At 38.7% G+C, this 206295-nt stretch overlaps 7 protein-coding genes and 1 pseudogene across 9 annotated transcripts; 4 read left to right on the top strand and 4 right to left on the bottom strand.

Moving 5' to 3' along the window:
- The first annotated feature begins 1640 nt into the window (after positions 1-1640).
- Positions 1641-19167, top strand: LOC102220595 (cdc42 effector protein 4-like). The gene is made up of 2 exons (XM_023349713.1): positions 1641-1882; positions 16334-19167. The coding sequence occupies exon 2, from the start codon at positions 16425-16427 to the stop codon at positions 17463-17465; it is 1041 nt and encodes a 346-aa protein (XP_023205481.1). The 5' UTR covers positions 1641-1882; positions 16334-16424; the 3' UTR covers positions 17466-19167.
- Positions 19168-39616: 20449 nt separating this feature from the next.
- LOC102227005 (peripheral myelin protein 22-like) lies at positions 39617-42086 on the top strand. Its single transcript, XM_005801468.2, has 5 exons — positions 39617-39745; positions 40489-40579; positions 40718-40811; positions 40900-41040; positions 41164-42086. Exons 2-5 carry the CDS (start codon positions 40502-40504, stop codon positions 41313-41315), a joined length of 465 nt encoding a protein of 154 aa, XP_005801525.1. The 5' UTR covers positions 39617-39745; positions 40489-40501; the 3' UTR covers positions 41316-42086.
- A 23933-nt stretch (positions 42087-66019) lies between these two features.
- LOC102220861 (heparan sulfate glucosamine 3-O-sulfotransferase 3B1-like) lies at positions 66020-77479 on the bottom strand. Its single transcript, XM_005801531.2, has 2 exons — positions 76684-77479; positions 66020-67767 (listed from the first exon to the last, which is right to left on the bottom strand). Exons 1-2 carry the CDS (start codon positions 77175-77177, stop codon positions 67149-67151), a joined length of 1113 nt encoding a protein of 370 aa, XP_005801588.1. The 5' UTR covers positions 77178-77479; the 3' UTR covers positions 66020-67148.
- An 11295-nt stretch (positions 77480-88774) lies between these two features.
- Positions 88775-119090, top strand: LOC102227258 (rho GTPase-activating protein 44). Of its 3 annotated transcripts, XM_005801471.2 has the most exons (23): positions 88775-89094; positions 99834-99873; positions 101342-101461; positions 101551-101627; positions 101728-101839; positions 101921-101997; positions 102129-102243; positions 102382-102450; positions 103251-103332; positions 103639-103766; positions 103873-103984; positions 104902-104983; positions 105147-105227; positions 105607-105720; positions 105805-105896; positions 107032-107218; positions 107980-107997; positions 108104-108292; positions 109340-109852; positions 112513-112658; positions 112760-113146; positions 113787-113838; positions 115662-115744. In XM_005801471.2, the coding sequence occupies exons 1-22, from the start codon at positions 89042-89044 to the stop codon at positions 113792-113794; spliced, it is 2802 nt and encodes a 933-aa protein (XP_005801528.1). In that variant the 5' UTR covers positions 88775-89041; the 3' UTR covers positions 113795-113838; positions 115662-115744. The 3 variants fall into 3 exon arrangements, with proteins under 3 accessions (XP_005801528.1, XP_005801526.1, XP_005801529.1); XM_005801469.2 differs by lacking the exon at positions 113787-113838 and having other exon boundaries at positions 115662-119090; XM_005801472.2 differs by lacking the exons at positions 109340-109852; positions 113787-113838 and having other exon boundaries at positions 88776-89094; positions 115662-119090.
- Positions 117431-122125, bottom strand: rnf222 (ring finger protein 222). The gene has a single exon (XM_023348906.1). The coding sequence runs from the start codon at positions 121924-121926 to the stop codon at positions 121300-121302; it is 627 nt and encodes a 208-aa protein (XP_023204674.1). The 5' UTR covers positions 121927-122125; the 3' UTR covers positions 117431-121299.
- Positions 122126-123665: 1540 nt separating this feature from the next.
- LOC102221380 (nuclear distribution protein nudE-like 1-B) lies at positions 123666-132955 on the top strand. Its single transcript, XM_023349543.1, has 9 exons — positions 123666-123831; positions 125890-125986; positions 127322-127475; positions 128788-128936; positions 129024-129160; positions 129252-129419; positions 129499-129590; positions 131335-131480; positions 131563-132955. Exons 2-9 carry the CDS (start codon positions 125901-125903, stop codon positions 131642-131644), a joined length of 1014 nt encoding a protein of 337 aa, XP_023205311.1. The 5' UTR covers positions 123666-123831; positions 125890-125900; the 3' UTR covers positions 131645-132955.
- A 98-nt stretch (positions 132956-133053) lies between these two features.
- Positions 133054-174600, bottom strand: LOC102229721 (annotated as a pseudogene).
- On the bottom strand, positions 174246-181270 carry metrnl (meteorin like, glial cell differentiation regulator). Its single transcript, XM_005816393.3, has 4 exons — positions 180904-181270; positions 179075-179463; positions 175725-175784; positions 174246-175083 (listed from the first exon to the last, which is right to left on the bottom strand). Exons 1-4 carry the CDS (start codon positions 180999-181001, stop codon positions 174770-174772), a joined length of 861 nt encoding a protein of 286 aa, XP_005816450.1. The 5' UTR covers positions 181002-181270; the 3' UTR covers positions 174246-174769.
- Positions 181271-206295: the final 25025 nt, after the last annotated feature.

Raw genomic sequence — 206295 nt, 5'->3', positions numbered from 1 at the left:
TAACATGAAGATCACATATTCTCCCACCAGTTGGCGGGACAGACTGTTCTGGGAAAAAGCCGAAGGCGAAACCGACTGCAGTTTGAAGAACTCCATGAGCTGATAGCTACATGACTGGGAAATATCTGTGGCAGACTAAAGTGTAGATTCTGTCTAGGTAGAGTGACATTTGCCCTCGGTGAGCCATTCACACATTCCTTTCTCCTGATTTTAGGGTGCGTATGCAGAGCCTGGAATGTATTTCCTGCTAATTTGCATTGTAAACAACACCACTGGGTGGCCACTGACTGGGGACTGCTTATCAAGCTGAAATACACAAGATCAAATGAATGTTTCACTCAGCCAAGAATGCAAGCCCTTCCTGAAAAATTTGCACCATTTCTTTCACATGAAAAAATATAAATAAATAACGGCTTAGAAAAAGAATGTGTATGTACAATTTCCATGTTTTGATGAAAATAAGTTTATTAAAAGCATTTTTTTTTATGGTACAGTAAGCCAGTTGGTGGAAAGAGCCAACCATATATGGGAAATGGTGCCAGAGAGCCAACACATGACTAGCACAAGGTGAGATGTCTTGTCCACACCTCAGGAGTTCAGGAAGGATGTCTGAACTCCTTCCTGAGTATCTGCCAGAAAATGTAGGTATCATTGCGATTGATGAATTAAATCACTGGAACTGTGACGATCTGAACGATAATCTCCAAAACTTTCTTTGAGTTCAAAGATGACTATAGATATATATACTTATTAGAATTATTAACAAACCACATTAACCAAGCTTTACACATAAATATTTTAAGATCTTGTTTAATTGTTTTGCTTTTATATAACTGGTGTTGTAAGCTTGTTGTAATTTATGTATTTCATCTATTTCAGCTGTCCAGAGTTGTGACCTTCATCCAGCTGTCTTTGGCAACCTTTTACTGTTATCATTGTGTTTTGTTTTCAAAACAAAATCCTCTGTTCTGGGCTTTAGCATTTAATTAAACAGACTAAAAATGTTTTAGAAATGACCTCAAATTTGACCCCCCCAAAGCAAAGAAAAAACACACATAAAGTCAAATACACAAGATTTTGAATCCCATTGCAGCTTATTTAAAGTCTGTTATGAGACATTTTGTGGAAAGAATTTGAATATTTAAAAAATCCTATTAAAAGATGACCATGTTTTTTTTTCCACCTAGAAAATGATAAACTATCACTATCAACGAGGCTGATGTGACAGAGGTCTTTAAAACATCATCAAAAAAGTCTACAGTATAAAACATATAAATCTAACAAAATTATATGTATTTGCCTCTCTGTAATTTAATGTTGGCAAGTAAGTAAGTATACATTGGTAAGAGGGGGGAAAACAAGTTAAACTTAATACGTGCAAATGTTTATGGATAGTTAAAGCAAAATACCAGTCTTTAAGCATTAAGCAGCTATTTTATCAGCATTTTTTTTTTTTTTTTTTTTTACTACAGGAGTTATTTTCCCCCTCTTGTTCGATTAGTTAAGTGTAATTTCATATGAATCAGCGTGCGTCCCTAGCTGATTACAGCCAGTCAGAGCGGCCGCCAGCCGCCGGCATCCTGCGTCTTTAAGGAGACGCGGAAAAGAGAGGGCGTGTTCACGCACTCACGCTACAGCAGGAGGCATTGTAGTGAGTTCCTGAGCCTCAGAGCAGAAGCATCGTTTGTGAGGATGCGGGGACAGCTGCTGTAGAATCGACCTAATATCATAACTCTGCTTTCTAAAAGCGCTGCTTGGAGTACAAAGGGCACGTCTGAGCGCCTCACATCTCATTCAGTTGGATGAACGCATCGCCACATTATTCTAGATCTGCTGGGGGCCTAGGAGCGGAGCACCAGCTGTTTTATGAATGGGATGCTCGGTAAGTCTACATGCATTTGTTTTCTTTTTTCTTAACAAAAACACGGGCACCTAAGCACTCAAAAGGTGAAGTACACCTTTGCAATATGTGCAGATAAACGTTTCCTTTTCAGTGCTCCAGCTGAGAGCGGCTGCTGACGGTCAGCTGTTATTGTTCTGCCTCTGACCCACCCAGAATCAGCAGCGCTTTATTGTAATATGATCGAGCCTTTCACAGTAGCTAGCCCAAGTGTGCTCCAAGACGTACAGAGGTCACTTATTTATTGTTTTTTTTTCCTCCATAAATTCTTGTGGAGGAAGCATAATCGAATATTTTTATTCGACAATGAATATTTAACCATCTCAAGCAGTTATTTATTTATTTATTTATTACTTTTTTTTATATTTATTGTTTATTGCATATGTCTAGAAACGTGTTAAGAAAAGGAGGAATAAAACCAAAACCTGTTTCATAACAATCGCACTTTCTGTAAAACGTGAGCTCTGAAACACTTGTGCAAACTTTAGGAAGTGGAGAAACTAACTAACTGACTGATGGTGGCAAATAAGCCATATTTTGCATCTTCTTGCTGTGTTCCTTTCATCCCTGAGCCTGATGAGTTGTCATTATTGGGATTCTCACTGTATGATAATCTTGAGTAAGAATACTTAAGCAGTATAGTATTCACACAATAGATGAAAATTGATAAAAGTTTGCTAAATTTAGTATTTTTTAACTTCTCTGGGCTTTTTGTGCAGAAAATAGCTTGATTTTCTGCATTTTACAGAGTAGCACAAAAACAATAGTCTATTAGCTGGTTAAATAGTCAAGCTATCTGCTCAGAACAGCCCACAATCAGCGGCTTACATGACAAACTGCTCTTACAGACTCAGAGGTGCCTTTGCCTTTGCACGTCCATTTTGTCCCTTCTTTCTTCCATTTCATAACTGTTAGCAAACCATTTTTGTCAGGTTATAGTTTAATGTTCTCATGGGCCAGTTGATTCTTTATAAAGAATTCCAGATCACAACTCCTGATCAAGTGCAAATTAGCACAGGTGACCTTCTGCTGGTAGTTACTAGCTGTTGGAGTCACATGATAGATATTTGTCACCATTTTGAACCAACTCTGTCCCAAATCCTGACAAAAAAAACCTAACAAACAGAACAAAAATGTTTACAATGGAGCAGCAACAAGCTGTAAAAGTGCAAGATGTTGATGTGATAAAATGATGACTGGTGCCTCATGCCACTCTTTCGTTTTTGTAAGCAAAGAAAGAGTCAGGTGGTGTATTTTCAGCCAGCAGGCCAGCAGTGCGCAGCACTTTGTGAGGAATGGAGAAAGCAATATGTTACACTTTGGTCCATAACTTGAATCACTTTTTTTTGTGCTGTTTTATTGCAAAAACTAAAAGCTACTGAGATAGGATGACCTAAAATTTTGAATATATATATATACTTGGCATTCCTGAAGAGTAACTTTGGCAAAAGTGCTAAATGATGAGCTCATTGAATGGGGGTGTAAAAAGACCTGGCTCAGGTTTGTATGCCGTTGCTCCTTTATTACCATCCCAACAAGACCTCACTTGTTTGAGGAGATGAGGTTAACGGTTGTCTTTTGTTTGTGTGACAAATTAGGTAGTTCATCTTTGTTTTTGCAGCTCTAAATGTGGCATTCGATCAGCTTAAACCAGAACAGGCTGGGGGCTTTCTGAGATGTCACATTGTGTCAGTCTGTGTGATGGACCTAGGCAAACAAGCAGGCACTATCTCTGAGACTAATGTGTCATATTTGGCCTATTTGCTCTTCTCAGAAGTTCCTTTAGAACTGGTTTTGGCCAGCTTACTCAGATTCTGCTCTCTATTACTCTGTTTTATAATTTAGAAAACCTTTGTTTGCAAACAGGATACATGATGGCACAGAGTAAAGGTAGTTTGCTTCTTGTAATGTTGGTAACGGTGTTAATAACCACTCAGGTTTTTTGGCTGCAGCACAGCTCAGACGATCTTCTGCTGTCTCATTTCTCAGGAAAAACAGCCCTACTGTAATTTACAAACATGAGCAAAGTTGTGCCATTTACTGGTTTAACCTGCACCTTGTCTGCATTACAAAAATGCTGCTGTGGTAGCAGTCGAGTTAACCTGAGTTACTTTGTGGTCACTTTCAGAATGGCACCAATGTTTGAACATGTTTGCAGTTTGTGTGCTCATTTTAGGCTGTGTGTCCTGTTCGGCCCTTTCACATTCCAGGAAATACCAATGTAAACTGTGTTTTTTCCCTTTTTTTCAAATCTTGGACTGGTGGATGGGGGTTCAGATTTTTGGGGGATTATTATGCAGACTAGCTTAGCTTTGTTTGTGGCAAATCTTGAAATACTTCACATGCTGTTTTTGTATTTAACAGTCCTCTTCAAATTATGCACAGAACATTAAAGCATTGTAGAAATACAATTTTAATTCTCTCAGCTAGATTGTTTTGTGATCTAAGACATCCTGTTCCTATTCACAATAATGTCATCATCTAAACATTACGTTTGTTTTGAAGTACCCTATTTGTGCTCTGCCTGATATTTTTTTTTGTTTTGTTTTGTTCGTTCCTGTATCTTTTGTTTGGCTGCATTGTTTTTCTGGGCTGATCCAGCCTGACCCTTTATGCTCAAGTTTGGTAGCTGCAGGAAATGTTTCTTCTCTGAAGAAGAAGCATTCATCATTGCCTTGTTACTTGACGTGGCTTCGGCTTGGACTTCATGTTACTCAATGAATTAATTCCAAAAAAGTCTTGGTAGTGTGTAATATGCCAATTAAGATATAACACGCACAAGGTTTTCCCCCAGAAAACTTGCTAAGCCAGGGGGTTGTGGAGCACTGGCAGTCATTCATCAAATGGCTCGCCATGATTTTGAGTTAAAAAATGTTTAAAGTTGACAGAAAATTTTAAAATATCCCTTGATGATAATGTTTTATTGGCAGATTGGAAGTTTAATACCTGAACACCAACTAAAAAGACTTAAAAAATGCAACAATTTAAGAACAAATTAAACAAATAAGCAATACTTGGCCTGGAGGGGACACAAGTAAAACCTGGTGGCCTGCCATGTTTATAATAAACTGAAGGAAACCCTGCATGCAGCTCTTATATTATTTATTTATTTATTTTTTATTTTTTAAGTTTTCTGGTTAATTTTACAGAGGACATATTTTAACTTGTGTTTAGTGGGCAACATGACAGATGGTGACTCTTCAAATTTCTTCAGTACTGAACACTTTTGTTTTTTGATGTGGTAACAAAAATTGTTGGTAGTAACCAGCTTCTTCACTTATCTTGGAGCCGATGCCCGAGGCAGGATCTGTAGAGCAAGCAGGAAGCTTTAAGGCCAGTTTTATATGAACAAACTATAAATGGAAGAACAAGAATGGCTTGAAACACTCCTGGGTGAGAATGGTAATTCTACTTTGAGTTATCGGTTTTAGTTGTATTTTATTCAATAGAAATATTAGGGTTAGAGATTGGGTTCCAGTTTATCTACTGGATGAACTTGTTAAAAAAGGGCAGGAGATTAGAAGTCTTTGTTTGGTGTTTATAAATCTTTTCAAAATTAGAGAATAAATTAAATATGGTTGATTCTCACATTCGGTTAAAGGGGTTGATTAGTGTGTTTGAATCGGGGTTCCCTCTAACCAGAGATTTGTTTAATTGTCGGTTTGTTTCACGCAGGACAGATAATGGTGGCCGCCGCCTCCGACTACAATTTCATATGCAAATAATCTTTAGATTCTGTGTAAATAACTTCCCAATAGAAACAAATCAATGGTTTTCAAAGGTTTGTCAAATGTAATTCAGATTAATATACTCTTTGACTTTTTTGAAATTGGATAAACTCCTGTATGTGAGATTTTAAATGACTATATATATTAATTTTATTAAAACCTCACCTGAAAAAAGCATGTTATATTCAGTTATTACATTTAAAACAATTTCTCCCACAAAAGTAACTGGCAAATTCTTAACATGGGTTCACTCACTAATTAGTTATTTGAGGATCTAGACCAATTCAGTGTTCCGTACTGACGTTTTGTTAAAAAAAAACAACCAAAAAACATATTTTTCAGCTACTGGAAATGGCATAATACCAAAAAATACCGAGACACTAAATTGTACCTCAGCATGGGGAAAACTAAAAGAGATTTTTCTGCTGTGAACACTAAATACAGCAGCTAGATGAATTGGAAGCGCATGGTGAAAGCAGGCAATTAGTTTTTTTCTAGCTGCAAGATGACTTCTATTTGAGCAGTCGTCAATGGATATGTGAAGCATTGGCGCTATGTTTTGGTAAAGTTAAGATCTGTCGGCATCATTTTGAAGAATGAGAATAATCTGTTCCAAAGTTCAAATAGAAAATCACAAATATTTTGATTGCTGCTTTTTTTTCCCCCTTCAGTGCTACAAAAGTGGGAGAAAAATGTCTGCTTGGGAATACGGTGCTTCACCGAGACAGTTTTATCCACTCATTACCAGAACATTGACTAAAATGTTCTTTTTGATGAATAGATTTGGATTTGAACCAAACTGTGGTTGAAAAGGCATGATATTGTAACTGTTTATAAGTTTTTGTTTTTACTTTCATAATGATCATAAAATAAGTGCAGTCAAATCAGTTGTGTTGGTCATTTGACCCTGTCTATGATTTATGTAAATGTCAGTGCAACTTGCTGTTTGGTCCCAAACATCCTTACATGGGAGCAGATTTGTACCTTTTGTACTTGGTCGCATAAATCATTGAGTGATCGTAATCTTACATATTTTAGTTTATATGTAGCTGTTCTGCATGGCTAATCGTTTCACAACAGTTTGTGCGTTATCTATTATATAGCTTTCTTTTGTGTGTTTTTTTTTCCTTTGGAGCTGCTTTCTTGACTTCTATCAGTCTTTGCTTTTCTGACTTTTTAATAATGCAATTTATTCATGTTAAAATTTTCTGAGTCCCATGATTTATCTGCACATTTTTCACCAACAAGCTTAGCTTTCTTCCTGGGTATTGTAGAACAGAACCTCATTTTTCTTCAGAAGCGCTTTACAAACGCCTACAAGCCAAAATTGAAATCTGTCATCAGGTGGAGTGACGCAGCTTTCTGCGATAGAGAGAACCTGGCTGATGAAATCAAACCAAGGAGCTCCATTCGTTGCATTGAGAGCTGTTTGAGGCACATTGTTTGAGCATCAGTCTCTCATCCCTGCAGCTTATTAAAATTGAGTGTTGATGGAGATATGGGCTGTGTTTGTTTGGTCAGTCCGTCTGTAATGCACAATAATGGAGCAAATCCTTGTTTACACTGGGAACGGTCAGGAAGGGCAGGCTGATTTCCGGAGAGACGGGAGGGTTTGCAGCTTCATTTTCTCCCTGCCCTTCCTGTCCACATTACCCACCAACATTTTCTACGCATAAAATGTGGGCGTTTGTGTTTATGTAATTCTTACAGGAGGCTGACATCTGTGCCCCTGTGTTAATTGGTAATATTCTAATCATTCCCTGCACATTTTAGTCACCTGTTTGAGTACCTGAGTGTGTTTATGTATAAAAGTAGATAGATGACCTCATTGCGGTTCTTGACCTCACAGATCTTGGGAGGTTTATGATGTTTCCCAGTATTTAAAACGGTCTAAATAACTTCAATTTTTTGTCTAGGGTGCTTTTTTTTATTGATTCTTCCATCGTAAAGTTCTCAGTCCCTCTTATTACCGGTATATTGAGACACTAAATGCAACAGAGTAGTGCCAATAATTTCCACTCTCAAAAACTGCTATTCATTTTCAGCCATGCCAATTTCACAGATGATCCAAAGGTTTAGCAATGATGGCTGTAATTTCAGTAACCCGGCCCTGACACTGAATACTGATCAGAGATAATGGCAGTGCTGGAATGTAAAGCATTGTTTGTGAGTACAAAGCCATTGTAAGGCCGTAAAGGTGATGCCCATCAGTCTGGTTTAACATGCAGAGTGCATTTCGTTTTTGAATGTGACAAACTGAAATACAGAATACTTGTCTGCTGTCAGTTAGTATCTGTAGTGGAAAAAGTTGTCAGTTTCTTCACAGATGCGAGAGAGAAAGTAGGAGGCAGAGAGAGATTCTGAGTGTCATGTCTTGAGGCTTTGTTGGCTACAAATGGAACAGAGACAAGTCATCTCCTTTCGGGTCTTAGAGGTCAGTTGATACACATTTAACTGACTTACTTCAGGCCTGTTTGCTAGCAGAAAACAGTTTATTGACTGTTGGAGCCTTTTTGATAGTGCTGTTGCTGTCCATTTCTCTTCCTGTCTGATCTGGTTGTGTGGTGCAACAATCAGCTGATGGGAACTATAAAACTTATAAAAAAAAATGTTTATTTGATGTAGTGAGTGTCCTGCACTGCTGACCATCAATGTAATGTTTAAATGTCTGAGTGGTAGTTGTTTTTGTCTAGTCAGAGCTGACTGCTAGGATTATAATGATATACTCAGGTTCCAGGACAAGTCTAGGCTACTGATGAAAATCATATCACTAAAACATAATTCTTCTATTACCAAGTCTGACCATGGTGATATAAATTCTACATTTACATATTTACACTTTTGGTTGATAATTTAACAGTTTTGTTGTGACATGTTTACAGCTTGGACTATTGGAATCCCATATATCCTCTTCCAAGCCAAAGTATGTTTGGGACAGAATGAAATTGTCACTATGTAAATCTTGTTCACATTACTAACTGTTTCAAATAACCTATAATCAATACAGGATAATCCTTCCTAAGTTTGGCTAAAATGTCTATTATAATTTCATTATCACTCTCAAGTGTCAATAAAAGCACTGACAATTTTTTTCTTTTTTTTTCACAATTAAAAAGATCAATTCGTGAATCTCAAACTGTGTTTTGTGAATTCTGATCCTGTCCAGAACTTAGTAATACAGATGAGCAAATGCAGTCTAGACTTTAAAGGTTTGAATTAGATGCTCAGATGCAGATTCTAGCTTTCGTGACTGGTTAGCCAGTTGTATTCTCACAGTTCTTACAAATTGTCCTTTGTTCTCTGTCAAAGTACCTTTAAGGAGCCACACAAAGGATGAAAAAGTTAATGGATGTACCTTCAGTGATTTCTTTTTTTTTTTTCTATCCCACAGTTGTTGGCAAGTCTTGGCTGCCAACAGGGCACTTCCTTTCTTACTTCAAAACAAGACTCAAACATGTAAGGTAACTGCAGAACTAAAAGCCCTTGCTTTCATAGCAGTGGCTCATAATAGCTTAAACATGCTGACTGCGTCTGAACAGTGCCCAGTGAGATGCTACTTTGAGAAATATTGTGAAATTCTAATATCACAAGATCTTCTTACCTACTGCTGACATCAAATATTCTATTCGCTAACCTCAGGACAGACAGATTTGGAAATTCCAAACATGAATGTAAGTTCAATTACCCACAGGCACTTTAGGTAGCAGAAAGCTCTAAAACTCTTCTGTTCTTTCATCCTTACAGAGCAGAACGCACTGCTGAGTGTGGCAACTACATTAGCATAAAACGCTGCCTCGCTTCAGCTTCCTAGGTGTGAGCAGAGAACGAAAATACACATATTTGATTTCATAAGGTTTTATTTTTCCAAGAGGTAGAAAGTATTTCCTCCCATCACTGTACCTATAGGAGAATGTTTCTCGAGGAAGTGTGTTTGTAAAGTGCAGACATCTTCTGTGTGTGTGGCTTGCACGTTTTGCCCACGTTTGCTCTTGTGGGTTTTCTGTTTGTAGCTTGGTTTGTTCACAGTCTGGCGACCATCCTTGGTGTTGAGGTCTGAGATGGAAAGTCGACAAAAGAGGCGACTGTGAGTTTGCAAGTCTGTCTGATTCTCTGCAGTATTGATGAACTTGCAGTCTGCTTATGGTAGTCTGCCCCTGGGCCAATGTCAGCCAGTGCAGGGCTGCAGATGGCTCGACACTGTTGTTCTGCTTTTGTTTATTTATTCTGTCAAACAAGCTACCTGCAACTGCAGCATTTCCTGATTTCATCTTTCTGCTTGTCATTCATTTCATTATTGATTTAGTCGATGATGAAATTTTCTGAGTGATGTATTGTGTTCTTGTATCAAGAACCTTAAAATTTAAACAGAACTGGACTTCCAAGTACAAAACTAGTAACAGTTTTTACGTTCAGCATTCCTTGCTTACGGATTTGCATCATTCCTGAGACTACACGCTTTAACGGTCATAATGAACATTGTATAATTACAAAAACACTTGTGCCCATGTACACCAGATTTTTAAGTTTATGAGCTAAAGGTTTTTTCTGTTAAATCAACTAAATATAAAATAAAAATAGCTCCTGAGGCAGGCATCTACTCATATAGAGACTTGTTTGGTCGTCTCCATGGGCAAACAATGGCAGAACTGACAGTAGAAAAAACTATTCAGAAAGAGGTGAGAGTTTTTGCCAATGCCATACTTCTTTCAAATCCTCATGTGGTCCATTTAGGTAATTCCTAAGTATTTGCCAGACTTTCATGTAAAAATGAAGGCTTTATTTGTCAATTCTCAACAGTCCACCTTGTTTTGTGTTGGTTTTTTTATTTCTAAGGGCATCTGCTTGATGTCTGTTGTTCCCATTTTGCGTGATTGAGAGATAATGTGATTTCCACTGTTTGCCCTGTGATTGCTCCTTCCTAAATGAGACAATCAGGTCTCCTAACTGAGTTGCAGGAAGATGGAATCTACCAGAAGCAATTTGTCTGCTTAATTACTGGTTCTTATCTTCTCTGGCCTTTCAGTTGCATTGGTGAAGCTCTTACAAGGATTACATTTTAGTGTTCACTGAAAAATAAGATGTATGTCAGTATGCAGCCTCAATGACAATCACCAGTTTTCACGCAGGGCAACCCCCTCCCTCCATGTCTTTGAGCCTCAGGTTATGCTGTTCTATATTCAGGTCAGTGATTTTAAATGATGCATGAATGCAGCAGTCCTCTTCTCCCAAACAGGAATAAAAAATATGCACAGTATGAAAAAGAGTGGACAGAGAAGGCATCAATACCTCATTCTGGAAATAGACCATAAGTCACGTTAAAGTGTTCATCGAGGAGGGATCTCTTGTGCATCCGTATTGAACGGTATGGCTTAGAGTATTGACAAGAAGTGAAAAGTTGTGAACGTCTGAAACACAAATTATCCTGGCAGTCAATACTTTCCTGTTCTCTTGATCTGCAGTTTTCTTTTTACCATGCCTTTAAACTCCTGGTCCTTTGATGCACTTTTTTAATGCTTGCAAAGCTATAAAAACATAATGGATGCATATTATTATTATTGGGGTAATTTTGGACTAATGGCTTAAGTCACTGTTGACTTCATTTGATAAATAGACATTCTATACTGTTTAATTGTCTCAGATTTATGTGGGTTTACATTTCAGGGTAAAAGTGCTAGTGAGGTCATTCATCTGAAGTAAAGGAATGCATATTAATTAACTCAATATTCACTTGCTTTTTAATTTCAATTTATATTGGGTCTGTATCAGAGTAAGCATGAGCTGGAAGAAGACTCGTATAATATAAACTCAACATCCCTATGCAGTTTTGAAGTATGGAATTTTGTTTTATCATTTCCAACGTGCCTAAAAACAATTACAAATGTCTTGAGGGACAGTCATTTTGTGATGATGTGGTGAAAATTGGAAAGAGTAGAAACTATTTAAAGAGGCAGAGGCCAAATTCAAGGCGTAGACCAAGAAATCAAATTTTTCTTAAGGTATTGATATATACAGCAAATTCATAACAACTGAATATAACAGTTACTTGATTGTGCTATAAAAAATCTCTATGTGCAGGGAAGGGTTAATACACATTAACCCTTCCTTTAACAACAATCTGCAAGATAATGGAGTAATACCAGAGCTTTACTCTGTTCTCTCTATATCTAAAGTTTCTCTAATTATTAGGATTTTTGTGATTTTTAAAACTAACTTTTTTTAAACTTTGGTTCGCCCAAAGTTTCCAAAACAACTGAAGGTAATTTAGATGCATTATGCATAACTAGAGCTAATGTTACATTCCAGTGGCATAGATACATCTTTGGGAAGCAGACTAAAAATATAGCATTTTTGCAAATAGATGTGAAAAGAGTGCTGGAGCGACACTGGCGGCACTTTTGGAGTCATTCCCAGTGCGCTCGTGTTTATCACGGTTTCCATGCATGCTTGCACTGCTGCCTTTTCACTCAGCAGCTGAAATACACCACATCCACATCAAGGCAGTTCAGTCAACCTCATAATCTGTACTTATCATTCAGAGAGACTCGAGATTCTGCTTTTTTGGGTAAGACCGTGTTTGGTTCTGAGAATCGTCACTGTCAAAAATGAAAAAATGCAGATGTGCCTCAGTCGGTCTTCCATTTGTTTTCCTACCCCCCCCCCCCCCTCCCCACCGCGTTCTGTGTCTCCAGTGTGTTATTCTGGAGTTGGACCATAAGTCTGTTTATAAAGTCAAACCCCCTCTTTGACTCCCAAGGCTATTACCCAGAGGTTCCCACGCTTATGGCTGCCTTCTCAGGCCTAAGTGGGTTTTTTTTTGTTTTTTTTATTCTTTCCCTTTGCATTCACACACTAAGTTGTGGATGCCCATTCTTCTTCAAAACCAGCCAGTGCTGTCAAATTCATCTTATAGCTACAGGGAGCAGCTCTGACAGTGTGGGGCTGCAGAGCTTCTGGAAAGGGTTTAGAGTGAGCCGACGATAAACAGCCTGTGTGGTGGTATGTTACCCTTTTTTTTTCACCAGGATGTTCGTGAAACAGGCTCCATTGAGCTTTTCAGCTTGATCTTGGCCTGCGGCTGAGATGGAAGAGTGGGAGGCAAGCTTTTCCCTTGTACCCGCTCATTTGATCAGCTTTTTGTTTTTCCCCTTTTATGCCACCCAAGAGAAACTCGCCCAAAAAGGAGCAGCTTTTGTTGCTGGGTGTGAAAAATATCCCTTTCGTTATTTCCCCATAACAAGAGCAGGGCAGGCTGATTCAATAATAAACACATCTCTGGAAAATAAATGATTGTTTGTGTTTTGCTGGTGTTGCTTTTATGGTTTGGGGAAAAGTTTTTATAGCATCATCCGAGCTCAGTCAAAAATCTTTGATTCTGTCATTTTAATTAATTCCACACGGGCCAAACAACAGCAACAACAACATGTATGCAGGGTAATGAATAATAACACAAAGACAACGCATGTTCTGTGTGCTTTCTTGAGGATGAGGCCTGAAGCTGTCTGCAACCTCCGACAGGAAATGGTGCTGCTTGCTTACTTGCAGCAGATTGTTTCTATGGGAACCAAAGCAGGTGTCTGCCTTAACAGGAAGAGAAGAAGAGGCTCAGCTAGTCGCAACGAAGTGGGCGGGGGCAAAAGAAAGAGGTCATTGAACTAAAAAGCCTGCCACCACATTACCGTTTTTTTTGGTACCACTAACAGAAGCTAATCTTGCCTTTGATCTTTTTTTGAAAGCTTATTAAAAACCAGAATCTATGCCGATGCCTTTTTTTTTGGTTTTAGTGTGACAACATAAAGACCAAAACAATGTGCTGTCAGTACAACAAGGTGAACATTTCCTCTAGATTTCCCACCCAGATTATAGACATTCCTGTGTTATTTATAGGTGTCTGCGAGATCAAACGCAAGTATTTTCCATAGACCACCTTGACATTACGCTGTTTGTGTTATTTTATATTGAGTTGGATAGTTAATGAAAAACCCTGCCTCTGTCCTCTGTTGCACCACCTGGAGAGGTGGAGAAGGAGGAGGAGGAAGTAAGCGTGTCTGGCTGGCTGCCTGTGGTGAGGTTTCCTCCGTCGGAGCTTTTAATAATGCAGAAACACTTTCCATAAGCTGGCACTCAAGCCTCCAAGGGTTTACACACGTTTGTTTAAGAAGAGGATCGGTATGAAATATTGTAGGTCATGTCTTTTGATCTTAAGTCGCCATATTCCCCATAATAATAAAGTGCTGGAGAAAGTCAAATTTCTCCTATATACAAAGCCTTGCAAAAGTATTAATGTCCCTTGAACTCTTTCTACTTTGTTTTTCAGGCTTCAGTCACAAATGCCAGGGTATTTTATTGAGATTGTACGTGATTACCAATGCAAAGTAGTGCTTGTTTGTGAAGTTAAAGAAAAATATTGTTTTGTATCTACTGTGTGTTGGACCCTTATAAAGTACATTGATGTTTGCTGATGTAGTGTTACAGGCTGTATCAATACTTCTGCAAGGCATTCTAAAGTGAGCATTCATGTTGAATGTTTTGCTGAAATTCAAATTCACTATACTAACTATTTTGGTTGTATTTTTTTTGTAAATGTTAATCATTAATGTAAACATCTGATACACAATTATGAAGAATATTTTTTTGCACCTTTGCCATACACAGGGATTTGTAAATTTTAGTAATGTTTTGATGAAATGAGGCTGTAGTGAAAACTGATTTTTTTAAATTTATTATAAAATCTACTTATTGGTGACTACGAATTTATTTTGTGGAAGCAAATCCCAGACTGTGACGCAAACACAGTCCATTTTAATTTCTGTCGTGTTGCTCGGGTGAAATGTTGTCTTTTCTTTAACAGACATGCGTCTGTGAAACTACAACTTTACCTAATGATCAAAAACCATTGTCTCAGCTTGAGATCAGCACCTAATATGGCAGATCATATTCAACAATGATCAATTCTCCCCAACACAAAGCTTCACAAGGTATATTAATTAACTTGCTTTTTACTTTTTTTATTTAAGAAGATTGAAGGCTGAGATGCGACTTTCTGCACTTTATATGGTACATGACAGCTTTACTTTTATATTCTCTGTGATCTTATTTACCTTTTTTGGCCTATGTGTATAATTCTTAGCATATTAATATTACTACAGCCACTATAAATAAACACTCAAGCGGTGACTTGTTCAGCTTGATGTTTAATTGCTGAGTTAGAGGAAGAAAGTCATACATTAAAGCTCAGTTTTACGATGACATTAATGACCACAATGAGTGAATGTCAACTTCAGGCCACAGCCGTAATTGGCTCTTATTTACTAATTATAAGGTTATTTAATGTGTGTGTGCGTGTGTGTGTGTGTGTGTGTGTGTGTCGGGATGTGCTTTTGTGTGTGAAGGCAGTCAAGGCTCAGCTTGCTAACGGGTTATTCCCAGCAGCCCTCAACTATCCTTTTCTGATTCCACAAGGTCTGTGGTTGGTGCTTTGCTCTCACTTGTAATACTGTTCTCACATAGAATCCTGTGGTGCTCTCACCATCTCTTTATTGCATTTTAGTGGCCATTTCTCAGGGATGAGCGGGAAGCCCTGCTTTTTATTACTGAGTTGTTTGTTAGCTCCAATTCTTGCAATTACTGGAATCTTTTATTGTCGGAGAAAATGGCTCAATCTGAACGTTTATTTCTCTGTAGTTCACAGACACAGATATTTGCTTATGACTTTAATTTCTAATCCAGAGAACTTTTATTTGAACACTTAGTGTTTTTTGTCCTTCTGTTGTAAGCAAATGAAGAAAAAAAATCAGGCATCATCAGCATGTAATTCTAATGATTTCAGTTGTATAAATCTTTCAAAAATGTAAGATTATGGGACAAGTCCCATAACATTATCCTTTCATATCAACATGACATGGGGAGACAAAGAACTTTAGAAGATAAGTCAATAAAAAAAAATCTGCTATCATCAACACAACATTTTTTAGCATATATTTGTTGGTGAAATTGTTTGAAAAGTCACTATTTCCAGATAGAATATCCATCTGCTATCTTTATGCTGTGAATGGTCACTAAGTTTGTGGTATTTGATATTCTGAAAGAAGGCCCACAAAAAGTATTAGCTTCTTATTGAAGACAATACATCTGATGAATTTCAAAGCTGCTTTTAGGCATTTCCACATTGGGCATTATTAGCATTGATCAGCAGTCTCTCTAATTACTACCTTGTAAATATTCATACCTCATAGGCTCCTGAAATTTCCAAAGACTTTAAGATCTATGGCAGATAGCAGTTTGGATAAAGCAATTTTCTGTATTGCATTTAGTTTTCGTATTCTTTCATAAACCTCTTGTGGCTTCCTTATGTCACACTGGAGTTACTATTATTGCTAGAGTTTTGAGATAACTTCCACAACCAATATTTACACAAAATGCATAATGAAAATCTCAGATAAAGGTTAAGCTGAGCAGCATAGAGCTCACCCTGCATTTGCAGACTCTGGTTATGGAGGACAAAACAGCTCTGCCTGTATATTTAAACTTGAAAAGTCTGTGTATTTTAAGCAGTTGTTTGTATGCAGTATTTGATATTACAATGAACCTTTAATTGAAGAGTTGTAGCTTATATTGGATTAGTCCCTTCTCTACTAGCTGTTCACCATCTTTTTGTTCCCTTCTTGTAATTTCTTTTTCTAATTTTTTTGTTTCTATTTATTTCTAGGTTTCCCAGCTGACTGGAGTTAAGAAGCACCATTATTCCTTCCCAGGCTAATAAAGATTGAAATCTTGACTACCTCTCACTACACACCACCATGCCGATCTTAAAGCAGCTAGTCGCCACGTCTTCCCAGACAAAGCGTCGCTCACGTATGGACTTGACCAGGGAGATGATAAGTGCTCCCCTTGGTGATTTCCGTCACACTATGCATGTAGGTCGCAGTGGTGATGCCTTTGGAGACACGTCCTTCCTAAGCTCACACTCCGGGGAACCCTCCCCAGAGACGGCATCCTTTCCCCGCTCTCCTAGACCCGGCCTTTTGGCACGCACCTTTAGGAGCAGCAAGCGCTCGCAGTCAGTGACGCGAGTGGACCAGAGGAACGATCACACCCTGATGGTTCCTGGAGGCTCACCAACCTTTGTTAAAAACGCTATGTCACTGCCTTTTCTCAACGATGAAAACAGAGGGGACAACCTTGTATCTAAGAGCTTGTCTTCGAGTCCATTTAAGCAGCATGGGGAGCCTGACGGTGGAATTGCAGCTGCAGCGGCGAACTTGCTCGAGCTGCAAGAAAGAAGCTTTGGTGAACTGACGGAGCTGCCAGAGAGTATCGTTCATTACGGCGGAGGTGGAATGAAGCACGCAGAGTCGGTCATGTCCTTCCATGTCGACTTGGGACCCTCCATGCTGAACGACATCTTGGATGTGATGCAAAAGGAGGAAGATGATCTTGGCTACGAGGAAGGCAAAAGCAGCGAGGGCCGTGCCTCGCCGGCACTGAGCAACCACTGTGAGGAAGAGGATGATGAGAAGAAGGATGTGGAGGATCAAGGCAGAGTCCAGCAGGTGGAGACAGAAAGAGATGCAGCAGAGCATCCAGCCCACTCTAATGATCTGAGGCAGGAAGACGAAGGTCCCTACACTCCGGAGTACACTCCTGAGATACGTCCCAAACACCTGCTGCACCTGGACAGCTGCTCCATGTCGAGCTCTGGCTCCGCTGCCTTGTATGAAAAGCCAAACTACCAGAATTACACAGGAGACACAGACAGCGCCACATTCAGTGCACCACCTGAGGAGGAGAGTAACTTCTCCTCTTTCTTGGAGGATGAAGATGATGAGATCCACGTATAAGAGTTCAGACTCAAAATGACCAAGCTCCGGAAGACCTTTGGCAGTGTGGGTTTTCACTCTGAGCAGCAAGACGACACTGTAGTCGGCTCCTGTGGGACCAGGAACTTTCAGCTATTTTATGGCTATAAAGAAAGTTTGATTACTCCTTTTGGATGTGTCCAACTCTACTCACCAGAGCGCCTTACCCTTTTGAACACTGACATGGATTGGGGAGTTCACTGTCCGAATACCATTCCAGAAATAAACAGGGAGTTCTGGCTGAAAAGAAACTAGTTGAGGAGAGTAAAGAAAATGAACTCAACTCAGCCTTTCAATTTCTTTTTGCTTCTGTTTGTCATTGTGCTTTTTCTCCCTGGCTGTGGGACACCATGCAGCCTAAGCCGAACAGAAGGCCTCTGTCACAAGCGGACCACTGGTGGGTGTCCTGTCCCAATAAAGAGAGCTGTGTTTGTGACTGGAGTGCGAGCCCCAGCATCAAACCCCTTTCATCAGAAAATATTATGGCAGAGCTACATATCTTTCAGACTTTTTTGCCCTTATTCTCACTCATGTAACTCAGGGTCCCTGTGACGCTGCCCGAGGGCAACCATCTCCCACTTTATTGCAGAACCACAAAGCCTAAACCGAAATTCTGCTCTGTTAGTCTAGTGGATGCCACGCGGAGCAAAGCTCAGTCAGGGGGATGCTTTAAAGTGATGCATTGGGCTCACTACAAAGAAGCTTGTTATCACAGGAAGCCGGGGAGGTGAAGAGTAGCGCGTGCCACATTCTTGGTTGTCCTTTCCTCTCTCTTTCCATTGAACGCATTGTTTTCTTTTTAAACTGATTCCCATCAGCACAAACTAGCTGCATTCCTTCTACTTTTTTGGGGGCTTTTTGACTTGACTCAAGAGCGGTTGAAAACCACTTCCTTCCGGTTTGTCTCACTTTTACATCCGAGCATCTGCAGTGCTGCAACTGAGCAGTTAAAAACTGATCCTCATTACTCAACAGACCCCATCACTACGCATGAGGAGAGCTTGATGGTTAAAACTCAAATCTGCTGGCATGTAAAAGTAAGAAGACGCTACTAGTATCTGTAGTTGTTTTAGTAGAAAAAAAGCTCCCTCTCTTTTTCTGTGTTCGTTTGAAGGGCGGATGAAACAGAAGCCTCAGCCAGAGATAGATGCAAGAGCATTAAGGAGAAGATTGCTGGTTTTATGTAAGTTGCACAGTCATTGCAGCTCGTCTCTACCTCTTGCATCATCAGATCCATGAGACTTGAGCTGACTTGCGCAGATTGATTTCTGTGCCTTAACTGAAACTGACAGATGTGCCAAATTATAATATTTGAGGCCAAAATAAAAAAAAATCATTTTGTGAAACTCAGTTTTGGGAGAGCCTGTTGAACATGTTAGTCCTTGTCTTTTCTGTATGATCTTAATTTAGACTTTCACAATGAAAAGATTTGAAAACGGATGGCCATTTAAGGGCAATAATTTTGCAGGACAAAGGAGGTACAGGATGAGTTTGCATAACTGGATATTTTTATCAGTTACACACTACACAATGTAATTATGTCTTTCTTGTTTTGTTTGAATGAGTCGCTATGTTTTCTTTATTCTTAATAAGCCTTACTGTTGTCTGTGCTTTGTATCTTTGATCTTTTTCCTATATTACCCAAATTAACCTATATTTTTCAATAAAAGAGAACCACACGCAACTTTGCTGTTGTATATTTTGTTATTGTTAGGGTAATATGCCTTGCTAATGTATTTGAACTCCATGGACTTTTTCACATGGTGTTGACTTACAGCTTCAGTCTACAATGTATTTTGTGGAAATTTCATGTGAAAAAGTCCTACGTAATTGGGATGTGGATTAAAAATCTGAAAACTACGTTATGCTTGTCTCGTAGGCTCCTCAAAGTCTATACTTTCTTCAATCCCCTTTAGATGCAGTTACTACTCTGGGTTGTGTGGGGTATGTCTACACCACCTTTGCACTTTTGGGGACCTAAATTATTGGTCATTCCTTTTTTGCGTAATACCTGACGTTCAGTCAGATTGAAGGATGAGCTGTGAATATTTGTTGCTCAATTAGGTTTGGACTTTGATTAGGCCATTTCTGACCAGAGCTATGGTAATTTAGCCAAGTCTAATAAAAATGAGATGAATGGAAATTGGGGCACACCAATGTCATCCAGACCTCAACGATTCTTAAACTGAGGGGGGTGCTGCACAAAATCTGAGTAGAGGCCAGAAATGGCCCCTCAACCTACACTTTGGACACCTCTGAAACTAGATAAAGCAGTTCAAGGGGAATAAATACTTTTCCAGGACACTGTAGGACATCATAGAATATGCTGTGCTACTAAGTTGGAGCTTAACACATAAATTCTTTGAGTGCCTCCTCCGTTTCCTGTCTCTATTCTTTGGCTCTCCCAGAAGAGGAAGGAAGGAAGCAATAGAGGCCTTAGTGGGCTATATTTTTTAAGTGTACAATCTTAAAATGATGTGATGATTCAAGATAAAGTATGTGTGTGTAAAAATAGGTTGCGTTTAAAATGTGAGCAGGGTGAAAGATCAATTATTTACCGGCAAAAAAAAAGCTTAATTGACGGACATGCATAACGGGATAATGCCTCTCACACAACTGATTGGAAGATGGATCACCATAACGTTCAGTTCTCGCCAGCATCCAGCTCATCATCATGGACTCCAAACAGTTTTGTCACTTTTGATTTTCTTGACCATCCTTCGCTTTTTTCACGGACAAGCGAGCCTCTGGCAGCTCAGTTGAAGTTCAGTGCCATTCAGTTAACTGTTTTGTTAACAGCTCAAGTGCTGCTCCCTGAAACACCGCTTTATTATTTTGTGAATTGGTGATTCATTCTCTCATCCTCACCTCTGTGGTATTTTAGTCTCTTTTAACTCTGTTTGTCATAGTCCCAATATTTCACAGTCTAACCTGCCAGAGGGCTGGAAAAAAGTCATTATTCTTACACTTGTGGTGAAACAAGCAATTTAAATTGATTGGTTATGGTCAATACAAACCGGTGGAGGTATTGATCTGACTGTACGTGATTTTTCTATAGAAGACTGATTAAAGAAAAATTGTGATAAAACTAAATCTTAAAAAGGCTTTTTTTTTAATTCGATATCGAAAATCTTATTTTTAATAATCCGTTCAACTGCTTTATATATTCTCCTCTGCTGCTGATCTAATTGAAGCTCAGTCATTTACTGCCATCTAGTGGTTATTAAAATTTTTCATTTGCTAATGGGCGTGTCCGTTTAACCCTGACTTGCATTTAGATGTCTAAATGAAACCATTAACAACTTCTTTGTTATCTTACTTCTTTGAAATACATTTTTGTTTTATTCTATCAAGTTTAGAACCATTATATTTTATTTACAATTGTGAGGCTTCATTCAGGGTTTCCAAAGAGGTTTATTTGCAGGATTAGAGAAGCTGTGAAAAACAACTACTCTAGTTGTCCCACACATTTTTACAAGACAGCGGAGACGCCCGATTTGTTCAGGTGGCTCAACTCGTCTCCCTCCCCCATTCAGACCCCTATTGTAACTCGAGTCTTGCCTTGCAGCTGTTTTTCCCGCTCAAATACAGTCTCGTCCTGTTTCTGAGGTTGTCAGATGTCATTTCCCCTTGGTTCTTAGCTTACCTAAGAAAAAAAAAGTTTTCTTTTTGTTTTGTTTTTTTCCTTAAAGGAGCCACCAACGGGAGGCGCTCGGCTTCTTTTGGTTTTACAGTGTCAGGAGCCCCAGTCTGGACCCGCAACCTTTTCTCTGCCAAATTCCATCAGCAGACTTGCAACTCTTCCAGGAGGCTGAAGGCATGCTGAAATCTGGAAAGTATTAAACAACCTGCTGGTGGAGGGGGGCTGAGGAAGAGAAGGTGGGGGACGGTTAAAACAGACTAGGGGAGAGGGGAAGTAAAAAAAATAGGGAAAAAAATGGGGGATGGGGTGGAAAGGAACGGAATACAAAATTGTTCATAAACCGCCCTTTGGCTTTGCTCCTTTTCTCCCTCCCACTCAACCCCTCCCTCCCCCCCTCCCCCCCCCCCCCCCCCGCACATTAGCGCGAGAGTCCCTCAAAAAATATATACAGGCCCCTCCCCGAGCAGCTACAGTAATTTATTTTATTTTTGCAGCCGCATTTCGCAACTGGGTTTTATGGGTCATGAACAAACAGCCATTTCTCTAATGCAGTTGTGCACAAGAGGGGGGTGGGGAGTGGGTGGGGAGTGGGTGTGGCAAGTTCACAGTATGGGGAGCTGCTTGCTGCCATGCAACTGGAGTGTGTAGTTGCGATGGTTGGTGGGAATGATAAAACTGGATCCTGTCCAGACATCCTTTCTCATAATCATTAAAAACGAGACCAGATATATGCTTATTAACCAACAGGGGATGCTGTGTTTATATGACGAGGCTCTCTTCTAAAGTATGTTTAGAATCTAAACCGCACCAAGATGAGGTGCATGACAGAACAGTATTTTTTAAGTGCTGAACACATTTCATTTTATAGTTTATGACAAGTACATTGATGTTTCAATAGTACAAAAATAAAGGCCTTTTATGATTGCATACCAGTATTGTCTAGGTCTTACTTGTTCTTTGAGGAGAGAAAGACAGCACTATGGATACTGCTGTGAACAGGAGCAGCAAAAACATAAACATTCCAGTACCCAGGATTGACCTATTGACCCTTAAACCAGAAAATGCAGGACCGGCAGGAGGAGACCACACACACTCATTTGCAATGGGCGGGAGTAGGATCAGGGAGGATAGAAAACTTCTCTGTCATCCTGGCCCTAAAGTGTTTTGGGTCCACACTGGTCTAATTTTGTTAAAATTGTTAAAAACTGGTCGAGTTTTGTTAAAAATTAGACCAGCCTGCACGCATTTGAGGGTCTTCCCACACAGAGACTTTTTTTTTCCTCACAGAAATGTCAGAATATGGGTTATGGCTTTGTCATATGGAAAAGTAATTCCAAAGGAAGCAGCTTGTGTCTCACTTCTTTTCCCTCTCAGTCACTGTGCAACCAAAAGTTTCCTTCATAAAAGTGGAGGCTGCATCATAACCTCCTTGGACTGGTCTCAGTTCTGCTGTATAAAATGTGTTTTTCCGTCTAATGCCGGAACATTGTCTAAAACTGCTTTAAACTCGCCTGAATGCAACTGGGCGTTCCGTGAATATCTATTTTCTTTCTTATGAATAAAAATTTGCTCTAGTAATACATAAAAAGTACACTCCATATAGACTGGCACCCCTCCTGAAGATGTGCTTTAGAATCTTTAAAAGAAATCCCAAAACATTAAATAAATTCACCAGTGTCTCATTTTTGCACAATTCCACTTCAATTTATAATCAATAGCTTTGTGTTTGACTGGGGGGTGGGTATGATGTGACACTGAAAACTATTTCTCTTAGCTCCTTTTCAAGATAGGACACAAGAAAACATTACTCACTTAGACCTGCCTGTATCAAGTTAGAGCAACAGTTTGTTTTTCTTAAAGCCAGCTGATACTGACACACCAGGCTGGATGAGGAACCACATGGGATGACGAGTAGGGAGGTGAAAAAGAGCTAAACCCTTTTCACATATACAGCTGTCTAAATCCAGCTGGAACTTTACAACCAAGAATGTGAGTTTTTCTAGCAACAAATATAAATTTGTGGAAAGCACCTCAGGTCTGCTGCTGTAGAAGTTGAAGGATCTGTGATGCTGAGTCTGCTTCTCTTCTGAAAACCCAAATAATATTGTTAGACTGCACAGTATCTAAACCAGGAGACTTCACATCAAAATCTGCTGGCCTCTGCCAAACTGAAAATTGGTGATTAGTGAGCCTTGCAGTAGAATAATGATCCATAACATATGAGAAAATAAACTCTGAAATGGTTCATCAAATCCAAGTTAACTGTCATCATCAGTACCCAGACCTAAATCCTACAGAACACCTGAAGGGTGAACTGAAAAACATGTTTTTATATTGGGAAAAGGGATGCCAAAAGCATTAACTTCTGGGCTGTCTGCTAGTTTGAGACTTATGTTTCTGTTAGAAATAACATTTGTTAGTATATTTTCCTCATTTCTAAATTCAGTTAGATTAGTAGCTAGATTTTACCAAAATATTTGGGGTAAGATTAAAATACAAACAAAAAAACCAGAATTTACTTTAAGACTACCAGATTTACCAATGTACATGAAGGACAAACTTTATGTGTTTCCTTTGTCCAGGTCAACGGTTCTAGCAGTAGTGGTGTCATTTTCTACCTGTCAGAGAGTCAAATGTGACCCTGTAAAGTCAACTTTACTCAGGCAAATTACAATTTGCTTGTTTTACATTCTGTTGTACAGGCTGACACTAACTCAGGCTCGCTCTGCTAACGGCCCTGCAGCTGTTTGGGACACTAGGAGGTACAGCCTGGCCTGCACTCAGGCCTGACCACAGTGGTTGGGAAAGGGGCCTCTGTTGCTCTCATCCCACTTGTCTCCGCCAGATGCTGTTTCCTTTCCAAGGCTAGACCATGACTGCCTGACAAAAAGCTATCTTCATGCTAACATTTCTAGAGTTTAGACCCGTGTTCATGAACTTGAGGAAAATGGTGACACGATGTCCATTTTCCAACACTGACTGCCTAACTTGTGAATTCCCTCACCTGTAAAAACATGTTAACCATTCAACTGTGAACATAGTTTACTGTTTTGAATGCTCCATTTATCAAGCCCTTGATTGATAAAATGGGCTTCAGATGTTGATCTCACAGCAACATGGACATGGAGCCATCAGCACAACGGCTGCACAGCCTTACAATGAAGACTTTGTTTGAGCAGACACTGCATGTCCACTGTGGGGCAAATATGGCAGTAAAAGATCAGAAGAGGTCACTTCCCAAAGGCCAGATTTGAACTTTGACCTTATAGTTCCCTCTTTAATTTTATCTTTCTTCACGTCTGGCTGACATAATGAGTAATACCAATGCAGCAAACTTAGGAAAGAGATGAGGGACAGACTTTGAGACTGATAATGTGGCTGCTTTTGTGCAGCACATTACAATTCTTCTCTTCTACGGTTGAAATAAGTGTCTCGCATACTTGCATGCTTTCAATACTTTCTGAATATCTTTGTCTCATCCAGCGAAATTCAGCTTTTACACCTCCTTTATGCTTAAAAATTAAAGTCCAGTGAACAGACTTTTAAACAGTTTCTTTTTTTATGCATGACAGCTTTGGAGTTCACCTCTATGTTTAAAGAAATTTAAATTCCCAAATTCAAGTCATTTTTCAGGCCATAATGGCTTTCACATTTATGAAACACCCCGCATCCCCCATTTGAATTCATTAAACCCTGTGATTTCATAGCTGCTAATATCAGCCCGGTCACAGCTGCTCAGACTGACTTTCCATTACAGACTGTCACCTTCCCGTTTTCATCGGAGCCGATGCACAAGCTCTGTCACCAGTGGAAAGAACTGCAACAGCTTGAAGGTTTATTTCACTCTCCCCCAAATCTCAAGTGTGCCATAAATCAGGGTGTGTACAGAGACAGAAAACAACACAACAGGGTGAAGAATCCCAGAGATCTGTGTGGAGAGATGACTTTAAAACATGGGTGTTGCTCCTCAATTAAACAACTCCGTCATCCAGTCTATGCTTTACTCCCTCTGGTCACTGTTCCCTCTGGGCTGAGCTGGAAAGAAAAGGGGGAAAAGTCCGTCCGGTGCTGGCTCTAATCGTTGTCCCGCTGCCCAGCCTTTGGCTCTCCTCCTTCGAGTCTACACAGCCAATCAGAATGAAACAGATGTGTTGCATATTTCGTGTGTGTCTACTGGGCTGAGTTGACTTGTACTGTGTTTATTTAAATTTCTGTATTTATTTGATTGACTCAAACCAGATTTACACATTTTTATACATGAGTAATACATTATGGATTTATACATTTTGTAGAGAAAAGCAACGTGTGAAGTGCTGGTCATTGTACTGCTTGAACTTTCCGATGATTTTCTCTGACCCAATAAGCGTCAAAGTCAAGGTGGAGGTTTTCCAACTTTAGAGAAACACCATAACAACTATCAAGCAGATGGTTGGTTAAATAATACGCTGATGTATTGCAAAAATAGAATGAAGTAGTATATATAGGAATATGCTTCTAATTCAGTTTCAATTTAACGTTACATCAGCTACACAGCTAGACAGTTGAAACATGAATATATAGACCCATTCAATAACTTAGAATATTACTGAGAATATCCCAATTTTCTCTGTAATATTGTTGAAAATATTACTGAGAAAATTAGCTTAAGTTCCTGAAGCTAATTTACTTCACAAACCTAATCACTAAGTGAAACAAATTATATTGATTAATTACACAGAGATGGATAACTGAAAGCCTTTATTTCTGTTAGATATGGTAATTTCCACTTACAGGTAATGAAAACATAACATTCAAAATTAGAAAATTACATCCGATGTTTAAAAAAATGTATTCAATGGAAAAATGTGGACTTAATGAAAAGAATGTCTAATGCCCAGTCAGAGGTTCTTATTTTAAAAAGGTACTTTAAATCTGACTAATGGGCCTCATTTGAACGCATGTTGTAATTTATTGAATATGAACATCTTTGGATGTTATGACTAAGAAATGATCCCACACACATCAAAACTGGTGCTGGACTATTAAAAACAAGCAAACAAAATGTAAGATTTCAGAATACCCATTCCCAAGCCACTTACTAATCTCTATTGATGATGCATGGACTTTGGTTAAAAGTTGTGTCCATTCTAACAAACCAACTATTCAAAATAGCTTTACTTTCTGCCTAACCAACCAAATATTCAGCTAGAATTCAGGCTAAAGCCAGATGATTTGCTCTTGCAACTTGCCAAGGGACATTAATGAATGTGTATATTTATATACTGTAATGCATTGTTTGGTGTTTAATCATTCCACTGAAAATAATTGTATAAAAACTGGGTTTTTTATAATTGGGGTATAAAAACTTAAAATACCCCAATTCATGTCTTTAATGAGTGCACTCAAATTTCTAACTGTATCTACTCACTAAAACATATTTTGCATTTAAAATCCCTGGCTCATGCCCCATCTTATTCATGTAATCACATAAATGCAGTGGTAAATACAGACACCTTTTTGCAGGCACACATGCTAAGAATATAATTGTTTGCTCAAATTTTGGACTAAAACAAGCTTTTGATCTTGGAGGCAGTTTAGAGAAATACACATCTGCCAGCTGTTTTGTTTCTGGGTGGATTTCAGCATGAGAATTAAACCCACACTGTTTGAGAGGCGGGGGGGGGGGGAAGTACACAAAATGCTTTGCATGTGATGTAAAGGCGTGTCGGCTCAAAAAATGCAGCTGAGCATGAGCACATCTCCTGGATCTCCTGTAGCACAGAACTCCCTTTCCCGTAGAATACCTCATGTAGAAAAGTCTTGCAAGCCTCCTCCCTCCCACCATCTCCACCCTCTCCATCTGTAGCTGTTTCCAGTGACTGACAGTCAGCTCTCTGAGATGTTCAAAGAGAGTTGTTTAAGCTGCTTCATTCATACTTTAAAAAGTCATGTTGACATAAAAAAAAGAAACCTAAGACTTCATGGGAGTTGAACTCATGTTCTACTGAGGAATGTTTACATGGTGCTTGACTGACTTGCTGAGCAAAAGAGAAGTTGGACAACACATAAATCAGAGCGGAATGGAAAAAAATAGGGAGTGAATGGCTAAGTAATCATCCAAATGCCTCTTTTTACTGTTCTCCTGCTCCAGGCTCCAGCTGTTTTGGAGTTTTTGGGGCCAGGAAGTGTTGGAGGAGGAGTATACGGGGTGGAAGCAGAAGGAGGTCACAGCGCTGCTGGCCCCTGGGTTTGGGAGGATATAGCTGTGGGGAGAGAGAAGACACTTGGCTCACTGTTATAGAGCTCCATCAGTCTAAGCGTTTACTGAGCCCGTCTTTAGCAACATGTGGCATATTCAAAGCGCTGGTTCTCACCACTCTATCAAACACCGGCCCTTTCTTATACACATGCACAGACATTAGTAGCGAGTCACCAACAGAGACTTGGTGATATTTGGAGGCCACTGTGACTACTTGGCCTTGCATGCCTGGGATGCCTTGGGTGTGACCAGGGGCTGTGTGTGCTCCAGCTGCCTGCAGTCTGCAGCTTGCCCTATTTGTTCTCTATGAAGGAGAGGGAGTAAATAAACACCAAGGTCTTCAAACATGAAAATATGGGCAAATTTTCCTGATCTTGACCTCCTTTATTTTTATTTATTTATTTGTTTTGCTTTGTTAGTCATTGTTTCTTAGATAACAAAAGCTAAAGTCTCAACAATGAAACTGAAAGAGGGTTAATATTCACAGGAATAATTGGCCACAGCGGTGAGACAGCACTGCCGTCATCCCAGAGTTTCCATTCTTCCATGAACTTTCCAGTCATCCATTGTGCAACAACTCACCACAGTTTCTCGGGTAATTGTCAGTACTATACAAAAAAACACGGCCTCCGCCTTCCTTCTCGTTTCTCCTCCTTCCTTCTCCTTTCTCCTGCAAACCATGTGTGTCGTTTTCGCTGCCTGGAGATCTACGAACCCACCCGTGACCTCGGAGAATTCAATATTCTCCTCGGAAAACCCCAACATCCCCAAAGTGGCATTTCGTCCCGTCAGATGCATCACAGTTTTGTCTGTGAGAAACTGAGAAAGCGAGGGAGACGGTGTTGTTTGTTTGCCACTTTTCCACAAATCTGCAGCTCTTAGCCATTACATTTGAAGAGGGAAAGTGTGTTAGTACTACAGCTATTTACTAAATCCATTAGTTATCAAAAAGATGCACATGGTGCACATTTCAGCAGCTAAACATTTACAAAGACTTTGAAGCTGAACTCGAAAGTCTCTGTATAATGAGAAAGCAGGTAATTGTTTTGAAGGGGTAACTTTATAATGGAAAAAAATATAAAAACAGCCCATGTTTTCAATTAAGTCTTTCCGTCCCATCCCCCCTAAAACTATGAAAAAGCGGCGAGTTCAGACCAAGCTGCTATGCTAGTCTGTTCCATATGGCCAAGTATGTGTTATAAAAAGTAAAACAATGACAAGGTCACAACAATTTCAGGTTATTTTTCAAATTTCAATTGAACTAATGGGGAAAAAAATGACATACACGATAATCTTGCTTTTGCTTGGTGTTCCTGACAACGCCCTTCTTCTTTGGATCATGAAATAGTGAAATCCATCACATAAAGAGACTTAGCAGAACACATGTTTTGAAACTCTCATATGGGTGTGTGTGTGTGTGTGTGTGTGTGGGAGGGGGCAGGCTAATGTCTCATCTGGAATGTGTAAAGCATAACAATATATCCCTTCGACTCTCATCACTTTGGATTGAAAGCGATGTTGAGCTGGGAGGGGAGTGGGTGGGTTCCTGACAGAAGTGTAGAAGAAAAAGCTGGGGGCAATATACATCAAGCCGTTCTTGCCTTCCCATACGCAAAACTACGCAGCTACATGAGGGCATTTTTTTTAGTTTCCCTCTGGGAAGGTCAAAGTGTTAATCTGAGAGATCTGTGCTTCATGGAGCATTTGGACACATTTTATGATAAGCTGGGACTGCTGGGTTGTTTATGCTCTATATTTTACAGAGATTGCCCTACAATCAAATGACATGGACCGCGGTGTGATTCTTACCCCAGCTTACCCTTTGATGAAGTTTTAGCATTTGTGGGAAACTGTTTTTGTTGCTGGTGTTTTATGCACTGCTTGCACTGACAACACAGGGTACATTATTTCCAATCTAGCCAGGCTTTTTAATGTCTTTGCAGCCAAGATTTTGAACCTAGGAACACTCTCCTTAAAGACTCAGCTATGTAAAACTGATTTACAGTTCTTTGCCTATAAAGAGAGGAACTTGAACTTTTTGAAAAATGTATGCCTTGTCATATCTGATGTAAAACCAACCCAGCATTTCAGAAAGAGAACCTCACACCAACAGTGAGACACGGTGGTGGTAGGTTTTTTGGTTTGGGGCTGCTTTGCTGCTTTGGGACCTTGAAGACTTGCTGCTGCCCATGGTCAAGTCAAGTTCTGGGTATACATTTGATTGAGATGGTGTAGCACAATCTAAAACTGTCCATTCATCCTCAAAAATTGTCCATTGCTGCTGAATTGTAGCAGTTACTCAAGGAAGAGAGGGGGAAATTTCCATCTACAGCCCCTTTTCCTCTGACAGCTTCTTCATCCACAAGGATGTGAAATACCAACTGCAGTTATCACAAATGTTTAAGGGCAATTGTTGCTGTCAGGTGTGGTAAATTATCTGCTACATTTAGGGTTATGTTTTTTTCCAATTAGGTTCAGGTTGTTTCTCATCGCGTTTGTCCTTTTATAAATGAAATCCTCATATCACATCAGCCTTTTTTGTTTATCCAGGTAATGACTATTTAAAATTTTAAAACTGTGTAATGACATTTTTTTAATTCAAGTAAAAAAAAGAAAAGCAAGCGAAAAACAGTAGAAATCTGATTGCAAATACTTTTCATAGCCTTGTAGCCATCACAGTCAGATTGTAAAACCACTAAATGCAGAGCCACAAAAAATAAACCATGTGACTATTTTTAGTGCTAGTGTTAGAAGCAGTAATTGCAGCTGCTCTCTTCGTAAGCATGAGGCAAGTGTACTTGGTATGTACCAGTTGGTTTACATTTTATGTATTCCTGTGAGTGTAGATAGTCACAAGTTTAGGCCTGTAGCAACTTTCTTATATTAAATTTCTCACTCACACATTTCCTTTAATGCCATGTTCTCTTGTATTTCTAAATTTAAAGCGGGATACAACAGATGGGCCTCTGTATTAGGTCGAATTTACAACACAAAGCAAGAAAAACATTACAGACTACAGTTAAGACATTTTTACACAGTGATAAATTTTAAAAAGATAAAGCTTAAATAGCAAAAATTCTTCAGGCTTATGTATTTCATAGGAATGTTAAAGGTTAGCGCTGGTGGTGGCCTCTTGTAAAAAAAAAATTCTTGGAACTTCTGTTTTTTGTTTTCTCTCACCAAAACATGCACTAAAATTGAAGTGTGTTTCTGCAATAAATAAATAACTTATGTATTTATTATTGCATAATAATTCTTCTTTATCACGAGTGCCAGTTATTGTCCGGTGTGCTAAACTTGTGAGCCTTCTAGTAGTTCTCCTTAGAGATCTGTAAGGTTGAGTAATTTAATCAGTGTCTGGAACCTTATTTAACCAAGCTCTACAGAAAATTATAATTACCAGCAGCATTAAGAGCTGTTAACTGTTACGTCTTGTGATTTTCAGTGAAAAATGACACCTATGTTGAGCCCTAAAATAGAAAATTATTGTAAAACAACAAGGATACATAAGTACTTGTAGCATAGCTGTTAACTTGGCTAAAATTCTATATGAATCTGTCAGGATCTGTGTTTTTCTGTGTGTTTATTTTGAGTTTCCTGTGTATCTGTGTATCCGTGTTGTCCTGTCTCCCTTTGATTAGTCCCCAGGTGTTTCTCATTCCCTGATTACCTCTTGTGTATTTAGTGTCACCTGTGTGTCTGTATCTTTGTCGGGTCCTCGTCTAATGTGCGCTCAGTCCTTCGTGTGTCCAGTTGTAAAACCAGTTGCTACCGGAGTTGAGCCCTGGCTTCCGCTCAGTCGTGCTGCCTGTGTTTTTGGACTGTTTTGGATTTATTTTGTTCATTAAACCACCATATCTCATCTCATCCTGAGCCTGCTGCGTTTTCCTCACCACCATACACCACCATCTCATGACAGAATCTGCTTCATGTAAAAAAAAAAAAATTCACAAATCATGAAAATAATTTTAAGAGGTTTCAGAGATGAGATTCATAGTAATATGTAAAATATTTGCTGAGGTTATGTACTTTGAACCACTCATATGAACCACAGGATTACAGAGATTGTCGGTTAAAGCAATACTCCTTTATGGATTTTTTGAATGTTTACGCACAGTTTCAGGTGATGTTTCAGTCCAATGAACACCAGGCCCTACATGTCCAACTTGTGATCCCCGTACACACTCAGCCTGCATGCCTAACAAAATGAATGCAAACATAATTAGTTCATCTTTCTTGATGAGTTCAACGTTCAGCAACAGGGTTAAGGCTGTGGTGAGGGGAGGGAAGTCGGTGCAGTAACAGTATTATTTGGCTCGGAATCAGTCAGTGCTTTCAAGCCAAATTACTTCCAGAGCTTTTCTATGTCCATGTAAAGAGTTTATCGGTCCATCCTCAGTTCCTACTTCTCTCCAACACAGAGAGGAACTGTCAGTGGGTTTGGCACAGATTTGATGTTGCTGACTGCTCTCGGCTGTGGTCCAAACTGACGCCGACAGACGAAAACACACATCTCTGCGTCAGGCTGGACTTCGTAGAAGGCCACAGTTTCCTTTGGCCAGGCCGCTGTACACTCACTAGGCCAGTCATTACATGTGCATTTGTATCACCACATTTCCTAGCATGTGATCTGATATATTCTTCTTGAGGAAATTTGAAAAGCACCCAAAATCCTGGAGGCATTGTGGATTCCAGCGCACATCAAATCCCAGATGATTCATGACTTCAACATTGTCTGATCTCGGCAGTGATAAAAGTGAAAGTTTGCTTGGCAGCATACTGAGAGAAGATTGTACTCCTAACCCTTCGCTCTTAACCTGAATTTTTATTATCAGCTCAGCTTTTACACGCGACTCAACTAAGTCAGCAAAGTGTGACCATCTGTGAAAATCTTCAGAATTGCTCTGAGTTATCAGTGATTTTCTTCAACACTAAAGCTTTTGAACACACCCTAAACCTGAAAGTGAATGAGCTCATGTGTTTATACTTCCTTATTGTGACATTTGAGCTGAGAAGCTTTCTAAAGAAAACAAAAGGTCACTAAGCTAGTGCACTAAATACTCGTTAAAATAACCTTGTTTTCTTCTTAAAGGTGTTGGAAAATTTAGGTAAGAAAGTATTTGCTGGCAGACACCATTCTGGCACTTAGAGAAGGGGAATGTCCCAAAAGTCTCTGCAAGCAGGAGCACAAATGCACTCCTTGGAAAAGTCTGATAAGATGCTTATAACAATATGTATGTTGTTTAGGAGCGGTAATGAATTTTAGCTGCTGTTTTCCAAGTAACTTAATGACAAGTTGAACTAAAACATATTATATTTTTACTAAAAGCAGCTTGCCGGGAAGATGTCTGATATGGCTTGTTTTTTTGGGGGGTTTTTTGACAAAAGTGATTTTCATCTAATTCCTTTCATAAGTTATACATTTTTATTACAACCCCTTGAGAACAGTATCTCTCAGATTCTAAGCAACAGTTTGTATAATGATCCTGCCTGTTGGGATGTTTGTGCCAGTGACATCGATTTCAACAGGAAGCCAGAGACTAATGATTAGCACATGTTTGGGATCAGTGAAGTGCCACAATCTAGAGATTTTTTTTTTCACAACGTATGTCTCTGATTTATTTTCCTTTTTTTGTCATAGGGAAGGACAGGCACATTTCAGAAGGGAGACTAGCACAGTCTTAGCCTGCTTTATCTAATTATTTCATATCCAATAGAGCTCTTCTGTTTAGTCATGGTTCATTCTGGACTTTTAATGTTTTTAAATGAGAGAAGTGTGGGTGGCAAGATTGAGCTAATGTGATCCTGTCTTGTTCTGGTGAGAAGACCTACATCTTTTTTTGTAAAGTACAAGAAATGCTGTATTTAAAATAAAAATAAAATAACATTCCTGCTGTGGGATGTGTCCTTATGACTCCAGAAACATAATTTTCTTGTGAATGTTTATGCCTTGTGTCAGAATGTAATTCACTCCAGCAGTCAATTGCAATGTTTGCAATCTGTCAGATTAGCTCCAGGTTTTAAGGGATTCCTCCTTAGCTCCTCCTATGTGATCTGTGCAGCATTATCTGATAGTCGCTAAGTGACGAAACACAAATACCAGCTCAGGCCCGAGAACAGGGCTTTGCAATGCTACCAACTCTTATGCCCAAGAAGGAAGAGTAAGTATCTGGCAGAAGAATTCTGTTTGAACTGTAAACCAACTGAGTCATGCATCTGACGCAGACCCGGCTGCACACAAGCAGGATTTTGACATTCCAGTTACGGGCAGATTTTCATTGAGTACTTTTCAACCTGCAACGAAATGAAGATGTAGAATGAGCTGACTGACGTCAAAATGCCACTGTTCTGGTTCTGACTCTTTAGTTTAAAGGGAATTTTTTCTCCTTCACACACGTATATAAATCCAGATATTTACATACATTGAAAAAAAGGAGACATAACCTTTCATTGTCACTGTCCGACTTTAAATCAGACTAAATGTTTTAACAAGTTACCAAGGTTATTTTTATTTGTCAATGGCCAAAAGAAGAGCAGGTTATTTTGCCCAATATTTTCAGAAGTCAACATACACTCATATTGCTATGCCTTTAAACAGTTTGGGACAGTTAACATCATGGAGTTGTAATTTTCTGATTAAATTCATTGTGAAGGTTTCAGCCAACCACAGACACACCTTTAAACACAATGCTCCTTTCAGTGACAACGTGGAAATATCAAAACAAATCAGTCAAGATACCAGGAAGAGATCTGTGCACTGACAAGCTTCGTTTAACCCAGGGAGCAATTTACAGATTCTGAAGTTGCAGTGTTCATCTGTTCAATTATATGAAAGTATAAACAGCATTGTGTTGTCCAGCCATAAAACTCTTCAGGAATGGGGATGAAAATGTTTTTTGTTATGCCTTCACAAAGGCCCACTTATAAGAAAGTCAGAGGAAAGGAGCAACTATTCCAAAAGCAATATAATGTAACCCCCAAAAATCCAAATTATAGTTAGCAAAAGCACTGTTGGTGGTGTGATGTTGTCGGGGTGAAGAGAACATCATCTTTCTGTGAAAATCTTTACGCAGTATCTAAAGACATCAGAATTTAAACACAAATGATTTTAAACACAGTTCCAAATTAATTAAGAAGTAGACTCAAGATAACAGCTTTCATGTCTTAGATAGGCCATCACAAAGCACTTTTCTAAATCCCTTAAAAATTGTGGGCAGAGCTGAAGATTTGCAATCCAGGAGGCCTACTAACCTGAGTCAACTATGTCAGAAGGATTTGAAAAAAGACCTTGAAAATTAACCAGTGGAAGGACACCCATAACATTTTGATCCAGGTCACATTTTAAAAGGCAACTCTACCAAATACTAATATAATCTATACTTCTGAATTGGAGGTGAATAAAAAATGAAAAGATTTCTGTTGTTTTATGCTGGTATTTTGCAAATATATATAAAAAATTGGTTACAGACTTAAAGCGAGAGAAATGTATTCTGATTCAATTTTGGACTGTAAAAAAGTCATAAATTACATTATACAGTGCATGTAAATATCTAATTTCAAACTTAAAATTGCCTGCCAGGCTGTCCTGCTAAATGCACTGCATACAGCCAAGTCCTGGCTGCATCCAAAACCTAGATTTTCTCACTCCCCTGTCCCTCCTACGTTTGGTGTGGCTGTAGATGAGCTCGTCCTAAAAGAGTAATCTGGCCACTCCTGTAGGCGGACCTAAAATAAGGCTGACTCATTCCATGGTAATTCACTTTAACACGACCTAACCTCAACTGTGCAGCACAAACATCACATAATTTGCATCAAAGCCGAAATAGATGCATGAACTTGATCAGAATCAGGTATGTAACATGATACAGTATAACTGAAAGCAGATTAGAAGAATCTCTTAAACTGCACGTATTGTTCAACTGTAAAACATGTTTAAGCAGAGCCCTAGCAATTCTCATTCAATAACAGTAGAAACATTATCATGCCTCTATGTGCTTGGCTATTGGTCAGCTGTTTTGCTCGAAGTGATGCTTAAATAAGACTGTAGCTTCTTTGAGAAAAAAATTAAAAAATTAAACAGACAAGCAAAAGCGTATGTGTCCTAATTTGATCTCTTGCTGTTTTGGAGAACTAGATACAACCCTCCCCTCCCCCCGTTCAATCCTTTGGTAGAAGAGGAAGTCCAGGTTTAAATTACACCTGCAAAGCCAAGCTCCATTCACTTTGTTTATACCTTTTTGTTTTGTAACCTCAGATTTGGAAAGAAGAGCTGTGTTTTTTATTTAGAGTGGGAGGTTTGGGGGGGTTATTGTGCAACCAGCTACGTAACAAAGGACATGGCAAAGCCGAGGTCATGACTCATACCGTCTTTTTGAAGCAGGTGTTTGAAATATTCATGGGAAAATATCTGCTAGTTGTATAAAAAAACGTTGTTATAAGCTCCAAATTATTGCATTTTGATATGTTTATGAATAGCTCTAACCCTAACCCTGAAATGAAGTTTCCATAATTAAGAGTGCAAAACTAATATTCCCTACAGATATTCTTTGATTATATGTGGAAACAAGGTTTATTTTTTGTCATTCTCCTTTATAGTTTTAAACTTTGTGAGCCGAAGTTAACGATTGTTTCATGTCTACAACTATGTTCAATTTAGTATTGGTCTTTCACCATAATTCATTTCACTCAAGAAAATATTACAATGAAGGTTTATATTTTAAGGATCATGACAACCTTTTGAAGATTCTGTGTACAGTTTGTGCCCACCTGCTTCCACTAGATCAGACATATTCATCTTATCACCTTGCTGCTGTTGGCTCTGCCTCTCCAAAGCTCCCAAACCACTGCTTCAATTAGATCTTTACAAACAGCAGTAGTTACAGCTGAGTGCTCACGGTGTCAATGGACTCGGCTTTTTTGCCCAACTCCTTCTCTGCCAGGACACACAGAACTGCTTCACCTGGCAGCCCACGGCCCGGGCAGCAGCCAACACTCTCATTCCTTTCTGTGTTTACTAACAGACCACAGGAATCCACCTGACCGAGCCACAAACTTCAAGGGCCGGTGGGTGAGAGGCTCGAGTTTGTTTCTCCGACTGCAGTTACATTTAGACTGGGGTGGTTTCAAGAGCACCCCAGTCCAAACTGGGTGATTATTCTTTTTTCACTGGTGTCATTATGATCCTGCTTTGGTTTACTGCCTTGCCAGGCTGCTGAGATGAGGGATTCAGAGACCTGGCCTGCTGTGGCCTGCAGTGTTGGTCACTCATCCTTAAATCTTGTTTGTGTGGAGAGTTCCATCGATTTAGTGTGATCCAAATATTGCACTATGGTAACTCCCTTTGGCACTGGACAAGCTCTCCCGTCTCTATACTCACACAGAAGTGAACAAGGGGCTTGCCTCACAGACACACACACGCTCGTGCACATGCCTTCTATGCATACCATGAGTCCTCTAGAGGGCTCATTCACAGGCAACAACACTGAAACAAGCAATATCTGAGCAGAACAAGGAATGACATGCATCTCTGACCAGTCAGAATAGGGGCAGCTCAGCTTTTTAAAGTAAAATATGAAGATCTTAAAGGGTAAATTACAGTTATGGCTGCACTATATAATTTTGCCTATCAGATGATAGGTCAAATGTACGTATCAAATGTATTTCAATTTGTAGTTTGCAAATCTAATGTTCAGTTCAGTTAAACTACATTTGCAACATTTTCTCTTTTTTTTGACAAATTCTGCTTACACAATTTGATTATAATTGAACTGACGACACTGGTTCAGTCAAATATTATACTCCAGCAAAGAATTCTCGGGGTTTGTTGTGTGAGTAAATATCTGTGGTGAACAATCAGGGTGTTTAATATAGAGAAGGCCACAAACAGTGAATGCATTATCAAATGAATAAAAATGAACAAATATCAATTTAATCTTACTAATTGTCTAAGCTGAGACAAAAATGAACAAAAATATGAAACAAGTCTGACAAGCAACTAAGAAAAATAAATAAATACACAAGAGACAGAGCATAGGAATAAAGCATGAAACTAAACATGAAAGAATGAACCAAGAGACAATAACAGAGTCAATACACAAATTCTGGACAGACTAATTATCACAAATAACCACCAAGAAAAATGAACATATCAAACTTTGTACCTAACCCCAGATACCCATGTCTGTCACAAGCTGAGCATCCAAAATGTTATTGTTGCTGTAAACATTTTGCTGAGACATGTAGTCTGTCTCTTTGAATGTTCCTTTTCCCAAGGCTTGTCCACAATTCATGGCTTCTGACTTGATAGTGAGTTTGTGTGATATTCGTCAAAATTAGACAAGCTCTAGGCTTTTGGTTTGATGCAACTTTGTTATGCTTATCAGTACAGAAACATCAGTGGACTGGCTGTGTGGTTGAGCTGTCAGTTTTCCTCAGTCTAACTGTTAAATAGGTGGTTTACTCAGGAAACCGCCCTCTTGTGCAGAGAAGGCCTAACTGGGCCAGGAACTGTTTGCCACTGATGAATACTACACTTTGGTTAAAGCTAAGAACTGCCAAAAGACTAAGAAACATTCTGTGCTGGACCACACATTTAAGTTTACATCAGACTTTAGTCTGTTTAGCTAAAGCTAAGCTAGCTAAAAAGTTTATGTTAAAAACATTCTCCATACCAAGCTAAGCTCATTGTCTGAGGTAGACAGCAAAAAGCAAATCTAAGCTGTGGTCATAAAGCAGTAGGTTCTCATGTCACCTTAGGATAGATTTATAAAATGTAAGATAATTCCCTAATGCCATAATCACAGATCAGTTCATTTTATGTGTTTGAATAATGTAAATAACTAGAGCTGCATTTTATTTCAAACAACTGTTCAAGTCTAATAAAGAAACATAAATGTAACAAGAGAACCCCCAATGCAGAATATAACAACAAAATAAATAAATTAAGTGAGCTTAAAAAAAACCTATTTTCTACATAAAAGCAGGTCACCTGATTTCATGGGTTCTCTTAAGAACTGACTTTAGAGATGGCAATTATATGAAACTACTAGGATTGACAAAAATAAGTGAGTTTCAATGTAATTTGTTTTGAATTTTTAAACATTTCCATTCAGTCTGAAGAAGTCTTCCCTCAAAGAAAGCTATGGAAATGAACACAGATAATATCAGACAGAGGGATATTTCCACCTAGAAGGAGTTCAACCTTACATAATTGGGGAAAAATACAGAGCTCCACAAGCTGATGGCTGCTAGAATATATAGTTAGTGTTTTACCGTCAAACCTGGCCATTTCAGACTGTGCTGGTCCTTTTCACTTGTTTGCTTTTTATGGTTGCTAAATTTTCTGGAAACAAATGCAAGTCACAGAATTCTTGTGAACTTTGCTGCATTTGGACAGACTACAAGTAAGTGCCGCTGACGAAAAAATATTAGTGCAAAAGCTGTTCAAAACAAAAATAGTTGCTAAAGCACACAATCTAGTCTGAGCAACTCCCTGCTCTGTAACTGATGCTCTCTGTGAGGTTTCCAAACTTCAAGGAATTCAGAAGCTAGTTATTTCTGTGAGGCAAATTTCATCCAGTTAAATTATGATTTATCTGGATTGTAAAATAATCTGAAAAAGATTGTGACATTTTGTTTAATAAATGCCAAGCTATATTAAGCGTGACTATGACCGATTTTAAAGCTGTTGTGTTAGAATTTGGGTGGGATTGTCCTATTTTTGGTTGTACTCTAATGTTTCTTAGCTTTGAAACAAAAAGTTACCTTTCTGATAGGAAGACTGTAGACTTTTGAAAGCCATGTTTATTTATACAAACATAGCGTTATGCCAGTTTTATTGTTTCAAGTTAAACTGTTTTTATGAGTGCAATAAAAGGGAATGCACAATGAGACGCACAGTTTGTCAACAGCTAAAACAATGAGAGACAGGATTTGAGTTTTTCTAATGAGCTATAAAAGGATAAGAAAAACGAAGACTCAACATGCAACTTTATGAGGTGTGTCAGCCATGCAGAATGCAGAGTGCGCCTCTTTAAAATACTGAACCGACCAACGCCTCTTGCATTTCCAAGACTTTAGCAAGAAAACAAAATACTACAGGACACCCTGTACAGCCCTCCGAACTTCAGCTCAGCCCATATCATTCCGCGGGAATAAGAAAAAAAAGGGGGGGGGTTGGGGGTGTGGAGAGGAGCAGACCTCCGGTGACGTGCAGGGCCTGCAGGGCGGTGTTCTCAGACTGATTGGGCTGCATGAGACACATCTGGAATAGTAACTGCAGAGAGAGAGAGGCGAGAGGAGCAGACGCGCTGCGATTCTTTCCCAACTCTTCACTTCTCTTCTACACGCCCTTTTTCACTGAAAACGTCTGCTCTACCTTTTGTAAGTTGGATTTAAGTTTTGAAACTTTTTTTTACAGTCACTAAATGTATGTTATGTTTTTTTTTTTATTTCTCTTTGGTGTATGTGTATGCGTATTTATATGTTCATAAAGAAACATTTATATCACTTCATCAGGCTTCCTTGGACTTCAAAACCGCTTTGGATTTACTGTAATGATACAGAAATGATGTCGTCTGCTCAAATCTCCGTGGTTTACGTGTCTCGCCTGTCGTAGTTTTGACTTTTCATTCTTGAGAAAACAAAACAGAGAGGAACGAAGTTTACACATGGCGGCGGCGCTTACTGGAATATTTTCCCTCGCATGTGGGCTGAGTTTGACTGCTCGTAAAACAGACTGTCGATAAAAACCTTTTAAGCAGAGCTTTCTCATAAAGTTATTTTTGCTAGAAGGAACTATGAAAACATTGTTTATAAGACTGAGTAATTAAGTAATTTTCACATTTAAATAATTATGTGACTCAGCGTCTTGAATTGACATAAAGTGTTTTTAGATTCGTTTTATCTTGGTATTCTTTATTCATTAAGGAAAAAAAACTTTTAAAAAGTGTCTTTTTTCTCTTTTTCCTTTCAATGTAATGGGACACTTTCACATTGAGGTAAACATTGCGGTTGATCCAGAAGTGAGGAAATGCCTCCCCCTGGTGTAGAAATGAGTAAATCCTTGTGCTGAGCTGCTGAATGAATCGATGTTTATCTTACCCCTGTTTCTTATGCTTCTCCAGATCTGTATCCAATATGCTGTGCATTCTTTTGGGAGTGCTTGCTTTGCACCTCCTCGTTTTCATTCTCCTCATTGTGTCTACAGCATCCAGTGTAAGCAAAGTATTCTATTTAAGGCCGCAGCTGATTTATAGTCTGACAATTTGGTGTTGTAGTTTTTTGAAACAAGAATGACATGTTTGTGCTTATGACTGCTTGTCTTTTTTTGTTTGTTTTTTTGTTCTTTTTTAGCAATGGACTGTAGAAGCACGAGGACACACCGATCTTTGGTATAACTGCCACTCAGATACTCAAGGCTACCACTGTTCACAGGCCAGCAATGAAGGTTTGTGCACATTCCAGAATAACAAACCTGTTTTTGTTGTTGTTATAGATTATGAAGATTGAAAATTATTCTTGCTCCTTTTTCTTAGATTGGATCCAGGCTGTTCAAGCCCTCATGATCCTGGCTGTAGTCTTCTGCTTCGTCTCCCTGTTAGCTTTCGCTTATCAGCTGTTCAGACTGTTTAAGGGCGGACGCTTCTTCTTCACCTCCATCTTCCAGATCTTGGCGAGTGAGTATGACTTTATTACTGAGAGGGGTTACACCCTGAAAGGAAGTAGTCTGAGCTATGACATCATCTGCAACCCTCCTGATCTTTCTCTCTCTCATTTTGAAAAAATAAAATCTTCCACAGGTGTGTTTGTGATGTGCGCAGCGATTATCTACACCGTGATGAGACCGGATAGTGACAAAGACTATGGCTACTCTTACGTGCTGGCCTGGGTGGCGTTCCCTCTGAGTCTCATCAGTGGCCTCATTTATCTCATACTGAGGAAGAAGGATTGAGAGCAGAGAAGGCTGGGGGAGAAAAGAGAGTTTGGAAACTCGTCATCACAACATCGCACTGTGCCTACTGCACTCACAGACAATGAACTGACATCCAAGCAATACAGTTTTCCTATCAAATGTCGAAAGTATCACAGCAATCTGTTTTGTGGATTCCAACAACTGTTTTGGTGACAATCAATTTCTCAACATCCCAAAATAATCCACCGAGTGTGAAACGTTGAATAATCCTACCTTCCTTCAGTGTGAAGATGTAAATAGTGTCTGTGGTTTTTAGACATATTTATAACATTTTTTACATATTTTTTGTACATAGTGTTGTCGAGTTAACATTGTCATTTTCATTGATAGTGTGTCTCTTCCAAATCATGCAGCTGTACCAAAGAGATGTCGCTTCAGCTTCCAGTGTATCAAGCTCTGTCTTTTTTATTGTCTTACCTCCACTTAATGCCAAATGCTTTTAACATTGTGCCTTACTACCCTACTACAATATGTGTGTATGTATGAAAGGGGAAAAAAATGAAAAAAGTGTTAATAAAATCTTGCAAGTTTTTTTTTTTTTTAATTTGACATTTTACTTGATATTCCAAATAAAAATGTTTTAAATTTTGTTACATTAAAAATGGTGCTTTCTTTACTTACTATTTTTGACCCATGTATTCTTATTTGTGCTGCACTGTGTTTTTGCTTGTAATTTCTTTTGCCTAGCTAAACTGTAATTTCTCATTTTTTTGTATTTTTAATAACGTTTGAAATAAATGTTGCTCCTCAGTAAAGACTTAAGTTATTTCAGGTATGCTCAGAAGTTTACATCAATTCACTGTGGGCATGAATGTCATATGATAGGGAGTCGTCACCTGCATGTGTTCACTTGGCACCCCTGCTTCCTCCTGAGAACACTGAGCCTATTGAAGTGGGGTACAAATTACCCTCTAACCTTCTTCTTTTAGCTAAAGCTAAACTAATAGCTACCATTAGTTATGCCAAATTCATCTGAGAAATTTGAACAAGTTTTTAGAAACTTTATTTAATATAGTTTCTGTTCATTTCATTCACAGAGCAACTTATACATACTGTGCAAATAATAAATATCATCTCAAAAGGAAATGGACTACTTCTGCAGTGTCACCAGTTGTGCATCACTATGATCTGTGAAATTTTTTTTTTAAAGGAGTAAAGATAAGGCCTTTTAGGTTATATAACATGACAAGCATAGTGATTAGGTCATCATAATGTGGGACACCATCGCTGTTAGAGATATTAGTGTGTTGCATAAAGGAAACAAATCTGATGAAGGAGGACAATTAACAACGTTGGTTGACTTCACGTCAAATCTCTAACTAGATCTTTCAAATTTGAACATCAGTGTTTCTGCTGGTGAACCATAAAACAATTAGGAATGTCTGAAACAGATTGGCATCAAGTGGGATTAGTCTTCCCCAAGCTCTGACTTTGAAATAATTTCAAATTCAATTACTTACTATTAAAAACACATGGCTAGAGAAAGGACAGTTGTAGATGTGATTATGTGTCCACATCTGAGCTTTTTTTTTAAAAATCTGCTTAGCTGAGGGAAAATCCACAGACTTCAAATATTTGAACTAACTAAAGTTTTTTTAATTATTTTTTTTTAAATTGAAGTTATGCAACTAATCAAATCTGGAAAAATAATGACATACATAATGCAATTTGACAATAACTTGTCAAATTATATCAATTTGTGGAGGTTTTGGATCAAAATGAATCAGTTACATGTGAAATTTATCAATGATTGGTATTTTGGTGATGACATAATGAAAAAATTGCCATGAAGCGGCACTTCAATTAAAAGCTACATTTTAACATGTGATGCACACTATGACATACAATAATTACAGGCCAATATCTGTTAGCACAACTAGAACAGAAAACAACTTTACAATATTACTTTTTTTTCATTGTTCAAAAACTGTTTACATCCAAACGATGTAAACAATGATGTAACAGACAAGACAAGACTCAAACTTTGAATTTGCCAACAGCGCCCCCTGGCGACAGACATACAGTCAACATGCTCATCAAATGCAGATCCAACTTGAAATTAAATGTGAAAACATCATTTCAGCAAAATAACATCAATCAATGAAGAAATATAAATATGATTCACATAACTGCAAACAAAGTATTTTGATGTATTTGGACCTCTGGCTGGTTCACAGATGTCCAAACCTTATCTTTAAAAGCTCAGATTTTTATGACATAGTTTTAAATTTACATATTCAACATTTGAAAACTTTTAATAGCATACCTTGGATTTACTGCGACCTGTCTCTACTGTTAGTGTAAAATCACTTAATGCTGACTTTCCCCAAATCTCAGTGGTGACTAGTAGATTCATTCACAAACAGAAGAATTTGCTGTATAATGCACACTTGCACACATATCATGCACAGTCTCCTATAAATCAAATTTGCCAATTTAAAAATACATAGTAAAGGAGCCATAAACCAGTTTATTAATGTGGACGTAATTCAGTTTTCTGAAGAAAGCCTGTATTTCCACTAGATGGTGCCTACAACACATATTTGCAGACATTACAGCTTCTTTAATTAAAAAAAAAAAAAGACAACCATTTGGTATAAGTATTTGACATGTTATACAACATGGAGCACAGGAACTAAACCAACAATTATGTAATGTGGTTGTTGCATCTGACCATACAATGAAAAAAAAAATTCAAAATAAAAAAAAACCCACCTCAAATCTAAGAAAATCCTTAAAATCACCACAAAGAAAGTAAACAAAGTAAAGAAATCATTATGGACTTATACTGTAACTCGCAATTCTGGGTAGATTCAAAGCTGATCCTCTCATCCTCTCAGGTGGCGCCACAAAATGCTGAGATATTTGGCTTGTAAATAAGTCTATGGGAGGTTCATTAAGTATGATTAGAGTTTTATGGATGTCAGTTTTCAATGTTCAAATGTTCTACTGGCTAAAATGAGAATAAAATGACAACAAAAAAAAAATCTAACAATAGTAAGAGTTTGTTTCTTTCTAATTAGCTACGATACGACGCTGGCTCCGCCCCCAGGCGGAAGTAGAGTAAACAGTGTTAGCGGCAAACAATGGCGAAATCAGCGATAAAGACCACGTCCGAGGAAGAATGGGGCACAAAGTCTGTTGGATGTGAGTGTGAACGCTGTGTTGGACGTATTTTGCACCTACGAAACGGGTGAGTAAAGACTTCAATAATATTGGCTTGTGAAAATCTGCCTTCTGGAAATGCTTAAAAATAAACAGTAGCATAAAAAGCTTAAATGCAACTTCACTGCAGCACATGGTTTCATGCTACCATAGAGCTACCATTGGAATTTACGCACAAATAAAGCAAAACTGCCTTCACTTATGGATGTATAACAGGTGGCACCACAATTTGTCGACCTTCCTTATGGCCTGAGCTTCCATAGAAGGGAAGCTAGCAGGTTTACAGCCAATTTCCTGTTTGTGTGACCAGGTGTGTGTTGGGCCCATGCTTTCCATTGTTTGGCAACCATGGTAGGTTTGGAGGAAAACTGTTTTAAATTCATTGTTTTTATAATTTAGCATGTGCTGATATTATTATTTTTTTGATAAATATACAGAGCAACGCTATTAGTGATGTTCCGGATAGTACTAGCATTGCCTGGCTGTGTGGCTGTTCGACGCTGCAGGTAGGCTTTATAGATTAGTGTTTTAATCGGATTGCATTGTATGTTTTTGTTTTTTTACTGTCAGGTAGGGCTACACCAGATCCTTTGGATTTGATTTTCAGTGTTTGCTTATGCGACCCAGGTATGCAGTGTTTTTCATAGATTGATTATATTAAAGTGTTTAATATAAGCATTTAGTAAGTTTTGTATTTTGTTTTTAGTTTTATTACTTCCTTCTGTCCTTTTAGAGTTTGCTTTTTATTTTTGTTACGCTGCCCAGCTTCTGGATTGTTTGTTTTCTCCTTGGTATATGTGAGGGTGGACTAACCATTAATTTTTTGTATTTGTATATAGGCGTAACTTCCTGAAGGACTGGTGTGGACATGTCCCCACCAACTCTGGCATGACGGGGACAGTCCCCACCAATATTTCCTGCACTTTTTTCTTTATCTGCCTCTATTTATGTAGCTCGGAATGTTCTGTTTGTTGTGTGTACGTACTTTTTTGTGTGGGAAATGTTTTTGTGGGGTTTTTTTTTAGTGTTGATTCCTGATGCACTTGAATGTAATCTCTGCGCTCCCGGGGTTGCTGTTTAGTGGTTGCCATGGCAACGAGTGGTACAACATTGAGCTGACAGACTGAGAAAAAAAATAATACAATCACCCGTTTTTCTAAATTTTTCCAGGACAAATTGCATCATTTGTTTGTAGAACGTGGCAATATTCAGAGCAATCATCAAATAGGATGAAATATTTCATAAAGTATAAAGAAGCCAAAGTTTGTTAAATTTTAAATCATGGCTCCTATTAAGTAAATTTAAATTATGGGCCATTATAAAGAGAAATTTGCTTTATTCTCTCTTGTTTCTAGGACTGACAGAAACCAAACTATAGATTTATTAGCAGAGAGAATATATATTTTGCATATCCAAACATCAGCATCTCGGCTATAAGCCATATTTTACAGAATCCACTAATATCAATGGTCAATTTATTCATCACCTCTCCAACCAGACCCAAAAAAGGTTTTGTGTCTTCATTATTTTCTAGATTAAATCATATCTCATCTGCTATGTGTAAGTCAGCAGGACAAAAGGTTTTGTCAACTAACTGAGGGATGGCAGTGGAATCAGAATCACATAATTGAAAAAATACAAAGTTTTTACTGACAAGGATTCATTTGGTTTACACAAAAGTTACTTATTCTGCTTTTGAAATGTTTAACATTTTTATTGTTACAGAATCTCATGTTGTTGATGTTTATAGCACTTGATGAAATCAGACAATAAAAGGCAACTATGTGATAATTCTTCGCAAAAAATATTATGAGTTGTGAGACGTTTCAACTGTAAGCAAGCATTCAGCAAATACAGACTGATTCCATAAATTATAATATGACTGCAAAGTCCCTTTGTCAGCAGCTCCATCACCAAGTGAAAGACATTATATAGATTAATTAGAATACGTATGTTTTAACATATTTATATTTTGTAGTATGTTTAATACCTCCTAAAAGATTATTTTCGAAGTACTATTAATCTGACAAGCCTGATCAGGACGTATATCCGAATGTACTGAATAAGACCGTCTGGCATTCACATGTAAGTTTCTTTATTCTTAGCACTAGAAAATAAAAGACCTTTCAATAACTGTGGGTGCATCAGCACCCTAAATCCATCCCCCTCTACTCTTCTTCGTCCCCACCAACTTGCAACACAAAGTTATACCCTTTTATTTATATGTCCTTGTCTCGTTTTTGGGTCACTTTCCAGAATATCAGCCCGTCGTGTGATTAATATTAAATCTTAATAATATAAGCCCTATGCATTTATAAGTAGAGGGAAATCAAGCTGTTTTCAATAAAATAATATTTAATGGAAGAACAAAACGGGGAGAATGTGGCCCCTTATTAGATAATTTTGCATTACATGAGTTGCATCAAAGCGTTCAGTGTATAGCCTATAATATATAAATTTGAGAACCTTCGGCAGGACTTGAGGTTCAGAGATGTTCATTTGGATGAGCTGAAGATATGTTACTTTTTGTAAAATTTTCACTGTTTAAATGTACAAACATATTCCAAATAATCAACATAGGTCTGCAAATTAAGTTCTCGAGGGCCGCCGTCTTGCAGTTTTTGGTTGCATCCATGCTCCATCACATCTGAATTGAAAAATTGAATAACCTCCATGGCATGTCATTAACTTTTTATTTGATTCAGGAGTATTGGAGCAGCATTCATCCAAAGGTTGCAGGACAATACAGGATCACATTTTTCAGATCATTAGTTGTCGAAAGTGTTACTATATGAATTCTCTGTGTTGAAATGTAGCATTAGCTATATATTTTCTGTATAGTATTGAGGTTAGGGGTTGAATGTGGAAAGTGGAGGGAGTGTGAATACTTTTTCAAGGCACTGGATGTTACATTGCACAGCTACAAGCTGAGGCAGCTGAACGTGGACCACCAGATTAACATTGCTTCCACTGCTTGATGGTTAAAGAGGTTCTCTCTTGAATTTATCAGAGCCGACAAAAAGAGCGAAGCCAGCTAATCTTGGTTTGGTAAAAGTCCCTGGGCTCACAGATAACATATTGAGGATGTCAAGAAAGCTCTGGAGGCCGATAATGGCCTCCCTGCTCCATTTGAAATGTAGTTAACCTTAAGGGTTATTTATCACTGTGTGGGTCGCAGAGGGGCACTTAGTATTTACTGCAGGACATGGAGGATAGAGGAAAGGAAATTGGGAGAAAGACACCCTTATCACCATCCTCTGGGTGTTGTGATGGCTATATACACATACATCAGCGCTGTTTTACTACTTGATAAAGGCCAGCATTTTTCAGCCACATGGCTGACTCTCCTTAGAGTAAGATTGTTAAACAGCAGCTACTGACATTTATCTATTGGCTGCCAAGTGTTTTCTTGGTATCCCAGGAATCATTTGTGTCTACACATGGGAATTTTTTTTCAGGAAGGCAAGGATGGCTGAGAAGTAGGACTCACAATGAGGTGAGAGAGTAGATGAGTCTCTGAATGGGACATGAGGAACTTCAAAAGGAGCTCCAGCTCACCCTTTTCCTTTTTCTCTTTAGATTTGCTGTCTTTTTTTGGGGGGGATGTTTGCCTCCTTGAACAAATCCAAGTGCCTTCAGATGTAGCTAAACGATTGAGCAAATGGGCAGGCCCAGCTTATTCAAAGCTGATTTCATCACGCCTATAAATCTCAGAGAAATCAAAGCCCATGTTATGCCCTCCTCTCTTCTCACCTTTTGTCTTGCTAATACACATTAGAGTGCGGCTGACTGCCCACTTTGACTGCAGTCGGCACAGTCTGGGTGAAGCTGCAGATGTGTACCTTTGACCTAAGAACCCTGCCATTACATCCTGTCACTGGACCCTCATCATTCACAGAAGGCTTTATTCAGAATTCACTGCCATATGGAGACATGAGCATATATAAAAGCTGACAATTAAAGTTTTTTTTTTCTTTTTAAATTATCAAACCTAAACTGCCAAAACTAATTGCATTGACATACACTCAAATGTGCAGAGCTTACCTCATGTCACTTATCATTCATAATCAGATGTCAAATCAAACACAGCCAGAGGAAATAAAGCTTGCTTTACATGGGCTGTGACATTTGAGAGTAAAGGTAAGAAATCTGTGCTACATTGTGCAGTCGGTCATCTCAACTGGAGTAAAAGTTGATTCAATGCATTGTTTCTGAAACTTGAGACTTAATTAAAATAGGATGATGTTAATTTGGTACCTGAGGCAACATCCCACCTGTCATAATGGCTGAGTGGAAAAATAGTAAATGGAAATCAATTGTGAAATTACATTCTCGCACAATTAAATGAAATATTATAATTTGTACTATTTCAAATAGGTCTGCCATGTTGATGGTTATTTGGACATATTATATGAATGCTCTGTGTAGGACCGCCACTCAGAGGTAGATCGTTGGGTCTTTTAAATTTTTTTTATTGGTCTTTTCAACTTATATTTTTAGTTAGTAAATATTTGAATTTAAAAGAGTAATACTGACATTGTACTTTTCTGTTGATTGATGCTTGACATTTGTAGCTTCCAATATGTAAATTGCAAAAGCATTCTTACATAGGTTTAGTCATTATGTTGTAATACCGTAGCAGCAAATTTAAAATACCTGGTTGTTATAAATCAGAACAATCACTTAAAAATTGGACAAGTACAAAAAAAGTCTTGCCAGCTATTGGCTCTGAATTAGAATAACCTTATTTATGTACTCATTTATTTATTTATTTCAGATTGGATATACAGCATAGAAAAATATTTATTTGTCATCTCCTGTCTGAAATAAATTAGTACAAATATAAATAATTTCATCCTAATTCAGAGCTGGAGCCTAGCAGCACTTTCCAAATTTCAGAAAACAAGTTAGAGACAAATGTTACTTGTGTAATTATAAACCCATAAGTCTGACATGTTGGTTTCAGATCAGAGTCGACCTCCTCTAAATTAAAGAGCAATGTGACAGTGAAAAGATGCTCCAATTTAGGAATATGGAGCAGTGGTTGGACTGCTGCACATCCGTTTATGTGCTTCAGATGCTCTTCCCACACTCAAGTTGGAAATGAAAATATGGGGATAATTTAAGATGAGCCTGTGAGTGTGCACATGTAAGGATAATTAGACAGATAAAGTGGTAAGAAAATTATTTGAAACCATGGTTCAGCTGAGGACATGCATGTTCAGATGAGAATGAGGATCTCAAAGTAAAGATGTTGAGTGGATTTATTGGCTTTGGCCATTAAAATGTTTTTTTCTGTGACATAAATCCTTCAGTCAGTACCAAGCGACTGGATTGCAGATTCATAAGAAACGAAAGGACGCAATTAAGCTTTACATGAAATTATCAATTCTCTAGATTTTATCCGTCAGTCACTGCAGTCAACCAAAGTAAACCATGTCACATTTAATTCTGGCTATGCTCTAAACCTGAAGTATTTTTTGTTTGTTTTTTTTGCAGCCTCTCTGTGTGGCTTCTTGGGGTGATTCCATGAGATGGGTTATAAGATAAACAATGAACACATTCTAAATCCATCTATCACTGAACAGACATAGGCTTGTTATCTGGTGGGAGATCAAATGAGAAACGGCAGTCATGGTTTAATTGGGTGGGTCAAACTGAAGTAGCTGTGTTATTTCAACCTCAGTGACCCCAGCCGATGGCCCTGAACTTCCACAGTGGAGAGACTACGGGTAACCCATGCGAGCTGAGCTGAAGGTGTTTGGAGTGGGTGTCTTTGTTTGCGTTCACAAGACGAGCGCTCCTTTGTTGATGGTGACTGATGACCAGAGACCTGGTGGTTGTGAAGTATGGTGCAAGGAAAGCTAGAATTACACCTTTAGCAAACACTCCATAGCTCAAAGTTCACAAAAAAGGTGGATGGATTGAGGTCTACTTCAGCAACAAGCTTTTCAAACTGATGCTGACGCAGATAAAGACTATGCTAGAGAGCATTTCTCATTTCCCCAAGCTCTTGACTGCATTTCCAGGTCTTGGTCTTGTGAGTAAAATCCTGCCTGTGACCCTTGTCTCAGCTTAGATTTTTCAAGGTATTCCTTATTGTCTCTATCCGCCTCAGTATGCATGTAAACTATTTTTTTTTGTCTTATTAAAAAATAAGCCTGCTGTTGATATGGCATAGCTATATCAACAATGGACTTGTCCACTACTGTCAGGGAAGACCGTCTTTTGAACAAAAGCATTTATAGTGTACTTCAGTCAGCTTTGTTTAATTTAGATTTTCGACAATGATGGTACAACCGGTTTCTATTTTCTAAAAGAGTGCTAAATAATTTTAAAAATCAAATATTCAAATACATATGAGGAAAAAAAGTGCATTAAGAGTAGTAAAGAGTGTTGATGTTACAGAGAATGGACAATGTAAGCAGCATGAAATCCAGGAAATCCTTTTAAAACTGCTGGCAAACTTTGTAAACACTCAGCAGTCCTGGTCATAAGAAGTCAGTCTAAATATTGTTGTTCTGTAGTTAACCCTGTCAGCAAAGATGTTTAGGAACCAACACACAAAGACAGAAAGAAATGGCTCAACAAGTGTGGACACCCTCGGTTCACATTTAGTGGATTAATAGGGTCCCCTTCATGTCTGTGTAGTGCAAATGTTGACAGTGAACCGTCTAATGACCTGGTGCATGTCGTGTCTCTCCTCTGTCATTTTGCTTGCAGTCTAAAGAGTTCAAACAGCTGCTCCATGTTAGCTTAGTTGGAGAGTGAGGAAATTCAGACATGAATCTACTGAGACCATGTTGTAGGCAAAGCTTTTGAAATTTGTTTTCCAGAATCCTATCTGCCTTAATGTGTATATGAACACTTCTCGGTGGATTAGAATATCATTAAAAGTTCATGGATTTCAGAAATTCAAGAAAGGAAACTCATGTATTACATAAATTCATTACACACAGAATTATTACATACATCTGCTGTATTTGCTGATTATAGATTGAATTCGTAGTCATAACAATTCATCTGAAAATTAGATTTTTGCAGACTGCTTAAACATGAATGTGCAAATGCAAAATGTACTGGAAGACATTGTGGACCACTGGTCAACACTTCCGTATTTTTTCTTTTTAGCTTTCAGAAGATGATTCTGACATTGTCCCTGAAATGGTCTAACGCAAGCAATGTGAAAGTTGTAACCTATGTCCTAGATAACTTTGTCTGGGCCTCTTGAAGCACAGACCCTGTAGTCCAAAACTGCTTCTCTGTTAAATTAAGGGTACAGTTCTCTTTTGCTTTTGAATCTTTTCTACGATAGCTTTTCCTTCCACTCAACTTTTTATTCATATTCTGCAAACATCTAGCTTATTTAACAATGACCTTTTGTGGTTTACCCTATTCGTGGAGAGTGTCAGTGAATGCATATCTACTAGCACATTTTAATTTAATGTCAACACCTTATTTCTCCAACAGAACAGTATAATATTTTGAATAAAATTTGCAAACGTATCTTTAAAAAAAATAAAAAATTCCATAGATGTGAAATTGTTACAAGTTTGTGCAAGCTGAAGCACATATTTCATAAAGTCTATAAAAACTTCTCACTCTTTCTCTCAGAATGTTGATTGTAATCTGGCTTTTAAAGAAATGCAAATCCAAACATCATGCTCTTTCAAATGTAATGTATTTTTTTTAATTGAACCCAAAATTGTTATTTCTTTGGTTGATCTGATTTCATAATTTGAAATATTATCTACCTAATTGACCTTTATTTACAAGGTAAACGTTAGACTTTCATTATTGTTAACTGGACTGTGTCTGAGAGATTCAGTTTTCATTCACACCTTTTATTTCTCCCTTAATTTTAAGACTCTATTTGGATTCAGATATATTTTTTTACTTTATAGATTTTGCTTATGGAAATTGAATATTTGTCATGTTGGACCCAACAAAGGCTAGGTAATCCTAGTATGCAGCTTTCACCTAAAGGAGGAAGACATGGAGAAACCATAAACTTCTTAAATGATTGACGGAGCCAACTGTTTTTCGACACACAACAGAATGGCGTTATAATGTGAATACAGCAATGTTTATAGAGTACAAGCTCCAAAACACCCCTGGCTATATAAAGCATAAGGAGTACACACTGTGTAAACATGAATAAGCTTTAATCTATTCCATTATAGCTCAAGCCATATCTTAAAAGTTATTGTCCAACTGGACGGTGAACCTCAGCCCCACTCTCAGTCTTCCTCCCTGGGTCTTTCCTTTATTGTCCCTGATGAAACAAAATCCTCCTCACAGCTTGATCCTGCCAGCACTATGTTTCACTGAAGAGGTGCATTTACAAAGTTAAGCTTTCATCACACATGCCATTTTGATCTGTCGGTCTCGTCTGGCCAGGGCGTCTCCCTCTACATACTGCGGTGTCCCCAACATGACTTGTGGCAAACTGCAAATGGGATTTTTTATGGCTTTATTTCAAAGAAAGCTTTGTCCTTGGCCCTCTTCCATATAGATGTGATCAGCGAATGCCAGACTAATAGCGGTGTTGACAGATTCTCCCACCAGAGGAGTGGGCATGTTTGCCAATTAGATTACTAACCTAGATTTTATTTTGGAGCATCATAGTGAAGGGGGATGAATGCAAAGACAAATGCACTCCACACTTTTCCAATTTTCATTTTGTGAAATATTTTTGGAAACCTTTCTTTATTTTCAGTCCCCCTCAGAGTATTTTGGCACTTTGTGTCAATCTCTTTCTATCTTTCAAACTACAATTTAGGCTAATTTAATGTACAAAGGAGCATTTGGATCACCCTTTTAAGTATATATTTCCATTTTGCAACAGCATTTAAACAAACCAGGCTTTTTAAATATCTATGTACCTAAGTGCCTCCTGTTTAATTTCTCACTTATGGTGTCTGGCAGACAGAAGTGCCTCAGGCTCACACAAGGCTGTGAACCCTTGAAATGAGTTTTGGAAAAAGTCTGAACTGGTGAATGCATTGTGGGCTGTGCCAGAAAAAACACTTAAAGATGCCTCTTACAATAAACAAGCACATGGCCTCTGCAGCTGGAATAAGCTTTAAAGCTGTCATATAAAACACTGACGACCAAAATGGAACCATTGACAACAACTACTTCTCAACGTCTAACAATACTGTATTGCAATAGTCTCTTTATTTAAACACAGATATGGAAGTGGAGCATATAACAAAGATAACATGATCATAATAGCTATACTGATAAATGAACATTAATACTTCATAATATGATTTATCAGCTAATAATATAAATCAATATGTCTTTAGATATCTTACATAGCCTGAAGTGGTTAAACACAAACATTGGCAATCATTAGCTTAATCATAAAGACCTCTGACTAATGAGGGTGTTAACCTGTTAACCTCTCAACTTTTCAACCTGGACAGAGGAAGTTAAGCATGAAATTTAAAGGTCACTTCAACTCAGTAGATTTATGCGTCCTCCTTTCCCCACTTTTGACTGCTTTTGTCTAAATTTGGAGATCGTGAAGTTCATTCACTCATTTCAACTTGCTTTTACCGAGCTTCATAATGCATATAGCAACTCATACAGTGCCCTCAAATGTATTGTAGTGCTTGTCATGTTGAAATGTTTCAATATCAAACACATTCCAAAATCAGACAAACTTATAAAAAAAAGGTTTTCAAATGATTATTTGATTTATGATGGGGAAATTGTTTTTTTAGAGCAATGCAGTTGTTTCCCTCTTAGAGGGTCCTCAATATGGTGACATAATGAATTCATATTTTCAACATGTGCTTTTCCTTTTCTCTTTTCCTCTTGGCACAAGTGTAATTGCAAAAAAAATAAGGCTTCTTGTAGTTAAGCTCAAACATCAAGCTTTTGAAATCACTCTTGTCAATTATTACCAAGCTCATTTTGAACTTTTTCTACAAGCTTGTCTATTGAAAAAGGTTGCAATTGTGTTCTCTTCAGCTAGTTAAATAGACTAAAAGAAGTCAGAGCCTTGACCCCTTCATATTATCTTCACACATCCATAACTCATCCTACAGCAGCACTTTATGTCTATAATTAAAGACTCTTTGTGAAGTTCAGGTGCAGTATGTGACTCACGTTTTTCAGTATCTTCCATTGACAAACTAAAAACAGCCAGGACTTTTCTGCATTATAAAAAAATGTAAAACAACAAGTAAATAAATCTGTTTTAATGGCTTTCAGGAGTATCTTTAGTAAATGAGGCTGACAAAGTAACTGAGGCTTTAACAGCTTCATTGACACTCTTAGTGAGCGTAAGACCCCTGAGGTTACTTTTTCTTTTTTTTTCCTATCTGTGGCTGTCAAGGTGTTGAGAGGCCTGACAGCTTTAAAGTTCGCATCAAACTCATTTTGTCAAGCACAATCACATCTCCACCAATCCTCCACCCTTATGTTGGCAGCGCAAATGTCAACACTGAAACCCACAACCAAAAAAAAACAGAGAGAAGCTCAGTTTTTAGTCAGGAGAGAGTTTAAGATGTGGTCCAGTTCTGTTCAGATAGGTCCTTCAAATCCTATGTTTTAAGCAACAATAACTATTTATCATGACATTGCACTATGTTGAATATCGGTCACAAATATGTCAAAAATATGCATATAAAATACTCATTCTTTCATTTTTCATTCAGTTTATGCCACATGAGTAGAAAGTAGTGGTTCAGTTCACAAGTCTAACCACAACCGCAGATAACATCCCTCTGGCGGCTGTTGCTCACAACACTCTGCTCAGTCTGATTTAAGCCTGCTTCAAACACTTAAAAGCATGTTGCAGGATAAAACAAAGTGGACTACATGATGATGCCAAATGACATGGTGACAGAGCAAATTAGAGCTGCTTGTAGCTTGGTAATTTCCTGAGAATTTTCATTGTTGCTTGTTAAAATCAAATGAGATTACGCTGGGGATTTTACAAGGGTTTATCTATAGATGTGATACTTACAGGGGCATGTGGAAGTTTTAGTTATACTACCTTAAGTGTTTAACATAGAAGAGTATAATTTGAACACATTAACTGGAGAAATGAAATTTATTTGTCTTAATTTAAGACCTAAATTTATTAGTCATTTGCACCAACTTCATAAGAGTCACTGGTTTGAAATCGAATGCATATCCACGTTGCAACCTGTGTGATGTGAAAAGCAGAAACCTCTACTGTGCAGATGCATAACTCTGATTTATGATAACATTTATATTCACTCATGTTCATCCATTTCATACGGTGGGTATTTTCAAACTTTTTCACCTCACTTTAAATGCCAGTTCCATAAATGTTATGCTCTAATTATTGCATTTGATACATTGATCCAAACCAGACAAACTAATAGAAAGATAGACTAGGTTTGAAATTTCATGGAATGAATCATCTCTGATAGATACTTGTCTAAAATTAACAGTATGTGAAATGCTTCATAAAAAGGATAACAGGTAAAAGACACAATAATCCTGTTATTTTGTTCTACATTCACACAGAGTCTGTGGTAACCTTTTAATCACGCCTGGCTGATCCATTACTTTATAATAATCACTGACTTACTGCAGTTAGTAATAAACAACCTCCCTAGTGTCTAAAGGGAGTTAAGCTCCTTTTTCCTGTAGATGGATTTGGCATGTTCAGTTTCTTTACACAAAATCTGTTTTAAATCTGTTTCTGTACTTTGATTGTCCAGTCGAACTGCACGCATGGAGCCACTCAACCCCTCCTACGCATTGGCGTACCATTAAGAAATTGCTTTGCTGCATCCTCGATGGTTGTTCAAGAGGCTCCACTTCTTCTGCTCCTGGGTCTGGCTCAGAATCAGTGACTCGATTGTGCAATAGCACATGTGTTTGAAACCCATTTTCATGTGTATAAAGTGTAAACACTGAGTTGGAGGGTCACAGTTAGCAGCAGCTTATTTGCGTTATAGTGAGGTGTTTTGACATCAGGATGAGATGTTGTCAAAACACCTCATTCTAGAGGCAGAACTGACCTGGTGAAATCTCACCATACCACATGATCTTTTTCTTTTTCTTTCTTTGTTTTTTGCAAAAAATGTAATGAACATAATTATTTATGCGTAGCCCACAGCCCTATCCTAACTTGTTCAAAGAAGCATAGGTCTCCCTTAAGTACTAGTGCATACTAGCTTCCTGTTTTAAGAGGTTTCTTGAAAAATTAATTGGCTCCTACCACACTGATGTAATATCGAAAATATATAAGCTGATATTTTTATTCAAATTTTGCTAAAAGTAACATAGGAGGTAGGGGAGGGAAACTCAGAAGAGGAAAAGAGGAAGCTTCTTAAAGGGAAGAGTGCCTCTGAAACGTCAGAGCTGCAGTTATCTTCTGCATGGGTGGAAACTAGATTCCCTGTGGACAGAAAATGATTTTTCAAAGATTGCAGGGCACAGAGCCATTTTTAAAGCTGACAGTTCTTTGATCCAATGGTTCGACTTGATTTGTCTATGATTAATGTGGATTTTGGTTCTTCATGCGGATACATCACACACACACACCACACACACACACACAGCTCCGGCACTCATTTTGTACTCCAGCTCAGCTTCCACACTGGGGGACTAAATAAGAGAAAGACACCCGCACAAATCTTCTGAAAGCAGCATCTCCTTGCTATAGGAAGCAAAGTGTGTTTTTCTTCAACTTTCCTGTAGATGACGGAAAGTGAATATCACCCTAAAGGCAAATGCAAGAAAGAAAAACTATTTTGGCGGTATTTTTTATATGGAAATTCTCTTTTTATTTCAATTACCTTTCTCATCCAAACTTTTTTTTCATCAACTGTATTTCTGTACAGAGTTGCAGGTCCTTTATGATGCATTCAAGTGCAATTAATATATTTTTGGGTTTTTCTTATTATGTATGTCTCATCCAGCAATTGATAAATAGCGTCCCCAACTATTTTAAATAACCTGACTGCTGTTCAGCAATTTTGGCAAAAGATGAAATCCAAGCTAAGCTCCTGTCTCTTCTACAATGGGCACTTTTAAAATGATGCAATGCAGAAAATGTCCAGACAATCTCAATCTAAACCTGTGTGAAAGCAAAATACAAAATCAGGGAGGGGCTCTTTGCATCATAGTTTCTTTTTATTTTTCTGTGTTCCTCTGCAGGTAATCCTTCTGAAGGTTTTAGTGTCCGGCTCTTCTGGATTCTTACTGACTATAGGCCAAAACAATGTAAGAATAATTACATAAGACATTTATGGGATGTACTGATTCCTTCACAGTAGGTTTCCTTAGTAAATGGGGCATCAGAGTTGAAATAGTCAGAAAGACTACTTATGTCTGGATCTATAGACTTACTTCATATGGTAAACATCAGCAGTCTTCCATTTGAATTTTAACCTGCCCTTTGGGATACTGCTGTCTGAGTTACTGGACTGTGAGTTTGACCTTGAGTAAAAAATTAAACATTCAATGATGCTGCTAGAGAAAAAAATCACAATAAAACCATGTGTGTTTTATTAATTATTGCTAAAGGCTGTTCTAAAGTCTTATGATAACTTGGTTTTGTATATTAGAGCATTTAAAAAAGTGAGATGTATTTGTACATCTGACTCTGCTGGAGTCAGAGCCTCACAAGACATGAATCTCACTTCACATCACTGATCACTCAACTGATCAAAGCTCCAAGGACTTCTAAGACTTTCTGAGAGTTTTCCTGAAAGCTTTTATGGCAGTGATCTCCAAGGCCTCTTGAGGTAGGAAAATATTGGTATAAAGTCCTTTAAGTTGGTCTGTTGGGATCACATCAGAGGGCCGACCACAGTTTAACTCTGATGGGAGATGCTCACGTCTTCAGGTGTCCCTTGCTTTTCAGCCACAATATTGTCGAACAAACTAGTGTTCAACTAATGCTGGATATGTGTCCTAGACATAGCTTAGAATTGTAAGTCCACCTCATCTAAACTCATCAAATAGGAGACATTGTTTTTCAAACAGAATCGCAGTGGGGAAAAAAATCACTGCAGCCTTTGACCAATCAAAATAAATGGTCTTTTAAACTTCATCAAAGCAATACATTATTTCATTAGGATTTAAATAATTTAGGTCAAATCAAATCATTAAATAGGGCATGACAAGAATTTGACCGAGTAATTCAACCTTCAAATTCATAAAGGTAAGATTCCACTATTTTTTTCAACGAAGATGGAATATCTGCTTAGCCATCATTTTGCGTCTATTCTGAGTGATCGTTATTCTCCTGGTACTCCAGTACACCGGAGGTGACATGGTGTCACATCCTGAAAATCTCTAATACTATAGCTCTATCTTCTTTTCACACTTCACTGTCAGTGCCATTGCCAGTGAAACATCAAATCCCCTTTGCATTAATTAGTTGAGGCTTTATTGATTTAATTGTCTCTGTTGCTGTTGTGGAAGTGTTGGACTAAAACACATTTTGATGGGTCCAAAGGTTCACTTTCTCAAGCTTGACCATCAAATGCAACACTCAGCAACTGAAAAGATAAACAAAAGGAGACACTTGAGCAAAACAAGAAAACAAAGACTTTTTTTTCGCCTTATAGATGTGATGTGATGGGATGGATGGCCTAGATAAAACTATCTCCTGTGGCAAATGCTGAAATTAATTCCATACCGCTCCGGCCTCTCTGTCCCAGTCGACAAGCTCGTACAAGAGAAGAAAGAATGGGGGCATCTTGACAGAGCTCCAAAGAGCCGTAAGCCAATTAACAGTAAACCAGCACTTTATTGATACTGGAAGGAATAGTTAGGGGTTGACAATTATGCAGAGTTTCTGAGTATTTATGTGTTGTGAGCAGTTCAAGAAAGCAAAGGGGATCAGAAGAGGTTCTGTAACTCCAACCAGCTGCCGCATGCTCACCAAACTTTACCCCAAAGCTTTGGGGTAAAGTTTGTTGTCTCACATTGTGACTTAATCAAATTTTTCAAAACCAAGTAGACAGTAAAGTATTGAATGAATTACAAGATAATTGCTGAGGCGTTTAGATGTGGTAAGGTGCAATGCACTGACTTGCATATGGAAAACAGGAAGACGAGTAGGAGTATCGGAGTATAGCAATTTGTTGGTAATTTGGTGAAACTAACAGCAGCAGTCAAATTGCTTATGGAAAAGACAAGTCGTTCTAGCTGCAATTCAATTAACCATAAAATTGCGCAAATGGGAACTACAACAGTAAGTTGGCTGCAAGCATGCCAGATCTCAAAAGAATTTTGCTAAAAGTTGATGCCCTATATGAGGTGGTTTTTCAGCCATATCAAAATGTGTGTTTTTGTAAAACAGTCAATGGTGTCCTTGGACATTGCACAGCTTGCTCCACCAGAGGTTTCACATCAAAGTCAAGTTTGTCATTTGAAAGTGTTGATTCCATAATAGCTCTTCTGTAAAATTGTTGTAGACAAATTCCCTAAAAGGCTTTATACATAACTGCTTCCACGTATAAAGGGCTTGTTTCCATAGTCACTCTAAACCTTGAGTTTATCTTCAGTATTACTGATTACTGCAGCAGGGTCTTTGTGCGTCTGTCAATCAAAAAGCTGCAGCTAATCCAAAATGTAATTGCTTGCATTCTCATTAAAACTAGAAAATTTGAGCACATTCCCCAGGTTTAAAGTTCTTACACTGGTTCCCCATATTTCAGAGAATAGACTTTAAGATATGTTTTTCTTTTATAAATTACTCAATGGCTTAGCACCAAAATACATAAGATTAGTTGTTTTTGTATTATTCAGAACCCTTAGGCCTTTTGGTTCAAGTCTCTGCTGCATCTCCAGAGTCAGATCTAAACATGGTAAAGTTTTTAAACTCCAGTAATCTAGAACAAACTTCCAGAAAACTGACTGAATGATGAACCTCTGAGTACTTTAAGTCAGGGCTAAAACCCCACCTACTTAGAATTTTTGGAAAATAACTGAAAGATTGGTTATGTGACTCTTTAAAATGACTCTTGACAATATGATAATGAGGAGGAGGATGGCATTTGAGAAAATGTAACTTTTGTGCTTGGTTGCTGTTTTATGTCCTCAACATAATTGTTTACTGTGCTATGCTTTTTATAAAGTATTTCAAGGTGAAAAAGATGCTTCTGTCAGAATAATTTTTGTAACAATGAGTGACAGTACTGCCTTGACACCATGGCAACACAGAGTCAATGCTTCACAGAGTCAATGGTAAATCAGCATCTGGAAGTTCAAAACATAACACATTTTGGTCGTTCAAGAACAGATAAGAAGCTAATTTATTGACATATCAGTGTGGAAAGGGTTACAGAGTTCTTTCTATGACTTTGGGACTCCAGAAAACCACAAATGGAGAAAACATGAAACAGTGATAAACCTCCTCTAGAGTAGAGAATCAACCAAGATTACTTCAAAGGCCCATTAATGACTTAGACTGATGATTCAGGTGAACTGAAATGGAAAAAAAAAGAAAAACTAAACTAAATCAAGTAAAAAAAACAGAACACGACCTGAAGCAACACTGGCTCTAGTGAATCATTGTGGTAATTATTCAATAATACTAAAGAGACAGAGCAAGAGTGATCAGCAAAAATCCATGGGAGCCAAAAACAACTCATAAGGATGAACTCAAATTTTCCAAAACATCTGGTGATCTTCCAGACTTTAGGAAATATTTTATGTGGTCTGACGAGGCAAGCACCAACTACAGGTAGTGTCAAACAAACAGAGATTCTTGAATAAAACATCCTACTTACAGTCAAGCATGGCAGTGGTAGTATGATGGTACTTGTCTGTGCCACAGGTCTCTATTCTTGGCTTTCCTCTGTAGCATGGTATCCCATTTAATTTATATGTAGATGACTGTCAAATCTACTTCTCTTTAAAACATAATGGCACCACTCAGCCGGTCCTGGACTTTCTTGATGACAACAGGAAATGGATGGCACTTAATTTCCTCTCATTTTATGAAAAAGACGAAAATGATGATCTTTAAATCTTGCACTCCTAGCAGTATGAAAAATCCTTAGGGAAAATCTGTCTTCTTGAATTTTGGGGGAAAAAATGAACCCCAGCCTAAAATTTGACTGCCATGTCCACACTGTGGTTCAGTCCTCTTTCTTTCAGATGAGGTCCCCGACAAACATTTAGCCCCTACTTTCAGGGCGCTACGTAAAAGTTCCTCACAGGGATGTACAAGACTTGTTTTATACCAACAGCAATTTTTCAACTGATTTTGATTTTATTTTCACATGTTGAACTTGTATTATGATCTAAAGCGTTTATGTTCAACCAAAAAAAGCAAAAACATATAAATTTTAAAGAAAAATTTAAACCAATTTGTGAATTATTTGAAGTAAAGCATCAGCAGCACAAAATTTTATCAAAGTGATCGTATGAGCAGAAGATAAATTGACAACTGTGAAGGGACTGACTTGGGAATTACATGTCTGACTTTGCTTCAATTATTGCTTTAATACCAGGAGCACTTCTTTAAAAATCCAGATAATTTCTTAAATCACTGAAATGATTTCTGTGTGAAACATTTTGTAATGCTCAAAGAACACTATTGTATTCCTGAATATTTTTTCCCCTCTCTATTTAAAATCTATTCTTGAGGAAAAATTAACTTCTACTGCCTATCACTTTTCTTATTATGATGGTTCATAAACAATTCCTTGCTAAAATATTTACACCCTTGCATTTTTTTTTACAATTACTTGCAGCACCACCATGCAAAAGGTGGTGCTGTGAGCAAAGTTTGTTTAAATAGTTTGTCAATCTATACACAGTAATGTTTTTGCTTCTTATCAACAGCTCAGGCTTTACAAATAGTTTTACACCATCAGCAGAAGGATTCCCCATATCATCAGCTGGTTTCAGACAGACAATAGGACAAGCAACAGACAGTAAATCTGGAAATCCTGCTAAGGGTCCTGCATATCTGCCCCCTCCCATCCTGTCATGGTCTGGATCTGGGATTATGGCTGTGACATTGGTGCAGAAAGGGTGGAGGGTTACACGCACCTCATTACAGAGAAAGCAGGATAAGACAGGAAAATCACTGGCATGTCTGAGCTGTTTGAGGTCACATGTCGTAGTGTGTGAAACCCCAATGCGGATTTTTTTTCCATGTCTCAATCGATTGTTATTCAGGAGAAGGAAAGGGAATGTTTACAATGGTTTGAAGCCATTAAAAGAGAAGTTGGAAACTCTGTTCATAAACACAGTCATGCCATTGGGATTTGAAGAGGTCTGGTCAAATGATGAGTCCAAAGTGGTACCAGGCAGGCTGGCGACAGCAATAAGTAGTACTGAGAGACCACAATAAGAGCATTAATGACAAAACTGCTCGTATTGGTTCAATGGCACTCCTTCTTTCACAGCTCTCCTCAAGGAATTCTCTGGTTACAACAAGCAGATTTCAATGGCAGTGATGCAATTTCCAGTCTCTACCACATCAGTTTGTCCTCTCCAAAACATTGCTTCTTACATCACCATAGAAGCATGAAATCAAAGTTATCGGTGAGAACAATATATATACTGTATATATATATATATATATATATATATATATATATATATATATATATATATATATATATATATATATATGTCCCATCTGTTTGTCCCATATGTATTCAATTTAATATATATATGTCCCATCTGTTTGTCCCATATATATTCAATTTAATATATATATATATATATATATATATATATATATATATATATATATATATATATTTGCCCCATATATGTCCCACAAACAGATGGGACATATATATATATATATATATATATTTGTCCCATCTGTTTGAAGTAATTTTTAAAATGTAAAAAGATTAAAAACCAAACGTTTTAAGAGTACATGCAATATAATTAGCATAAGGGTCAAATGAAAGAACAAACGGTTTTACTCCTTGCACCAGAACAACCAAATATTCCTCCAGAGACCACAAAAGAACATCGTTAGCTGAATTTAAAGCCAACATATGGACACTTTGACAAACAAAACAGGAAAATATGCCTGTATTTAAAGAGCTTATTAGAATCAAAGCAGTTAGAAAGTGAAACATGACTACATAAATCTGAAGAGCTTTTCGAGAATGTGTGTTTCATCGTAGTTTAAACAATTGCTCAATTTCAAGTTTTGTATGATGTTAGCTGCATGCTAAAATGTTTAGCCCTCCTTCTATTCCAGCAAAGTAAAATGAAAAATATGCCGTATTATTTTAAGGTGATTGTGCTCACAAACATTTAGTCACGCAATGTGTTTTGAAAAAGTGTATTCAGATTCAGCAGAGCATCCACAAGGTAGATCCTGCCCTACCCTAGCCAAGGTACAATAACAACATATCAGAATCTGACAGCAGTTAATACGGTAATTAGATTTGACCTTGCTAGCCTTGGGCGTCCAGATTCGTTCAAAGCTTGTGTGCTTTGAATGAATCTGCGTTTAGAGAAACATCTGTCTTGACAGTAGGTATTTGATCTCTTTTGTATTTGAAGTTACATAAGTTGATCCCACACAAAACCACAGGTTCTTTCAGAAGAAGGATTAGATTTGAAAGCTATGTCAGCACATACTGTCAACTCCACGTCTGCTGTCTCGGATTAATGCTTGTCCTTCTCACTGGATTAGGATTAAGGTTTTCACAATGGTTAATAAAAGATTAATGGACAGGGTAGGAGGCAAATGAATTTAACACATTTGAAACAAACCAAAGCGACAAACAGGTTGTTTTTGTCTTTTTGATTAGATTAGTCCAATGATTTAAGATTTTAGAGTGATGGCTGTGTGTTGTTCTTGCATTTGTGAAATTGTACAGTATTAAACTTTTAGAGCTGAATTAAACTTTGACCGTTGAATTTTAACTCGACAAAGAAAACGACATTTATAAAACAGTGTTGTACCTTCTGCAACACTAACTTTAATTTTAACCAGGTAAAAATTATGCTAGGTAGTGAGTGTTTTTTGGGGTTTTTTGCTAATTGCAGTGGAGTTAACTGTTCAATTGAATAAACAGAACTATAAATGGATGGCTGACTGGCCAACACCATGAAGCCCTAGAAACAGGACAGACACCTTAGGGATAAAGCTTTGGAAAAGTTATAGGCTAAGACATAAACAATATTCCAAACTTTGAATATCTCAACTACGCATTGGTCCACCATCAACCAATGACTGATCAGTTACAAGCCTGCAAAGACATAAAGCCACACCTAAGCTGACAGTAATCAGACTGAGGAAACTTGTGAGATTCAGTTGGGACGACTTGTTAACATCTGTGCACACTCCAAAAAGAACTATCAGAAGTCCTCAGTTTGCAGTGACCTATTTAGAATACATAACAAACATGGACAAGATGCTCTGGTCAGAAGGGACCAAATGTTTTGGAGCGGCTGGATACACATACCACCCTTCATTTGCAGAAAATGTTGAAAACCACGTATCACTTCACTTCCACGCCATAATTATATAATTACTGTATATATAAGGCACTGCACATAATAACACAAAAAGAAAAATTGTACTAAAATCCTAAAGAATAGTTTATTCTGTTGCCCCAAAATTCTGCACCGCTGTTCTTTGAACCAAGCACTCTGTTGAATGAGAGACATTTTATATCCCTTCACTTTTATTCAGAATCTCAGATTTCATCTCCGACCGTATAGATGTTTAAAGGGACTTAACTCTCCAGGCTGCCAGATGTGTATTTTTCTTGTCTTCCCAGCCTTCAAACATAAGGAACCTCCCTTACAACAGCCTGAAGCGATGTATGCTAACATTGATTTCCCAAATGGGAGCCTAGCAATTACAGCACACCTCCTCCATCCATTTAATTGCAATGGGAGATGCTTCCTGGGTGATCAGACAGCCTGCCTGACACCAGGGAGACTGGTTTCATCACCTTTGGCAATCTCAGGTAAATGAAGGTGTTTTGAATGGGAGTTAAATAAAGATTAACAGAGAAAGCTGATTCATATCTTCTTATAGCATCAGCTCTTCGCGATGGAAAGCACTTGCTCAAAGCAAGCCTCAGAAAACACAAGACTCCTAAAAATAAAAAATGTCGGAGTGTATTACAAGACAAAATAGTTGTGAGATCAAAGCAAATACTATGCTTGTCAACATCTCCTTAGAGGTTATTAGTGTTAAAGGACATAGCTGACTGACACAATATTATTGTGCAAAGTTAAGTGTCACCAAGAGGCATAAAGTGTTTTGTAATATCTCCTTGCTCTCCAGAAGGGAAACTTGACACTTTTATTGTTTGTTGGGGTCATGGCAACAACATCCTTCCAGTGGCAGCAGTGGGAGGCTGTAACAGCTAAAAAGTAGTTAAAAGCACTCTCCTAATTAGCAAAATAATGTGCAAGATGGTAAATTAGACACAGCAGTCTGCTTTTCCCTGCAGGGATCCAGCAATGTAAACAGGTATTAAGAGGATAGCCCATTAGCAACACAGCAAATTTAACAAAGGCCCCATTTTGAAACATCACACATAAAAACATGACAAAGTATACTGGCAAAAAAGATTTATTTTCTACTTCATAAAACCCACATGACTGTAGATTTGCATCAAGATCTCATTTGAAACTGTTTGATTTCAGTGTTTGTGTTGTAAATCAGTCCATACAGCAAAAATAGTGCCTTTCCCACATGGCTGCAGATTGTGAATAGTGAATACTGGCTGATGCCAAAAAAAAGCTCACAAAGGCATGTCAATTGAGGCTGAATAAAACTCAGCCATAAAACCAAAGTTAACAGAGAAACCTCAGAAGTAGCAGGGTATATATTAAATCCTGTCAGGTGTCACTGAAGGTTGAGAAAGAGATGCTTGTTTTTTTTTTATGGGAACAGTGCATAATTAACACACTGCAGTAAAAAAAGCTGCGCAGAGCAATCAATCCCAGCAGTTTCAGTACGGATCAATACATGTAACTGAGCTGTATGGCTTTTCTCATAAAATAATCTTGTGTTTAGGCATTATAAAAACTGAGGAGCAATTTCATGAAAAACTGATGATAATATCCCCCATGGTGTTGTGCCTGGACTCCCTTTTGGATAAATATAATAAGATAATAAAGTTACAAAAAACTGTCATATAATTTTATATCAACTTGACTTTGGCTTACGGCTCAACCAAAAGCATTGTGCTACTGATAGACAGATGTTATAATGAGACACACAAGATCAAGGAGATGCCATCACTCAGGCCTAATTGACGTGATGAGGACCTATTACTGTATTGATCCACCTGGCAAGTTGCACAGGATCAGCTGAGGTCTATATCAACCCACCTAAGTGGGTGCACAGTCCTCTGAGGGTCAGGCTAATGTTAAGGGGATATTACCAGTTTGTTGGGGAGCTGAATCTTAATCTGATTAGGGTGAAACAAAAGGCAAAAAACGTTTAGGTTGAAAATACCTTAAAATACCTGTGCTTCTGGAAAAAAAACACCTCATGGGACTTGAAAACACGAATAAATTGATCAGGCAGCTTTGTGACTTAATATCTTAACAATAAATTATTATAAAATAGACTTCTGAACTTTTTACACACAGCTAAATACTGTACATACACTGTATCACAATATGTCCTGAATGATTATTAATAAAACACAGACAAAGAACCAGCATTAGTCTGTCATATCTTGCTTAATCCCAGCCAAAGTTGTGACCAGTCATCTTGTAAAACTTCCTATTGAAGGGTTTATAGAAATCCCTTAAAGTCCTCACAACCTGCGGGTCAATATTCGGATGGGTCCTGCCTTTGGTTTTTCCCAGGCAGTGTGGCTTGGTGTTCAACTCTGGTCTTTTAAGGCAAGGGAATCCTTTTGTTGGGTTAAAGTGGAAATACTTCTCCGTGACCACCCTCCGAAGTCTAAGGAAGTCCTGAACACGAGCCATCTCACCCGCAGGGTCAGTAATGAGACGCTCTCCACTAACAAACAGCAACTGCTCCATGGGGAAGAATTGGAGCCACCGTTCAAGGTGTCTGGCGTACATGCCGATCTGAACAGCGCTCCATGTGGTGTCAATCAGACCTGCTGATATATTCTTAAAAGTGAGGCTCTCAAAGGAGGGGATGTCCGGCTTCTTGGAGCGGGTTTGGGTATAGTCCGAGATGGCTCGGGTGACAGGATTTCGTACAACAACGATCAGTTTGGTGTCTTTAGACATGGAGTAGATCCGAGACGGGACTTCCCTTGTGACAAAGTAGCTGGGAGTCTTCTCCATGGTCAACTGGTCCTCTGACGACTTGGGCATCAGTTCCCTGAAAAACGAAACAAAGAATGTCAAAGACCTACTCTTTTCAACAAAACTCTCCGTGGGTTTTGTTCAACACCATCAACTAATTCAAACAAAGTGCAAAACCAGACGAAGACAAGATTAGCGTTGACACAGTCGCTTTGCGTCAGGCTTTAAAAATGCTGCCTCACCAGAGCTATCATCATCAAGATGACAATTGCTGACGTCATTAGTAGCATTAACCGAGTCTTTGAATGTACATAAAGAGACAGAAAGTGCCAAGAAGAGAAGCAGTCTTGTCAGTCATAAGTGATTCCCTACAAACACAATTTGAAGTTGAAGATGTGTTCGACCTCCACTTATCTCTTTTTATTTTTTCTATTTTAAGAGCTAAATTCTGTCTTAAAAGTTGATTATGAAAGACTCCCTACATTTATTAAAACTGACATTAGCCCAACTAAGAAAAGGCAGCATGCTTTGTACATCTTTTATGACAAACTTTTGCATTCTTTTGAAGAAAATGCAGAAAATAATTAAGTCTATACTTAAAATTGCTAATCTTTGGTCAAAGACAGCTCATGTTAGTCATAGCTAAAGCCTGTTAACTGCAGCCCTGACAGGATAATGGCTAAAGTGACCCAAAGGGGATTAGGACTAAATCTCACAAGCAAGAGTATTAAAGAGTATTGGAGCGCTTTCCTGGCAAACTGGGTGGCTGGTTGGTCTCTAGAGAGAAGGAGAAAAGGATGGGTGGCCACTGTGATGAGAGTCAATGGTTTGTGAGTAATTCACAAGGGCAAGCAGAAAGAAATTAGCTGCACAGGTTGTACAAAGAATAAAACATGCTAGGTACAGGTGCATTGTGCTGGAACGATAAGAGATGATCATTTAGTTTCTTCATTCCCCCAACCACAAACCTTACTTCCCGCAGGCCTTCATTACAGAATGGTGGCTCACGCTGATTCGACGGATGTCTTATGCTAAGTGGTGTGTGCAGAATATTTAATGGAAAGTTTTGACTTCACAAGTATTGGCTCCCAACATACCTCATAGGCTTCACAGCAGGCAAAAATATAAATTCTCATATATACAGTATTCCAAGATTGTGATTGTTAGTGCTTGATTTAAATGAAGCAACAGGAAAACGGAGGAGCCATGTCATTAACTTGATTACCATAATTTCCAAACATCTGTTGGTATGCACGCCCTGAGTTTCAATACTCCTCTCCAAACCCAGTAGCTTTCATCTAAAAAATGTATGAGTATGTGGTGGAAAAACACAAAAAATTGTCTATGTGATTTTGTGGGTAAGAGAGAAAAACTGATTGATTATCTTGGTATTGCATTTTTTTATTATTTCCCCCTAAACTCAAAGGGATGATGACATGAAATCCACCTATTGCTTCATATGCACACGGTAAGCTTGAGAGAATATAAAATTCCATTATAAGTTGAATGCAAATATTAAAATTGATAAATAATGGTGTGAAGGGATTTTGTGATGATGTGCACATGCAGTCATGAATGTCATATCAACCTAAAGGTTTGAAAGATGCATTACAATTGTCTTATTTTGAGTTTGTTAAGCAAACAATTAATCAACTTCAAATATTTTAACACAAATTTTGAGTGTGCAATTTTATATTCATTGTGAATTGTCTCATTTATGCACAAAGTCAAAGTTACATAATACAGGCGGTGGCTCAAATATATACATGCACCTTCTACATGTCCATTAGTAGGTTGAGAAGAAACAATATGCTTTTTGTCATGGTCAGGTCTATGTTAGTCCACTTTAAGCTGTTACAAAACTGTTTTCATGTGTTATTTGGGTCAATATCTTGTCGTAACATTTAACAAAAGTTTCACTAGTGGGAGCGAGAGACTACCACCACAATGCTGAACAGTTGGTACAGTGTCCCTTAGATTTCTTAGCTTCACCAATTACTTTATAAATATGGTCAGGCATTTTATTCTGATGATGTACATAAGACTGAAATTGTGTGTGGACAGATTACCATTATATGTAGACAATAGCTATGTTCCCTTCTCCGCAGAGCCTTGGTAACCACTGTTTGTGTTGAAAACCCCACAAGCCTAATCAAGGTAACAGGTACAAGTGACACACACAACTCTATCAGAACCATCTGCAATTATCTTCTGCCTCTCTTGGAAACACATGTCGCTACAGGCCTTTTCTGAAGCCAAAGGGACGCTAAAACCTTATAGTCAATGGCACGAACAAAGAATGTGAAAAGTACAACGAGTACTAATTTTGCTGCAAAACACGACAACATCTCTGACTGGGCAAGCTGGGATAACGATGTTTTGAGATCGGCAATGAGGAAATCGGACAAAAGTTGATCATTATTGTTATATAATAAAAGAGATCAGTTTTCCCAAATAAATTCACAATTTTTGAACTTTCAAAACAGGGGAAGAGGAATTACTGTAAGCTTTGAATGTTTTTTACCAATGAAAAATCTTCTAGACTTGTCACAAATTAAGATGAAGGCAACAAGAGGGTAGTGAGGGCTCTTGAAAAACGTAGACAAAAGGACTGACAAAAACAGGAGAGAAATGAGAAACAGCATAAGTAAAGAAAAGATGTTTAGAAACAGGTTTCCCACTAACACTGAAGCTAAGCTGTCATTCCGGACAATGCCTTTACTTTTTCCTTCCTTCCTTTAGACATAACCTTCAAGTGTAGTGCACCGTTGTCTTTATTTTGGCTCCCAGACATTCAGGTGTGTCCATTTATAAAAAGCTGCTGGAGAGATAAATGAGTGTTGTTTACATTCCTGTTTATCAGGAAGCAGGTTCAAAGGTAGGAATTTACGACGTCAGTGCATGCAGCTTTATGCTTTTGTCAGCTCGATGAAGCACTAATTACCTGACTAAGATCAAAACTGAAGTAAGATCAAAACTAGCAGCGTTCTCCTTTATGTGCTGGATTCATCTTAACTTGCTCTAAGTGACATCTGTGTTCCATCTTTTTAGAGACAAAGGGCAACACCATAAAACGCTCCCCTATCATCTCCTGCTTTTGCACATTCTTATCCTACGCTGCTGCTCTGTGAAGGATCAGGCTACTGTTGGAATCGTCTCTCTTCTCAAAGGCAAGGCAAGAAGTGGTGGTATGCAGCCACTTGGAATAATCATACTATTTTACTGTGAGAAAATGCCCAGACAGAAAGGGATTACGTCTTGAGGAGTACCATCCTCTGGACACTGCAGCCAGTCTTATCAGGTACTGAAAGGCATCTTCATCACACCTTACTGAAATGGCCTTCTTACTGGCATTGAAGTGTTCCAGAACAGCAAAGATAGAGAAGTGTATTTTTTTTTCCAGCCTCTGCTATTACTGTCAGTAGCTAAAGGCCACATGGAAACAAAGACATAAAAAGCGGAAGAAGGAGAACAATGAGTACATAGGTCATCCTGGAAAAACAAATTAGAATCCTGGAATTTATTTACTTTTAAATGTTGCTGTTGTTGTTCTCAAAGAAAATTTAGATAATTACATGTTAAGTCATCATAAAGCTTAAAGCTTCAAATGTGCGCAAAACTATTGCAAGTTTTGTAATGTAAACCAACACCTCCACCTCTGCTACTTTGGTACTGCATAAAGAGAAACATGGTAGAGCATAAAGAGAAACATGGAAAATGTTCCCATCCTGCTTTTACTTTATTTCTGCCTTTTGATTAATTGTGCAGCATTCAGACTGAGGAAGAACAGGCATGTTAATGCAGTACTTTTGAAGTCGAATATATGAAGTCACATTCTCACTGAAAAGCAATGACTCTGCTGAGTTTAATGGATTAAATTCAAAGTGCCACATCGCTAAATTAGTTTTTTGTATTCTTTCATTCCAATGAAGAATGTGTTTAATTTCTATGGCCAGTCAGAGGAGATAACAATAAACACAAAAATCTTGAAATATGAAGCATTTATTGCTTGATATGAACATTAATATTGAGATCCACGATAATAAAGAAATTGCTGTATCGCAATACATATCATATACAGTATGTCTATTTATTGATTCCATCATCACCAATTATCTATTTGAATAAAAAAAAACACTTTGATCTTTTATCAAATATTGCTGTTTGATAAAGAATATGATTTATCACAAATGATTTATTATAAAGCCTCTATTTTCCAAAGCATATAATTAATTAAATACATTTAAAGTAAATGTAGCAATAATTAGGAGTAATTAATCCAGCTATAAAAATGATTGTGAAATAATTACCATTTATACATCAAGATTTGCCTCCCACATCTCAAGAAAAAAAAAATGTGTCTAAGTATATGCTCTTAATGTGTTTACAGAAAAAGGGAGGCAGGTGAAGGGTGCCATTTTGACTCTTTAAATGATTCCTCTTCACCATTTTACCAGCCAATCGCTGGTCATCCCTGACTGATTGATTGTTGCATGACTATCAGTGAGTAAACTATTTTATGCACACGGACTTTCAGAAAACATTTCTATCATATATCCACAAAAATGTATACTACATGTAGATTTTTTTGGTCTAGTGCTTGTATGGCCTTTTTTCTGATGCAGTAGGCAACTGTCCTAAATCCATATCAAAAACCACCACTGGACAACACATTTCCTATGGTCTGGCAAAAATGTCAAGCTGATGTATTAAGAAAAACAACAGTCTGCAAGTCTTTGTTACTGAGCTTGGGATGACTCAAAAGACGAAAACACTAAAATGCTGCTTGAAGTATCACATTGAATCATTTCAGATAGCATTGCTTGGTTCTGTAAATGCATTACGATTGACTGAAAGACTAGAACAAAAAACCTTTAGCTAAAATTGTAAAGATCTGTATTGTACGTCATAGTTTTTTTCCAAAATGCCTCTTGTTGGAACTGTTACAGAGATGAATTGCAGTTTTTGCATGTGCATTTTCGACTTACGGAGTGGTTTGGAACCATTAAGTAATTCCCCGAGGATACATACAGGTCTGTGAAAGGATCAGCTCAGGGCAAAGCAAGGCTTCAAACAAGCACAACAGGGATGCTTAAGTGAGCTGCCGCTTTCTCAAGATGCTCTGACGTTCTGTGCAGCGAGGGAGACAGACAGAAACTAGAGACCCATTTTCTCTGAAGACTCCACAAAGGCCTGACATGGAGAAGTGAAGAACTCAAGGGGACATAATGGAGAAAGCTTGCTTTGTTTCAGTTTTTTTTCCAGAGTGCAGCAATAAGTGCAGCAGTTTGACAAATCGCTTCAAGACAGAGCCCAGAGGGGTTGAAGCCACAAATTTCCAGTGAAGTCTTTGAAATCAGAGGGAGAAGTGTTACTTTACCAGAAATAACAATTGAAGATGCACCAATAAGGCTCTTACAGATTTCCTGTTTTCTTAAAGGTCCAATTTTGACCTATTTTCATTCTTATTATCAGACGAAAAAGAGAAATTATTCTGAATGATTTTGTTTTTAGTTGCTATGCATTTCGTGAATTGGGGAAAAATATTTTTTTAGTCAATCAAGGGAAAACCTGACAGTTTCAATGAGTAACATCTAACTGGTGCATCTCTACTGATGACGTAGATCACATATTTTAAGAATGCTCCTAAAATATATCTAAATTTTGTTTGAACAGTAAAAACTAGTGGATCTGAAACCTGATTGTGTGAATTGCTACTTTAAAGCATCTCATTATAATGCTGTTCCCATTATTTTCATGTCAGTGTGATGCTGATGCATTACTTTGAATCAGTTCATATTAATCGTTTTAGATGAAATAGTCAAGTAAGCAAAAAAAAAAAACCTCCTGGACTACAACTAACCTGCTTTTGGGAAGTCCAGCTCTTCAAACACTGTTTTCTGAAAGTCAACTTTGAGACTAAAAAGCTTTTGAGAATTTTTTTTTTTTTTGGAGGGACAGGTTCCAGTGACTGCTTCTTTCTGATGAACTCCTACTGGGCTTCGTCAAAGGACACTTTCACCCTTCTGAACACATTTGCATACAAAGTGAAGGCAGAGAAAACATGTTTCACACTAATTGTCTGCTCCTTTATTGTCAGGGTTAATGCAGTCCTCAGGGGTCCTCCAGCATCCCCTTTTCCTTGATCACCATAGCACAGCAGTAAGAAAAGGCTCTGTTTAAATTTACTGCCCTCTATCTGCCACTGGCCTGCACTAAGCTCCCCTGGGGCTCAGAGGAGGATTAGGCCATCTTCTTTTGACACCCTTAGTGAATTTGCAAGAAAGCTTCTCTTTGTTCTTTTTTTGGAGTCTCAAGAGGAAAAACATGATTACAGCAATTAAGTCACATCTACTGTATAAAGCCCAGAGGAGCCTGATCTAAGTCTTGGTTCACTAAATGAGTAGTTAATCTGTCCAAAAAAAGATACATAGGAGGAAGTTATCCCATTGATGAGAAAAGGAGGGGGCGCCAGAGGGAGCCGTTCCCACGGCTTTTGGGAGTTGAGTCCTCCGCTCCTGTGTTAGTAAGCGTGCACAATCGCCTATCTGCTTCTGTTTTTCTTCCAAAGGGTGAAAACAGTTTAGAGTGTGCATGGCGTCCTGCTGTGTGAGGGCCCATCCTCTGTGTGGGGCTCCAAGGAGGATGGACATAGAGGGCTGCCAACAGCAGACACAACTCAATACCACCGTCGGAGCCGACAAGCCCACCCAACAGACAGCTCCTCTCCCCAAGAGATTCCTTATCAATAGTCTGGGGGGCAACAAAGTGAAACATGTCGGGGAACAAATCACTAGACATCGTTGTGGGGTTTCCATATTACTGACCAAAGGGGACATAGAACTTCAAGATGAGGGACTCAACCTTAAAGACAGCAGTGAGTCTTTTCTATATAGTTTCTTATAAGATGGTTAATTTGTGAGAAAAAGGAGACTTCATTTAGAATGCGTTGGTATGATTTTAGTGATTTCATAACCTTAGGTAAAAATACCACAATGTGTCATTGTTAGTCAGTACAGCATGATTTTATTAAATGTTGTTTTAGATTAATAATATTTTCTGCGGTATACAAAATAAAGTTATTTCGATTATGAAATTAATGAACTCTACACAATAAGATAGAGCAAAGCCCCAAATTTGTCTTTCTATTAAGCCAGCCTCCTGGCGATAAGAACTACAACAGATGAGGCAGAGGATCCGCTGCAGCATAGACAAAACTATAAAATCGCTTGTCCTATTTGGCATCTACAAGTACACTCATACTGTTTGACTGGCGGACAACAATAGTGTAGCTATAGTTATTATTTGCAGATAAAAAGCAGATGCTAAAAGTGATTGATTCCAAAAAGGTGACAAAATGTTTGAATTTTACACATGGCATCTACAAATGCCATGAATATGAAAACAACTGTTAGAAGATAGGTGTTTATACTATGGATGTTTCCAATCTATTCTGGATGCCCAGCCAGCAGCATAGGTGAAGAAAAGGAGTCACTTTTCACACGCTGCAGATGTCCAAAACCGGAAATTCTTAAAGGAGCTTAAGCGCGAAGTTCCTTGAACAATGTTTCACTTCCCCCATTGTAGCTGTATGGAGCCAGCTTTGAAACAGTGTCTAGATCCTTTGACACTGCCTTTTGATCCCTCAGCTCAATCACCTGAGACAACTGCGTCTTTGATTATTTCTTAATAACAATGTGGCTGCTCTGGTGTAAGGCCAGACCATTTCTGGGAACATTTTGTATACATGTTTCATCAACAATTTTCAGAAATATAATTATTTTCACTGAGCTCTTTGCAGTTAGCCAAGAGTCTGCACACTGAAATGCAGCACAAGGACACCCGTTGCCATGACAGGGAATAAATATGTTGCATTACACAGTGCGGAACATGCAAGCAACTGCAGATTCCAGAAAAATGTTCCTTGGATTAGAGATCTAGAGAAATTACTGAAGCTTCATTAATACCCTTTGACTTCTTGAATTAGATACACTCAAGAATGACATTGTACAACTTCTCTGATTCTTCTCTCAGAGTTACAGGCTAAAATTTAAGATGGATGGTAAGAAAAAGGGACAAAAATAGAAACCTACTATTGTATCATTTGGTAATTACGAATCTGACTGAACAAATACCACATGTGGGGTTCTTCAAGACTCCATTGGTCAACTTTAATTCGCTATCTAAAACTAAGATTACTAAAATATTGTACTGCATCATTTTTTTAACCATTTTATGCGTTTTCATGCATTTTATGGCTCAGCTTTATACTTCTATGTCATCACATGATCACAGACCATTACAGTCACTATAAGTCAATTTCTCTTTGCTTTTAATGAGTTCCTTCCTGAATGCAGAAAAACAGATGCTATTCCTTTTTTTTATGCATGCATAACTGGATGGTTTATTAGTCAGTGCTAAATTAGACTCAAAGAGGCTAAAGATTTGAGAAAATGCAAATACCTTGGTAATCAAACAAGCAGCTGCAGGACATCCAAAATGCAGCTGTCAGGTTCCTGACCAATACAAGGTAGCATTTCGCACTAGTCCTTAAATCACCGCTGACTCCTTGTTTGTCTCAGGATAACGGAGAACTAGAAGCAAGGAGAGATAGACTTTTATTTCTATGTTCCTCACCACTTTAATCAACTGTCTCCAACATGGAAGTCCAAAAACATAATCGTTTTCTAGAGCTTATTCATCAAATTCCAAGATTGTCTTTTCAGTTTATTTCACGTCTTGGTTTAATTAACCTATCTTTCTGATCACGTGATGGTTTGATTTTGCTTTCTTTTTGTGGCCTATTTATTTTAATTTTCTTTACTTCTGCTTCTGTCTCCTTGTAAAACGCTATACAAACATCTCTTTCCCTTAAAAGGTGTTCGAATATACCCGTCCACTCACTGAAAACTTGTGTCTGGACTTTATTTAAATCTTGTGGCATAATAAGTCTAATGCTAATAATAATAATAATATTACTACTAATATGTACCTGTACCACTCTAGTCCCTTGTCGTAGTTGCGGTCGAAGAAGTGCGGCTCTGCTCCCACCGCCCTGATGTCTGGATGCAGCCGCAGGAACTCCAGCAGCGCCCGGGTCCCTCCTTTCTTCACCCCGATGATAATAGCTTGGGGCAACTTTTTGCTCTCCGTCTCATTAAGAAAACCTGACATGGCGTTATCATCCACCGCCTTAGCCTCGCTTCTCACTTCGTTCCACTCGTCTCCCCTGCTGTCCAACTCATTCTCGTTGTTCAGTAGGTCCCTGGACGCTCCCAGAGATGAGTCTCGATTGTCAGCCGCAGCGTCATTCTCGTGTCTCCTCGCCGGGCTGTACGTCAGGTTTGGGACTGTAGAGCAGTAGCCAACGCAGCAATATATCATGTAGACCCAGAGGGACAACATGATGCAGAAAACAAATAGTTTATTCCTCACGTGGGATGATGGCACAACATGTAAGATGTGTAAAAATGGACTATATTCCATAGGAACTCCGTGGAAAAGTTAAACTCCAGCTTTAAGGCATCTTGGTGTCGCAGCCCCACTCCTTTTGACGCGGTTGAAATCCTGCACGATATTTTGTCCAATCACAATTTATGCTCAAAATGGAAAGAAAGAAAAATGGGGAAAACGTGTGGTAGATGCGCCTTTTTCTTTAAACATGCCCCGAGAAGATGCACGTTGGGTCTTTTTTTCCTTACTTTTTTCCCTTCTAAATATGCGAAAACAAACATTCAGGATATCACCAGTTGAGCGGCACCCTGAGCGCAAAGTAGTTTATCTCTCATCACTTGTTCTCAATGTATGAGCGCTCAACCGGAGAGGCACTAATTATCAGCTGCATCAAATGTAAGAGAATGAGACGTAAAATCGTTTCCTGTGCGACCTATCAAAGTAAAAGCACCCCAACATGCGATTTAACAATTAATTAAAAATCATTCTTGGAAAAACATTGCCGTCCAACAGTTATCTGTTTCAGGGACTCGTTCAACTGTGACTTTAATGTTATAATTAAAGTAATTAATTAAATAATAACACAAAAAACTCTAATACAAATATTTAAAAGAAATTGACACCTTAATAATACTATAATAATAATGCTAGCACCTTATGCTAAATACATTTACTCAGCTTTTAGAGTTAGAATTTATGGCAATAGGTTCAATGATTAGACTTATTTTATTTTGAAAGATGAATGTTAATTTTTACTTCTGCCTTACTGTCTGCCTGATTATATCTGCTTGATGCAAAGACAAATAGCAGCAGATGAATAGTGAGTACTGGGCTTTAACATAATGTCACGATGTATACAGGATTACAAAGTTAATCTAAGTAAAGTACTTGGATTTCCATTTATTGTTTTTATCTTAAACAGGACAGACTGTTGCTTCTGCTAAATCCTCTTCAACTTTTTAATGTTTGATGGGGTATACAAAGTACAGCTGAAAATATTGCTTATAGCGCGATATTGATTATATAGTATTCTTTAAAGCTAATTATAAAAATTCTTTTAAACTATTGTAAAATGTCACGATTTATCTGTCTTCATGGAGAGAGTTAAGGTTCATTTTCACCTTGTATACAGTTGCTACCTATAGGAAATCATACTGTTTGTCTTATTTCATTTTTTAAATTTGTGTTTAATATTAAATTACCAATATTTTGTTTCACTTCACCTTTATGATGCATTTGAAAACCATTACCACTGGCTGCTTATGAAAAATATGTAGTAAACAAGTAAATTATAAGCTATTTAAAACACTTCCAACAATGAGTACTATCTCAGTGCCTATCACTGGTTATTGCTATTTAGATTATGTTTCTACAATGACCTGAGGTTAATTGGAATTTAATGATCTGATATCTGCTGAGAGCAACATGACACAGTAAAAAGGTGCCACGCATCAGCTGTTTGGTAACGTCACGCAGCAGAGTACGATGGCTGTTTGACTGGGTCAGAGGGAGCTGGGCGCGACATTATCGGAGATTGCCCTAGTAATTTTCCCAAATGTGGACACGCAGTTCAACAAAAACAAACGTTATCAGCTGATTACCAGGTATCTACAAAGGTTTATCATTTACCCATAGAGGCTGTGGACATGCAATTTACAGCAAAGTTGAGGATGTTCGCTTTGAATTTTCTTCAGATGACACCAGAAATGTTTGGCGGGTGCATCTATGTTAACACCTCCTTTTGGAGCAGGGTCAAAGGCCTCCGGTCCCTCTGCACCCCTGAGCTGGCAGAGGATTAGCAGGATTACCCCAGAGCTGCCATGTCACTCATAGTTCCACCAGAAACCACCCTGCCCCCTCCTTCTAAGTCTCTTATCGCATCTATGTCAGACGTTACTATATATGACATACTACTGTGTGTAGGTGTGTGTGTGTCTTTTGCAAGCCTAATAGTTGCTTTTAGGCAGTGCATGAACACAGATAACCTGCAAAGAGAAAAGCCTGCATCTACGGATTTGTAAGACCCAGAGAACTTTTTAAAGGAACCTTTCTACCCTGCACACAAGTTGTATTATATGATCATGTCCAAAGAATTGCTTTACCCACTGAGATTTTTTCAGTCAGCACAATCTTGGTTCTTAACTCTTTATTTCAAATTAACCTCAAAATAAAAGAAAAAGACTAGAAAACACAGCAAAAAGACTAATTTAAATTTGTTTTAGTGAATGGAGATGTCATTTTGTCACAATATACAAAACAGTTAGTGTTTAATGCAAACTCAGACTAAAACACTTAGCCCAGAGAGCTGACAAGATTTGCCACAATCTACTATGTTTAATAGTTCTAATAGCGACGTCATTAACAGATAATGAAAAATATTTTATTGAAATGTGACTAAAACCCACTGGTTCAAACAATAATTATTTTGAACCAATAATTATTTTTCCCATTTTGTTAATACTGCTTTATACACAAGAAAAGTATTTTGCAATCTAATTGAATAAATACAGCATACATATTTTTTATTTATTATTTGATTTTTTTATTTTAGTTCTCCTGTACATAAAAATGAGCCACTGAGTTGTTTTCAAAATCTGCATAGGATATGGACTCATCTTTCTGAAGGTTTCTTTCTTATTAAGATGAGACCCATTGAGCAATTTTACAAAGATATGTGATCAAAAAGAAAGCAGTGTTTAAATTTTGTTATACACACAAACCCAAAAATGGTAATGTCATGACACTTACCAGAATTTTATTTGTAAAAAACGATTGAAAATTATTGTGTATAGCACATTTCTTCTTTTTTTGACCCATCACAGAAATTTCTCTGCATCATCACACAAGGGCTGAGGAGAAGCCAACACTAGAGGAAGTGCTTGACTTTGACTGAGATTACACACACACTAAAATTACACACACTGAACCCTTTCAACACGCAGCACCTGAGGAGCATAAACAGATGACATAAACAGCACTTAGCTCATACATAAAAAGCTAGACAGTCAAATAAAGGCCCTGGAGCTGGACACACTGATCCTGTCGTCGTAGGCGCTGGTGTGTGTTGTCTGCTGCACTATGTAACATAAACAAATAACCTCACCCTTTTGTGTTAGCCAATGCAAAACTTGAATATTTTGATGCATGTTGCATCAAAATATTCAGGAATGTTGGTGTGAACTACTTGCACAAGGATGTTTGCTCATACATGCTCTTTCTTCTCATCTTTTCTCGTCATTATGCATTCCACATTAAATTCTCAGCACTCCAGCAGTTGTGTGACTAAAAAGGAAGGCAGGTGGAAATGAAAGCCATCTGTGTTCCTGTGAGCTGCTGCGTGAGCAGTTAAGATATGCTGTAACTTCTGACTAGAACATATAGTCAAATATGCAAACAAGCATAAACAGTCCTCACGCTGCACTGCAGCAGAGGCCTCCAGATGTAGGAGATCAGAACCAGTTAAAGGGGTAAAGAGGATGGATGATCTCATCCTGTGCTCTGTCACAGAAAGACTAAACAAATGCAAACAACAGCAGGGACTGAGCCTTACACACACAAAGCCTTGAACCTAATGACAGGGTTATTAGGTGAGCTGAGAGACAGATCAACGCTGTTCTGTCTACATTAGCCCTCCATCAAGGTTTTGAGCTCCAGCTAAAGCCATTTAAGATGCCTATAAATGCTCCAGAGTCCTGCTGCAGACCATCTTATCTTCTCTCAAGGAATGAATGCAGCCTGAGCGGATTTCCTTTCTTGATCCTTTGGAAAAAGTCTTATCCCTCTGGATATCAACAAAGCCATTTGGCAGGTTAGAAAGCTCAAAGTGGCTTATTTTCTGGCTTTGCTAAGTCTTACACAATGTTTATGCTCTCAACTCTTTTACAGGTTACTGGAAGAAGCATCCATTTGGGAATGATGATTTACATCCTGATCTGGCACAGTGTTGTTTGGCTTTAATGTACTCGTCTATCCAAATGAAAACATGCGTTGCATAAAACTCAGATTTTGCTTGCTGGCAAACATTTACTAAACGACATATTTTTCTGGGGGTTTTTTTCCCCTGGTTTCTCACCAAAGTAGCTTCATGAGTAGCTTGTGGACTCTTGATGTGTTTGCTTGAATCTTATTTTTGCAGCATCCAGATGGTTCACAGGTTCACTCTCAAGGTTGGAGTGTCTGTTATGGCGCAACTTTATCACCCCATTTTCATGTCTATTTTAGGTTAAATTGGACGCTTCTGCCTATAAAAAGTGAAAAAAACAACAATGGCCTCTCTCAACATTTTTATGAGTCTAACTGAAATGCTTTGAAGGGAGTTATTTACTCGCTGTCTATATTTTTTTTTCCTGTTCTGTCTCAACAGTGCCTTGCAAAAGTATTCATAACTCAGGAAATTTTCCATTTTTTTCTGATGTCGCCCATGAGAGTTTTATTGCTTTGCAGTAGAACCAACAAAATTAGTGAGTAATGGTGAAGTAGAAAAACGAGGATATATGGCTTTAACACATAATTGTTCTACACATAAAATGTGGTGTAAATTCTTGTTGGATCACCTTTTACTCTGACTACAGCAACAAGTCTTAATATTATGTCTGTAGAACATTTGTGAATTTTGGAACAGCATCACGACAGCATGATGTCAAGACTGTTTAATATAAAGGATGTGTTCAAGTTGCAGCAGGTAACTTTTATAAAGAAAAAAAAATATGTCTTTTACATATTTGCTGAAACTGTCACTATGTCTTGAGCAGATCGAGCTCCTCTGTCGTCTCCCTGTGGTCCTACTATCGTCTACAGAAATAAACCACTTAGTTAGAAACAACCAATCAGAACCAGGAAGAGGGTTTAACCTGCTGACAGCCACAAAAAAAAACATGCAATAATTTTATTGTTATCTTTCATTACTGGGTTTCAAAAATACAACAAAGATTAATATGCAGTAGTGTAATAATAATAATCATTTGATCTTTATCCTAAGCCAGTATTTATTTCACAGCAGAAAAACGCAGCAGATCAGCTGTATTCTGAGCTCAGGACTGAAAACAGGACTGTGGCCAAGAAAAATTTCCCACTGCAGCATGTCTGTGTGGAGGACCTTAAAAAGATGCATCTTTCGGCACATTCCCACCGTTTCTCCTTCCTGGTGCTTTTGTTTCAACATTCTTCTCGTGCTTCATCCCTCATTCCTCTTTTCCCATCTGTCCAGATTAGACAACCTTGAGAAAACTTGGTCAAACGCCGCTGTATCTAAAGTTTCTTCATGCGTAGCACCCAGTTCAAAATCTCAAGGTGCTGAGCAGCAGCCACTGTCCAACTCCATGCTGCTGATAGCCGTAAATGGGAGCCTTGGCAGCTGTCAGACTGGAACAGGGTCCCTCTCATCTGGGCTACAGTGAGGAGACTGCGTGTTCCCAGAGCCTCAGGGGTTCTGAGTCACCAAAGGAAGATTCTGACAGGGTCAATCAGGGGAAGTCCGAGGGAATGTGATCATTAAATCCAGTTGTGACTTTATAACTGGGATGTGTCAAAAAAAAAAAGGCATGAAGCCAAAAATACGAAATATGCACAACTACAGGAGAATACAGTTAAAAACCCATATTTACACACACTCTATAAAAAGACATATTTTTCACTGTCTGACATTGAATCAGATTAAATATTTCCAATTTTAGGTGAGTAAGCTGAAGCCAGAATATTAATAAAAGTCAGAAACATGAAACGTTCAATTTGATTTAATTTCCAAAAGTTAGAGAAAAACGTGTTGTGTTTATATAAGTGTCAAATGTATCTGAATAACTGCACCAGCGTAGCCTTAGTCAACAGTCTTTGCAATCTCAGAGTTGCAAAAGCAATTATCTCAAAACTCAGTATGCATGCAATCACAGACTTCAAGACATTTCTAAGTTGTCCACTTAAATAAATCAGAAATTACTCCCGGAACATGAAACAGATCCTTGAATAGCACTGATAACAAAAATACAAAGAAGAATTTACATTTAATTCCGTTTCAGTCACACAGTTGTCCTGTCTGTTGATTGTGCTTTCTGCAGAGGGCCCGCGCAGCTGGAATGAAGCAAAGCTGGTTTGTGGGCAAGTCGTCAACCCCCTGAGGAGGAAACAAGACAAACATGATAAGAGGCTGTCTGTAAAATTACAGACTTCAGGCAGCTCTTAATGGAGTTCAGCTCAGGGTTGAGAAAAATAAGGTCAGTCCATCACTTAAGCTCTTCCACAGAGGGTGATGCCTCCCGCATTCCTGCACAGGAAAAGAGGCTGATTATTGGGCTCAGTGTTTGCAAAAACAAATCCATGAAAGACCAGTTCATCTTTGCTGGAATTTATGTCCAGAAAAACATTAGTTTTCATAGTGATCCTCTGCGGCAGATTCAGCAAAGCATGGGGGAACTCTTTGACGCCAATGGAAACAACATTGGATTCACTGGATTTTTGAATAAATCACTACTTTATGAATTTTACATCAAGTTTTATCATTTAAAGTCAGCATCTAAGCTGTATAACACAACCATTACTGGTATATGGCAACACAAAAAGAGGAACTGACCCAAAGATGTCATTAGTTAAGTTCTGAAAATAATCAGTTTGTGGACTTTTTAACTGTCCTTTTGGCAGAACCGTCTCTTGTTGCTCAAGGATCAGACTGTAACAAATGAAACAAGATACAGCCTTAAAGGTCTGTGCAAGAAAACACTATCTTTCCTTTTTCCTTTTCTTGATAGTTTACAAGCTATCAAAAGCATGCAGGCAACATCTTGAGTGTAAATCTTTCCATTGCAAGTGGCTGCCACCGCATCACGGAGCTGGCTGGTCCCTCAGGTTGCTCAGCTTGCATCATAAATCCTTGAGCATCTGAGGTCAATCTGCCTTTCACATCAATGAAATGCCAAAGCTGCCTCAAGGCCGTAGTTTCCAAATGTTGGTCTCATATCAAATGTCCGGTGTGCGTGGGTGTGCATGTGTGAGCAATCTGCAGGAAGACATTTCGGTACAAGGCTTTTTTTTGGACTTACACCTGCAACAATATAAGAATGTAGAGCTAATGGATTCCGTCTTTCTTAAAGTAATGTTTATAGATCTCTAAAAAGCTACAAAAGAGAAGCGTGTGTTTGTGTGTGTGTGTGTGTGTGTGTGTACCTCCAATTAACTCAAAGAGGTCCATTTGACATATCAAAAGTTTCTAAAGTCATTAAATTAATGAAGCAGTTTGTGTATGTTGGCAGAGATTTACTGCTGACAGAGGAAGCACAAAGACTAAAACATCAAAAGAAATGCATGTCCTTACCTGAAACCACTGATAGTCCGACTGCTGACTTTACTAGAGCTATTTGTCATCACTGTGGTATGAACTGAGTGGTAAATTATTTTTTTTAAGTCCTCGGTTTGTTAAAGCCAAGATTTGTTGTTTTTTTACTTTTATGCAGAAATAACTGTTTCATAATAATGGTTCAAACAGAAACTGCTTTTGGTGCAATGATGAGAAATCCAAACCTCTTCACTTATTTACTATCATAAAGCCCATCTGCTTCTCCTGTTCAACATAAAACAGTAAAACAAATACTAAATCAACCAATGCCCTGCATCTCAGTCTAAATTGCAAAAATATTGTTTATCGAACTGTGCGTCTCAAGGTTTTAAATCAGCACAAATAAAGGAAACATCCTGGAAATGTTTGAGGGAACTCAACATCAAAGATCATAGATATAAAAGTTCAAAACTTCTACAAATCTCCATGCATGGATACTCAGACATAGATGGCATTTGCTCTGAATTCAGTCTTCTCCAAGCCAAACCCTGCATTTATTCAATGTGCATGCAAGTTTATACATGCATCAACTTCCATCTTAACAGATTCAGCCTGCCACACCCCAACAAACAGTCTCCAAATTGTCTTTCAAAAGAGGGAGCAGTAGCATGCCAGAAACTTTGTATTATAATAAGTCTTGTGGCATCAAAGAGACAGCCAGAGGCAAAAACATGTCACTGCAGTGAAATATGAGGCCTTTTAATGACAGTAAGATGGTAAAACATAATCAAGTTTCTTTGCATGATATTGAAAAGTTATAACTGTCACTTCAGTCATCAGAATGAGAGGTTTAGTTGTCAGTTTGAGCATACAACAAAACCAAATCATTACAGTGTTTTCAATTTTTAATCATGCATACACTCCAATAATCTTTACAGTTTTAACACTTTTAGTTGCTATTGGTTTGTGGGTTATATGTTTGTAGTCTGAGTTCTCATACATTATCATAAATGCCCTGCAGCCTGATTTAATTGGAAAACGTTGATAAGAAACTTTGTGAAAGATTTGGGAACATTGTTGACAATCTTTGTGGTTTTTTCCTCATATGGCTTTAAAGGTAACTCCTGCCTAGACACAGTCATTATCTATCACAGCATAGTTATATCTTGGAACATCTGAGTTCTGTCCTGTGAAAGATAACACCTCAATAGCTGATGTCAGCACCATTCTGTCAAATCGCATCATCACTTTACTGTAAAAATAGAATCCATGAATCTTAACACGAAAACCAACAAAGTCTCCTCCTTGGTCTAAAGCGGGGCTTTTCTCTGTCCTTTGGTTAATTGTCTTGTTTGTTTATTTCTACACCATCCCAGTGTTTAATACCCAGTTTCAGCCTTTAAATTTGAGCTCCGTTTGCAAGCAGACATGCATTTAGTGTGTCTGAAAGGTGTTTGTGATAACCATCATTTTGTGCCACTTGATGCACGTTAAAACAGTCCCTAGTGTACCTCTGTCCCTCAGATGTCACAATTGTTTAAATTAGGACTGAAGTTGGGCTTGCTGGGACGTATGTTGGCTCCAGATAACCCTTTAAAAAGACTCAGACTCTGCATGTCTGGTTTCAGCTCTCAGACACAACTGAAAGGTTCTTGTTGTTAATGCCTCTGGTGAACTTTGTTTTACAAAGTGAGTTTGTGAGAAACAAGAATATTTTAAGAAATTACTTAAAATGTGCATAGTATCCATACCTCTTGAACTTTTGCACAATTTGTCACATTACAACATCAAACTTCAGTGTATTTTACTGGGCGGTTCTACATCTTGAGGGAGAGTAGCTATTTGGATGAATATAGACATGTGTCATATTTATTTTTACATAGCCAAACATGTATTATTTTTCTTCCACTTCATGGTTGTGCACAACTTCATGTCTGAAGTGTGTGCTGGTTTCATAACAAAATGTAATAAGGTTGCATTAATGATTTATTGAATGAAGGGTTTTCAAGTTCTCCAGCTCAGGCCTCCTTGATTAATATGTCACACTTCTCTTAGATGACAGACCAAAGGCTTGTCTTAACTCCCACCTTGCCCTTAAACTGATTGATCAGGGTAATATGATGCTATGTGTTTGAAGATAAAACACAAGCATGAGGTGACCACCCCACCAATCTTCCTTTTGTTGGAAATTGCAACTTTTAACCTGAGCTCACAATGTCCCATTAGGTCTTTCCCAGCTCCGCACCTTTGTTTGTTTTGAGCAGGACTATCGTGCACCATCATGACCAAACAAACTACAGAGCTACATGTTGTTGTAAAGAAAAGCCAAGAAAAACATACGGGTTACGGGCTGAGGACAGTGACCGACAGCCGTATCCCATATGTCATATCAGTAGCAGCCAAGGGTCACTGGAAGAGGCTATGACCTGGTCTTCATTAGGCAAATTGGAATCCAATTAGCCCCCAGCTCCCCAGCGAAGAAACATTAGAGAACAAGGAACACAGTCATTCAAGCTAGTGTCAAAAGCAAACAGATAAAGACCCGTGATGCAATATTTTCTAGTAGTGTGGAGCAAACAGCTCATGAACATCAGAGCTTTGCTCCAACTGCTGTGTTAAAATGTAAATCAACATTGTCTTTTAGCATAACTTAAGGTTAGTGTTTGCTGTCTTCGTACCAAAAGGCAAACAATTGATGCTGCAGAGCATGGACAAGGATCACCCCTTTAATGATTTAGAAGTGTCCCTTGCGACAGTCTGGACTGGAGCTTTAAGTTTCAGAAGTTGGGATTGGTTGAATAAGAGATATTTGCAGAAATCCTCCCTACTTAAGGGGGCAGGGTGGGTATCTTGACTGGGACTGACCAGTTCATCTGAGTGGGGACTAATGAAAACAAATGATCTGACAGGGTCCAGAGGTTGAGATCAAGGCTGAAGGTTTCCCCTGCCCCTCTCAATTTCCAGCTTTAGGAGATTAATGAGGGCAGAAACAGTCATTGCTCTGTATCATTTACCCCCCGGAGGCCCTTGAAACCTTATGGCTTCAGTGTGCAGCCCACCTGTTGGTCCATGATGACCTCATGACACTGACCTAGAGGGTATTGCCTCTGAATTGGGTTTGTAAGCCCTCTGTCCTGATCACAGTTCAGACAGCAGCACATTGTGTTAAATAGGCATGACCAAAACATTTCTTGTTTCATCCCGATTCCAGCTCTTCTAATAATACAGATAGGGTAATAGTCATTAGTTTTCACTTTGAAAAGGATATATAAATAACTTGAAACAGTGATTAACATTATAGAAAGAAGAATTTAATGCAATGTAAGTAAATTATATACACAAACTGATACGTGATGAAATCAGCTGCAGTTTTGTTATGACATTTTGAAGTGACTGATTTTTTGATCGACATTTTTATAGATAGATGTTTGCATTAATAACACAGACAGAGACATACAGATCTGTTTTTCCTTGCTTGCCTTTCTAGTCGTAAGGTAAGATTATCCCAGAAGGTCAGTGTGACTTGTTATATGAATAAAATTATAGATATTAAAGATGTATTAAATAGTCAGAAAGTTCCCACCTAAAAAACTATTCTTTGTCACTGACGTTGAAGATTTTCATTGTAGTGCTGAGTTTTGTGGTTTAAAAAAAAAGACGACTGCCCTCTTCTGGACAGTTTGCAGAAAAGCAGCGCACAAAAATGCTCTAAAAAATTAAATTAAATTAAATTAAATTAAATTAAATTAAATTAAATTAAATTAAATTAAGAATTTTTAAAAGCTGTAGAATTAACATTGGGTCAACATTTTATTTATTTTTTTCCTTAACATTTATTTTTCTTAATAAATTTCGTTGACACACAACGTCTCATTGTTAGAACGACATATCAGTCGCTCTAAAAATATTTTAAAACATACTATCTTCAGTACAATTCACCACCGATGAGCTGAAAAGAGTTTTATTCTGAGAATCTGCATTAGCAAGTAAATGCCACTAGATGGAGCTGCTATCCAGGTTCGGTCAAAATAAAAAAGAGGTTTTTGTTTTGTTTTGCTTTTTGGTAATACAACCCTGATTTTATAAAGATGTGAGATAATAAAACTACTTCCCACATTGGTTGAAATGGTAAAACCGCAGCAAATCTATCAAACTCATTATATGTCTATGCGGTGGTTTAGCATTTGTGAACTTGTATAGATTTCAAAGGTACCTAATATAATCATGCAAATGTTTTAAAAACTTAACTTTTCTATAAACCGAGCGACTAGTAGAGCAGCTCATTTGGAGGGACTTTCTACTACATTTCCCATAAGGCATTGCTGCGCAGCCGCTTCTTGTCACTGCTGTCGCCCTCAGCCTATGTGTGTGTGTGTGTGTGCCCACCGTGAATTGCTCCAGCATCCCTGCGCAGGCAGCAGGGCAAATATTGATGTGGGGGGGGGGGAATATATAAATATATCATCAAAAAAGATGTAACTGTGGCGTCCGATTTCGCGCTCGGCTGTTTGCAATGACGGACGGGAGATATGGAAGAGAGGATTTTGTACTGCGCCTCTTTGGAGGACGGACCGACGCGCTGAGAGAAATAATGCGGAATATTTCCTCACATAGGTGTTAACGCAGAAAATACAAGATGAAGAAGCAGTTCAATCGAATGCGACAGCTCGCCAACCAAACGGTGGGAAGGTAAGCAAAGCCTCTCAGTGCGCTTTTGTCGCCGGGCCAAGTGAAATTGAAAAGAGACCCTCCTCTTTATGGCCCCGTTAGGATTTTAATCAAATCCAGGCAAATAGGATGTAATTATTTTATGCGTGCACTTATGCAGCCTGCTTGTGGATAATTGATAACTAATTGTGAGGTGCAAAAGTAAACCCCGTGTTCAAAACAACGCCAGTGTTGCTATGCGTAATGTCCAATGGTATATGCTACTGCATAGGCAGCGTGTAGGCGCATTGCCCCAGTAGCTCCAACCTGCCCACTGAAAGACATTAAAAATAGACAGTCGCAGGAGCGCAGTCAGCCTCACCGATACAACCCCGTTCTTAAAGCAAGGTATCAACTCTGAATCGTTGCGAAAATCATATTGAGAGGATTATGCTGTGCTTAAAGATTCTGCCTGTCACCGAACCTGTCAATAGGTGAACGTGATTCCGATGGATGGGATGAGGGCTGCGACGTGAAGGAAGGGGGGTGGGGGGAGAGAAAAGGCGCAATGTTGTCTTTACGCAGCAAAATCAGCTGTGAGGAGGGAAACACCTAAGCGTGGATCATCTGCTCTGGTAGACGCGGGCAACACCTTTTCTAATGCTCCTTTAGAATATCCATGTTCCATTTTATTAATTTAGCACATTAAGATCTAAAGACTGTCCATGAAAACATGTAGGTGTCTCTGAAACTCCCTCCTGTCTACAGGAATGGATGTGTTGTGACCTTTTGCACAGGTCCACTGAGCTTATCGCCTCCCTCCCCTTTCCCCTGCGCGCAGGGAGAGCAGCTTGTCAAGCAACACTAGGCCAGAAGGTGTTTTCTGCTCAGCACAAGGGGATTAGGACCAGAAGGTTGGGTCATTATTACTACAAGGTTGTTTTAGTGAAAGGTTCTCGGAGGGGCACACCTTGCAAGGCTGTTTGTGCTATCTTTATTAATCAGCCTTTGGTTTGATATTGCTTGCTGCAGTCTAATGGTTTATGCACCACTCAGTGTGTGTTTGGTCCTAGATATAGGTGGGCAGGCTGGTTTTAGGATCTTCACATAACCAAAAAGGAAATTTTTTTCTTAAAGAAAAACACAAATTCATTCTCTATATTTGTTTGAATATAGAGAATTCTATATTCTCTATATTCTCTATATAGTAAAGTTATATTCAACTCAAAAGTATTAACACTCCTTCAAAATGTTTTTGCATTTTGCCATGTTACATTTTATCGGGACTTTTTACTTTATTTTTATGCCAGTTTTTGGAATGCAATATTGATATTTGTCCTTTGAAAAGATTCTCACACTTAAACTTTGGATCACTGCAGTTCCTCCAGAGCTACTATCAACCTGTTGGCTGCTTCTCTGATTGATTCCCCTCACCCAGCCTGTCACGTTAGGTACACAACCTTGTCCTGGCAGGTCTGTAGCTGTTCCAAAGGCTCAAATGTTCAAACCTTCAGATATTGTCTTCCCATCTAGCCCTGTTTAAAACTTCTCCACAACTTTACACCTACACTGTCCAGTGTGTTTTTTAGTTTCTAGGAGACTATTTTCTCTCTAATGCTCTTTGTAAAGTTTTGGGGCCTTGAAATAGCAGCTGTATTTGTACCAAGATGAAAATAAATTAATTATCCTATTTACATAAAATATGGAGGCAATGGATTTATTTGCATTGGATATTGTTCATATTTTAATATGTCAAATGAAATCTAGAAAATATGTATCCTTTTTCTCCCACTTCACATTTGTTTACCTTAACTTTGGTCTAAACCCACAAAAACTATATTTGTGACAGAATGGGGAAAAGTTCAGGGGTATAAAAGCTTTTACAAGGCACCATTTACTGAGCAGTGGTATTGCGTTACTTTCTCCATTGTTGCAAGGCAATTTAAACCAGCAAAGTGTGATGTATCAATTTTCCCCGAATGTTAACATGTCGGCGTGAAGTAAGCATTTGATATAATTTTTTTTTTCCTTTGGCTCAAAGATAAAAGTATCAAGGTTAATCCAAGATTTGACATGAAACACTACATCAATTTAAAGTCTGAGACATGTCTAATTGAATCATGAGTGTACTTGAGAAAGCCCCCCAGGATGTAATAATAAATCTGTAAATGAACATGAAATTGACATTTTAATGTGACAGTAAAGCACAAGAACCTACTGTTCTCTTTAATATTGACGAGAACGGTAATTTATGATGAAAGCTTTGACATCTAATGTATTGAAAATTAAGTGCATCTAGAGGATAGTGTATTGAAGTCAATTTATTATTTCTGTGTATGTTTTCAGTATGTAAGTTTAACCATTATGTGTATTTTTTTTTACCATGAAGGCTAAAAGGCCAACAGTATGTTATCCAAAATGTTTGTGTGCATGGATGGAGTTCCCTGTTGAACCAGCTTTAATGTTGCATATGCATGCACGGGTAATGTGCCTCTGCACCCACGTGTGGTAGGCTGTAAGTGTGGATTCAGTGGGTGGGCAAAAAGGAGCATTTGCAGATTAATCAGGCGTTTTAATGTAAGCTTTCACACCTCAAACAGCCACATGATGCTAGAGCTCTGCTGTCCTTCTGCTTATTTTCTAGAATTTTTCTTTTTTTATTCTGTTTGCTCTCCAGAAATGACTGGATGCTTTATATTTTAGCGTTTCCGTCATGATTCGAAGTCCAAGAGCAAAACACGATGAACATGAATTAGCAAATCATAAGATCATAAGAGCAATTTAATGATTTTTATCTTCCCCTCCTCTGCTGACTCAGACTTCAGCCTTCTCCAAACTGTGTCACGATTGCTCTGCTGGTTTGAGCTTCTGACCCTCCTGAACTCCAGCAGTCTCTGTGGATGCACAGTTCTCACTGTCTTTTCATCCAACTCAGGGGGCAATTGTATTCTTTCTAGACAAGAATATTAATCTCAAAATAGCTTTAAAACATTAATATTCATGGATTTGTTAAGTATGTGTCTATATCGACTATTTGCTTCTACCTATTAGATCATAGCATGAACAGTCACCACTGTCGTGGCACATCTTTTTGCCTTTACTGCCTGCTATCTCAGATATCGCAGACAGAAAAGGTCTCCATCTAGTGGAGTGGGTTGGTGTTCAGGTGTGCTGTATCAGCAGCACTCTGACTCTAAACCTGCTGCTGCTGCTGCTGCTTCTGCTGCAGTGGGTAAGATCCATGTTATCATCAGTTGGACCAATTACCCCTGCAAAACACAACTTTACAGTGAAGAATGATCTGTTAGGCACACCACACAATTTAAATGAACATTATATTTTACTGTGAAAGAGACCAGACAGGACCAGATAGTGTCAAAGTGAAAGGAAATAACTGTTTTCTTTTTTTTTTTCTGCAGTTGCTTATAAAACTGTCTATGGAAGACATTGAATTTATTATGTCCTCATGCATACCGTCTGACAAGCATTGTATTACCCTAGTTCAGGCAGCTCTTACCCTCCATTTGTCTTGACCTATTTTGCTGCTCCCCTTTCACAGTCCTATTTAGGTCCACAACAGCATGATATGTTTCAACTTAGTCAAAACTAAATATTGACACAAAATATATAAAGAGACAGTTTTTTTCTGGCATTAAAATAGACTTATATTTTCATGTTTTCAGTCAAGTGGGAATATACTGAGAAGAAGTATATTTTTCTGTAAAATTTCCACCGACTGTTCTTTCCAATTCTCAATTTTAAACATGTGAAGGAAGATAGTTATTGGATTGTGCCCCTGTGTTCATGGAAACAATAAAGATATACTGTATGTCTGCTCTATTTAAAAATACATGGATTATGACAAGCTATTGGAAAATGTGGTTGTTACTTAAGGTCAGACGCCTCATCAGGCAGCAAACAGGCAGTTTTTGGTAACTTTGTCGACTTTGTAGTCCGCCTAAGACTCTTCGGTTTAGACAAGTGTAGCAACACCTATCTTTATTGGAGTATTGCTCACTAATAATGACATCTAGGCAACAAATCTGCTTTTTAGATTTAGATTGATATCGGTATTGGTCCCATGGACAAAGTTAACAACCAATATTTCTATCTGGTTGCTGTTTGTATACGTGTTTCGGGAGAGAGAGTGGAGGGGGTTGGCCATTTGGTGTTATGTTTGGGAATGTGGTAGTGATAGTGAAGCAGCACAGGATTGTGGGATGTTTAAGTGAAGCAGAGAAGCAATGTCAGCTGTGTGGTCAAGTGGTACAAATGTGTGGTTCATATGGTGTCTGAGAGCTGGGGATCATATTACATGTGCTACAGTATCAGGCAGGTTGAAAAGCCTTAAAAGTTACATATGATGTAGGAGAAGTATTCACATATTTACAACATTAAATGTTTTTTTTGTTAACACAATTTTTCTGGTTTAGATCTAATATAAGACAGATTTAAGTATGAATCAAAAACACTCCAGCATTCTCACCCTGCTTATCCTTACCCTGCACCTGTATGACATTCACCATAACACTGTGGTAATGCATTCTTTCTACTTGTGCCTTTAGGGGTAGGTCTGTATAGCTCAGCACTCCACAATCCAATTATCAGAAAATGGCAGCTCTTTGTGGGCTGTAGATGTTCTTTCTCTGCTGCGTTGTCTCGCTCTAGGTTTCCTTTTCTGGTCTGACACTTTATGGGAATGCATTACAGAACAGCTTGTACGCTGGCTCTGAAAGATGGAAGAGTGGCATGCAGAAAATCCGAAATAGAGGGTCACAGGAAGAGAAAGAATAGCTTGAACAAATGTTACCTAAAATATGTCTCCGATTTTTTTTTTTTCATCTGTGAACAACAGCTTGTTGGCATCTTTCTCTCCAAATTGAAATAGATTCATACTGGATACCAAAACAAATATGTTAATTTACAGGTGAGATGCAGAAGGTTTCTTGTTGAGTTCCCACGGAGCAATTGTTTTTACTTTGTGTCCAGAGTTGACTTCTCTGAATTTTCCAGCTGAAATCATGACTAAATGTTGGGCGTCTTGTTGTTTTATAAGCCTGCAACATTAACAAAAAATAATTACATGATATTCTGTCTTACTGGCAAAGTTGTTGCTGCTAATGCATTGAGTAATTAGGTGAGAACATATACAGTAAGATCCATGTTGCTAACTCTCTGTGCCTTTCAGGGACAGCATAATGGTGATGATAAAGAGCCTTTGTGAAGGGGCCAGGCATTTTGGCCAACAAAAGCAAGATGATGTAATATCAGACAGAAGCCCGGTTTCTCCATTTGAATGCTGCTGTTTCTCTCTCAAAAAAAAAACCTGGTCTCTGAAGCAACCCTGTAACAGTGGTCAAGCTCTATCCTTTTTGGTGGGTTTTAAAAACCAATGGAAGCAAAACAGCATAACATTAAAAGAATGTCCGTGTACTGTGAAGAATATGCACTAAATACTTGACCAGGTTTCTTTTTGCAGAAATTACTGTGTCAAGAAGGCATGGTGTGATCTGCCACTGAAAATGTATTAAGAAAATCCAGGTTGTTTAATTGCAGCCTTGACTCTGTCTGCATTGTTAATACAAGTAATGCTCATTTTTCACTTAAAAGTATTCCACAGATTCTCTATGGTGGGTTTTTATTTGGCAAGAGCAGCTGAAAGTTACCATGGTCATTAAGATGTTGGTACCACACTTTTTCCTTCCACTCAATTTTGTATTTCTTATAGCTGAATACAAGAGTCTGTGAACAGCCAGCTCTTTAGCAATGACCTTTTTTGACTCATTGTCCTTGCTGAAGTTGTCAACGACTATAAAGACTACAGTATTCCCTATGGCTGCATGGGTCATAACATACCATTTCAGTGTTAAAAGTCTTTTTAAAATGGTCTTATATAATGTTTAAATTTTCTGTAAGCTATGTTTATCAAAATTAAGAGATATAAACAACTGAAATACATCACTTTGTGTACTGAAGCTGTATGATACTGAAGTTTCAGGGTTGGAACAGTTCAAAAACTGTCTTACAACGTTCAATTAAAAAAGAAAGAAACTAAAAATAATATATGTGGACTAAAGCGACATTCTCGTTAGAAAGAAACTCCTAACCAGACGAGTGACTCCCTGTCAAGCATGCCCACTTCCTTCCATTCAGCATTGCCAGTCTCCTGAAAACAGGAAGCATTAATCCACCAATAAAGTTCCTGTTTTGTTTACCTTTTTACTTCCATGCCGGGTGTTATTGTTTGTCATTTTTTATTTTATTTATTATAAGAAACAAATTGGATCTAAAAGATTCCCTCTCCTTTGTCAATACAGCGATTGAAACTTTTTTTTTGGTCTGGTTGCCTAGAAACACTCATTTGGAGTTATGTGTTTCATCACATTTGCCTGCCAGCTCACATGTTTAAATTTCAAAGCTGTGAAGAGATTTGCAGAAATGCAACAAGAAAATCAACAGAAACTTTTCTTTATGGTGTGTATTTTGATTTTATTCACATTTTTGCTTTGCTTTGCTCGTTTCCTTCAGCCTCTCTAATGAATATTTGACATCATTTGCATGGGAGGTGTGTGATTTTGGAAGACACATAAATACAATGAGGTCTCAGTACAGAGAACATTTTGAAATTATTTACCATGAGTAAAGATATTAGGGATAAGTCACTGATTGTGTTTCCAGTGAAACGTGACAAAAGGCTGCAGGCTCTCTTGCTCTTTCACTTTCTCTCCGGACATATGTGCATTTGCTGTATGCACTGCTTGCCTATACGCGTGTGTGTGCGTGGGGGCGTGTGTGTGTGTGTTGCCTTCTCCCACATTTATTCTTGCATACTTGACAGAACTGTGACCTAGTTTGCTGGACAACTACAGTAAGTGGGTTTCTCTGTTTTAGTAACCTCATATCACATTGGGCCCCCCTCTGTTTTCTTCATATGGGAGAAACCCAGGCGAGCCTCTAGATGCACGACAGTGCACTGCTGAAAACAAATAGCATTGAATGGAGAAATATTTCGAGAGCATTTCGAAGCACAGAACATGCTGTGAGTTTGCCTGTGTGAGTGCACGACTGCATGTGGATCTCATGCCAGCGCTCCAGGCTTTGTGGTGCCCTGCTGAGGCCCAGGGCCACCATTCTGCTGCTCTACCCTCCCCAAGCAGCACGAGGCCGCGCATCTATAGCTCCCCCATCACACTGAGCGGTTTTTTAGCTGTAGTAGCAAGCTAATGCACACCCGCTTCGCCTTTTGTTCAGAGGACACTCGGATCTCCAACAGCAGACAGTTGGCTTTCTTTTGATGCAATATGTTTGTTAGCACAGAAGTTATTTTGTTCACATTTTGTCCATGTTCCACATGGATTATGCAGACTTTCGTAACCGTGGACTGTGCTGAGGGGCAGCGGATGCAGCTGTCCAACATTAGCATGTCTCAAGATAGAAATATTTATTATATAAGTTATGTTTTAGGGGGATTTGTACAACTGAAATGGTCAGCTGTGTACTTGACGGACTCTTTGGCTTCAACCTACTGGAATGTCCCAGATGCAGAGTGAACTGCATTTCTCCCCAAACAACACTACTTTAGCCCAAATGTCCCTAAACCATAAAAATATTTCTTCTTCGTAACTTTATTAATTTTTTCACCCAAGGTGCCATCTGTGATATTCAAAGAGATGCAGCTAGTTATTTTTTAATGCCCATTTAATGATTCTTACTTTAATTGTAACGCAGGAAGTATATGGAGGTAAGTTAGAGCTTAGGAGAATGGCTTAAGTCTGTGAACTGAATGTGAATTTTTTTCCTCTAAAGTGCATGTCTTTATATTCAAAGTTGTCCGTGCACATCTTTGTGTTCCTGCTCATTCTGAATCATCAGAAGCTTTAGGTAAAGGAATGCCTGCGCTGTGGCAGATGGTTGGCATAAACCTGGCAGTGTCTTCCTCTCTCTCCATGAGTACACCACCCACATGGCTGCCAACTCTCCCACGTGTTTACTTTTCCTCCCAGGGCTCAATCTGCACACTGTTTGCTGAGAGGAAAATCAGTCCTCACCTCAGCCTTCTCCCCCAGGCTTTAGCTTGATATCAGGATCTTTAGTACCAAGCAGGCATGTCCAGTTGTCCAGTGAGGGCTGGTCCTGCTTTTTATCTGTGTCTTCAAGGGCTGATAAAAAAAAAAAAACGGTTTTGTCTTCTGAAGAGGAAATGCCATTGCATGAAACAAACACAAAATGAGACAATTTTCTCTTTGAAGATAGGCTCCTATCTTTTTTATTTCCACCTTGATGTCAGAGATATTTACTTTTTAAATGTCACTTACTTGGTTTTCAGTGTAAAATCTTCCTGACAGTTTCCTTACTCCTTCAATTTGCACAGTATTTGTGTTTTCCAAGAAAAGATTTTCGCAGACCTTAACAAATTAAGCCCCATTTACACCAGATAAAACATGGATTCTAAGACTGAACATGATTTGATCACAACAAAAAAGACTTGTCAGTGTGTAGGCAAGCAGTTCCCTACCAACCACCAAAGTTTTTCCCTTTTTGGCAATTGTATGAGGATAATACTTAAGTGGGGATTACATCTGAACCTTTATGTTCTTCACAGTCATAATAATTTAGCTATAAATAATGATACATTTCTTTGACTTCTTCATTATCAGTTTCAGTCTTACGGTGGAGGGGGAAATATTGTGAGAACTGTATTTATTTCATCTTATTAGCAGCCCAAGAGGATGCAGGTGAGGGGTTTCTATACAGATGCAAAATGCTGTTGTGTGCTTTTATCTTGGCAAATGGAGTTTGAAGGATTGATTTTGAAGAAAATACAAAATGCTTCTTTACCTCTGAGCTGATCTCACTGAGCCTCTGTTTCCCACACTCATTTTGGTTATTATTATTCTTTTTGGTAATGAATAGCTTTTCTATTATATCTATCATAAACCACATGAATCACTGCTGATTCATGTGTAATGTATTTCCTCCTTTCTTACCTCTTTGCTAAATGGGATACCATTACTTCTCTTTGACAGCATGACAAACACAATTTGTATTTCTACTAGCAACTTCTCTTAGTGTCTATAAAATTCAAATAACTTCTCTCAACATTCCAACATCCAGTCTCTATGCAATTAGAAGGCGTGTGTGCTTCTACTCAGCTAAAAACTTTACTTGATATATAGCACAGCATACCGATTGATATGAACAAGGGGTCTATGTATTTGAAGACTGGGTTTTTAATTTTGGTTTCTTGGTGAGACTTATTCTGTTGCAGTCAGAGGAGTGGTAGAAGAGCCAAATGCACATAGCGGTGCTAAAAGTTGCACAGAAAATACGCAGAATAGAATCCCACTAGCCCAGTGTGGGCATGATGATACTTCACGATGTGTCTGATGCAACCATTAGAGGACTGCTTAGTCCTCCAATTTTCTAACTGATCTTTAACATCATGTTGCTGTCTTAGTCCATGTGAAAGGTGCCTAAGCAGTTCCTAGTAACTTGCACAGGTTGTCTTAGTCTAACAATGTGGCATGGAAGCAGAACTGTCTTCTTTTGTCATGACTGCAGTGATATCCAATCAATCTACATATTTCCTAGGCATCCATGAAAGCATTTCCTGTATTTTTTACTTGTAGTTCAGAGAGTAGAGTAGTCAGCTGAGAGAAGAAGGACTGGCACTTAGTGTGACCCAGTTCTCATGGCTCCATGTTCACATCTTGGTCCAGAGAGTATATTAATAACTGTCATCACTGAGGCGCAGTTCTGACTTGTCAGCAAGATTGTTTAAATATAAAAATATAAGTCAACAATAAACAGTAGCTTCTCGAGTGCCATGGTGTGCATTTAGCAAACTTAGATTGAACATGAAAAGAGTATTTCAGCTCCAAGTTGCTGATTTTGTGTTGATGAATATTAGACGAACAAACTAAGGTCTTGACCATTCTTTTGCTAAAGATAAATTCTCATTCATTATTTGCTACTGAGATTTGCATGGTTTAGGCACAATTGCAGGAAGGGGCTTTGTAGACAGGAAGTTGAAGGGCAGAAAGAGTATTCCTACTGTATTCTGGGGGTACACAGGTGTGGTTCATTCAGACGTTCTACAAGCTATAAAAATGTATTCTGGAACAGATTTCAACTTATTTTCCTCATTTCTCTAAATTAAGTAAAAGGTTTCGATTGAAAACACCTTAACTGCTGAATACTTAACAAAGGGCTGAAGTCATCAAACACAAGCTGCCTGAACAGAGCTGAGAGCATTTATTTCTGACTTCCACTGGTTTGCTTATTATTAAGCTAATGACCTCGCTCACTTCTCTGACTGAGTGGCTTTATCAGCCTCATCAACATTGCAGCTCTGCCCTCATTTACAGGCTTGAGTCGAGCCCCCACCTGCCGGAGTCACAGTGGGACGCAATACACCTCAGTAGGAAGTGGCATATTGAATCAGTGGCTTTAATAAGCTGTTGTTAAGCGGTGTTTGAGACCATGAGTCGGAGAGGCAGCCACATAAACACACGCTTTCGTGCAAGTGTGGGAAAGTGGGTGACCCATTTTGCAGCACTCCCACATGGATGATGTTCAGAAGGTTAATGAGTTGATCCATGGTGGGACATGTGAAGTCATAATAACAAAATAGAACCAAAAATGCTGCTCTAAAAATAAATATAATGGAATGTTAAAGTCTTCGTCATGTCTGTATGCATGTAACAGTTAAGCTCAAATGTACTAAAATTAGCCTGAATCAACTAATATTCAAACTTTGTTTCAAACTTTTATCCATGCAGGGCAGAAAAAACAGAGGTGCTGAGTGAAGATCTTCTACAGGTGAGCTGCAGTAAAGATGTGTTTGTGTTAGAAAAGCGTAGCTAAAATCATGAACTGGACAGAAATCAGAAACCTCATATTAAGGACTCACTGTTCAAGCTGTTTTCCTTTAATGTGTATGAGGCATAGAACGGATGCCAGTATCAAGATGGAACAAGCCTGTAAAAATGATGGTTTCCTAATTGGTAAAATATTCCCTCATACATTTTGAATGTTTTAATGCCTTTTTAAGAAACTGCAGGGAAAGCGTGGATTAACTGGAGTTTGTGATATTTTCACAGAGCACCAAATAATACAGCACTTTCCCACATTTTGTGCACTGCCAGTTAGCTGGCTGAAAAAAGGGAGGCACTACACTTTAACCTTAATAACATGAAAGGTTACTGCAGCTGTAAGGAGATATATGTTGAAAATAAAGGAGCCCCACCCTTAGCACTGTTTTAGTTGAAAAGTTATGAACAGCAAGTCTACAAAAATTGCTGAATGCAGCTCCTATATTCAAGCAGATAAATTGACTGAATATCAAAGTAAAATCATCTAATTATGTAATAATCATTTGAAAACTACTAACTTTATTTTATTCTATATTTTTGCCTGTGGTGTGGAGAAGAGTGGTTTGCTTTTATGTGTTTGCACCTTTCTTATTTGTTGTGAGATTTATCTCAACAGAGTGAGGAAGTGAGAAATATAAGAAAAGCTCCACTCTCACTCCAGTAGAGTGAGAGTTGACAACTCCACAGTTTTGTTCTTTATAAAGCAACAGTGGGAGTAAAGCAAACCAATGTTAGCTAGTTTATTAGTCTATCTGCTGAGAGTGGAGACAGTTTTCCAATTCCGCTTAAGCCTGTCATAATAAGCAATTAATCAATTAATTGCACAATCATTTCAAATGAGCTTGATAATTTACATTGTGGTGATTTATATTTTTTGAAGGGTAATTTTGTTTACAGATACTTCATAATTAGTTTTATTAATGGGTGTGTGTGTGTTTTTATTTCTGTTTTATTCTTTGTGTGATGTCTTGTTTAATTCTGGATAATTTAAATATCTCCCAGGACTTTGTCAATAATTCTCCCTTGCTGCCCTCTAGAGTCAATGATTTTTGGAATTAGAAATATTCCTAATTACTTGTAACTAAGTAAAAAAAAAAAGATTTATTTTTCAGTCAGCTGTACAGCATTATTTATAATGAAAGCGCTGCACTACTACATGTAGCAAGTGAAATTTCTGGCACACCTCATTTAAATTTTAAACTGTAGAAGTGGCATGACATAAAATTTTAGTGATTACATCTTAGAAAGTTTTAATACCCTGAGGCAGTTATCATGATGCTGATTTGAAATGTAAACTCATGATGAATTGTTAAGCTTGCAGAGCGGTGACAGATGTGTAGCTGTGAGAACAACGTTGCGTCTTCGTGCAGACATTAGCACTCAGCTGCTTCCTGCGTGTGGGCGCCTGTGTGCAGGTGGAGAAGCGTCTGGATCTGGTCAAGCAGGTGACACATGGCACTCACAAGAAACTGACCGCCTGCCTGCAGGGTCAGCAGGGCACTGACACTGAGAAGAGATCTGTCAAGTCACCTTCTGTGAGTGCCCGCTTCTGTGACTGTGATGGAAAGCTGCACGGCGACTGACGATGATGTCTTCGTAATGTTATCTCTCTCTTTACTGTCAGAAAAAGCTTCCGCTCACAATCTTGGCACAGTGCATGGAGGAGGGATCAGCGGTGTTGGGTGATGACTCTCTCCTGGGGTAATGCACACAGTCATCTACCAATTAAATTTTTTTCCTTTCTTTCTTGATGAACATTTTCTATGTTATTGATCGTATTCTCTTGGTTGCCATGTAACAGAAAGATGCTGAAGTTGTGTGGGGACACAGAAGACAAGCTGGCTCAGGAGCTGCTGCAGTTTGAGCTCCAAATAGAAAGAGATGTGGTGGAGCCGCTTTATGTGCTAGCAGAGGTGAAAGTAATACAAATGTTCAGCCTTATGCACTTTATTTCTCAACCCTTACCTCACAACTACTGATATTTTCATCTGTAGGTGGATATTCCCAACATCCAGAAACAGAGAAAGCACTTAGCTAAACTTGTTTTGGACATGGATTCAGCACGAACAAGGTGAAAGAAATTTATGTTTAAATCCCAGGCTGCAATCCGCTCCTGTTAATTTAACACTCACGGTAAAAAATGTGCCGGAGACACGACATATCCAGAGCAGCAGTTTCGTGTTTTTTTTCCCCCCGCCGCAGATATCAGCAGTCATCTAAGTCATCCAGCCATCCAAGCACAATGCAGCCCGGCGCCAAGTCCGAGTCCCTCAGAGAGGAGATGGAGGAAACAGCCAATAGGATGGAGATTTGTAGAGTGAGTCACCAGACAGAGCAAATCATTAATCATGTCCTCCTTGGTGTCTTTCCCTCTCTGATTTATAAATGTTGTGAACACATTAGACATAAATGGACCACGCTGCCGGGATCTTTAATTCTCTACTTTAATTTTTAGGATCAGCTGTCGGCAGATATGTACAATTTTGTGGCCAAAGAAATAGACTATGCAAGCTACTTCCAGACAGTAAGTAAATCACATTTTTAAGCTCCTGATTTTTGTTTTCCTTTTACTCAAAATCACACACAGAAGCAAGTATGTCTTTTAATGAGACTATTAGAGAATATTTATCCACCATGATCTATTACACAATTTATCTCATTATAGCCATAATGTAGTCTCCTGGGATTTCAGAGGGACTAAAACAAAATAGTGCATAATTATGAAGAAAAAATAAGTTACTCATTAATATGTATTAACCCCGGCAAGCTAATAATATATGTTTTTGCAGCAATTACAGCAGCAGGTCTAGTGAATTAGATCTCTATTATCTTCACACATCTATATAGACAGACATGTTTGCCCGTTCTTTTTTTGAAAAATAGCTCAAGCGGATTGGATGGAGATCATCTCAGAATAAAAAATATTCAAGTCTTGGTATAGAGTCATGCAAAATCAGCATGCATTTAGCTTCATCCATCTCAAATTAATTCTGATCAGATTAAGAAATGTTTTCCCACAGCAAGATGCTGCCACCACCCTTTCATTATAGGGATGTCCACTGTGTTCAGTGTGTTGTGAGGTACTAACTTCTACTGTAGATACACAAGGTGTTTTGCATGCAGAACAAAAAAGCTTAATTAAAATCTGATCTGCTTTCTTTTGGTATATCACATAAAATCCCAGAAAAATATATAAGAAGTTGTTTTACATGAGAAAATGTAAAAAAATTTTTTTTTAAAGTTCAAGCTTATGAATACCTTTTTCGGCATTGTATATGCATTTCTGCGTGTTGTGATTGCCTTTTCTCTTTCACCCCTCTCTAGCTAATAGAAACACAGGCAGAGTATCACAGGAAGTCATTAGAAATTCTTCACAGTGTCCTGCCCCAGATTAAAGCTCAACAAGGTGAGTCATCCACAGAGTGTGGAGGTGTCTGAGTAGAGCTCTGTTCTGTTTCTGCACCTAAAGCTACATAACGGCAGCATATAAAAGAGAGCTTAATTTCTCCGAGATGTCAAATGACTCCATAATTTAGCAATAATTATATACTGTAGTAATTAAAGCATACTGGCTTAAACACAACTCAAGACTGAATTAATTTGCATACATTGTTCACATTTTTAGAGTTTATCTTCTCGAAATTTTTCTTTGTGAACATGGGATATTTGCAACTTGCGTTGTCTCACATCTGTGTTTTGCTTTGTGCTGCAGAGGCGTGGGTGGAGAAGCCATCATTTGGCAAGTCTCTGGAGGAGCACCTGAATATTAGTGGGAGAGAGATTGCATTTCCCATTGAGGCCTGTGTCACCATGCTGTTAGAATGTGGCATGCAAGAGGAGGTACAGCACAAACACACCCACACTCTCATACAAAACGTACACCTTGTGGGTGTGAGTTTAGTTGTATATGTTATGTTAATGTAATTTCCCGGTGCGTCGTGTGCAGGGCCTCTTCAGAGTGGCTCCATCTGCCTCCAAGCTGAAGAAGCTGAAAGCTTCACTGGACTGTGGAGTTCTTGACGTCCAGGAGTATTCCTCTGACCCTCACGCCATCGCAGGTGAACATCACTCACACACATATTCAAAGTCCTTCGGGAATTTGTTGTGGATGGTTAGGAATAAAATACACATGAAAATAAGATCTTCATGTGGAAAAAGATTTGTTCTTCAGTTTATTTCCTCGTGGATTTTGGACATAAGAAGCTGAGAAAGGTAATTGTTTGTAGCCAAATTTTGTTACATAACAACCACAAATCTAAAGGTACTTTTTTGAAGCTTCCTAAATTTGACAAAGAAGTGCATGTTCAACCCCCTTTACTCTGATTCCCACTAAATAAATAAAGTCAATTGCCTTTAGGAATCTTTCCATGTTCTGTGAAGGCCTCAGAAATTTATTTGGGGAACATTAGCAAGCACACCACAGTAAATACCAACAAACACACGAGGCAGATCAGGGAAGAGTTGTAGAGAACTTAAACACATCAGCCAGAACTTTGACCATCTTATAGAGCACTACTAAACCTAACAACAGCATGACGCAACTGCAGACCTACCTACTCATGGTCATTCACAGAGTTCAGTCACTTCTTCACTGCTATGCACTACTCTGTGCTGAAATAATCATTAAACCTCAATAAAATATACTGAAATGGTTGTGAAGTGAGAAAAAAGGAAATATAAAAGCAGTGTTAGAACTTTTTAATAGCACTATAACAGGGTTGAAAGAAGCTGTTTAAAGACTCGCCATAATCCTGACCAGATAACGTTGTCTTTTAAACATATGAACATGAAAGCTGTGTTGAGAGAACTGCATCTGGCAGCTGTACTAACTACAAGGGCCCGCTGGAGGAGAGGGAATATGGAGCATGGCCTCACAAGCTCTTGAAAGAAAGAAAAAAGAAAGAAAACATCCCTCCACCCTCTGAGAGAGCTGACCAATTTTTTCCCTCCTTTTTCCATTTTTTTACGTCCGCAGGGGCCCTGAAATCATACCTCCGTGAACTCCCTGAGCCACTAATGACCACTGAACTTTATGATGAATGGATTCAGGCCTCCAAGTGAGTTGATTTTCTCTCGTTAAAAAACATTTCTTGGATTACGCCATTGGCTATGATGACTAGAAAGTAGTCCAAAGTCTTCATAAAGAATGATGACATTTAATAAAACGTGGAACAAAAAAAAAATGTTAGAATTAAATTTTTGTCATTAATATTTCCACAGCATTCAAGATATGGACAAGAGACTGCAAGCCTTAATGGCAGTATGTGAGAAACTCCCCACAGACAACCTAAACAATTTTAGGTGAACTGTTTGTCATTTTTTTAGCATATTGAATGGTTTTGTAAGCCAATCACAATGTCACACATAGATTATCTTGTTCATAATACGATTATGTATAAATCTTCCCTAAAATTCTTTCTGACTTTCTAAATTTATTCCCTCCTTAAAAGTTAAAGCAGGTTTAAAAGCAGGCAGTATAATCAGTCTGTTTCAGTATTGACCACCTGAAGGCAAGGACTGTTGTATTTTTCCCTGCGTGTAATAATAAAGATTGTAATTTATCTTATCAATAACATGACTGCAAACTGCTATGACTTTTTTTACAAATGAGAAAAAAAATGCTTAAGAATTGGAAAGAATATGTCACTTTGACTTTGGACTTTTTTGTCCAATCTTGCAGATATCTTATAAAATTTTTAGCCAAACTGAGTGAATACCAGGACTCGAACAAAATGACTCCTGGCAACATGGCCATTGTCCTCGGACCTAACTTGCTGTGGACTCAAACAGAACCGTATGTATTCCTGCTGCATTATTGATTTATTTAAATGCTGGGCCTGATTTGCACGTGAACAAGACGCTATCTTTCTCTTTCTAGGAACATGACGGAGATGATGACCACTGTTTCTCTGCAGATTGTTGGCATCATTGAGCCGATTATTCAGCATGCTGATTGGTTCTTCCCTGGAGGTCAGAATTACATTAATACGTACAGGAGGCACCATTATAATGAGTCTAGGAAACATAGTTTGTAGCTATGCAACTATACTGGGTTATCAAATCACCTTGGTGAAGATTCTTCCTTATTTTATTGCCCTCTTTGCTTCTGTGTATTAGATGAGAAAACTATCAGTATTTCTAGATCAGAAACAACACATCTGAAGAAACTCTTATTTAGACAATTCACAGTGCAAACCCATTTTTTCTTTATGTTTGCAACATATTACATTAATGTCAATACTGTATTTATAATACAAAAAGTCATCTATATCTTCTGCAGCTTGGATAAATAAAAGTCTGTGTATGGGTGTACTGGACTCATCTAGCACGTAGATATGAAAGAGAAATGATATATGACGTGAATCAAAAAGTTGTGTAAACGTATCCTACCTTTACTGATAGCTGTAATCGCCTCCTTGCAATTTAATCTGAGTATAAATACATCTGTTATGTAAAACGTTTCTTGCAGAACACTGCTGACCAATGTTGAACATCTTGAAGACCAAGGAACAAATGGTCTTAACATGGCTACTTACCTAAACTAACAAGCCTGGCGAGGAGAAAATGATTGAGAAACAGCCAAGAGACTGATGTGGCAGAATGTGTTATCTATTAGGACATCTATTAGTCACACAGTCTATAAATGAGGCCTGTTTGGAAGAGTGGCTTGAAAAAATCCATTGTTGACTGAAATACTGACTGAAACAACCTCCAAAAGAACAACACGCCTAAACATACTGGTACAGATGTGTTATAGTGGCCCAGTCAAAGGCCACATCAAAATCCAAAATCATGTTTTGCAGGAATAAGGTGTGTTCACATGTACAAACCTGATAGAGACATAACTCAAAAGACTTGCAGCTGTAACTGCAAAAAGTGGATTTTGAGTATCAACTCAGTTGCGCCTGAATACATCCAGCTTTTTGGATCTCTTTTGGTTAAAACAATTTGAACATCACAGATTCCTTTTCCTTCTGTTTTACAATCACGTACTAGTTAGTGTTACCCTACAATGTGAAATCTCAAGAAAATGTGTTTGGATTGAAATCCTTTTAGATGGCCCTGTGTTACAGTTTGCTGATTTGTGTGCCTGTGTGTGCCGCAGAGATCGAGTTCAATCTGACAGGCTGCTACGGGAGCCCGATTCACACCAACCACAACTCCAACTACAGCTCCATGCCCTCACCAGACATGGACCAGTCGGAACGCAAGCAGCAGCAGCACGACCAGAGCCGACGCCCACTGAGTGTCGCCACTGACAACATGATGCTGGAGTTTTACAAGAAAGACGGGTATGACGGCAAGTGCTGCTTTTCTCCTGCCCACCTTGCTCGCTCGCTCTCTCTCTTTCTCCCTTTCTTCTTATCCTCGTCTCATGCATCTGAGATTGAATAGATGTGCTTAAGTGGAGAAACATTCAGAAAACATTAAGAAAATCTACATTTTGTGCCTCATGTGTCTGAAACCTTCACATGTGACAGAGAGATGAGCATCCTAGTATCTGCCCACTTATCATTCTCCTACATAGAAATACACCTTCATGTTCTCAGGATTCATCAACACCGGGGGTCTGAATTGCCTTAGTATCATTGTCTCTATAGCAACAAGCTGCTGATGGAGGGCTGCTAGTTCTTTTTTTTTTTTCAGGGAAATATTTTTCTTGACTTATCTTCATGTCCTCCCACACCAAGCTCCTCCCTCACAGTCTGGCTAGTGCGTCACCTGGCCTGACTCATTCACTCCGCCAGTGCAAAGACAAAAATGATGATAAATAAGAAACCAAGTTCGTAAAGCAGTAATAGATACAGAATACTGAAAGACAGCTAGGATTAGTTTTAGCTCATTTCAAGTCATGAATATGTATGAAAATGAACTGGATTCTCCATAGTAGTCAGTTGTTGTCGTAAACCTCCTCTCACCTCCCGAACATCCCTTCTCCCTGACCACCGCCAGAGTGTCTCATCTTCTGTCTTCTACTCTTGTGTTGTGAACCATATCTTCATCACTTATGACCTCATATCCCTTTTGCCTCTTATCTCCCCTGCTAACGCAGCATTAGGAAGATACAAAGGTACTGTATCATTCCGTTGTTCCTACTTCTTTCCCTCCCTCCCTGTCCCAGCTAAATTCATTTTAATGTTGCCACCGACGTATGTGACTCTCGTGTTTCTCACCAGTATGGGCGTCAGAGTGATGGATACCTCCTGGGTGTCTCGCAAGGGTTCTTCCACGCTGACGCGCAAGACTTCTTCCACCCCTCCTGGCATGCAAGGACCCGGCTCCCCCGCTGACACGCTCATCCCCGAGCAACCCGGCGAGCTCGCCACCTCACCCTCCGCCACGCCGCCGCTTGGAGAAAGGGTTTGGTAAGTTGCCATAGGGAGGCTGTCCCCTTGTTGCTCACGTATTCACAGCAGGTCATTCTTACTTTCACCACCATCATCACCACCATAAGCATTCTCAGATGAGAGGATGTGTCACCCATTTTTTCATTGATTTGCAACGTCTCCACGATGTTTCAGTCTAATTCTGTTCTGTTTCTCTCTCTGCATTAAGTGCTCTCTTCACTTCTTTGTCATGTATTCGTGACTGTGTAATTTTCTTTTTGTCCAAATTCTGTGGTGAATTTGGATCTCTGTAAATGGCGCTAAGCTTACATTTTTTTGGTCCTTGCAAGCATGCTAAAATATCCTGTCTGTCAGTAATGCTTTGGCTTTTTAGCTTGCAGTTCATTTATTTTTTTTCTGTTTTGACACACTCATTTCTACATTTCTGGGCTTTCATTATCACCTTCAAGCACATGAATAATCAACCCTCAGTCTTTTTTTTTCGGCCCATGTGGCAGACGAGATAATTTGGCTTCTGGTTTGGCTTGCTTTATCCTCATTTCCCGCAGCTCTTTCAGCCATTGAAAGGGTTTTGTGTCTGTTTCACACTGCCCTGGGCTGACTGCAGGACCTGGGATGCAAACAAGTCATATATTGCGAATTCCGGTTTCCATTTCCAGCAGTGAGGAGATCCGCTTGATAATATTGTGAGATGCGGATGAACACTTTGGCTCACAGAGAAAGATCCTCAGAGCTCTCTGCAGTGTTCAGACACAAGATGATCACAGAGGAAGTGTTACACGCTGTATTCTTTTCCTTTGCCAATAAAACATTCTTTTTTCTGCTTTTTCTTTGCGCTTGTCTTTGTATTTGCACTTTGAACTGGGCTGGCTGTGTCCGATGGCTGGTGCCATAACCTTTGCCTAAAATGCTTTTTTTTTTTTTTTTTACACCGTGTTTGAGCAACAGACCAACTAACACCGAATCATGGCAGCAGCTTTATTATTCTTTATTTCTCCACTGCGATTCCCTGTTCAACCACTAGAGCTGTTTTATTTGTGCTGTCTATTCTCTTAATGTCTACAGCTCAGAGAACGTGTCGCTCAATCGGCCAGACACCTCTTTTGCCCACCCAACCCCTGGGGAGGACCGGCCACCCCCTCCTTACCCTTCCTCCTCGTGCCACTCCATCCCCCACCACTTTTATCCCAAACCCCCACCTTGCGCTCGTCCTGTGGCACCAGGTCCCGAGTCCCAGCCCCCTGGCTCACCACCACCCCCAGTGCGCTGGTCTGGCTTCACTCCTCCCGCCCCGCCCCCTTCTTCCTCCTCTTCTTCCTCCTCCTCGTCACTCGACATCAATTCAAACCCCAAACCTAGCTGTCTGCACTTCCCCAAGCACAGCCCGCCAGGTGACTTGTCACAAGCCCCTCCGCTCGACACTAACGCTTCTCCACTCTATGTCAAAACCCCCTTGCTACTAACCCGCCATGACCAGAGTCACAGCAACCCCCCTAGCCTCCCTTCGTCCGCTCCCCCACCCCCGCCGTGGGCTGCCTGTCCATGTGCCAGAGAGAGAGGACCCCCCAGGCTGACTAGGTAAATACAACACTCCTGTGGCCACTGTGGGTGCATCACAGAGCTCCAGCTGTTTTTCTCTTCTAGCTCGCCGGCTCAGATTTTGCTTTTTGCTTTTTCACCCCTCCCCTTTCAGTTGACTTCTGGTTCTTTGACTCTCAATTTGTCTGGAAAAGTGTTTGAAGTGGGGTGTCTCTCCAACCAGAGCAGTTCAAATGATATTTGACTGTTTCAATTTTGAAGTCTACAGTGTCTTTTAACCACCTCATTCAAAGCATTTTTAAGTATTTAGATGCCTGAGCAAAAGCATATTTCCGCAAAGCTCATAATTTGAAGCTTAATGTTGACTTTCGCCCTTTTTCTAACTTGTTTTGTCGGTTTTACTTGCACAAAGAAAAGAGAATATGAATCAACCTGACACAACTCTGTCATCCCAATCACACCCCTGGTTGTGACACACAACGTCTCGGTAAAATTCGAATAACAAAAATCTCACCAATGTCCGAGCTCGATGGAGATTTGCTGTGGTTAGAAATTTAGCTGAAACACAAACTCAACACACAGAAAAAAGCCAAATGTAATTTATATCAGGGGGGTTCATGGATTAGTTCTCTCACTTGGATCAAATGCTGGCTCGTTATCAGGGCTCTGCTGAACAATGACAACATGTTGAGTAAGTAGCAACTGCCACCAGGGAGAGAACTGAAACATAAAGGATGCCACCCCTTGCGGTCTGACCTTGGACAACCTTGATTTATGACATACAAAAATATAAAAGCATAAAATGGAATTTCGTCATTGTTCTAGCATAATTTTTCCTGGGAAATTGAAAATGTCAATAATTTTTTATTTATTTATTAGTTTATTTTTACCGGTGACACTGATCTAATTTGTTTAAGAACTGCAGTTTGCCTCTACAGAGGCGACATTAAAATCAATGCTTTGCAGGCCAACTACCTAAAAACTGAAGCTTTAAAGCTTTTTCAAATACATTTTTAAAGTCATTTTTTAGGCATTAAATTACTTAAACTAGTTTTGTTATTTATTCTAATATGCCAATCTGAAAACTGATGTTTTAAATGCTACAATACTTCTCGAGAGCAACTGATATTCCAATGGTTTTACTAGGACTTTTTCATGAATATGTGACTCCACATATTTTCATCTTCTGTAAGAGCATGTCTTGTTCCTCCTAAAATTATTCACGTTGAAGTTTGCCATAGTGATAACATAACATATTTATTCTTTATGTTGATATGACTTGTTGATATTTTTTACCTCATAACATAATGTTCTTCAAGTTAATTGTCTGCTTAAAAAACATTGAGAAACATCATTTTTCAGCTTTGTAAATGTAGTGGTTTGCTTTAAACATAAAATTTGATGACTATCATTTTAGCTTTTCTCTGCACAGCTCATTGTTTTTGTTTGGACATCTGTCTGAAGAGTACAGCACACAGAACAGGTGAAATCATGAGGGTGGCATAAAATAAACCTACTACAGGTATAGACTGGACCATTCTTTCATTTGTTTTGACACTAGATGCAGATGTTACGAACTCAACATATTTCACAACTTCCCTGGTCAACTTTATTCTGTTTGTTAGTATGTATCCTAATCTGTGTGTTCAATCTGCAACACACTGCAGAAAAAACTGAAACATTAATGAGACAAAACATTGAGATGCCATTGATTTCTAGCTTGAAATAAAACTACAATCAAGCCAAATGTAAATAAAGAAATTATTTGAATTTGATGCTGTATTGACCCTTCCCACTGCAATTTTAACAAACAATCTCAAATGAAGGCTGCAAATCTGTATTTAACCTCCAGTCACTGAGGGAGTTAACAATGAGACATTTTGTCTAACCACTAATTTTTCTCATAATTTGTGCTTTATGTAGGCCATTCTTGGCCCTCTGAATGTCTCTGTGTTGTAGGTTCAACACAAAAGTATATGTCTCCTATTGTCCGCTTTTGTTTTTTGCTTTTATTTATAAGTTCTTAGTCAATAGGACCGCAAATTTCCACTTACTTACAATTAGCACACTTTTGAAAAAAAAATGGAATCTAAATGTAACATTTTTTTAAGAAAGAGTAGTAACAATACATCTAACCAAGAAAATAAATAAAATCATTCAATATCAAAAAGTCAAGAAAATTGTATTTATGTCATTTTTAATAAGTCACATATCAACCTGTTTGGATCTACAATGATTTACAGGTCTACAAAAATTTGACTACTCAGTTTATTTCAATAAAGTATTGCATGCCAATGTATTTAGTAGGTAAAAATGAAAAGAAAAATCAGTTTCCCCTGCTTTTTCATGTCATACATAGTGTACATATTTGGAAAATGTTGCAGCTTTGCACAATTATAACAACTATTTTTGAGGCTTTTTTGAATTTCTAAAATTATTTACTTTAAACATCTCCGTAGTCTTATGACTGTCAAGTTTTAACTGTTAGTTGTGTTTTTGTTCTTCATATATTGTAATTTTCAGAACCCATTTTTAATTCTGGTATGAGTCTAATTTATCTGTTCCAAGTGATGGTGATGATGGTGGTTATGGGTGTTTTGGTGTTGACATAAAGCAGACAGTCCAGTTTCTTTCTATTCTTTTTTACTGATTTGCTGTTTTCATTCTGGTTCAGATAATAATATCTGCCTACTTTTCAGTTCGCTAAAGAGTAAAGAGCTTTCCCCTGTGATTGGACACAAAGGCATCCAGGTGGCAAGTCCAACAGTGCCCCCCAGCTGCAGCCCTCAGAGCAGCAGCCAGTCCCCCCACTCAACTGAGCACAGCCCTCACGCCCTGCGCAAAGGTTGGTACTTCTCTTGCTGTGAGCTCTCACTGGCTCTCAAAACCTACAAATGTTTTGTATTGATATATTCAAAGTAATGAAAATGCTCTCTGTGATTTTAGGTTCCAAGAAGTTGGCCCCTGTGCCTCCAAAGGTCCCTTACGCCCAGTCTGGAGGGATGTCTGACCAGTCCACAGGTCAGCCATCACCTGTAAGCCTGTCCCCTACACCTCCCAGCACCCCTTCCCCGTACGGACTGACCTGTCCTCCAGGGCAAGTACCGCCGTCCTCCCCTGGACAGACTCCACTCGGGCCAACCCACTCGCTATCATCTCCGCCCTCCCTCTCTGGGACACTCACCAAGTCCCGGCCTGCCCCTAAACCTAGGCAGAGACCGAGCCTGCCCCCTCCTCAGCCACCCCCAGGACCCCCACCCCTGGCTCCAGTCCCTCAGCCTCTGGAGCAGGACCTCCTGGATGGACTGTCTCCTGGAGAGAGCATGTCTACAGGTAAATACCAGCCTCTGGAAACAACCTCCCCACCGCCACCACAGGTGGGGCTGCAGCGGCCCGCTCTCAGACTCGCTGTGGCTCTGTCCAATGGAGATGGTGGACGAGTGTAGGACCCTTTAGGACTGTAGACACAGAAGACCCCTTGTCCCTTTAAATGACTCCTCCCAATCAAAAATCGGAATGAAATAACAAAGTGGCCTCTTAAACGCAGACACTTGAGAATTATGCAATGTGAATATTAGTATTTTTGCGCTGTAGTGAGCGGATCTCCTAACCTATGTATTCATTGCTTGTGTTATGTGATGATGTTTCTGGGTAACCAGTGGAAACATCAAAACAGCATAGCTCGTCCTGCTTGTATGGAAGTTTGCCATTAGATTCATCATGTGCTCTCTGTTTATCTGTGTTGCCCAGACCCCCCCCATGCGGCAGAGGTAGGTCAGAGGCTTACACAGTTCGCTCAAGACAAGTGTCTCTCCCTGTGAGCAGACATGGAAACATAGCCAGAGAATCCCACATTATATTTACAGTATTATGTTCTGATTATGAGGTGCTTTGTTAATATATACCAATCTTTTTTTTTTGTTATATTTATCATTCTCTTGTCCCCCCCTTGCTACTACTGTGTACTTTGCAGCTGTGTGAGGCCAGGGATTCAGTGTGGGCTAAGTGTGAGGGGGACTTTTAGGGTAAGCCAGACCGCCCCTCGCCCCATGCACTCCATCTCACTGCCTGGCCTCGTAGTGTGGATGCCTCTGGGGTTTCCTGCAGCCTGCCTCAAACACTTACCCTCAGCTCTAAATCAGATCTTCTATTACCCTCTTAACAGCAATATTGTATCTTTGCACTTTGTTGGTCAACCAGTGGTGCATGGCTCAAGGATTTCCCAGAGTGCACCACACTGAGCTCACATTGCAGTAACCATTGCTTACAAAGGTCCATCCTAAAGCAGCCCCCTGCTCCCTTCTTGTGCCTTTTTATTTCCAAGTACCATGGCGGCAGGAATCCCCCTGCCACTTTTTTCGGGGGTCTTCAGGTAACCCCCGACCCCCTCCTGCTCTTCTACTCGGCAGGTTCATTGCTTTTTATAACCTCTGCTTCCTCTTACCACGCTCCACCTCATTCCTACACAGGAATAGTCATCAGTCTGTTTGGACGTGTGGCTTCCAGTAAACGGTGCAACACACTAGATTAGCGACAGTTTCTGCAAATACTATGAGCAGAATTAATGAGATTTCCATTGTTACTTTAAGCCACTTGGTGTCTCGGTGCCATCTTTCTCCACAGAGTTCCACACACACATCTTGTTGCCTCTGTGTTTTGGCTGTTGTTGTAGACGTGTGGTGTGTCACTGTGTTGTTGGATTTTTTTTGCTGACAAAAAATGTGTTGCTGTTCTTTGAAGTTTCAAAAAGCTGTGACATACTTTACCTTACAATATTATCATCCCATGAACCTTTGTCACATTTTGTCATTTTCTAGCCAAAAGCCTCTCAGATTTATTTTATTGAGATTATGTGATTGAAATTACACAAAGCAGTACATCGGTCTTGTTTAATAATTCTTTTGCAAATAAAATTCCAAAAAGTTAGAAAATAACTCAGTCTCAATCTTAGACAACAGTAGTTTTTCAACAGATTCTCAATTGAAAAGGCTATTTTTAAATAACTACAGCATACCATTGTTCTTATGTTGTAAATTTGTGCATACTGCACAGTATGTTATTCTTATTTCAATTTTTTTTAACTTTTGTGTGAACATGGTGGTCCCACCTTAATTAGCTGATGTGATAACTGAATTTTCCCACTGTGGGACGATAAAGGATAGTTCTATTCTACTGTCATTTAGGTCTGGGCTTAGACTGACTAAAACGTCTCCCCGCTTTAAACTAATTGAAAACCATGCCTTACCTGTTGAATGTATTCCTATGTCTTTATGATAGAATTTGCTTATTAATATTCCCTTAAAAAACTCTGAGGCCTTGATGGAACAATTGGGTTTATACTGAGTTACAATTTATTAATTAGATGTCGTCTTAAGAAAGTTTTATTAATGGTTTTCAGATGAAGGTGGCAGAATAAACACATATGCCACACTTTTCAGATTTTATGCCTTTGGTAGACATGTATCCTTTCCACTTCAAAATGATGTGCTACTTTGTGGACGTTGCAATACAATAAAGTTTGTGGTTACAATGTGACAAAATGTGAGAAAGTTTGTGGAGTGTGAATACTTTTGGCACTTTCCCTACACTAACTGTTTGCTACAGTTAACATCAAACTGGAAACATCCCTGTGTAGAATGTGAAGCACATATAATCTACTGAGTTCTTTAAGCCACTCACTATGAGTTCAGATAAGAAGCATTAATATTACTTCTGCTTTCTTCCATTTTTTTTACTTCATTATCATCATCATATGCCTTCCCCTTTCCTCTTTTTGTCACTCACGATTACCATTTTCACTATTTCACTCTTCACACTTACCTTTCCCCCCCATCATGCTCACCATTAGATATCTTCAATTATGAAATCCCCTCCATCAATGTCAATCTGGACAGCCTCATCGATGAGTTCAGCGGTGCCCCCTGCAGGAGGTCCCTGGCAGTGACAGACTCTCCAGAGGGGGACGCTGTGCCTGAGGAGGAGCCCCAGAGCACCATTCTATGACCTATAACCCTGACGCATCATTTACCAGCGTCCCAGTGGCTGTATATGCTTTGAACTGTCAACACCAAGGCCTGGTGGAAACACTGACTGGCCTCACCAAATGCCCACCTGAAACCAGAACATGAACCTTTCCTCACATCTGCTACAGGCTGCAAAGAAACTCATCTTTCCCAGCTGCTTATTTTACGTTTATGTGACTACAAACAAAACAAACAAAAAAAAACACCAAAATGCCATAGTGGATGAACTGTTGCCTTTAAAGAGAAAAGACTGGGAAATACCGTAAATAAGTATTACATCAAAAAATATTTTTATCACTGATTTATCTTTTGCTTATTTGCTTTACTTTGTAATTTTGTTTCGCGGTGCAATGCTCTACGTTTCTCGATCGTTTTGTAGTTATTTTGTTTTGCCTTATAAGAACATGCAATCAAATTGCAATATGATGTTCACAGGTTGTGCAAATAAGTTGCTTTTGGGAGACTGGCATGGTTTGGAGCAAATCCTCAGGTTGAAACATAGAGTGGGAGCAGGGCTCACAGGGTATTCAACTTTGCACACATCAGAAACACACTGGGCCCTTTAAGGCAGGCTTTGCATGCAGGATGGAACATTTAAGTCAGTTTTAATAAAGTCCCTTCATTTTTACTCCACCTGAAAAAATAGGTGTTTACACATGTACAGGTAAAGCTCACCTAAACTCACTCTACATTGTACCAGCACATAATCAGAAGAATGTTATTGTAATTTAAGCTTTTTCTACTTGCACCCGTTGTTCCGTTTGGAAGAAGCAACATGTTGTTTTTGCATGACGAACCGATGTGATTGATCTGCTTCAGATTCAGGGCCTCTGAGTGATTTAGTTTTATTTCCTAAGTGTTAATCTTAAAATTTTGTTTCCCTCTGAGAGTAAATCCTGACCCTCACGCCTGTTAGGATGCTGCAGCTTGATGATGATGGATGAAGGACTACACTGCCTTTATGTTTGTGTGATTCTCTCTCTTAACTTTGTTTCAAGTGCTTCAGGTTCAGTGACCTTTGACCCCTGAGTGTAAATACAAAGACTGTACATAGGTTTATGTATATAAAATTGAGAGGAAGATTATATGTAAAATGCATATCTGGAACATATAATGATATTAATATATGTGCTGATATTTATCGTGTAGAAAATGACATGATTAAAATTTTGATGTTATATTTTGTTCCTGCACACAATGAACAGGTGTACTGTAGATTCATGTTTTTTTTTTCTTCTTCACTTTTACACCGTTTTACTATGGTGCTGCAGCAGACATGCAGAATGTTCACTCTGCAGCAACTCATCTGAGATCTTCCGTCCTGTTCTAGCTCTTAACGATCGACTTATGATTCCTCCATCTAAAAAAAATCTATCTGCATTGAAAGACATTACTCTCGAAATACCCAAATTATTTTTTAATTTTAACCCAAGACAATTATGAAGTGCCTTCCAGAAGTATTACTACATCTTGAACTTTTTCGCTGCAGCAAACTTCACTATGTTCTATTGAACAAAACATAGCAATGCATAACAATGAAGGGAAAGATGCAGAGACATAATTTTGGGGGTTTATATGCCTCTGTTTTTTTGTGTTTTTTTTTTTTTAGAATAGCTCAATCTTAGGCAGATTGGATAGAGAGTCTGTTAACCTCAGTTTCCAAGTCTTACCAGTATTTCTTCAGTCTAGATCTTACTAATACATGAATATGTTTTTATGTAAGCCATTCCGCTCTTTGTTTAGGGTTGGTATACCACTGAAAGGGGAGCGTTCACTCCAGTCATCAATCTTTTGTAGCCTCTCACAGGTTTTCTCAGTTTTTAGCACCATCCTTGTGCTCATCAACTCTGACCAGATTCTCTGCCCTGTTGATAGAAAAGCAACCCCCACAGCATGATGCTGTTTAAACCATATTTTCTAGTTGGGTCTTAATTTTCTGTCAGACATAGCATTTTACATGGGGGGATTTAATGAACTCTGACCTGAGATTCTTCTTTCATATACCCTGTGTTTCTTCGTGTCTTGTGGCACACTTCAGAAAAGAACAGTTTGACAATCGTGCCACTCTCCTATGCCAGATGTGAGGAATGCATCATTAAAAGGCTGTCCTGTGAATAAATACTTCCACTTGAGCTGTGGCTCTCTGTTGCTCCTCCAGAGCTCCCCTGGGCCTCTAACCTGCTTCTCAATGCTCTCCTTGCCTGCCTTGTCATTTTTAGCGGAGGGCTATATATTGGTAGATTTGCATTTGTTCCATGTTATATTCTAATGTCGTTCATTTAGAAAAGCTGAACAATTTTATCCCTGGCATTTCTTTCTGTTCCTTGATCTTCAGGCTGCTGTTTTGTCATTAATATTCTATAACAAACCTTTGAGGCCTTCACAGAACAGATAGATTTATACTGAGATTACATCACTCACAGAAGGACTCTGTTTTTGCTAATAAAGTGACTTTGGAAGGCTGTTTGGTGCACTGGCTTTCACTGAGGTTAGAACTAGAGAAATATGAAAAAGGTTCCAAAGGTATTAATGCTACTGCAAGGCACTGGAGAATTTTGAAATTTAGCAGATGGGAGATGCAGCAGAATCACTTTTCTATGTAATACTAATCTTCATAGAGCAGTGATGGTGTTAATTAAAGCACATTTACAGAGTTTACTGGTCCACCTTAGTCCAAAATATTTGCTCAAAATTGCCTTTTTCCAAATTTACTTTAAAGAAGCCATTGCATTCATAGTAAAGCATTTTTAAGTTGAATCCAAAAACTAGGTTTAGTTCACTTACTCCCAATATGGGATCTATGGTATGCCTCAGTGTGTGTGTTCTCAATGGACTGACTATCTCTATGAAGACTTTGGTGATGTTGATTATCTTGATAGTTGTGGTAACTTTATGACAATAATTGCAAGTGCCCTCACTCTTTGTTACTTTTGAACAACAGGAATAATCAATGTGTGTTAGAAGTTTTTATTTTGTGTGCTGGCTCCATATGTTCATACACAGAGGCAAAACTATCTCTGAATGTGACTGGTGCAGGTGTTTTAGTAGTAGACTGCTCTACAGCTTAAGTGAGTGTTAGGATGGGATAAAGTTAGTTCAGGACTGTTGGCATGTGTTGTTAACAGAACATGGCAGTATTACTCTAATGCTTTTAGGCATCATAACTGGAACTCACAGCCACACTGGAAGCATGCACTCAATTCATTATAGGTGTGATAATTAAGCTACAAACAAAACAACAACAAAAAAAAAACTTCTGTACTTTCCCAAAAAATGTGAGTCTTTATTTTTGGTTGCTGCTGTAAATTAACTACAGCTATGTTTTTAAGTGCATATTAGTTAGAGCAACTTTTTCCACCTAATGATACACAGTTCTATTGTTTTATTGAGCTTTTAATGGCTGTAGGTCTATTTCCACTTTATCAAGGTGTCACAGGTATGTTGACATACCTGTGACACCTTCTGCAGGTATGTCGCGCCAAATCAAAGCCAAGTTTATTTGCATATTGTGTGGATTTAAATCAGGAAGGGACAAAAAGAGTCATGCATGCACTTGGAAAATATTTTTAACAGACCACGTCCTTTTGTTAATCACTGTCGTGTCAAGGGATTGTGAGAGAATGTGAAATGCAATGGGCGCTCTTTTGTGGGATTTTGAGCAATACAGAGGAGGAGTGTAGGTTGCCTGTGGATGTACAGCCTCCTTCTGCTTTCACAACTAATGTATAAACTAAATCTGCCGCTTGTCGAGCCCACCATGCCCAACCCTTCATTCTCTGCTTAGCATAATGAGTGGAACACAGTGTGTACTGTGAAGCCTACCTGCAATCCTTATCAGAATGTCAGAAATAAATATATATTAAACTCTACATTTTTAATAACCCCACTTGGTCATTGCTGCTTTATTTCCTTCCATCAACAAACATCACCCACTGCAGTTTGTAGGTTTGTTGTGAAGGCATGTCTTTTATATCCTGCTACTAACTTAGGAGCTAGAACATTTTGTTCACTGAGCCTTCTCATTCTGTCTTTGACCTTATTTTGATACCATCTTTACACTCTCTCTCTCTCTTTCTTCTCTCATGTAGCATGTGATGCATTTTTTTGGGTCAGTGTGGAAAGGAAAGCCAAATAGGAAAAAATCTTAAACGGCAGATTATTACTAACATTACTAACATGTGAGGAACAAATCTGTGATTAAGTAGCAGAAGTCTGTTGAGGTGTGTAACTAGCGGAACTGGCCAAGCAGGGTGGGTGAAGAATTGCAACAAGAAGGTAATGGGAGTGTACACTGTTTTGAAAATTATGGTGATTCATACAGAGGAAGAGTCTAACCTCTCCTAAATCTCAACCACAAAATGCACAATGAACTGCCAATGTTTGAATTGCAAGTTTGTTGAAAATGATCTTTTTAACAAATGGTTGCAATAGTGACTGATTGTAATCTAACTTTCAATATTTTGGTCTTGATCTGATGCAGTTTATCCTGAAGGGCTCTGGTAATCTAATCAGTCAAGCAGTGTCTCTCCTTACAGTAGACAGGTACAGCTCATCTCCTTCAGGCTGCCATGGGTGCATGAATTATTTCTAACAGATCCTTCAAAGATGTCTCTCTTTACACTGTCTTTATGAGTAACTGGTTAAAGGATTCTTACCAGTTCCAAACTTCAGTAACACTCAAAGGTTATTGTTGGATTCATCATTCCCTGCTTCATGATCATAGTTTGCTACAACAACAAGCTCCAGTTGATATTATTGTGACTAATCCACAGGTCAACATAAACTAGTGCCTAATTTTATGTTTTTTTAAATGATCACATGTGAACTTAATGTTCCTTTGAGTTCCCAAGAATCAGCTGCTTTGTGCCTGTCACGTGATGTCCCAGGAAAACACTCTGAAATCTGTGTTTGTAAAGTGACATAATGTGAAAGAGTACTAGGTGTGTGAAGGCGTGAGCAATGCGATGTTTCTACCTGGAAAAGTGGGAGGCTGTGGCTTTACAGGTTTGGCCACAAACACGTGTACTGCTGTTTGGAAACACAGCAGTACACGGGCCTCTTTAACAACATCCTCGATGTCTAAGGATTGTTTGTTGACTTGGGGTTAAAAGGCTGCAAAACGGAGACTGTTATTCATGATGAGCAACAATTTAATGACTAATTCATCTTGTTGTTAAGGCAAAAATTTAAGTTAGACTGTTGCTTAGCAATATACATTATGTGCCAATGAAAGTCTTTGTTTTAGTTATCATTTTAATCGAGATAAATTAATTAATTTGTCAATACAGACCTACAGTCCAATATGACTACAACTGAATACTTGAACACACAGTTGATATCGTGATACATTGCTGATTAGTGAAACTCACATGCACAACAACGTTGAATTCCAAGGAAACATTGTCCCTAAAGGTTCTTGAATCGTTTCCACTTGGATCTGTATGCTGTGCATCTTCAGCAGCACTATGCCAATAAAATCCAAGGTAAAGTCGCGGCCACCAGTGCCAGAACAGTAAAGGCTGACAGCAAACAGAGCAAGCATCGCGACGTGGTGCAAACCCTGCGTCTCTCCCTGCGCTGAGGGTGAACCACTGTCATCACAACGTCGAGCGCATCCTCCTCTGCCATCGGTCGCCCCTGGGCACTTATGATGAAGATCTGACACGCATTGTGGTTGTGTCCGATTAACCTCTCCTGACGGACTCGTCGAAAGATACTCCCGCAGCAGTGGGCTATCCGGTTAACTCCGCTCAGTAAGCTGCCCCCGGAGGCGCGCCGTGCGCTCCGGAGCTGCGACGCCGTTGTCGGAAGAGGCACCTCCAGGGTCTGTTCTTCATCTGGATACTTGGTCGCTGAGAGTGCCACCAGCGATTCTTTTTGCCTCTTGATGAACGTCAGATGTCGGCAGATGGGGCAGACAATTGTGTCCCTGATGACTCCATCGCTGTTAATGCTGACCAGAGTTTTGACCAAGCAGTCGTGACAGAATACATGTCCGCAGCTTAAAGTCCGCACACTGCCCGACAGGATCTCATAGCATACTGGACACTCCGGTGTGTCGTCTTGGCTGTCCTCTTTGTAAAGTGCCATGTAGAGGTAGTAAATACTGAAAACAAGTTGTCTAACAATAAGAACCCTTAGTGAAGGAACACTGAGGTGCTCCTAGTTCATTGTTCCTCATTGACTGCGCTGTGGCTTTGGGTGGAGGCCAGTGAGTCTTGTAAAACAGGGTCTGTCACCTGTGACAACAGAAACCTATCTAATTGGATCCAGTTCAAGTTCTTAAATGGTACATATTTTATGATCCTCAACGCACGCCTCTCACTGTCAGTGGTGCTTGTTTGGCTATGTGAACCATGTTTGTCCAATAATTTGATTAATTAGATTTTTCAAGTGTGTAACAAAAAACACTGAAACTTTCAGAAGTCAGTGTATCCTACTTCTGACAGGTGAGACACAGATCATTCGTTTTATTCATTTTCGTATGGAGCATTTTGTTTTCTGGCTGTTATGCACCACCTTGTGGTCACTAAAAATAACTACACCTAACTATGTTCAAGAAAAAAAAAATACTTTACATAACTGTATACAGTACCTGCAAAATAAAATGGTCTCCATAATGACCAGATCTCACTGCAGCAGAGAAGCTTTGGGATGTGGTTGGAGATTCGAATCATGGATTTGCAGTTCAGACAAATGTGCAGACAAATGTTCAGCAACCACTTATGGTTGCTGAACATTTTCCATGAACAATATGGATCTTTTAAAATCTCTGAGGGATGTTCAGACACCTTGTTTGGTCTATTCCATTAAGAATTGAGTCAAGAGAAAAATGGGGTGTAATTTGTTATTATAATATAATAGAATCTTAATTCTATTCAATTCAATAAAAGAACTTTATTTATCTCCAGGGGGGCAATTACATGAGGCACGTGGATCATACATAACAATACAAGATAAAATACAAGATAAAATAAGTAAATAGAAGGAAAGAGCAATAAGCAATGAGAGCAATAAGTCTTATGTAATGAAATAAATGGTGAGTATATTGTGACCAGAAGTTTACATACACTGCATAAAAATACCTATTAATTTCACCTATTAATAAGCTTTTTTTGATTCTGGTCAGTCTGCATTACCAGTTTCTTTTCTGTGAATATGACCAGATGGCTAAAGAATGAGAAAACACCTTTTATGAGTGGAAAACAATTATGCTAACTTCAACTGATTCAAGAAATCAGTCGAAACTTTGGAACATACAGTGTGGAACTTTGAATACAAATTTGTTTCATTTAACACACAATCTGCATCTTGAAAGTTCTCATCTGCACACATTTTTTTTACTCTTACAAAAATAGGAAAAATTCCACAAATTTGTCCACACCTCTGCCTGTCGATGTCCCAGCTGTCTTCCACAGTACATAAAGCATGCATGTTAGGGTTAGTCCCTCAGGGTAGGAATGTAACATGTAAACTACACTAAACTGGTTTAAATGTGAATGCACTGTTGTTCAGTGCAGTTTCCTGTCCATGTTTTTGTTTGGTGACCTAGTGACTCCGATGGATGGATGGATGGATGGATGGATGGATGGATGGATGGATGGATGGATGGCTATGATTGAGACGTATATCAAAAACATGTATTTTTGTTTTCCATCTGTCACTAGGTGTCAGGTTAGTCCTCTTGTGGACGCCACCTTGTGGTTATTGACATAACTCCAACATTCAGATGGAAAAGGGAAAAAAAAAAGAAAAAGGAGGGCCTCTTTTAGTTTCAGACGTTACGTAACGTGAAACTACGTCACGGCGTACGTCTTGCATGAGGATTTACGTTAGTTCCGGGAGACGCGTTGGCAATTTCCTAAACACATTCCAGTTCCCTCAGTCAGTGTCAGAGGCCCATACCGGGAGAAGGAGTGCGTCTCGTTGTGTGTTTTACCGGCTGAACGGAGTATTGTTGAAACAGAGGACCAGACAACCGGTTGATATGAGCAGGTAAGGATTTAAGTATGATTTATTATTGTCAATTATTGGCCTGTTCGCTCAACGTTTTCCGGCGCTGTTCTTTTGTGAACGTTACGAAGATAAAAGCTCACATTTCGACTGTACTACTTAGCTTTTACATTTAATTTAATTTAATTTAATTTAATTTAATTTAATTTAATTTAATTTCAGTCCGCTGTTTGTGGAACCTTCTGGCGTCTTCAAACACAGGACTGCTTCAGTCTAAATGTAGGGTGTCAGATAGCGACATGTTTAAATTAGCGACCTCTTCTCTGCTTGACTAAATAACTGAGATAAATAATATCCAGTCTGTAAGATTTGTTTTAGATGAATACTAGTCGTTGGTTTTACGTTTCAGAAACTGTTAATGTTTGGAGTTGGGGTTTTTTTTCTCTCCTTTCTAATGCTCAGTTCACAAAAGATGCTAATTTAAGGCAGCAATCTAGCAGAAGATATTAAGCCTTAACATAAGGTTCGGTGTGTAATTTCACCACCACACCCTTTAAACCTTCAAGGAGTGATGCTATCCGTGCAAATTGAGCCAATAAGACTGAATAAACATTAACGAAAAAGAGTTGATGTAATACTGATCTCATCAGCTTCCGAAGGTCTGTTAAATATAGAGTCATCATTCTTAAAGCATAAGCACACAGTATGGTTGGTGGAGGACTTTCTCCCCACTTCTCTTTTAGTGTTTGTTTTGTCATGGCAAAAAAGGACGGTGAAATTATCATCCCTCCTAATGCAGGTTCCCTCCTGTCCTTATTCTTAACCTGTTACATGATCGAGCTTGACCTCTTCTGCTGGTGTGTTATGTTACCTGTACACTGTGTTGACAACAAGACATTGCAGATCTAAAAAGGCTGCATCTATAGTTCTGAATGTGCCATTGAATATCCAGTTTTCTACAAGGCTTTGGCCTGTTACCATGGCAGCTCTTGATTATCACATGTATTTGGGAGACACAGAGTCCCCTAGACATTGTTGGTACTTTCCTGGACAGCCGATAAGTCTCCCCCTATCACATGATGCACCCAACCTGGACAGCCAATAAGTCTCCCCCTATCACATGATGCACCCAACCTGGACAACCAATAAGTCTCCCCCTATCACATGATGCACCCAACCTGGACAACCAATAAGTCTCCCCCTATCACATGATGCACCCAACTTGTTTTGTCAGTGATATTTTGGGAAAACCATCCAGCTTTCCACTGTTTTGATTTGTGAAGCTGCATACTAACACATGTTGTCAGTCAGTCAGTTGCTGATGAGGGCACCTCATAGGAATGTTTCAACGGAAGAGCAGTCGCCCACCCGAAAGAGTGGAGAAAATCACACATCCTTTTTAGTCTAATCTAAGACAGAGACTAAATCTATAGTCCCACAAACCCAACAGCAGTAGCAAATATTCTTATATTTTCCTGAAAACAATCTATTATTCTGTTTTTTTTTATCTGCATGAATTAAGGTAGCTGTGTGTTATAGTGCTGCTCTTGCAAACACAACAGTGGATTAAACGCATAAAACATCTGTTTAACATTAACTACTCTTTATTTGGATATTTTCTGGAAACTGGTCGTTTAAAGTTGAAGAGCAAACTTTATAGAGGTGTAAATACAAAGTCCTCTCTAATTTAGCAAATGGCACATTATTTAGCCCATTTATACACCTAACCACACATTTTTTTTAAAACAATGAAGCAGTCCTTCATGAAGAACTAGCTGGCCTACTGCAAATTCAAATCAAAAAATACTGAACATACTGGTCATATTGTGACATGGTCAGACTTATTATTTCTCATTGTAGACCTCAAAAATGTGTTGTTTCCATTCGGGTGGCAAATTTAAAAACTGGATTTCATTGGTTGCTCTGATTTGAGATAAGAAGGGAATGCATCCTACTTGTTTCGACATGCCAAAGAACACAAAAGATTAAATATTTAGTGCTAGACGAGGGTAACCTGCTTGTGTAAAAGTGGGGTTTTTTTGTTGTGCTTTTTGCTTGTTTCACCAGTCAGTATTAAGAATATGTCTCTGTTCTTCTTAGGTTGCCCTGACATGGACACAGAGATGATTCCTAAATTTTCATCAAAGGATGAGGAGGTTGATTATTGGAAAACTCAAGCCCTGAAATATAAGAAAAGGTAGGTTGTGCCCCTGTGACTTCATACTTTGTGTCATTTACTTTATATGTGTCGGTTGTAAACTGTAAGTTGATATTTTTAGCGTTCTGTTTTTATGTGTGACCTTGAGCTGCATGTTTTGTTTTGTTCTCAGCGTTTTGTGTGTGTAATTATAGAATAATGTTTTTGCTCAATAAGCTCATCTTGCAGCAACATAACTGAGCTTATTTTGTAGCTGGCAGCAGTTCCCCTGTATTAGCACAAAAATAAAAGCCAACCTCAGTTGAGAAATGTTTGTGGTTTTCAGTGCAGGGCTACCGGGTTGAGCCTTATGACATAACAAACCGCAAACCTGCTGACCAATTCAAGAGGAAATGACAAAAGCTTTAGCAAAAGCCACAAGCCTTTCTGGGGTCTGCAGCTGTGCTGAGTAAATCTTTTTAAACCCTGCTTGGTCCCTATGTGAAACTGAGAGCCACTCAGGCAAAGTGAAGGGTTGCATATAAAGGGTTAAAGACATGGTGATTTTCCGAGAAATTCCTGCAGTGGGTATATGTGGGAAAAACATCAAGCCACGGAAAAACTAACTTCAAGTAGGTGGCTTGTTGCACGTGTTTCAAGCATGTGTTTTCTCAGGCGGACTTTAACACAAACTTGTCAACAACTGCAGCTTGCATTGTTAATGAATTACCTTTTTGAAATGTTTAACTTGCCATATTTTGCTTTGCTACATTTGACGTTTGTATGAAATGGTAACTTCTTGTAGAAGAAGTTACCATTTCTACATTGAGAGTGTAGTTTTAAATTGACTGCCTGGCGCTGGGACGTTGGAGAACTCATCTGCTGATGTCACAAGGCTTTCTGACATTGGCATGCGTGGAATGACCACGCACAGAAACTGATTCATGGATTGCAGCTCTCTCTGAGAGTATTATCTCAGTGCAAGGCAGCTGAACTCAGAGTGGCATTGGGTACAGTGTCATCTGATCAGGGGAAAGGTTATGTAAGAATGAGATTTTCCGTTCCAGCTTTGGTTGTTAATACAAATGCACCTTTTTTTATATTATACAAGTAGCACGCTTATGTTAATTCAGCAATGCTGAGATGGGATTGGTGTTGTATAGTTAAATCAAGAGTGAAAGTTAACCCTTTTCCAGGTCTATTTCTGTCAAAGCTCCAGGAACATGCCTGAGCTAAACTCTTCCTGCAGAACAATAGCTTGGCCGTTTTCTAGAACTAATGCTGCTGAGCTGCTCTGCAAAGCTGAATGGTTCCAGTGTTGATCTGTGATGCAGATGTGAAACAATGACAGTTGTTTTTTTTTCTCTCCCTCTTCTCTGTGTTTGTATCATTCAGTTGCCAAGATGCTCAAGAGGAGCTGCAGGAGTTCCAGGAGGGGAGCCGGGAACTGGAGGCCGAACTGGAGGCTCAGCTCAGTCAGGCTGAACACCGCCTTCGAGATCTACAAGCTGAAAACGAGAGACTGAAGAACGAGGCGTCTAACCTAAAGGTAAACCGCTAGAATAGAAAATTATGAAATTATTTTAGAAATCTCACAGCTGAAGTAAAAATCTGACCATTTCTACAGGAAAAACACAAAGAAATCCCCTTTCAAATCAAAGTTCTGTAACACAGACAACCACAAGTTCTTCATTATGGAAAAACTTGTCCTTTCACATCATACAAGTTGCCGTGTTTGCTTAAAATATTTATCTGGTCAGCTGGACACAGAAGATCATCTGACGCCTCTGACCCTACAAAATAAAGATTGTTTGTTCACACTAATGTCTACGTAATGGTTATGCGTTGTTACAATAAATTAATGAATGACTTGGCAGTCAAACAATCCGACACTGGAATGCAAATCAGGGTTTTTCACCCTCAATAAACCAAGTTGAAAACAGTTGTTATTCATTTTAAATGGATCTTATGGGAAAAAATGGCAAACATTTGCTACACACTGTCTTATAATTTAGTTAAATACATATACAGGATCCAGAGAGAAACATCATTCTGCTTTTGAGAAACTCTTGTATTTTAAAACAAACATTTTATAGTCAGGACAAGATTTTTAGAGATTTATCCAGAAAAAAATAATAAATTGCATAAAAGTTTAAAGAAAAACAATCTGAATTTGTTCAAATAGGACCTGGCAGGTCAGGCCTTCACAAAATCTGTCACAGGCGCATCTCCAGTTGGGACACCAAGCAGAGTTACTTGAGTCATCTGATCTGCTTCCTAGGACAGAGTTTACAAAGCATGTTAAGTAATCCTGTGGCAACGCTTAATTGGATGTCGGGATAAAGCAGAAGGAAATAGGAAGGACGAGTCTCGTTCTAAATCAGAGCGGGCCTGAGCGCTGAGTTCTGATTGTTGCCGGCTGTATTTATGTACACACAATAAGAAATTCACCATGAGCACATTGTGGTTAAACATGTGAGCCCATGTGCCACACCTAACTCTAAAAAGGAACACTGCAAATGAACCGGAGAAGGTAGGAATGATGCCTTCCTGTCTTTGTGTATCAGGGGCCACAGTAAAGGCACACAGCAATGCCTCTAATTACACGTAACCTAGTGCAGGAAGCGGGGCCAGGGGCCTCCCCTGTGAACAAAAGGGCCTTTTGACAGTGAAATAACACCAACGAACATCTCGACTGTCTTGTGACTCTCCTCATTTCCTCTGCTGTTGTTTGTGACCATCAAGCAAATGCATAAAATAGTATTTTCAAACGTCATGCTACTGTGCGCTTTTGTGCTCCTGGTTCTCTACATCGGCTCACTCCCGGGGCGTTTTCTTCTCTTTATTCTATCTGTTATCAGGAAAAGCTAGAGCAGCAGTATGCTCAGAGTTACAAACAGACTTCCATGCTGGAGGACGACCTGAGCCAGACCCGCAGCATCAAGGAGCAGCTACACAAATACGTACGAGAACTGGAACAAGCCAATGACGACTTGGAGAGAGCCAAAAGGTCAGAATCAGAATAATGCATTAAGATGCATTTAGACTGTTAGATTTTCTGCGATGTTCACGAAACAAGCCGTGTTTCTGATTTTAGGGCAACAATAGTGTCTCTGGAGGACTTTGAGAGCCGTTTGAACCAGGCCATTGAGAGAAATGCTTTCCTTGAGAGCGAGCTGGACGAGAAGGAGTCACTCCTCGTGTCAGTGCAGCGGCTGAAAGACGAAGCCAGAGGTAAGGAAGAAACCTTTTTTTAAGATTGGGTTTGTACTATTTGTGGCATTTTGGATGAGAATTTGATTAGTCACACTTCAATCTCCTGCAGATCTGCGACAGGAGCTGGCAGTACGAGAGCGGAGCACTGACAGGATGTCGGCACCGAGCTCGCCTACATCAGATATAGACAAGACTGATTCTGCAGTCCAGGCCTCTTTATCACTCCCTGCAACACCTGTAGGGAAGAGTATAGAGCATGCGTTCATCAGCCAAAAGGGTAAGGGTTGTTCCCACTCTTATTTCTGCATATATTTAAAAATATATATATTTTAATTAATTTAATCTTTTTACTGTAGGACTGACCAATGGCTGCAGCGGCTCGGCCCTCACACCTTCTGCCAGGATCTCAGCTCTTAATATAGTTGGAGACCTTCTGAGAAAAGTTGGAGTAGGTTTTATTTATTTACATTATCAATTTATAGCCAATTTATTCCTTTTGCATCTCTCTGCGAGAGTTTAGAGACGGATTCAAAAGCGCAAACTTGAAATTGCTTACGGTGGCCGACAGGTGCAAATGCGCAGCAAAAGAGAAAACATGCAAACAAAAAAGAAGACACCCCCGAATGAAATGCAGCAAACAAAAAGTGTTGAAAACGGAAGTGCTCCAGACCACTAGGGGGAGTCAAAGAAAATAGTATTCATTTCTATGGGACCAGATGCAAGATTCTTCTTCTTCTTCTTCTTGGTATTTATTGGCGGTTGGCAACAAACTTACAGTAGCATTACCGCCACTTACCAGTATGGAGTGTGGTTCGAGATGGTCTATAAACTTTCACTTTCTACCTTTTCCCTCCATTAACTCCTGATTAAACATACCCCCACACATACACACCTGCTTATATTATCCAACTTGCTTATAACTTTATATACCCCTCTTTGATATTCTTTACACATTCACACCCAACTTGCTCTACTCATATCCTATGAAATAGCTTTGTTTTTTAAGATACCGAATAATTATTTGAATATGTCTACTCCCGAAATCTCTCCTCAAAAATTCTATTAAATTAAACCTTTCTTTAATACCTACACACTCTCTCAGCATGCATCTTCTCTCTTCTTCATACTTACAACACTCTAAAATAACATGCTCTATTGTTTCAGACTTCTCACAATAATCACACTTTCCAGATGCAAGATTCAGAGAGATACCTTTACTTTCTTTCAAATTTCTTTCTCTGAATCTTGCATCTGGTCCCATAGAAATGAATACTATTTTCTTTGACTCCCCCTAGTGGTCTGGAGCACTTCCGTTTTCAACACTTTTTGTTTGCTGCATTTCATTCGGGGGTGTTTGCGTCTCTCTTTTTGTTTGCTGCATTTCATTCGGGGGTGTCTTCTTTTTTGTTTGCATGTTTTCTCTTTTGCTGCGCATTTGCACCTGTCGGCCACCGTAATTGCTTGGCTTTCTAATTTTGAAAGAAGCCGAAAATAGTAGCATCAACACATCACTGTCTGGCCACAGAGCAATGACGCATTATGCACGCACTTAGAAGAAAGTGAGGACAAATAAATTAACATTATAAAAAACTTGAGCTTTATGTGAGCGCAGCTTTCATTCTTCCAGTGAGATGTTGGATATTTTTACAGATGATTTATCTGTTCAAAATAGTCATATAAATTGAGTTCAATAAGCGTAACTCCGATAAATTTACTCTGCAACAAAGATTTGCTTGTATTATGCAACATGGGTGATGTTACAAGTTTCATCTTAAACCAGTGGATTTTATCTCCAAATGAATAATTCTCCTTTCTTTCAAAACCTGCAGCATCACTTATTGATTTAGAAACATTTTGATGAAATTTGTCTTGTCGGATGAACTGAAGTTTTGCTATTTAAAATAGTAATAAATTAAAACATCTTACTGTATTTCTTTGATTATTTCTGCAACTGTACCGATGCAATAGGGGCTCCAGCATGCTGGACAGGGTGGCTGTGTTGCTGTCACAATATTTCTGCACCAAATATTTCTGTATTTGGTGCAGAAATAATGTGGGAAAGGAGGAGCAAAACGATTCCTGCAAAAAATCAAGACATAAAATTCCACGTCTCATTGTTTTAATTTGTGGTTAAGTCACAAGCTTTACCTTTAAGGCTAAATTCAGCTTTTTTTTTCCTGTTTTGTCATTAGGCTTTGGAGACCAAACTTGCAGCTTGTAGGAACATTGCCAAAGATCAGGCAGCGCGAAAAAAATACTCCACAGACGTTGGCACAATCCTCAACAGCAACCCTACAAAGTTCCCACACCCTCTGCACACGTCCTACTTTGAAACAAGGTAAACCTCTCTTGTAGTTTTGGTTCTGCTATGTCTTAATTCTACCTGCTAACAAAAGTTCATGTCCTGTTTTCATCTGCAGCACTGTTAATGGACTGGACCCGAGCTCCATGGCAACCAACAGAGCCATCCCTCCTCCAGGCATGCTGCCTTTAAGTGTGTGAGGACCCAACATGCCATTCAAACCTCTGCTCAAAGCCCATCCAACACAACATGGCTACAAATAGGACTCATGAGCTGCTGTGTGTGTGGGTGTGTGTGTGTGACTGACTGAAAGAGGGTTGACTGGGTGAGGGTATGCATGACTGAATTTGATAGATGCATGACAGAAGTTAAATAAACTTGCCTCCAGGTTGCAGCTCAGAGTGCAGCTGGGTAGGTGCATAGCCATGTTCCTACCTGATCCCTGCATGTGCCTAAAGCAGAGCTCTTCAGTGCTTGTTTGCTGCCTTGATGTCACCGTTCATGCTGCAGCACTAACTCAACGGCTCTAACGAACTTCTTCTTGACAAAAAGGCCCTCAACTGACCACAGCTTCCTTTTGATTATTTTTCTTCATGTATTTTCTCCTGAATTGCACAGTTGAACTTATTTATATTTTGAATGTTTAATATTTAAAAAAAGGGAAATACTTATTCCAGCTGGTTTATCTTGTATGCTTTGAAATGCATATTTCTTGTTTGCTGCTTTTTTTTTGCATGTCTATTTATGGTTGCAGAAGTGTGGGTCGGCCCCGCGCTGAAGACCGAAGTGAATGTTGATTGTCTAAAGCCATGTAGCGCAGTCGTTGCCATGTCTTCTGTTGGGTGAAGCATTCTTCTGCCCCACTGAATTGTTTTCTTTCTTCTACTTATAATTTTAAGAAAACAGTTTTGTCTTTATTATGTTATGACATGAATTTGGCCCCAAAATTCTCCCTACCTGTAAAGGATTCTCAAAGCCAAACAAAATATTGAAAAATCTTTCTGACAGTTTTCAGTTTTACTGAAGCGTATCTAAACTCAATGGATCTTTTCAGGGTTTTGTGCAGTGCAGCACAGATTTTCACTAATATTAATTTGGTATTAACTTTTTTTTTTTTTTTGGTCTTGGCAGCTTTGTTATTGACTTTGTATCTATTTTTCTTCTTGCAGCTCACATTTTTAAACCCGTTATAGCCTGAAGTATAATTTAAAGGTTAGTTGTTTGTATTTATGAGATCTCAGTTTACAGTAGAGCCTGTTACTGAAGCGACTTTAGCGAGTTTGTACAGTAGTGTATATAGAAGGCGAAAATTTGCTTACATGTACATAGAGACATTTGGCATTAAAGTCCTATTTATTTCAGATTATTGCCACTGTATGGCATGTGTTGAGATAACGAGTTTTACTTTTGTACAGTGGTTACAGCCATTGTAATATGCTATTAAATTGTCAATTGTTAAAGTAAATAAAGATTGAGATAATAAATATGCCTATGGTTTTGGTGAAATGAAAGCATGTTGTTTTTTTTTTGTTTTCATACTTAAATGAAACCTATTATGGTCTAAAACTTATTACACCTTTTGATTATCTAAAAACATGTCTAAAAAGTTGCTTGTTTAAAATAATTTATTGAAAGTTATACAGTTGATGCTCATTCTAAGATGTATGGTGGGACAATTAAAAACTGGATCATTCATTTGCTATGTTGTAAAGCTTTAATACTGAATAAATCAACAGGCTGCTTTAATATTCCAGCACAATTTAAAACAAGGCATAAATTATTCAGATACATAAATTAGTTTCGGTCTTTACTCATTTTAAAAGCTAAAAAAACAATCATAGACCTAATTTCTTCTCCACTTCCTTCTTTAATATGTTCTTCTTGATCTAGAGAAACAAAAAAAAGTTTAGCTTTACAACTCAAGCATGAATTATGTATTATATTACTTAAATTTGTAAATACTGGCATTAAAACTGCTCTCCTACCTTTCCAGAGACAGTTAGTGGGTAACTGTCTACAAACACCACATAGTATGGAATCTTAAAGTGAGAAATCTAAAAGGAAAAAAAACAACATACATGACTGTGTGCTATTTTTTGAATAATTAAAAATCATTTTAGTCTGTGTGCATGTACAGTGTATCCATCTTTTCCTACCTTTCCTGTGCAGAAGTCTCTTATCTCCTCTACAGTGGAGGTCTGGCCCCCCCTCAGCCTGACGCAGGCACACACCTGCTCACCCAGCCTCTCATCTTTCACTCCAACCACCTGGGAAGCCGAGCAGCACTGTAGTTGTCTTGTAAAAATAAAATATTTAGTGCAAACTGCTCACCCTCAGGGTTTTTAAATCTCACCTGCACCTCCAGAACTTTTGGATGCTTGTGGAGAAATTGTTCCACCTCAGCGGGGTAAATGTTCTCCCCTCCGCGAATGATCATGTCCTTCATACGTCCCTCGATGCAGCAGTACCCCAGACTGTTCAGGCTGGCTGTGTCACTGGATGGGAGAAGTAACTCACTCATAACTTTAAAATTATTACAAAAAATTCTCTGATTTTAAAAACTCATCTTACCCAGTCCTATACCAGCGATCCTCAGAGATGACCTCTCTGGTTTTCTGAGGATCATCCCAGTACCCGAGCATCACACAGTAACCTCTGGTCATCAGCTCCCCCGACGCCCCCAAAGGGACAATCTGGCCCGAGTTGGGGTCCACTATCTTGGCCTGGAAATACACATTTTGGCACCTTGTTAGAGTGTGAAAAAGCTCAAGGTTTGAGCTGCTGCACTGTTTCTTTGCACCAAAAAAGCATACCTCAGTGTGAGGCATGATACACCCGGCAGTGTTGATCTTCAGATCATCGTTGTCTTGCGGGAACCCCAAGAACGTAAGAGGACTGTTTTCAGTAGTTCCATATATAATCTGTAAAAAAATTAACCTAATTTACTGTCAGGAGCTCTTTGACTGTCACGCATTAAAAATTAAATGCTCACCGTTATTTCTTTCATGTTCATGTTTGATATGAGTCGCCTCAGGATCTCGGGGGGGCATGGAGAGCCTCCCATGAGCCCTAAAGCAAAGACAATACTTCACTCCAAATTGAATAAAACCAACTAAGCTTGACTTTTTAAGTCTCTTACCAGCTTCAACTGATGACAGGTCATACTAGTGTAAATCCCGACTCAGCAAGTCAGTGTACATTGTGGGAGTGCCGTAGACAAAATTGCACCTAAAGAGGAGGAAGATATGATCAGCAATCATTGAGAGTTCTTGTTACTGGACGCACTATGGACTCTGAGGATCCTACTTTTCATTCTGGATGGCCTCTAAATTGGCAGAGCTGTTGTAAGCAGAAGAAGGGAACACGAGCGTGATGCCGTGAACTGCCATGCTCATGAAACAGTGATACAGAGGCACAGGCACACACACTCGCACCTGAGGCTGATTGTGAATAATAAATACATTGATTATTCAAATCAAAATGTGTGTTTTGATATATATATATATACCAGACAAGTGTGGACTCACTCTGTGATTGTAGCCCATACGGAGGCCCACATAATATGCATTATTTACAATATTGTTGTGGGAAAGAGTGGCTCCCTTTGGTTTTCCAGTGGTACCCTAGTGCCAGTGAAGCAAGAGAAACATGCATCTAGGTCAATATGTCTCGATATGATATCACTACGCTGCATGTGAAAGGTCTCGTAATGAAGGTTACTGAAGTGAACTGGATGTTGATGGCATCATCAAAGGACAGCTGGCTCTGCAGGTCCGACAGCTGCTTGTAGTGCTGACCCTCCGCTGCCTGCATCACATCGTCCACATGGAGCATCCCTGGCTGCCTGTTGTCGGTCACAATGATCATACGCAGCTCTGGCACCCTGGAAGATCCCGAAACAGATTCTCTGAACTGCTGACAGAACTAACATGATTACACATTTTAAATAACTAGGGCAAGATGTCCAACATGTGACTCTGGGGCCGTTTAAATAATTTAGTGTGGCCTACAACAGCAATTCAGAAATGATAAGAATTTTTCTCACTAGAAAAGTGAATCGCACTCGATACAATATGCTGGGTTTTCTTTCAGTAACTAATTGAACATACTGTTATGCTTCACACCTAGAATCTGTTGGAATGCATATATGATTGAACTGAAATAATTCTTTTTGTATTGTGCCTTAAGACAACTTTTGTTGTGAATTAGTGTTATATAAATAAACTGAATTGATTTGAATTTAATTAAAATGAATTGATGAATTACCCATATCTTTATGTTGTTGCTAGAAATAGTTGAAAACAACCTGAAAAAAAAAAAAACATAAATGCCTTTTTAATATTAAGGCAACTTTGCAAGACTCTTTTGTTTATGTTTCAAATCAATAAGAATTTTCCAACTTCTATTCAAACATTTTGCTGCTTAATTTAATTAAAATATTGCTTCTTAAGCTAGCTGTTAGGCTAAAAAAACCCATCATTTTTAATTTGGGGGAAAAAAATGCAAACCAATTTGTGACCCAAAATACTTTTAACTTCACAAGTTTGTAAAATGTTTGGACATTGCAGATCCTGTTCATCTCTAAATATTAACAGTGGAAGGACCATAACGTAAGATTACATTTGATTTTGTCAAACCTGGAGCTTTTGATCATATTCGCTGGCATTGACTTAATTCCTGGACAAATCTCCCGCAGCATCTCGCAAAAGTTCTGGCTTTTAAAGCTGGTTGGACACAATACTGCTTTACACTGGACCTACATAGAAGCAAATCTAGGTTGTAATATTATGTAGAAATTATTTGTTTAAAAACAATTCACTCTGCATGTCTATCTTTTCTTTACCTTTTGCAGTGTAAACGCCAATTCATCTACTTGATAGGCTGGGTTCAGTGACACCTGTCGGCACAGCAACAAGGTTTGTCCGGGTGGAAAACTTATACAGCAAACAACTTCAATACATTAGAAACGAAGAATGAGGGCACAAGTATGAATCTGTTGCGCTTTCCTTTTTATTCTGCATGGTCTGAATTATACAATCCAGTAATGCCTTTTGTAGATATCAGACAGCTTCTGGCATATTTTGGTCTGGATATTTAACCACGTAGAGTTCATTTAGGTTTTATTCCACTGTCTGTCTTTATCCTGCAAATATCACTTTAGTCAGAGATCAAAGTCATTTGATTGAGTATTTTAAAAATGGTTGACTTAGGTGATCAATTCTTGTTCTGTGAGTGTTTATCATCCACTCATCATCTTCCTCTCTCTCATACACAGACAGCACTCAAAAGATTGCTACAACTACATTAGATACCCCGCAGTAAAAACAGAATCTGCTGGTTTTTATAAAACCCTGAGTTTACTTTTTCAGTGAGAGGTCGTGCTATAGATAGATGATAAGAACTGGCTGGGAGCAGATATCAAGGACGTTTTTTAAACCAGGGGAAAAGTACAAGATAGCATTCCGTTCCGAACGTTTGCAGAAGGAAACATTAGCTATTGTGAAATGTTTGTAAGAAAAAGTTTTATAGCTTCTTTATAGACATCACTTTAGGTATGTGTTAAATAGAATTATTCAATATTAATGCAACTTGGTCCAAATAATTAAAAACAAATAAAAAAATAAATAAACAATGCAACTAGAATTGTGTTTATGGTTGGCAAACCTTGTGGTTAGGTACAGATTGTTATGTGAGTTTTATTTATTTTTTAATTTGACCAAATGTCAGTGTAGATGTACGTCCATGTTTGAGTTTTCATGTAGAATTTTGATCCTTCGTTGTTTGGAGAAAATCCACAATAAATTCAAAGTTGTGCGTAACATTTTTTTAAATTAATTGAATGTGTTCAGAGTTGTCACTTCATCCAGATGAACTAAGACTTATAATGTCTCAATCAAATTAATTAACCACTGTCAGGACTTCTAAATATCTGAATAAAATTGCATTTGATGGGAAAATGATAACGTGGTAAACTTCCAGCAGCACAACTCTCCCCCTAAGTCACTGAAAGGTTCAAACATCCATCTGACTTGTAAATACAGACAGGTTCTACACTGACCAGGATAATTCCAGCCTTAGCTGAGGCAAACTGGAAAAGGATCCATTCGTATATGTTGGGAGCCCAAATCCCCAGTCGATCACCTTTCTTCAAGCCCAGAGCAAGCAAGCCAGCTGCAGCCGTGTCCACCTTGTCAGGAAGAAATGGCAGAACGTGGGTTGATGCATGCAAGATTCTGAAAACCTAATCAAAATGGATTAAATCTGAAACCCACATCTGTCTGAAACTCAGCAAAGGTTTTTCTGATGCCGTCCTGTAGAAACACCACGGCTTCGCGGTCAGGATAGCGTCGGACGGTAGCTTCCAGGCTCTGACTTACAGTCAGGGGAAGAAAGGAATAGGAAGAGGTGCCGTGGACGTAGCTGGTGGTCAGGGATGGTTTGTGAGGTGGACTGTCTACGTGGAGAGACCTGGCAAAGACCAAATTCACAAATGTGTGCCTTGTCATTTCAGGGTTTTGACTTAATGCAGCTTTAAAGATTTTTAAGCAAATGAAACCTGGGGAAATTTGCAGGAAACTGATTTCTTAATTTGCATGACAACAAAAATGTGCTTTTAATTATCTAAGCTGAAGGGCATAAATCATAAGTCTTCTGTTTGGAAATGCACAATTTCTGACACATTCTGGCATGACAGAACTTAAACACCAGTCAATGATCTGATATGCTGTCAAACCTAAAACACTATTTACTTTTTTTTCTTTAAGAGTAAATTACCGAAGCAAAACTGCCCCTCCTGGTTTCCACGTCCTGCAGTCTTTGAGTCCATTCAAACATCGGAAACTGTAGCAGACCCTGAGCAGCGGGGCAGACATGGCAGACATGGCAGACATGGCAGACATGGCAGACATGGCGCTCAAGCACCGCAGCCAGCTGGAGGTGAATGCAGAGTCCAGGGTCCGTCTGAGCAGCAGAGTGTTCTCTGCAACTCCGCTGGTTCATTCTGGTTTGATTTAATTACAGCATGTGTAATAATTAACTTATATTCACAGTCGCTAGTTAAGTACACACTTGAAAAGATAACAAACTCCTTTAAAAAAAAAAAAAAAACCCCATTGATTTCACATGCCAGCATTTTTCAACCACATATTCGTTCATCAAAATCATTTTCCAACAACAAATAAATATTATTGTACGCAGTGCTATCAGTTTAACCCTTTTGGAGAAAATTAAAAAGTTACCAAACGCTGAAAGAAAATAGTCCTGTTTGTAGAGAAAATATTGAAATATCCACATCATTTTTTAAATATGATGGTTCTTAGAACTTTTGGAGTTTGAGAAAGGAATGGGCCTAAAAAATGTGGCGAACTGATATGTTGGTCCGAACATTTTCTTTTAATAAACAGCAAATATTTACTATGAGCTAATAAGGAGCTAATACAACAGGAGTAACAGTCTCTAGTGTCTTTCTAATTTTGTCAGGTTTAGGAATGTGTTTATGTTTGTTTGTAAGTTGGTGCCTAGACCTCGACCAGTAGACGGCGACTTTTCAAACACGGGGTGTTCAGTTTACAGTACATTTCTTGTTGGCTGTTTGTTAGATAAATTGTGTAATTTGTTTAATTAGGTTCTGAAGCATGAATCTGAAACAAGCCATGTTTCACAGCGAGCTGTCAACTCACTGGCCTTTGCTCAGAGGATCATGTTTAACAACTTCGAGATAAGAAGTGACGGTTTTTCTGCAATGTTTATTCCTAGAAATTAACAAGTCGACATTTTAAGTGCATGCTCCTACTACTATGTGCATCTATCTGCTGGACCAACTATGTCCATCACATGACCAATGAGTCCAACATGCAAGTTATTCTACTGAGGGAGGAAGCCACACGTACGTGGGGGAGATCATACAAATTGTGCACACGCGGCCCCCCGCTGGAATTTGAACCAGAGACTTTGTTGTTGCAAAACAATAGTGCTGAAAGCTGCTATATCATGCAGCACATGAAGGGGCAAATTGTTAATGTTCTACTGTATATTAAAAAAAAAAGATCAATGTAATAATGTAACAATGTAGACATTAAAAAAACAGTTACGTTTTTGAAAGAATAAAAATGGATTACCTTTAAACAGGTAAAACATTTTTGCATTACCTGTATTTGTATTACCTGCTTTAAGGTAAGCAGGTACCTTAAAGCATTTCTAATGGTCAAGCCTGATAAAACTACACTGAAATGATGTTACCTTGTAATCTTTTGGTTTAGCTTTAACTTCCAGAGGCAGCAGGCAGAGCTCACCCATTAATGCAAAAATCTCCACCGACTGGAGCTTTTCTGAAAGATCTGATGTGAAATTTACAGCCGATGAATTTGACAACTTTTATTTTTGCAGCACTTTATGTGGCACTGAACATTTCAAAAACTGTTTCAATAATTCTTTTTAGTGGCATAGTGCTGGTTCTGAAATAAAGTATGTGCTATACATTACTTAATGTTTCTTTTTATTTTAGTGCAGCCCCTTAAAGACTCGGCCTAAATGCATGAGCATGATATTTGTGATAGAATGTTAAACAATAACTGAATTGATTTAGCAAGTGTAGCAGCAAAGACTTGGAATGTGAAACTGGTTTACATTTACAGCTGTTAATGTAAACCAGTCAGTACTTTGATACTTGGCACACATTTCTAGTCAGCAAACCCTCTTTGCACGCTTTCTTTTAATCCTTCAAATCAAACCCTTCCTGAATCTGACATGTGCTGAAATATAATGAGGCACTTTGGAGGAGACTTTCAGCTTTCTGTACCAGGAGCACAGATGCAAACTTCTCCTCTTTATTTCGTTTCCTGTGTAACTATGGTTACCCTCCCTCGTACTTAAATTAATGTTTTACTCTAACCCAAAGTTTACACAGAAACATTAGACAACACCAAGTCATTCATCAGTCGTTGGGCCGCTTGTCTGCAGAACAAATTATCTACTACCCCGTCATTATGCTGTGTCAGTCTTATTCAGACTTTGTTATGACTACAGCATAAATCTACATTTCACCACGAATGGAAATGTGAGCAGTCTCTCTGGGACTGGTGCAAAGGCTTTATATATAACGACCGTTTCCTGCACACGCACTGCATTGTCATTATGGCTTAGGCTGTGGGTTAATACTGTACATAACTCCATTCATCAGTGGAGAGTTGACCTCAAGCTGTAAGGAAACGTATCTGGAACTCACTCAGCATTGTTATTCATTCTCTGTAAGGTCACGGCAGAGATTTAAGTAAAAACCTGAGCCGGTGCTTAATGCATCCTGCAGAGGGCGGCAGAGCAACGGGAAAGAGACAAGCTCATTGCGGTTTAGCTGCTCTTGTTGGGGCCTGCCATGCAAAGCAATGGCAGGAACCTATTGCTATTCTCCCAAGAAAAGTTTCTTTATTATTATTATTATAATTCTTTATTTTTCATCCGTAACCGTTAATGCGGCTCATACCGCTGCGTGCACACCTACAAAAGAGGTATCAAAACCTGCAGAAAATTCACGCCATTCCAGCTATTACTTTTGGTGGGATTCGGGATGAACATGGCGACATAATTCGCAAAAAACTACGAAAAAAACCCCATTATAATTCAATGGGGAAAATCCATTGAAAACCCTAATACCCTACTGGCTAAAACAGAGAATTGTCTCCCCCAGCTGGCTCAAATGAAGTATTGTAAGTCTGAAAAGCGAAAAGAGCAAGTATGAAAAAAAAAAGATTGTGCCTTGGATATACTGGATTAAACAAAACTTTAAATTTGATTGGTAAACATCCAACAGGTAGATGTGAGTGTGGTATGGATATGGAAACAGTAGAACATGTAATAATTAATTGTGGAAAATATAAAGCAAGTACAATAAATTAGGAAATATGATATAGAGACATTTAAACTTAATAAGATATTAATTAAACACAAAATAAATAAAGCGGTTATTACATGTTTGAAGGTAACAGGATTATATGTAAGACTTTAGATTGGGGAGCGGTTAACTGAAACGTGGGGCGTGCTAACCCCCTGCGCCACCACAGCACGCCCCATGAATATTTATGTTATTTCATAAAATTTCTTAAGAAAACTAAACTGATAGAAAGGATTTAGTGTTTTTTTTTTTTAAGTTGCGCCCTGATCCACACTCCATACCAGTAGGTGGCGGTAATGCACACCATTAAGTTGCTTGCCAACCGCCATTAAAAACAAAAAGAAGAAGAAGAGCTTTCTGCTTCCGACTGTTTGGTTAAGGTAAGAAGTGTTTGTGTTATGTCCATAAAATATACTATTTAATTTCATTACTATATTATTAGAACTGCTTACAGTTGTTAAATGTAATGTGTTCTTTAAGAAATGTGATCGATTTTAAAAGTTTGACTGCTGTGGGATATTTTGTTGTGGCTCTGATAGCGTAGCTGCTAGCTTGATGGAACCACAATTTGTTCACATGTTAGCACTTTGCTAACTGGCTTTCGTGAAACCAGTTAGGCTACAAAATCTCTGTTAACATCAATCTGATCAGCTGAAATAAGGCAATTTTGTTTTACCTCAACCTAGAGCTATTGTGACTTGCAGAAATTGCCACAAATAACCGGAACTAGCATATTAAGCTACTTCACTGAATCAGTTGCTTCGGATACAGATACTCTCAGCTGCCGTCTTGTGCCGACAGTGAAAAACAGCAGAACTACATAATATTAGCTTGGTATGATGTAAATTATAATTTTTGTTTGAATTACATAAAATAACTTCATGATCTGAGTTTTTTTTCATTATGCTTGGCCTATCAATAATTTCAAATAATAAAACATAAAATATCTGGGTTTATTTTGTTCATCCGAACCAGAACCTCCAGGTTCTCCGTTGTAGAGTTTTACTGAAAATCAGCGGAGAAATATCTGTAGCGCAGCAGCTGCGGTACAGTCTGCCCACTAGAGTAGAACTGAACCGAACCAAACATGAACGTATTTCATCGCCTAACGAAAGACAAGGAAGCAAAGAGATTTCGGCTAAAGAAATCTGAACTTGATTACATTGCAGCATCCTTTAGCGTCGATGCCAATTTGTAGCGTGACGACGCCGGGCACAAACCAGACGGGCGCGCCTTGGCAGGCCCCGGCTAAATTTCTTCAGAAATTTTGTTTTTCTAGTTGGGGCCTGCCATGCAAAGCAATGGCAGGAACCTATTACTATTGTCGGAGAGAAGCGTCTCTTTAAGTATTGGGGCCTGCCATGCAAAGCAATGGCAGGAACCTATTACTATTGTCGGAGAGAAGCGTCTCTTTAATATTATTATTATTATTATTATAGAACTTTATTTTTCTTCCGTAACCGTTAATGCGGCTCATACCGCTGGGTGCACACCTACAAATGAGGTATCAAAACGTGCAGAAAATTCACGCCATTGGAGCTATTACTTCTGGTGGGATTTGGGCTTAACGTGGCGACATAATTCGCAAAAAACTACGAAAAAAACCCCATTATAACTCAATGGGAAAAATCCTAGAAATACCCTATTTTTGAGGATTTGCTGTGTCGTCACAAATTCACCTAGAAATGCCATTCAAATTTCATTTTGTAGATACGTCTGTGATCTCTTCGAAAGTGAAGACGGCTCATCGATACCAGTTACGGTTTGTCCACAATTTGCCTCTAAGCGACCCAAACTTTCTCATTTTTGCTGAAATTACAGTGACAGCCCATCTCGGTTCATATCTGGGCACAACATTTCTTTCTCTCATCGCTGTAAATGCTCTGAGTGAGGTACAGATATGAATCTCGGGACTATCGCAGAAGACACATTGAACTGTCATACGCTCGAAACGCTTTTCGAATATGTATTACGGTTCCCGAACAAGAAGGATTTGTTTCCAATGCTTTTTTTCAGTAAAGTGTGTTTGCTCAAACACACTTGTGTGTTTGAGAGCTCACAGCTCAGAGCTCACACCTGCTGAGACCATTATTTGCCATAGCAACGGAACTCAAGAGGCTATTGGCTGCTGGTTAGGACTACGAATACGCATCACTGTAGTTCTATCTATCCTCAGTTGAAACAGATCAGGACTGAGAACTGGCCTTTAGAACTACTGCTGCTATGGGCTGTATATAACTGATTTAACTCAGTAACTGTTACACATGGGATTAGTTTGGAACTTTAAAATGGAGCATAATAATAATTTCAAAATAAAAGCCTTGAATAATTTTACATCAGGTAATTGCTGTTTTTGGCTTTATTTGACGTTTTCATCCAAAGCAATGTTACACATGGGATTACTTTGGAACTTTAAAATGGAGAATAATAATTTCAAAATAAAAGCCTTGAATATTTTCACATCAGGTAATTGCTTTTTTTGGCCGTATATGACTTTTTCATCCAAAGCAATGTTACACATGGGATTAGTTTGGAACTTTAAAATGGAGAATAATAATTTCAAAATAAAAGCCTTGAATATTTTTACATCAGGTAATTGCTGTTTTTGGCTTTATTTGACGTTTTCATCCAAATCACTGTTACACATGGGATTACTTTGGAACTTTAAAATGGAGAATAATAATAATTTCAAAATAAAAGCCTTGAATATTTTTACATCAGGTCATTGCTTTTTTGGCCGTATATGACTTTTTCATCCAAAGCAATGTTACACATGGGATTAGTTTGGAACTTTAAAATGGAGAATAATAATAATTTCAAAATAAAAGCCTTGAATATTTTTACATCAGGTAATTGCTGTTTTTGGCTTTATATGACTTTTTCATCCAAAGCACTGTTACACATGGGATTAGTTTGGAACTTTAAAATGGAGCATAATAATAATTTCAAAATAAAAGCCTTGAATATTTTTACATCAGGTAATTGCTCTTTTTGGCTTTATTTGACTTTTTCATCCAAAGCACTGTTACACGTGGTATTAGTTTGGCCCTCTGAAATGAAGCATACTGAAAATTTCAAAATAAAAGCCTTGAATAATTTTACATGACGTAATTGCTCTTTTTGGCTTTATTTGACTTTTTCATCCAAAGCACTGTTACACGTGGTATTAGTTTGGCCCTTTGAAATGAAGCTTAACAAAAATTTCAAAATAAAAGCCTTGAATATTTTTACATCAGCTACTTGTGTTTTGAGCATTATATAACTATTTTAACCCAAGGACTATTACGCATGGGATTAGTTTGGCCCTTTGAAATGAAGTTTAACAAAACTTCCAAAATAAAAGCCTGGACAACATTTTAAATCGTACCGAACGGTGCACGTCCGCCTCGCTTAACGTTCTTGCGGTTCTCCGCGTGCCACTGCTTACATCGCGGCGTTCTTTGGCGTCGACGCCGATTTGTGGCGCGACGACGCCGGGCCCGAACCCCACGGCCGCGCCTTGGCAGGCCCCGGCTAAATTTCTTCCGAAATTTTCTAGTTGGGGCCTGCCATGCAAAGCAATGGCAGGAACCTATTACTATTGTCGGAGAGAAGCGTCTCTTTAAGTATTATTGGGGCCTGCCATGCAAAGCAATGGCAGGAACCTATTACTATTGTCGGAGAGAAGCGTCTCTTTAAGTATTATAATTCTTTATTTTTCTTCCGTAACCGTTAATGCGGCTCGTACCGCTGGGTGCACACCTACAAATGAGGTATCAAAACGTGCAGAAAATTCACGCCATTGGAGCTATTACTTCTGGTGGGATTTGGGCTTAACGTGGCGACATAATTCGCAAAAAACTACGAAAAAAACCCCATTATAACTCAATGGGAAAAATCCTAGAAATACCCTATTTTTGAGGATTTGCTGTGTCGTCACAAATTCACCTAGAAATGCCATTCAAATTTCATTTTGTAGATACGTCTGTGATCTCTTCGAAAGTGAAGACGGCTCGTCGATACCAGTTACGGTTTGTCCACAATTTGCCTCTAAGCGACCCAAAGTTTCTCATTTTTCTTCAAATTAGAGTGACAGCCCATCTCGGTTCATATCTGGGCACAACATTTCTTTCTCTCATCACTGTAAATGCTCTGAGTGAGGTACAGATATGAATCTCGGGACTATCGCAGAAGACACATTGAACTGTCATACGCTCAAAACGCTTTTCGAATATGTATTACGGTTCCCGAACAAGAAGGATTTGTTTCCAATGCTTTTTTTCAGTAAAGTGTGTTTGCTCAAACACACTTGTGTGTTTGAGAGCCCAGAGCTCACAGCTCACACCTGCTGAGACCATTATTTACCATAGCAACGGAACTCAAGAGGCTATTGGCTGCTGGTTAGGACTACGAATACGCATCACTGTAGTTCTATCTATCCTCAGTTGAAACAGATCAGGACTGAGAACTGGCCTTTAGAACTACCTGCTGCTATGGGCTGTATATAACTGATTGAACTCAGTAACTGTTACACATGGGATTAGTTTGGAACTTTAAAATTAAGCATACTGAAAATTTCAAAATAAAAGGCTTGAATATTTTACATGACGTAATTGCTCTTTTTGGCCGTATATGACTTTTTCATCCAAAGCAATGTTACACATGGGATTAGTTTGGAACTTTAAAATGGAGCATAATAATAATTTCAAAATAAAAGCCTTGAATATTTTACATGACGTAATTGCTCTTATTGGCCGTATATGACTTTTTCATCCAAAGCAATGTTACACATGGGATTAGTTTGGAACTTTAAAATGGAGCATAATAATAATTTCAAAATAAAAGCCTTGAATATTTTACATGACGTAATTGCTCTTATTGGCCGTATATGACTTTTTCATCCAAAGCAATGTTACACATGGGATTAGTTCGGAACTTTAAAATGGAGCATAATAATAATTTCAAAATAAAAGCCTTGAATATTTTTACATAATGTAATTGCTTTTTTTGGCTTTATTTGACGTTTTCATCCAAAGCACTGTTACACATGGGATTACTTTGGAACTTTAAAATGGAGAATAATAATAATTTCAAAATAAAAGCCTTGAATATTTTTACATCAGGTAATTGCTTTTTTTGGCCGTATATGACTTTTTCATCCAAAGCAATGTTACACATGGGATTAGTTTGGAACTTTAAAATGAAGCTTAACAAAAATTTCAAAATAAAAGCCTTGAATATTTTTACATCATGTAATTGCTCTTTTGAGCTTTATTTGACTTTTTCATCCAAAGCAATGTTACACATGGGATTAGTTCGGAACTTTAAAATGGAGCATAATAATAATTTCAAAATAAAAGCCTTGAATATTTTTACATCAGGTAATTGCGCTTTTTGGCTTTATGTGACTTTTTTATCCAAAGCACTGTTACACAATGGAATAGTTTGGCCCTCTGAAATGAAGCATACTGAAAATTTCAAAATAAAAGCCTTGAATATTTTACATGACGTAATTGCTCTTTTTGGCCGTATATGACTTTTTCATCCAAAGCAATGTTACACATGGGATTAGTTTGGAACTTTAAAATGGAGCATAATAATAATTTCAAAATAAAAGCCTTGAATATTTTACATGACGTAATTGCTCTTATTGGCCGTATATGACTTTTTCATCCAAAGCAATGTTACACATGGGATTAGTTCGGAACTTTAAAATGGAGCATAATAATAATTTCAAAATAAAAGCCTTGAATATTTTTACATAATGTAATTGCTTTTTTTGGCTTTATTTGACGTTTTCATCCAAAGCACTGTTACACATGGGATTACTTTGGAACTTTAAAATGGAGAATAATAATAATTTCAAAATAAAAGCCTTGAATATTTTTACATCAGGTAATTGCTTTTTTTGGCCGTATATGACTTTTTCATCCAAAGCAATGTTACACATGGGATTAGTTTGGAACTTTAAAATGGAGAATAATAATTTCAAAATAAAAGCCTTGAATATTTTTACATCAGGTAATTGCTGTTTTTGGCTTTATTTGACGTTTTCATCCAAAGCACTGTTACACATGGGATTACTTTGGAACTTTAAAATGGAGAATAATAATAATTTCAAAATAAAAGCCTTGAATATTTTTACATCAGGTAATTGCTGTTTTTGGCTTTATATGACTTTTTCATCCAAAGCACTGTTACACATGGGATTAGTTCGGAACTTTAAAATGGAGCATAATAATAATTTCAAAATAAAAGCCTTGAATATTTTTACATCAGGTAATTGCTGTTTTTGGCCGTATATGACTTTTTCATCCAAAGCACTGTTACACATGGGATTAGTTTGGAACTTTAAAATGGAGCATAATAATAATTTCAAAATAAAAGCCCTGAATATTTTTACATCATGTAATTGCTCTTTTTGGCTTTATCTGACTTTTCCATCCAAAGCACTGTTACACATGGGATTAGTTTGGAACTTTAAAATTAAGCATACTGAAAATTTCAAAATAAAAGCCTTGAATATTTTTACATAATGTAATTGCTTTTTTTGGCTTTATTTGACGTTTTCATCCAAAGCACTGTTACACATGGGATTACTTTGGAACTTTAAAATGGAGAATAATAATAATTTCAAAATAAAAGCCTTGAATATTTTTACATCAGGTAATTGCTTTTTTTGGCCGTATATGACTTTTTCATCCAAAGCAATGTTACACATGGGATTAGTTTGGCCCTTTGAAATGAAGCATACTGAAAATTTCAAAATAAAAGCCTGGAATATTTTTACATGACGTAATTGCTCTTTTTGGCTTTATTTGACTTTTTCATCCAAAGCACTCTTACACGTGGTATTAGTTCAGAACTTTAAAATGAAGCATACTGAAAATTTCAAAATAAAAGCCTTGAATACTTTTACATCAGCTACTTGTGTTTTGAGCATTATATAACTATTTTAACCCAAGGACTATTACGCTTGGGATTAGTTTGGCCCTTTGAAATGAAGTTTAACAAAACTTCCAAAATAAAAGCCTCGACAACATTTTAAATCATACCGAACGGTGCACGTCCGCCTCGCTTAACGTTCTTGCGGTTCTCCGCGTGCCACTGATCACGTCGCGGCGTTCTTTGGCGTCAACGCCGATTTGTGGCGCGACGACGCCGGGCCCATGCCCGACGGGCGCGCCTCGGCAGGCCCCGGCTAAATTTCTTCCGAAATTTTCTAGTTATTCTTTATTTTTCTTCCGTAACCGTTAATGCGGCTCATACCGCTGGGTGCACACCTACAAATGAGGTATCAAAACGTGCAGAAAATTCACGCCATTGGAGCTATTACTTCTGGTGGGATTTGGGCTTAACGTGGCGACATAATTCGCAAAAAACTACGAAAAAAACCCCATTATAACTCAATGGGAAAAATCCTAGAAATACCCTATTTTTGAGGATTTGCTGTGTCGTCACAAATTCACCTAGAAATGCCATTCAAATTTCATTTTGTAGATACGTCTGTGATCTCTTCGAAAGTGAAGACGGCTCGTCGATACCAGTTACGGTTTGTCCACAATTTGCCTCTAAGCGACCCAAAGTTTCTCATTTTTGCTCATATTAGAGTGACAGCCAACCTCGGTTCATATCTGGGCACAACATTTCTTTCTCTCATCACTGTAAATGCTCTGAGTGAGGTACAGATATGAATCTCGGGACTATCGCAGAAGACACATTGAACTGTCATACGCTTAAAACGCTTTTCGAATATGTATTACGGTTCCCGAACAAGAAGGATTTGTTTCCAATGCTTTTTTTCAGTAAAGTGTGTTTGCTCAAACACACTTGTGTGTTTGAGAGCTCACAGCTCAGAGCTCACACCTGCTGAGACCATTATTTGCCATAGCAACGGAACTCAAGAGGCTATTGGCTGCTGGTTAGGACTACGAATACGCATCGTTGTAGTTCTATCTATCCTCAGTTGAAACAGATCAGGACTGAGAACTGGCCTTTACAACTACTTGCTGCTTTGGGCTGTATATAACTGATTTAACTCAGTAACTGTTACACATGGGATTAGTTTTACACTTTAAAATTAAGCATATTGAAAATTTCACAATAAAAGCCCTGAATATTTTTACATGACGTAATTGCTCTTTTTTGGCTTTATTTGACTTTTTCATCCAAAGCACTGTTACACATGGTATTAGTTTGGCCCTTTAAAACAGGGGTGGGCACTCCTGGTCCTCGAGGGCCGGTGTCCTGCAACTTTTAGATGCATCTCTACTTCAACACACCTGAGTCAAATAATGAGGTCGTTAACAGGACTCTGGAGAACTTGACTGCACTTAGGAGGAGATTCAGCTGTTGGATTCAGGTGTGTTGGACCAGGGAGACATCTAAGAGTTGCAGGACACCGGCCCTCGAGGACCAGGAGTGCCCACCCCTGCTTTAAAATGAAGCTTAACAAAAATTTCAAAATAAAAGCCTTGAATATTTTTACATCAGCTACTTGTGTTTTGAGCATTATATAACTATTTTAACCGAAGGACTATTACGCATGGGATTAGTTTGGCCCTTTGAAATGAAGCATCCTGCAAATTTCAAAATAAAAGCCTTGAATATTTTTACATGACGTAATTGCTCTTTTTGGCTTTATTTGACTTTTTCATCCAAAGCACTGTTACACATGGTATTAGTTTGGCCCTTTGAAATGAATATTAACAAAAATTTCAAAATAAAAGCCTTGAATATTTTTACATCATGTAATTGCTCTTTTTGGCTTTATTTGACTTTTTCATCCAAAGCACTGTTACACCTGGTATTAGTTTGGCCCTTTGAAATGAAGCTTAACAAAAGTTTCAAAATAAAAGCCTTGAATATTTTTACATGACGTAATTGCTCTTTTTGGCTTTATTTGACTTTTTCATCCAAAGCACTCTTACACGTGGTATTAGTTCAGAACTTTAAAATGAAGCATAATAATTTCAAAATAAAAGCCTTGAATATTTTTACATCAGGTAATTGCTTTTTTTGGCCGTATATGACTTTTTCATCCAAAGCAATGTTACACATGGGATTAGTTTGGAACTTTAAAATGGAGAATAATAATTTCAAAATAAAAGCCTTGAATATTTTTACATCAGGTAATTGCTCTTTTTGGCTTTATTTGACTTTTTCATCCAAAGCACTGTTACACGTGGTATTAGTTTGGCCCTTTGAAATGAAGCATTCTGAAAATTTCAAAATAAAAGCCTTGAATAATTTTACATGACGTAATTGCTCTTTTTGGCTTTATTTGACGTTTTCATCCAAAGCACTGTTACACATGGGATTACTTTGGAACTTTAAAATGGAGAATAATAATAATTTCAAAATAAAAGCCTTGAATATTTTTACATCAGGTAATTGCTTTTTTTGGCCGTATATGACTTTTTCATCCAAAGCAATGTTACACATGGGATTAGTTTGGAACTTTAAAATGGAGAATAATAATTTCAAAATAAAAGCCTTGAATATTTTTACATCAGGTAATTGCTGTTTTTGGCTTTATTTGACGTTTTCATCCAAAGCACTGTTACACGTGGTATTAGTTTGGCCCTTTGAAATGAAGCATTCTGAAAATTTCAAAATAAAAGCCTTGAATAATTTTACATGACGTAATTGCTCTTTTTGGCTTTATTTGACGTTTTCATCCAAAGCACTGTTACACATGGGATTACTTTGGAACTTTAAAATGGAGAATAATAATAATTTCAAAATAAAAGCCTTGAATATTTTTACATCAGGTAATTGCTTTTTTTGGCCGTATATGACTTTTTCATCCAAAGCAATGTTACACATGGGATTAGTTTGGAACTTTAAAATGGAGAATAATAATTTCAAAATAAAAGCCTTGAATATTTTTACATCAGGTAATTGCTGTTTTTGGCTTTATTTGACGTTTTCATCCAAAGCACTGTTACACATGGGATTACTTTGGAACTTTAAAATGGAGAATAATAATAATTTCAAAATAAAAGCCTTGAATATTTTTACATCAGGTAATTGCTGTTTTTGGCTTTATATGACTTTTTCATCCAAAGCACTGTTACACATGGGATTAGTTTGGAACTTTAAAATGGAGCATAATAATAATTTCAAAATAAAAGCCTTGAATATTTTTACATCAGGTAATTGCTCTTTTTGGCTTTATTTGACTTTTTCATCCAAAGCACTGTTACACGTGGTATTAGTTTGGCCCTTTGAAATGAAGCATTCTGAAAATTTCAAAATAAAAGCCTTGAATAATTTTACATGACGTAATTGCTCTTTTTGGCTTTATTTGACTTTTTCATCCAAAGCACTGTTACACGTGGTATTAGTTTGGCCCTTTGAAATGAAGCATTCTGAAAATTTCAAAATAAAAGCCTTGAATAATTTTACATGACGTAATTGCTCTTTTTGGCTTTATTTGACTTTTTCATCCAAAGCACTGTTACACGTGGTATTAGTTTGGCCCTTTGAAATGAAGCATACTGAAAATTTCAAAATAAAAGCCTTGAATATTTTTACATCAGCTACTTGTGTTTTGAGCATTATATAACTATTTTAACCGAAGGACTATTACGCATGGGATTAGTTTGGCCCTTTGAAATGAAGCATCCTGCAAATTTCAAAATAAAAGCCTTGAATATTTTTACATGACGTAATTGCTCTTTTTGGCTTTATTTGACTTTTTCATCCAAAGCACTGTTACACATGGTATTAGTTCGGAACTTTGAAATGGAGCATAATAATAATTTCAAAATAAAAGCCTTGAATATTTTTACATCAGGTAATTGCTCTTTTTGGCTTTATTTGACTTTTTCATCCAAAGCACTGTTACACGTGGTATTAGTTTGGCCCTTTTGAAATGAAGCATACTGAAAATTCCAAAATAAAAGCCTTGAATATTTTTACATCAGCTACTTGTGTTTTGAGCCTTATATAACTATTTTAACCCAAGGACTATTACGCATGGGATTAGTTTGGCCCTTTGAAATGAAGCATACTGAAACTTCCAAAATAAAAGCCTCGACAACATTTTAAATTGTACCGAACGGTGCACGTCCGCCTCGCTTAACGTTCTTGCGGTTCTCCGCGTGCCACTGATTACGTTGCGGCGTTCTTTGGCGTCGACGCCGATTTGTGGCGTGACGACGCCGGGCCCATGCCCGACGGGCGCGCCTTGGCAGGCCCCGGCTAAATTTCTTCCGAAATTTTCTAGTTGGGGCCTGCCATGCAAAGCAATGGCAGGAACCTATTACTATTGTCGGAGAGAAGCGTCTCTTTAAGTATTGGGGCCTGCCATGCAAAGCAATGGCAGGAACCTATTACTCTACACCCAACAAGCGTCTCTTTATTATAATTCTTTATTTTTCTTCCGTCACCGTTAATGCGGCTCATACCGCTGGGTGCACACCTACAAATGAGGTATCAAAACGTGCAGAAAATTCACGCCATTGGAGCTATTATTTTTGGTGGGATTTGGGGTTAACGTGGCGACATAATTCGCAAAAAACTACGAAAAAAACCCCATTATAACTCAATGGGAAAAATCCTAGAAATACCCTATTTTGGAGGATTTGCTGTGTCGTCACAAATTCACCTAGAAATGCCATTCAAATTTCATTTTGTAGATACGTCTGTGATCTCTTCGAAAGTGAAGACGGCTCGTCGATACCAGTTACGGTTTGTCCACAATTTGCCTCTAAGCGACCCAAAGTTTCTCATTTTTGCTGAAATTACAGTGACAGCCGACCTCGGATCAGATATGGGCACAACATTTCTTTCTCTCATCACTGTAAATGCTCTGAGTGAGGTACAGATATGAATCTCGGGACTATCGCAGAAGACACATTGAACTGTCATACGCTCGAAACGCTTTTCGAATATGTATTACGGTTCCCGAACAAGAAGGATTTGTTTCCAATGCTTTTTTTCAGTAAAGTGTGTTTGCTCAAACACACTTGTGTGTTTGAGAGCTCACAGCTCAGAGCTCACACCTGCTGAGACCATTATTTGCCATAGCAACGGAACTCAAGAGGCTATTGGCTGCTGGTTAGGACTACGAATACGCATCGTTGTAGTTCTATCTATCCTCAGTTGAAACAGATCAGGACTGAGAACTGGCCTTTACAACTACTTGCTGCTTTGGGCTGTATATAACTGATTTAACTCAGTAACTGTTACACATGGGATTAGTTTTACACTTTAAAATTAAGCATATTGAAAATTTCACAATAAAAGCCCTGAATATTTTTACATGACGTAATTGCTCTTTTTTGGCTTTATTTGACTTTTTCATCCAAAGCACTGTTACACATGGTATTAGTTTGGCCCTTTAAAATGAAGCTTAACAAAAATTTCAAAATAAAAGCCTTGAATATTTTTACATCAGCTACTTGTGTTTTGAGCATTATATAACTATTTTAACCGAAGGACTATTACGCATGGGATTAGTTTGGCCCTTTGAAATGAAGCATCCTGCAAATTTCAAAATAAAAGCCTTGAATATTTTTACATGACGTAATTGCTCTTTTTGGCTTTATTTGACTTTTTCATCCAAAGCACTGTTACACATGGTATTAGTTTGGCCCTTTGAAATGAATATTAACAAAAATTTCAAAATAAAAGCCTTGAATATTTTTACATCATGTAATTGCTCTTTTTGGCTTTATTTGACTTTTTCATCCAAAGCACTGTTACACGTGGTATTAGTTTGGCCCTTTGAAATGAAGCTTAACAAAAGTTTCAAAATAAAAGCCTTGAATATTTTTACATGACGTAATTGCTCTTTTTGGCTTTATTTGACTTTTTCATCCAAAGCACTCTTACACGTGGTATTAGTTCAGAACTTTAAAATGAAGCATACTGAAAATTTCAAAATAAAAGCCTTGAATATTTTACATGAAGTAATTGCTCTTTTTGGCCGTATATGACTTTTTCATCCAAAGCAATGTTACACATGGGATTAGTTCGGAACTTTAAAATGGAGCATAATAATAATTTCAAAATAAAAGCCTTGAATATTTTTACATCAGCTACTTGTGTTTTGAGCATTATATAACTATTTTAACCCAAGGACTATTACGCATGGGATTAGTTTGGCCCTTTGAAATGAAGGTTAACAAAACTTCCAAAATAAAAGCCTCGACAACATTTTAAATCGTACCGAACGGTGCACGTCCGCCTCGCTTAACGTTCTTGCGGTTCTCCGCGTGCCACTGATCACGTCGCGGCGTCCTTTGGCGTCGACGCCGATTTGTGGCGCGACGACGCCGGGCCCATGCCCGACGGGCGCGCCTTGGCAGGCCCCGGCTAAATTTCTTCCGAAATTTTCTAGTTGGGGCCTGCCATGCAAAGCAATGGCAGGAACCTATTACTATTGTCGGAGAGAAGCGTCTCTTTAATTGGGGCCTGCCATGCAAAGCAATGGCAGGAACCTATTACTATTGTCGGAGAGAAGCGTCTCTTTATTTATTTTTCTTCCGTAACCGTTAATGCGGCTCATACCGCTGGGTGCACACCTACAAATGAGGTATCAAAACGTGCAGAAAATTCACGCCATGATTGCTATTACTTTTGGTGGGATTTGGGCTTAACGTGGCGACATAATTCGCAAAAAACTACGAAAAAAACCCCATTATAACTCAATGGGAAAAATCCTAGAAATACCCTATTTTTGAGGATTTGCTGTGTCGTCACAAATTCACCTAGAAATGCCATTCAAATTTCATTTTGTAGATACGTCTGTGATCTCTTCGAAAGTGAAGACGGCTCGTCGATACCAGTTACGGTTTGTCCACAATTTGCCTCTAAGCGACCCAAAGTTTCTCATTTTTCTTCAAATTAGAGTGGCAGCCCATCTCGGTTCATATCTGGGCACAACATTTCTTTCTCTCATCACTGTAAATGCTCTGAGTGAGGTACAGATATGAATCTCGGGACTATCGCAGAAGACACATTGACCTCTCATACGCTCGAAACGCTTTTCGAATATGTATTACGGTTCCCGAACAAGAAGGATTTGTTTCCAATGCTTTTTTTCAGGAAAGTGTGTTTGCTCAAACACACTTGTGTGTTTGAGAGCTCACAGCTCACAGCTCACACCTGCTGAGACCATTATTTGCCATAGCAACGGAACTCAAGAGGCTATTGGCTGCTGATTTGGACTACGAATACGCATCACTGTAGTTCTATCTACCCTCAGTTGAAACAGATCAGGACTGAGAACTGGCCTTTAGAACTACCTGCTGCTATCGGCTGTATATAACTGATTTAACTCAGTAACTGTTACACATGGGATTAGTTTGGAACTTTAAAATTAAGCATACTGAAAATTTCAAAATAAAAGCCTTGAATATTTTTACATCATGTAATTGCTGTTTTTGGCTTTATGTGACTTTTTTATCCAAAGCACTGTTACACATGGGATTAGTTCGGAACTTTAAAATGGAGCATAATAATAATTTCAAAATAAAAGCCTTGAATATTTTTACATCAGGTAATTGCTGTTTTTGGCCGTATATGACTTTTTCATCCAAAGCAATGTTACACATGGGATTAGTTTGGAACTTTAAAATGGAGAATAATAATTTCAAAATAAAAGCCTTGAATATTTTTACATCAGGTAATTGCTGTTTTTGGCTTTATTTGACGTTTTCATCCAAAGCACTGTTACACATGGGATTACTTTGGAACTTTAAAATGGAGAATAATAATAATTTCAAAATAAAAGCCTTGAATATTTTTACATCAGGTAATTGCTGTTTTTGGCTTTATATGACTTTTTCATCCAAAGCACTGTTACACATGGGATTAGTTTGGAACTTTAAAATGGAGCATAATAATAATTTCAAAATAAAAGCCTTGAATATTTTTACATCAGGTAATTGCTCTTTTTGGCTTTATTTGACTTTTTCATCCAAAGCACTGTTACACGTGGTATTAGTTTGGCCCTTTGAAATGAAGCATTCTGAAAATTTCAAAATAAAAGCCTTGAATAATTTTACATGACGTAATTGCTCTTTTTGGCTTTATTTGACTTTTTCATCCAAAGCACTGTTACACGTGGTATTAGTTTGGCCCTTTGAAATGAAGCATACTGAAAATTTCAAAATAAAAGCCTTGAATATTTTTACATCAGCTACTTGTGTTTTGAGCATTATATAACTATTTTAACCCAAGGACTATTACGCATGGGATTAGTTTGGCCCTTTGAAATGAAGTTTAACAAAACTTCCAAAATAAAAGCCTTGACAACATTTTAAATCGTACCGAACGGTGCACGTCCGCCTCGCTTAACGTTCTTGCGGTTCTCCGCGTGCCACTGCTTACGTCGCGGCGTTCTTTGGCGTCGACGCCGATTTGTGGTGCGACGACGCCGGGCCCGAACCCCACGGCCGCGCCTTGGCAGGCCCCGGCTAAATTTCTTCCGAAATTTTCTAGTATTATTATTATTATTATTATAGAACTTTATTTTTCTTCCGTAACCGTTAATGCGGCTCATACCGCTGGGTGCACACCTACAAATGAGGTATCAAAACGTGCAGAAAATTCACGCCATTGGAGCTATTATTTTTGGTGGGATTTGGGCTTAACGTGGCGACATAATTCGCAAAAAACTGCGAAAAAAACCCCATTATAACTCAATGGGAAAAATCCTAGAAATACCCTATTTTTGAGGATTTGCTGTGTCGTCACAAATTCACCTAGAAATGCCATTCAAATTTCATTTTGTAGATACGTCTGTGATCTCTTCGAAAGTGAAGACGGCTCGTCGATACCAGTTACGGTTTGTCCACAATTTGCCTCTAAGCGACCCAAAGTTTCTCATTTTTCCTAAAGTTAGAGTGCGTTTCTGGCTGCTTAGAGTGAGAGATGAAGACAACTTTTTCAACCCAAATCATTTTTGAAATCGCCATCACGCCCACAAATATCGCACGATTAGTATCAAAATCGGTCCTGACATTGATACGCCTGTCTGCTCCGGTAAAATGTTTTCGAAATTTATCTAGACCGTACGGTTTTCTGTCACGGTGCTTCAGAGCAAAGTCATGCGACAGGATTTTCTGAGGCTGTCTGAGGCTCTCTCCCATGTATTTGAATAGAATTTCAGATCTGGGCACAACATTTCTTTCTCTCATCGCTGTAAATGTTTTGAGTGAGGTACAGATATGAATCTCGGGACTATCGCAGAAGACACATTGAACTGTCATACGCTGCAAACGCTTTTCGAATATGTATTACGGTTCCCGAACAAGAAGGATTTGTTTCCAATGCTTTTTTGTCAGTAAAATGTGTTTGCTCAAACACACAATTGTGTGTTTGAGAGCTCAGCGCTCAGAGCTCACACCTGCTGAGACCATTATTTACCATAGCAACGGAACTCAAGAGGCTATTGGCTGCTGATTTGGACTACAGATACGCATCGCTGTAGTTCTATCTATCCTCAGTTGAAACAGATCAGGACTGAGAACTGGCCTTTAGAACTACCTGCTGCTATGGGCTGTATATAACTGATTGAACTCAGTAACTGTTACACATGGGATTAGTTTGGAACTTTAAAATTAAGCATACTGAAAATTTCAAAATAAAAGCCTTGAATATTTTACATGACGTAATTGCTCTTTTTGGCCGTATATGACTTTTTCATCCAAAGCAATGTTACACATGGGATTAGTTCGGAACTTTAAAATGGAGCATAATAATAATTTCAAAATAAAAGCCTTGAATATTTTTACATCAGGTAATTGCTGTTTTTGGCTTTATGTGACTTTTTCATCCAAAGCAATGTTACACATGGGATTAGTTTGGAACTTTGAAATTAAGCATACTGAAAATTTCAAAATAAAAGCCTTGAATATTTTTACATCATGTAATTGCGGTTTTTGGCTTTATGTGACTTTTTTATCCAAAGCACTGTTACACAATGGAATAGTTTGGCCCTCTGAAATGAAGCATACTGAAAATTTCAAAATAAAAGCCTTGAATATTTTTACATCATGTAATTGCTCTTTTTGGCCGTATATGACTTTTTCATCCAAAGCACTGTTACACATGGGATTAGTTCGGAACTTTGAAATGGAGCATAATAATAATTTCAAAATAAAAGCCTTGAATATTTTTACATCAGGTAATTGCTCTTTTTGGCTTTATTTGACTTTTTCATCCAAAGCACTGTTACACATGGGATTAGTTTGGAACTTTAAAATTAAGCATACTGAAAATTTCACAATAAAAGCCCTGAATATTTTTACATGACGTAATTGCTGTTTTTGCCTTTATTTGACTTTTTCATCCAAAGCACTGTTACACGTGGTATGAGTTCAGAACTTTAAAATTAAGCATACTGAAAATTTCAAAATAAAAGCCTTGAATATTTTACATGACGTAATTGCTCTTTTTGGCCGTATATGACTTTTTCATCCAAAGCAATGTTACACATGGGATTAGTTCGGAACTTTAAAATGGAGCATAATAATAATTTCAAAATAAAAGCCTTGAATATTTTTACATCAGGTAATTGCGCTTTTTGGCTTTATGTGACTTTTTTATCCAAAGCACTGTTACACAATGGAATAGTTTGGCCCTCTGAAATGAAGCATACTGAAAATTTCAAAATAAAAGCCTTGAATATTTTTACGTCATGTAATTGCTCTTTTTGGCCGTATATGACGTTTTCATCCAAAGCACTGTTACACATGGGATTAGTTTTGAACTTTAAAATGAAGCTTAACAAAAATTTCAAAATAAAAGCCTTGAATATTTTTACATCATGTAATTGCTCTTTTGAGCTTTATTTGACTTTTTCATCCAAAGCACTGTTACACATGGTATTAGTTTGGCCCTTTGAAATGAATATTAACAAAAATTTCAAAATAAAAGCCTTGAATATTTTTACATCATGTAATTGCTCTTTTTGGCTTTATTTGACTTTTTCATCCAAAGCACTGTTACACGTGGTATTAGTTTGGCCCTTTGAAATGAAGCTTAACAAAAGTTTCAAAATAAAAGCCTTGAATATTTTTACATGACGTAATTGCTCTTTTTGGCTTTATTTGACTTTTTCATCCAAAGCACTCTTACACGTGGTATTAGTTCAGAACTTTAAAATGAAGCATACTGAAAATTTCAAAATAAAAGCCTTGAATATTTTACATGAAGTAATTGCTCTTTTTGGCCGTATATGACTTTTTCATCCAAAGCAATGTTACACATGGGATTAGTTCGGAACTTTAAAATGGAGAATAATAATTTCAAAATAAAAGCCTTGAATAGTTTTACATCAGGTAATTGCTGTTTTTGGCTTTATTTGACGTTTTCATCCAAAGCACTGTTACACATGGGATTACTTTGGAACTTTAAAATGGAGAATAATAATAATTTCAAAATAAAAGCCTTGAATATTTTTACATCAGGTAATTGCTGTTTTTGGCTTTATATGACTTTTTCATCCAAAGCACTGTTACACATGGGATTAGTTTGGAACTTTAAAATGGAGCATAATAATAATTTCAAAATAAAAGCCTTGAATATTTTTACATCAGGTAATTGCTGTTTTTGGCTTTATATGACTTTTTCATCCAAAGCACTGTTACACATGGGATTAGTTTGGAACTTTAAAATGGAGCATAATAATAATTTCAAAATAAAAGCCTTGAATATTTTTACATCAGGTAATTGCTCTTTTTGGCTTTATTTGACTTTTTCATCCAAAGCACTGTTACACGTGGTATTAGTTTGGCCCTTTGAAATGAAGCATTCTGAAAATTTCAAAATAAAAGCCTTGAATAATTTTACATGACGTAATTGCTCTTTTTGGCTTTATTTGACTTTTTCATCCAAAGCACTGTTACACGTGGTATTAGTTTGGCCCTTTGAAATGAAGCATACTGAAAATTTCAAAATAAAAGCCTTGAATACTTTTACATCAGCTACTTGTGTTTTGAGCATTATATAACTATTTTAACCCAAGGACTATTACGCATGGGATTAGTTTGGCCCTTTGAAATGAAGCATACTGAAACTTCCAAAATAAAAGCCTTGACAACATTTTAAATCGTACCGAAAGGTGCACGTCCGCCTCGCTTAACGTTCTTGCGGTTCTCCGCGTGCCACTGGTGACGTCGCGGCGTTCTTTGGCGTCGACGCCGATTTGTGGCGCGACGACGCCGGGCCCGAACCCCACGGGCGCGCCTTGGCAGGCCCCGGCTAAATTTCTTCCGAAATTTTCTAGTTGGGGCCTGCCATGCAAAGCAATGGCAGGAACCTATTACTATTGTCGGAGAGAAGCGTCTCTTTAAGTATTATTATAATTCTTTATTTTTCTTCCGTAACCGTTAATGCGGCTCATACCGCTGCGTGCACACCTACAAATGAGGTATCAAAACGTGCAGAAAATTCACGCCATTGGAGCTATTATTTTTGGTGGGATTTGGGCTTAACGTGGCGACATAATTCGCAAAAAACTACGAAAAAAACCCCATTATAACTCAATGGGAAAAATCCTAGAAATACCCTATTTTTGAGGATTTGCTGTGTCGTCACAAATTCACCTAGAAATGCCATTCAAATTTCATTTTGTAGATACGTCTGTGATCTCTTCGAAAGTGAAGACGGCTCGTCGATACCAGTTACGGTTTGTCCACAATTTGCCTCTAAGCGACCCAAACTTTCTCATTTTTGCTGAAATTACAGTGACAGCCCATCTCGGTTCATATCTGGGCACAACATTTCTTTCTCTCATCGCTGTAAATGCTCTGAGTGAGGTACAGATATGAATCTCGGGACTATCGCAGAAGACACATTGAACTGTCATACGCTCGAAACGCTTTTCGAATATGTATTACGGTTCCCGAACAAGAAGGATTTGTTTCCAATGCTTTTTTTCAGTAAAGTGTGTTTGCTCAAACACACTTGTGTGTTTGAGAGCTCACAGCTCAGAGCTCACACCTGCTGAGACCATTATTTGCCATAGCAACGGAACTCAAGAGGCTATTGGCTGCTGATTTGGACTACGAATACGCATCGCTGTAGTTCTATCTATCCTCAGTTGAAACAGATCAGGACTGAGAACTGGCCTTTAGAACTACTGCTGCTATGGGCTGTATATAACTGATTTAACTCAGTAACTGTTACACATGGGATTAGTTTGGAACTTTAAAATGGAGCATAATAATAATTTCAAAATAAAAGCCTTGAATAGTTTTACATCAGGTAATTGCTGTTTTTGGCTTTATTTGACGTTTTCATCCAAAGCACTGTTACACATGGGATTACTTTGGAACTTTAAAATGGAGAATAATAATAATTTCAAAATAAAAGCCTTGAATATTTTTACATCAGGTAATTGCTTTTTTTGGCCGTATATGACTTTTTCATCCAAAGCAATGTTACACATGGGATTAGTTTGGAACTTTAAAATGGAGAATAATAATTTCAAAATAAAAGCCTTGAATATTTTACATGACGTAATTGCTCTTTTTGGCCGTATATGACTTTTTCATCCGAAGCAATGTTACACATGGGATTAGTTCGGAACTTTAAAATGGAGCATAATAATAATTTCAAAATAAAAGCCTTGAATATTTTTACATCAGGTAATTGCTGTTTTTGGCTTTATGTGACTTTTTCATCCAAAGCACTGTTACACGTGGTATTAGTTTGGCCCTCTGAAATGAAGCATACTGAAAATTTCAAAATAAAAGCCTTGAATATTTTTACATCAGGTAATTGCGCTTTTTGGCTTTATATGAATTTTCATCCAAAGCACTGTTACACATGGGATTCGTTCGGAACTTTAAAATGGAGCATAATAATAATTTCAAAATAAAAGCCTTGAATATTTTTACATCAGGTAATTGCTCTTTTTGGCTTTATTTGACTTTTTCATCCAAAGCGCTGTTACACATGGGATTAGTTTGGAACTTTAAAATGGAGCATACTGAAAATTTCAAAATAAAAGCCTTGAATATTTTTACATCATGTAATTGCTCTTTTTGGCTTTATTTGACTTTTTCATCCAAAGCACTGTTACACGTGGTATTAGTTCGGAACTTTGAAATGAAGCATACTGAAAATTTCAAAATAAAAGCCTTGAATATTTTTACATCAGCTACTTGTGTTTTGAGCAATATATAACTATTTTAACCCAAGGACTATTACGCATGGGATTAGTTTGGCCCTTTGAAATGAAGCATACTGAAACTTCCAAAATAAAAGCCTTGACAACATTTTAAATCGTACCGAATGGTGCACGTCCGCCTCGCTTAACGTTCTTGCGGTTCTCCGCGTGCCACTGATCACGTCGCGGCGTTCTTTGGCGTCGACGCCGATTTGTGGCGTGACGACGCCGGGCCCGAACCCCACGGGCGCGCCTCGGCAGGCCCCGGCTAAATTTCTTCCGAAATTTTCTAGTTATTCTTTATTTTTCTTCCGTAACCGTTAATGCGGCTCATACCGCTGGGTGCACACCTACAAATGAGGTATCAAAACGTGCAGAAAATTCACGCCATTGGAGCTATTATTTTTGGTGGGATTTGGGCTTAACGTGGCGACATAATTCGCAAAAAACTGCGAAAAAAACCCCATTATAACTCAATGGGAAAAATCCTAGAAATACCCTATTTTTGAGGATTTGCTGTGTCGTCACAAATTCACCTAGAAATGCCATTCAAATTTCATTTTGTAGATACGTCTGTGATCTCTTCGAAAGTGAAGACGGCTCGTCGATACCAGTTACGGTTTGTCCACAATTTGCCTCTAAGCGACCCAAACTTTCTCATTTTTGCTCAAGTTAGAGTGCGTTTCTGGCTGCTTAGAGTGAGAGATGAAGACAACTTTTTCAACCCAAATCATTTTTGAAATCGCCATCACGCCCACAAATATCGCACGATTAGTATCAAAATCGGTCCTGACATTGATACGCCTGTCTGCTCCGGTAAAATGTTTTCGAAATTTATCTAGACCGTACGGTTTTCTGTCACGGTGCTTCAGAGCAAAGTCATGCGACAGGATTTTCTGAGGCTGTCTGAGGCTCTCTCCCATGTATTTGAATAGAATTTCAGATCTGGGCACAACATTTCTTTCTCTCATCGCTGTAAATGTTCTGAGTGAGGTACAGATATGAATCTCGGGACTATCGCAGAAGACACATTGAGCTGTCATACGCTGCAAACGCTTTTCGAATATGTATTACGGTTCCCGAACAAGAAGGATTTGTTTCCAATGCTTTTTTGTCAGTAAAATGTGTTTGCTCAAACACACAGTGTGTTTGAGAGCTCAGCGCTCAGAGCTCACACCTGCTGAGACCATTATTTACCATAGCAACGGAACTCAAGAGGCTATTGGCTGCTGATTTGGACTACAGATACGCATCGCTGTAGTTCTATCTATCCTCAGTTGAAACAGATCAGGACTGAGAACTGGCCTTTAGAACTACCTGCTGCTATGGGCTGTATATAACTGATTTAACTCAGTAACTGTTACACATGGGATTAGTTTGGAACTTTAAAATTAAGCATACTGAAAATTTCAAAATAAAAGCCTTGAATATTTTACATGACGTAATTGCTCTTTTTGGCCGTATATGACTTTTTCATCCAAAGCAATGTTACACATGGGATTAGTTTGGAACTTTAAAATGGAGCATAATAATAATTTCAAAATAAAAGCCCTGAATATTTTTACATCATGTAATTGCTCTTTTTGGCTTTATCTGACTTTTCCATCCAAAGCACTGTTACACATGGGATTAGTTTGGAACTTTAAAATTAAGCATACTGAAAATTTCAAAATAAAAGCCTTGAATATTTTACATGACGTAATTGCTCTTTTTGGCCGTATATGACTTTTTCATCCAAAGCACTGTTACAAGTGGTATTAGTTTGGCCCTCTGAAATGAAGCATACTGAAAATTTCAAAATAAAAGCCTTGAATATTTTTACATCATGTAATTGCTTTTTTTGGCCGTATATGACTTTTTCATCCAAAGCACTGTTACACATGGGATTAGTTTGGAACTTTAAAATGGAGCATAATAATAATTTCAAAATAAAAGCCTTGAATATTTTTACATGAGGTAATAGCTCTTTTTGGCTTTTTTTGACTTTTTCATCCAAAGCACTCTTACACGTGGTATTAGTTCGGAACTTAAAAATGAAGCATACTGAAAATTTCAAAATAAAAGCCTTGCATTTTTTTACATCAGCTACTTGTGTTTTGAGCATTATATAACTATTTTAACCCAAGGACTATTACGCATGGGATTAGTTTGGCCCTTTGAAATGAAGTTTAACAAAACTTCCAAAATAAAAGCCTTGACAACATTTTAAATCGTACCGAACGGTGCACGTCCGCCTCGCTTAACGTTCTTGCGGTTCTCCGCGTGCCACTGATTACGTCGCGGCGTTCTTTGGCGTCGACGCCGATTTGTGGCGTGACGACGCCGGGCCCAAGCCCCACGGCCGCGCCTCGGCAGGCCCCGGCTAAATTTCTTCCGAAATTTTCTAGTTATTATTATAATTCTTTATTTTTCATCCGTAACCGTTAATGCGGCTCATACCGCTGCGTGCACACCTACAAAAGAGGTATCAAAACCTGCAGAAAATTCACGCCATTCCAGCTATTACTTTTGGTGGGATTCGGGATGAACATGGCGACATAATTCGCAAAAAACTACGAAAAAAACCCCATTATAATTCAATGGGGAAAATCCATTGAAAACCCTAATACCCTACTGGCTAAAACAGAGAATTGTCTCCCCCAGCTGGCTCAAATGAAGTATTGTAAGTCTGAAAAGCGAAAAGAGCAAGTATGAAAAAAAAAAAGATTGTGCCTTGGATATACTGGATTAAACAAAACTTTAAATTTGATTGGTAAACATCCAACAGGTAGATGTGAGTGTGGTATGGATATGGAAACAGTAGAACATGTAATAATTAATTGTGGAAAATATAAAGCAAGTACAATAAATTAGGAAATATGATATAGAGACATTTAAACTTAATAAGATATTAATTAAACACAAAATAAATAAAGCGGTTATTACATGTTTGAAGGTAACAGGATTATATGTAAGACTTTAGATTGGGGAGCGGTTAACTGAAACGTGGGGCGTGCTAACCCCCTGCGCCACCACAGCACGCCCCATGAATATTTATGTTATTTCATAAAATTTCTTAAGAAAACTAAACTGATAGAAAGGATTTAGTGTTTTTTTTTTTAAGTTGCGCCCTGATCCACACTCCATACCAGTAGGTGGCGGTAATGCACACCATTAAGTTGCTTGCCAACCGCCATTAAAAACAAAAAGAAGAAGAAGAGCTTTCTGCTTCCGACTGTTTGGTTAAGGTAAGAAGTGTTTGTGTTATGTCCATAAAATATACTATTTAATTTCATTACTATATTATTAGAACTGCTTACAGTTGTTAAATGTAATGTGTTCTTTAAGAAATGTGATCGATTTTAAAAGTTTGACTGCTGTGGGATATTTTGTTGTGGCTCTGATAGCGTAGCTGCTAGCTTGATGGAACCACAATTTGTTCACATGTTAGCACTTTGCTAACTGGCTTTCGTGAAACCAGTTAGGCTACAAAATCTCTGTTAACATCAATCTGATCAGCTGAAATAAGGCAATTTTGTTTTACCTCAACCTAGAGCTATTGTGACTTGCAGAAATTGCCACAAATAACCGGAACTAGCATATTAAGCTACTTCACTGAATCAGTTGCTTCGGATACAGATACTCTCAGCTGCCGTCTTGTGCCGACAGTGAAAAACAGCAGAACTACATAATATTAGCTTGGTATGATGTAAATTATAATTTTTGTTTGAATTACATAAAATAACTTCATGATCTGAGTTTTTTTTCATTATGCTTGGCCTATCAATAATTTCAAATAATAAAACATAAAATATCTGGGTTTATTTTGTTCATCCGAACCAGAACCTCCAGGTTCTCCGTTGTAGAGTTTTACTGAAAATCAGCGGAGAAATATCTGTAGCGCAGCAGCTGCGGTACAGTCTGCCCACTAGAGTAGAACTGAACCGAACCAAACATGAACGTATTTCATCGCCTAACGAAAGACAAGGAAGCAAAGAGATTTCGGCTAAAGAAATCTGAACTTGATTACATTGCAGCATCCTTTAGCGTCGATGCCAATTTGTAGCGTGACGACGCCGGGCACAAACCAGACGGGCGCGCCTTGGCAGGCCCCGGCTAAATTTCTTCAGAAATTTTGTTTTTCTAGTTTTTATCTTGCTCTGGTCGATTTAAATGGGAAAAAAAATGTTTTGCAAACCTTTGCAAAACAGTAAACTGCTGTAATCTCTCTCAGATTTCACACATTTTTTCCGCGAATTTAACACTAATAAATTAGGTACACAACTTACAAAACTGTCATCATAAAAAGAACTTTGGCATGCACTTAATAAATTAAATGTGTTCACGGATCTGCAGCTATAGCCCAAACTCCTGCATGCCTCATGTGTTATTTATTTGTAGGATGAAGTAAGTAGAACATTATTTACTTAAAAATGAGGACATACAAAGTTTTACTACATAAAGGATTTATGTCTCAACAAAAAGCAGTTCCTCTGAGTTTCCTCAGATTTTTATGTTCCAATAAAATTGGAAAATACTTCAACAGGCTTTTAGTTACATTTGGATTTAAACCAAATGGAAATGTTTGTATTTCCAAACAAACAAATGCTCATTTGTTTGTTTGGAAATACAAAGGCTTATGTCACTGATTTGTATTTACCCTACAGACTGGATCTTTTTTCTGCCATTAAAAATCTGTAATCTATGTCATCTTTTGTGTTTTGGTTACTCATTGAGATGGCTGCTCTTTCTCTCTGCTGTCACCACATGCTTACTGAGGTAATGCTGCACAGTCAGTAAACTGATGCATTTCTCTTGGCTTCTTTAGACAGATGTTTTAGCAGATGGCATTGACTGATCAACTTCATTTGACTGCAGGTACTCTTCTTTTTTCTTGAACTGAATATAATTTGATTTGAATCTGTGATTAAAAGGAATTGGAGTGGTTTTGAATTTAATTTGACCCAGTGGGATTCTCAATAGTTATACATGAATAAAGAAAAATTGTCTTCTAACAGGCACAAAAGCCTGTAGAGACGCTGAGCTGGACTATTTCTCACACCAGTAAACAAATCCTCCCAGTGCTTTGCTTAATGCTAACACAAAGGAGAAACTGTTGCAAAAAGTTTTTGAAAACCATATAATATTATTTTATTCATAAAATGTTTTAAAAATAAATGACAAATTTTAAGTTGTGCAGGTAATTCCATGAAGATTTTTTGAGTTCAGAAGACAACACCAGGTAAAAATGATCAGAGTTATCCCTGATAACTACAGCAGTTTTTATAAATGGGAGAAATACAAGGGTAGAAATTGTCAACAGGTTGCAAAAGTAGCTTCTAACTCCCTAGAATTTATTTTCATTTTCAGAGTCCAATTAAACTGCAGTCCCAGCAGGACCTTTAATGGTTTAAATATGAATAAAGGATCTATTAAAAGGTTGCTTTTAGCAGGTTTTCTATTTATTCCCATGCAATATCTAAGTACAAATTCCACAACAGAATGAGCACAAAGAATTTAAACACATCCAGACATAATAATGGGAAAAAGTATGCATAATCTCATTAGCCACACCTCTGAAGAATTTAGTTAAAGGAATACAACTACTTTGGTATGATTGCACAGAAATATGAAATATATTATGGATATATTGCCATACACACTCAGCTAACAAACACATAAACCATAAGCCATAAGTGAAACAAATCCACCTCTTATAATTTCATGAGAACAATTCACATTTTAATCAGGGCTTCTCTACTGGTGCCAGACACAATGTTAATGGCTCAGTCTCCGTGATGAACACAAACATTTTCGTCCTATAAAGAGACGGTGTTGAAGTTTGAGAAGAGCCCCTTCCTTTCAAATGACCTCACGTTCTGATGTCGTTAAATTTTTACTGTCGTCACTCTTTGGGTGGCATCTGTATGCCTTTCATGCCCTTCCCTCACTGATTCCCTATTTCAGGCAAGTTAAGCATTCCACAGCAGAGCAGTGATAATCCACCTAAAGCTTCACAATATGTCACCAGGGAACACTTGTCTCTCTTCAGTCTTTAACGGAGTAAACTTCCATGACTGTAGTTCAGCCTGTGGATACCATTCCGATGAGATCTCTCGAAGAACTATTTTTCATTAAGTTTTGTCTTCCGGCTTATTAGGATCAAAACAAAAGTCACTCGAGGTTTTAGTCGTTCACTGTTCTCAGTAATCAGGTCAACCTTTGACCCTCTGCTACACGAGTGGCTCGCGAGCAACCCGACAGGTTCCTCACCCCCTAATCGAGGGTCACTTGCTGTCACCTGTGCTTTTTAAGCTGCTATGCATGCATGTGCACATGCAAGCGTGTGACCCCCTGCAACTCTACTTTCCCCTGCCTCAGCCATTCTTTCCCCCGATGAGCATTCAGCTGTTGCCAACACTTGTCCACTTGATAACTGTTGCCATAGCTCAGGAACTCGGCACACTGTTTAACAAGCAGTAATGGTTTTAATGAAAACCTCATGTGCCTGAATGTTCTGAGTGATAGATAATGCGGAGTTCTGAATTTGGTTTTGAGCTAAAATTGCACAATTGTACTACAAAAAAAGTATTCCTACTCCTTAAACTTTTTGTTACATCCTAAGTTACAACCATAAATGTATCTTATTTGGACTTTAGGCGATGAGCTATCACAAAATAATGCAGTGCATAATTGTGGCTTGCAGAAAAAAAACATCATCCATGGTCTTTAGAAATTGTCTTTTGTTTTTTTTTTTCAAAATGACTCAGTTTGACCGTTGTCTCGTAGTTAGACGGTGAATTGGTGTCATTCATTGTCCTGGCTGAAAGTGTGCCTCCAACTCTGAAGAGTGCTGTACATTTGTTCACAAATTGATACCCTTTACTCGGATAGCCCTAAATAAATTGTATTGTTACTAATTCTCAACACAGGTCACTCAGTTCGAAAAAGACATTAGTGAGTAATTTCGTCTCTGTATAATTACAACTGTTCTTTGAACGCTTTTTACGACGTAAACAAAAACCATCGAAAGAGCTAGGTAAATATACCAGACAGTTCAGGGTGAAGACATTCTAAGCAAGGTTTCAATATAAAATGTGCAAAGATCTGAAAAAGTCAAAGTAGAAAATAGAAAACTAGATGAACCCTTGGTTGCACTTTGGAAGTTATGCAGAGGATGCAGCAAACATAGAAAATGAAACCATAACTGAGCTTGCAAAGTTTTATGTCTCGCAGAAAATTAACCCCAGAATACACTGTGAAACATGGCAGCGGGACCATCATGCTCTTGGGGATTCCCTTTTTTTTTTTTTTGCAAGCAAAGGGAAGCTGGCAAGATAGAACAGATGGCGCTAAGTACAGGTCCAGTCCTGGCAGAAAACACAAAAAAGGAGGATAACTACATTAATATTAAATAAAGCATGTTTATGTGTTAGACTGGGCCAGTTAAAGTCCAAATCTATTTTGCTAGAAAATACAACACTTCCCAAATGTTATTTCGTCGATTCTCTAACTGATCCTGTGCAATTTCATTGTGATAATTAGGGCAGAAATTCCACTGTCTAGATGTGCAAAGATGGTGGAGACACACCCTGCACTTGCTGCTGTAATTCCAGTGAAAGATGGTTTTATAAAGTATCAAATAACAAAATTCTTATGTAATACATCAGAGATTGCTGTTGTAACATGGCCATTGTGTCAAAATGATTGTGAAGCAATTTAAAGATTAGAAATACTTATGCAACTCACTCTATTAGGACATTTTCTTAACTGTCAAATGATCTTATGTTTCATCCAGAAATCCAGATAGTTTACAAGTGTACTTATTTTAATACAATGAAAACAGAATCCATGGTTTTTGTTCTTTTGCATCGCACTCCTTTCTCCACAAGTCCATCCATCATTCTCTGTTTAAATGCAAACAGCTCACATCCGCTTCTGCATTGAAATCTAAGGATTCACTTCCTACCTATCTGTTAAAAAACCTATTATTCCCCTCATCTGGACATCCATCAAACATCACACGTCCAATAATGCGATCTATCACGCTCCGTGCTCGCCCTTGCCATTGGCTGATGGTCTGCCTCAGCTCACATTGCCCAAAGATGCGTGTTTCCTTTAGGGGCCTGAGGGCATGGCCCTGTCTATTCCAACTTCTAAGGGCTAAATTTAGACAGGAACCATTTTTTTCTCCTCTCATCCAAAGGCTGTAACCCAGTTCAGAGGTCAGAGAGGGTTGGCCCAGTTGCCAAGGAAGAGTCAAGCAGCAAGGCAAAGCCACTGGTGCTCATTGGACTGTGCAAACAGCAGATTTGCCTTTCTGAACCGTGCAACTGACAGGCCTGAGAGCAATGGGGCCTGTGCAGATTGCATTGTCTCAATGAGACAAGCAGCAAAGTGTTGATAAATGACAGATTGTATGGAGCACAAAACAACACGCTCATTCAGTGCCAAGATTATGTCTAGATAAGGCTGAGGTTCGGGTGGTATGTTCTTCGCTAAGGCTTCGGAACATGTATGTAGTCTAGTCCTAGTCCATGCTGTTTATGAAATAAAAACTTCAAATCAGAGCCCTTCAACCAATTAACATAGTGCTGTTTTGTGTTGTTTTAACACTATAACAGTTAGCAGAGCTTCGCAGTTCTGGTGACATCATGAGAAAGTTTTACGTCTGTTGACAGGACTCGCTGTTGCCATGGGGCTGCTGAAAAAAAGCTCCCAGTAAATGAAGGCTGTTGGGGGGGGGGGGGTGCAGGCAAGTAAATAAAAGTGCCATTTGCTACATGTTTGCTGGGCGTCCTCTGAGCCAAAGTCTCTCTCTGTTATTGGGATGCTGAATATGAAGCTTCTTGCACCAGGACCCCCCACTCTGGAGGACGCTGGTGTGTTTGCTGAACGAACGAGACACCCCAGAGGCGCCTCTGGGAGCCATGTGAGCGGACAGCAGCAGCACACATTCATTCATTCATTCATTCAGAAGTGAGGAGGGAGGCAGTGTTTTAGGTTCAGACTGCAGCACCAATGCACCATTCACAAACAGAAGTAATTAGATGTAATACAGACGTCAGACCAGGCATCTGAAAAATATCCCTGGATTGGGAAAACTTCTTCTTGAAGCGCATGTACACATGACTTCAATACACATTCTTAGATTTCTAAGCTCTTCTGTCTGTTAGCTAAAATATTTTTGCTAGTGGGCCTAAATTGGACATTTCTAAAAAAAAAAAAAAAAAGAGCAAGAGGAATACATAAAAAAACTACATCTAGTCTTTTTCATGCTTCAGTTTGAATTTGAAGGATTATATTGTGTTAAGATCATGAGTTACTGTTCTGTTAATTATGCTCATGCATAATTAAATAAACTATGTGGTGAGTTGAGAAATGTTTATTACTCCATAGTTCCTGTGTGTGATTTGGATTTTCTTTTTTAAAGGAAAAGCTGAATCTGTTTAACAGAAGATTCAGAAAACAGCCTGATTAGTGACCTTACTCTTAGTCTTGCCAGCCGGTTTTTCTCTTCATAGAATGAGGAGAAAAACAAGTTTTATTGAATAATCTGATTTAGCATCTGATCTTTTGAAGATATTAAAAGATATAAAGAAATTATGTGAGCTCTATTACAAGAAAACCCCCTTCCAAAACAAAGTTATCCAGTGTTTATATTTTAATCCACAACAAACATATTAAAGATTTATGAAGGAATTAGATATTATCACATTACTTTTAATAATGTAAGTTGTTTTTCTATACATGAACAAAACAAATGGAACACCTTAAAGGACTGCTCTTCATTTTACCCTAATAAGACCAAAACGTGACATTTTAAACAATCTGAAGTATGTTGGAAGAGCGTTTTAAAAATGTCGCGCTTGCAGTGCATCAGATGTCGGCGATGCAGCTGCACACTGATTTGCCTCTCGGTGTGGGTGGTGGCGATCTGGCTGCCGGGGTGGTGTGTTTATGTGTGCTGGGGTTAGGGCCACGTGCACGCTGCAGGCATACACACTGACATACTCACACAGAGGAACCACAAAGACTCTATTGATTCTGGCTGATCAAGACAGCAGCATTTGGGTGGTGGCTGCACATCCCGTGTGTGTGAAGTCAACACATTCCCAACATTCCTGCATTTCCCAAAGAAGCAAGTCCAGGCCTTTTCTCTCTGCTGGGGTTTTTCTGACCCTTAAGTCAGCTGGCCCTCTCTCTCTCTCTTTCTGTCTCCGGGTCTCTAGAGATTTTATGTCTGTCCTTCTGTTTTTAAATCAACTTTATGAAAAGTCCTATATAAATAAACTTTGAGTTTAGTCTATATTATATCACAAATTTTTAATCAGATGAATATTCTGGTCACCAGAGAGCAACGGGATGTGTGACTTTCAATAAAAGGTCTGCAGATATTCTTCAATATTTCATAAAGTAGATAATTGCAAAATGTCTCCTCAGTACCAAGGGAATTAGCCAGTGAGGTCAAAGGTATTGTTGACTTTTCAAAATTAGTCTCACACATACTCTTCTGAGCAAAGTAAGTAGATTTTTTAGAGTTTGATTTTGAGAGTTGAAGTTTGTCGATTTAAAACTATAGTTCAGAAAACCTTACTCCTACTCTTTCACAGACATGAAGAGTCCTTGGCTGCAAAATGTCTGTTGATGACCAGTGCATTGAGCATAAAGACACAACACCTATTTCATGAGGTAAACAAGTTTCAGTGCTAAGAGTAAGAATCTGAATGACTAAAGCATATATGGTTTAGGTAAATAGCAATAATTCTGCTGGTTTTCAGGATAGTACTGCAATATACTTCCTAATCTACATTAGGAAGTATACCTAATGTCACCAGCACCATGGCTAATGCAGCTAATGAGTATATAAACAGAATTTAATTACCTCAATTATGTTATAACTGAAAAATCTGAAAAATTACCAAAAATAAACCTATTTTGTACAACTTTCAATCCACAGAATGTGTGAACAGCAGCTGTAGAGAAAGACTTTAAAAAGTGAGAAAGACGAGACAGTGAATTGCTTCTTGCATATGTTGCCAAAATCTAGGGTAGAATTCGGAGGATGTCAAGATGCCCACTGAGTCTTTTCTTCCTCCTACACCTTGTTTCACAAAGCACAAAGTCCCAAAGCCACGAAAAGGTTTCTCGAAGAAGAGGACTGTAACCATAGAAACTCTGTTTGCATTTCCCAGTGAGCAATTTGAGGACGTCTGGCCGTCAGCTGGAATTCAGACAGTCAATTCAGCGCCATGCACCGTTCTGTCTGGAGAAGCAATTGTCTGCATCGGGCAGCTCGCTGAACGAAATTCTAGGTGCATTTCCGTTTAAGTGAAAGGGCAGATAGAAAGAACTGGGGCCTCGCCTTTTTAACTCTACAAAGAGCTGCTGCAGCCGCATCGCTTCCTCAAATGCGTTTTATTTGGAGCTGTAGGAAAAGCTTCAGGTTGCAGTTTACATGTCAATCAAAATTAGGAGTGCAGTTTGAGAGTCCTACTTTGTGCTGCGTGCCTGGTCACAGGGCTGCATTCAGGTCGGTCTTCAGACCTCACACTCCTAGCGGGCTGCTCTGCTCGAACAAAGAGGCCTTTCACATTGACCTTGACACACGGCCACCCCATCACCACAGGAACAGACGCAGAGGAATCCACACCGACTCTCTCGATATCAATTTCTCTTTACCTTTTGGATAAATGGTTCCATCCAGGCTGGAGTGAGGCTAATGCACATCATATGGCTCTGGTTTTGTCCAGAACATGCGTGCCCATGAAACAAACCACTTTTGTGCATGTATTGTTTTTTTGAGGCAACAAAAAAAAACACATTGGGCAATAAAAAACAATTTATTCTTGTCAGCAAAACATGTCTTTCTTTTTTTTTTGGTTCATCTTTTTTCACAACTGCAGAGCCTGAAAAAAAACGAGTTCAGGCATTAAATTGCAAATATTTTTTAAACAAAATAAGAGTCTTTGAATTTACACGTTCTTCTTAAGACAACAAATACAGATCTGTACATCAAACTTTTTTTATACAAAGCACACCGTTTCAAAATGTACAATCTTATTTCACATTTTATACATAAAAACAAATAGGACTTTGCTACATTTAAAACTCTGCGGCTCCTCGTACTCGAGAAGACGCTCTGAACACTTCTCCGTCGTGTCCGGCTTCCGCGACATGCCGCTTTGAAACACTTTCTATCTCCGTACTCTAAGAGTCACAGGACAGCCAAGAGAAGTCTGGGACAGTCCCATCAGTCTCTCTTCTTTTTCCTTGGCTTGGACTTTCAATACAGCTCTTCTCCAAAATCAAAACAACTTGCAATGCTTCCAAATGTGGGCAGCTAAATCAGTCAGTTTCCACATGGCACGGGTTGGTCCCCTGCAGCTGCGCCTCGTGATACAACCGCAGGAAGTCTTTGTAGCGAGGAGCGCAACCCATCCAGGCCTCCCCAAACCTCACTGTCCCAGTGAAAAGGAACTCGCCCTCTCCAGACTTCACCCCACACTGCAGGGGCATCTTTATGTTGCCTGTCCAGCTCCGTACCCTCAGGCCCCCGGACACAAAGACGTGGGTCTTCTGTCTGTAAAGGCGGCTGATCTCCACGGAGACCGATGCGTGGTCCTCCTCCAGACCCACCGTTTTAATGGTGCCTCGTGCCACTGCAGGAAGGCAGAGGAAATATGTCAAGCAACTGGCTTTACTTGCTGATCTGTCAGGCTTTACTTGCCTGACTAAAAAACCCAAATATTTGACCATTAACAAAACTACCAGGTCACCACTCTTTAGTGTGGGTTGCATTTACTGAGGGGAAAACAACTCAAATACCACTGAAGTGTTTAAATGTTCATTTAGAACAAAAGAGAGCAAGAAACTTAGCAGATAAGCCGAACGGAGTTCAGAAAAAGTTGCTCTTCTGAGCTTTTAACTCCTGTCCAACGTCATAAAAAAGGTTGGATTTAAAAATATTGGAAAATCAGAAATAAGACAATGGTCTACATTCTGTAGACTTTATACTTAAAGTTGTATTTTAAAAAAGTAATTATTTAATAGTTAGGTTACAAACTGACCATTAAAATGAGCAGAAGAGTTTAAAAGAACACTACAATTGTATGTTTTTAAGAAGGCAGAACACAATTCACTGATGAAGGCAGAAACGTTGGGAACAAATTCTACATGCAAGAAAAATCAGAATCTGCCGAAATCATTAAGAGCAGGTCAAAGCTTTAGAAAAACTGATTATAAATCGCCTGCAAAGCTTAGATTGGTGCAGCCATACTTATAAATCAGACGTAGAACTTACCAAAGTCATTAGTGCAGACTGCTAGGAGCATTTCGGCATCAGAGCAGGGCTGACAGGGCGCTAAGTGGATAAAGAAACAGGGTAGGTAAGTTCATGTTCAGCAGAGCGCTCCAAAAGAAACATAGAAATAATTCCTTTAGCATTTCCTTTCAGGGTGCGAGCCAAGACAAATACATGAATGATTTAAAAAAATAAATAAATCAGCAAATTCTAACTGCGCAACTAAAGGAATCACATTCATCATCACAATATTAATATGTGCAATATCGCAGTCAATATATTTCAACTGTTTTGCAAGCAAATACCCCAGGGAAGTAATACAGGGATTTTTTACGTTCACATTTGATATATATATTTAGCAGAGATGCTAAAGCTCACAGAGTAGAAGGAGCTTGAAATGTTTTGGGTTTTTTTAAAGAAGGGTAAGTAAATCATATTTGATATCATCATGGCAATACTTAGAAAATCTGTATAACAATCTCAGATTTTCCAGATATTGTGCAGCCTTACTGCTTATGACATATACATCAAAAATCAAACAAACTGAATTATGCACGCCTGTCTGTATGTTTAATGCTCACAGGGCCTGTTCTGTTAGTGACCCCCGTCCCCAACGCTGCGTGACAAACACAGACCAGACCAAACGAATCAGCAGTGCAGTAAGAAGGGGCGTGTTCTGCATCATAACTACTTAATAACTTTAAAAGTTGAAAACAGCTTAGAAACATCTGTTTTGTAAATGCCTCACATTACAAAAGGTCCACACAGAGGAAAGATCTGATTGAAACAAAACTGTCTGCAGGTGGAAAAAGTCTCCTGCTACCTCCAGGAGGTTTTATATCAGGAGAAAACGCACTAAATGGATCCAAAGCTCAGTTGTTTCAGGTGGTTTTTAGTGGCAGGGTGGTAAACTGAGTGAGGAGGAAGCTGGTGTTAGCAGACAGAATGGTGGACTGTGGTTGCAGCAGCAGTGCCTGTCAGTCCAGAAAATAAGGAGGACGACTGACTGTGTTAACTCAGGTGGATCTTCTCTGCTGGAAATCACCCGGCCTCACTGGCGGCACATAAATATTCATCAAGTTAGAAAGTATTGCTTTAGAAAAAAAAAAACACGCAGAAAAAATATTCTAAAAAGTAGGCGTGCTTTTATTGTCTCTATTTTCAATGGTTGAGTCTATTCTCAGTCTGCTTTTTGAAGTAACGACTGGAGGACTGAACGACAATAATGTCAGCTGGAGCAGAAACTCAAGGCGCCACCATGTCACCGGAGATCAAAGGTCAAACGGCCACAAGCCTTGATGGCTCGCTAACAGCTGGACAGACGGTGGACTTCAAGAGAGCAGACCTCGCCCAGCGCACGCTCACTTTGAAGTGAGTCCCGAGAACTGCCGTGGCATCAGGCGCGGCCGCGAGCCGGGGCCCAGGACCTTGGTGTGTTTGCTTTCCTGCAGAGCAGAGTCGAGCCGAGCGGAGCTCACATGTGAAACATGAAACACAACCACAGGAATGGGCCAAGAGCCGAGTCAGCGTCTCCTTCTGGCCCGTTCGCTCTGATCAGAACCACTTCATAGGAGCAGAGAGCGGAGGAGGATGGGAGGGGTGCAAAAGCACATTAGAGTCCCTGCAACATCTGGGACCAGATGCATTCCAAAGTAATGGAGCAAAACTTGCTAATACCACTCAGAAGCGACAAAAACCACTTCAAATAGACAAGGAGGAGACAAGGGAGATACATGGAGGGGAATGGAATGAACAGAAAAATATTAAAATGATAAATAGACATGAAGGACGCAGAGGTAGGAAATGGTCAACGGCAAGGGAGGGACGGAAAGAAAAGACAGTAGAGGCCAAACAAGACTATATGGTCCTCGAAGTTTCCTCCCAACATCTGGTTGGAGATGCATTCCAGCATGTTGGTGAGCAACCCCATCCCAGCACAGCGGGTCAGAGGGAGGAAGACGAGAAAAGAGAGAGGGAAGAAATACAGCAAAGAGGATGAGAAGAAGCAAAGGAGCAATCAATCTGCCCACTCAGGCCTCGCATGACACGAGACCACTGTCTTTGTGAATCACCCCAGTGCTATCTCATGCCACATTATAGCCCAGATCCCGCTGCAGCGGAGAGCCAAGAGCACTAATGTGGTCAAACCCACTGCAGAGCGTCCCCTCCGCCTCTTAACCCTACACAGTGCCAAGCGGTGACGCAGGATTTGGAAACGTGAAGCCGGAGAGCCGTAAAAACACATGTGGCTCCGACGCTGCTCATGTTTTGCTTCAGGTGGAAAAAACAACAGTTGCGCAGCTTGAAACTGTGCAGATCTGGCAGGTACGCAGCATGAAAATATATGGCTGTTTTTCATTGGGAGGCCTGTGTTTGGCTGTGCCCCTTTCCACACACACACACCCAGGCCATCCAGAAAAAAAAAAAAAAAAAAAAGAAGTACAGCTTGCAGCAGAGTATTTCAGAGTCAGATCAACGGTGCTGTTGTGAAACAATCAGAGGGTTGACGTTTGATCAAAACTCAGCCAGCTTTTTATCTTGTTCCTTCTTTTTTTCCCCAAAACTAAAAGAGAAACTGAGTTTGGCTCGAGTTCATTGCTGAGTGAATGATTAGTGTCAAACCCAATAAAGTTTTTCACCAGCAGATGGCTGCATTTAGTGCAGAGTTCGCACCATAGTGACTAAGGAAACAAGCAGACATGGGCCAGTGTGAGACTCGCAGTGTGATAACTTCCAGTAAAAATACCATAAATTGGTTGGTATTTACACAAAAATAACAACTTTCACTTAGAAACAGAATAATTATTTAACCGCTGCTGAAATAAAAAACACCACATTTTGATGCATCAGTTTTCAAGTGATTATTGCACTGAAGACATTTTTGTTGCTTTGCTCTTTATAGAGTAACACAAGCTAATATTAAATGTTAATTATGTTGAAGTAGCTAACCTGCGGTCTGCTACTTGACAGACCCAGCCCTGCTAGCTTGCAGACTGTAGTTTTAAAACATTGTTGCCTTATTAAGAAACAGAAGTTTCAACACTGTCTGTGCTTTCAAGACTGGAAATATTTCTAAAAAGTAAAGTTTCTTTTTCTTGCAAAAAAAAAAGAAAAAGTGTAGCAGTAGGTGTGGGAGGGGCAGCGTTGCAGTACACTATACACAGGGACAATTCAGCATCTCATTTTAGGACTCTTGCCACTACATGATGGAAAATTTCAAGGAGAAACTTGAACTTTTTAAATCTATAGTCTAACTTAATAGTGGACATTTCCAAGGTTCCAAACTTTTATTACACTAAAAGTTCACCACAACTGCTGCAGTACGGAAGCAACATCAAGATCCGCCTTACCACCAGGTGACTGTGCCTCCGCTCTCAGCCTGTCGCTGACCAGCTCGTACTGGAAGGCCGTAATCCTCCGGCTGATGTCCGTATGCGGGACGGCCTCGATGAAGAGCGCCCCCTCTCGGATGCTGAAGCAGTGCACCTTGCCCTCCGCCTGGTCTTGTTCGCGCAGCAGCAGCCGCAGCTTGCCGTTGCGGTCCAGGTAGATGTTTGTCCCTGTGGAGTCCTTGGAGGGTTTGATGCAGACGGAGAGGCGGGCGGCGGCGGGCGACAAGGTGTTGGGCCGCAAGTTGACGATGATGGCTCCGGTCGGGTAGAGCCACTCCAGAGAGCCCTGTGAGCAGCGCAAGTACACCTGCTCCACGTCCCTGGTGTGGCCTTCATGGGTCAGCCCGCTACAGGTGACAGAAAGGGTAAGAAGTGAGCATTGGGGAAAATCATGGTTTTATCCACCATCTAAACTGATTTTCTGACTGGGTTGAGCTCAGAAAACAAGCTCTCCCTTCATCCAGACTGTAAGGACACTACACCACATTCCTTCTAAAGCATAAAGGCTGTGCACAAGACTGGCTGCATGACCAGTCACGAGCCAAAGCAGCCGACATGACCTCAGCTCAAACACACTCCCCATACCACATTGTTCTGCCCTGAGCTCTGGCAAAACGCACCACTGGCAGGTTGCCTTTGGGAAGAGCTTGGAAGCAGAAGCGGATGAATGGAGGGGACACGGGGGCTTCTGGGGAGACAACGGCAGCAGCAACAGTAGCTGGGCCTGCTGCATGCAAGTGCAAATGCCGGTCACGCACCAAACCTCCCCTTGGTTTCAAACCACCAACAAAGAGAGTGGAAGAGACTTGTCCGGGCAGCACTTCGGACTCTGGCGCCAGCACGACCAAATCGCTCCCTCCACAACTTAATGCCTGGTCAGGGGTTTGAAAACTCCAGTGTGTCAGTCATTCCGTGGCAAAGCCAGAGGCAGGAAGCCATCGGCAGAAACATGCCAAGCTTGTGGTTTAACTCTGGGGGGAGAAACGCCCAGTATGCTGAAAAGGAGACGCTGAAATTCAAATTTGCCATAGATCTGAAGCAACCCAAGGCACATGCTGAGCAGATGCAGCTGAAGCCCGATAACCAGGCTCACCTCAGCACGCCTCTAATTAAGTCCTATCTTAGTTCATCACTTCTGCAGGCAATTAAAGGAGATTAGGCAAACATCTCACTAATGAACAACAGATTATTGGTTGGAGGCTGAAAGCATGGCCTACCCCTCCTACTTGGTGGATTAAAAAAAAAAACACTCAAAAGTAAAAAAAAAAAAAAAAATGAAAATCTGCAGATGTTGCAAGGGAGGTGAAATTTCCAGTGCATAGTAAAGTCAACCTTCTTTAGTGCCATGATATATCAAGTGAAGACTGATTTACAAAACTACAAAACAAATTACAAAAAAAAAATGTCTTAGATCCAAATATCTATATACACAATCATAATAAGATGTAATATTTAAAACTCCAAGTATCATTCTGCAAACTTGTTATAAGTGAAAGCCCGTGGCACAATAAGAGCACAAATCATATTGCATTTGTAAATACAAGCTTAAATAAATTATTAGTGTAAACAAAATAGAGTTTCCTCATAAATCTGTTGAGTCCAGTTACATGTTAACCTATTATTCGTGGTTAATATGGCCAACGGGAATCGTTTCACTGCGACGTCTATTGAGTTTCGGTCAGTCCTTTCCAAACTGCCGCCAGCAACTCGCTTTCTTTCACAGCAGCCGCTTGAAATTTAGCATTTTCAGGTGCGATTTCATTCAGAATAAGCTCAGAGAGTCTCACCTGCCCTTCCAGCTGCACTGGTCGCTTGAGTACTGGCAGAGAGAAATCCGGCAGAGAAGGAGGAGAGGCAGAAATGAGGCCAGCATCAGGGAGAGCATGTTTATCTCGCCTCACTTTGCCTCTTTTCTCGACTGAAACTATCGGAAAGTCCACCGCCGTCTGTCCGGCCGCGTAGTGTTTCCATGTGCCCCGCTCCGCTTCGTCCGCTCTCAGAGGTCTCTCGTTTTTGCTTCCCGAAGTTTCAGAGACATAAAGTCTCTTTTCGTACGTGAAAGGACCGCTCCTTGTGTTCGGGTCTCCGCTAACAGTGGACTGGTTTCGGCTCGGTCTCTGGCTCAGCAGCCCTGATTGCTCTCCACGTCACACCCCGTTCGCTCAATCAGCTGCGTTCAGGCGCTCAGCTCGGGCTCGGACATACTAACTTCATAGAACAAAACGATTCTTTTTGAAAGCTGATTTATTACCAGAGGTGGGTAGAGTAACATTTTATTCAAGGGTGTCTTTACTTAAGAATATTTCTTACTCAAGCAGATTGTATTTGGTGAAAGAGGAGTTAAGTACTGTGGGACATCTGATAATGCCCGGTTTTTACAGGAATCAGATGAAAATATTAAATAATTTTTACATTCATTTTTAAAACAGTGATATAAAACTAAAAAACATTTCACAAAATGACAAACTAAGCTACAGAAATCCCAAATCCCACTAATTCACAGTAAATAAAGCTTTTAAATCAGTATGAATCATCTATGTTAACACAATGTACATTTCTTTCACTTACAAATACTGTAGATTCACTTACCCTCTTACCAGACAGAAGATAACAGTAGAAAAAGAAACTTACGTAAATAGATGTCAGTGAGATGTTTAAAGCTTGGGCTATCTTTTTATAATCTAACACTGCTTCAGACTTCTCCACATTTGTATTCATAACCTACCAGATGTGTTTCTTTATTTTCATGATGTTGTTTGTTTGCTAATGTTCTCTAACAAACTTCTGAAACTTTCGAGGAACAGCTGTATCCACAACAAGATTGAGCCAAACACAAGTACACTCAATTTACTAATTAGGTAATTATGAAAACAACTGGCTACAGCAGATGCTATTCATATTTTTATTATTATCTTATGAGTACAGAAGGTTGCATGCACCAAGACACTTTTTCTTTATATTGTTAAAAGGTGTGACACAATTCAAAGGTTATGACTGCCAATAAATAAAAGGCCTTACCAAGTACTTACCAAGGAAAAGGGTTGTTGTTTTTCTGAAGAAACTTAACTGTCCTTAAATATTCATTTTAAAGTGATAAACTTATTTTATTTATACAAATCAAGAGAAAGAAAAAATAATTTCTACTGCTATGTCAATTGGGCAAGTAAACAAAGTAAAACGTTGTAGCTGGCTACAGGCCATTTGTTTTTAAAGGTTTTTCACAATGTTCTTTTAGATGTTTGCAAGATTTTGTAATTTAAGTTAACTTCCTCTTCTCTATTTTTGAGAACCTTATGAATCCATATATCTACAAAACCTAAAGAGCTTGAACAGAAAGCGTGACATAAATTGCACATAAACATTCAAATAAATCCAGATAGTAACAGGCATGTATATTATTCCGGGCAGCCTGCCTAACTTACTCTATTGTAGGTTACAGACAAGTTGTAGACTTTGAAATTAGTTAAACCATATTACTGGTAGCACTTGCCTGTCGTGACTTTGCCAGTAATAATAGTCATGTTTTCTTTTTGTATAGGTTCCTGACGCATATCTTACTCAACCAGACATAAACTGGTTGTGTGCTTTAAGACTTGTGGATGATGTCATCTGTCTAAAGGGTGGATTCGTCAAAACATCATTAGTTCACTGAGTAATGAAACGAAATGGTCTATATAATGATACAGATGGTGATACTTTGGATAAATTTGACCTTTGAAATCTTATATGTGTCTAATCCAGTGATAAGTTTTATTGGTTCATACACAACTTTATGAACCAAATATCAAATGCCTTTGATATTTGTTTTCTTCAGCTTGGTTTTACTGTTGGTGAACATGAAGACTTTCTTTCTACTCATCAGCAAAACACGGCTTAGAGAAAATTAATTTTTTTTATCAAACTTTGAATTTGTAATGGAAATACAGCCTGGAGATACATTGCTGTTTAAAGCTAATTCAATATTAAAATGTAAAAGTACTTCAGTTGTCCCAAAGGGAAATTAAATAAATGAAAGAAGCTATCTGTAATCTATCCCTACAAGGAAATGCTCATTTTTAGGTTGAGCTGGAACTTGTTCCTCAAGTTAGTCGTAAAACTATCAAGTTCTCAAAAGAATTCCTATGTCCTTCCTGGTTTAAGGTTTCTTTTTAAGGAAAATGTCTAATTGCATCTCTAGCACTGTAGATGATACTGATCACATGATTGCTTCAAGCTTAGAGTCTACATAGAGCTTCTCTGTATTTCAAAAAGTCACTTTTTGAATAAAGTCAGGTGGATTACAAATGTATAATAAATGAACAATTTGATCAATTGTATTAATCAAGGGTGAAAAGTTATCCAAATTAACCTAAACTGGTTGCACCCTCCTCGGCAGTGACGACTGCCTTAAAACATGTGTCATTTGCATCACTGTGGAGGAATTTTATCCCTCTTTGACCTTGTAGAATTGCTTTATTTCAGCCACAATGTTTGGCCAGTATATGGCCACCCACGTGACAAGATCTCAATCAGATTTAAGTCTGTGCTTTGATTAGGCCACTCTAAAATCTTTCTTTTTTGTTTTATCTTTTGTGGACAGGCAGACTGTGGCGGACTCGCTTTGTTGCACAAACTGATGGCTGGACATTCTTCTGCATGGATTTTATGTGTTAGAGATTAATTAGTTGTTCAAACTACTCAGGTCATTAGATATAAAAGGTTGAACATGTTACCTTTGGGAGATTCCATATTCTTCTCCGACTGTTCAATATGGATTTGAGCAGAAAATGGCAGACTATTAGTGTGAGTTTGTTTCTCATTTAACCACAACCCCAGTGACAGCCGCTGTCATGTCAAAATAAATGAACCAAAGATGTATGTGTTGGTCAAGAAAACACAGAATGACAGTCGCAAAAACATGAGGGAACGACATCTGGAGATCCTCTGGTTTACATTTTTTTTCTGCAAACACTCATTTGCAGTTTAGTGGGATTCAGAAAACCACAGACCTCGAACACTAAAAAATCCCTGACGGCTCTATGGTCGAGCAGTAATTTTCCTGAGCTATTCTGTGAAATCCTCCAATCATCATGAGTAACTCTGAACAACTGATCTACAGCTCAATAAAATTAGTTGCAGTAGGCCCGATGAATCTGAAACAAAAACACCTTAAAGCTAAGTTTCTGAGTGAAACAAGAGCTGCAGGGACTTGCAGAGCAGCGGGGTCCGTTACTACTGGCCGCATTAGTAAACATGGATGACTCATAAATCATGTTGTGAATCCTGCGCAATGATTTCTAATGAACAACTTGTTTTTTGCGCAGATGACATGTGGCCTGGGAAAGAAACCTGTCTGACAAGAAAAACCAGAGCATTTTGTAACTGCTACTTATCTGCTCCAGTTTCCTAGAACATGAAATTAGTTGTGTTTCGATAGTGTCAACACTGCTGACCCGACATGCAGGATACGAGCCCAGGCTTGGTCCACATACCCACCAGAGAGTACCAGGAAAAAAAAAAACTCAGATGGATCTTTAGATAGGCTTTTAATTTGACTGTGAGATTATGTGTGCGATAAAAATCACACAAACCCTCCACTGTTTTCTAGACACAGCAAAGCCTTATTTGTGTAATTTTGATTAGGATTTTGGCTTTAGGAGTGCTTACTGTGGATTCTTTGTTGTCTTTGCCATATTGCAAGTTGTCTGGGAAGTTTCTTGATGAAGGCAAAAAAGAACCGCAATACGTGTCCAGGCAGGTAAAACAAGGATCCATCACAATGACACCTGCAGTTTCACAGAATGTACACAAGCATCAGTCTTCTAGTTGTTTACTGTATTAACTCAAGTCAAGCATAAATTCTTCTTCTTACATAACCTATATATTTCAGGTTTTGCGTACAGAGGTCATAAATAAAACACAAATATTTGTCAAATATTCTGAAGCTATTCAGCATTTTGAACTATTTTCAAATGTCACAAAAAAAAAACACTTTAATATTTACTAGGGATATTTAGTAATAAATCAACACAAAGTACTGTGACAGACTGTCGACCTGTCCAGGGTGACCCCGCCTCTCGCCCGGAACATCAGCTGGAGATAGGCACCAGCACCTCCCAACCCCACTAGGGAGAAAGGAGTAAGAAAATGGATGGATGGATGGATCAACACAAAGTAGCACACCATTGTTAATTAGAAGGATTAACACATTTTTTAAAAAGCATTTACAAAGAAGAAAATTATATATACATAAAACGTCCATTTGTGTCTATTTTCAATTGTTTTGCTTATCACCTCAAAATGGAAAAAGTATGGCACAACTGCAAACCATCCAAGATGTGGCCATCCACCTACACTGGTAGACAGGGAAAGGAGATAATTAGTCAGAGAAGCAACAAAAAGGCCCATGGTGACTCTGGAGGAGCTGCAGAAAGTTCCAGCTCAGGCTGGGGAATCTGTTGGCAGGATTACTATCTGGCCTTTATTGAAAATAAACTGAGGCCCGATCCACAGTTTTGCAATGCACCGTATTTGCATGCTGTATTTAGATGACTACCGCTTCACAGCTTTCCAAAACATTGCAAAAGAAATATTTGTGTTTTAAGCTGTCAGCCAGACAAAACATGCTGTTTCAAAATGTCACCACAGGCCCTGGAGAATTGTGCCGAGCATTGTCTCATTTTTCAACATTTGTCTTCATTTTCAAAGACAAAGCAAATGATCAGAAACTATGAGAAATAAGTCAATGCACCATGGGAGTAACATGAGGTGCACCTTCCCGACGACCTGCTCTGTGGGAGCAAAACTTACACAACCAGGATAACTGCTCCTCTTTTTCCCAGAGGAGAAGATTGAACTCGTCTTGTTATTGCAGTTGCTGCCAGTGTTCGTTATTTTCTCATCACAGCTTAAAGGAAGCAGGTTCAGCTCTCACTCTCCACCTGTTAGGAGTCTCAGTGGGGGTGGGGTGGTGTTGGGGGGGAGGGGGGGGGGGGGGGGGTATGAAGCTTCATTTAGAATGTTAATGAAATGATAGCCACCCTGTTGGATTGAAACTTTATGAAGGATATTTACCAGAGAGGCACAGAGGTGCATTCTAGGGCAAAGGATTAAGAGTTTTATAAGTATGCAGCAGGGCAGACAGTGGCAGAGTGAAGTGGAAGAAGTTGGGGATGGGGGAGGTGACTAAAGTTTCTAGGGGGGAAGGGGGTTGTGTTTTTTCAGTCAGCCCTGTTGTCCCAAGCTCTTGCTGAGTGTGACTTATGCCCAGAGTTTGCCCCCAGGTGAAAAAGCAGTCGTAAAGTATATAGATGCTGACAAAACACAATTTTTATGTGCTTACCTTCTCTGTCGTTTGTACCCCCAACTTTTACTTTTTTTTCTGTAATTGGCACATTGGAAGAACAAGAAAACAAGCAAAGGGGCTTGCTTTTCGTTGAAAACACAAACAGCACTCCTTATTTTACAACAGCGGCATTTCAGTGTTTTCTTTCTTAGACAGAACAGATTTTCGACAACTTTTCTGTCAGTGCTCAGGGAACCAGTTTGTTGCTCTTCTTAAAAGCCAGCTATGGCCCATTTCATTAGTCAACAGGTCGGTCCGACACTGCACTCTAAACTCCATCCACACAAGTATGCCAGATGTGTTGTGGTATGCAAAAACAGATTGGAAGGTGCCGATACCATCAAGCAGCCGTCTGCATATCATCAGCCCTCCCTGGCTTCTTTCCAGGGTGTCAGAATCACAGCTGAGCTAAAATCTGTCACATTCTTCTCAGTAAACAGGAACTGTTTCGTTTTGAGGCATTATTCGTACCCGAAGGCAGGCATGGAGTCTGCATCTCGTCTGAAACTTTGCACGGTAATATCTTTCCTCTTGTTTGAATGAAAATGTAGGTTGCTGTGTCTTTACCATCCACGGTGGTCAGTACTTGTCAGCAGGGAAACATGTGGGCAGAAAGTGACATATTTGAAGAATGCAGCAACTGGCACATCTTACTGTGAATTCTTCAAAATTTTTGCAAGCCAGCAGAGACAACGCTTGTCTTTTGTTTCAGCCTTGATGGTGATCTCAAGCTGCGAGAGAAAGAACAGAACATGCTGAAGTATGGAGCGAGAGAGAGAGAGCAGAGATGGAAAATGTTGCTCTTTACAATATCTGCAAAAGGCCATGGATACAGTGTGATTAGATAGGGTCAAGGCCTGGCCCAAGTAAATTCCTAATCCCTCTAAGAGGTTCTCTGCGTTCTTATTATCAGCACATTTACTTGGCAATCTCTGAAGAAACTTCAGCAGTAAGGCATCTTATAAGATATTAGGGTCACGGGTCATTCTGAATTGGCGATCATTCGGCTAGGACCTTATGAAGATGAAAGCACAATAACGGTGACTTTTACTTTGCTCTGTAAAGTAAAAGTTCTGTAAAAGTTCTGTTGAAGATCAGAACAGTGAAAGGCCTGTACGTCCCGGTCACTTTTAGGTTAATCCTTCAGCATACATTCAAGATCACAAAAGCAAGTAAAACAGAAGAACTAGGATTAAAATCTGATTACCTTCAAGGAAAGCAGTTAAAACACAGAATGTGATTTCCGCTCTCCAGATTAGACTCGGTGATCAGATTCTCAAGGCTTCCTCTGGCCCACGGCCCTCCTTCTTCTTCATGCCCTGGTGACCCAAAGGTTTCTGTGATGAGTGAGCTCCTTCTGTGATTTGCTCATTGAGTCCAGGATGCTAGGCACAAAAAGTATCAGCCATTGCTCCTGCTGATGTTAGGTGACAGCCATGATAGACTCAAGAGAGTGTGGGGGTGGGAGGGAAGAAGCGAAGGCTGCTTCCTTTGTTATGTCCAAAATTCCTTGGCTTGTGTGAGGAGATCAGCTCTTCAGCCTTCCAGATTCCTGTGCATCTTCTTGTGCAATGGGCAAAGTGGAAAGAAAAAAAAACAAATGACTTACTAAGGTGAATATTTATCAAATATTCTTAAACGATTACAATTTTAAAACAGCACAGAAAACCTACATCATTGCTCACAACTCCTCCTTCAGTTTGAAATTCAGCCAGAGACATCAAGCGGAAAGGAAGAAATCCCACTCAGAGTACTGAACAGAGATCATAATTGAGTCAATCTGTATACAAATGTATAGACCAGGCTAGATTAGTACAGTATATAACCACAATGCATTGAATCTACAGTAACATGTTGTAAAGACAAATGATAGTGGATTTACTGGTACATTTTTATGCATTTACCATAAATTTAAAGCAAAGCCTAACACTGTCGGAAAAGGCCAGAAACAGCAGTGACAGCCGCTAGCGCTAAACCACACAGCTGGTGAACAAATCTGAACTAAACTGACACCAGATCAGTTCAAGAATTTAGACAGAATATAAACATTTTACTCCTTTTTCAGGAATCCAACCTTTTCCTGCTTATGAAAACCCTGAATCTGCCAGCCCTAATGGAAACCAAAAACTTATGCATGGTAACTTCTCATCCAAGTTTCTGAACACTTTCAGATGTCAAAGATCATGGTGGCTTAGATGATCAACTCCACAGTTAATGCAGCTTTACCCCCTCAAAAAAGAAGATTCTCTCACAAAGATTAACTATGATCAAAACCAGGGGGCCTCAAAACCAGCACACTTGCAAACATAAGAAACAAAAACAAAATATTTGCACATTGTAATCTCTTAACCTTCAGGCAGAGATACATAAAACACAAACCGTGTGGTGACAATGTTGCTAAAGTTCATTAATCAATGCAAAAGCAACTACTGAATTTGTTTGTTTTAAATGAATAACATCACCTTAATTACTGGAGATTACTTAATAAGCATAAGTAACCCCCGTGGATAACCTCTGACAGTCACGAGAACTTTTGCTAAGCTACCTAACAGTACGTCTGTATTTTAAGATGGCATCAATGATGATTGACTGTCATTATTGAGAGGTTTACTCAAGTGAATAATCTTAATGTTTTCTATCCAACAGCTCAACTCTGTTCCCATTGAGAAGCTCGAGAGGAGAAAGAATGAGTGGAGGAAATGCAGCAGAGAACAGTTGGGGCATTGTGATAAAAAACATGTTGCGTTTTATATCGGCAAATGGTTTGCATTAAGAAACAGTCATCGAACTGTTCAGAGGTCAACAATTACTCAGATTTCAGCATGTACTGTAAGCGCGGCAGCCATTTAAGGAAATTCGGATACAGCGGAGTCGTTATGAAGCGGTGACACAATGAGCTCTTTAACATCCTCCGGCTCTTGATAGCTTTCTTTTTGCTTCAAATAAGAGCTGGATTCCAGACAGTTCAGCTGTAGTGACGTTCTGCACAGACAGTGACAATACCATCATTTGGTGATTGACAAGCTGGTTACAGGTGTGGTTGAAGTGGTAGAAAATACACAACAAAGAAGTAAAAGTAGGTCAAAAGTAGTAGCCACAAATTGAACCGTTCCTCATTTTGTCACCCTAAAATGCCAAATTTCATCGCATTTTGGTTGAATTTTGGGAGAAAGAAAAACACAAAGTAGCACAAAAATGTGATGTGACAATTATGTATGGTTTCAAGATTTAGTACTCTCGTCATATGTCACAAAATTGAACCTATAATCACATTAAACTGGAGTCCGTTCTAGAAAATGAGGATAAAAAATTTTTAATAATTATGTTCAATTTTACAATCAGTTGCTTTTGTTGTGATCTAAAGATATAATCTTTATAAAATATGAAAGTTTGTACGGCAAAAGTTTGGAAACATTGAACATGATTGGTGAGAACATGTAAAGTCTGCAGAAAGTCGCAGACCAGGATTCAAACCCAGGACCTTTTTGCTTTGATACTACAGTTCTATGAACAGACTAACTAGAAAATATATTCACTTATATTCTATTATATATATTTAACTTCTTCTATTATGGCTGTTGCAGATGTTCCATGCCACTCCTCCAAAATTAAAACCCTAGCAGTTTTTTTTAAAAAAGGAAATGCCATCTACTAAAACCGACAGAGTGAAAAGGTAATGCACACTCAGCAGACATGCTGGGCGATATTTTCCCAGACTCTAGCACATATTATTTTAACTTTTCAAGAGAAGAGCAAATTGGTTGTCTCAGGGTATAAAACATATTGACTTTCAATAAATGTTATTTCTCGGTGTGATCTTAAAGGGTTGTCTTTCTGCTGATGTAGTTGACCATAAAATAATACTAAAATACTTGAGCTTGGTTGTGCAATTCTTCAGGCTATTGCTAAATACTGAAAAAGATCTGTTGGTGTCTTTAATGGAAAAACAATACAGACATGCTGCGACAAGAGGAATGACGCTCTGAAAAAAAAAACAACACGAATCTACACCGACTCAAAAATAACCTGTTAGGGCTGTATGTGCTTACTTATTCATCTTGAAGGTTTGTCAGTCTATCTGCCAACAGAGCCTGTGGTGAAATTAGTCTTTTTTTAAAAGCTTAGGAGGCACAATAGGGGAAATAGGTTGCATGAAAAACATTGTTTTCCATTTGCTGGCATGTCCAGAAGGAAGTTTTAGGGGGACATTCTTCTATAAGAATACAGAACAGGTTTGTTGGTACGGAAATGCTGCAGTTTTAACAGAATGCAGTGTTTAAGTTTAGCCAAATCAAGAGAATCAAGAGAATTAATCTCCCTGACTTGACCTGCATGAAGATGAAAGTCTTTGATGGACCGATAGACCCATTGCTGAGAGATCACTGCAAGTGGGCATGGTGGTATTACTGTGAACTATGGTGGTTTTGCTCAGCTGAAGTAACTCAGCATCTGCAGCACACACAATCAACCACCTGTAGAACCGCAGGGATGAATCAGTGACTGGTTGGGCCAGTTTGTGTATCTGACGCACAAACACTCCCACCTCCTCTGCACACACAGCTGGCACACTCCGCACACGTTCCCTGAGTCACATGATCCAGTTTCTAGACACGCTTCAGCAGGTCATGTGTCACACTGGAAGACTTGGACATATTTAAAGATTCTCCAATTAAATTCAATACTAGTTTATTTTGCTCTTATTAGTTTTGTTCCAGATCTTGAACACATTAGAAAAGATTAAAATGCTGTAGTCCTGTAAAAAAATATTTACTTCTGACATATTTTCTCAATTTTTCTTTGTTGTCATTATTAAATATCTCACAAATGACTCAAGTTAAACACAAAAATCAATTTTCAAATGAAAAATGTACATAAGAATATAACTTGAAGCAGGTTAAAGGCTTTCAAAATCAAGAAAATATTCCCCCAATTCAAATAAATACAAGAAAGAAAAAGTTATTGACCTCTATTAGTCTAAAGGGGATTATAAAGCACTGTCTAACCACAGTAAGAGCCATAATCAACAAATAGAGAAAGCATGAAATAGTACTGAAGCTTCCCAGGAGTGGCTGAACTGCCAAAATTACAACAGGAGGGCATTAAAGACTCATCCATGAGGTCACAACAGAACACAGAACAAGATCTGCAGCCCTGCAGAACTCACTGGTCTCATTTAATGTTGCTCTTGATGTTGAAGGAGAAAGAGAGTGGAAGGAGATTTCCAAGAAAAAACATCAGCTGACCAAAATTAACTCAAAATTTTGTCTCACATTGGCCATAAAAAATTACTTTTGGGAAATAATTAGTGGCTGCAACAGAACACACACTTAACAAAAGGTTTGTAACCTGTTGGATTTGCTGTAAAATGCTTTTCAGAAACAGAACAACACATGGTTAATCAAACATGTGTGGTGATCTGTAGCTTCTTTGCTGATTTGGGATATTGATAACTTGCTGATATGGCTGTAAATGTGAATTCTACTGAACAATCCTGAAAGAGAAGATCCAACTATTACTCTGACCTTAAACTTAAGCACATTTGAGTTACGCAGCATGACAACAATCCAAGGCATGCCAGCAAGTCCAACTAAGAAAGTATGGTTCTTAAGTGACCCATTTAAAGTTCAAACTTCCATACAGTCAATGTTTTTCTAAGATAAAAATGTTTTTCATGAGTTTTAACAAAAACAGAAGAAATCCGTAAGGGCTAAATACTTCTTCACAGTATTGTTCATGTCATTTAAATCTGCTTCCCTTTTGCATTAATCAGTTTATACAGCAACAGACACCTGCTAATATCTGCGAGATGTCATCATGATGAGACACACGTCTGTGCAGGTGAATCACAAACCAGCTACAGCAGGTGCTACAGCCGCCAGACATGAACTGTAGACACACAAAGACGGTGTTGACTGAAAAATTATGTGCAGGTGCAACATTCGTCAACTTCCACATCTGTGTAAAATCAAACGGACTGTGCATAAATAAGGAATTACAGCTGTGATTTTGTGCCTCAATGCGACAAATACTGCCAAATTTTCGCGGCATGATCAAACTTGCTTTCAAATGTCTCACTGTGCATGTCTTGTTAAAAAAGTAAAGCTGAGAGGTTTCGAGCTCTGTCCGTTCCAAGCATATGATCTGAGTCCCTGGATGTGCCTGCAAACAAAGCCAGCGATTCAGTTGTGGGCTCTCTCCACACCTCGACCCACTCCCACTCTCATCTTGCCAAGCCTCAGATCCAACTGCAGCCCAGGGAGTTATACTAAGCAACAATGAGGCCCTTGTACAAGTTGAGGTAACACCATAATTGTTACAATCTGCCCATTCAGGTGAATGCCGCACCCACTTTTGACTCCCGGTGACATTTTGAGAGTTTTCTGACCATCAATGACGCTGCATTAATCAGATACGATTAGGAGGACCATGGCTGACATACCTCAAAAGGTAGGGCACATTAATTACATGCTCCTTTCTTACGAGGTAATTCAAAGTGTTCCTCAGGTAATACAGAACTGACATAAAGACAAGAAATACATTGGAAGAAAAGTAGCATAATTGAAGCAGTTACAGAAAAAGAAAGAAACACTGAAACACAAATTTAAAATAAATACCTATGAACCAATAAGGAAATAAATGTTTCTGCACATCTTAGTGTGTTTCTAGGGTTGATTTAGGCCTGAGAACTGAGCCTTGAGGAGCCCACATGATCTTAGTTCGATCCGATTTATAATTGTCAAACAAAACAAAGTGGCTTTGTCTTCCAAGCCAGGTCTGAACGAGTCCAACACAGACCCAGCAGCTGCAGCGAGAAACCTTTTTGAGTTGTATAAAACTAAAGAACTATGAGCTGAGATGAGGAATAACATTTTGATGTGATATTTGATGAAGGACAAGTCTAGTGGAACAATTTAATAATGCCTCTCTGCCAATCACAATCCACGAGGAAGGTCATGTTTCCAGAAATGGTTTTAAAAAGTAGTCCAATCCAGCTAAGAACAAATAAACATGTTGAAAATACGCTTCTCTTTTGAGTGATATTTATTTTACTGTCCAACTTCCGTTTCTTATCACAGCACAATGAGTTTATCAGTCCCCTCATGCTCCCCACGAGCCAGATTCTTCCTCTGAAGATAAATCCCAACTGTGTGACTTTTAGCGTGTGGAGGGCTCGCTGCGGAGGGAAACAGCACCAAGGCCTGATTTGGTTAGCTTCCAAGTCTCAGTTGTGTCTAATGCAGGTCTGTGAGGAGCTTCCCCTGCCTTTCATCCGTTTAGGAAACATATGGAAACATCTGGACGTTGAATCAAAGTACGCACCCCCCGTGATTGTGTCTTCCAGGAGTATCGCCAGGAATGTTATCCTTGTGTAAAATATTAACCTTGCCTCTCCAAAAGAAATAAAAAATAAAACAAGGAAGCTCACTGGTCAATTGCCAGTGGATGTTTTAGCTTCGACATCACCGGCAGTGAGCAAATTCCTGCTGAACATCAACAAGTAGTTTACAATCAGTCTTCTCCTCGCTCGTCATAGTAGGACGGTTAAATTGTCTCACATACAAACCCAGTCTCTTTTTAAAGACAATAAACAATCCCTATTTAATCGTCATATATTAAAAAGGGAATAAATTTCAAAGAAATCATTTCGAGATGCAGACAGAAGATGGATAATGAGGAGAAGTCAGAAGTGCGTGCCTCCGCTCTATAACCAAGTGGATGTTGTATCCAGCGGGCAGGTGAGCAGACAAAGCCTGTAGTTGTGTTGCATGTCTCTCCATGCCCGAGCTGAAAGATCAGGCCCAGACGTGTTGATAGACTGAGACTGAACGGGGGTCTGGAGTCACACCTGCTGATGAAACACCTTTTTTCTCCGCGCACAAGGGGCTGTAACCCCCAAAACAGCAGCCCTAGCCTGATGAGTGATGGTTCTCCTGTGGAAAAAAAAATTGAAGATTACACTTGTCCAGGCTGGAAAGAATAATAACAAAAACACATGTTGGTGTTTGTTGTGTCAACATTTGTTCAAATTGATCACATGTCATTTTTCTTTGTAAAAAAAAAAAAGTAATACAGCTGCCTCATTTTCAACTGGGATAACATAACAAAATTTAACAGTATGTATTCAATATTTTCCCTTAGACTATGACTGCATAAGTTGTAAAAACTCTAACAATTCATTTTGTTTTCCAAGCCATGTTATTAGTTACAGACTAGGTGGGTAAGGAAGGCAGTTGCTCTGTTTGTACTGTAGAAAGGATGTTCAGGTTTGGCTGCGACAACAGCAGTGGGGGGGATGTGATTTTTGGGAGTATCAGAGAGGATGTTTTTCCTCCTGTGTGATGACTTCTGACCTCCACCATCCTCACTCTATCTGCCTTTAACCTCTATCCTATTGTAGCTCTTATCAAACTGTAGAATGTTGTTCACACATCCAGTCCAATGCTATGTACACATGGGAGAACAGCAGAATAATGATAATTGTACAAATGTACATCTATTATGAGGACATGGAACGATAGTGTGGGAAAAAGATCCAAGGAACTTAGGGACAACGAATCCAACAGCAAGAAGACTACACTTAATCTTAAGTTAAGATATGCAAGTAGTAAAAATGCAGGTTTTTTACAAGAGGTACTTATTATTTAATGTTGTTTAGAGAGGCAACAAATATATATATATATAGCTTATACTTGGCTACAGAAGTTCATCTTCATATTGACGACTATACGTCAGATAGAAGTAACTGAGTGTGTTCTTTAAATTTGTAACAGCAAGATACTGTAGAGCAAAACCATCTCCTTTAATTTCATAGAAGAAAAAAAGTAAAAGTACCTGAACACATCATCCCTACTGTAAAATATGGGGGTGGCAACTTCCCATTGTGGGGATGCATTGTAATTCAAAAGTCAGATTTTTATTTGTGAAAGAAAGTTTAAACCATTTTACATTCTAATTCCACTTCACTTCATATGAAAATGTTCAACAAGTTTTCCTGCGTGGCACTGTTGATGCTAAAGGCGACTCCATTTTTGAGTTTGCATAGCTTTGGTGCATCTCATCATGTCTGCCACATCGATATCTCTGTTAGTTAGTTCATTGCTTTAGGAAACACTCTCTCTGAAAAGCTCTTGCCGTCCATTCAGACTTTCTACTCTCCACGCTAATGGCCACCTGTTTCTTCCACTGTTTCTCTACCCAGTGCACCTTTGTTTTCTGTCTAAGCTCCTGTATCTGGCTGTCTTGTCAGTGCTGCCTGACTACCCTGCCTCCTAACACAACACGGTGTTGTCCTGAGGGTGCACTGTGGCCCCTGCTGATCACACTCCACTGAGCTGTGCTCGTACCTCTTCTCATCTCTGCTAACACACACTGACAGGACCCTTTGATATCACGAGAAGCAGCGTGGACCTGGGGCTGGCCCAACAAAAGCAATCTGATCTGATCCATCCAAGCACGCCTGTGGCCCCCTCCCCAACAAAGAGTGAGGGCAGCAGGACTCCGCTTTGTAGGTCTGGATGTATGCGCGGACCCGCACGTTGTCTGAGCTGAGCTCTACATGTGGAGGATCTAAAGAATTATTTGTTTTCTGACCACAGCCTGAAGACTCAAATCATATGATTAATAAAACAAATATGTTTGATTTACTGTGATTGGATCCCGCTTTGATTAAAATTTCTGTGTTAAAAAAGTTAGCAAAAGTAGTCTGAGGATTGGGTTTCATATGAATTCACAAAGAGGAAAGAGATATGAATTTGTTAAAGAAAGCAATTATGTTAAATTTGGAGTACGTTTATTTCATCATATAAACAAGACATACTAGAGTGTAATTTAAAGTCTTAAATGAAACATAAGATTCAAATCCATTCTTGATTGGAGCAAAACAAACTAAGATCCAGATAGTAAAGTATGTACAGGTGATGATATCTGTTTCAAATCCATTGGGATTACAAAAAACATTTTTAAAAAATCAGGAGTAGATTGAAATCAGGACTTTGTGATGACCAAAACATTGACTTTGTTTTACTAAAGCCTCTTTGTAAACAATTCAGAACCCTTATCCATCTGGACGACCCATTTCCAACCAAGCTTTAACTTTGTGAATGATGTCATGTGATGTTCAATATTTCCATTTTATGTTCTTTGGTCATGAGGTCTTTTATTTTCAGAAGTAGAATAAGGCATGCCCACAACATGATGCTGCCCCCTCTGTACTTCAGTTGGACTGATGTTTTAACCATGGTGTTTCCCCCAGTGCACTGACGGTCACTATGGCCACAAAAGCAAAAGCTCCATTTATTTTCCTTAGTGTTCCACAGGAACAATAGGGGCAATTTGTGTACAAATGCACAAATCCATGAGTGCATTTGTAAACTGTGTTTTATGCTACTTTTGGGAAAATGGGTTCTTGCTTGCTGTGTGGTCCTTCAGTTAATTGGTACAGAGTTTATTTCACTGTCAGCACCTTCCCTAAGTCTTTTGCTTTTGTTGAAGAGTTCATGCATACATTTCTAACCAAAACATGGTCTCTGGGACATTGAACCTGTCTCCTTCCTTAACAGTATGATCGATGGATGTTCTCATCCTATTTTTGCATCATTGTTTGAACAGGTGACTCTGGTACCTTCAGGTATCTGGAAATACCTGAAGGTACCTTGTAGCCAAGGATGAACTAGAGTTGTGAACGTTCACAATTCTCTCCCTGATATCTTGGCTGATGTTCTTTGTTTCCATGATATCACACAATAAAGCAGTAAGTTTACATAGAAAGATTGTCCAAAGAATGTTCTAAAACAGAAAAGTTTGTCTCATTTAATGTCAGACAGTGAGAGAAAAGTTATGTCTTTTTATTGTGTATGTAAATATCTGGTTTAAACTGTGTGCAAATCAACTGTTTCTACAGTCTTTGCTCTGAAGGTGTGCTTTGAAAGAAAACAAATGTCCACAGGATTGGTTTGTGAAGTCTTGCAGATGTTTTCCACCCTGCTTCCCGTCTGGATGATCAATGGGTGAGACAGTATACAAATCCCTGCTGTACAGGGAACACGTGCGAACCGCAAATGTGGAAAATGTCCAGACCCGGGCCGTTCAGAAACACCAAAACAAGATTCTCAAACATAAAACAGCTTCACAACTGTGAAATTATTTATTTATTTTTGAATAAAATGAAAATAATTGAAATTGTTAAAATATAAATCACTAAGATTGCTTCAAGTGAACATGTTTTCAATGCAAACACTGGGAACCTGTGTTATTCTTTCATGTTGTGTTCCTGTTTACGAAGGAGATAAGAGGGAAGTTATACTGATGGAAGAACATTGTGGGTGAGTCTTTGTCATTTTTAAAAAATATTTATTTAATTTGTTTTTTTTTCCTTGCTCAAGAATTAGATATCAAATACACAGGTTTCTAAATGAATGTGTCATGCTAGCAGATTGTATCTGGCATGACATCCAAATTCATCCATTTGCCATCAGCATAAGAGGAGGAGACATTTACATCTGATCAACAAAACCTTCAATGTAGTATGTTGAAATCCAACATGGATGTTGTGCTTTTGAAATAATAATCATATTTTGACATATAAGACATATTATTTATAAATTTTATACTCCAGGATGTAGTGGGCAGGCATGAGTAGCATGTTTAGGGATGGGAGGAGGACTCTCAGTGTTCCTTTAACTCTTGCAAGAAAATAATAGGAAACAAATTCAAACCTACTTTTTATTTTCTTTAAATAATCCTATAATTCGACAAAAACAGAGCTCAGAGAAAGTATCACTTTCAGTATATCTTCTTACCATACTTGCTTCCTTTCCAGATGTATATTTTTTTATTCCCTAGAATTATTAAAAGCTTCCGACCTTCCAAACACCTGCACAAAGTTCTCCTGATATTACTATTCGTCTTTAAAGTTTACACCAGCACAAGCTTGTAAATTATATACCATTCCAAACCGGATTTCAGAAATGACCTCAGTGCAGAGCAACGCAGCTTGTCCCGTCCCATCCAGTACATCTGGATCATTTTAGCTGCAGCATCAACAAGTGCTTCCACCAGCACAGAGCTGCTGTGTGCTTTTCCTCTTCTTTGTTGCACACAGAGCGCTCATGTGAAGAACATAGGACCATGGAAGCATCTATCAATGTATATTTCATGAGGCAGCATTCATGGCCTGCTCCTCTGCTGTTCTGCTCAGGAGGAAAACAATAGAGTCGCACCATGCTGAATACACAGGCTCTACAAAAGCAGCTTTCGTTCTAAGGATGAGTTCACTCATATTTGTATGAAGTGATTTGCTGTGAAAGAATTCATGTTAATATTTCTGTGGAGTACCTTCAGTGACTCAACTTTTAGAGGAAAGTGGGATGCAAAAGAAATGGAAACAGTGGGTGTAAGTTGGCAAACCTTTTACAGCCGTGGAAAAGAATCAATTTTCCTTCACGCTCCACAGTGGGCAGGATTATAATCTCTTGCTATTAAAAGCAGGTCTGAAGCTCACCACAAACGGACTCTTTTCTGCTCACAGAAAAGAAGCACATTCGCCTAACCACCTTAACGTTGACCTAACCTCATCGATATAAACCTGCTTCCGCCGTGGTCTCTGTGTCCTGAACAACGCTGCCTTTGTTCCCTGTGTGAAGAGTGGAACATGAAGGAGGTCCCAGTCTGTAAATCATTCGAAACAGATGAAGTCACAGGTTTTAGGTGTAGTTCATAGGAGTCGAGTTTACTGCACTCTAACAACCTGCTTCAGAAAGGCTACTGTTATCTGCTGAATGGCGGTATAGCTTAAAAGGAAGTACATCCTCAGCACTGCCACATTCACGTACTTGTTTGTGGAGTATTCAAGGCTGATCATGAAGCAACCAATGCTGCATTGTAGACTGAGTATGGGGTTCACCATGTGTTTTTAAAAACTTGAATATTTGACTCAGCCACAGTCAAAATCTATAAGGTACCATCGTTACTACAATGCAAACAAACAGACAACATCTCTCTCCTCACAATCTCTTCAAGATGTCTTGACTGGGACCCTGTTCCAGCACTTGTGACAAAATACAGTCATCACTAATTTAAAGTATTGGAAGTCAACGTTTTATAATGTAAAAGCCAGAGAAATGTATTCAGATGATGAGGTAAATATAATATAACATTGACACTGCCAAGAGAATCATCAAGAGGAAGGAGATGGGGTCAGAAGAGGAGATGAGATGAACAAATCCAGTTTCACCATACGTGATGAAATCCCCACAGCAACTCTATGGTTATTGTGAACAGTGTGTGAGCTTTGGCACCTCTTCTTTATATCCCAAGGGCCATCATTGAAACGGTCCAAACAAAGGATGAGGCAGGGAGATAAAATGAGCAAAGAGGAGGAGAACAGAGGGGCATTTTAGGAGAGCAGGAGTAAAAGTGAGTTGGGGGGATAAGAAGGTGAGGATGTGAGCAGAGACTTTAGAGGGGAGTCGGTGAACATTCCTGAGCCAGCTGTGGGTTGGAGGGGGAATTCTCACTGAACGCCTGACAAATAAAATAAGACACAGGCTATTTCAGTCCTCCAAAACCCCACCGACACATGACTGCACAGCGAGGGGGCAGAAAGATTTTGGAAGGAAAAATAGGGAGTCTTAATGAGCGAACCAGTAGGCTGAGCAGTCCAGTAATGGAGGCCCAAAACCACAGCAGTCCAGTGGTTAATCTTTTGTCGTCTCTCTCTCTATATGCCACCATATGTCTCCTTCCATACTGAGAGTGGGCTGGCAGCAGCAGCAGTGGTTTAAGTCCTGAAAGCACACACATTCCTCCTGCACAAACAGGTGGTGAGGTTGTTTAATAAATACAGGATTTGGTGGGTCAGTGAAGGAGGGATGGGGTCAAAGGCCATCGCAGATTGTAAACAACAGAGCTGCTATAATGCAGAGGCGGCTTTTTGGAAGGGAAAAAACCGGGGTTTCACTTCTAAGTCCTTGTTAAACACTCGTACAGCTGAGATTCTGCGGCCTATCTTAACACTTTTGTTCTGGTGGAGTGGTTCACTGTATTGAGTGGTGCTTAACTCTGCAGTCTGAAGTTCAAGACTGAGTAGATGAAAGAGTAAAGTTCAAAGATTTATGTGGTGCACTTTAAAGTTTTTATTTTTATTTTTTCACTCTATCCTCAAATGCTCATTTCACCTCTTTATCAATTGGTCAAATGTTATCCACTTCATTTAGAGTTAAATATTAAAAGTTCTTTGGTAAATAAATGTTTCAAGCATTTTTCAAACATGTAATTTTCTATCAAACAAAATCCAATAATCAATTTTAAGTACTTCAACTTTGTCATTCAAATGTATCTAACTTGTTTTTTTTGTTTTGTTTTGTTTTGTTTTTTGTGGAATAAATTGGCAAAAAAAATTCAAGACTACTGGAAAAAGAGGAAGTCTCTTAAATTTGGTTGGAGTTTTTGTTGTCAATACAAAGACAGATAAAAAAAAAAATAAATTCAATTAAAGTGAAACCTTGTTAGTGAAGCCTAAGGAGAGTAAAACTCAGGAAATTTGGTGGCATTTTATGTGCATTCATCCATCTAATGTCACTCTTCTAGTCCCAAAACAGAAAGTAAATCACCTTGAAACTAAATACTCATAAATACAAGTAACATTTACATCTAAACTCCACACTCCATACAAAACACAGGGTTTGCAAATAAACTCAAATACATTTGTAATTACTATTTAGATTTTTTTTTTCCAGGTTCTTGTGTGATGTTTAGTAAGTTTTTCAAAATGAAAAAGATATAGTATTATATCAGTGAAGTTTCAAAGACTGGATTTTTTTTCTCCAGGTGCCTGTCGGTGCCCACGAGATATAAGACTAAAAACCATAAAAGAAGTATTAACTTTATGTTGATAAAGATGATAGTGATATGAAAATTTGCCCTCACATTTAACATTAATAATAACACTTCACCTACATTCAAACTCATTCTTTATAAGAATCAGTTGGTGTTGTTTCCCATTACAGCAAGAAATACTTCACACGTCTGCTGCCCCTGCATTCTTTAGCTAACAACGCTGCGTTCAGGATGTCAGCTGGAGAGTTTTGATGTGAAATGTCTTCAAGGAAAATACAGGTGGAGGAAGTACGAGAAATGAAAGGCACATAGATTGTGCTCCTCTTCTCCTAGACGGGTTTAGGAGAGGAGGCTGAGAATGTGATAGATCTCGTCAAACTGTCTGCTGCTTTATGTCATGTTCCTGGTAAGACCAGGCAAGGTGAGGAGAGGACATATATGGTCATCCTCGCAGCATTTTCCGTGTCTTGCTGCAAACAGATGAGGATTTCCGGTGAACATTACTCCACTGCTTGCCCCTCAGGGACACAGTTGTGTCCACGTGTCTTACTGGGGTCACCACATCACAGCTGGCCTTACTCAAAAAATCTTTGTGATCCTCCAAACAGCATGCAAGCTTGTCTGTGGTGCTTTTTCCTTCCTCCTCTCTCCCCTCACCGCACAGATAAAAAGTCGGGCAGGAAGACAGATGATTATTTCATGGGGGAATCCCACATCCTGCATTTTCATCTCTTTATCTCTGCTAGAAGCCCTGGAAAACTTTACCTCAATTGAAAGGGTTGGGTTGGGGGAAAATGGAATGAAGACATAAGCAGCACCATAAGGCACAAAGAGTGAAGGATCGAATCAAGAAATCTGCTAACCATCCTAGAGCAACAAACACTTCCTTTACTCGAGACTGGAAGTCAAAAGCCACTTCCCTCGAGTTGAGTCACTCTTTTAGGATGACAGCTACTGGTAGACCACTGCAACCACATCAACTGTCCTCCATCTACCCCATGCTTTCATCCTGAATCCTCTGTTCTTCAGCGTTCCAGTTATTCAGTGCACGCTGCACTGCTTTCACTGGGTCAAAGCAGGAATGACGCACATCACTGACAGTCTCAAAGGCTTTTGTGCTAACTGCTTTTGAGGACACTGATGTGGATCGCAAATGTGCCTTATGGAAAAAGCCCTGAAGCAGCAGGGGGAAAGCTTTCCTGCTACTCTTTAGCTCACATCACTGATGGAAATGATTAAGCATATTGGGGTGTAATTCCACCCCCTCGGTCTGGCTCTTAAAATAGAGAAATAGAGAAGAAAGTGGCTGGTCCTGGTGCATATTTGAAGTCCTCTGATTGGAGGTTGTTATTAGGCAGATTTCAGCTTGTGACTACGGCAGCAGGTCTGGCCATGTGATACCGTAGACTCAGAGGCCCTCTCCTCCCCAATTTTGCACTGCTAACCTGCGGCTTTTCAGTTCATTGTGAGTATTGATTTCAAACAGTTATTTTAATCAAAATAAAAACACAACAATGTGCTTCCAAACCTGATCCCAAACACCAAGTTGCAACAGAAGAGGCCTTGTGTTTAGAATACACAATCTAATTGGTTCGCTTTGTTTCCTCTCTTTTTTAAAAATTTTTTTTTTTAACATCAAGCAGGAAGAGCCTGTTTTATATGAACCATCTGTTTAACTCCCCCACTCCAAGCTGCGAGCGAGTGGCAGCTCTGTAGCTGGTGCAGTGTTTATCATGTTAATAAACTACACACGTCTGGCACAGGGTAACAGCTCTGGTCACTGTGCTCACTGAAGGATGGAGGGAAATGAGGCAAAAACAGCTGGAACCTTTCAAAAGAAGGGGTGCTCGAGTGTGTGGGGGTGTGTGTGAGTGGGTGCACGCCCACCATGTGCACACACACATAGAAAGTCCAGAGTGAGCTTTAAACACCTACAAAAAGGAGAATTTCAAGAGAAACAGCTTAAAAACAGAAATAACTTGATAAAGTGAGCTAGTGAATAAGTAAATGCTTTGAGTAAATGTGTTAAATAATGTTAAAAGTTATTTAAGCACCGTCAAATTTAGGTCTATAGTAATTGTTTGTATTTTACCAACATGATTCTTCAGGCTGGATGTAATAATAGCATTCTGGAGTGGCTCAAACAAATTCCTGACTTGAATATGATGGATTTAACTGTGGGAGACCCTCTAGATTACAGTGATGGTCTTGAGACCTTCCAACCTCAATTGGGGCTAATCAGCAAAACAGAAACCATCAAAATACCAGAGCAACAGGCAAAAAGGTGTTCAGTAAAAATAAGAGGAGCATAATTGCTGTGAAGAAAATATCAGACAAAACTATTTCTCTCACTGTCTGAAGTTAAATCAGACCAAATTTCTCCTGTTTTAGGTCAGTTGGAATTACCAAAATGATTTCTATTTGCTAAATGTCACAATGATGAGAGAAAGTGTATGTGAGATATATAAATTGATGTCTTCAAAATCAGAAAACTACATGCACAATCATTAGTATCGCTTGAAACACTAAGGGAAAGCTAAGGTGATGATGCGATCATCATCTTTTGAAAATTTTGACAGGTTAACTGAAGCATGCCTGTCGATGTATTAAAAGGCCACACCTAACACTTCTTCGTTGTTTTTACTACATTTTGTATACAAAACAGTAACGTGTTTCTCTAACAATAACCAGAAAACCTATTACCTATGTTAAAACTTTCATTTCAGAGACTTTCACTTCAGAGACAATTGGCTATCATTGATTCTAGAAAATAAATGATAGGCAAGAAAATGATGGCGCAGATGCAAAACCACAGTTATTTGATTCTGGAGTAGGAGGTTGGATTTTTTCCCCTTCATGACAAAATACAACAATCTTCCAGCTCTGTTCTTTCTAAAAAAATATTTACTGAATTCTGCTGGATTTATTCTGTTGAGCTCTACTCTACAGCCATGAAAACAAATTAATATCACCTTGTTACTCATAAGTCTATAACATGAAACACAATGTAATATTGTCACCTTTCTAATTTTGTTATGATGTAGACAAAAAAAAGTCATTTTCGCGAAGAGATGACCATTATTTTAAGAAGGTGACAATATACAAATACAGCTGTGGATTAAAGAAAGAGCTAATTAAAACTGTACAGCAAAATTGGTACTGCATCTTGCATCACGTGACAGCCAAATATAACTTTAAAGAAGCTGTAAGCACTAAACAAAAAGACTTTACTAGCCACACTATCATCCGATGTGAGAGTCCTGTGACAAGCTGGATGTCAAAAGTTCAAGACCAGCCACATTTTGTCAACTGCTGTGGTTAAACCATCTTTAGCTGAATTATCACACACACACGCACAAAGTAATCCTTTATCACATGCTCAAACTGGAAAAAAGTGACAGTGTATGATGTGGTTATTTCTGTTAATCAGTAACCTTCAAAACTGCTGGAAAACAGTACAAACTTTGTGTCATTTCATGGACAGGAAAGAGTCACTCGAGGCCACAGGCTGAGTCCTGCAGATATGCACTCAGATACGGAGGATGTATGAATGGGAGATGACTCAAATCACATGAATCTTGTTGGTGGTGCAGTTCCTGCTGACTGGTTTTATCTGACCGCATCGCGTCTGATAAGATCAGTTGCAATTCGAAAAACAAATTTTCAATGTTTTTTTAGATGTGACATCAAATATCTGACTCAGTCTAGCACAATGTCTGCTCAAAGAAAGGTTTTTGATCATTTTCTTCAAATCCGAATGAATATCTGGAACTTCTAGTCCCACGTAACGATAATATTTTCACCAACCAACATTTTCATCATGGAGAAAAAGAGAACTCGAGCACAAACACTTCTTTTCAACATAGTTTTATAGATATCCCATGAGCTCAACTTGACCAGAAGGGCATTTCTGTAAATATTTGATAGAAAATGCAGGAAGTAATTTTAACCTTTCTTTTGAATGGTTCTTGTCCTTTCTGGTAAACCTTGCAGAAAAATCCTAATGTGACAGATGTTTAGAACTATTTTGTTTTACAAATTCAACCCACACGGTACACAGTCTCTTAGTCCTGAAAAGTTGTTTTCTGATGACTGAAAGGCAACAATATTTTGATAAGCCTTGATTTCAGCTAAGTCGTTCCAATGAAGGATTTAAAGGAAAGATTAAAACGTAGATCCATCCTGACTTGTATCAACGGTTCAGGTAGGGGGTGCTAGTATAATGGTGTGGGGAATATTTTTGGGGGTGATTTTTTGTTCCTTTGTTCAAACTGAGCATTGTTTGAATGCCCAGGTATTGTCACTGACTATATCTGTTCCTTTACAATACATATTGTACCAATTTTCTGAGGCTCGCTCAGCAGAACAATGCATTTTGTCACATGTCTTAAGACATCACAAACCGTATATTAAAAATGATCATTTAGAGTGGCTGGTATTCAGCAGTGAGGAGGGAGGAGGTGGAAGAGCTGGCAGTGGTTTATAGGGTTTAAAACATCATTTTACAAAAGCTCCACTTATAAAGAACAACTTCAGGCATCAAAGCCTGAAGTTGATCTGTAAAAAAAAAAAACATTTTCTACTTTGTGTGTATATTATTGCTGTTCATGCAGAGCATAGTAAAAACTATTTCACTACAAAGGCACACAATGTTTTCTCCTTCACAGCAAGGCAGAAGCTAATGGTAGAGAAGTAGAAATTACCCATATATTAGGTTAGATTATTTATATAATAAGACAAGCACAATAAATAAATTATAATAAATAAATACCCTACATTTAAACATTTATACCCTAAGCTAATTTGGTAACATGTTGCATGAAAGCATCTCTCCGGTCCATCTGGTGCTGAGGGTGTTATGTTGTTTTTTACACTATCTTATGTCCAAAATAATCTAGATTTTGTTCACACTGAGAAAGTTATTTTCATACTACATTATCAGACTGACCCTTTCTACATGGTGCAACAAGCCACATTAGTTCTGTATGTGCAAATATATGGCAGCAAAGTGAATGTGCAA

The sequence above is a fragment of the Xiphophorus maculatus genome, chromosome 16 (assembly GCF_002775205.1).
Source record: "Xiphophorus maculatus strain JP 163 A chromosome 16, X_maculatus-5.0-male, whole genome shotgun sequence".
In the NCBI taxonomy this organism is placed as follows: Eukaryota; Metazoa; Chordata; class Actinopteri; order Cyprinodontiformes; family Poeciliidae; genus Xiphophorus; species Xiphophorus maculatus.
This window is presented reverse-complemented; position numbering and strand designations above follow the sequence as displayed.

Bases quoted from the DNA above. Each gene is read 5' to 3' on its own strand.
- LOC102220595 (XM_023349713.1), top strand. From the start codon at position 16,425: ATGCCGATCTTAAAGCAGCTAGTCGCCACGTCTTCCCAGACAAAGCGT.
- LOC102227005 (XM_005801468.2), top strand. From the start codon at position 40,502: ATGCTGTGCATTCTTTTGGGAGTGCTTGCTTTGCACCTCCTCGTTTTC. The intron at 40,812-40,899 runs GTTTGTGCACAT...CCTTTTTCTTAG, and splicing joins TTCACAGGCCAGCAATGAAG to ATTGGATCCAGGCTGTTCAA. The intron at 41,041-41,163 runs GTGAGTATGACT...AATCTTCCACAG, and splicing joins CATCTTCCAGATCTTGGCGA to GTGTGTTTGTGATGTGCGCA.
- LOC102220861 (XM_005801531.2), bottom strand. From the start codon at position 77,177: ATGGAATATAGTCCATTTTTACACATCTTACATGTTGTGCCATCATCC. The intron at 67,768-76,683 runs GTACATATTAGT...TTCGTTTTTCAG, and splicing joins AAGGGACTAGAGTGGTACAG to GGAACTGATGCCCAAGTCGT.
- LOC102227258 (XM_005801469.2), top strand. From the start codon at position 89,042: ATGAAGAAGCAGTTCAATCGAATGCGACAGCTCGCCAACCAAACGGTG. The intron at 99,874-101,341 runs GTGAGCTGCAGT...GCCTGTGTGCAG, and splicing joins TGAGTGAAGATCTTCTACAG to GTGGAGAAGCGTCTGGATCT. The intron at 102,451-103,250 runs GTAAGTAAATCA...ACCCCTCTCTAG, and splicing joins ATGCAAGCTACTTCCAGACA to CTAATAGAAACACAGGCAGA.
- rnf222 (XM_023348906.1), bottom strand. From the start codon at position 121,926: ATGGCACTTTACAAAGAGGACAGCCAAGACGACACACCGGAGTGTCCA.
- LOC102221380 (XM_023349543.1), top strand. From the start codon at position 125,901: ATGGACACAGAGATGATTCCTAAATTTTCATCAAAGGATGAGGAGGTT. The intron at 129,591-131,334 runs GTAGGTTTTATT...TTTTGTCATTAG, and splicing joins ACCTTCTGAGAAAAGTTGGA to GCTTTGGAGACCAAACTTGC. The intron at 131,481-131,562 runs GTAAACCTCTCT...TTTCATCTGCAG, and splicing joins ACGTCCTACTTTGAAACAAG to CACTGTTAATGGACTGGACC.
- metrnl (XM_005816393.3), bottom strand. From the start codon at position 181,001: ATGCTCTCCCTGATGCTGGCCTCATTTCTGCCTCTCCTCCTTCTCTGC. The intron at 175,785-179,074 runs GTAAGGCGGATC...TTATCCACTTAG, and splicing joins GGAGGCACAGTCACCTGGTG to CGCCCTGTCAGCCCTGCTCT. The intron at 175,084-175,724 runs GTAAGTTCTACG...GCCTTCCTGCAG, and splicing joins AGTCTGCACTAATGACTTTG to TGGCACGAGGCACCATTAAA.